The sequence below is a fragment of the Carettochelys insculpta genome, chromosome 1 (assembly GCF_033958435.1).
Source record: "Carettochelys insculpta isolate YL-2023 chromosome 1, ASM3395843v1, whole genome shotgun sequence".
Lineage (NCBI taxonomy): Eukaryota > Metazoa > Chordata > Testudines > Carettochelyidae > Carettochelys > Carettochelys insculpta.
The window spans coordinates 120,784,642-121,013,828 of NC_134137.1; the positions used below are offsets into that span (position 1 = coordinate 120,784,642).

The window sequence follows — 229,187 nt, forward strand, 5'->3', positions numbered from 1 at the left end:
TCCCCTCGCCTGACGCCCACAGGCAGCTCAGGGCTTAACCAGGCCACCCCCCCTCGAGTGACGCCACGTGCCGCTACGCAACGGCTCCCTGCCTCCGACGGCCCAACCGCCCGCTCTCGCGCCCCTGCTTCCCGCGCGCTCGCTGCCGAGGAGGGCGGGGAGTAGAAGGGCGCGAAAGCCCGCGCAGGCGCGAGGGGGCATGTGTCTGGGTGCGGAGGGGCCCCTCGCCGTTCCGCGTGGGCTCTGTGCGAGGCACGCTGCACCTCGTGACGTCAGCGCGTAGCGTCACGCCGGTGGGACGTACAAAAGTGTAAGTTTCAATTTTTTTTTTTTTTTCCTGCCAACGGAAAAAATTTGCTAGGGCCGCGTCCGCGTGCTGGAGCCGGGGAGGGGCGGCCGTGCCCCCGCCCCCATACAGCGAGCCCGCCGCGGGGAGAGGGGAGCCTGCGCAGGTGTGCGGCGCGCGGGGCCAGGAGAGCGAGCCACGGGGCCGGGGGGTTGCATGTGTCGGGGGCACGAGTGCGACTGACAAGGGGGGGAGGGGCAGGCGCGACACCCCCTATTGGGGGCTGGGGCCGATGACAGCCCGGCTGGCTGCGGGGGGGCGGGCTCCCCCGCACTCTGGAGGCCCCTGAGCTGCACATGTGCAGTCGGCGCCCCCCCCGCAGTGTCTCCGCAGAGCGGCGCTGTGTGGGGGCAGGCGGGCGGGAGGGGACGGCGGGAGCCTGCTCGCTGCCGCCGGCTGCTCAGGTGCGGGCGCCGCTCCGCATGTGGGAGGTGCTGCCGCGGCGGAGGATGGGGTTGGGCGGGAGGGGGTGCGGGATTCTCCGGGGGGGGGGGGGCGTCGGTGCGCCCGGCCTCTGTGTGTGTCAGCCAAGCCCGGAGTCTGGCGCGCTCTGTCGCTGGGCCGGCGGTCGGGCCCCGGCCGGGGGCAGGAGCGGGGTGGTGGTTTGTGGGGCTGTTGGGGCCGCGAGTCTGTGAGGAGCCGCGTCCTCCCAGGCAGCTGTGGCCCGGCTGCCTGCGCCCGCCGCCGGGTACCGCGGCTGGCCCCCAAAGGCCTAGTGTTGAGCGAACCTGACAGATCCGGTATAGAGCCTTTTCCCCCAAGACCCGGCCTGTGTGGCAACGTTGCAGGGGGCGCAGTTGGACCGTGACCGGCCCGGAGTGGGCTTAGGTTGCCAGCCCCTGCCGCCTGCTGGGCTCCCCTATGTATGTTTGGGGTGGGGAAGGCCCTGGGGGTAGGCTGCGAATTGTGACAGCTTCCCCGAGCTGCAGGGTGGGTCGTTCCCCTGGGGGGTTGTGAGGCTGAGCTCCCACAGTAAGTTGATGACGTTAGAAAACTTTTAAAATATTGCCAGCCACGTTCTGAAGTAGAGGAGTGTCTGCATGTTAATAAATTACATTTTAGGGACTTTTGCCCTTCACTGTGATAGCTGTTGTTGTCTTGACTTTCTTTGTAGAAAATAGCATCCATCCCTGTTTCCTTCTGTGGGTAGCAGTCATTTAAGAGACCTGATTTCTAGGCATTGGTAACATGGCAAAAGATGTAAGTATGCTTGTTTTGTCATATGTGCACGTATGAATAATAGACTATTTCCATGATTTTTCTGGTACAAACAAAGGAGGCCATACCCCACTTGTCATTAGGGCTAGGAGGACCTTTTTGGGTCTTATTTAAAATAGAATTTCAGTGCACCTGTCTGTTTTCACACAGGATGTTTGGAATATAATAATGAGCTCTTGTGCTATAAAAGGCTTAAGATTTGACAGAGCTACAGACATTTGTTCTGTATAACAAAACAAAAAAGCCACCATCTTGCAGAAAAGCATTTGTTATGCAGCATTTTGTATACTTGTAGTAGAGATTGTGAAAACTGTTTTTCACTGTTTTGCTGGGCTTTTAAAAAATAAAATAATGAAGTTAATATTCAGTTTGAGGATTGTCAAGTACCTTAATTGTTACCTATTTTACTGTCAGTGTTGCCCTGCCCTGTCCTGCCATTTGACTATGTTTAGGAAGTACCATATTTTTAAGGGGGAGATGCTCCTATAGTTACCATGCCCGTTCTTGCTTCTGTTCTGAGACAGACAAAATAAACCTAGTTAATGCCAGTAGCATTTGGGGTGTGGCACTTAATTTTTCCCCACAGAATACATCATATTTTAAGCCACAAACCCAGGGGTGAGTGGTAATAAAAGAGAGTCTATTTATTTACTGAACTATTTTTAAGTTTGCATTTTTAATATTTCTATAGCAGAAAATACTGGCTTACGTTTAAACCTGCTTTTAAATATAAACTATCTGTTCACTGTCAGTCTTCATTTAATATCATTAGACTGTCATACTAACATTACATTGCTAGTAAAGTATGCTGATATTTTGATTTGTATATTGATAAGTGTTGTCGTATTTTTCTGAAAAACAAAATTTAAAACAAGTTTTAAATTTGGTGTAAAGTTTGATGGGAGAAGGTATTGCAATCTTCTGAACAGTGAGGTGCAGATAGAAATTAAGTAGCGTGTGGTTTAATTAATTATGATTGTAGAGAATTGACATGGCTGAGGGGGGCGGAAAAAGGAAAACGAACCCTAATAAAAACAGTCAAGGCTTTCCAGGAGAAGATAAAGGAAGTGAATTATGTTAAAGATAACAAGCAGTCCTGTGGCACCTTAGACTAACAAATGTATTAGGACGTGAGCTTTTGTGGGTAAAAGCCATGGAATCTCATGATCTAGCAAATTTGTTATAAAAATTAGTAAATATGTAAAATTATAAATAATATATTTAATATATATTTTATTGTAAATATTAAATAATTATATATAAAAATTAGTCTCTAAAGTGCCATGGGAATGCTTGTTTGTGAAGCTACAGCCTAACACAGCTCAGACAGTATGTTAAAGATAGCTGACAGTCTTAAGGGTCTCAAACAAGAGAGTAGGCCCATTGAAAAGATGAAATAGAAAATGGTTAACAATGACAGAGATACTGAAGTCCATTTGTTTAAATCTGTTCTAAACTATGTTCTCTGTGTACCATAGAGCTGAACTTCACTGTTGTAAATCTCCCATATAGTCACTATATGCTGAGAAATTTCTCCCACCAGCATAATTTAAACCACCCTCAGTGAGTGCCACTGTGTCAGTGTATCAAAGGGGTAGCCGAGTTAGTCTGTATCTTCAAAAACAACAAGAAGCTCTGTGACACCTCATAGATTAACAGCTATTTTGGAGCATAAGCTTTTGTGGGCAAAGACCAGCTTCATCAGATGCAGTGTCAGTGCATAAGAACATAAGAATGGCCATACTGGGTCAGACCAAAGGTCCATCCAGCCCAGTATCCCGTCTGCTGACAGTGGCCAATGCCAGGTGCCCCAGAGAAGGAGAACAGAAGACAATGATCAAGTGATTTATCTCCTGCCCCTGTACTGAAGGCTAGGGCACCGTACTTTACCCCTGGCTAATAGCCACTTATGGACCTAACCTGCAAAACTTTATCGAGCTCTTTTTTTAAACCCTAATAGAGTCCTGGCCTTCACAGCCTCCTCCGCCAAGGAGTTCCACAGGTTGACTGTGCGCTGTGTGAAGAAAAATTTCCTTTTATTAGTTTTGAACCTACTACCCATCAATTTCATTTGGTGTCCCCTAGTTCTTGTATTATGGGAAAAGGTAAATAATTTTTTCTATATTCACTTTCTCCACACCATTCATGATTTGATATACCTCTATCATATTGGCCCTCAATCACCTCTTTTCCAGACTGAAAAGTTCCAGTCTCTCTAGCCTCTCCCCATATGGGACCCGTTCCAAACCCCTAATCATCTTAGTCGCCCTTTTCTGAACCTTTTCTAATGCCAATATATCTTTTTTGAGGTGAGGAGACCACATCTGCACGCAGTACTCAAGATGTGGGCGTACCATAGTTTTATATAGGGGAAGTATGATATCTTTTGTCTTATTATCGATCCATTTTTTAATAATTCCTAACATCCTATTTGCTTTACTAACTGCCGCTGCACACTGCGTGGATGTCTTCAGAGAACTATCCACTATAACTCCAAGATCCCTTTCCTGATCTGTCGTAGCTAAGTTTGACCCCACAATGTTGTATGTGTATGTGCAACAGCAGTCTGTCCACACCAATGCTTTCATCAGTGAAACTTATGTCAGTCAGGAATATGGGTTTTTTTCATTCCCCTGACAAATTTTGCTAATCAAAAAAAAAATGTGGGTGAATTTAGAAAATTAGGAAATGAGGAAGAACTTGATTAGTGTTGAAGAGCATGCAAGCAGAGTACCTGGGGTACATTAGTGTAAGACAGACATCCAATTCAGATGGTATGGAGTATAAGCAGAATAATTTGCAAAAACTTAGTGTGTATTTTAGTGATAATACCACACCAGTAGCCTAATTGCCATTTCCAGTTTTCAAAAAGAAGTGTGAACGTCATAATTACTGTTCAAAGCCTAACTTCTTTCCTTACTGAAATAATGGACAAATTACAAGAGGAAAAGCTTCCCTAATTTTTAGGCTCTTATCATGCAGAGACTTGCACATTCTTCACCTTGTATATTAATAATCCTATGGACTTCAGTAGAACTGCTCATGCGTGTAAATGCATATATACATAATTACAAAATAGTTAAGCAGAGGAAGTAGAGAGAAAATAATTTGTGTTTTACTAAAACATTTGATCAATCTTTCAAAAAATCTTTATTTGAAGATCTTAGTGTCATGTTCACAATCTGTCAGACAGTCTTCAGCCTACAACTGATAATGGCTATGTCTACACTAGCCCCAAACTTTGAAATGGCCATGCAAATGACCATTTCGAAGTTTACTAATGAAGCGCTGAAATACATATTCAGCGCCTCATTAGCATGCGGGCAGCTGCAGCACTTCGAAATTGACGCAGCTAGGCGCCGTGCGGCTCATCCCGATGGGGCTCCTTTTCGAAAGGACCCCACCTACTTCGAAGTCCCCTTATTCCGGGAATAAGGGGACTTCGAAGTAGGCAAGGTCCTTTCAAAAAGGAGCCACATGGCAGCGAGACACGTCAATTTTGAAGTGCCGCAGCTGCCCGCATGCTAATGAGGCGCTGAATATGTATTTCAGCGCTTCATTAGTAAACTTCGAAATGGGTATTTGCATGGCCATTTCGAAGTTTGGGGCTAGTGTAGACACGGCCAATAAGTGGCAAAATGCTGAGTTTGGGAAAAGTACTAATGAATTTTTTTCTCATGGCAAAGGCCCAAAAGCTATTGCTAAGTCTGTGGTAGCTCCAGGCATAATTAACATGGTCATTGATGAAGACAGAGTAAAAAGTACATGTAATGGGGTTTACCACCCCTGCACTATCTGGGGAGGTGGGGGCCCGGCTTGCTGGGTGGAAAAGGCTACTTCCCTACAGCCGTGCTGGGCATGCTCCAAGGGACTTTAGAAGACACTGGCTATTCTCTTTCTCGCTCTTCCCCCCCCCCCGCCCAAGTCCCCCTGAGTTCGTTGGATGAGGGAGAGATAGCATGCTTCCAAAGGCATTGCCTTCCTGCTGAAGATGTCAGCTACAGAACATCATAAGAAGGCAAAATGGAGGAGATTGTTGTTGGCGGGGGGCCATGGCTGCGTTCAGTTTGGCCATGATATCTATACTCCGGGGTGTTAAGAGTGTCCTCATGGCTGCTGGTATCTGGCATAGCAAAAGGGGAAAGGTGTACTTAGAGGACCTAGCCTTTGAAGGGATGGAGGGCTTTATCAATAGAGAGAATAAAGCACTATGGTCAGTTGAAGATTCAGATGCAAGACTGCAGCTATATACCAGTTCCCTGTTGGAAGCTATAAATACCAGTCCCAGCAGAGGGCATTTAATTGGGGTGTCAACTCTGAGTATAAGATTGTTCCAAGAAAGACCTCACTACTGCAGTGACATTGAACTGCTGTCACATGCTGTTCCAGAAGCAGCATGTTTGATGGGAGTGTCAAGAGTCATACCAGAGCCAATTGAAAGCCTGTGAGGTTTGGAAGCAATCTTTCCCCTATTCACTAGTTTTTGTTGGTCATGAGGTGACAATGATCAACATCGTTGCTAAGCCCACCCATTTCCATTTTTCTTTATGGGTCTTTCTTATGAGATCCTGTTATGCAAAGAAGTGCTTTTTCTAGGAGCTGTAATGGAGGTGTCTCCAGAGTACAGAGGAGGAGTCTTCTTCATGCAGTATTACCTTCTTTGAGTGATTGCTATTCTGTAACTGGTGTTCTTCGAGATGTGTTGCTCATGTCCATTCCAAGTTGGGTGTGTGCGCTGGTGCATTTCCAGTTGCTGGTAGGAGACTGGTAGGAGAGAAAATAGCAAAATAGAGATGATGGATTTCAGGAAGGCAGATTTTGGTAAACTCAGAGAGCTGGTAGGTAAGATCCCATAGGAGGAAAAACTGAGGGGAAAAACAACTGAGGAGAGTTGGCAGTTTTTCAAAGAGACATTATTAAGGGCCCAAAAACAAGCGATTCCCCTATGTAGGAAAGATAGTAAATATGGGCAAAGACCGCCTTGGCTTAACAAGGAGATCCTGCATGATCTCAAACTAAAAAAGGAATCCTATAAAAAATGGAAACTGGGACAAATTACAAAGAATGAACACAGGCAAATAACACAGGAATGCAGGAGTACAATTAGAAGGGCTAAGGCACAAAATGAGCTCCAACTAGCTACAGGCATAAAGGGTAACAAGAAGGCCTTTTACAAATATATTAGAAACAAGAGGAAGACCAAGGACAGGGTAGGGCCATTGCTCAGTGAGGAGGGAGAAACAGTAACGGGGAACTTGGAAATGGCAGAGATGCTTAATGACTTCTTTGTTTCGGTCTTCACAGAGAAATCTGAAGGAATGCCTGACATAGTGAATGCTGGTGGAAAAGGGGTAGAGTTAGTTTTTGAAATAAAAAAAGAAGTTAAAAACCATTTGGAAAAATTAGATGTCTGCAAGTCACCAGGGCCTGATGAAATGCATCCTAGAATCCTCAAGGAGCTGATAGAAGAGGTAGCTGAGCCGTTAGCTCTCATTTTTGGAAAGTCATGGGAGACAGGAGAGATTCCAGAAGACTGGAAGAGGGCAAATATAGTGCCCATCTACAAAAAGGGGAATAAGAACAACCCAGGAAATTACAGGCCAGTAAGCTTAACTTCTGTGCCAGGAAAGATAATGGAGCAGGTAGTTAAGGAAGTCATCTGCAAGCACTTGGAAGGTAGTAAAGTGATAGGGAACAGCCAGCATGCTTTTGTAAAAAACAAATCATGTCAAACCAACCTGATAGCTTTTTTTGACACGATAACGAGACTCGTAGATAAGGGAGAAGCAGTGGATGTGGTATACCTAGACTTTAATAAAGCATTTGATACGGTCTCGCATAATATTCTTATCGACAAACTAGGCAAGTCCAACTTAAATCGCGCTGCAGTAAGGTGGGTGCATAACTGTCTGGCTAATCGCACCCAGAGAGTAGCTGTTAATGGTGCTCAATCCAGCTAGAAAAGCATAACAAGTGGGGTTCCGCAGGGGTCTGTTTTGGGTCCAGTTCTGTTCAATATCTTCATTAATGATTTGGATATTGGCATAGAAAGTACGCTTATTAAATTTGCAGATGATACCAAGCTGGGAGGGGTTGCAACTACCTTGGAGGATAGGGTCATAATTCAGAATGATCTAGATAAATTAGAGAAATGGTCTGAAGTAAACAGGGTGAAGTTTAATAAAGATAAATGTAAGGTGCTGCACTTAGGAAGGAATAATCTGTTTCACACATACAGAGTGGGAAAAGACTGTCTAGGAAGGAGTACAGCAGAAGGGGATCTAGGGGTTCTAGTAGATCACAAGTTAAATATGAGTCAACAGCGTGATGCTGTTGCAAAAAAAGCAAACGTGATTCTGGGATGCATTAGCAGGTGTGTTGTGAACAAGACACGAGAAATCATTCTACCGCTCTACTCTGCGCTGGTTAGGCCTCAGCTGGAATATTGTGTCCAGTTCTGGGCACCCCAATTCAAGAAAGATGTGGAGAAATTAGAGAAGGTCCAGAGAAGAGCAACTAGAATGATAAAAGGTCTGGAGAACATGACTTATGAAGAAAGGCTGAAAGAATTGGGCTTGTTTAGCTTGGAAAAAAGAAGATTGAGGGGGGACATGATAGCGGTTTTCAGATATCTTAAAGGGTGTCATAAGGAGGAGGGAGAAAACTTGTTCTTCTTGGCCTCTGAGGAGAGAACAAGAGGCAATGGACTTAAACTGCAGCAAGGGAAGTTTAGGTTGGACATTAGGAAAAAGTTCCTAACTGTCAGGGTGGTCAAGTACTGGAATAAGTTGCCAAGGGAGGTTGTGGAATCTCCCTCGCTGGAGATATGTAAGAACAGATTAGATAGATATCTATCAGGGATGGTGTAGATAGTGGTTGGTCCTGCCGTCGGGGCAGGGGACTGGACTCGATGGCCTCTCGAGGCCCCTTCCGGTCCTAGTGTTCTATGATTCTATGATTCCCTAGTCAATAGCCATAGGGTCAGTGTGGCACCCCCTGGAGTGGCGCCTGTATGGCGGCCCATATATGCAATGCCCAACCCTCCCCAGATCAGTTCCTTCTTGCTGCACTGTCAGTTGTTGGAGCTCTCTCACTTGTGTGTTCCCTGGTAGCTTTTACTTGTTGTCATTTGATAGTGTAAATAGATGTAAATAGTTCAGGTAGTCACCTCTTTGTTGTATGTAGTTCTACTTAACAGGTACTGAGCCGACATGGGACTCGAACCCCTCTCAGCACTTCAGCGCTGGGGATGCCCGGCAATCCGGGTTTTAAAACCTGCTTAAAATGTGGCAAACAAATGCCTAAGAGTGACCCACATAAGACTTGTCTGAGCTGCTTCAGTGAGGCTCACCTCTGAGAACACTGCTCTATATGCAAGGCCTTCAAGCCTAGAACTTTGAAGGACAGGGCACAATGGCTGAAGATTTTACTGATGGAGGCAACCTTGTGTCTGTACATTTCCCCGGCGGGAGGTCAGAGTGGTGCCTCATTGGCGCAGAGTGCTCTGACACTGTTGGTGCCATCAGAGGGCTCCCAGGACCAGGACTTGGCACCTGGTGCTTCACGATGCCATAGGAGTCAATCCCTGGTGCCTCACAAGGAAAAGAGGCGAGACCAGGGCTAAGCATGGAAAGCCCTCTAAGGTGTCCACCAGATCGCATCATGACCGGGGTCACAAAGTGCAGGTGTCGATACGAGTATGAGGTGAGGCCCGCGCTCTGAGGCTGCCCTCAGGCTTTCAGTATGGTGCAGGGCCTCTTTCAGATAATGATGCTGGTTCTGACACCATGCTGGGAGTCCTCGTCGCCACAGGAGCATGCACCTTAGGTGCAGGCACCAGGACAGTCAGCAGGGGCACCAGCATGGTTCCTGACACCAATTCAGCACCCGCAAACACTTACCCCCTTCGGTGCCCCGTATCACACAATACAAGGCACGCAGGAGCTGGCAAACATCATGGGTCCCATCGCACTCCCATAGTTGTTGGAGTCAGACTCTTTTTGCTCCAGCTCGGCTCAGAGCAGGAGCATGAGGTTGTCTTGGCGCAGTGTTCATCAGCACCGGTCTTGGCCCCCTACAGTGGGGGGGTGGCAGACCTTCCCCCCCCCAGGGCACCCCCCCAGTGGCTTTTTTGGATCCCATGGGCAGCCTGTGAGACACAGGGGCAGCCTGTGGGACTCCCTACTAGGGCGCCTGGCACTCCCCAGGTACTGAGGTCGGCACCGGCAGCTTCACTGGGAGCACCTCTGTGAGAGCAGGATCAGGAGCTGATGGCACAGGAGGTGCCCTCGGCAACTTCTGCACCAATGCCAGCACCATTGCAGTCGGCACCGACCCAAATTTGGGCACCGCCCCTGCAGGCGCCAGGAACTACAGTGTCATTGGCGTCGGCACTGGCAGGCCTGGTGCTGTCCCAGGTGCCAAGCTACTCTAGCATGATGGCACCATGGTCTACATCGTTATGGAATGTTCCACCCCAGGCACCAAGCATAGCACCACAGACCACGGTGCCGGGGCCTCAAACAGGGGAGCTTGAACCCCCAGCAGGCAGTCTCTGAGGGTGCTGGGTTGTCGTCATCATCCTCTCCAGAAAAGGCATTGGTGGGGTCCTCAGCATCCCCGTTAGTGGAGGATGGAAGGGTATACCAGCAGTTACTGAGAAGGGTGGCCCAGGGCAGGTAGAGGAGGTCAGGGATGTAACTGACCCAGTTACAGACATTTTATGAGCGTCTGGCCCCATGAGGGTGGCACTGCCCATTATTAAGACAGTTACCAACACAGCAAAGACAGTGTGGTAGAGCCCCACCTCAGCCTACTCACGGCCAGAAGGGACGAGTGCTAGTACTTTGTCCCGGCCCAGGACAACGAACACCTTTTTACTCACCCTCCCCCTGATTCCCTGGTAGTGGATGTGGCTAACTACAGTGAGACACAAGGGTTTCAAGGCCCTTCCCCTGAAAACAGAGAGGCCAAATGCCTGGACTCGTATGGCAGAAAGGTTTATTCAACCAGTGGGCTTCACTTAAGGATCGCTAACCAGCAGGCTCTGGTTAGTAGACATGCATATAACACAGCCCATTCCTTGTCCTGCTTCTCGGAACTGGTCCCACCAGAGAGCAGGATGGAGTTTAATGCTGTGGTGGACGAGCAGAGGCTCGTATTCAGAGGAGCACTGGATGCAGCAGATGTGGCTGCCAGGGTTATGGCCTCTGGTATACCCCTGAGAAGGGGAGCATGGCTACAGGTCTCTGGGCTCTGCTGCGAGGTCTGACAAACTATACAGGACCTTCCCTTTGAGGGGTCTCTCCATTTTCTGAAAAAACAAATAAGACTTCACAGTCTGAAGGACTCAAGGGCCACCCTAGGTTCGCTGGGTCTACACACACCTGTGACTCAGAGATGGCACTTTACCTGGAGACCCCAGTTTAGATGATTCCTGCGACAGCCCTGGGACACCAGTAGGAGACGTTAGCGCCACCAGACCCAGGGCCAGAGTCACCAAAAACCTCCACCAGAGTCTAAACAACAGTTTTGAGAAGACGAGTGGGATCAATACCCTAGCCACTACCTGAGTTCAGCTCAACTTTTATTTTCATCCCACTTATCCCCTTCTACGATGCATGGTGCAGCATAACGTCTGACCAGTGGGTCCTCCATGCAGTAGAAAGGGGATGTGCTATCCAATTTGCTTCTTACCCCCTTCCCACCCTCCCTCCCTGTCCCTCTTCAGGGACCTCTCACAAGACGTTGCTCAGGCAGGAGGTACAGTCCCTCCTGCAAAGGGGAGGTTATAGAATAGATTCTCCAACAATGCTGGGGGCAAGGGTTTTCTTCCCATTACTTCCTAATCCTGAAAGCAAAAGTGGGATTAAGGCCCATTTTGGACCTGCGAAACCTAAACAAGTTTGTGGAAGAAGATAAGGTTTTGTATGATATCCCTGGGCCTAATTATTCCAATGCTGGAATGAGGGGACTGATTTTCCACTCAATTTACAGGATGTGTATTTCCACATAGTAATTTATCCACCCCACAGGAGGTTCCTCCATTTTGTGGTAGGGAAGGACCATAGGTTCACAGTCCTCCCATTTGGTCTCTCCTCAGCCCGAAGGGTCTTCACCAAATGCATGGCAGTGGTGGCACCATTCCTGGACAGACAAGGGGTGCACCTCTTTCCCTACCTGGACAACTGGCTAATCTGGGGTCAGTCGCAGCGCCAGGTGACACAACACGTGCAGTTAATACGACAGACATTCGACACATTAAACCTCATAGTAAGCGAGGCAAAGTCACTGCTGACCCCAACTCAAGTCATGGAATTTGTGGGTGCCTGCCTGGAAGCGGCGCAAGCCAGGCCTTCCTGCCTCAGCAGGGTTCAAGCTATGGCATCTTGTATCCACAGAATGATCAGGTTCCCCACCACAATAGCCAGAGGATGCCTCAGGTTGTTGGGCCACATGGTGGCATGCATGCTTGTAGCCCAGTATGCCAGGTTACAGATGCATCCCTTCCAGTTGTGGCTCGCCTCAGTGTACAGGCCTGTCAGGGACAACATAGGCACGTTAGTGACAGTCCCTGCACAAGTGCTGTTGACTCTACACGGTGGTTAGACATTTGGTTGGTCTGCGTGAGAGTGCCGTTCAACCCTCCTCAACCCTCCCTCTCCCTAGTCATGGACACCTTGGACTTTGGTCGGGGAACCCAACTAGGGGAGCGCCAAACTCGGGCCCTGTGGAGCAAGGACGATGCTGAGCTCCACATAAATGTTCTGGAGCTCAGAGCCGTTTGGCTGGCGCGCAGACTGTTTCAGAGCAACTTAAAGGGGCTGTGTGTCGCAGTCAGCACAGACAAGACCACAGCGATGTATTGTATAAACAAACAAGGGGGCGCACACTCCTCTCCCATGTTTCTTGAGGCCCTCTCTCTCTGGGACTTTTGCATCCAGCACCAGGTTCTCCTGAATAAGTTTTACCTGCCAGGGGCTCTCAACTCCCTGGCGGACCAGTTCACTAGGTCCTTCATGGACCACGAGTGGTCGTTAGACTAGGAAGTGCTACATTTAATTTTCTGGAAATGGGGACGTCCCCAGTGGACCTCTTTGCCACCCACCTCAACACAAAGTGCCAGACATGCTGCTCTTACCACAACTGAAGCCCCGGCTTCTAGGCAGATGCCTTCACCATTCACTGGTTGGGCCCCCTGTTGTACATCTTCCCTCTGGTACTACTTATCCACCGAACATTACTCAAAATTCAGGCAGACCAAGTATCCGTCATTCTTGTAGCCCCAGTGTGGGCTCAACAACACCTTCTGGAGATGTCTGTCTGCGACCCAGTGGTGCTTCTGTCATGCCCAGATCTGCTGATACAGGAGAAGAGGAGACTTCAGCACTCCAGTCTCCAAATGCTGTGTCTCACAGTGTGGAAGCTCCATGGCTGAAAGCAGTGGAGCTTTCGTGCTCTGAACCTGTCAGGAAAGTATTGTTAAACAGTAGGAAGCCCTCCACAAGGGCAATGTATATGGCTAAATGGAAAAGGTTTGCTGTCTGGGCAGCTCAAAGGGGGCTGTCCCCGGGGAAGGCCCTGATACCAAGTACTCTAGACTATTTGCCCTTGAGCCAAGAAGGTTTGTCACTATCCTCACTGGAAGTGCACTTGGAAGCCATCTCAGCCTTTCACCCTGGGCCAGGGATGTTGTTCATCTTCTCGAACCCTGTGGTGAAAAGGTTCATGAAAGGAATGGGAAAAGTCAAACTGCAGATCCCACCCCCCCACTACTCCTCTCAATTTGGTACGCTCATCCCTCGCTGTACAAGCACAATTGGTTCCTAACTTTTTGCTCGTAGGCAAAAACTCGTAAGAGGGGCACTAAATTCTTATCTTATTAAGTTTGCAGATGATACCAAGTTGGGAGGGGTTGCAACTGCTTTGGAGGATAGGGTCAAAATTCAAAATGATCTGGATAAATTGGAGAAATGGTCTGAGGTAAACAGGATGAAGTTTAATAAGAACAGATGCAAGGTGCTCCACTTGGGAAGGAACAATCACTTTAACACATACAGAATGGGGAGAGACTGTCTAGGAACAGCTGCAGCAGAAAGGGATCTAAGGATTATAGTGGACCACAAGCTAAATATGAGTCAACAGTGTGATGCTGTTGCAAAAAAAGCAAACATGATCCTAGGATGCATTAACAGGTGTGTTGTGAACAAGACACGAGAAGTCATTCTTCCGCTCTACTCTGCGCTGGTTAGGCCTCAGCTAGAGTGTTGTATCCAGTTCTGGACACCGCAGTTCAAAAAAGATGTGGAGAAGCTAGAGAGGGTCCAGAAAAGAGTGACAAGAATGATTAAAGGTCTAGAGAATGTGACCTATGAAAAAGGGTTGAAAGAATTGGGCTTGTTTAGTTTGGAAAAGAGAAGATTGAGGGGAGACATGATAGCAGTTTTCAGGTATCTCAAAGGGAGTCAAAAGGAGGAAGGAGAGAACTTGTTCTTCTTGGCTTCTGAGGATAGAACAAGAGGCAACGGGCTTAAACTGCAGCAAGGGAGGTTTAGGTTGGACATTAGGAAAAAGTTCCTAACTGTCAGGGTGGTCAAACAGTGGAATAAATTGCCAAGGGAGGTTGTGGAATCTCCATCGCTGGAAACATTTAAGAACAGGTTAGATAGATAGTACTTGGTCCTGCCATTAGGGCAGGGGGCTGGACTCAATGGCCTCTCGAGGTCCCTTCCGGTCCTAGTGTTCTATGATTCTATTAAGGGATGTGTAACAGTCTCTGATTGGTTCCAAGTGCTTGGAGTGGCAGCAGATGGTGCTGCTTTTGAAAGGGAAGTGAACCTGGGGTTGTGCGGGGGTTAAAGGCTGGGGGCAGTTTGGAGACATGAGTGGGAGGGAGAGTTAAAAGATGGTGGTGGAGTGGGGGGAGGGGTTCAAGCTGCTGCAGGCTGGGTCTGTGAGACAGGAGGGTTAAGTCTGTGACAGTTTTCGGCTGAGGGGCCAGTGGGGTTAGGCTGTAGTGGTTTGGGTGTGCGGAGCAGCAGGGGATTTAAGTTTCAGCAGTTTGGGTACACAGGGGCCAGCAGGGGCTTTAGGGTGTGTGGGGGTTAGGTTGCGGCAGTTTGGGTGCACAGGGGTCAGCGGGTGTGTTTAGGTTTTGGCAGTTCGGGTGTGTGGTGGTCGATGGTGGGGGGGTTTAAGTTGCTGCACTTTGGGTCTGCGGGGTCATCGGGGGGTGGTGGGGCAGGATGTCAGACTGCGGAGGGTTGGAGCTGCGGGGCGGGGGGCAAATCTCATATTAGCAGGGGGAGTTCACTCATCCAGTGAAGAAAAGGGCAGTAAATGTGTCCCGCGTTTAAGCGAGTACTCGTAAATAAAGTACTCGTTTAACAAGGGATGAGTGTATTGTCAAAACTTATGGCGGCCCCTTTCAAACCCCTTATCACCTGCTCCCTCTTATTTTTCAGTTACAAGACCACATTCTTGGTGGCCATTACCATGGCCAGGAGGGTGTCAGAATTAAGGGCTCTGACAGTGGACCCGCTGTATATGGTGTTGCACAAGGATGAGGTCAGGTTGACACCCCACCCAGCGTTCCTGCCTAAGGTGGTCTGCCCTTTCCACGTTAACCAAGACATCACCCTACTGGTGTTCTACCCAAAACCTCATGCCTCGCCTAGGTAGCAGAGCTTACATACCTTGGATGTTCAGAGGGCCCTGGCCTTTTATATGAACAGGACCAGACCCTTCCGAAAGTCTCAACAGTTGTTTCTTGCAGTGGCGGACGGGATGAAGGGGCTCCCGGTCTCCTCTGAGTGGATCTCCTCCTGAATAGTGACCTGTATCAGGGAGTGCTACTAGCTGGTCGGGGTCTCCCCTCCCCCAGTCAGAGCTCACTCTACCAGGGCGCAGGCATCCTCTACAGCATACTGGGCCAGAGTCCCTATCCAGGACATCTGCAGAGCAGTCCCTTGTTCCTCCATACACACGTTTTCAGTGCATTACACATTGATGCAGCACACACAGGAGGATGCTGCAGTGGGCAGAGCTGTCCTACATTCCTTTCGGGGCTCCGACCCCACCTTGTAGGCATTGGCTTATATTTACCCAACTTGGAAGGCACATGAGCAATCAGTCGAAGAAGAAGAGACAGTGACCTGTTCTGTAACGGGTGTTCTTTAAGATGTGTTGCTCATGTCCATTCCAAAACCCTCCAGCCTTCCTCACGGTTGGAGTAGCCAGCAAGAAGGAACTGAGCGGGGGGCGGGTTGGGTGGTGCATATATGGGCCACCATACAGGCAGCTGTCCAGGGGGCGCTGAACCGACTCTGTGGCTACTGGCTAGGGCAAAAAGCTTCCAGCAAATGGGTATGCACCAGTGCACACACCCAGCTTGGAATGGACATGAGCAACACATCTCGAAGATCACCAGTTACAGAACAGGTAACTATCTTTTATCCTAAAGAACGCAGAGGATATTCATCCTGTCCTAGAGATGGAGAGACTTTAGTTCATCTGCTGTCTCAGCTTCAGGATGTTTCACCTCCATCGTTCCATCATCTTGTGTCCAAGACTGGTTTATGGCTGTAGTTTTTTAAAATGTGTACTTATACATAGCTTTCCACCTAGCTCACAGGAAGTTCACAGTGGGATCGAGTAACTATCAGTACTCAGTTCTATCCTTCAGACTCTAAGGCACCAAGAGTAGTCAGAGAATACTTAGTGGGTGCAGCCCATGGGAAGGACATCCATGCTTACCTTTATCTGGGGAGGGGTTGGGCCAGATGACGGTAAGCAGGGAGATGTGACCGTGAAAATATTGGCGACTACAGATTCAGTTTCTCAGCCTCACTCTTCAACTCTCTTGCTGCTGTAGTCTCCAGTCTGGACTGCTCACAAATAGTCTGCAGCATGCAAGTCACTCCCGGGGTAGGGGTGTGTGTGCGCGTGCGCGCTCGCATGTCTTTGGCTCCTGCCAACTTGAATTATCATAGGATGAACCCAGGACACCCTCAGTCCTAGATTTCCACTTCTCAACTGCCCAAATATGTCTTGTATTGCCCAGAGATTTGCAGAGATTGTTACAATAATGTGCGGAGCGTGGGCGGGGGTACATTCTATCTCATGTAGTTTGTTAGAGTGAAGTCAGCTTTATTTTTCTTGCTGGTAAGTTGCTTAAGGAAAGTTATCTGGAAAGATACTGGTACAAATTATCAATCAGTTTGTAATGGCCTGGAGGATAATAAGGCTATAAGGAATAGTTAGTATGGATTTGTCAAGAACAAATCACTCTCATCCACCTTCAAGTCGAGAAATCATATTCTTGTCCTACATTTCTGTGGTTAGATTTGCGTTTGAATAATGTTTAAAGCTAGTGTACCCAAGGTGCTGTAGTGTCCCTTGGCACCACTCATTGCCCGCCCCCCACACACATATACAAGGATCAGGATATCTGTGGCCATGAGCCAGGGCTTGATTTTTGGCATATGTTTTTTTTCCCCCACTGTTATAATCAGTAGAATCATTGTTGGTAGGCTTGATGCTAAAATTCGGTAATGTTTTTATGTAGTTGCACTGGAAGCTTTCTTGGGGGAAGGAAAATGCTGTATCTATCTGTATGGTACCGTGTAATCCTACAGCTTTCTCCATAATAATTTTGAACTTAAAATTCCATTTTTATCTTACTTGAAATACCAGCATGGTGTTAGTTTTTGTCTTTTGATTCCCTTCCTCCTCCTGCTACAAAAAGTAGTTGTTATTGGAAGGGCTCCCTTGCAGTAGTTCACATACATCACCAGCGGTTTTTCTATCTTAGCTGGCTGCTACCTTAACTCTGTTGCCCAGAGGACTGCTGTTTCAATAACTTGGCTGTTCCTTGAGGACCTGCCTTGTTCTGTCTTCTGGTTTCTAGTAGCCCCTGCAAACCTTCCCTTTGGCACAATGCTGTGAAAGCTTGTCCTCTTTTTTTTTAAATCAGCTGTTGCCAGGTGGGGCCTGGCTAACTAATCTGTTTAGCAGTTACAGTAAACTCTTTCATGTCGGGCATTCTATTATCCGGAACTCTCAAATAACTGGCATTTTAACCATAAGTAAATTTTAGTTACGTTTTCCATAAGTACCGTATGGTGAAAGTAAGTACAAATACATGCAGCAAATACAGTATAAGTTTACAGTGTACAATACTACTGTTGGTAAATAAAGTACTCGGCATACATTTTTGTTTTTCTTACTTATCTAATCTTGGTTTATGTGATGTTATCTAGTGTTGTGCTTTGCTAGGTATACCTCTCTATTATCTATAATATTTGACTACCTGGCAGCCTCCTGGTCCCTGGGTCTGCTGGATATGAAAGAGTTTGATGTAATAAGACTTGGAGTTTCTTTTGTGAGCAATAGAAGGGTAACAGTTTGCATATACTAAAAAAATCAAGAAAATAGATATGGAGATGTATGATAGTTTTACAGGTAACATTATTTTTTAAATGCCTTTTTAATTTCAATATGGTGGTAACGTTCATGGTAGAGAGAAGTGGACATTATTAAGACACCTATTTTTAAATGAAGGTTTTTCTTTTGACGTACAGCAGTTATTTAAGTTCAGGAAGTTGAGGCTTGTCAAGAGGACACCCATATGTATCCATACTTATGACGTTTATTCTTAATTCAAGGCTTATTATTTTACTAACAATTTTATAAATATCTTCTGGATAACGAAGAAATTTGTTTTTCCATTTTCCTTTTTTGTTTTCTGGTGGGAGCATCTTAGTATTTTGTGGGGAATATGTTACCAGTAGTATGTTTATTTTTTGAGTGGGGCTGTCAAACAGTTAAAAAAATCATGATTAATCATATTGTTAAGTGTTTTTGGATGTTCTCTAACTCTTCAAAGATATTTCAATTACAGTACAAAATACAAAGTGTATACTTTATATATATATTTCTGATTACCAGTATTTGCACAGTAAAAACAGTGTATTAATTTGCCTAATACAAGAATTGTAATCCGCTTTCATGAGACAGAGAACTTACAAATGTAGAATTATGTACATAAAGTAACTGTATTCAAATGTAAAGCTTGAGAGCCCACAAGTCTACTCAGTTGTACTTCTTGTCTGTTCAGAGAAGCGAGTTTGTTTATAGTTCTAGGAAATAATGCCCATTTCTTGTTTAGTGTCATCTGACAATAAAAGCAGGTGTGATGTAGCCAGTATTGCAAAATATTTAGGTATGAGTTGTGTTAGATTTCATATGTTCCTTAGTGATTCAACCGCCTTTCCAGTGGACATTTGTCCATGCTGCTAAGGGATTGTGCTTGATAACCATCCGAAGCTGCGAGGATTGATGCATGTTTATTTTCATAATATGCCATATGCCACCAGCAAATAGTTGAAGAAAACTTTTGGTGATTCAGGTTCTGTAGTTTCCTCGATAGTGTTGCTCTTTTAAGACTTCTGAAAGTATGCTCTGTACCTTGTTGCTCAGATTTTTTAGAAGACGTTTCAGATTCTTAAACCTTGGGTTAAGTGTTCTGTCTTCTAGAAATCTCACATGGATACCTTCTTTGCACTTTATCAGATCTGCAGTGAAAATGTTAACATGAACATAATTTTCAAGGTTGTCACCCAAGACTGCTATAATATGAAATATATTGCAGAGTGTGGGTAAAACACAGAATAGAAGATGTGCAATTAACACTTTTTTTTTTTTAAATGAGCATCATCAGTATGGAAACTTGTGCTTCAGCTACTATTTGAGAGGACAAAGGGGCATATGAATGTTTAGTTTATGGGATATGTAAATACCATGCAGTGACTGCAACGAAAGTGCCATGTGAACATCTGTTCTCGCTTTTAGGTGACATTGTAAATAAGTGGGCAACATTTTTATTTCTCATAGGTGTAAAGAAACTTGTTTTGTTTTAGCAGTTGGCTGAACAAGAAGTAGGACTGAGTGAATTTTTAGGCTGTAAGGTAGGGGTCAGCAATCTTTCTGAGATGGAGTGCTGAAATTTGACCTTTTTAATCTCTATGTATGACCTGAGTGCCAGAGATACTTTTTTAATGTCAGTAGTAGCCTTGCTTAAAACAGTTTCATTAATAAATTAAGATGCAGAGCTTTACCATTTAGGTGGTAGTTGGTAGCATTCACTGGTCTTGTTTAATCCACAGGTAACATGGCTTTAAGTAAGCTGCCGACTGCATGGGGGGAGGCAGGGTGGGGCTGAGCTCCCACTTATTGGTACCCCTTCACAGGGGCTGCTGAGCCCTGCTCCAGAGTTTTACAATGTTGTTGTGTTTTTGCATACAGTACAGTTACTTAACAATCAATATTTATAAGTCGCAAGTTCATAACTGAGATTGCACCACATTATTTTTATAATTAAATTGACGTACTGTTTCTCTTGTTTATCATTTCACAGTTCAAATTTATGATTGATATAAAGTGAACCCCGTACACTTTGTATTCTGTGTTGTAACAGAATGTAGAATATATTTAAAATATCAGTGATATTTTGTTTAGCAGTGCCGTTAAAACTGATTGTGATTTAATTTTTTTAGTTAAGTGTGAGTTATCTGATTAATCAAGAGCACTAATTTTAAGTATTTTAAATAACATCTTTTTCACAAAACTTTTATTTACTTCAGTTTTCATATTTTACTAGACATTTTTGGTGGAGATAATATCGTTATTGAGTTGGAAATTTTAATTTGGAAACCTGGATTGGAGAAAACTTAATTACAATAGATCTTTTAATATCTGTCTGTTAACTATTGTAAATGTACATATTTTGTTTTCGTTACTAGGCTGGACTAATTGAAGCCAACGGAGAGCTTAAGGTTTTTATAGACCAAAACCTTAGTCCTGGAAAAGGTAAGAAAATACTTTATCGGAAGAGGATAATTTTGCATTTTGGCCTTAAGAGTTATTTGAGTGTATTGCAGGCAATAAAAGGCTTTGGCAAATGCTTCCTCAACACAGTTTTTTTGTTATAAAACTTTTCTTACACTTCATTTTGATAACACTAACAAACAAATTCTGCACATTTACTATGGCTACAGTTGTGTGAAATTCATAAGTGTATCGTCGGGCGTTCCATAGATGGCCAGTCATTAGTGTAGTTGCTTTGGTGTAGACACACAAAGGTGGTGTAAGCCATAGAGTGCACTTGTGCAATCATCAGTTGGACAAAAGGGATTAGTACAAATCAGTTTAAATTGTGTTTATCTATCTAGGCTAATGGTTTGCGAACCAGTATGCCTAACAGTAGAGGTTGGCAGCCAATATTTACCCAAGAGATTTTTCAAAGTTACAGCCAAGGCTTAAGATAGAGTTCTTTAATTATGGATTTTCCTGACTAGATAATTCATTAAGGTAATAGCTGAGTCTTCTCTACTGAGGTGATCTGAACTTTTTTGTGCTTTTATAGGCTATAGAATTGTTTTTTGTGTGATATATGATCTCTGATATTAAGAACTCCAAAAGTGATGCAATGTTATATGCTGGACGCTTCAACTAGCAATGGCAAGAGATGCAAACAGCTTATAACTTAACAGGAAATTTGATTCCCCTATTTTTTGCTACAATTTTCTGAGGTGGGTTCTCTGTACCTCTTCAGTTTGTACTCATTATCAGGAGTATTAAGCTAAATTGTAGCAGAGTCACCCTTACAGCCACAGGTGGCCCCGCTAAGCTGCGTACCCAGCTCCCAGCCCCTTGTCCTGAGTTCTCTGCCCTAACTTCTGCATCCCAACTTCTGCCTTGAGACCCCTGGCCTTGAGCTTCCATCTACCTCCTGCCCCTCCTCACCCCAAACCCTCACTCCAGCCTTCATTTTTCTTCATTTTTGAAAAATATTATCATTGACAATTGTATGTTTTTCATTTATTTTCAAAAAAATTCATGCAAAGAACCCAGAAACACCAGGTACATCTGCTTGTGTGTATATTTGGCATCTACATGTTCAATAGCAAATTCAGATCAAAAGTCTACAACAAACAATAGTCATGTGGTTTCAATACTTCAGCCCCACAAAGTGGCTTGTTCTTTGAAGAACCCTAAGCATCCCTGTTGAATGGGATATGGCGCCTCTGGTGTGCTGTGGAGCTGTGTAGAAGAGTAGTGTCTATTGAGTACAAATGGGAAGAAAACTGTTGTGCTAGGGTGATATCCACTCTATATGTGCTGGTTGTTCCTCCACCACCACCACCACCAACAGCTTATGGAAATCTTTCCTTTTCAGGAAGAAGTTAGGAACTGTTGAAAGAAAACAGGCTATTAGTTTCTTGTTATTGTTAGGTTACTAAAGATACTTGCCCTTATGTTATTCCCAAAATCACAAGAATTTCTGAAGCCAATGGAGGGCTCAAAAGAGGTGCAGCCTGTTTTGCTATCTTCTCTGAGACAGGCACATCTTGACTCAGGAATGAGAGTCTCCTCAGAATGCAATCTTGTTTTAACTTTTGGAAAGCTTCTAGTTGGACTATCCTAATACATCTGTGGGAGGTTTGAATTCTTGTTCTCACAGGTGTCTTCTGTAAAGACACTTGAGACACGAAGGTGCTCCTGACTTTGTGTGTCTTGCTGTCGAGCTTGAGACCGAGGTCAGTGGCTACAGAGGTCCAGCTTCTTATCCAGTACGGTTTTGGAGCAGCAGACTTCACCTAAGCAGTCACTGGGACCATGGCCTTTATCTGCATTGAAGACTTCTTTGGTGCCATTAGTCAACTCCCTCACCATAAAGCAGTTTTCGAGGTCTGTGTGAACATGCTCTGAGGAAGATGAAGAGGAAATATTCAAACTCAAAGTCTGCATCTGCACGAGCAAGTTCTTTTGAAAAACCTGGGTCACGTACACACACAATGCGCTTTTTTGATCTGAAAGCGAAAGAACATGTTTCTTCTTCCAGCAGCTGTCTTCCGCTCCCAGATCAGGAAGAGAGCCTTTTTTTCAAAATAATCTTTTGGGGGAAAAAAAAATGTGCGTAGTGGCTCCAAGGGGCTATCTTTTGAAAGTAGAGTCCTCCATGGTGCTGGTCAGCTGGCATGTGGAGACACTCTAGCCAGCGCTGTCAGAGCTTTATGCTCCCTTCATCCAGCCACCGTAAAGGCGTGGCAGGAAGTTGAGAACGTGGAGGCAGAAAGGTGAGAACCCTCACAGCCCCACGCCCTCACAGATACCCTGTGCAACATACATCTGCCCCATGGCACAGAGCCAGTCGCCCCGCAACCCCCAGGTGCATCCAGCAAGCCAGCCAAGGGGTCCCAAGAGCCTGTCCTGGCCACAAAAAGGAGGGCACCCTCCTGTACAGAGCCCAAGCTCCAGGACCTCCTGGGCCTCTTGGCATGAGGAGGACCTCCTCAGGACAATGACAGGGAAGAGGCCCAAAGGCCCCACCTGTGGTTGGCTGGCCACCAGATTTGCTGCCTGAGGACACCCCACCTGGACCATGGAGCAGGTACCTCCAAGGTGAAAGAACACTGCCAGCCGTACATCTGGGCCAGAGACACCGCCAGGCACTCAGGGGCAGGACTGGCTACCTGCCGCCTCTGTTGGGAGCTGAACAGCCTCCTTCCTGGGGAGGACAGCTCCCCATCCTGTGCTGATCTCAACACTGCGGCAGGGCAGCGCCCTGCCACTCGAGAGGAGGAATTGGTCCGGATGGGGACCAGCCTGGACCCGCTAGCCAGGCCACTGCCAGAGCTGGAGTCAGAGGCTCTATCTGAGGACGACTCACCAGATGGGACCCTAGTGATTGCCAAGTCCTTGGGCTCATCAAGCTGTGCCACCTCTTGCTGGGGGTTCCCAGACATCTGTGAGGGCCTCTCTGATAAGAGCCCAGTGTATCACCCACCCTAGGATGTTTGGGGGTGGGGGAGTGCCTGCCATGGCCTTGCTGACCCCAGACACCCCACTGAGGAGTATGCCCCAGGCATGCCTGTAGGCAACAGTCAGCACCTGCCTCCATGGACAGTGCCACAGGCCGCATGCATGGGGGGTGGCCAGGAAGAGTTGGGCTGTGCCTGGCTCATGTGCCACCCATGCAGGACCCCTCTGTGCCCACACATGTCCTCTTGTCCTTTATCACATTCCCCAGGTGTGGGAGTGGGCTTGCAACGGTCAGCCCCCTCCCCAAGGCACTGTAGAGTCCCTGAGCAGCGGAGTTCACCGTGCAAGGCACACATGCCACTGCTCCTGGGACATCTCCATCCCTCATCCCAGGGGTGGGGGCTGCTGCCCATGGGGGTTAGGACGCATGGTCCAAAGGGCTGTGCTGTGGGACTGATGTTCTTTCTTTCTCACCCCTTCCAGCTTTACAGCTGCTCCATCCATGTAGTGGGCGAGCCCCAGCACACCCTGGGGCAGGGCAGGCCAGCCCCATCCAGGGACCGGAGCTAGGAAATCTGGGTGCAGTGACAGAGAGGGCCGGGCCCGTAGCCGGCAGGCACATCACTGCCCAAGGGATGACGAAGCTGCTGCATACACAGCTGCCCTTTGCCACCAGAATGAGCAGACAGAGCAGTGGCTGATGCTGGACAAGGCTGACCACACCTGGCGGTGGGAGGCCTGGGCCAAGGGGGTGGACCATCTTTAGAGCCCTCACAGAGCAGCTGGCCCAGCCCTCACTGCCTTTTCCCTCCTCTCCTCTTTAGCTGCCCTGCTCCTGGCTGAGCTCCTGCTTGCTGTCTTACTATAGATACTGGCCACTGTGAGCCTTGCCCACCAGTCCTCTCCTGCCCTGCCACTGAGCCTGAGCCCTCTGCATCCCTTCCATGTCCTTACCTCCCTGTGATTCCAGGCCCATCCCAGTCCTGTTGAGGATCCCACACATGGGGCAGGGGGGCATCTGTGGCTGCCACAGCTCATGCCCCTCCCCCCGTCCCAGGGCCGCCTCCAAGTTCAGATGCCCTTGCCCCCATCGCAAGCCCTTCCCAATGTGTGTAGTTCCATCCAGTAAATAGTTCTGAGGTCATTTTGCTTGTTCCAAAAGTTTACATCATTTTGTTTCAGCACCACCACGTCCCTCATTATTGGCGGGGAGAGGGCAAACGTTGGATGGGTAGGAGGGGTCCTGGGGGAATGGGGTGGGACTGTGGGCCAGAGGAGCCTGTGGAGTATGCCCAACAGAGTATCAGTGAGGCCTGTGGGCAAAACTCTCCTGGAGGGCTTCCCAGATCCGGAGCCCATTGCAGTGGGCCTGACAGTTGGTGGCTGCAGTGGGCTGGTTATATCTGGGGCCAGCCTCAGCTGTCTACCCTGCAAGGTAGATCTCCTCCTTGGCCTCTACAAGGTTATGGAGGGCACAGCGTGCCCCTCCACCACTTGGGGGATGTTGTGCACCCCAATGTCCAGGCATGTGGGCAGACAGTAGAGTCATGCCTTGAGGCAGCCAAAGGCACACTCTACCAGGTAGACTGCCTGGCTGAGGTGGCAGTTGAACAGCTTGTGGGTGGGGTCACAGTAGTCTCTGTACAGCTGCAAGAGCCAGGGCTGCAGGGGGTAGGCTGTGTCACGCACCATACATGCATACATGGGCATGGTGATGTTCCCGAGCACAAGCTCCCGCTCTGGGATGTAGGTCCCCACTCCGTTCTCTGACAGAGGCTAGAGTTCTGGAAGACCCAAGAGTTGTGAGTCAGGCCTGGTCAGGCCAACGTAGATGTCGATGAACCATCCCCTATAGTCCACCAGGGCCTGCAGCACCACCGAATGGAAGCCCTTGCAGGTAATGTAATGGCCGACGTTGTGCTCCAGGGCTCGGATGCTGATGTGTGTGCCACCAATGGCAGCAAACCTGGAGACGGCCACATCTAGGTCGCCAATGCGACTGACGCTCCAGAGCAGTACTGCTTCCATTGCCATAACGACCTGCAGGGGATGAGGGGAGAGCGAGCTCACTTGTGAGTGCATGAAGGGGTGCCCCTGGCCCTGGCAGCTGCCTCCTCCCTGTGCTGGGCTTGCGAGTGGAGCATGCCTTACCTCCATGAGGACAGCCCCAGTGGTTGACTTGCCTGCCCTGAGCTGCTGTCCCATGGAGTGGTAGTTGTCCAGCGTGTCCAGCTTCCAAATGGAAAAGGCCCTGCGCTTCTCCAGGGTCAGGGAGGGCCACATGTGGGCATCCTGGTGTTGGAGGGCAGAGGCAAGCCAGCTAAAGAGCTCCAAGTGTGTTTCTTTCCCCATGCAAAAATTCTGCAGCCGCCACGTGTCATCCAACTCACCCAGGACCAGTAGATCAAGTAGCTCGAGAGGCACTGGATGGCTTGGGTGAGGGTCACAGCCGGGGCTGTGGTTCGTTGGGGGTCCTGGGACCAGGTCTCCTCTGCTGGAGGGTGGCCATGAGGATGGTGGCCAGCAACCCAGCCAGGGTGAGCATGTGGGCCTGGGGCTGCTGTTGGTCCATGGCTCTTGTCTGTGAGCTTCAGGACCATGCATGGGCTCTGTTGTGTTGTATGCAGTAGGGAAGGCTTCAGCATGTGCAGGGAGGGGATGTTTGGGGGCTGGTGGCGCTTTTAGGGCACGTGTGGCCAGAGCTCCCAGAAGGGCTTGCCAGCCATGCAGTCCCATCCATGCCATTTCCTGACCTCTTCTTTCGACAAGGTGGCTAGGGCAGTGTCTGTGCTCTCTTTCAAAAGAGTGGCTTGATCTTTCGATCCACTTTTTGGATGTGAATGCAGTCTTTCGAAAGGAGTTTTTCTGGAAGCGATCTTCTGGAAGATCTTGTTTTGAAGGATCACTGTGGTGTAGATGTAGCCACAGAGTCTGAGGAGGTAGCATTGATTTCCTTCTCTGCAGGCATATTCTTTCAGGGACTCTTCTAAGGAAAGGTTGAGGTAGTACAGAACATGTGTTTTGAAAGAATTAGGAACTAGAAGTTTGCTAGGGTTTCCCTGCAAGTAGTAACCAAAGTTGGTGGAAAGCAGGGGTGGTTGAAATATTGCTGACAGGCTGCTGGGGTCAGAGCTACTGGACCAAGGCTATAGCAACACACACGCTCAAGGTTCGACTTAACATGCGTATAGGCTGTTTGAGAGCTTCATTATGTTTTGCTGTTGTAGCTCCCCACCTGGGCTACTCAAGACTGTTTGGCTGGGAGGTGATACAACCCCATTCTGGTCTAGATTGTACGCTGGAACCTGACATCCCCAGTTTCTCTTTTGAGGAATCCCCATCAAAGTTGTTAGCTGTTATCTCAGGTGCTTGACTATTGGAATTTGCTACCAAACTGAATTGTGTATTGCTAACTTAAAAAAGTGCATTACTCATAACAACACCTAATAAGTCACCAGTTCTCCTAGTTTTGACAAATTACTCATTTCTTATCAAAGTATTTTTAATATTTCTAGTTGCAATAATGCTTTTATGTCTGACTACTTAAAACCATGGTATATTTAACTCCTTTCTGTCTTCCTACTCTGGTTAGCAAAATTGCAGTCCTGCAGCTATTTGGCCTTGCCTCTCAGAGCTCTAACAATGGTTCCTGGTTACGTGGTATTTGGTTTTCAGCTAGCAGTGTCTAGACAATGAAAATGGCTGACTGCAGTAATGTCAGGTTTAATTGTCCTTTAACACCAGTTGTGCATGTTCATCCAGCCTTCTGGAGAGTACTGAGTCACTTTATAAAAGAATCCATTATCATGGAAAGACATGCAAGACCCTCTTTAGTTACTCATGTGATCTTACATACAGAAGTCCATGACAGCTCTTAGATGCCACCATACCAAGCATGGTGCCTGTATTAACATCAGCATTGATATCCTGATTGGCACCAGAGATGCCAGCACTCAGTTGCTTGGTGCTGAGCTGTGAGAGAGTGTTGCGCTTATGTAACACATGCATACTCAGTGGGGTCATTAATATCACTGCCAGTGGCTTTGCCTCTGTAAGAAGAGAGGCCAGGTATATTATGATTATGAGACCACTTCCTCCACTGATTGAGGAGACCAATGCTGATTTACTTGAGGATTAGATGAGGATTTCCATTCTTCTCTGGATGAATAAAAACCATTCCAAGAGCTGACTGGGAGTGTAATGAGTGCTATTCAACTGCAAGCTTTTTTTTTTTTTTTTTTTTTCCAGAAACCAGTTTCTTCTTCGAGTGGTCCCCGTGGGTGCTCCACAGTAGGTGTCGGGCTCGCCCCGGCGCCGCAGCTCGGCAAATCTTCAGCAGTCTCCGTCGGGTCGCACATGCGCTGATGCGCGTTGGCTCTTCGCGCTCTTACGGTCACGTGCGCGATGTGGTCCCCGCCAGTTCCTTCTCAACGGCTAACGGCTGCAGACGGAATCCTCTCCGGCTCCAACGCCTGAGACAAATAAATCTTATTTTTCTCGTGTTAATAGTTTTTAACAGTGCATAGTTAGCAGTTCTATAGTTATTATAGTTAGTTACTCTGTTAAAAGTTGTTAAAAGCTAAAGACTATCTTAAAACCGCAGCGGCCGCCTCCGGGCGGGCCCGCTGCTTTTGTTTGTCGGCCTTCAAAGGCCAATGGTTATTAACATCACCTAACAGACTGTTAAGTGTGCTATTAGCACCTAAGGACTCAGAGTTAAGTTTTAACAATGCCATCCCCCGGCTTTAAGAAGTGTGAATCTTGCCGGGAGGCCATGCCTGCTTCGGATGGTCATAGCAGATGCATACGGTGCCTCAGGGAGACGCACGTTCCCCAGAAGAGCTTCCATTGTTCCAAGTTGACCAATAGAGCTAGAAAAGATAGAGAAATGAGGCTGAAGATGCTGCTAGTTGACAAAGCACTTCAGCCTGCCTCATCGGAGACAACGCATGCGGAGGGCTCTTCAGGATCGCACAAGAGGAAGGCTGCCTCTTTGACCTTCTCTGTGCAGAAGAAAAGAAGAGCCTCACCTACTCGATCCCTGCCCCTTACTGTTGGGAGCGGGACGAGTGTAACAAAGGGCCCGCGCACGCTGGCTTCCTCCACTGGTAAAGCCGCGGCGCATGCAACCACTCAAGGCCCTGCAGCTACCGGGGAGACGGCACCGAGAGCCATGCGGGCACTAGTCAGTCCGGCACCGGCTACTGTGGCACCGATCGAGACTTCCTCAGAGGCACTGAAGACGATGGCACCGAGGACGTTGGCACTGGGATCGACGGCACCGGCAACAACGGCACCGGGAGCAGTGGAAATCAACATGACACCTGCTCTGGTACCGAGTTCACCAGTAAGACCACCCGAGAGGGTAAAGGCTAAAACGAAGACCAGGCACCGCAGCCCCTCTCCTGAGGTAATTGCGCTGCCTCTGTCACCACGATCAGCACCGGAGATTCGATGGGCAGCAACACCTTCAGCCTGCCACAGACGTCCTTCTCCTTTTCTTCGGAGTCCATCCCAGGGGTCTGCACGCTTTTCTCCATCATCTAGCAGAGATCCCTACGAGTCTTCTCACAGAGGCTCTCCTCGTATGTCGGTATCATCTCGGAGGTCTCGACATTCCATGCACCACCCTTACATCCTTGGGTCATGCTCCAGGTCTGCATCGCTGGGCCCCTGTCCCTGTTGCTACGACCGCCATCATTATGCAGGGCGTCGGCATAGGAGGTCGACGTCTCACTATGGATCCCCGTCGACCACCCCTCAACGCCACAGTGTTCTGCTTCCACCTGGGGGAACACCACAAGTTCCCCAATCAGAGGCTGGGTCTAAAGGCATTGAACCCCACCTCGAAATTCCACAAAGGCAATCACATCAATACAGCCAGGATCCAGAGGAATTGGAGGACAGATGCCAAAGTGATGCCTCCAAATCCTCGCCAGACGAGGCTGTGGTCCCTAGAGACATTTCTCCCCCAGATGACCTGAAACAGTTCCAGGAGCTGTTCAAACGAGTAGCTCAGTCCCAAGATATTCAAGTGGCGGAGGTGCAGGAGAAACACCACAGACTCCTGAAAAATCTCATGCCTCCATCTTCTTCTAAAATTGCTATTCCTCTGGACGATGCAATCATGGAGGCAGCCACTAATATATGGCAGACTCCAGCATCCGCTGCTCCTACCAACAAAAGAGCGGACAAAAAGTACTTCATCCCTGCGAAAGGTATGGAATTTCTATTTAGTCATCCACAGCCAAACTCGCTAGTGGTTGAATCGTCCCAACACAGGTCCAAATCGTCCCAGTACAAATCTGGGGGATTGGACAAGGACATAAAGAAGCTGGATCTTCTGGGTAGAAAAGCCTACTCCTCCTCTACTCTGTTGCTCTGCATGGCCAACTATGCCGCTCATTTGTCGAATCACAATTTCGACAACTATTCCAAGCTTACTGCCCTCATGGACTTCCTTCCGGAGGATAAAAGGCCAATTCTTAAGGCAATTGTGCAAGAGGGCCATGCGGCTTCTCGAGCGGGCGTGCAGATTGCACTGGATATGGCGGACACAGCGGCCCGCACCGTGGCCACTGCAGTGGTAATGCGGAGAGAGTCATGGCTTCACACATCCGGCATTCCAAAGGAGTTACAGGTCAAAATTGCAGACCTCCCCTTCGACAAAATAAAATTGTTTGCTGAATCCACCGACTCAGTCCTACACTCGAGCAAAGATTCCAGAGTGACATGTCGGACTTTGGGGATATGTACCCCACCGTTCAGAAGGAAGAAATTTTATCCTCAGCAACGCCGTTATGGTTACCAACAGCGACGTACCCAATTTCAACGGGGGTATGATCAGGGACGTCATCAACAAACACATTATAAGGGCCCTAGGCACCGCCCTCAGCAGGGCAGCACCTCCGCAGGGCAAAGTGCAAGACAGCAAGTTTGACAGGTATGTCGAGGGCCGCGAAGCCAAGACCGTACCTCAGTGCCAATCTCAGTACATGTTCCATCACCGACTCAAGACATTTTACCCACAATGGAAAAGCATCACGTCGGACAAGTGGGTATTGGAGATTGTAAACACAGGATACAAGATCCCCTTCCAGTCTTTACCTCCACCAAATCCTCCTACCGCACCCCTTCTCAGAGACCCCTCTCACCTACCGGAATTAAGGCGGGAGGTGGACCACCCCCTATTCATAGGGGCGGTGGGAGAGTACCGGAACAATTTCAAGGCGAAGGGTTCTACTCCAGGTATTTCCTGACGGAAAAGAAGACAGGAGGGTAGAGACCCATTTTGGATCTACACGCACTGAACCAGTACCTACGCAAACAGCGCTTCAAAATGACTACGATGGCTTCCATAATCACGGCACTAGACGACGGCGATTGGTTTGCAGCCCTCAACTTACAGGATGCGTATTTTCATATCGCAGTTCATCCAGCCCACAGGTGTTTCCTCTGGTTCCTTGTGAGCACAGATCATTTCCAGTACAGAGTCCTCTCATTTGGACTCTCTTCAGCACCCAGAGTCTTCACCAAGACCTTAGCAGTGGTGTCAGCATACCTACACAGACAGGGAGTTTTCATTTTCCCGTACCTGGACGATTGCCTGCTAAGGGGAGCTTCCCGGGCGGAGGTATTACGGATGATACACATCACCACAAAAACATTTACCTCACTGGGCCTCATCATCAATTTCTCAAAGTCAAAGACCGACCCCACGCAAAATATAGAGTTTATAGGGGCTCGGATAGACTCAGTCACGTCAAGGGTGTATTTACCCGAGGCTCGTTTTCGTGCCATCGAATCTCTCGTACAACTACTAACGTACAGCCCCACTGTTCCTTTTCTCATGTGCTTACAACTGTTGGGGCATATGGCAACCACCACGTTTGTGGTGCAAAATGCCAGGCTGCATATGCGAGGATTGCAGCATTGGTTGGCAACCGTATACAAACCCTCAATCCACACCGTCCACAAGAGGGTGTCACTTACAACAGAGGCACGAAGCTCGCTAACATGGTGGGGAAACCCCAAGAATCTCCTAACAGGGGTGCCCTTCCGCCAACCGCAGATTAGTGTGTTCATTACAACAGATGCCTCCCATATGGGATGGGGGGCTCACATGGACAACAAAACCACTCAAGGATTATGGTCCCCTGCAGAGAAGACACTGCACATAAACATATTAGAGCTCAGGGCAGCGTTCAATGCGTGCAGGCATTTTCACAATTATTTGCGTGGAAAAATAGTTGGCGTGAATACCGGCAACACCACCACCATGTTTTATATAAACCGACAGGGGGGAGCCAGGTCTCGTACGCTTTGTGCGGAGGCGGTCTGACTCTGGAACTGGTGCATCGCCAACAATATAATCATAAAAGCTTCATACCTACAGGGGGTCCACAACGTCAAGGCGGACCAACTCAGCAGACACTTTGCGCCCACTCATGAGTGGCAGATCCATTCAGACCTACTTCACCAGGTGTTCTGCAGATGGGGTTTTCCCCAAATCGACTTGTTCGCAACCCGAGAAAAAAAGAAATGTCCCCAGTACTGCTCCAGAGCGGGCATGGGACAGGAGTCTTTGGGGGATGCTTTCATGATCCCAGGGAAGGGCCCTCTACTTTATGCGTTCCCTCCCATGACACTTATACACAGGGTCTTGGAGAAGGCCAGAAGGGGGAGAGCACGCATGATACTCATAGTCCCAACCTGGGACCAGCAACAGTGGTTCCCATTGCTCTTGCGCATGGCTCAACATCGGCCATTTCCCCTACCAACAGTACCGGACATTCTCACTCAGGCTCGGGGGTCAATACTGCACCTGCACCTGCACCCGAAGAGACTTCGGCTACAAGCATGGCTAATCCACGGCTAAGCGCCTTAGAGACTACATGCTCAGAGGGAGTACAACAAGTCCTTGAATGTAGTCGGAGAACTTCCACCAGAAAGACTTATCAGCCCAAATGGTTGCGTTTTTCCAAATGGTGTTCCTCCAGGCAACTAATACCCCAGGATGCCACCATACCTACGATTCTGGATTATTTGCTACATCTCAAACAAAAGGGACTTTCGCTATCCTCTATAAAGGTGCATCTGGCGGCTATATCAGCATTTCGGCATGAAGAGGATGGATCAACCACTTTTGCCCATCCTGTTGTCTCGCGTTTCCTAAAGGGGTTGGTGAATCTGTACCCCCCTCGGAAACCAATACCGCCGTCATGGATTTTAGACCTAGTTCTACACACCCTCTCGGGACCGCCCTTTGAACCATTGGCTACGGTCCCCCTTCGACTACTTACTGTTAAAAACGACTTTCCTCCTGGCAATCACGTCAGCTCGCAGAGTGAGCGAAGTCGCAGCCATAATGTCCACACCACCCTGCACGATCTTCTCAAAAGAAGCGGTGGTCTTACGATTACACCCAGCCTTCGTTCCGAAGGTCTCTTCAGACTTTCATATCAACGAACCAATAGTGCTGCCCTCGTTCTATCCTAAGCCTCACAACTCAAATGAAGAGGCACGGTTGCACTTACTTGATGTAAGAAGGGCACTGGCCTTCTACATCGATAGAACTAAACCTTTCTGGAAAACGGACAGACTCCCGGTGTCCATTGCATCCAGGTCAAAAGGAGAAGCGCTATCTTCACAGAGGATTTCAAATCACTTTGTGTCTTGCATAAGACTGTGTTACGAGCTTCGCAAGACTCCTCTGCCAGTTCCGCCATGAGTCCACTCTGCTAGGGCGATGGCGGCGTCAACGGCCTTCTTCAAAGGGATCGGGCTGAGAGATATCTGCAGAGCGGCGACGTGGTCTTCCTATGACACCTTTGCCAAGCACTACGCCATGCACAGGATGCTTGATGAGGATACACGCCTGTCGACAGCAGTCCTTTCACGGGCAAGCTGCGCATAAATCGGGTACCCACCTCCTTTTTCGGGGGGGGGGGGTGTTACTGCTGGGTAGTCACCTACTGTGGAGCACCCACGGGGACCACTCGAAGAAGAAAGAGAAGTTACTCACCTGTGTAGTAACGATGGCTCTTCGAGATGTGTACCCGTGGGTGCTCCACTACCCACCCGTTCCTCCCCACTTCGGAGCTCTGTTTGTGTGTTTTTCAGGGGCGTCCGGAGTGGTTGATCAGGAACTGGCGGGGACCGGATCGCGCACATGACCGTAAGCGCGCGAAGAGCCGACGCGCATCGGCGCATGCGCGACCCGACGGAGACTGCTGAAGATTTTACGAGTTACGGCGCCGGGGCGAGCCCAACACCTACTGTGGAGCACCCACAGGGACACATCTCGAAGAACCATCGTTACTACACAGGTGAGTAACTTCTCTTTATCTGAGGTAGAATCATAGACATGTAGCCCTAAAGCTATGTTGATTCCAGTTCTCTGGACTGAGGCAGGACCAAGTAAATCTTCCTAGACCATCCCTGACAGGAGTTTATGCAACCTGTTCTTCAAAGCTTTCAGTGATGGAGACTACATACCTTTCATAATTTAGAATGTCTCTATCTTTTAATCTTCTTTGCTGATTAAGGTCATTATTTCTTGCGTTACCTTTAGTTACCATAGTGTATCAGTCTTTTTTATAAAAACACTTGACGAGTTTGAAGACTACCAGGTTGCTACTTGGAGTTTTTTCTCAGATATGTCAAATTCTTAGTCTTTCCTTGTAGGCCGAGTTTTCCAAACCTTTTATTTTTTTTGTTGTTCCCCTCTGGACTCTCTCTAGTTAGTCCTTGTCTTTTCTTAAGTATGGCATCCAGAATTGGACTCAGTACTCCAGCTAATGCCTGACCAGTGCTGAGTAGATTGGAAAAGTGACCTGCCTTATTTTACATATGACAGTCATGTTTATATGTCTCAGGTATTAGTCTGTTTTACAATTGTCATATTGTTGATGTTTTAGTCAATTTGTGATCGGCTGTGACTCTTCTATGATACTGCCACCAGGGGCTATTCCCCGTTTTGTAGTTGTGTGTTTAATTTTGCTTTCCCACATAAAGTACTTGTTTTTACTGAATTTCATCTTAGTGATTTCAGACTGGTACTCTTAATTTGTCATGGTTATTTTGAATTCTCATCTTATTCTCCACAGTGTTAGCAACCACTCCAAGCTTGGTGTCATCTGCCAGTATTATAAACATTATAATCTCCTCTCCACTGTCCAAACAACTAATGAAAATATTGAGTGGTACTGAACCCCATGACTGACTCCTTTGGTACGTTTTCCAAGTTCGACAGTGAACAATGTAATAGCTACTTTTTGAGCTTTAAACCAGTTGTGCAGTCACCATTATGGTGATTCATTTATGCCATTTCTTTCTTTATCTCAATCACAGTGTCAAAGTTGCATTCCACATCCTTTCAGGATTTAACTAAATGGTGGATGCTGGGGATAAGGAAGAGGATGTCCAAGAGGGCTAAGAGTTTGACTATAGCTACTGCTCTTTCTTTGAGTTGTTTAACTGGAGGTGGTCTGTCATTGACAGAGTAGCTACATGGTACCGGTGTGCTGCTGTAAGGTTTCTAGGGCAAGTGTAATTTCAAAGGTGCAAACACAACTAGGTCCCTGCACACCCATAGCATCTGCTGCTTGTTAAACAAATGAGAAGGAGCCTGAGTTGAGAGAGGACCACTTGGTCCCTTTTGTCCAGTTAAGCTCAACCCCAGTCTGCAGCTAGATTTACCTAGTTGGTGGTGTGATCCCACTCTCTAGGTCACAATACCACTTAACTTTGCCTAGCTCCCCGTACATGTTGCATAGCAGAGGTGGCTGGAACAAATTTGAGCAAATGGAGCTGTTGTAATCCTGTGCGCCAGGTCACACTCCCTGAACGTATGGCAACTAGAGAAAGTAATATGAGTTAAAAGTTGCTGTTTCCACATCAGAACAGTAGCCCACAATTTTCTTGTTTCCATATGTGTTATACAACCTTGTAATTTTGGAGGTAACCCTGGGCTGTTCAACACCAGCAAGGTACCCAGCCTTAAATAAGTAACATCTGCAGCTTCTTCTAAAATTACTTGTTTAAAGAAATTTATATAACTTTTAAAAAAGCAGGATCCCTCAGGATAGGTGATTCCAGCCCCTCAGCTTACAAATGTTACTTTTGATTGAATGCTCAGGAGACACATGCTTCTACTCTGTATTTCATACCTAGTCTCTGATCCTTTTTGCTTGACATTGAGGTGTCATCAGATTGTTGAATATTAGGTGTTGTCAGAGGCACTGACTCAATCCAGGTTTACACCAGTGGATTCATGCTACCCACCTATCTTCATCTCTCCCTTGGAGTTCTGTTTCCAGATCCTAGAGGCTAGCGAAGAGAAACTGAGATGGGAAGCGCACTTATAACCTCATCTCATGGTGTCATCTTAGGGCAAGAGTACTCTTTTAGTTTCCTTGTCCCTGCGTTGGACATTCATCTTCTATATGATTCCACATCTCATTGACAAAAGCACCATATCACTTTAATTTGACTGCACATGGACAACTCTTGAAGACAAGCAGTTACTAGTAAGGAAATTCTTTCTTGTTTTATCCAGTTGTGGCTGTGCAGGCTAGAGGTGTTCTTTGCTCAACAAGTTGGACCATTGTGACAGAAATAACACAATCATTCACTATGCTTGCTCTACAGTTAACTTGAAAGCAATAATTCTGTTGATTACTATGGACTTCTGTAGGGGAGAGAGTAAGTGTCAGAAGTTCTCACTGGAAGATTACTTAGCCCAACTGTAACTGCTCTCTAAAGATTCCGTGGTTTCATGCTATCCATGGTTTCCCATAGTACTTATGCCTTGATTTTGCTTTGTGTGAAGACAGCTGCCAGGATAACCTGGACAAGAGGGCAGGGGACAAGAGTGCCCAAAGACATTGGGATGTGGGGAGTAGGCTTTGCGTGTTCTCCCTTCCCACTACTATGCTGCTCATGAACACAGGTATCGAAAACCAATATTTCAGTTGCAGATAAAGTTGTAGCTTTACTACTAGGTTTCATCTGCCTTTGTTGCACTAACAAGGCAAAGCACCTGTAAACTCAGCTTAGGTGGCTGGTAGGCTCTTAGAACTTTAATGCTTTGGTGTATAGTGAATTTTCCATGAAAGTTTAAAAAAAAACAGTCTGAAGTATTTCCTGTTATAATTGATTGGGTTATATGTTTATTGTAATTTAGAGAATTCCTGGACACTCCAGAATAGAGTGAGGGATCAGAACATGTACCAATAATTAAAGAATGAAAAAGAGCAATACTGTAATTACCCCCCGACCAAACTTTGTAAGATTGCACTTAAAAGAAATCCAAACATGTTAAGGTAAGAAGGCACCTTAACTCCACTAGTAGTGTGATGTGGGATAGGGGGAGAAATGAAACTGATTTTTATTTAAAAAAAAAAACCAAACAACTTGAGCTATAAATACGAAAACCTTGCTTGTAATTGTTTGAGGAATGTATGATATCGCTACTGGGTGGCACTAAATATGTTTGGGTGGTTTAGTTGAGCTCTCTCTTTACATGTGATAGAAATTCAAACAAGTTAAACTAAGCTTTGAATTTTTTGCATTTATAATTAAGTCTCTACCAAATTTACTCTCCATCTGAGGGGGCCCCCGTAGGAAAAATGGGCGCACCAGCTGCGGGAGGGAGGAGGAGTTATCTGCTAAATGTATATTTTATTTATTTCTATGTCATTTCAGTATTTGAAGTTAGAAATATGAAGTATAAATCTGTTTACTAATGTAGAAGTTCCAAGTGAGGGCTGTTATTAGTACTCAATGAACTTGAACTGGTGCTTGAGTTAATGATCTGTCAGTAGTCTTGTTTTTCTTGTAAGCCTTGACTATGGATGGTCCTGCCAAGATAAGTGGCCAGGTCGCCTGATGTTGGAACCTATTTTGGATGCTGTACTTTTCCACTGCAACTATTAAAAGGTTTAAACTAAACACATAGGATTTCAGTCTTTGGCAAAAGAGGTATTAAAGGTGGGAAACCAGACAATAGCGGCAGCTGTCAAGGGCCAGGAGACACCTGTATAATACCCAAGATGACTGCTGGAAGCATCTGAGACCAAACAGGTGGAAGGATCAGGTGCCAGACCGAAAGCTTCTGTGCCTGGAAGAAAAGATAATTAGAACTACTGCTACATAAGATATTGCCTGTAACGTGTTTTGGAATGTTCAGCTTAGCTGGTGTGTGCTTTGTTTAGTAATTTTTGAACTATTTGCAATCACTTAAATCCTATTTTTTATACATAATAAACCTAGTGTAAATAATAACCTGCTGGGAGCAGCAGCTGTGAATATCTCCCTTTCATTGATAAAGGGGGTGAACAATTCATGAGCTTGCACTGTATAAATCTTCATACAGAGTAAGATGGGTGTATCTGAAGTTTTGGTCCCATTGGTGCTGTGCATCTTCTTGCTGCATCAAGTCCCTTCGACTTAATCCTAACTAGACCTGAGCTGCTGTCAGTCTCTGTATTACTGCACCTCCTTGCCATCTCTGTAGGAGACTGGAGGGCCTGGCTCAGCAGGACAGGGTGGTAGGATGCCCTAGAGAGTGGGAGGTGGTCTTAGTGGTATTTCAGCACATCAAATAACAGTCCCAAGAGAGACCCACTCCTGCATCCCAGTCCCCATGTCCCTAGCTGGAGTTCTCAAACTCCTGCCCCAGCCTGAACCCTTAATCTCTCATTCTTGTCCCAATCAGCCAGAGCTCATGCACCCTGCATCCTAGATTGGAGTTCCCTCCCACTGCAAAACTCCCTCCCTGAATCCATGCTCCCCAGCCCAGCACTCCCTCCTACACCCAAAAGCCCTCATTCACATCCCTGCTGCAGAACCCATACCCTTATTTGGAGCCTTTGTGCCCGCCTGCCCCCCACGCCCCATCCCTTGCTTCAGCCTGGTAACAGTGAGTGTCAGAGGGAGAACAGATGGAGTGAGGCTTGGAAAAAGTGTGGGGTAGAGAGTCCCTAAAAATACTTCAAAATGATAGTCCTCAGGTTGGATAAAGTTTGAAGATATCTAGTGAATATGCCTTTTAGGATTTGACAGGCAGTTGCTATACCATTAGGTGGCAGTATTGATATACAACTAGAAAATGTTTTATAAAAAAGAAAGCTCTTAAAATATTTTTAAATTGAACAAAAATTGTATTTCCAGCTAGATAACAATCAGGGTACTCTTTGTAAGCATATCCTGTTTGTGGCTCACAAAATATTATTTTGCATTTTTTATTTTATTTTTTTTAAGTCTGTGGACTTTGAATATAAGAAGTTAATAAATTAGCAATTTTTCATGTATGAAATTAATCTCCCTACACCTTACATAATAGTGAACATTCATATTCTCTAGAAGGAAATGGGAGCATGTACTTATATATATATTTTTTCTTAAATACTACTGCTATAAATAGTTCATGGACAGGAGAGGAAAGAACATGAAGTAACGGAAGGTTGAAACCTCCACTTAAACTGGATAGTCTGCTAATATGCAGAAGTTTTTAAAATACTTTAATTTGGCCCTTTTTAAAAAAAGCATTAATGTATGTTATGTTAATGTATGTTCTGTTTGACAACTATTGAGATTAAAGTCCCTTTGTAACAGAATTGATAAATCACATACAAGTTTGTTTCATTGCGTTGGCAAGACAGTATGCATGAGCCCTTACTTAGAGGTAATGCCTCTGAAGAAAATAGTATTTAACTTTAGTATTTGGAAGATGAACAGAATTGGAAGAGTGGCTAAATCAGGCATATGGACCATCTATGCGCTTTCTGGAGATAAATGTCTGTTTCCCCTATCTAGTAACATATGAAGGATTCTTTGCTCTTGACCTCTCCAGGAAACTTTTTGAGAGGGAATCCCATTTTTTCAAACATTCTCTTGGATCACGATAAGAAAGGATGCTTTAAATTTAGAATGGGGAGCCCCTTTGGAGCACTGACTAGTTAGTGAAGATATTTTCTAAGAGAGTGCTCCCACATTTTTCAAATAGAGGAAAAATTTTCTTGTTTCCAAGAATGCAAACCTCTGTGTAGATATCTTGAACGAAGAATTACAAACTGGCCATCACCATGGTTTTCTCTTAGATCAGTGAGAACCCTGATCAGTTTCTTACAGACAAAATGGTTAATGTATGCACTGTGTAGAAACAACATAGATATACCAAACCCTCTGGTACCCCAACTTCCCTGTGGTTTACTGTATACATTATATAAAAAATGTGTACAGTACCATGTAGAGTGTGTGTGTGCGCGCGCACGCCTCTCTGAATTTTCTCCACTAATTGGTACAGATAGTATGTTGGTCTCATAGTGAATGCTGGCACACCAGTCACTCAAATAACTCAAACATTTTAAGAATGGATGTGTTCTGCTTTTGTAACGATTTAGGTGCAAACGGACTTACCTGCATTATTTACCCCTGCAATAGCTTACCCAGACTTCAGACAGGTTGTAGAGAAAAATGACACTGGTTGGATAGCAGCCTGAAAGTGAGAGCCATATCATTCTTATTTGTGATGACTGGGAGTGGCTGGCCAATTACAAAAGCAGTTTCTCTGCTTCTGATGTTCACACCTTCACACTAGCTATTGATAATGGGCCACATCCTCCCTGACTGAACTGACCTGATATCTCCTCTCTTGATGTTCACAACTCCACATTAACTGCTGATAATGGGCCACATCCTCCCTGATTGAATAGACCTTATCAACTCTGGTCCTTCCCTTGACTCTGTCTTTAAACCCTTCTCTGGAACCCCCAGTCATGCATCTGAAGAATCAGGTCTTTGACCATGAAAGCTTATGCTCCAAAATATCTGTTAGTCTGTAAGGTGCCACAGACTTCTTGTTTTTGAAGATAGACTAACTTGGCCACCCCTTTGATACTTAAATATTACTTATATTTGCAGTTCTATCATAAGAATAAATGAGTTCATGAACAAATTAAAATCCTTGCTGTTGGGTTTGCAATTTCATGTTGCACTCCTTTTAATATACTTAGATGGTGGTTTATGTGGGGCTCATGAGTTGTTCCATTAAGGTATTAGTTTGCCTTTGCATATGAGAATTTCTACTTCTGTCTCCTTATTCCCATTAACCACCTTACCGCTGCCTGTATGCTCCTCACTTTTTTTAAATTATATGGTGAGACTTTTTTTTTACTGTCTTTTTCCTTTACAAGGCCCAACTCTGCTTGTTTTTGATTGTTTTCACATATCCCATATACTTGGACCTCCAAGAAGCATCCCTTCTTCTGTTCTTTGTCAGTTTTTTGCTTTCTCTTAATAACTTATTAATATATGTTCAGTTAGGTCTGCATGCCTTCCCGATGAATTTTTCTTCTTGCTTAGAATGCAGGCTTCAGATAGTTTCTGCCACTTAGACTTATTTTCAAATAACATACATATTCAGATCCTCGAGTTCTTCAGTGCAGTGTGTTTCTCTAATTCCCTTATTTTTAAAGTTTGCCCTTTAGAAGGCAAAGACCCTAGTTGCAAACTTATTTTTGTTGATCCTTCTGTTTAGTTTAAACTGAGATAACATGATCAGTTGAACTAAGGTTGTCCTCTGTCACCCATTCTTCTGAAGGGTCATCATTGTTTATCAATACTAAATCTAAAATGGCATCACTTCTTGTTAATTTGGTGACTGTTTTAAGATATCTGTTATCAATTGCAGGCAGGAATGTTTGTGATTTACCACTATTATTAGCACTTGTCTTCCAATCTGTATCTGGGAAACTAAAGTCTCCTATAATCATGTAATTTGCAGTAATATTTATTTCATTAAAAATATTAAAGAGCTCTCTATTCATATCCAAATAGATCTTTGGAATCAGAGTAGAGCCACTGTTCCCTTTTTTTCCCCCCAAAGAAATTTTGACCCAAACAGACTGGTTTATCCATTCCATCACTTCTAATTTCTTTGTATAATGAAAAGGTAAGCTCTAATGCTACTCCACATCTGCCTTTATTTTGGTCTTTTTTGAACATCATGTACACTTTAATACCAGTATTCCAGTCAAGACTACTATTCCACCATGTTTCCATTATCCCTGTAATATCTGGTTTCATTTTTGCACCAGTTCTCTATTTTTCTCTCTTTTGTTACCTAGGCTTGTTATGTTGGTATAGCCAACATCTTAGTTGTTTAAGCTTAGCTTTATCCGGAGGAGCTCAGTGAGGAGCTGTACGTATGGCTTAGAGAGGATTTGAAAGAACACTTTAAGAGCTGTACAGTAATGCACTGTGGTGTACTGTGCTCAACTTGAGGTGGCAGTCTGGGGGAATCTTAAGAATTGTCCGATGCTTACTGTACATTTGTGCCTGTTATCAGTGACAGTGCATCTGCTAGTGCTGAGGGGTTTTGTACATTTATGAGTACAGCATTTGGAGTTCATCTGATGGGCAGTGGGTGTACAAGAACACTATTTTCATTGCCAGTACTCACTATGCATCATGTTTTGTAAACTAATAAAAATAAATAGCATAAACAAAATCAGTTCATAAATAAAAACGGCTCTTAAATCAAAGGAACATAAAAGTAAATACATTTTAACTAAAATTTATGAACCTTAAGTAAACTAGATTAAAAATCTCATTGCTCATTATAGCTAAGTATATATCAACAATGGCTCTCACATGTCAGTGTAGGTGAAACTGTTATTTGTCCGTGCTTTCTGCTGGTGTGGAGCAGTAGGTGTATGCAGGCTGGCCCAGAGGCCACAAGCAATGATGAACAGTAGATGTGTAGAGAGTCAAGCCCAGCATTGTTGAACCTAAATGTCCACAACAGTCTGCAGCAGAGGTCAGCAGACTTTCCCAGGCAGCGTTGCCAAATTTGACCTTTGGACCTCTATGTACCCTCTGAGAGCTGGTGATACTTTTTTAAAGTTACTAATAGTCCTACTTACAACAGCTTCATTAATAAATAAAGATGCAGAGCTTTACCATTTTGGTCTTTAAATCTCTATCCATCCGGGTTTTTTAAATATCCAAAAATGTGTGGGAGTTTAATACAAGTTGAATGTCTCTTATCATGGATTCTCTGGTCTGCCAACATCCATGGTCTCCTGTGGTCTGGCAGGCAGCACCACAAGCTGGAAGTGGAGCTGCCAGCAGCCCTGGGCAGGGAGCCCCAACAGCCAGGGCTGCAGAGTTGCTGCTGGCCAAGAGCAAGGAGCCACTGGTGGACATGGGAAAGGAGCTCTGGAGGCCAGGGTTGTGGAACTGCTGCCTGCCATGGGTAGGCAGCCCTGGGGGCTAGGGGTGCAGTGCTGCTGCCGGCCCTATACAGGAGGCCACCACCAGCTGGGAGAGGGAAGAGGTAAGCGCGCATGCACACACACACACACACACACTTTACCCAGATTACATAGCATAGCTATATTGTTCAGGGACTGTTATGGCTCTACATGAGGCATGTCAAACTCAAATCCTACTGAAGGTCACACAGAAGAAAACTGATAGCTTTCAGCGCCACCAAAGAAAATGTACTTATATTGGAAAGTTGTAATTATTCATTATTATAGATTATGTTTTAGGTATATTTTATAAGACATTTTCAGGTCTTGTTTGAATATAATGCAATCATTTTAATTGAGAATTTAATACTTAAATGAATTCTATTGTTTTATAATTTTATTAATGGTTCATAAAATTTGATGTGCAAAATTATTTGCTCTATGCAGCGGGCTCTCCGCTGAGCACTATCGAGGTTCCCCTGGACAGGGCCCCAGGGCTGAATCTGCAGTCTGCAAAAAATTTTAATTGGGCTGCATGTGTGCCGCATGTTTGACATGCTTGTTCTGTAATCTTGAGCATTGTAGTTAGGTTGACCTAAGCCCAAGCAGAAAAGCTGCTAGGATGATGAAAAAATCCACTGGGTAAGGTGGTGTTCTAACAGCAACAGATAAACATCTTAATTACGTCTACACTAGAGTGTTTTCTAAAGGGCATGTTTCAAAAATGAAGATTTGAACAATGCCCTTTTGAAAGATAGCGTCCACACACAAGCTGGGGCTGGTACTGTCGCTTTGCCCTTTGAAAAGTGCTCTCTGCCCTTTCGAAAGGGCTTATCCGCTCTTTGAAAGAGAGCACCTACACTGTCCCATGCTCTCTTTCGAGAGAAAGGGCCAGGAACCGCCGTGGACAGGTTTGCATGGTGGAGAAGCCTATCCAGGGTGCAGATAGCTGCTCCTTTAAAGTGCCCTTCCCCAGCACTCTCGCCCTGCACAGCACGAGCCCTGCAGAGCTGTCACAAGCCCTGCAGATGCAGTGCCCGCAGGAACAAATACGGACCATCAGCAGCTTGAAGCCCTGCTGTCTGCCGCCAGTGGCATGGTTGCCCTGCTGGCCACAGCAGTGGGAGCTGCCCTGGCATGGCTTTGGACACCCCGGACCTGTGGCTTTTCCAGGGTGCTCTCCCTCTCCCCCTGGGTGCTCTGCTGACTCTGGAGCTCTCAGTCAGCTCCAAGTTTGGGAGTGCCTGGTCATCAGGGAGTGGGATGATGACCAGTGACTCTGGAATTTCTGGATGCAGTGGCAGCTCTTCCTCAAGCTGTGCCAGTGGCTGTACCCCACCCTGAGATACCAGGACACCTGGATGTGGTGCACCCTTCCTGTGAAGAACTGTTGTGATAGCTGTCTGGAACCTAGCCCGTTTTGTTTTGGGCCACCAGTTTGGTCTGGGCGAGGCCACATTTGGGGCCGTTGTAAAGGAGGTAAGGAAGCTTAGGCCACATGCCCACTGGGGGGAAGGGGAGCCCAGGACAAGGGGCCCATTGGGAACTGGGAGTGAGGAGGGGCCTGATGGCTGGGGTGGAGCCTGGCACACCCTACATGCCCTCATAGGTGCATATGTCCCCTCTCCCATGAAGGTGGTGCATGCGCTAAATGCGATGCTTCTCTAGCGGGGGATCCACACAAGGGACATGGGCTTTGCAGCACTTGTGTTCCTGAATTGCTTCAGGGCCCTCAATGGGACCCACGCCTCCGAATACAGCAGAGGCCAACATATTAATGGAAAAGGGTACCACTTGGTGATACTAAAGGCCATGGTGAACAGCAGCGGTTGGTGCCAGGACATATATGTGGGTTGGCTTGGCTTCACACACAACACCTGGGTATTGAGGAAATCCAGGCTGTGCCACTGGCTGGAGGCAGGGACTTATATCATCCAGAGAGACAGCCCGCTTGGGGACACCACAGCGCCCCAGTGTCTGGTGGCAGATGCTGCCTATACTCTCCAGTCCTGGCTCATGGGGCCTTATACAGGCCACCCTACTCCTATCCAGGAGTGCTTCAACACCCAGCTCAGCCATGACCACAATGTGCTGGAGTGCACCTTTGGGCATCAGAAGGACTGGTGGCACAGTCTCCTGGCCTGCTTCCAAGTGAGCCTCCCTCGTGGGCACCTGCTGCACCCTGCATAATATTGTAGAGAGCAAGGGGGAGGCATTCAGGCAGGGGTGGGGGGGCCAAGTCCCGCCTGGGCTACCCGCAGCCGGCTGCTACCCCTAGCCACTAGGCCCACCATGGTGGGGTCCATGTATAGGAGGCCCTGTGTGAACACTTTGCTCAGGGGCCCTAGTGAGCGCTGCCCCAGCCACCCCCAGCGGGTTCACCATACACTCCCCTCCACCCTGGGCACCCCGTTACCACCCCCCTGCACACTGCCTCCCCCGCCATGAGCGCACAGCACGTGGGATGTTGGCAAAATAAACTGTTGTATTGCACAAAACCAAAATGTTTTCTTACTGCGTAATATGTGAAACAGAACCATACAACTATTGGGGGGGACATGGGGCCCTTACTGCAGAGCAGGAGTGGAGGGTCTCAACCCAAACCATCCCTGGAATCTGCTCTCCCCCACCCCCCGATCTGGGGTTCCCAGCAGGGAGGATGGGGAGGTAAGGCTGGAGATCTGCCTCAGGTGAGCAATTGGCCACAGCAGGGACCCCTTCAGGTGGCACCCGTTCAGAGGGGGTGGCAGGAGGAGTGCAGTGAGGGGACATCCAGGCCTGCAGCTCCTGGAATGTGCCTGCAACATCCTGAAGGCTTCCCATGATATCTCCTCAGGCCGCCCAGCACCAGGTGGCCTCGTCCTCCCACCAGGCAGAGGCACCGCCCTGCCACCCACTCCCGGACAGAGGCAGTGATCTGGAGGTCCTCCACGGCCCACCTCTGGCCCCTTCTGGAGCGGGGATGTCCTTGTGGCAGTGGTGGGCCTGGTGGTCCCCGTCTTTGCCTCTGGGAGACTGTCCAGCACTACAGAGGGTGCAAGGCTCTCCCGGCCCTTTGATGTCGCAATTGCAAGAATGGGAGGGACGAGAGGGACAGGCCGTGAGTCCCGAACCCTGCCCCATGGCCCATGTCCCCTGTCCCCTGTCTGATGGTGGGGCAGCCCCCAGGGGGCCACGGTGGTGGAGAGGGTCTCCGTCTCCCTGGGGGTGGCCCCCTTGTGTGGTCTGGCCTCGCCCACTCCCCCTGGGAGTGGGCCACAGCACCATCTATGGGAGTAGGTGCTGAAGGTCACTGGCAGCCATGACACCATCCCAAGAGCCACAGCCTGGCTAATTGAGTCCCAAGTCGGGCATAACCCTGCCACAACTCTGTGACCTTGCTCTTCACTTGGTCAGGAGTGTGGACAGGGTGGCCACAGGTTAGGGTGGCCATCTGTCCTGTATTGGGCAGGATGGTCCTGTATTTGGGACTCCAAAAAGGCTTAGGGAGTGCCAGGGGCTGCAGCTTCCCTGGGGGTGGAGGGCTGACAGCTGTGGCTTCCCTGGTGCTGCAGGGATCCCAGGGCAGCTGCTGCGTCCTATGCCTCACCCCATATTTCAGTGTCCTGTATTCGGGACAGGGAGATATGGTCACCCTACCATGGGCACGCAGGCCCTCAGCCCGCTGTGCAAAAGCATCCGCGTTCTGCCGCTTCATGCCTATTTCAGGCAGGACCTCCTCCTCCTCCTGTCAGAGGCCCAGCAGGTCCCAGAGCTCATGCTTCGTCCATGAGGGGGCTCTCTTTCCCCTTTGGCTGGACTCCTGCAAACCCTGGGCACTCTCAGACGGGGGGGCCTTGGGGCACCTGACACTGCTGGCCATGGTGCTCCAGTAGCTGCTGGGAGTGTTGCTGCGGCATGCAGGGGCATCACGTGTAAAGGCTGCTGCCTGCACGCTCTCAGCTTCCTGCAACGGGGTTTCTGGGTCCGTGCGGCTTTAAGGACTGCTGCATGCACTGATCATAAAGCCCCGCAGCTGCTGGGCACGACATCTCTACGTCCCAGCTGAAAGGCACCATGGTGGACCCCGCTCTTTCGAAAGAGTGGACCGTGGAGTGTCTACTCGTGTCTTCTTTTGAAAGACGCTTTTGAAAGGACAGGCTTTTCCTATTTTGTGCTTGGAAGAGCAGATTCAAAAGCTGGGGCTCATTGCTTCAATTTTGTTTTCGAAAGAGTGCACAGCGTGTGTAGATGCACCACGCTCTCTTTCAAAAGAGGGCCTGCAATTTCAAAAATAATGGCTAGTGGAGATGTGGCTCTTCTGTTGCTGTAGGCTGCATCTGTGTAACAGTGCTATTCTGGTGCTGTAGCTGTGCCAGTCCCAGTAACATATATATGATCTGAAAGTGTTAAGATGAGGAGAGTGTCCTGCCTCAGAAATTTTTCTTTCCCTTCTGACTTAGCCTCTTGAAGACAAGGATGTTATATTTCATTCTTGCCAGCTGAAAACAAACTAAAAGGATCTCTGGTCTATTTTTTCTAAAATGTCAGGTGTCTATTGAATGACTTTTAAGTGCTTGAAGGGTTGCCTGCCATATTGTTGCTGTTGGTGTCAGCCTTTGCTGCAATGTTTCATCTTGGCCCGAAGCACCAAATAGCTTAGGGATATATGGGTTGGAAGTTATGGAAAGCCAGTTTTTGCTGCTTAATTTCTGCCCTAAATAGTTAAAGCCTTTGGCAGTACCTTGCTGTTCAGTGGAGAAAGGCATAGCAGTATTGCATGGCTGAACAGGAAGGAGACCCCTTTGATTTTAGCAGGGCCTGCTACATGGAGTCTTTTTTCCTTCTTCTTCTTTTCAAATATCAATTTCCTGTGAACTCCCGTTCTCAAAAATCTCTCTAATGTTGGGGGGGGCGGTGGGAGGGCAAAGGGGAGGAAGGCATGTATCAAAGACAAAAATGGAAAAGCTTCTGCCTGAAGAGAGAAGGGTCTTAAAAGAACCTTTTGCTTCTTTGAGCAAAGATGGGACACTGTAGTGTTGAGTGGCAGTCAGTTCTCTGAACAGTTCCACCTCTTAATACTGCATTGTGAAGGTAGAAGAGAGTGGATTTTTTTTTTAAAAAAAAAAGCTCAGGAAATTTAATGGCCATCTGCCCATAATGGAGATAGGTTAGGAGAGCATACTGGGAATTTTAATTTTGTGTGTGTTTGAAGGGAGAAATGAAAAAGCATATTACATTTTCATAGGTAGGTTGTCTTTATACACATCTACTTTGATATTAATATGTATTTAGGTTTATTGAAAAACAAAGTTGTCCTGAAATTTTGATTTGTATTTCTTTTAGGGGTTGTTTCATTAGTGGCTGTTCATCCTTCTACTGTAAATACACTTGGAAAACAGCTCCTGCCAAAAACATTTGGACAGTCTAATGTCAACATTGCACAGCAAGTGGTAAGAAGAGTTTAAATTTTTGTTGTGTTTATTTACCATTGCGCATGTTATGAATCTGCCTAACTATGATTCAGTGTAAATGCATTTGTTACGGTTTCTATGTAGAAGAGGTAGGCAAAGGACGATCTGCAGGCTGCATCTGGCCTGTCAGCTGTTTTAATCCATCTCTCTAGCTTCCACTGTGGAGTGAGGTTGGGGGACTTGCCCTGCTCCATGCAGCTCCTGGAAGCAGTGGCATATCCCCATTCCAGTCTGCTCCTACATCTAGGGGCAGCCAGAAGGCTCCATGCACTGCCTCTATACCCAGGCTCTGCCCCTGCAGCTCCCATTGGCTTGAAACCACAGCCTGTGGGTGCAGCAAGGGTGCATCTGTGGGGAAGAGGGGGTGAAGAGAGAGGCAGAATGCAGAGCTGCCTGTCTGCGTCCTCCTCATAGGCGCCAGCTGGAGGGAAATATGCAACTGCTTTTGGGAGTTGCTTGAGAAGCCTCCACTCTGTTCCCTATACCTTTGCCCCAGCCTGGAGCCCTCTGAACGCCTCATTTCTGGCCCCATCCCAGAGGCTGCACCCAGTCTCAATTATGCGAACATTTGTGACCCTCCATAGAATTTCCATACTGTGAAGTAGACCCCAGGACACAAAGTTTTCCCACCCCTGATGTAGAACATACCATTTCACTTTTCTGTATGCTAAGGGCTGTTTACTATGACTTGAAATTGTGTTTGGAACATTAGTCTTGATAACTTTGCTCTTGTGTTCTCTCTTCCCACATGTTGGCTAATAACGTAAATTATTGCCAAAAACTGCATCAACCCTCAACATTTTTTAATATAAAAGTTCTCTATTTTCTGTCTGTGTTTCTGTGATTAAATCAATGACAATTTCAAAACACATCAATCTGAAACTTTATCCAAAAGCCAATTTGCCAATGTTATCAGGATTAAAATTGGAAGAACAATGGGGTTTTTATAAGATTTCTGTCCATATTTTAAAAAAATTGACTTTTCAAACATTTTTGCTGAAAAGCGTGTTTTAAAAATTCAAAATACGTAGAAGCAGGATGAGTTAAGGAGCTAGTCATGAAGTAAAATGATTGTCTAGAATGCAAATTCCAAGTGTAATCCATATTAATAGTGAACAAAATTATTCATTTGGTGAGCTATATCGCCTGAACTCATATATGAATTCGGTTACCTAGGGAAGGGTGTTCTAGTTGGCTTTTCTACAGAGACTAACTTTTGCCAAGGCACTGAAGGTATTGCTTCTGCCTTTACTATACTCTTCTTTGTGGAAAACAGGACTTCAGCAGAACATCTTTCATAAACATTTTATAAAAAGAAATAGATGTCATAGTATAAAAAAATTGGCTATGCGTGTGTGCATGCTGTCATGGATTAATTTTTAGTATACAAACATAGCTAAGAGAATTGAGGGGGGAGAGAACTGAATAAGAGGTGGCTGTGTTGCTGAGAATTCAAGAAGCTAAAGAGTTACACACGTGCATGCACATGTTCTGTACTGGTTTGACAATGCATGTATAGTTAAGTTTGGGGGGCATGAGATGATTTTTGAACTGTGTGGACACAGCTAATAATAGGCTAAAGTGATTTGACTGCATTCAGAGTAGGGATGTGTTAATCCACAGACGTTGCTTTATATAACTATTTCAGTTAGGGGTAACATGCATAACCCCAAGCTGAAATAGTTATACAAAGTATTTGTGTAGACCGGGTCTAAGACAGTTCAGCATCAGTCAGTCTCAGAGGAGACTCTTGAGAACTGTGAGATGCTACCTGATGAAATATTTGTATGACTGCAAACTACTTTATTGCATTGCCATTCCTGTCAATGAATTAAATCAGCTTCTCAGTTGGTGTATGAGGTGATGACTGAGTAAAATTATTCCATTTTCTCCTTTAGAGTCTCAGACAAGGAAATTAAATGTTGTGTTGCTCTTACATTAGCTGTATTAAGCTTAATTCAGTAACCCAGTGATGAAACTGAGTTCTTCAGTGATTTAGAAGCCTCATCCAGTAACTATATTTAGACTATACTCTACTTTCAGGAGAATTATTATCAAAACATACATCATAGTGAAGATTAACTGGGGCGGGAGGTGTCAGCTATAAATCTAATTGTGGTGCACACACTCAAATGAGCCATTGGGTTAGGGGAACTATGACTTTGACACATGTCAATCTGACTTTCAAAAGGAATATGCTGTTTCTTTTCATGATTATCAGTTAAGCATTTTCCCTAAAGTTGCACAACTTTATGCTCAAATACAGAAATGACAAAAAAAATCCTTTTTAAAAACTTCCAGTAAAATTTAATGTTTTTTTCAGCTGCCTGCCTCAGAAATGGAACAGTTCTTTGAGTGATTGCTCATGTGCATTCCACGTTGGGTGTGCGCTGGCGCATGCCCTGTTGCTGGAAGCTTTTTGCCCTAGCCAGTAGCCCGAGGGTCAGTACGGCACCCCGTGGAGTGGCACCCATATAGTGGCCCATATATGCACCACCCGCCCCACCCCTGCTCAGTTCCTTTTCGCCGTGCTGTCGGTTGCTGGAGCTCTCTCACTTCTTGTGTATCGCTGGTAACCTTTACTTGTAAATTAGTTGTTAGTCAGTGTAAACAGTTGTAAATATTTTAGATAGTTGTGTTTTACTTGTAAATAGTTCTACTTAATGGTTAGTGAGCCGAGGCAGGACTCTAGCCCCTCTCAGTGCCAGGGGATGCCTGGCTCCCCAGGTTTCAAAACCTGCTCAAAATGTGGCAAACAAATGCCCAAGAGTGACTCTCATAAAACTTGTCTGAACTGCCTTGGTGATGCTTAGCTCTGGGAATGCTGTTCTATATGCAAGGCCTTCAAACCTAGAATGTTGAAAGACAGGGCTCAACGGCTGAAGGTGTTGCTGGTGGAGGCGGCTTTATGCCCGTACATTTCCCCGGCGGGAGCTCAGAGAGGTGTATCATTAGTGCAGAGTGCTTCGGCACCGTTGGTGCCATCAGAGAGCTCCCGCCCCTGAGAGCAGGATTCGGTGCCTAGTGCTCCTTGACGCCATAGGAGCCAATCCCCGGTGCCTCTCAGGAGGCTTCAGCGCCGCGTAGGGCATCTTACAAATAACAATGCCGGTGCCAACGCTGCGCAGGGAGTCCTTGTAGCCACCACAGAGGCAGGCGCCAGAGCAGTCTCTAAGGTCACCAGCATGGTTCCTGATGTGAATTCTGCCCCTGCAGATGGTTACCTTCTTCAGTGGCCCGTATCACACAGTGCAAGGCATGCAGGAACAGGCAGGTACCACGGGCTCCTCAGCACCGTCATGGTCACCGACATCAGAGTCAGCAACAGAATCGGACTCTTTATACGTCAGCTCAGCTTGGAGCAGGAGTACGAGGTCGTCAGGGCACAGTGGACATCGGCACCGGTCCCAGTGCCCTGCGGCAGGGGATTGGCAGGTGCCCCCAGGGTGCCCCCGAATGGCCTTTTTGGACTCCATGGGTGACCCACAAGGCCCAGGTGCAAACCATAGGACTCCCTACTAGGGTGTCCGGCACTCCCCAGGTGCCAAGATCAGCGCCGTATGCATCACAGGGGGTGCCTTCATGAGAGCAGGCTCAGGAGCTGACGGTGCAGGAGGTGCCCATAGAGTCTTCGGCACCAACAACAGCACCGACCCAGACGTGGACGCTGCCCCTGCAGGCACCAGGATCTATGGTGCCATTGGTGTTGGCACCAGCAGGCCCGGTGCCATCCCAGGTGCTGAGCTATCTCACTTTGATGACACCGCAGCATACAACACTATGGAGCGCCGTACCCCAGGCACTAAGCACAGCACCGCAGACCATGGTGCCAGTGAGTCAAACAGAAGAAATTTAACCCCCTAGGCTGGCGGTCCCAAAGGGCACGGGTCTGTCATTCTCGTCCTCCCAAGACGAGGCCTTGGCTGGGTCCTCAGCATCCCCAGTATTGGAGGATGGAAAGGCATACCAGCAGTTATTGAGAAGGGTGGCACAGAGCCTGGGCATACAGGCGGAGGAGGTCAGGGACGAAACAGACCCGGTCACAGACATTTTGTCAGCATCCGAACCCACTAGGTTAGTACTGCCCATTATTAAGACAGTTGCCAACACGGCAAAGGCAGTGTGGCAAAGCCCTACCTCATCTCTACCCACGGCCAGGAAGAATGAGCACTGGTACTTTGTTTCGGCCCAGGGTAATGAACATCTGTTCACCCACCCTCCTCCCGGCTCCCTGGGTGCAGATGGGGCCAACAACAGGAAGAGAGAGAGATTTCAAGGCCCTTCCCATAAAAACAGAGGCCAAATGCCTAGACCTGTATAGTAGGAAAGTTTATTTTACCAGGTGGCCTTCAGTTAAAGATTGCTAACCAGCAGGCCCTGGTTAGCAGATATGCTTATAATACGGCCAGCTCCCTGGCTCGCTTTGTGGAACTGGTCCCACCAGAGAGCAAGGCTGAGTTTAATGCTATGGTGGAGGAGCAGAGACTCATATGAGAGCAGAGCTGCAGGCTGCTCTAAATGCAGCAGATGTGGCCACCAGGGTCATGGCATCTGGTATAGCCAAGCGAAGGGGAGCATGGCTACAGGTCTTGGGGCTCCCCTACGAGATGCAACAATCTATACAAGATCTTCCTTTCGAGGGGCCCTCCCTGTTTTCCAAAAAAAGGAATAAGAGACTTCACAGTCTGAAGGACTCAAGTGCCACCCTACGTTCGCTGGGGCTACACACACTGGTGACCCAGAGAAGGCACTTTTCCCTGAGACCCCAGTTCAGGCAATTCCCACAACAGCACAGGTACAGCAGCAGGAGATGGGGCCACTCCAATAGGAGATGTCAGGGCCAACAGAGCCAGGGCCAGAGTCATCAAAAACCCACACCGGGGTCTAAACAACACTTTTGATGAGGCGGTCGGGAGTGACACACCAGCCACCACCTCAGTTCCAGCTCAACTTTTATTTTCATCCCACCTATTCCCTTTCTACCGTGCATTGCGCAACATAGCGTCGGACAATTAGAAGAGGCAATTGAGCAGACTGTTCCGGAAGAACAAAAGATCAATAAGAAGTGGATTACCCAGAAGACATGGAAGTTGGTTCAAGAGAAGAGAGCGTTGGAAATCAGAAGAGATGTTTCTGAGATGGCAGAACAGCAATATAGGATGAAATACAATGAGGTAAGGAAGTCAGCAAGAAATGATAAGGAGAAATGGTTAGAGGAGCAATGTGAGGATATCGAGAGTTATTATGGCGAATGTACCAGGGAGGTGTATCAAACAATTAGGAATATTAATAGGAAATAGCAACCGAAGCAGATGACCATCAAAGATGAGAACAAAGAAGTGCTCATGAACAGGGAGAAGATTGTGCAACAATGGATGAGATATTGCACCGATCTATACAAAGCACAGTTGGACCCGAGTGTCTCAGACACTGATTGAAGAACTGAAAGAGATATCTCCACTGATCATTGAGAGCGAGACCGATATTTCGAAGGAGGAATTAGAAAAAGCAATGAAACAACTAAAGAACAACAAGAACCCTGGAAATGATAAGATCACAGGAGAGATGATCAAATACAGCGGAGAAAGCATGATTCAGGAAATACACCAACTATGTAATATAGCATGGAAAGAAGGGAAGGCACCTAAGGAATGGATAAGATCTGTGCTAGTGACAATAGCCAAGAAAGGAAGTACATTGGAGTGCAAGAACTACAGAACGATTGCCCTAACAAGTCATCTAGGTAAGGTGCTGATGATGATACTGACTGAGAGGTTAAGATCACAGATAGAAGAATATATAGCAGACGAGCAAGCAGAAAAGATAAAGTACCATACAGAAAAGATAGAAGGGATAGATGGGGGCAGAGCTTACATATGCTGGATGTTTGGAGGGCGCTGGCCTTCTATATGGACAGGACCAGACCCTTCTGAAAGTCTCAACAGTTGTTTATTGCAATGGGAGATAGAATTCAGAGGCTCCCAGTCTCCTCCCAGCGGATTTCCTCCTGGATAGTGGCGTGTATCAGGGAGTGCTAGAAACATGACGGGGGTCTCCCCTCCCCTGATCAGAGCGCACTCTTCCAGGGCACAGGCATCCTCTATGGCGTACTTGGCCAGGGTCCCTATCCAGGATATCTGCAGGGTGGCCACTTGGTCCTTCATTCACACATTTTCGGCACATTACACATTGATGCAGCACGCACGGGAAGATGCTGCAGTGGGTAGGGCTCTCCTACACTCCTTGCGGGGCTCTGACCCCACCTCCTAGGCATTGGCTTGCGTTCACCCAACTTGGAATGCACATGAGCAGTCACTCCAAGAAGAAAAGATAGTTACCTGTTCTGTAACTAGTGTTCTTGGAGGTGTGCTACTCATGTCCATTCCAAAACCCTCCTGCCTTTTCCACTGTTGGAGTAACCAGCAAGAAGGAACTGAGCAGGAGGTGGGGCGGGTGGTGTATATGTGGGCCACTATACGGGTGCCACTCCACGGGGTGGCACACCAACCCTGTGGTTACTGGCTAGGGCAAAAAGCTTCCGGCAGCTGGGCATGTGCCAGCACACACCCAACTTGGAATGTACATGAGCAACACATCTCAAAGAACACCTGTTACAGAGCAGGTAACTGTCTTTTCTTGGCACAAGTAAATTTTCAAACTCTTATGTAATACAGTTTGTTAAAAATGTTTTTGAAATAATAGGCAATTAAAGTATTTTTGGTTTGACTGGATCACTGTTAGCAAAGCTGCCATGCAATGATTTATATGCTTTCTTTTGCTACTAAAAGACTGAATGCCAAAGATCTTAAAGCTTTAAGTGCTAAGGAACTTACTAATTTTTAACCTTGAGTCTCTCCAAACGTAGAACTAAATGCATTGGAGATGCTTTTTATTGGCCATACTAATACATATATTCCCGTTGTATTTAGGCACACCTAACTGTGCATTAGGAGGCAATAGACATTGGGTTTACCCTCGGTGTAGATAGGGCAAAGGAGTTGAATGGGGTCAACTGCCATTCTTAACTCCTATTTCTTCTTTCAGTGGTATTAAAAAGCAGGAAACTTTCAACTACATGTATTTATCGTGCTAAATAGAATAAATTCTCCATCTGGTCAATACAAAGAGGCATATACCTAGCTCATGTGCCAATTTGCCTTATCTTGAACTATCTTCTGTTTCTGAAACATTAAGGATTAGCTTTTAGCTCCATCAGAGTTTGTGTAGCTATCTCAGCTTTCCATTCTCTTGTTAGTAACCATTGGGTTTTTTCAAACACAGCGTCCATACGATTTCTAATGGGCTTGCTTAGATTATATCCACAGGTTCATAGCTTGGTTCCACAGGGCAATTTAAATTTAATGCCAGCAGAGTTAATGGAACCCCTCATGAGGGGTTAACTGGTAGGCCTCACCCTTAATGGTTGATGCTTATCGGCTCTGGTTAACTGGTGGGGGCTGAAGCTCCAATCCCATGGGGCCCACTATGAACAGGTGCTGCTCCGGCCTCCCAGAGCAGCCCCTGTCCTTGGCAAGCCCAGGTGCATCAGAGGCCGGGGGCTTCTTCAGTCGGTGAGCAGCCCCTACCTGCGGTGAGGGGGCCACTCCAGCGTGGTTGTGGTTTAGGAGTAGGTGCCAGCCCCGCTTTAGTCAGTTAACTCAGTGTTTCACAGACTTTTTGACATGATGGCCCCTTCTGGTTTTCATTAAACACTTGTACCCAACCCCCCATTTTTTGATTGAAATAAATTTAACTTTTTGAACCTGTATTTATATTATTGTTCATGATCAACTGACTTGTAATTATTTTACCCATGTATCTGGTGCATAATGGGAAGATTGAAAAATAAGCATAAAACATTAAAATATTTTATTGAAATTTCCAAATGAACAAAAATGTCATACATTAATCAATACTTATAATGTAGTATATCACAAAAAAAACTTTCAAATGCAAATCACTTAAAAACTAACTAAAACATGACTAAACTGCAGTCCACAGACAGACTAACCTGCAGAGACTGAGACAGAACATACTGGTTGTTAACATTAACCAAATGACTTTTTTCCAGTCATTTACTTTCAAAGACAACAGAAATTTGAAATGCAGAAATTTAACCAAATACAGTTTGAAATGAATTAATTTAATGAGCAAGATTATACTGTTTTTCCCTCACAAGCTCAAAAATCCTATGTATGAAGGATGAAAGAGCACAACTCAAGTCACTTTCCCCTTCCAGATGATTGTGCTATTTTGTTTTTAATACAATGGGAGTTGAAAAACCAGCTTCTCAAAGATGATTAGAAGAAAAGGAAATAACGAAATTCAACGCTTCTTCTCCAACTTTGTGGAAAATGGGGAAGTTTTTTTACCCCAAACTCTTCCAGATTCATGGTTTTGAAATTATCCTTTGCACTTGAATCAGACTTAAATTCAATGGCTTGTTCTTGCAGACGGTCTGGCAATGAATCCACATCAGTGTTGAATGGACTTCACACCAGCTTCCAAACAGGGTTAGCCAAGATAGCATCTGGGAAATAGTGTATGAATTCCTACAGTGAGGCAATCCAGATGAGGCGTAATTTTGTTCTTTTGATCTGAGTAATGCTGATCAAGATCTGCCTTTTTCAGCTAGGAGTTCATTGAAGTGAGAGCACAACAAAAAGTTTCCAGCTTGAAATTGGCACTTGCAAAGCTGAATTTTCTCTATGAAAACTTTGATTGCCTCATAGTGGGCAATGATGTTGTGTTTCTTTTTCGCAGCTTGAAGCTGAGGTTGGTGGTAGGGTCAAAAACCAGTACACCAGTGAAAGCTGAAATGCTTTGTCTGTGAAAGTACCATACAATTCTTTTTTCTGACCATGGAGGTTCTACTTGGTGGTTGAGTTTGCAGACTCATATTTCCTTTTGAGAGCCAGTGGACTTCATGTGCAACAAGAGACCTTTATGATCAGCTCTCAGATCTGCGCAAAGAGCTGCAAAAAGCCTTGTATTTAAAGTGCTCCTCTTCACAAAATTAACAACTTTGCCAAATTTGTTGAATTGCACAGATCATCTAGAAGGGCATTAACAGCCAAGACTTGCCTGTGGATTCTTTTCTTTCACCAGCGTCACAAATCCAGAACAAGAGCCAAGCATCGTCAGGGTGCCATCAGTGCAAATGCTGAGTAGCTTTTCCCATTAAATAATATTTTCTTGAAGAAAGTCAGAAAGTGTTGCCAAAATGTCAGGAGCCTTTGATGTGGTTTAGAGTGCTTTAGAGAAAAGCATTTCTTCTTTCACAGCTCCATCACCTGCAAATCGAGAATAGTATCAGAGGGGTAGCCAAGTTACTCTGTATCTTCAAAAAACAACAAGAAGTCCTGTGGCAGCTTATAGACTAAGATATTTTGGAGCATAAGCTTACGTGCATAAAGACCCACTTTGTCTGATGCCTGAGTGGGGCATTCCAGAGGAGGGTCTAAATTCATAGGCTCATGAAAAGGAGGGAGGGCCAGAATTGGCAAGGTCAGTTCAGTCACAGAGAATGTGGCCCTTCGGCAGCGCTGTGAACATCGAGAGAGGGGAAACCAGGTCAGTTCAATCAGGGAGGATGTGGTGCCTGCTGATGTGGAGGTGTGAACATCAGGAGAGGAGAAACTGCTTTTGTAATTGACCAGCTACTCCCAGTTGCTGTTAAAATCAAGAACAGACAAGTAACTGACAGCATTGAGCTTCATTAGTGGTACAGTCACACTGAATTGCCAAAAAAAAAAAAAAAGTGGGTGTATCTTTTCTAAAGCTTCTTTTTGTATGTGCTCTGCAAATTCATCAATTCAACAGTTCATTGTGTTATTAGAAAACAAACTTTTGGTAACTTTTTCTGGCTTTCAGCATTAAGCACAATATTGGCAGCACTGAACAAGCATATTTCCTAAGTGTCTGTCTGATCATGAGTTTTCTCTGCTTTAGCAATGAATAGTGACAGAGGCTTGCTTTATGTACTTCAGATACCCCTTTGTTAAAGGTAGTTCTTTCTTTTAAGGATATGCAGGAATCCAGCTGCACAGTGCTCTTTATTTGGTGATGAATAATACCGACAAATGCTGAAATCTAACTGCTCTAATTTTTTTTAATATTTGGAATGGACTAAGAATTCTGATGGGTCCTTACAGAACAGATGATTAAACGCAGCTAAACATTGAGTGTTTTAGCTGAATTTGACATTTTAAGTTGTTTTTTTTCTGATGGCCTCACAGCCCCCCGGATTCCCCTCACACGCTTCCCCAATTTGAGAACCACTGAGTTTAACCAGTTAAATGTCAAGTTTAGCCAATTAATCAATTACATTTGGATTTTATGTCCCTATTTTGAACCACTGGTGTCTTTGTTCTGCCTGTCAGTGAAAAGATGGTCCCAGTTACTATTATGTTGGTCGAGAGAATAAAAAACTGGTGAGATTTGATATCACTGCCTCCCTATGGATTTTTTTTTTAGGGACCTAATTTTCCCTAATCTTAGACAGTAATTTAGGATGAGGTGTGATCCCTGAATGTCACATGAATCAAGCAACGTATTTTTCAACTGTCTTGTCAAAGCTTCATTTCTGTAAAAGGAAAGAAAAGCTCCATAGTCTAGATCAGTGTTTCTTGAGCTATGTTCCACTGGTGTTCCATGAGCAACTTGCGGGTGTGCTACGTCAATTGGAAGAATAATTAAAAGTTTTAAAATAAATAACCATTTTATGATGATAACAGCAACGGAAAATACTGAAGCATGATTTTATTTGTACGTCTCACAAGAGTGGTAGTAGTTTGACAACACAGCAAGGTTGACCAACATTGTGCTTGTGTCCCCTCTCTTCTAATCTTTTCCTTTATCTATCTATCTATCTATATCTATCTAGCTATCTAGCTATCACAGCATAGCAACTAGCAACAACACTCAGCACATGCACTATGGTGTCTCCACTGTCAGTCATCTGCTTAATGTCAACCAATACATGTGTGGCATGTGATGTATTGAATTTGTTATTTCAACCAATATGAGTAAACAATAAGTTACAATTCTTTTTTAAAAAGACAGAAGTGAGTGAAAATACTACTGCTGAGGAACTAGTACCATCAAGTGAAGCAAATTTTCATGTGTTCTACATAAAAAATATTGTTTTGTGTTCTGTTGTCTCAAAAAGTTTGAGAAGCACAGCTCTAGATGGTAGAAGAGCTTTGGCTTCTTCTTCGAGTGTCCCCGTGGGTGCTCCACATTAGGTGTCGGGCTCGCCCGGCGCTGCAGATCGGATCTTCCAAGCAGTTTCTGCCGGACCGCGCATGAGCCGGTGTGCGCCGCTCCCTAGCACGCTCCCGGCCACGTGCGCGATCCGGTCCCCGCCAGTTCCTCTTAACTGCCGTCGGCTGCAGACGGAATCCGACTAGGCTACAGCCAAGTTAGCGTATTCAGTGGTTTTAGCTGTTTTCTTTAAAGTTTTCAAGTTCTTAGTCTATTGTTAAGTTAGCCAGTTGTTATTTTCAAAAAAGAAAAAAACAAGAAACAACAAGCGGGACGGAATTCAGTCCAGTCCTAGTAACAAGCGGAGCACCGGAGGCCAGGAGCCTAGGGCCGTTAGCCCTCCTGCTGCGGCAGGCTATCCGAGAGGGGGAAAACAGCACAGAGAAGGTGCTAAGTACCCCATTAACAACTAAAAGACTCACCAACAATGTCCTCTTCAGGATTCAAGAAATGTGAGTCTTGCCGAGAGGCAATGCCAGCGTCTGATGGGCACAGTCACTGTATAAGGTGCCTTGGGGAGTCCCATGTCACACAAAAATGCTCCTTCTGTGCAAAATTAACAGCCAGAGCAAGGAAGGACAGGGAGATGCAGCTTAAAATGCTGCTATTCGACAAGGCCCTCCAGCCAGACGTGCCGGAGCGGCCGCAACAGGAGGGACCCTCCGGGGCCCATAAAAGGAAAGCTGCCTCCCTCACCCCATCAGCGCAAAAACGGAGGAAAGTCTCCCCAACCCGATCCCTGCCGGCAGCAACAGCGAGTGGGACGGGAGGAGCGCACAGCCCCCAGCCGCAGCAACAGCTGATGGGCGGCAGCACGGAGAGCCACGTGGAGGCGGCTCAGCCTCCGATGATCAAACAGCCACCCCGCACAGCAGGTAGGGCGGCGGCTAAACAAGCACCGGTACCAGCGGCGCCGCAGGAAGCGGCACCAACCCCCGGGGAACTGGCGGTGCAGAGTGCGCAGGCACGCAGCCTGCAGGCACCGGAGGACACCGCCCGTGCGGCACCGCCCATGAGCGTGCCGAGCATGGTGAGGACGGGGCTGAGATCCCCTGCACGTCAGGGGGCGGAGCCGCCCCCTCAAGGGAGGGGGAAGGCTGCACAGAAAACAAGGCACTGCAGCCCCTCTCCAGACAGGGCTGCAGAGTTGCTTTCTTTCAGCCCTCCGCTCATGCTGCAGACTCCAACTAGAAGGCAGGGGTCCCCCCTAGCCTACCCGGAGCCCCCGTCTTCATTTTTACAACCAGCCTCGCCCTGGCTGGGACCACCCTCACCCTTCTTGGGGTTTGAGCCGCTGGAGTACTATCACAAATCGCTCTCTCCAGTGTCCATTGTCTCTCTACGATCTCGCTCCCCCAGACGCAGGGGATATGCACCAAGGGAGTGGTCCAGGTCACCTTCCCAAGAACAGTGCCCATGCTGCCATGGTCGTCCCTATCACGCGGGGCATAGACACCACCGGCAGTCTACCAGGGAAAGATCCCCACAGACGGTCCCGTATCCCCGAGGGCAATCGCGAACGGGGACAGAGACTCAAGTATCTCAGGGGGAACTGGTTATGGAACCCCGAGATTTTCCCTTGCAAGCTTCCAGCGAGCAGATGTACCATCACCAACAGGAACCGGAAGGGTCCAGAGAGGCGTATCCTAGTGGTTCCTCGCTCTCCTCCCCGGACGAGGCTACGGCCCCGGGGGACGTCCATCCTCCGGACGATCTCAAACAGTTTCAAGAGCTGTTTAAAAGGGTGGCCTTCGCGCAAGGCATCCAGACAGCAGAGGTGCAAGAGAAACACCATAAGCTCCTCAAAAATCTGAGACCTCCGGCCTCCTCCAAAATAGCAATACCGCTTGACGAAGCAATCTTGGAGTCCGCCACTATGATATGACAGACCCCTGCGACTATTCCGCCTGTCCACAAGAGAGCGGACAAGAAATACTTCGTGCCGGCGAAGGGCATGGAGTTCCTGTTCAGCCACCCACAAGCAAATTCCTTGGTGGTAGAGTCGTCGCAACAAAGATCAAAGACATCTCAATTCAAGACAGGGGGAACAGACAAAGATGCCAAGAAGCTAGAGCTGTTCGGCAGAAAGGTCTACTCCTCCTCCACACTACTGTTGCGAATGGAAAATTATGCAGTGCATCTAGCGAACCACAATTTTGACAACTACACTAGGTTAACCTCCCTCATGGACTCGCTTCCAGAGGACAAGAAACCGGTGCTCAAGGCCATCGTGCAAGAAGGCTACGCGGCCTCGAGGACGGGAGTTCAGATCGCCCTGGATGTTGTGGACACAGCAGCACGCTCCACAGCTAAGGCAGTGGTGATGCGAAGGGAGTCCTGGCTCCAGACTTCGGGTATACCGAGGGATCTGCAGGCAAAGATCGTCGATCTTCCCTTCGACACGCAGAAGCTGTTTGCTGAATCAACTGAATCGGGCCTTCATTCCAGTACAGATTCAAGAGCCATACTTAGGACCCTGGGGATTTACACCCCTCCATACAGAAAGAAAAAGTACTACCCTCAACAAGGACGGTACCAGTACCAGCCACAGTGTCCCCAGTACCACAGGGGTTACGAGCAAGGGCAACATCAACAGCACGAGCAGTACAGAACTCCCAGGCGACGTTCCCAACAGAGCCGTGCGTCCTCGGGGCACAAGTTTGACACACAGATCCAGGGATGCGCCATCACTACCATCGCACAAGGTCATCCGAAGCTGTTATTCCACCATCGCCTCCTACCATTCTACGACCAGTGGCAAAGGATCACCACAGACAAATGGGTGCTGGAGATCATAGCCACGGGGTACGCCATCCCCTTCCAGTTGCTCCCACTGCCACGACCTCCACCCAGGCCCCACCTGCAGCATGCCTCCCACGTAGCGAGGCTCAAGCAGGAGGTAGACCATCTCATGCTCATAGGGGCAGTGGAAAGAGTGCCGGAGCAACTGCAAGGGGGAAAGGGTTCTACTCGAGGTACTTCCTCACGGAGAAAAAGACAGGAGGCTGGAGGCCCATCTTAGATCTTCGAGGCCTCAACCGGTACCTGCGCAAGCAATGCTTTCGGATGATCACAATTGCCTCCATCCTTACGGCACTGGACAATGGAGATTGGTTCGCAGCCCTCGACTTACAAGATGTGTATTTTTACATAACTATCCATCCGGCTCACCGACGATTCCTCCGGTTCATGGTAGGCAAAGAACATTTTCAATACAAGGTCCTACCGTTCGGCCTCTCCTTGGCCCCCAGAGTCTTCACCAAGACCTTGGCAGTGGTGTCAGCCTACCTGCACAGACGGGGTATTTATATTCCCGTATCTGGATGACTGCCTACTCAAAGGGGCCTTGAAGGAGGAGGTGCTACGCATGATACGCATCACAGCAGGCACGTTCTCTTCGCTCGGCCTGGTTATCAATCTGGCAAAATCAAAGATAGACCCCACACAGGACATAGAGTTCATAGGGGCACTCATAAATTCTATTACAGCGAGAGTGTATCTACTAGAGACACACTTTCGGGCCGTCGGCTCCCTCATGCAAGTCATCACTTTCAGCCCTACGGTGCCGGTTCTGACGTGCTGACAGCTGCTGGGCCACATGGCAGCAGCAACGTTGGTAGTACAAGACGCCAGGTTACACATGCGCAGCATGCAGCACTGGCTGGCGAGCGTATACAAACCGGCAGCACACACCGTTCACAGGGTGGTGTCACCCACAACAGAGGTCTGCAAATCCCTGCAATGGTGGGTAAACTCCAAGAACATGCTGACAGGGGTACCCTTCCACCAACCACAAATATCGGTTTTTCTTACTACAGATGCCTCCCACATAGGGTGGGGAGCACACATGGGCGAAGAGGTGACGCAAGGACTGTGGTCCTCCACGGAACAGTCACTGCACATAAATATACTGGAGCTCAGAGCAGTGTTCAACACCTGCAGACACTTTCGAGACCATATACAAGGCAAAGTAGTCGGGATCAGTACAGACAATACCTCCACCATGTTTTATATAAATCGGCAAGGAGGAGCTCGGTCCCGTGCCTTATGTGCGGAAGCAGTCCGATTGTGGAACTGCTGCATCACCAACAATATAACCTTGAAAGCCTCGTATTTACCAGGCGCTCACAATGTGAAGGCAGACCAGCTGAGCAGGCGTTTCGCACTCACGCACGAGTAGCAGATCCGTCCCGATCTGCTACGACTGATTTTTCACGCATGGGGCTTTCCCCAGACAGACCTGTTTGCCACTCAACACAACAAGAAGTGCCCACGATTCTGCTCCCGGGCAGGACTGGGATGGGGGTCCCTGGGGGACGCATTCGCGATCTCGTGGAGGGGCCCCCTGCTTTACGCTTTTCCTCCCACAGTGCTGATCCACAAAGTCTTGCAGAAAGCCAGGAGAGAAGGAGCCCGAATGATCATGATAATCCCAACGTGGGATCGACAGCAGTGGTTCCCCCTACTCCTGCACATGTCGGACCGTCCACCGATGCCCCTTCCGGTGGCACCGGATCTGCTCACGCAAGCCCAGGGGTCCATAGTGCATCCGCACCCCCAAGGCCTGCGACTACAAGCGTGGTTAATCCATGGCTCAGCTCCCGAGAGAGCACATGTACGGAGGAAGTGCAGCAAGTCCTAGAAAGTAGCAGGAGGACTTCCACCAGGAAGACCTACAAGCAGAAATGGACTCGCTTCACGGCATGGTGTACTACCAAACAGCTAGCCCCCCTTTTGGTGCCTATACCTGTAATATTAGAGTATTTACTGGACCTCAAGAGAGGAGGACTCTCACTATCCTTGTTAAAGGTCCACCTTGCCGCCATTTCGGCGTTCAGACACGAAGAGGAAGGGCACATGGTGTTCGCCCATCCCATGGTTACCAGGTTCCTCAAAGGGTTGGTAAACCTATACCCCCCTCGGAAACCGCTTCCACCTTTGTGGAACTTGGACCTGGTGCTTAATGCGCTAACGGGACCACCGTTCGAGCCTTTAGCCACGGTTTCCCTCCTCCTCCTTACGATAAAGACGACCTTCCTTCTCGCAATCACGTCAGCTCACAGAGTGAGCGAGCTTGCGGCAGTCATGGCAACGCTACCCTGCACTGTTTTTTCCAAGGGGGCGGTGACTCTACGGCTGCATCCAGCCTTTGTTCCTAAGGTTTCTTCAGAGTTTCATATTAACGAACCTATTGTTTTACCCTCGTTTTATCCAAAGCCTCATAACTCTAACAAAGAGGCGCGCCTACACCTCCTGGACGTGAGGAGGGCGCTGGCCTTCTATATAGACAGGACCAAGCCCATCCGGAAAACGGATAGACTCCTGGTCTCTCTTCGCAGAGAATCTCGAAGCACATTGTATTCTGCATAAAAATGTGCTACGAACTCAAGAAGACTCCTTTATTGGCCCCGCCCAGGGCTCACTCCACTAGGGCGGTGGCGGTATCAACAGCCTTTTTCAAGGGCGTTGCGCTAAAGGACATTTGCAGAGCAGCGACCTGGTCATCCTATGACACCTTCGCCAAGCACTACGCCCTTCACAGGGTATTCCAAGAGGATACCCAGCTCTCGACAGCGGTCCTCTCGGGGACAAGCTGTACATGATCCGATTACCCACCTCCTATCTTGGGTTACTGCTGGGTAGTCACCTAATGTGGAGCACCCACGGGGACACTCGAAGAAGAAAGAAAGGTTACTCACCGTAGTAACGGTGGTTCTTCGAGATGTGTCCCCGTGGGTGCTCCACTACCCGCCCATCCTCCCCGCTTTGGATCTCTGTTTAGTGTTTTTCAGGAGCATCCGAGGCGGCTGGTCAAGGAACTGGTGGGGACCGGATCATGCACATGGCCAGGAGCGCGCAAGGGAGCGGCGCGCACCGGCGCATGCGCGGTCGGGCAGAAACTGCTTGGAAGATCCGATATGCGGCGCCGGGCGAGCCCGACACCGAATGTGTAGCACCCACGGGGACACATCTCGAAGAACCACCGTTACTACAGTGAGTAACCTTTCTTTTTTACCTGATTCTGATTAGACCATTCATGTTTTAAGCTCTTTCTTTTGTTGCAAATTTAGACAGCCTTTAAGTCCAGTTGTATTCATTTATTCCACCAATAGGCTGATGGTGCATGTCCAAGAAAAGTGGTGGCTTACTTGATCAGTTCTGTGGCAGCGTCTGTGGCCTTTTCTGGTTCAAATTCCTCCTTAAAAATAAATGGTTACCTACCTTTCTGTAGCTGTTGTTCCTTGAGTTATGTTGCACATGTCCATTCCGTGACCTGCCTTCATTGTGCTCTGTCAATCAGACAATACTGAGTGGTTTTGGGGGGCCGCATGGCCCTTTATATTTGTATGCGGTGGTGTAAGGTACCAGAAGATGTTCATGTTGCCCAAATAGGACTGATTGGGGCAGGCTGTGTGCGTGGGTGTATGAGTGTAAATCTCTGAAAGATGTTCATGAGGCTTGCAAACACCTGCAGTGGAATGCCACACAGAGAAATGAACACCACCTATTGAAAGGTCCTTCAGAATAAAAAAAAAAAGGATGATTTTTCCACCTCTTGCTATCCGGCCAAGTTCCAAACTCAGCAGGATTTTGCACCCTTCAGTGTAGCAACAATTGTTTGGGCAGCCATGGATTTGAGGAATTTATTGGCTCCCCAAGGCACTGAAAGGAAACTGTTACCTACCTTGTGATTCTTTGAGGTGATCTGTGCATATATATTGCCCACATAGTGTTCTAATACACCGGAGTTGTTTTTTCTCTCTAGCAGTATCCTCAAAGGTCATGTCTGCAATCCTCATGCCCTTTCAGTTAGTCTATCAAGAGCAAAAGGGACAGAGCAACTCCAGCTAAGTCCTCCTTCACTGAAGGCATTAATAATATTACTGAAGTGCAGGGATGGAGGATAGGCTGTGGGAATCCACATACAGTCTCTTGCAAATAATCATAGTTGCTGTAAGGCGAGTAGTTTCTTTTTCAAATACCTGTGCATGTGGATCCCATTTGTGGTGATACAGCAAGCAGTTTCACAGAGGTAGCCATGTTAGTCTGTATCTTCGCAAAATGAAAAAGCAGTCATGTAGCACTTTAAAGACTAACAAAATAATTTATTAGGTGATGAGCTGCTGTGGGTCAAACCCATTCCTTCATTTCTGGAAATTTTGATGAAAGTAAACTGGCACAATGAAAATATAGTGGAGAAATAAAAAAAAATGGAAATGAAAATTAACAAATTAGCAACACAGGACAGGAGTGGGGCAGTTTACTTTCATCAGAATTTCCAGATTTGAAGAAGTGGGTCTTTCCCACAAAAGCTCATAAATTCTTTTGTTGGTCTTTAAAGTGCTACATGACTGCTTTTTTTGTTTTTAGCAAGCAGTTTGTCCACAGAAGATGGGAGCAAAGAATTTACTAGAATAAAGATTGCAGGACTGCTCTTCCAACATGAGACTTTGTTCTTTGGGAACCATATAATGAGTCGTCGTCGTCGTCATCGTCATCATCAACAACCATGAGCTCAGCGCCTGTTGGTGTCTGATGCCTCTCTCACTATTTCTTTCCATCTTTCTCTGTCCAGTGCAGAGTGGCTTAGTTTCTGTAGAATAGCTCCAAACCAATCTCCTATATCATCTACCCATTCTCTGTGAGGTCTGCTTCTCCTATTCAAACCATCCATTATGCCAGATACTAAGGCCTTGATTTTTCGTTCATCATTCATTCTGCAAATATGCCCAAATAGCTGTAACTTCTGTTGTATAACCTCCTGCAGTAGGTTCTCTTTCAGCTGTATCTTCCTATACAATTCCTTGTTGGTGACCTTCTGCATCCATCCTAGTCTCAGGATGTGTCTATAACAATTCCTCTTGAATGCCAATATTCTTCTCTTCAGATCTTCTGTTGTCACCCATGTCTCACATCCATATAACATGCTGCCGAATACACACATTTTCAAGACACTCAGCTTTGTTCCTAAGCTAATCACTTCACTTTTCCAGATTTTATCTATCGCCTTCAAATTTGCACTTGATTTTACTAGTCTAATCACTATTTCCTTCTTACAGTCTAGACCATACATTATGTTGCTCCCCAGATATTTGAACTTCTCTACATTCTCTAGTTCAATCCCATCTACACTGATATTTCTTCCTATTTTTTATCTCCAAATATCATTGTTTTTGTTTTATCAATGTTCATAATCAGTCCGTACCACTTCCCTTTCTCGTTTACCACCTGCACCATTTTCACGAGCTTCTCCTCATCTTCCTCAGTGATAACTATATCATCTGCAAACCTCAAGTTGCTAATTCTTTTCGCGTGCACGGATATCCCTTCTTACCTCTTCCTGGGTCTTTTCTATCACTCTCTCTAGGTGCATGATGAAGATAGTCATTGACATCAGATCTCCTTGTCTCATACCTCTACTTGTTCTAAACCAACTTCAGAACTCCCCACATATTCTCACTGCTGCCTCCACATTGTCACTGATAGCGTTCAACAACTGTATCAGTCTCCTATCCACTCCATACGACTTCAACACCGCCCAAGTCATTTTCTGATCTATACTGTCAAGTGCTTTCAGAAAATTGACGAAACAAGTGTAGATGTTCTTGTTCCTTCGTCGAGCTTTCTCCAGTATCAATCTTAGTGCCAATATCTGTTGTTTGGTACTCCTATCTTTCCCGAACCCTGCTTGCTTGTGCACTAGATATTCTTCTATCTGCTGTCTTAGTCTATATAGTTGATGTATTTCCTTAATCATACGTACTTTCTCCACCATATTTTATCATCTCTCCCATGATCTTATTGTTTCCAGGGCTCTTGTTGTTCTTTAGTCATTTCATTGCTTTTTCTGCTTCCTCCCTCGAAATATCAGTCTCGCTTTTGATGCTTAGCGGAGATATCTCTTTCAGTTCTTTGCTCAGTCTCTCTGAGACACTTGGGTCTAACTGTGCTTTATATCGATCGGTACAATATATCATCCATCACTGCACAATCTTCTCCTTGTTCATGAGCACTTCTTCGTTCTCATCTTTGATCACCATCTGCTTCGGCTGTTACTTCCTATTAATATTTCTAATCATCTTATACACTTCCTGGTCTTACATTTGCCCATAATACCTCTCTATATCTTCAGACAGCTCCGATAACGATTTTGCCTTATCCTTTCTGGCCGCTTTCCTTACCTCATTGCATTTCACCCTATATTGCTGTTCCACTCTGTCAGAAACATTCCTTCTGATCTTCAGTGCTCTCTTGTCTTGGACCAGCCTCAGTGTGTCCTGCGTAATCCACTTCTTATTGATTTTCTCTTCTTCTGGAACAGTCTGCTCAATTGCCTCTTCTATCGCCATGGCTATCCCTTCAACTCTCTTATTTAGGTCTTTCTCTGTGGCTGCATTTCTAATCTTCTCTTCGAGCACTGCTTTGTATGCACTCCCTGTTTCTTCCTTGCCTAGCCTCACCACGTCTCTTCTCTTCTTAAACTGTCTTACACTTTCTCTTGAGTTTTAGCTTGATGTTTGCAATCACTAGACTGTGGTCTGCGTCTATATCCGTTCCGTGGAAAGTTGGGCACTGCTGTACTGATGTTACCCATCATCATTTTATCAAAATCATCGCTATCATGTTCTTGGACTTCCTGTCATTTGATTGTCATGTCCACTTCCTACAGTCCTTTTGTTGAAATCTCATGTTGCAGATCACCATCTCGTGCTCCATAGCAAACTCGAGTAATTTCTCGCCTTGTTCATTTCTTTCTCTGTATCCAGACTTTCCCGTGACTCTCTCCCAACCTTTGTTATCTGTTCCAACCTTCGCATTCCAATCTCCTCCAGTGATCAACACATCTTTCTTCAGTATCTCCTCCAGCGTCTTTGTCAAGTCATTATAGAATAGCTCAATCTCTTCCTTTGTACTGTCCTACTTGGCTGCATGCACCTGAATGACTAAGATGTTGAACGTTTTTCTTCGAATCTCGCTACCATCATTCTTGCACTCAACAGTTTGTATCCTGATAATGCTCCTCTAGCTCTTTTGCTAAGAAGGAATCCAACTCCTGCTTCATGCTTTGTTTCGTTTCCTGACCAAATGACTTTGCAACCACATATCTTTCCTGATGCTGTCCGATGCATCTCTGCCAATCCAAGTATATTGCATCGGTATGTCTCCATCTCCTTCCAAAGCAGCTCTCATTTTCCAGTCACCCCCAGTGTTTGGACATTCCATGTTCCAGTTGATAGCATATATGTTAGTTGTAATTTTCTTTCGGTAGCCAACTTATCGACCCAACCCCTATCACTTGATTGGCGTCATGGACCCTGTTTATCCGGGCAACATCTGAGCTGGCATCTTTTATCAGTTAGTCGTACTGGCATCACATTTCATTTGTATTGTTGTTTCACCATCAGGGCATTGTCACTTATCTGACCAATGCTCCTCCTTTATCCAGGCTTGGGACTGGCATGGAACCCCCAAAGGCTTCATGGCAGATAATAAGTAGTATTTAGTAAACCTATGAACTGGAAACCAGTAACTTCTCTGTATCCTTCCCTCAGAGGGAGCGTGCTTGAAACACGCAGCTAAGAAGCCTGATAGAATGCGCTGATATGTTAGGTGGTATCATCTTATTAATCTCAGAAGTTTTTATAATATAGCTAACAATCCACTTCGACTGTCTTTGAGACAAAATAGGGTTGCCCTTAATACTGCCACCATATGCTACAAGCCATTTTAATTTTTCTCATTCTGTTCAAATAACGTAAAAGGGCTCCTTTAATATCCAAGGCATGACATTTTGATTCTTTTAGAGATTTTTGAGGTCTAGGCAAGGAATCTGGTAGATGAAAATTCTGGTAGTATGAAAATCTGTGCCCATCTTGAGTGTGAATTTAGGATCTGGTCTTAATGTGACAGTCAGTATGAAAAACTGACCTGAGAACTTGGAACTCACTAAAACTATGGGCAGAAGTACTAGCCACTAAAAATACAGACTTTGATAAGAGGTGAATGGAGCAGGATGTTGTTGGTTCAAAGGATGGTTCCATCAGAACCAAAAGTACTAAGTTAAAATCCCATGCATGCTGAATTTTTGTAACGGGAGGAAGCATGACTTTTACCCCCTTTTTTATTTTTGAAATCTGGCTGTCTCATGGGGGAAAATCTGGAGAACCTGCTATCAGTGGATGATATGCTAAAGCTGTTTCCATATGAATTGTAACAGAGTTTAAAATTAAACCTGAGTGTTTAAAAGATAAGAGGTAATCTAAAATAAGTCAAATAGAAGTAATAGCAACACATCCTTTTCTTTTGCACAAATTGAAAAGCTCTTCCGTTTTGCCTAGTGGAGGGTCTTCTATTCTGTAACAGTAACAATTGTACTTCTAAAGAGCATTCCTTGAGCATTGGCATTGACCAAAAAAATGTAAGGTGTCAAGTGTAGAGACACTGGGTCTAGAAGAAGTACCAAACTTGAGAAGTAATGTCCTTTTGAAGCCGGAAAGGTTATAAGTTGCTCTGTTTCAACTTTTGAAACAATCAGAAAACCTGAATTGGCAAGGCCATACCAGAGCTATGAAGATGATTTGAGTGGTGCCTTGCGTCTCTTTCCTTGCCTCTTGGGTAGTAACAGAGAGATAGCCGTGTTAGTCTACATACTAGCAAAACAAAAAAAGCAGTTCAGTAGCACTTAAAGACTAACAAAATAATTTATTAGGTGGTGTCTTGGAATTAGGGGAAACAGGTGGGAAAGACAGACATTAGGCACAATATCTAGAGTATCAGAAAGACATCTTCGAGTGCCTTCACACATGCGTGCATGCACGCACTCACACACAAATGCCTGCCCCATAACCCCCGAGAGCAAAGTGTGTGTGGTGGGGGGGATGTTGGACATTTTCTGTTGATCTTGATTACAAACAGGTTTGTTTGTGGAACTCCCTACTCGTGGAACACCTGATGAGGAATTGCATCCTTCAGTGACCATTCATGGGATGAAGAGGTCTTTCCGCTTATTGAACCACATTGCGCTGTCTTGGTAAGTGCAGTGGTATGACGTTAACGTGACTCAGGATGCACCATTTTCACAACCTGATTGCCTCTTAAGCAAGAAGAGCTGATGATGTTCTCCCATCTGTTTTATCTAATACATCATTCAAGAATTATCATTTCGATACAACTATTGATAAACTTTTTATTATTGGAAGAAAAGACTTGCATGCTGAACCAATTGTTCTTAACTTCAAAACTCCATGTGTTCCAATGAATCTTTTTTACATCCATACATCATGTCTCTATGAATTATTTAGATGAACCTCCCAGGTTGCTCAGGATGCATTGGTTATCACAATCTTGGTGGATCTTGGACTTTGAAAAGGAATCCCATGACACACATTGTTGGGGTTCAACCAGCATCGGGGCAATAGTATTTGTTGAGGGATCCTTGCTCTTCTGTCTGTGGAATGGACGCTGGATGTGTACACCAGTTTGACCCAAGACTGAAATGATGTCATTCTGAGCTTGGTGAAGGTATTTAAATAAGTACAGGAGGCCATGTGACCTAGCAGTTTTAGAAATACTCATATCAAATTTGGTTCTGAAATTAGTTGACAGGTGTTGAAAAAAGAGGAAGAAATACTCTGTCTGCTTTGGAGGCCAGGGTCACTCCAGTGAACTCACTAGCCTGAGGACCGGATTTCTTTAAATTGATATTTAATCCTAGCCTGGAGAAGAAGTATAGAACTGTCTGAACTGAGCTTGTGACTTGAGCTGCTGAAGTTCCCTGTATCAGCGAGTCCATCTAGATAAGAATATATGTGAAGTTCCTGGTGATGAATGTGAGCAGCAATAACTGGTGGACACTTTGAGAAGGTTTGAGCTCTTCATCCATGAGTTAAAGGCCCCCTGAAAAGGAGGGGCGCTTAGGTTTGTGCCACTTTGCTGGTTTATTATACATAAATAACCCCTGAAAGGTTTTACCAAGATGTGGTTTGTTTGTTCTTTTTAATTAAAAAGGTAGATCTTATCTAGGTTAAAAGATTCCATAGCAGTTGGCAAGCTTGACATCACAGGATCTGAAAGCTGACCTATTAAGAGGGAAAAGACTTTTAATAAGATTTTGTTCATTCTGTCTCTTATGAACGCCAGTATATAGTGGTATAAAAGATGTCTCTTAAGATCCAACTCTTGCCTGCTCTCCAAACACACACTTCAGTTAACATGTGAGAACTCACAATAAACATTTTTGAGCTCTAAGAAAAGCTTCCTCCAAAACAAAAGAAGACCAGGTTTTTAAAAAGTTGAATTTAGTCAATGTACAAGACCTGTTTTTGAGTCTGAGTGAAAAGCAGTGGCAAAAATTATGAAAATTTAGCTGCAAGGAAAATGAGGTGTGCGTAAAGCTAGTAGTGTTTTTGACTTGGGAGGAGAATGAGAATGACTGGTAATAAACTAGTTATTTTCCTCACAGTCTTACAAAATGGCTGCTGCTAGTTTTCAAGTGAATTTATGGGTAAGGTTTAAAAGATGTTACTGAAGAATCAGTCCCATTGTTTTCAGTAAAGCTGAATGGAGTCTAGAATTTTAAATTAGTTGTGCTTTCTTTTAATAATGAACTGCACAACTTCTTATGTAATTAAAGAGGGTGTATACATTTTTCTTGATTAAGAAACTTTAAAGTAGACTACCCAAGAACATCTTCATAGCTAATTTCTGGTGTTTCAATGCAATTCCTTGAGAACACTGACAAAAACATAACAGAAGAAATTGAAATGTTGTTACATGGAATGCAAGTACTAGGATACAGTTATGGTTCCCTTAATGTCCCCAGAACTATAAATCTGTGAGCATTAGTTTGTGCCCATAGAAGTTTTTAAACATGGGTCAAGGCAAAAGCAAGGTTGTTCCTGAATTTCAGCCTAACTTAATATAACTTTGAACTATTATAGTGAATTGAAGATACCTAGATTTAAATAAAATTATTACAAAAATATTACCAGTAAATAACATGGTTGGACTCAATAGTGCATTTTCCTGTTATAGACAGCAAAATAAACTTAAAGTAACTCGAAATAATTCTGAATCAGACAAATATATTTGGCTTTGATCTTCATTTTTCTTCTCTGTAACATGAAATATCTTCAAAATAGATACGAGCAGCTAAACAACTATCAAACATGGCTGTATGTAAAAATGTATTTACACTTAGGTTATTGGCATTCAGGTGTAGTGATCCAACAGACATAATATGGAGCCTTAACAAGGTGATTGTGGTCAAGGAGAGATTACCGTGGCACATCATAGTGTTAGAGACCTTGTGACTATTCATTAGTACTTCTAATGAATCTCTGATATAGAACAAGTCAGAAAATACTATTCTTCTTTGAGTGGTCCCCGTGGGTGCTCCACAGTAGGTGTCGGGCTCGCCCTGGTGCCGCAGCTCAGAAATGCGCGATCCGGTCCCCACGAGTTCCTTCTCAACCGCCAACGGCTGCAGACGGAATCCTCTCCGGCTCCAACGCCCGAGACAGATAAATCTTATTTTTTTTCTCGTGTTAATAGTTTAATAGTTCATAGTTAGCAGTGCTCTAGTTATTATAGTTTAGTTACCTTGGTAACAGTTCGTTTAAAAGTTAAAGACTATCTTAAAGACTGCAGCGGCCGCCTCTGCGTGGGCCCGCTACTTTTGTCGTGAAGCCTCTAAAGGCCAACAGTTATTAACATCACCTAATAGTCTGTTAAGTGTGCTATTAGCACCTAAGGACTCAGAGTTGAACTTTAACAATGTCATCCCCCGGCTTTAAGAAGTGTGAATCTTGCTGGGAGGCCATGCCTGCTTCGGATGGCCATAGCAGATGCATACGGTGCCTCGGGGAGACGCACGTTCCCCAGAAGTGCTCCCATTGTTCCAAGTTGACTAATAGAGCTAGAAAAGATAGCGAAATGAGGTTGAAGATGCTGCTATTTAACAAAGCACTTCAACCTGCCTCATCAGAGGCAACGCATGCGGAGGGCTCTTCAGGATCGCACAAGAGGAAGGCTGCCTCTTTGACCTCCTCTGTGCAGAAGAAAAGAAGAGCCTCGCCTACTCGATCCCTGCCCCATACCTCTCGGAGCGGGAAGAGTGTAACAAAGGGCCCGCGCACGCTGGCTTCGTCCACTGGTAAAGCCGCGGCGCATGTAACCGCTCAAGGCCCTACAGCTACTGGGGAGACGGCACCGAGAGCCGTGCAGGCGTTAGACAGTCCGGCACCGGCTACTGCAGCACCGATCGAGGCTCCCCCAGAGGCACCGGAGACGACAGCTCCGAGGATGACGGCACCGGAAACGTCGACACTGGAAACGACGGCACCGACGACGACGGCACTAGGAGCAGTGGAAATCAGCATGACACCTGCTACAGTACCAAGCTTACCGATAAGACCACCCGAGAGGGTGAAGGCTAAAACAAAGACCAGGCACCGCAGCCCCTCTCCTGAGGTAATTGCGCTGCCTCTGTCACCACGATCACCACCGGAGATTCGACGAGCAGCAACACCTTCAGCCTGCCACAGACGTCCTTCTCCTTTTCTTCAGAGTCCATCTCAAGGGGCTGCACGCTTCTCTCCATCATCTAGCAGAGACCCCTATGAGTATTCCCACAGAGTCTCTCCCCATACGTCGGTATCATCTCGACGGTCTCGACATTCCATGCACCACCCTTACATCTTTGAGTCATGGTCCAGGTCCCCATCACCGGCCCCCTGTCCCTATTGCTACGACTGCCATCATTATGCAGGGCGTCAGCATAGGAGGTCGACGTCTCACCGTGGATCTCCGTTGACTCCCCCTCAACGCCACAGTGTTCAGCTTCCACCTGGGGGAACACCACAAGTTCCCCAATCAGAGGCTGGGTCTAAAGACATTGAACCCCACCTCAAAATTTCACAAAGGCAGTCACACCAATACAGCCAGGATCCAGAGGAATTGGAGGAGAGATACCATAGTGATGCCTCCTCATCCTCGCCAGACAAGGCTGTGGTCCCTGGAGACATTTCTCCCCCAGATGACCTGAAACAGTTGCAGGAGCTGTTCAAAAGAGTAGCTCAATCCCAGGATATCCAAGTGGCAGAGGTGCAGGAGAAACACCACAGACTCCTTAAAAATCTCAGGCCTCCATCCTCTTCTAAAATAGCTACTCCTCTGGACGATGCAATCATGGAGGCAGCCACTAATATATGGCAAACTCCGGCATCCGCTCCTCCTACCAACAAGAGAGCGGACAAAAAGTACTTCGTCCCTGCGAAAGGTATGGAATTTCTATTTAGTCATCCACAGCCAAACTCGCTAGTGGTTGAATCGTCCCAACACAGGTCCAAATCGTCCCAGTACAAATCTGGGGGATTGGACAAGGACATAAAGAAGCTGGATCTCGTGGGTAGAAAAGCCTACTCCTCCTCTACTCTGTTGCTCCGCATGGCCAACTATGCCGCTCATTTGTCGAATCACAATTTCGACAACTATTCCAAGCTTACTGCCCTCATGGACTTCCTTCCGAAGGATAAAAGGCCGATTCTTAAGGCAATTGTACAAGAGGGCTATGCGGCTTCTCGAGCGGGCGTCCAGATTGCATTGGATGTGGCAGACACGGCGGCCCGCGCCGTGGCCACTGCAGTGGTAATGCGGAGGGAGTCATGGCTTCACACATCCGGCATTCCAAAGGAGTTACAGGTCAAAATTGCAGACCTCCCCTTTGACAAAATAAAATTGTTTGCTGAATCAACCGACTCAGTCCTACACTCGAGCAAAGATTCCAGAGCGACGCTCCGGACCTTGGAAATATATACCCCACCGTTCAGAAGGAAGAAGTTTTATCCTCAGCAACGCCGTTATGGTTACCAACAGCAACGTACCCAATTTCAACGGGGGTATGATCAGGGACGTCATCAACAAACACATTATAAGGGCCCAAGGCGCCGACGTCAGCAGGGCAACGCCTCCACAGGGCAAAGTGCAAGACAGCAGGTTTGACAGGTCTGTCGAGTGCCGCGAAGCCAAGACCGTATCTCAGTGCCAATCTCAGTACATGTTTCATCTCCAACTCAAGCCATTTTACCCACAATGGAAAAGCATCACTTCGGACAAGTGGGTATTGGAGATTGTAAACACGGGATACACGATCCCCTTCCAGTCGTTACCTCCACCAAATCCTCTCACCACACCCCTTCTCAGAGACCCCTCTCACCTACCGGAATTAAGGTGGGAGGTGGACCACCTCCTATTCATAGGAGCGGTGGAGAGAGTACCGGAACAATTTCAAGGCAAACGTTTCTACTCCAGGTACTTCCTGACGGAAGAGAAGACAGGAGGGTGGAGAGCCGTTTTGGATCTACGCGCATTGAACCAGTATCTACGCAAACAGCACTTCAAGATGACTACGATGGCTTCGATAATCACGGCACTAGACGACGGCGATTGGTTTGCAGCCCTCGACTTACAGGATGCCTATTTTCATATCGCAATTCATCCAGCCCACAGGCGCTTCCTCCGGTTCATTGTGGGCACAGATCATTTTCAGTACACAGTCCTTCCTTTCGGCCGCTCTTCAGCGCCCGGAGTCTTCCCGAAGACCTTAGCGGTGGTGTCAGCATACCTACACAGACAGGGCGTTTTCATTTTTCCGTACCTGGACGATTGCCTGCTAAAGGGAACTTCCCGGGCAGAGGTATTACGGATGATACACATCACCACAAACACATTCACCTCACTGGGCCTCATCATCAACTTCTCAAAGTCAAAGACCTACCCCACGCAAAATATAGAGTTTATAGGGGCTCGGATAGACTCAGTCACGTCAAGGGTGTATTTACCCGAGGCTCGTTTTCGTGCCATCGAGTCTCTCGTACAACTACTAACGTACAGCCCCACTGTTCCAGTTCTTATGTGCTTACAACTGTTGGGGCATATGGCAACCACCACGTTTGTGGTGCAAAACACCAGGCTGCACATGCGGGGATTGCAGCATTGGTTGGCAACCGTATACAAACCCTCAATCCACACCGTTCACAAGAGGGTGTCACTTACAACAAAGACACGAAAGTCACTAACATGGTGGGGAAACCCCAAGAATCTTCTAACGGGTGCCCTTCCGCCAACCACAAATTACAGTGTTCATTACAACAGATGCCTCTCATATGGGATGGGGGGCTCACATGGACAACAAAACCACTCAAGGGTTATGGTCCCCCGCGGAGAAGACGCTGCACATAAACATATTAGAGCTCAGGGCAGTGTTCAATGCATACAGGCATTTTCACAATTATCTGCGCGGAAAAATAGTCGGCGTGAATACCGACAACACCACCACCATGTTTTATATAAACCGGCAGAGGGAGCCAGGTCTCGTACGCTTTGTGCGGAGGCAGTCTGACTGTGGAACTGGTGCATTGCCAACAATATAACCGTAAAGGCTTCATACCTACCGGGTGTCCACAACGTCAAGGCGGACCAGCTCAGCAGACACTTTGCAGCCACTCACGAGTGGCAGATCCGTTGAGACCTACTTCACCAAGTGTTCCGCAGATGGGGTTTTCCCCAAATCGGCTTATTCGCCACCCAAGACAACAAGAAATGTCCCCAATACTGCTCCAGAGCGGGCATGGGACAGGGGTCTTTGGGGGACGCCTTCATGATCCCATGGAAGGGCCCTCTACTTTATGCGTTCCCTCCCACGACACTTATACACAAGGTCTTGGAGAAGGCCAGAAGGGAGAGAGCACGCATGATACTCATAGTCCCAACCTGGGACCGGCAACAGTGGTTCTCATTGCTCCTGCGCATTGCTCAGCATCGGCCATTTCCCGTACCAACAGTACAGGACATTCTCACTCAGGCTCGGGGGTCAATACTGCACCTGCAACCGCACCCGAAGAGTCTTCGGCTACAAGCATGGTTAATCCATGGCTAAGCGCCTTAGAAACTACATGCTCAGAGGGAGTACAACAAATCCTTGAACGTAGTTGGAGAACTTCTACCAGAAAGACTTATCAGCACAAATGGTTGCGTTTTTCCGAATGGTGCTCCTCCAGGCAACTAATACCCCAGGATGCCACCATACCTACAATTCTGGATTATTTACTACAACTCAAACAAAAGGGACTTTCGCTATCCTCTATAAAGGTGCATCTGGCGGCTATATCAGCGTTTTGGCATGAAGAGGATGGATCAACCACTTTTGCCCATCCTGTTGTCTCGCGTTTCCTAAAGGGGTTGGTGAATCTGTACCCCCCTCGGAAACCAATGCCGCCGTCATGGAGTTTAGACCTAGTTCTACACACCCTCTCGGGACCGCCCTTTGAACCATTGGCTGTTGTCCCCCTTCGACTACTCACCATTAAAACGACTTTCCTCCTGGCAATCACGTCAGCTCGCAGAGTGAGCGAAGTCGCAGCCATAATGTCCACACCACCCTGCACGATCTTCTCAAAAGAAGCGGTGGTCTTACGATTACACCCAGCCTTCGTTCTGAAGGTCTCTTCAGATTTTCATATTAACGAACCAATAGTACTGCCCTCGTTCTACCCTAAGCCTCACAACTCAGATAAAGAGGTACGGTTGCGCTTACTTGACGTAAGAAGGGCACTGGCCTTCTACATCGATAGAACTAAACCTTTCAAGAAAACGGACAGACTCCCGGTGTCCATTGCATCCAGGTCAAAAGGAGAAGCGCTATCTTCACAGAGGATTTCAAATCACATTGTGTCTTGTATAAGACTGTGTTATGAGTGTCGCAAGACGACTCTGCCACTTCCGCCAAGAGCCCACTCTACTAGGGTGATGGCGGCGTCAACGGCCTTCTTCAAAGGGATCGGGCTGAGAGATATCTGCAGAGCGGCGACGTGGTCTTCCTATGACACCTTTGCCAAGCACTATGCCATGCACAGGATGCTTGATGAGGATACATGCCTGTCGACAGCAGTCCTTTCACGGGCAAGCTGCGCATAAATCGGGTACCCACCTCCTTTTTCGGGGGGGGGCGGTTACTGCTGCGTAGTCACCTACTGTGGTGCACCCACGGGGACCACTTGAAGAAGAAAGAGAAGTTACTCACCTGTGTAGTAACGATGGTTCTTCGAGATGTGTCCCCGTGGGTGCTCCACTACCCACCCGTTCCTCCCCACTTCGGAGCTCTGTTTGTGTGTTTTTCAGGGGCGTCCGGAGCGGTTGATCAGGAACTGGCGGGGACCGGATCGCGCACATGACCGTAAGCACGCGAAGAGCCGATGCGCATCGGCGCATGCGCGACCCGACGGAGACTGCTGAAGAATTTCCGAGCTGCGGCGCCGGGGCGAGCCCAACACCTACTGTGGAGCACCCACAGGGACACATCTTGAAGAACCATCGTTACTACACAGGTGAGTAACTTCTCTTTATATATATATAAAAATAAAATTAAAGGGCCTGTGTCTTCCTTTGATTTTTAAAACTTCTTTTAAAGGAGTTTAAACTTCTTTAAAAGGCAGTCTTTTACATTTGGAATATCAGGTACAAGCTAGTTAAGGAAGAGCCTGTGGTGACTGGAAGACTAATGAATTAATAATATTGCAAGACCTGATAGTGTGAAAACCTGACACTCCAGAGGGTAGGGGATTAAACACAGTTGACATTTCCAGTGTGTAGTACCAGAGAGGTAGCTGTGTTAGCCTGTATCTTCACAGAGCAAAAGAGCAGTCATGTAGCACTTCAAAGACTAACAAAATAATTTATTAGGTGATAAGGTTTCATGGGACAGACCCACATTTTGAGATCTGGAAATTTTGAACTTCCAGATCTGACGATGTGGGTCTGTCCCATGAAAGCTCATCACCTAATAAATTATTTTGTTAGTCTTTAAAGTGCTACATAACTACTCTTTTGTTTCCTGTGTAGACAACGTTTTTCAACTTTTTGACATCTCTGTTATCTGTGCTGCTACTGACAGTATTGCCTGAAGAAGCTGTGAAGTGCAGCAAAAGTTCTCAGGCTATTTGAGGAGAAAAGGTGTATTTGCTGACATGCAACCCTTTTATAAACGTTTTTCCCTTAGCAGCAATGAACAGTCTTATGGGCAGAAAGTGAGAGTGAAGAAGAGGCAGTCTTCTATAACAGTTAGAAGCTTTATGACAGGGCAGTCCTTACCAAGTCTTTACTAAATCCCGCTGCTGCACTAGTCCTCGGCACCATCCTTCCTCTCGGCATCACTCTTGTTCCTGGTACCAGTCCTAGTTCTGGTGCCAGTTTGCTTCTCCTTTTCCTGTCTCGTCATGGAACCACTCTGCTTTGCAGTACTGCTCTCCCCACCAGTCTGGCTCTTGACACAGCTGTTCACTCCACCACGGCTACGTCTACACGTGCAGCCAACATCGAAATAGCTTATTTCGATGTTGCGACATCAGAATAGTCTATTTCGATGAATAACGTCTACACGTTCTCCAGGGCCGGCAACGTTGATGTTCAGCTTCGACGTTGCTCAGCCCAACATCGAAATAGGCGCAGCGAGGGAACGTCTACACGTCAAAGTAGCACACATCGAAATAGGGATGCCAGGCACAGCTGCAGACAGGGTCACAGGGCGGACTCAACAGCAAGCCGCTCCCTTAAAGGGCCCCTCCCAGACACAGTTGCACTAAACAACACAAGATCCACAGAGCTGACAACTGGTTGCAGACCCTGTGCCTGCAGCATAGATCCCCAGCTGCCGCAGAAGCAGCCAGAAGCCCTGGGCTAAGGGCTGCTGCCCACGGTGACCATAGAGCCCCGCAGGGGCTGGAGAGAGAGCATCTCTCAACCCCCCAGCTGATGGCCGCCATGGAGGACCCAGCAATTTCGACGTTGCGGGACGCGGATCGTCTACACGGTCCCTACTTCGACGTTGAACGTTGAAGTAGGGCGCTATTCCTATCTCCTCATGAGGTTCGCGACTTCGACATCTCGCCGCCTAACTTCGAAGTTGGTGCCGCTACTTCGAAGTAGCGTGCACGTGTAGACGCAGCTCACCAGTCCTGATCTCCTCATTGCTCTTGTTCGCCTTGTCATTCCCATGGAGCTGCAGGCCTCAAGCTCGATGGTGGTGGCAATCCTCTGATGGCTCCACCGGGAATGTCTCCATCTTCACCTTCTTGTTTAGCCTCTCCTGCTTTCCAGCAAGGGGGCTCTGTGGTATCTGACCACTCTGGCTTGGAACAGGACTCTGGTGCCTCCCACTGGCCTCCTGCCCAGTGGCCATTTTGGACTCTATAGGCATAGTAGCATGAGACACAGGGCACCATGCCCCCTGCTCAGTCACATACATCAGCTACCTCAAAAACTCTTCCTGTTCCTCTGGAGGCAGCACCTTGTTCTCCATCTCATCAGCCAGAGAACCTGGCATCAGTGGTGCCTCCTTTAACACCCACCAGCTCCTATCCACATGAGGCGGAGGCAAGTGCATTGGTCTCAGGGCTCCTGTGGTGTAGCGTAAATACTTTACTCAGGTCAAAGAGTACAAGTACCTGTACATCCACACACACCCCGGTCTTTGGTGGTGGATGCAGTCAATGAGAAGAAGCATCAGGGTCACTAGGTTCCAGTTCCAAAGTTCAAGGACACTAAACACTTGAAACCTTTTTGGAGGAAGATCTACTCTACTGGGGTCTGATGCTCAGGGTTGCTAAACAGATGGTCATCCTGAGCCAGGACAACTGATTCCTGGACTGTGGCCGTCAAGTTCAAGAAATCTGTATTTGAGGATCTGAAGGAGGAGTTCTTGGCACTTATGCAGGAGGGCAAGGTCATGAACCTGCCTGCATGTGGCTCTAGATGTGGGTGATACAGCAGCTCAGTCTGTCATCTCGAACGTCTCTGTGTGCCAGATGGCCTGGTTACAACCATCAGATCTTCTGCTGGTGGTCCAACAAACAATCTGGGACTTCCCCTTTGATTGTGTGGGGTTATTCACTCAGCAGACTCTCACCATTAAGTCTTTGGGTATTCATACTTCCTACACAGCAGAAACCAGCAGCAACAGTCCAGGTCCTTTCAACCACATGGGCACTTGGACTGGAGCTCATAGTGCACTATTCTCGCTGCAAGCCTTCCTGTCAATAGTCTGCGGCCAGTCTCAGCCAGTCCAAGCACTCCTTTAGCTGGTGTGCCCGAGACTGGAGTACCTGCACTACTGGATCCTACCCTGACATTTGTCAACAGACTCTGTCTGTTCCTCCCAGCCTGGCTGGCCATTGCATCAGACCTCAGGACTATTTCTTCAGAGCATGCCATCCCTTTCCAGTCCACTCCATTCTCCTGTCTTCGCCCTCTCCCTGCCCCTGTGCATCCCTCCTTCAGGTACGCTTCTCACAAGTTGCTTCTCCTCCTGGAGGTGCAGTCACTTGTGAACCCGAGGGTGGTGCAAAAAGTGCCCCTCCTCCCCCACCCCCAGCCAATACCCCATACGGGGGCCTGGGCTTCTACTCCAGATAGTTTCTGGTTCCAAAGGCAAAGGTGGGTTGCCACCATCCTGGATCTCTTGGAACTCAACAAATTCATTGGAGAATAAGCTTTCGTGGGCAAAGACCTGCTTCAGCAGATGCATGGGTAGGGGGGAGCAGTTTCAGAAGGGTATTTAAACAGTGGGGTCTCAGTAAGAGGGAGGGCCAGAGCTGACAAGGTCTATTCAGCAAGGTGGAAATGGCCCAGTATCAACAGCACTTACCAAAAGATGATCTTTCACTGTCACAGACCTTGGGAGGCAGGCCTGTCCTTGCCTATAGACAGCCTGCCAACCTTAAGCAAATCCTCACCAGCCACTACAAATCACAAACCAATGACTCTAGGCCTGGAACCAGCCCCCGCAACAGTCCTTGCTGCCAACTCTGCTCACATATCTACACCAGTGACATCATCATAGGCCCTAACTCCAACTATGCCATCAGGGGCTCCTTTACCTGCACATCTACTAATACAGTATGTGCCATCATGTGCTAGCAATGCCCCACTGCAATTTACATTGGCCAAACTGGACAGTCTCTACATAAATGGACATAAATCAGACATCAGGAACACTAATGTACAGAAGCCTGTGGGAGAAACACTTCAATCTCCCTGAATCGCTGGTAGATTTAAGGGTGACAGTTCTGAAACAAAACAATTTCAAAAATCAAATGGAGAGAGAAATCTCTGAGCTGCAATTTATTTGCAAATTTGACTCGATTAACCATGGATTAAGCAGAGACTGGGAGTGGCTCACAGTTTACAAAGGCAGTTTCTCTGCTCTGGGTGCTAATATCTCCCCATTAGACTCTGACAAAGCCTCCCATCCCCCTGACTGATCTGACTTGTGTTTTCCTCTTTTGATAAGTGCTGTTGATACTGGGCCATTTCCACCTCGCTGAATAGACCTTGTCAGCTCTGGCCGTCCCTCTTACTGGGACCCCACTCTTTAAATACCCCTCTGGAAACCCCCTGCCCCCACTCATGCATCTGATGAAGCAGGTGCTTGCCTATGAAAGCTTATGCTCCAAAATATCTGTTCGTCTGTAAGGTGCCACAAGAATTCTTGTTGTTCTCGAAGATACAGACTAACACGGCTACCTCTCTGATACTTGTCAACAAATTCATTGTGTCTCACAAGTTTTACATGGTGTCTCTGGGCATCATTATCACCTCTCTGGATCTGAGGGACTGGTACACAGCTCTCAACCTAGCTTCTACATTTCCATCCATTCCTCCTGCCAGCGGTACCTACAGTTCAGAGTGGGCCACCTGCACCTCCAATTTTAAGCCCTTCCATTCAGGCTGTCCACAGCCCCCAGGAGGTTCACCAAGTGTGTGGCGGTGGGGGCTATCTTCCTCCACCGCAGTGGTGTCCAGGTCTACCCATATTTGGCCAATTGAGTCCTGCGGGTTTGCTCTTCCTGCCAGGTGCAGGCATAGATGGCGTTTACCAGGCAGACTTTGGGCAGGCTGGATCCGTTGCTCAACTCACCAAAGTCCTCGCTGCTCCCAGCTGAGCACACAGAGTTCATCAGGGCAGTTCTCAGCACTATTCAAGCCAGGGCGTTTGTCCCCGATCATCGCTACCAGGCTTTTGTCCAGCTCCTACGCTTTTCTCTGAGTTTCTTATCCCCATGGTCCACACATTTTTCGGTTTCTGGATTACATGGCAGTCTACACTTACGTAGTGCCATTCGCCAGGTTTCATCTCCGCCCTCTCCAGGTGTGGCTGGCTTCAACATACTGTCCCAGCCAGGACAGCCTAGACATGGTCATGGCCCTGCCTTGCCATGTCTCCAAAGCTCTCCTTTGGTGGGCATGTCCACAGAATGTCCTTGGATGTGTTCCCTTTCATGCTTCTCAGTCAACTGTGTCCCTGGTCACAGATGCATGAGTTTTAGGCTGTGGTGCTCACCTGGGACGTAACACAACTCAGGCATCACTCCGCACCTACGTGCATGAGCTCCACCTGTTAGCTTTGCTTATCTGGCATTTCTGTTTCATCTCCCTGTTCGCTGTGCAGCAGTAATGATGGACAATACAATAGTCATTTATTACATCAACCAGCAAAGGGAGGGTGCTCTCCTCCCCATTCTTCTCAGAAGTGCTGCACCTGTGGGAGCTGTGTATAGCCTATTCCATTCACTTGGAGTTGTTCACCTGAAGTTGTCCTATCTCTCAGAGGCCCAGAACCAACTGGTGGATCATCTCAGTTGTCAGTTCCTGGCCCATGAGTGGTCGATCCATGTGGAAATCCACCACTCAATCTTATAAAAGCATGGTAGTAGTGTCAAGTAGTTTCCCCGTGGGTGCTCCACTTTAGGTGTTGGTGTGTCCTTGTGCTGGCACTGAGATTCTTTTGGCAGCCCTGGTTTTCCCATGCCAGGCGTGCGCAGCAGCACCTCCTTGTGCTATCTGGCACACGTGCCATATGGGATCCCTCAGTTCCTTCTCTGCCATCCATGGCTGTAGACAGAACATTGTCCTCTCTTCAAAACAAGTTAGATAGTCAATAGTTTCTTACTGTAGCCTTCCTATTCAAGTTACTCTCCTTATTAGAGTCAACGTTAGTTATTTGTAAAAAAAAAATGTATATATATATATAGTTTAGTAGCCTTAGGATTTTTTTTTTATTATTTTTTTGCTGTGTCACTGCCATGCTGAGTTCCCTGGGCTTTAAACGGTGTGCCACATGAGGGAAGCCTCTGCCAGCCTCCTCCATTAAATGCTTGGATGAGGGACGCCAGACTTAGTCCTGTACCCACTGCTCCAGCCTCATGATGAGGGCTAGAAAGGACTAAACCAACAGGCTCAAAACGTATTTATATGAGAAGTCCCTCTGACCAGCAACCCCAGAGCAACCATCTGCTAAAGACTTGATACAGGAGGGCAAAGGTATGGACTCGAAACATCCCTCTGCCTCGGTCGGCACCCTTCCTGCAGCGGCTAATCTATCTCTGGCATGTTCCCAGTCTCCAGCACTGTGTTCACAGGCCATGCCAGCAGAATAACTTTCCGCAGCCTCCCCAACACCGCCTTTGCCGACACTGCCTAAGAGAGTGCTGCGTGAACTGAGCTGTAAGCACCACCGGCTTTGGCCAGCTTGACCCTGGGGCACAAGAGGTCTCATAAGACCAAGAACCCACCTTCTGTGCCAAACCTGGAGCATAAATGGCACTGCTCCAAGTCACCACACCACTTGCAACGGTCGCTGGACATGGCACAGCATAGCATCAGGGCCAACTCATTGCCCCACACCCATGTGGCATTGGAAACAGCATCAAGGCAGCACCAAGACAGTGCACCTCTAGAACTGCTGGCATCCAAGCACGGCACAGTATCAAAGCGGCGACAAACCAACTTGCTGCTGAAAGTATACCTGGCACTGGGTCCAGCACTGCTTAGCTCTTCACACCAGGCTTCCATGGTACCACCCACATCCTCATGCCTATCCCAGAGATCAGAACTCTCAGGTGCATTGAGAACCAGACCTCAGACCCTGGCAAAGGGCGGTTCCAACTGGAGAGAAATATATTGCAACAAACACTCCAGCCCCATGCACTCAGCTTTTCAAGAAGTACCACCCACTATGATGAATCCACAACCGTTTCCACCACGGTTCCTGCTTCATTATTCCATCACCACAATCTGGCACCGCACTGGTCATCATGGCAAGCTTGATCGCCACATTCTCATGTACCATCAGGCTGTCCAGGGCTTCTGGGGATCATCCCCCCTCACCACGGTCTTCTACATTGGCACCGTGTCCGCTGTCCAAACATTCCAGCACTGAGGACTGCATTTCAGAGGGTGGACAAAAATCCTTTTTGCATCCTTCCTCGTCCTCGCCAGATGATTTGCTGCTGTCGGTGTCGTTTCCTCCTGTGGACAATGCCAAAACCTTTCAGGACCTCTTCCAGTGGGTGGCCCTGGCACAGGAATAGGACTTGCAAAAGGTTCCAATCAAACAATACAGGCCTCTTTGCACCCTGCAGCCACTTTCTTCCTTGGGAGTGGCAATGCCAATGGACGAGTCCATTACGAGCTCCACCCGTGCTGTTTGTCAAATGCTGGCTTCCATCTCCACTACAAATGAAAAGGCTGACAAGAAATACTTTGTGGCCTCCAAAGATGCAGGGTTTCTTTTTACCCACCCACAGCCAAACTCGCTAGTCATGGATGCTGTCTGAAACAAAACCAAATTGTTCCATTTGTTCCATTGTTCCAAATGTATCCATTCCTCAGGATAAATCAAGAGAAAAATGGGATCTCAGAGGTTGTAAAGTTTATTTGTCTGGCATGCTATTGCTGCAGTCAGCCAACTACACGGTCATGCTGGCTGATTACAGCAGCCTACAATAAACTCCAAGAGTTGGTCCCACCTTTACAAGAGCAACAGCGCCCAGCCCTCGTTGATGTTACCCACAAGGGGCACATCATTGCTTGTAGAGCCCTACAGTCCACAATGGATATAGCGGATACAGTAGCCCAGGACACGTCGTGGCTTCAACCATCGGGGGTCTCTATGGAATTACAACAGAAGGTAGAAGATCTCCCCTTCAGTAGTCAACACCTGTTTACCTAAAAGACTGATGTGGTCTTTCATTCAATGAAGGACTCACGCACCACACTTGGTATTCTGGGCATATATATACCTCTGATCAAGTGGGCTCACTACTCACCCTACCAGAGGCAATGGGAACATTTCCAGCAGCTACACCAGCAACGATGTTTCAAGCCCTGCCAGTAACCCCTGTCTTAGTGATGATGACCCAGTAAACAACACCAACAGCAGTCCTCAGCATCTCATCCTCAACTACCCAGACATCAGTTTTGAGGGTGTGGTCGAGAGTCTGAAACATCTTTGTGATCCAACCAACACATAGTCTACCAGTCACCCATTTCATCACTGCCTCCACCACTTTTTTTTATAGCTGGGATGCCGTTACCATTGACAAGTGGGCCCTGGAGTTAGTGGCCCAGGGGTACTCTATGCCATTTACCTGTATCCTGCCTACCCATCCCCCTACCTGTCCCTCTTCAGGGACCCTTGTCATGAGCCTCTTCTTGAGCTAGAGGTTCAGCACCTCCTCTGTCTGGGAGCTGTTGAGCCAGTCCCTATGGAGTTTCAGGGCAGGGGGTTCCCTTGACCTCAGGAGGCTCAACAAATAACGTTCTCTATTGACGGTTCAGAACTGTGACTCTTGCGACCATTATCCTGGCTTTGGATAGAAACTATTGGCTCTCAGCCCTTGACCTACAAGATGCCTACTTTCATATCACCATCCACCCGGCACACAGGCATTCTTTTGGTTCACAGTGGGGCCTCACCATTGTCAGTACCAGGTCCTCCATTTTGGGCTGTCCACTGTGCCCAGCGTGTTTTCAAAGATTTTGTCAGTCATAGGAGCTGTCCAACTCGGATGGTGAGCACTCCTTGGTACACTGTGGATGCAGGGGCTGTAGCCGATAGAGGAGCTCACACTTCACATGTGCTTCATGGAACTCAGAGCCATCAATCTAATTTGGGGGAAGGGACACAACATTTATTGGATCTCAGGTAGCGTGGGTGTTAAGAAACAATATGCCCTTCGCGTTTCATGTCAGCAGGCAGGAAACCTGTTCATTGGCTCTGTGCCACAAAGCTCTTTGATTGTGGGACTTTTGTGTCCAACACGTAATCCACCTAGAAGCCTTGCACCTTCCTGGTATCTGGAACATGCTCATCGATCACATTAGTAGGTCCTTCTTTTCTCACCATGAGCAGTCCCTTCACTTGGAGTCTGGCCGTGTGCTCTTCCAGAAGTGGGGAGCTTTCTGAGTGGACCTGTTCAAAATCAGGCAAAGAACATGTCATTAGGTCTCCCTGCAAGGATTCAACAAAGCTCGCACTCTGATGCCTTTCCCCTGACTTAGTTAGGAGACTTGATGTACATCTTTCTGCCAGTCTTGCTCATCAGCAAAGTCCACATGAAGATCAAGCGGGATAAAGTGTGACTCACGAGTATTCCAGCCTAGCCTTATCAGTATTGGGGTGCTTATAGAACTGGCTATAGCAGCCTTGTGGACACCCAGACCTGCTGTTGCAGGATCATGGTTGGCTGCTACACCTGAAGCTCCACTCACTTCACCTCACAGCTTGGATTGTGCATGGCGGAATCTGGAGGAATAAGCCTGCTCTAGCTAAGTACAGCAGGTCCTCTTGGATGGGAGAAAGCTCTACTTGATGAAAACAACTTGCCTAGCAAAGCATAAGCTAGCTTTCTCATGTTGGGCAGAGGAGCAGAGTATTTCCTTATCCCAGTCATCTCTGCAGTCCATTCTGGATTACTTGCTTTGTTTATAGCACCATGCCCCTGCCTGTTCTTCAGTCAGGGTTAACCTAATGGCTGACTCTGTCAATCTTTCACCATCACAAACAAGGTAGATCAGTCGTCTCAGATGATGTGGTGACTAGGTTCCTGAAGGCCTTGAAGGACTCTTTCGACTGGTCCAATGGGAGGGATCTCAACTTTGTCTTCTCTAGGCTCATGGGCCTGCCCTTTGGGCTTACAGCTTTTGTTCTCCTTTCTCACTTGTCAGGGAAAGTCAGAACATAAGAACGGCCATACTGGGTCAGACCAAAGCTCCATCTAGCACAGTATCCTGTCTGCCGACAGTAGCCAATGCCAGGTGCCCCAGAGGAGGTGAACCAAAGACAATGATCAAGCAATTTGTCTCCTGTCATCCATCTCCTGCCTTCGAGGAAAGGCTAGGCACCATACCTTACCCCTTGCTAATAGCCATCTATGGACCTAACCTCCAAATATTTATCAAGCTCTTTTTTAAACTGTTAGAGTCCTGGCCTTCACAGCGTCCTCTGGTAAGGAGTTCCACAGGTTGACTGTGAGCTGTGTGAAGAAGAACTTTCTTTTATTAGTTTTGAACCTGCTACCCATTAATTTCATTTGGTGTCCTCTAGTTCTTATATTATGGGAACAAGTAAATAACTTTTCTGTATTCACTTTCTCCACACCATTCATGATTTTATATACCTCTATCATATCGCACCTCAGTCTCCTCTTTTCTAGACTGAAAAGTCCCAGTCTCTCTAGCCTCTCCTCATATGGGACCCGTTCCAAACCCTTAATCATTTTAGTTGCCCTTTTCTGAACCTTTTCTAACGCCAGCATATCTTTTTCCAGGTGAGAGGACCACATCTGCACGCAGTACTCAAGATGTGGGCGTACCATAGTTTTATATAGGGGAAGTAAGATATTCTTGTCTTATTTTCTATCCCTTTTTTAATTATTCCTAACACCCTATTTGCTTTACTGACTGCCACTTCACACTGCATGGATGTTTTCAGAGAACTATCCACTATAATTCCAAGATCCCTTTCCTGATCTGTTGTAGCTAAATTTGCCCCCATCATATTGTATGTATAATTGGGGTTATTTTTCCTAATGTGCATTACCTTACGCTTACCCACATTAAATTTCATTTGCCATTTTGCTGCCCAATCACTCAGTTTGCTGAGATCTTTCTGAAGTCTTCACAGTCTGCTTTGGTTTTGAATATCCTGAACAGTTTGGTGTCATTAGGTCCATACATGGCTGTTAGCCAGGGGTAAAGTGTGGTGCCCTAGCCTTCAGTACAAGGGCAGGAGATGGATGGCAGGAGATAAATCACTTGATCATTGTCTTTTGTTCTCCTTCTCTGGGGCACCTGGCATTGGCCGCTGTCGGCAGACGGGATGCTGGGCTGGATGGACCTTTGGTCTGACCCAGTATGGCCATTCTTATGTTCTTATGTATGTTCTTATGTTCATCTGCAAAGTTTGCCACCTCACTGCTTACCCCTTTCTCTAGATCATTGACGAATAAGTTGAACAAGATTGGTCCCAGGACTGACCCTTGGGGAATGCCACTAGTTACCCCCTTCCATTGTGAAAATTTACCGTTTATTCCTATCCTTTGTTTCCTGTCTTTTAACCAGTTCCCAGTCCATGAAAGGATCTTTCCTCCTATCCCATGACCACCTAATTTACATAAGAGCCTTTGGTGAGGGACCCCGTCAAAGGCTTTCTGGAAATCTAAGTATACTATGTCTACTGGATCCCCCCATCCGCATGCCTGTTAACCCCTTGAAAGATCTCTAATAGATTAGTAAGACACGACTTCCCTTTACAGAAACCATGTTGACTTTTGCTGAACAAGTCATGTTCCTCTATGTGTCTGACAATTTTATTCTTTACTATTTTTTCTACTAATTTGCCTGGTACTGACATTAGACTTACCGGTCTATAATTGCTCGGGTCTCCTTTAGAGCCCTTTTTAAATATTGGTGTTATATTAGCTGTCTTCCAATCATTGGGTACCGAAGCTGATTTAAAGGATAGGTTACAAACCACCGTTAATAGTTCCGCAATTTCACATTTGAGTTCTTTCAGAACCCTTGGGTGAATACCATCTGGTCCCAGAGACTTGTGACTGTTTAGCCTATCAGTTAGTTCCAAAACCACCTCTAATGACACTTCAATCTGGGACAGTTCCTCAGATTTGTCACCCCTAAAGGGCAGCTCAGTTTTGGGAATCTGTCTAACATCCTCAGCCGTGAAGACTGAAGCAAAGAAATCATTTAGTTTTTCCGCAATGGCATTATCTTCCTTGATAGCTCCTTTTATGTCTCTATCGTCCAGTTATAGTTACAGTCCTTGTTGCTATTACCTCAGGAAGACATGCCTGTGAAATTAAATCTGTCATTTCAGAGCTCCTGTACATCGTGCTCTACAAAGACACGGTCCAGATGCATCTCCACCCAGCCTTTCCAATGAAATATTCTACCTGGAATGTATCAAGCCCTTTCACGGTTCTTTATTTCGGTGCCTATAAAATGAAATACCTTTCAGTGTCCTCTCGGAGGATTTTGAATTGGAATATTACGTCATTCTTATTTACTATGAGTTGGCACAGGCTATACCTCCACCAGTGTTGAAGGCTTACTCAATCTAGGCTCAGGCATCTTCGGCTCCATGTCACTACCTAGGATATGTGCAAGGCCACAATGTGATCTCCAATACATATGATCACAGCAGATTATGCCATCACCCAGCAAGCAAGAAATAATGCTGGAACTGGCAGAGCTGTATTGCGGTTAACACATACATGAATGTCTACCCACCTCTGATAGTATTGCTTGGGAGTTACCTACAACGGAGTGGAGATTTTTGAAGCCAGTGTTTGTGTAACTGACAACAAGCAGGCTTGAACTGGGGACCTCTGGAGCTTAGTGCAGGCACCTCTACAGCATGAGCGAAAGACCAGCTGGTTACAATGGAATGGACATGAGCAGGCACTCAGGAAAAAAAGATGGTTACCTTTGCAACTGTTCTCTGAGATGTGTTGCTCATATGCATTCCTTGCTGCACCCTCCTTTCCCTGCTCTTGGATTTCTGACAAGAAGGATGAGGTAGGAGGTGGAGAATGATGCTGATTAGTTGGTACATATGTTTGCTACTCCAGACAGCACTGGAGCTGGTCTCCTATAGGTACCAGTGAGGGAGAAACTACAGTCACCAGTGCTTGCAGCGAGCCTTCACATACCTGCAGTGGAATGGATATCAGCAACAGAAGGTAACTGTCTTTTCGGGCTTTTCCTTTAATTAGACCAGTCAAACCCCTGGAGGCTTGCACACTTAGACTCCTCTGCCCCCTTGATGAAACCCCTGCTACCTTCTTCAGGACCATCTGTCCCACTACACTTGAATCCTTCTGGGCTGAGCCTGCTTGCCCACAACTCTTTTGTTGGGCACAGAGGGACAGGGTCCTATAGTGTTTCTGGGGCAGGCCCAGCCCTGGTACTGTTTCAAGGTTGAATCAGTGTCATTGATGAGCCCCTGTCCCAGGGGCTGAGGGCTGCAGAGTGACCTCCATGCAGCTAGTGGCTTGTATTCTCAACTGCTGGAGGAGCCATTACATTTATTTATTGACAAAATTTGCAGAATTGTGCAGCCTTTTAAAAATTGTGCATAACGTTTTTACTTTTTGTCACAGAATTCTCTCAGTCGTAGTAGTAAAGTTAGGACCTTGTACTATGGCACACTGAATACTGTGTTATGTTTGAAGTACTGGTCTGATGAATAAGCACCTCTGAAGTTACTTGAATTAAATATGAAACAAAATAATAACCTCTAAAGTATTCCATGTATTATGTGTTTAAATCTGGAATGTATTTACTCTTCAGCTGCTCTTAAACTTTCAAATTTCATTGTGCTGTAGAATTTTGTATTGGCACTAATCTATTGTAATTGGTCTGAGGAAGAAGATTGAGGCAGCTGGGTAGAAGGATATTGAGGCATTTGACACCTCAGAAAATATGGAACTTGTTTTGATGTTTTAGCTCTCATATTCAATTTAATGCCTCTTTTAGGGAAGTAGATGCAATAGAGATGAATAGGCATATTTTTCTACAAAATCAGGAAGGTTATATTGTATCAGTTTATTTTGGGAAATTTTTCTTAGCAATACCTTTCTAAATCTTATAGTAAAGAGGGATTAGATGTGAACCACAATCTGCCTCAGAGACTAAGGTTATTGCATAATCTAGTTTCACAACTGTAGAGAAAACTGGGTTCTGTACATACTGTGAAAACAGCTTGGATCTATTCGTGGTAAACCTGATCTATATGAAGTGGACTGGAAGAGTGACTTTTACTTTGACACAAGTCCAAATCTGCCTATATTGATTTTGTTTTTGATGCTCTAGTAAGAAGGAAAGAAAATCAGAAAAGATGATGTGACTATTCTTTGCAGTAGGCACTATATGTTATGCCTACTTAGCAGAGAAGTTAGTAGCCTTAGAGTTCCTTTTTATTTTATTTTCTATGATAAGCTTAGTTTATCCTTTCCTCTTTAAATTTGCTGACACGCTTACTAGTGTTAAGTTGTTGAGGCTTGCTTTGACTTTTGGTCAAGTTCATGCTAAATTTTCATCATAGATCCAGAAAGCAAATGAGATTAAACAAAAGCTCATCACTTAAACAGACATTAGTCTAGGCCAATATGTACAAAACCTAGGTATAACTTTAAGGTTTTTTTGTGGTAGTATGGTGGTATTTTATTTATGTTGTAGAGATAGGTGGAAACAAATGGCTCCAAATAGATGGTGAATATGCATCTGATAATGTTGGAGCCTTCTGACTGTATTCCAAATTATTTTGTTTTAACTGTAGGTTATTGGTACACCTCAGAGACCTTCAGCGCCAAATACTATCCTGGTAGGAAGTCCACATACACCCAATTCACACTTTGTATCACAGAACCAGACTGCAGACTCTTCGCCTTGGTCTGCTGGGTGAGCAAAATTCTGTTAAGTTACAAGGGATTAATAGAATTGCTTGGAAATTTTGTCCTAAAGTTCTGTTTTTTGGATTATGTGCTCTGTAGGTACACAGATATGAAGGAGGAATTCAACTTAGGTTTAATTAGAGATCTCTAAATTTTTGATTAATTCCTAGAGATGAGAGAGAAACAAGAACACCTTTTCACATCAATGTAGGATAGATAAGTCAGATTTCTGTGGAAACAAACTGACATGTAGTGTTCTATTGTCATGTTTATGGTTAAATAGTGGCTCCTAAAAGAATGAGTTAAATCAACGGAGGCTTTTCATGCTCTTGTATTGTCAGCTAAACTATGAATGCAATATATTGTTTCAAACCAAACAAGCATAATACTATGAACAATTTTAAAGGAGAAGAATAAGATCATAATTCAACTTGAAGAAAACTTCAATTTCAGATTTAACATAAACAAGCTTTTTACATACAGTGTTTTGAAGGACCCATTGATGAACATACTTGCTTCAAAGTTAACACTTTACTGGTGTCTTTTTTGTAGAAAATATTTATATTAGGGAGTGATGAAGTTGTGTTGTTCCTAAAGCATTTAAGCATCCACATATGTAGAGTTAAAAGCTGTTCCCAGTTGTTGATTTTAATATTTACATTTTTATTGATACAAAATACTTGTTTTATAGTTACCCACGCAATTTTTCATTTGAAATGTGTTCTGAGACTTTCGCTATCATATTCTTCTAAATGATAATGAAATAATACTGCAAGTGCTGTTGGAAGCTTTACCCTAGGTTTTAAGCTTTCATAGTAGAGCTGTATTGTATGATCATTCAGATCCATATTTTGGTTATTCTGTAATATTGAATGCTGTATCAGATTTTGAGTCTGACATATTTTAACTTTCCTGGCTGTCAAATTATCTGTGCTCTAGAAAAATAAATTTTACCTCCTGTAGTTTACAATCACTTTATTATTCAGAGTTTCCCGTTTTAGCCCTTTCTTTTATTCCCCAACTTGAATATGTTTAATATGTAATTGGAATATATTTTTCTTTACTCTCTTCCCTTTCACAAGAAACTTTTTTGCTGCTAATTTGACATCTTCTAAATGTAATGTTCCAAATTCGTTCCTGGTTTTGAAACTAGTCGTTGAAGTGAGATGAACTTAGCTCAATGGGTTTCGTATTCATGTTAATGCCAAGAATTAGTTGTAAATGTAATCATATCCACATTCAGGCAAATAACATTTTATTGTCCTGTTTTAGGAATACATGCCCTCCTTGCTGATTAAAATTTGTGAGGGTTATTATTGAGAACACTGCATGTTTAACTGGTAAACCAGAAAACTGTAATATTGATAGGTTATTTTAAAACATATTTTCTAGGAAGCGCAACAAAAAAGGAGAGAAGAATGGAAAGGGTTTGCGACACTTCTCTATGAAAGTTTGTGAGAAGGTACAGAGAAAAGGAACCACCTCATACAATGAGGTGGCAGATGAGTTGGTTGCAGAGTTCAGTACCACTGATAATCATATTTCACCAAATGACTCAGTAAGTATGTTTTTGGGTTACATGACACATGAAGGGGGAAAAGATGTGTTTTTTGTTTTTCCTTATGCTAAATGAAAAAATTGAGTCACTGAGTTTACTGATCTACTGTAACACATTTTCAAACATTTTCCTCAAAAGTATGTTTTTGATTAATGCATTATGTCTGTAGCAGGCTTATGACCAGAAGAACATTAGACGACGTGTCTATGATGCCTTAAATGTCCTGATGGCTATGAACATTATCTCTAAAGAGAAAAAAGAAATCAAATGGATTGGTCTGCCTACTAACTCGGCTCAGGAATGTCAGAATTTAGAGGTGGGTAAAACATTTTGGTTTTTGAGATCATGGATTAACAATCAATATAAAACTATGATTATTAAAATTCAGTGGATGGCATCTCTAGGTATTTTTAATGCCAAATGTTTTCATCATAAAATATGTTTGAATGTAAAATAATGTTAAAGTAAAATCCCTTTTCTTTCTGAAGGTGGAGATACAAAGAAGACTTGAAAGAATAAAGCAAAAACAGTCTCAGCTACAAGAACTTATTCTACAGGTACAGTCAAGGTACTCTTGTCAGTAGGGCAAGGTAACTTATATTTGTATACCAGTTTTCTTACACATGTTAAAAACAAAAATCTATCAGGAGATTGAAGGATATGCATGCACACAATCAGAATTTAGTACTGTAGCCAAGATTATTGTGTTGTAGGAAAAGTTGAGAAGACCCAGTATTCTTTGTTAAATTCAGTGGCACCTTCACGTGAATTTAAACTAAGATAATGATGTTATAACCTGTACTTTTATTCTTTGAATTTTGACATTCAAGTCAAATCTCAGATTTTGTAATGTTTATTTTTTAAAAGTTTTATAGCCGTTCACAGATTTGAATATTTCATTTGCATTGCATACTAGCATTTGTTTTCTGTGATTCTTTCTCTGACCTGAGAACACAGTCCAGCCACCAAATTTGTTTGCAGACTATATTACACTAGAAAATGTTTGAGTCCTTATGTTTGAAAAAATAACTTTCTATATGTGGACCGGTTCCATGCTGAAATATTAGCTGTAAAAGATGTGAGCTACACCCCTGTTCGTCTCAGGGCAAGACTACTTAAGGTGAGAAAGTCAACCTGAGATCCTCCACTCCAGCTACGAGAATAGTGTCGCTGGAATTGGTGTCTCTTAAGTTGACTTTCTCTACCATCCCCCCAGTGGGAGATTGACACTGCAGTAAATGTAGACATGCTCTCAGTGAACTAACTCTGAAGTATAATTAAAAGGTGAATCTAAAAGCCAGTTTTAACTCTTTAATTGCTGATCGCTTTAGCAGAAAGACCTAGCTAACGTTCTTCTTTGAGAAGTGTTCCCATGGGTTCTCCAGTATAGGTGTGGTTGTTTCTCTGCACTGTTGATTGGAGAACTTTCACAGCAGTGTCCATTAGTCTTATACATCTGCTACCTTTCCTCATTCTGTGCCATGAGGCTAGTACGTGCATGCAGGCTCATGTCCTCTGTTTCTTCTCAACTGCCCTTGGCTAGAAACAGAGCTATTCATAGTCCCACAAAGACCATTACTTTCTATGTACATTTCTGTAGCTAATTGGTCTCTTGTAAAGCTGTAGAGTTTTTTTACTTCTCATAGTGAGCTGTGACATACCCACTATGAGGACAATAAGAAGTCCTGTGGCACCTTGTAGACTAACAGGTATTTTGGAGCATAAGCCTACAAGGGCAAAGACCCGTTTTGTCAGATGCAAGGGTATGAGGGATTGCTTGTGGCCGTCTTTGGCACCAACACCTTCCTACTTTGGTACTCAGAGATCACAAAAACTGACAGCAGCATACACCATTGACATGCCCATGGAGCTGATGGGCATAGATACCAAGACATTGGCACCAAGGGACGAGAGTAAGTGCTCCACTAAAAAGTTCCTCCTGGCTAGACCCAGTAAATACTTCAGGTATGGGGGTGGGACAGTGGGGAATGACACCAGTCACAGACTTGTTCATCATTTACTTGAGCAAGAAATGCCCCTGCCACTGTTCCAGAGCAGGGATAGGACAACACTGCTTGAGCAATGCTCTTGTCCTCACCTGCTCTTATGGTACATTTCTGCCTCGTGGTATTCTTTCAGGACAAAGTTATGCTTAAGCTATGTCCAAAATTCATTACTAAAGTAACATCCCTATTTTACATGAGCCAGTTGATTCATCTTTCACCTTTCTACCCCAAGCCTCATCAAGACCATACAAAGACTATATTACACAGAGGCTCTAGATGTCAGGATAGCCTTAGTTGTCTGCCTGGACAAGATGAAGATTTTCAAGAAGCCCCCCAAGTTTCTTCTCACCATGGCAGAAAAAAAGTGTGTCCAAAGACACTGTTGCCAAATTCATATTATAACATCTCAAATACTGATCATGCATACTTCATAATGTTAATATCCTTATCTGTAGTCATATTCAAGATTGTTCCTGTGTCAGAGATCTGTAGAGTGGTGACTTCGGCATCAGCCCACATTTTCACAGCACATTATGTAATCCCTGGGGACTCCACCTGTTGACACAATCTTTGTCTGCACAGTGCTGTAATGTGTAACTGACCCCACTTTGAAATTCCAGCCCTACAGAAGTGATACTGTTCAGGAGTCACCTATTGTGGAATACCCATATGGATGTTATTCAAAGAAGAAATTACTCACTTTATACATTAACAATAGGTCTTTGGGACTTGTGTTCTTATGAGTGTTCCACAACCCACCCTTCTCCCCTCTACTTAAGAGTTGTTGTCAGTGACTCTGCAGTAGACAAAGACCTGAGGATATTTAGTATACGTGCACTGACTAGCTTCCTGGCAAAGACGGAGAGAGACATCACACATTCAGGCATAATGGGGGCTGCTCCTGAAGTTTGCCAAAGTGAACAGTGCAGGTGCACAAGCACAACTGCAGTGGACTACTCGTAGGGACGTGCATCTTGAAGAACCATTATTACTTCACAAGGTGAGTAACTACTTGAAACATTGTGGTTGGCAGGAAAGAGATGGAACGGGGTCTGGTGTGTCAGGAATTGCCACTTCAAACCAACTTTTCTTAAAAGAAATGTTACCACCACTTCGCCTACTTTGTCAGAAGCCACACCTCCCCCTCAGTAGTAGTTAAAACCTTCAGTTTTCCCCAAACTTTTACAGTGTTACACATTTTTTAAGCACATAATAATTTCACACCTTTATAAATTAAACTTTGAGAGCATGCTGAACATGGTTTGTCCTTGTGTGAACTTAACAGTTGCAGCTATTGCTGGTAGGTGTATTCAGCAATGCTTCTGGTTTGTAGCATAGATGTAACTTTAAGCAAGAAAGGAAACTGACTGTATTGCCACAAATGCTGATGTCACTGGATGCTAGTGTGAGTTGGAAGGAAAATGGCTTATTTTTCAGTGACCCCTAGCATTGATTTCTGGTTTCCTTTTCTCGTGTTCCATGTTTAGTAATATTAAAGAAATTAGGAATATTATTTACATGATAAATATCTGGTTATTTTATATGAAAATATTTTTGTTAATTGGCTAATTCCAAAAGTCAGATTCCAGTAATTTACAAGCTTTGAAAAAAGGTGACTGTCAAATTAACAGATTAGATTCACTAGTCTGCTTTAGTTTCTTCAGAGACACAACAAATATTTTCATTTTAATAAGAAATTAATAAAAAAAGGAATAGTTCTTGAATGTGTAGTTGTGTAAGCCAATATTACTTTTTACAGCAAATTGCCTTCAAGAACCTAGTTCAGCGAAATCGTCAAACAGAACAGCAGGCAAATCGACCACCACCTTCCAATTCTGTCATACATCTTCCATTTATCATTGTGAACACCAGCAAGAAGACTGTGATCGATTGTAGTATTTCAAATGACAAGTAGGTTGTTTGTGAATTTTTAAGTACATCTTCAGAAGCAGAAAGGTGCTAAAGGTATTTGGGGCCAGGGGACGGTCAAAGTGCTCATGGAAGATAATGCCAGTGCGGAGGAGATAACTGATTTCTTTACATATTCATTGCAGAGGATGTAAGGATGATTCTTACATCAGGCATTCTTATTAGGTGACAAATCTGAGGAACTGTCAGTAAAACAAACTGATACAGTAAAGAGTAGTAAGTAACAAGGACTAGGTGGCATTCACACAAGAGTTCTGAAGGAACTCAGATATGAAATTGTAGACCTACTAATGATGGTATGTAACCTATCATTAAAATCAATTTCTGTGCCAGATATCTTGAGGATAACTATTGTGATGCCAGTTTTTAAAATAAAGACTCCAGAGGTGATACTGGATCGCAGGCCAGTAAGCCTAACTTCAGTTTTAGGAAAATTGGTGGAAAGGAAACTGTGATAAAGAACAGTGGGTAAATATAGTTTGTTGGGGGACGAATTGGCATGGCTTTTATAATGGGAAACCATGGGTGCAGCTACACTAGGAACTAACTTCGAAGTTAGGCACAACATTGAAGTAGCCAGAAGAGAGTCTATGCGCATTTTCCCAACTTCAGAGTTCTTACTCCAGTCCCGGCAACGGAGTAGTGCCTTACTTCAAAGTTGCACTTTGAAGTAATTAACTTCAAAGTTATTTTTGTAGTGTAGGCACAGCTGATGCCTCACAAACATATTAGAGTTCTTTGAGGGAGGTTAACAAATATGTGGACACGGATGACCTGTGGGAATAATGTACTTAGGGTTTCAAATGCCTGTGACAAGATCCCTTACCAAAGGTTCTCAAGGAAACTAAATAGTTACAGAATAAGAGGGATGAGGATCACAGTGCAGAGAGGTAGATAAGAGTACCTCAAGGATCTGTACTGGTACCTTTGCTGTTCAGCATATTTTGTAAATGATTTGAGCAAGAAAGGTAAATGATGAGGTGGCAGAGTTTGCAGGTGATTTAAAATTACTCAAGATAGCTAACTCCAAAGCAAATTGCAAGGGGATCTCACAGAACAGTGACTGGATAACTAAGTGGCAGATGAAATTCAATGTTGATAAATACAAAGTCACGCATATTGGAAAACATAATCCCAAATGTACTTGCTAGTCCAAATTAATTCTTACATGCCCCAAATAAATCTTGGGGTCATATGTGTGGCTCTCAGAAAACATCAGCTCAGTCTGCAGTAGCAGTCAAAAAAAAAAAAAAAGAAAAAGGAACAATGTCAGGAGCCATTTGGAAAGAGAGAGAAAATATAAATCTGTGCTGTATCTGTATCCTGAATACTGTGTGCAGATCTGGTCACCTGATCTCATGTCAAATAAGATCTATGAGAAACTGAAAAGGTACAGAACAGGGCAACAAAAATTATAAAGGATGTGTAACAGCTTCCATATGAAGAGATTAATAAGGCTGTAACTGTTCAGCTTGGAAAAAACTAAAAGAGGGAGATGATAATGTTCCATAAAATCATGAATGATGTGGAGAAAGTGAATAGGGATATGTTATTTACCCCTTCACAAAACACAAGTATTGGTGCCACTCGATGCTAATAGGCATGACGTTTAAAAGGAGGAACTACTTTGTATAACACACAGTCAGTCTATGGAACTCATTGTCAGCGAATATTTTGAAGACCAAAATTATAAGTGGATTTTAAAAAGAATTAGATAAGTTAATAGGTGATAGGTCTGTTAATGGGCATTAGTGAGGATGATCATCGGATAGGATACAGCTTCTTGCTCTAGATATTCCGAAGCCTCCAACTTGGAGATGTTGTGACTGGATGACAGGGCATATGGATCATTTGATGATTGCCCTGTTCTGTTTGTTCTCTTTTAAATATCTGGCATTGGCCACTATTGGAAGACAGGATACTGAACTAGATGGACTATTAGTTTGACCCATAATGGTCATTCTTGTCTTATGGGTGTCTAGCTAAGTCTCCTTCCTATTAAGCCTGTTAATGGCTTGCGTGATATGCAACATTTTTATTGTTCGTGTCTTACATAGTGAAAGGTAGGGATTATGAGACATTGAAAAATATTAAAACTATATATGTTGTAATGATTGTGTTTTCTTTTTCTTGAAGTACCACACTTTCTTTTGGAAATGTTTTGGGAAAATTAGTGCAAGTAATACAAGCTGATTGAATTTCTCATCTCCAGGTTTGAATATCTATTTAATTTTGACAATACTTTTGAAATTCATGATGATATAGAAGTACTAAAGCGCATGGGAATGGCTTGTGGCCTAGAATCTGGAAGCTGTTCAGCAGAGGACCTAAAAATTGCAAGAAGTTTGGTTCCTAAAGCTCTGGAACCCTATGTGACAGGTTAGTTACTCAAAGTAAGATGCTACTCCTGTTTTTTCCCTTTGAAGTGGGACTTGAAGAAAAACTTGTTGAACTAGATGTGTGACTTTGACCCATCTCTTAGTTAACTTAGTTGCTAACTTTTATTCACCAAACTGTTTTCAAATGTGTACGCTTGTTGTAGTTGGATGTAAGTGGTAAGAAAGAGTCTGAATTTTTTCCCTTTTTTAAGCGATTGTCCCTGTGTACTGCTACTTCAGGGTGCATATGTGTTCCAAGTCCGAAGATTTTTCCCTAGCAGGGTCTACCTGGTCAGCATGTGTGCCCTTACTCTCCTACTCCTCACTCAAGATAAAGAGAACTTCTAGACTGCTGTTGTCAACGTTCTTTCTTCCATTGTTGGCCTTGAGTGGAGCTTCAGTTCCTCTTCATAAACAGTTTTAAAAATTTCTATCATGTTATAGCAGAGTGACGTTTTCACTGTATACAATAGTTAAGGTTAAGATCAGCTTTTTGTTTAAAGCCTATTTATTCTCTGTTTTAAAATCCATAATTAATGAGATTGTCTTGAAATTCAGTACACCTGGAAGAGGTTCAGGTACAGTCAGTGACTCAAATTTGAGGTCATCTGACAATGGGTTCCAGAGAGAGAGAGCACCTAGAGGAAAAAAAGTGTGTTTAAAAATCAACACATTCTAAAAATTAACAGTGTTTTTTTTCCTACAAATAGAGATTAAATCAGGGTTCAGATCATTGCACCAAGTACTCAAAACTCTCAACAGTTATCCCAACAGAGTGCTTGATAATCACCATCCTTTTGGGGAAAACAAAATAAAAAATGTTCCTTGGAAAAAGATTGTTTCTCCAGTTAGGCATGCTAAAGCACACATGCCTAATGGTTTACTCCAAGAATTTACATGCAGAGAGAGAGAGAGTGAGCCTAACTATTTGGAAAACCACCTCTACATAAAATCACAGAAATGTATAGCTGGAAGGAATCTCAGTAGGTTATCTAGTCCAATCCCCTGCGCTGAGGCAGGATAAAGAATTATCTAGACCACCTCTTGATGCGAGACCTAGCACAGTAAAAGGTCTTCACATCACAAGCTATGGACATTCACAAACAGATGCCTGAGGTATATCCTTCACATCAAATGGTAAGATTTGGTCAGCAAAGAGGAGCTTTGCAACAGAGCAGGACAAAAACCACTTGACATTCAAATCAAGAGAAGAAAGTGGGGATGTCTAGGCTGCACTCTCAGAAAACCATCATCAATCGCAGTTCATCAAGCTCTCAAATGGAACCTGTAAGGAAAACGCAGAAGAAGACCTCGGACAACATGGAGAAGACCTACTGAGATTGGAGGACAACAACTGGGATGATCTTGGGGTCAGTTAAAAGTTTTGTCCCAAGACAGGGTGAAGTGGAGGAGACTTGTAGATGACCTGTGGTTCACCCAGAGTACAAGTGTTGAAGCAAAAGACTTCTCTGTTTAGGCGGCTAACATTCCGCATTATTGAATTCAATAAGGCAACAGATGAGCCAAACTGGACACTAGTAAAACCAGGTCCAGCAAGGCTGCTTGATGCAGCTAACTGTGGTATTTTATACCCTTACACAAACAAAGCCCAGTGTCAGAGGCAATTAGGTAGAGAATCGTAAATCACTTCTCAAAGAGAAACCGTTATCAGCAAAGAGAAACAAGTACCAGGGAGCTGGAGCCTTAACTCCAAACAGTCCATTAACGCATTCCATAGAGCTCATCCTCCCTGCTATTTCCAAACAGGTCAAGGAAAGTACAGGCTCTTGTGTACGTGCAGAAGTAAGGGATGTGAAATGGCTTCTATACAAGATGGTTTCCACACAAGGGTCTTAGTCAAGTAAGTCAGGTCCCTGGTTGGTGCTTGTCTAACCTGTAAAATACCTCCAGTAAGGGAGTTCCCACAATCTCACTAGGTAATATGTTCCAGAGTTTAACTACCCATTCTTGTTAATAAGTTTTCCCTGATGTCTAACCCAGGTATGGGCAGTAATTTTTGATGAGGGGGAGCCACTCCAAGAATTTGAAAAATGGTCAAGGGCCAAAATCTTCCACAATGTTAATTGAGCAAGTGCGGGGTCTGGGATGGAGGTTGGGTGCAGAAGGGAGTTTAGGTTAAGAGATTGGTGTGCAGGAGTGTCTGTGGGGCCTGGGGGGAAGTTTGTGTGATGGAGGCAGATGTGACCCTGGTGCAGGAGTCTGGGATGCAGGGGTTTGGGTTGTGACCCAGGGCAGGGGATTGAAGTGCATGCAGGGTCTGGGAGCAGCTATGGGTGCAAGAGAAGGGGCAGAGAATTTTGGATGTGGGGGAAAGTTGGGGGCAGAGGATTAGGGTTATGTGGGGCAAGTGGGCAGAAGAGTGTCGGGGAAGGGAGGGTCTGGTGTACCAGAGGTAGGCTTTGGCTGGGAGACTACCTGGGCAACTCCCAGCCAGCAGCCCAGCAGGGCACTGAGACAGGCTCCCTGCCTGCTGCAGCCCCAAGCTGCTCAAAACTGTTCCCTGCTCCATGTGACACTCTGCTCCAGATACTGTAGGGAGAGTGAGACTTCACCTGTTTCTCTACCTTCCAGCAAAAGCTCTCAGGTCAGATTAGCTGGAAATCGTAAGCTGGCCAGTGGGAGCTGAGATACTTTGAAACGGGTGGGAGCTGTGTGCAAAACATCTCCCTACCTCCCTCCCGGCCTCCAGAGCAGAGAGCTGCATGGAGCAGGAAGTCACTTAAAGCAGCCTCTGTCAGCTTTGTGCTTCAAGCCACCCACGGGTCATACGTTGCCCTAAATCTCCCTTGCTGCAGTTAGAGCCCATTACCTCTCATCCTATGCTTGGTGGCGAAGGAAAATTATTCATTATCCTCATCTTTATAATAACCTGTTACATACTTGAAGGCTGTAATCATGTCACCCTTCAGTTTTCTCTCCTCCAGACTAAACAAACCAATTTTTTTTCAGTCTTTCCTCATACGTCTAATTTTTTATACTTTTAATCATTTTTATTGCTCTACTTTTAACAAGCGGCACAAAGCTGTTCCTGGACTACGTCAGCCTCTGAGAGTAAATCTAAGGACAGTGCCAGGGTGAAATAGCAGCAGCTGGTACCACCTACTTTTGTGGGAGACCAAAGCAACCTGTTTACCAATTTGATGGCTCTGGGTCTATGTGTGGTGAGTCAGGAAGTGGTGGCAGAAAGCTTTTTGGAACCATTGCTTTAGTAGTTTGCAGCCCTGCCAGAGACTTTCTTGGAGCTGAAAGCTGCAGTGCCATGCAAAGCCATGCACAGCATTAGTGCCAAGAGCTTTACTGGAGCTTTACTGGTGTCCTCTGTGCCACAAATGGTTCCTTGCACTTGCAGACCTCATCTCAACAGCATAACACAGCCCACAGATAACAGTCAAACTCTGTTACATGTCAGCAGCCACGTGTGTGATCCGACACATGCAACTTCATATGGGGGCCATTATAAGCATGGCTAAGGTCAGTGTACAGACTTTACTACCATCACATCAATAGACTTTTGACTATGCCAAACAAAATCAAAATGTCCCTGCCCTGGTGGACAAGCACAGCCAATATCTGCAGTGGCATCCCCTTCCAGTGCAACCTACTGACTGCAATGATTATTATGGACACATTTCTCATGAGCTGGGGGGCTCTCTTGGGTCATCACACTGTTCAGGCACCCATGCCTTTTGAGGATTCCAAATGTCATATAAATCTCCTGGAGCTATGGCCTGTCCATGTCACTATTTTTGCCCCCTCATCTGCAGGAGGATAGTTGAGATTCTTACAATCTTACAACAATCGGGGTCAGCAACCTTTCCAAGGCGGAGTGCTGAAATTTGACTTCTAGGCCTCTCTGTACAATTTGACTGCCGGTGATACTTTTTAAAGTGACATAGTCCTACCTATAACAGCTTCATTAATAAATGAATAAAGTTGCAGAGCTTTATAGGTAGTGGTAAGTAGCATTAGCTGATCTTTTGTTAATCTGCAAGTGGGATAGCTCTGAGCAAGCTCACAGCTATATGGGGAAGAATGGGTGGGGCTGAGCTCCCACCTCGCATACCAGTGAAAATCAGCATGTGTGCCCGTGGTTGCTGACCCCTGTATTACATCAGCTGTCAAGACAGATCCTGTCCTTACACACCACACAAAGAAGCGGTTCAACTATGGGAATGGTGCATTCCTCAGAAACTAGACCTGGTAGCAACATACCAGGCATAGACAATATCAGAGCGGGCACTCTCAGCAGGAAATTTTCTCGAAATTACGAATGGGAAGTCGATAAAAAAAAGACCTTATTTATTCAAGAAGTGTGAATATCCTCCAATAGATCTGTTCACAACCAGTAGCAATACCAAATGCCCACAATACTGATCCAAAGTGGGTCTGAGCCAACACTTGCTCAGGAACAATTTTGCCATTAAATGGAATGCACCATTACTGTACACCTTCTCCTCATTGCTGATCCCCCATCACAAACTCTAGAAGGTCATGCAAGATAAGGCCATAATCATCCTGGTAGCACCCAATTGGCCCAAGCAGACCTGATTCCCCTACCTTCTCCACATGGTCACAAGAGCGCTGTGGTATTTTCCCCCCCATTCCTTATCTTCTCCCACAAGATGAGGGATGATTCTGCCACCTCACATCTTTCTCTTTGTGGTCACTTGATAATGAATAGGATGTCTTCATGTCACCCTCCTATTTGTCAGTCCGTTGGTGGGTGACAAGCTTGATTCTAGAAGTGCAGGCCTTATAACTGAAGGGGCAGGTGTTGGTAGCTGTCGAAGGAGGCACAGGGCAGTTTTTGCCACTCTTCTCCTCTGCCCCTCCTTGTCTGCATGGGGAGACCTTTCAAATTGTGCCACCCCATCATGGATTACCGCTTTCCACTGGGGGTGGTCCTGAGCAAGGTTCTTCCAGGTGTTGACACCAAGCCTGCACTATTTCATGTGTGCCTTCAGCATGTCCTTATATCATCTCACATATAAATCCTGCATCGTCTAGTGTGTCTCCTTGTTGGTTAACACAATTGAAAACATGTTCTGCTCCTCTACAGGAAATTTTTCTGAAGTGGTTGTGATCATCTACAAGAAAGACATACACGAACAGATGGAATTGTTTTTCCAGATGGTGTCGAGACCTTAGTACATTACCTTCTACTGACCTATTTCCCTTGAAACTGAAATATCTTTTTTTCTTAGAAAGGCTGGCCTTCCCCTTAGATCTTTTAAAGTTCACCTGGCATCAGTCATTACCTTCCATGTAACTATTGATGGATACTCTATTTTTGCTCACTCCAGCATCAAACATTTTGTTAAAGAAATTCATAATACATTTCTCCCCATCAAATCCCCAGTACCCATCAGCAGCCTTGACTTGGTGCTATGAGCACACATTGGCAAGCCATTTGAACCTTTAGCCATTTCTTCTTTACTACACTTGTCAATTAAGATAGTCTTTTCAGTGGCCATCACTTCAGCAAGAAGTAGGTGAGGAAGTTGGGAGCCCTCAAAGGGAGGAGGAACCCTGCCACCAATTTTCTGCAAGAACAAAAGTGATCTGAGCACATCCAAAATTCCTCCCTAAATTACTTTCCTTCTTCTGCTGCAATGAATCCTTATCTCTCCTCTTCCCAAAGCCCCACACAGATGCTAGAGAGAGGTCTCTCTGCATATTCTGGAGGTGCACAGGGCTGTTGCATTTTATATAGACAGAACTAAAGCATTTTGTAAGTCTCCAAGGCTCTTCATTTCCTCTACAGAAAGGTCACCGAATCAGACTCTCTCTAAGCAGGGACTGTCCAGGTGGATTTCTGAGTGCATCAGACTCTCCTACCACATAGCTAACCAAGACCCCCCTGCACCTTTACACTTGCGTTCCACTAGAGTAATGGCCATATCAATGGCCTTTTTGAAAAATGTCCCCCTAGTTAATATTTGTAGAGCAGCTACCTGGGCCTCAGTCCACACTTTGACCGAGCGTTATGCACTAGAGAAATATTCAGCCTCTGATTCTGAGTTCAGACACTCGCTGTTTGTTGTTCAGTCATGGACTCCAGAATCCATCCTCTGAGCTTGGATGCTTGTCCATAGTTGCCTAAACTGGAGTGTGCACAGGGATACACCTCAAAGAAGGGAAGGTTACTCACCTTGTGCAGTAACTGAGGTTCTTGGAGATGGTTGTCCCTCTGGGTGTTCCACTACCTACCCTCCTCCCTTCTGGTCCAGAGTGGTCCTTGATCCTCTGTAGCAGAGAAGGAACTGAGGGGACAGTTGGCTGTGCATGCAGGAGAACAGTTCTGAGCGGTATGTGCTGGCTGTCCTGTGTTTGCAGCCTTCCAAGAGCATGACTATTAAAAGTCTCCAACTACAGGTGCTCAGACATCTAAAGTGGAGCCGCCACAGGTACATCTCAAAGAACCTCAGTCATTGCACAAGATGAGTAACATTTTCTTCTTTTTTCTTTCCTCTCACACAGGATTTAGGTGGCTCCAAGGGTATAGAGTGTAACTGAATCTGAGCACCGTGCTAAGCAATGAGTTCTCATCCAATTCAGGCAGAATTTTTAAAATGAAGGAAAAAGCACATTGCTCCTATCTTCCTTTGTCCAAGGTGGAATTTTGTTTTAGGGAAATATAATCTCGGTATAATGAAACATCTGAAGGCAGTGAAGCTTTAGAAAAAAGAAAATAACCTACAAGAGCAAATGCTTGCTGGGGTGATAGCATGATGGAAGGAGGAATAAGAGAAGAGAGATTGGAGGATCAGGCAATAGAGAGAGAAAAAGGGAGGGAGTAATGGAACACTGGGGTGGGAGGATGAGTATAGTGTACCTCTTAACCCCACAATCCCCTCTGAGGCCATTTATGTGTGTGTTTTGTGGCCCCGTCCTTTCCTGATCCTTTTTGAGCCAGGTGGAGCAGTTCCAACTCCCCTATTTAGGATGAGACCTTTGGCTTCTGGTCCTGGGGAATGTCTGAGTCCTGTTCCGTGCCCCACCATGTGTCCGAGGTTCTGTGTGGGCACTGCCATTTATTGTGACCCTCACCAACTTCACCCTCCTTAAGCTAGGTTCCCAGGGTAAGTGCCTTTCTAGTAGCTTATGAGCCTCTTCACCTGAATATGGCCAGAATCTGGCGAATCCCTTCCACTCTGTGTGGGGAGGTTACAGAAGGAATATTTGGAGCAGGCACCAAAAACACACTGAGATTGGGGTGAGGTGCTGAGAACAGGTAAGTTTGACACATGTCTGAAACTCTCAAGTGCTAGGGAGCAACTTCCATGCCACATAAATACAGCAGTTTTCACAGGTTTCAGAGTTGCTGTATCGGGCTATGTTCTCTTTCATCTGAGAGCATCTTACTGAGAAAAACAGGCTAGTCATAGCCTCTCTATGTCCCTTATGCTAGTGAGAGGATGGAAACCGTCCCTTCCCTTCTCTCTCTCTAATTTTATAATGGAGGGTAGCTCTCTACCTGAGGTTGAGAAGTCCTTCCTGTTAAAAGAATGATTATTTTTAGTGCTCTAAAATCTATGTTTGCATGGCATGTTTTAAATTTTTTATGCCTCATGGGAGTTTAGGGGAGTAGGACTAATTATCAGTGTGGGGCCACTTGAGCAAGAAGTTTCTCCTTTGGTAACCTCCTACTCCAACATTTCATTAAGCTCACAGGTTCTAGCAAGTTTGAAACCCACTGTGGGGAGAGGTCATGGAATGAACTGTCAAGAGTTTATTTTGAGGGAATGTAATCTGAGTGTACTGGAGAATATTCAGAAGGCTCTGAAATTACTTATAAATTACACATGTGAATGCATACTGGGAGGGGAGGGAGGATGGATGCAAGAACAGTTGGTAATAAGGAAGAGCGGTTTGGGTCTGGGTTGAAGGATTTGGGGGTAGTAGAGGAAGGGGTCATAAGTAGGGGTGGGGGAGTTCAGTTAAAAGGAAAGGGGATAGGAGTTAGGGAAGAATAGGAGGAGAGAAGACTTCAGGAGTGAAAGAATGTGAAGGTAGAAGATGAAGTTGAGCATGGTGGTGGGGGCGGAAAGCCCTCTGAACCCTGAATTCTTTCATTTCCATCTATATTGGAATCTGGTGGAATCCTACCCCTCTTCAGGGGACTGATATGCTCTCCCTGCTTATTATCTGGTTTGGAATCTGAGAGATTTTGCTTTTATTGGAATATTTAAGACCCTTTTACCTGTCCATGTGAGCAGGAATATGAGAGAGAGGAAATAAAGGTAACACAGGTCCAAACATCTGAAATGGCCCCTGTGTGGATTGGGAGGTAGGCCAGTGTGTGATAGTGAGAGGCCCCTTTTAGAGGTGGGGCTGTCTGGGTGGACATGAGCCATGGCTTGGGAGGTGTGGCTGAAGAAAGGACCAACAGCCCTGCTGAGTGGGTAATTAGAGCAAGGGGCCCAATTCAGTGTGTAATTCAGGCTACATAATCAAGACTGTATGTGACTTTCTAAGAGTCTGTTGCCTGCAATACGCATACATGGCAGTATAGGACAGGAGACAGCAAGGATTGGCTTCTTAGGTGTTAATGGCTTCTGTAGTGCCATCTAACATCTTAATGGGAAGTGAAAGGAAGGGGGAGCTGAAAACTGCATGGGGAAATACCTGTTGTGGGGAATGGTGCCGGAGAGAATCGCCAGTTTTGTCACACAATGAACGTTATTTTAACATCCGTCTACTAAATCTGTCAAGTTTTTTGGGTATAGATCTTGGACAAGATTCCTCTCACTAGCCCCCTTAGCAGCTAAACATTGCAAAGATTTGAAAGGCCATTTCTCTATGAGGAGTGAAGGAGTTACTGAGGAATTACATAGGAGACAAGTGAACTTCTAAAAAGACCACTGGACTGGGACTGTTCCCAGCTCTGTTGCGAGCTTGCTGAGTTACCTTGGGTAAGTCACTTCACTGCTCCATACTTCAGTTTCCCATCTGTAAAATGGGGATAGTCATGTAAAAGTTTTTAAAATTTATTGATGAAAAGCACTATATAAGAGCTAGATCTTTTATAACCTGTGCCCTGTAGCGTATCAACTGCAAACTTAGGTGAGAACTGCAATTTCAAAAGATTAATAACTTCTCCAACAAACATTTCTCCTTTTATTTAAAAAAAGAAAATTATTTTGGTACCGCAAAACTCAGATTGTCCAAAAATTAGCTCATCTTCTTCCAGAACATCAAGTACAGCAAAATTCAAATGTCTGAAAACCAGTAAATAAATAGTTAAGGTAAATGCCCCTGCAACTTTAATTATATCCTCCTTCGGTGGTGTTCCAAGACACCTGTAACACACATACTAATGTAAGAGAGCAGCAGTGTCCAATATGATCCCCATTCACTATATGTGGTGAACAGGGCAGCGAAGGGTGGCTCAGGAGAGCTGCACATGTGGGGCGTCCATCTGTCTGCTCCACAGACGTGCCCCGCCACGTTGTGGGACAAGCATGTGGTGGTGGAGGCAGCTTCTCTGGCTCCAGTGGGCTCCCGCTGTGGTGCATAGCCTGGCTTCAGCACAGGGCAGCTTCTGTGAGTAATCGGGGAGGGGTGGGGAGGGGTGCCTGGTTACAGGGGGCAGGGCACTGTAGCGATCCCTTGCGTTCCTTTTGAACACTACTATAGTGGAGAGAAAAGCCTGGAGCGGTGGGCCTTGTACAAAATGTGGAGGCATGAATCAAAGGCCATGAACCACAATGAGGCCATGTGTTAAAATAAATATTCAGAAATTGACTAATTAGCTTGAGGACTTGGTAGATTTGTTAGTGTACCTAGGTACTAGATATTTGTATAAATATATTTTATCCAGTACAGATTTATCCTAATCTAGTACAAGATAAAAATGATTTGGCAAAACAACGAATAGGAATATTTTGTCCGTAATATCAGGAAGAAGAGGTAGTTGAAAAACAGATCTTATGGTTTGTTAAGTGGTATATGTTAACTTGGGTTAGTCGATTAATGTAGGGTTACTTCACGTTGGTTCTATGTGCAATCCAGGGAACAACAGAGATTCCTGCTGCTGCCTGCCTTTTCTTGTAAGAGGGCACTCTTTTGTGTCCCCATATCTGTAAACGAAGATCCAAGGGTGCTAGGACACTGTGATGACAACAATAAACCAGGCCGAGTGCATTTGCCACTGAATCATTCCTTTGGTCTTTGTTTACAAATAACATGGACGTGGAAGTTTGCTGAAGGAGCAGGCTGCAATATCTGCTGCTAATAATAATCAAGAACAGCCACTCTGGACAGACTGAACAATGTTACTAGGGCAATGACATTCAAGCCTTAAACGTTTAGCAGGGCATCACACCAGTGAAGTTTGCTGAACCTGCTATCTGTACAGAGCTGGATAGTACACTAAAAGAACAGACACATAAGCCAACTAACAACTTCCACTTTACTTTTTCACTGCAGTGGACAGGTGCTTTCTACCCGTGTCCTTCTTCCAAATATGGAGCTCACAACCTGACGGAGTATCACACTTGCAACATTTAACAGACATTACATAACAACTTACAAACTCTTTGCACTTGCTCACAGAAACCTGTAATTTTCTCTACCCAACACTATCTATAGATAGCAGTGAGGTAGGACACGACAGCAGGTATCCTTGGTATAAAGCTTCCTCTGCGCTTCTGCTGACTCAATCTGTACGATTCTGTGTTGAAATTATGTAAGCTGGAAGCTCAGGGTATTCTGGCACCTCTTTTGTTTGATACCATATGTTGGGGGAGGAAGAACCAGATCACCTCATATCACAATCACAGCTCTTTTGTAACAGAGAGAAAACCATGCTAGTCTACACACTATCAAAACAAAAAAGCAGTAAAGTAGCCCTTTAAAGACTAACAATAATTTATTACGTGAACTTTCAGGGGACAGATACACTTGTTCAGATCATAGCCATACCAGAACAGACTCAATATTTAAGGCATAGAGAACCAAAAACAGTAATTAAGGTTGGCTAATCAGAAAAAAAAAGTATCAAGGTGAGCAAATCAGAGGGCAGAGGGGCAGGGGAGAGGGAAACAAGAATTAGATTAAGCCAAGTATGCAAAAGAGCCCCTATAAGCCGTGTCTACACGTGCACGCTACTTCGAAGTAGCGGCACTAACTTCGAAATAACGCCCGTCACAGCTACATGCGTCGGGCGCTATTTCGAAGTTAACTTCGACGTTAGGCGACGAGACGTCAAAGTCGCTATCCTCATCAGGAGATGGGGATAGCGCCCTACTTCGACATTCAACGTCGAAGTAGGGACCGTGTAGTCATTGCGCGTCCCACAACTTCGAAATAGCGGGGTCCGCCATGGCGGCCATCAGCTGAGGGGTTGAGAGACGCGCTCTCTCCAGCCCCTGCGGGGCTCTATGGTCACCATGGGAAGCAACCCTTAGCCCAGGGCTTCTGGCTGCTGCTGCTGCAGCTGGGGATCCATGCTGCAGGCACAGGGTCTGCAACCAGTTGTCGGCTCTGTGGATCTTGTGTTGTTTAGTGCAACTGTGTCTGGGAGGGGCCCTTTAAGGGAGCGGCTTGCTGTTGAGTCCGCCCTGTGACCCTGTCTGCACCTGTGCCTGGCACCCTTATTTCGATGTGTGCTACTTTGGCGTGTAGACGTTCCCTCGCTGCGCCTATTTCGATGTGGTGCTGCGCAATGTCGAAGTTGAACATCGATGTTGCCAGCCCTGGAGGACGTGTAGACGTTATTCATCGAAATAGCCTATTTCGATGTTGGTACATCGAAATAAGCTACTTCGATGTAGGCTTCACGTGTAGACGTAGCCATAGTGTCCTGGAAAATTTGCATCCCAGTTGAAACCACTTGTTAATGTGTCGAATTTGAATATGAAAGAGAGTTCAGCAGTCTCTCTTTCCAAAGCAGTGTGAAAATTCTTCTTCAATAAGACGCAGACTCTTAACAGAATGGCCCACTCCATTAAAATGTAGACTAACTGGTTTGTGGATCAGGAGTGTTTTGATGTCTGTTTTGTGCCCATTATCTCTTTGTCTGAGAGAGTTTGAAGTCTGTCCAATATACAAAGCATCTGGGCATTGTTGGCACATGATGGCATATATGATGTTGGTTGAGGAATATGAGAATGTGCCTGTGATTCTGTGAGTAACCTGGTTAGGTCCAGTAATGGTATTTCCAGAATAGATATGTGGACAAAGCTGGCAGCAGGCTTTGTTGCAAGGAAAAGTCCCAGGACTGGTGTTCCTGCAGTATAGACTGTGGCTGTTGGTGAGAATCCTCATAAGGTTGGGAGGTGTCTGTAATAGAGAACAGGCCTGTCACCTAGGGCCTTCTGGAGTGTGCCATTCTGATTAAGGATAGGTTGTAGGTCTTTCATAATGCATTGCAGTGGTTTGAGTTGGGGGGCTTTTTTGTGCTGTAGTTGTGGAAGAGTAGCCAAGGATCTCTAGCTTTGAAAGCTGCTTCAAGTGCCACAAATCCTTCCTACTCAGACTACCACACTTGTCTAGTGCTTGGAGAGAATACACATCTCTTTCAGGTGCAATGTCTGTGGGACACTCTTGAATAGGTCCAAACAGTTGAGGGGTTCCACCTGTGAGGCACCCTATGAAGGAGTTCACAAAGGAAAGAACAATGCCTTTACATTGTCCTGATGAAGGTAGGAGTAGTGCCACTTTTTGGTCCCAGATTGTTCCATACTTTCAGTTCCAAGAGACTTGGGAGAGTAAAGCCAGGATAGATGGGGGAAGGGAGACACAAGTGTTCCCATAAGGATAAGAGGGCAGGTTCCAGATTGAAGTGCTCTAAGAAAAGTCAGAAATCCCCATCCTGTACTGAGTCAGTGGGACTTCATACTCTGGAGTGGAACCATCCAGTATTTGGAAGAACTGGATTGGCATTTTTTTGACGGGCAGGACCACTGTTCTTCCAGTGCTGGGATTGGTATTTGGCATGATACATTTTTCTGTCAGCACTGCCAGACCAGCTGCCCCTTTTAGTGATGTGGTTTAGGGAGACAACTCAGTTTGTTTAAAGCTTGTGTCTTGACTCCAGGTGACATCTTTGTCCCCCAGAACTGGATTAATCATTGCTTTCCGACCCTAGTGCCCAGTACTGAGACTTCGGTTAGTACTGAACACTGTGGTACCTTGTTCTGTCCCTGTTCTCAAGTAGGAACCAAACTTGCTGATGCCATGGGTGGACCCACATTTATCATGATCTCCTTTAGCACCAAGGTTTCACCCCATTTCCTTCAAATCTTTGATGTTGAAAGAGGACTGTGGCAGACATCCATCCATGGGCTATATACCTAAGATGTTGCTTGAGGGATTTGAGCCCAGAGGGAATAGTGCATGTCTCCCATTTGAGAGTACCCTCCCTACTTCTCCTGGCACCCATCATTGTGGCCCAAGTATGATATTCCACAATAACAGTATTGGGGGTGGGAAGATCCAAGGAGGAGGATGGGCATCTTCAGCTTCCTCAAGACATGCAACGACTTAACTCCAGGAGTTATATAAGAGGATGCTAGAGCAGGGGTGAGCAAACTTTTCAGATCGGATCCCACTTTTCTTTCCTGCAGTTAGTATCCCCCTTCACCCACCCTGAACCTGTCTAATATAATAGAAACTGATAGGAACTTTGGTTCTTCTTTTAGTGCTTGCTCACGTCCTTTCCATGTAGGTGTGCACTCACAACATGCATGTGTTGTCAAATTTTTTTTCCCTAGCAGTACCTGTTGAGCCAGCCAACTGCCCCTTGGATTGGCGCGAGCATATCAGCCGATATATACCCTTGCCAGCTTCATGCCTCTCCAGTTCCTTCTTACCGCCTGTGACAGTCATTGGAGCATACTCTTGCTTGCCTTAACTGTTCTTCAGCAGTTGTGTATATAGTTCTTATCTCAGGTTCTTTAGCTGTTAAGTACCTGTTAAGTGTTAGTAGTTCTTAGTTAAGGACCAGAAGATTCTTGTGTTGCACACTCGGTGCACATGCCAGGCTCTCAGGGCTTCAAACCCTGCAGAAGTTGCCAGAGGCCCATGCCCTGCAGCTATCCTCATGTGGCTTGTCTTAAGTGCCTGGGTGAGGCTCACTTGTCAGAGGCCTGTAAGATGTGCATGTCCTTCAAGCTGCAGACCAAGCGTGAGCAGGAGTTGCACTGTAAGATTTTCCTTATGTAGTCTGCCCTGCACCTGGCACTGTTGATGCAGAGTGCATTGGCCTCAATACGGGAGGCGAGGACTTCCCCGCGCCTCCCTGGCAGCGTGTGGGCCCTGGCACCCCAGAAGAAGAGGAAGCCTAATAGTGTCAGATGGCCTCACTGGTATGGGTCCTCCATGTGTCCTCAAGTGGGGCATGTGGCACCATAAGGCAGTGTGCCCAAACCCAGTCGGCCAGGCGAAAGACAGACCCCATGCAGGGTGTCCAGCCCGTCAGGGAGTCTCCCAGTGCCATCCACTCACAAGGCCTTTGAGGTGGCCAGGGACCTTATCAACCTGTCCCCCGCTTCCCCTCTGGTACTAGTCTCAGGAAAGGACAGTGGCCAAAGGCAGCACTGCTGAAGTAGTAGAATGGTGCATAGCTTGATACTGGCTCCGTGGAAGCACCATGCCACCAACCAGAGTTCAGCACCAGTGGCAGCCTCTATCTCGGCCCACATTCCCACAGCAGCCCTGGACCCAGCATTGGGTGGGGCACGCCCAGCACCCAGCAGCGCTTCTCCTCTAGCATGCATGCTCCCACCAGGGTCTGCACCTGTACTTCTGCTGCCGTAGCAGGAATGGTGGGGATAGGAGTCATAGACAACATCATTCATCCCAGGATCAAGGAAGAGGCCCACTGGGCAAATCCTCATGGCCCTGCCAGGGATTTTAAGGGTGCACTTAGGGACAGCCTCACCCCTACCTTTTCGGGATCTCTTGTTCCCTTTCCACTGGGTCTGAGAGGCCATTATTCAGACCCCTGGGTCCTGGACACAGTGACAAGGGGCTATGTTATTCCCATCCATTTTCCACCATCCCCCTTCCCTGTCCCTCTTCAGGGACCCCTCTCACGAGCACCTCCAATGGGAGGAGGTGGGTTAGGTCCTCACCCTGGGTGCAGTGGAGTTGGTCCCTGTGAGGGTGGTTGGTACAGTTTTTTAATTCTGTCACTTCCTGGTTCCTAAGGCAAAAGAAGGGGTTTTCCATCCGATCCTCGATCTCTGGAACCTAAATGTCTTCATATCGAAGAGGAAGTTCAAGATGGTGACCCTGGCATCTGTCATTCTTTCTCTGGCTCCAGTAGACTGATATGCTGCCCTCAGCATAAGAGTTTTTTATTTTCTAATGCCTGTCACACACCAACACTGGTGGTTTGTGTGCTTTGTTGTGGGCAGGGAACATTATCAATTTATGGTCCTCTGCTTTGGGCTGTCAGCTGCCCCCCATGGGTATTCACAGAGTGCATGGCGGTCATTGCTACGCCCTTCACAAGTTCAAAAGTCCAGGTGTTTCTGTCCCTGGACAATTGACTGTTGTGAAGATGTTCCACTGCTGAAGTGCAGACTCATATTGCTCTGTCCAGGGGCCATTTCCAGGATCTGGTCCTCCTCTGGAATGAGCCCAAATCTGCCCTGGTCCCAACTAAGGTGATAGAGTTTGCAGAAGCTACCCTGGACTTGTTGGCAGCCAAAGCTTCCCTCCCCAGGTCCCGCTTCCTGGTGATCAGGTCTATGGTCCTGGGCATGCGGGCATTCCCTATGATTATGGCAAGCCTGCATGTGCTTCTGGGTCTGATCACAGCATGCACCTGTGTGATTCAGCATGCGAGGCTCCACATGTGCCCATTACAGATGTGGCTGTTGTGGGCTCTCAAACCATCCTTCCACGCTTGGGACAGAGTTGTGATGATTCCCCAGCATGTACTCTGTTCTCTGGGCTAGTGAACCCGTGAGGAGCAGGTGTGTGCGGGAATCCCATTCTCCAGACCACTGCCAACCAATGTGTCTGACACCAGGTGGGACGCTCATCTCAGGGATTTGTGGACTCAAGGTCGGGGGCAGTCTCTCCCAGCATATTAGTGTCAGGGTACTGAGGGCAGTCTGCCTCTCCTGCGTGGCTTTCCTTCCCTGTCTGCAAGGCAGGTCAGTTCTGATCCTATCCAACAATGTGTTGGTGGGCTCTTACATCAACAGGGAGGGACTGTGCCAGGAAGCCATTAATCTGTGGGGCTGCTGAATCAGGGCGGAAATCCACCTGATTGCTTCTTACTTCCCTGGCACCCAGAATGTGTGCTGACTGACCACCTGAGCAGGTTTTTCTTGGGCCATGGGTGGTCCTTCAGGGGGAATGTGGCCTTGCAGGTCTTCTGTAGGTGGGGATTTCCCCGTTTGGACCTGCCTGCCATACACCAACAGAGGAAGTGCATGGGGTTTTGCTCCCCCATGGCTCTAGGCAGGGACTCCCTAAAGGACATGCTACTCATTCCCTGTCCAGGGGCCTGCTATATGCATTTCCCCCCTTCCTGCTGGTGCATAAAGTACTCCTGAGAGTGAGGGAGTTCAAGGCATCACTGATCCACATCACACCCATGTGGCCTAGGCAGAATGAGTTCTCCACTTTCCTAAGCCTGTTATGCGACAGGCCAGTAGTGCTTCTGTTGGTCCACAACCTGATTACTCATGTGTTCGGCAGACTCTGCCATCCGAGCCTGCAGTCCCTGTACCTGACAGCATGGAAGCTCCATGGTTGACAGGTGCAGAACTTCAGTGTTCAGTCCAGGTTCAGGAGGTACTGCTAGGAAGCAGGAAGCCTTCTACGAGGGTCACCTATAAGGCCAAGTGTCAATGTTTCCAGGCCTGGTCTCCTGAAAAGGGGGTATACCCTATGACTGCCCTGGTCCCCCTGGTTCTGGATTACCTTTTAGACCTAAGGATTCAAGGGCTGTCCCCTTCCTCAGTCAAGGTCTACATGGCAGCCATTTCCACCTTCCACCCTGGGACAAGATGCTTCTTGAGGATCCGTTGGTTAACATATTCCTAAAGGGTCTGGACAGGCTTTACCCACACATGCGTCAGCCTGTTCCACAGTGGGATCTTAATCTGGTGCTGTCTAAGCTTGTGGGTCCACCTTTTGACTCCTAGCAACATGTTCTCTGTTCAATCTGTCCTACAAGGTCTCCCCATTGGTGGCCATCACCTCAGCCAGGTGGGTTTCTGAGCTCTGGGTCCTCACTCCCAAATTCGTGTTATACTGTTCTTTTTAAAGACAAAGTCAGATTGCACCCTTGCTCTGTTTCTTGCCCAAAGTGTTGTAAAACTTCCATATGTTCCAGGACATTTTGTTGCCAGTCTTTTACCCAAACCTCCATGCATCAGGGTACGGCTCGACATACATGAGATGTGAGGATGGCCTTGGCCTTTGATGTAGAAAGGACCACGCCATTTCATAAGTCCCACCGCCTCTGTACCCCCTTCCCCCCCGGCCAGCTCTTCTTAGCCATTGCAGAGCAGATGAAAGCTCAGCCGGTATCAGCCCAGAGGCTCTTTTCCTGGTTTACGTCCTGTATTAGAGTGTTCTGGGCTGACAGGGGTTCCAGCCCTTCCGCTTATGCCCCGTGCTACGAGAGTACAGGGCTGTTTGACAGCTTTTGCGGCTCAGGTCCCAATTTTGGGCATCTGTAGGGCCGTCACTTGGACCTCCGTGCATATTTTTGCCAACCACTGTGCACTGACCCATCAGGCAATGGAGGACACCACTCAGGGTAGGGCAGTCCTCTGCTCAGTGGAGGGGTAGAACTCTGATCCCACCTCTAAGGATGTCTGCTTTGGAGTCACCGACATGGAATGGACATGAGCAAACACTAGAAGAAGAAACAAAGAGGAAGCCGTGCTAGTCTATACACTATCAAAACAAAAAGCAGTCAAGTAGCGCTTTAAAGACTAGCAAAATGGTTTATTAGGTGAGCTTTCGTGGGACAGACCCACTTCTTCAGGCCATAGCTAGCCAGACCAGACCAGACTCAATATTTAAGGCACAGAGAACCAAAAACAGTAAGCAAGGAGGACAAATCAGAAAAAGATAATCAAGGTGAGCAAATCCGAGAGTGGAGGGGTGGGGGGGAAGGTCAAGAATTAGATTGAGGCAAGTATGCAGACGAGCCCCTATAGTGACTCAGAAAGTTCCCATAACGATTTAAACCATGTGTTAATGTGCCGAATTTGAATATAAAAGCTAGCTCAGCTGTTTCTCATTCCAAAACAGTGCGATAATTCCTTTTCAGTAATACATATACCTTTAGGTCATTGACAGAATGCCCCATTACATTGAAATGTTGACTAACTGGTTTGTGGATCTGGAGTGTTTTGATGTCTGTTTTGTGCCCATTGACCCTTTGTCTAAGGGAGTTAGAAGTCTGTCCAATATGCAAAGCATCTGGGCATTGTTGGCACATGATGGCATATATGATGTTAGTAGAGGAGTATGAGAAAGCGCCCGTGATTCTGTGAGTAACCTGGTTAGGTCCAGTGATGGTATTTCCAGAGAAGATATGTGGACAAAGCTGGCAGCGGGCTTTGTTGCAGGGAAGGGTTCCAGGACTGGTGTTCCTGCAGTATAGACTGTGGCTGTTAGTGAGGATCCTCATGAGGTTGGGAGGTTGTCTGTAGGAGAGAACAGGCATGTCACCCAGGGCCTTCTGGAGTGTGGCATCCTGATTAAGGATAGGTTGTAGGTCTTTAATAATGGGTTGCAGTGGTCTGAGTTGGGGGCTGTAGGTGGTGACCAGTGGTGTTCTGTTCTTGGCTTTTTTGGGCCGATCTTGGAGTAGCTGGTCTCTGGGTATCCGTCTGGCCCTGTCAATTTGTTTTTTTACTTCTCTTGGTGGGTAATTCAGGTTTATGAATATTAAAGTTCTTGTAGTTTTTGGTCTCTGTCAGTTGGATCAGAGCAAATGCAATTGTACCTAAGAGCTTGACTGTAAACAATGGATCTAGTCACGTGTGCAGGATGGAAACTAGAAGGGTGTAGATAAGTATAGCGATCAGTAGGTTTTCGGTACAGTGTGGTACTGATCAGGCCATCCTTGATTAGTACTGTAGTGTCCAGGAAATGTATCTCTTGCATGTTGTAATCAAGGCATAAGTTGATGGTGGGGTGTCGATTGTTAAAGTCTCTGTGGAATTCCTCTAGAGCCTCTGTACCATGGGTCCAAATCATAAAGATGTCATCAATGTATCTTAAGTAGTGCTCAGGCTGACATTATACACAAACAATGCCAAATGAGACATAATCTCAACTATGCTGAACACCATGCTGTCCAGAGTCTCAAAAATAACCCAGACATCATAATCAAACCAGCTGACAAAGGGGGTGCTGTTGTCATGCTGAATAGGTCACAGAAGCTGCGTCTACACGTGCACGCTACTTCGAAGTAGCGGCACCAACTTCGAAATAGCGCCCGTTGCGTCTACACGCGTCGGGCGCTATTTCGAAGTTAACTTCGACGTTAGGCGGCGAGACGTCGAAGTCGCTAACCTCATGAGGAGATAGGAATAGCGCCCTACTTCGACGTTCAACGTCGAAGTAGGGACCGTGTAGACGATCCGCGTCCCGCAACGTCGAAATTGCTGGGTCCTCCATGGTGGCCATCAGCTGGGGGTTGAGAGATGCTCTCTCTCCAGCCCCTGCGGGGCTCTATGGTCACCGTGGGCAGCAGCCCTTAGCCCAGGGCTTCTGGCTGCTTCTGCGGCAGCTGGGGATCTATGCTGCAGGCACAGGGTCTGCAACCAGTTGTCAGCTCTGTGTATCTTGTGTTGTTTAGTGCAACTGTGTCTGGGAGGGGCCCTTTAAGGGAGCGGCTGGCTGTTGAGTCCGCCCTGTGACCCTGTCTGCAGCTGTGCCTGGCATCCCTATTTCGATGTGTGCTACTTTGACGTGTAGACGTTCCCTCGCTGCGCCTATTTCGATGTTGGGCTGAGCAACGTCGAAGTTGAACATCGACGTTGCCGGCCCTGGAGGACGTGTAGACGTTATTCATCGAAATAGCCTATTTCAATGTCGCAACATCGAAATAAGCTATTTCGATGTTGGCTGCACGTGTAGACGTAGCCACTATGAACAGGAGGCAGCCAGACAAAGAATGGTTACTTATCATAGTAACTGTTATTCTCTGAGATGTTTTGCTCATATCCATTCCAAATCCTGCCCACCTCCCCTTCATTGGAGTAGTCCAGTAAATTTGCTGTGGAGCCAGTAGGGGTATGTGTGTGTGTATGTATAGGAGCTGATATGCTGGCACCACTCCAGGGCGTGCCCTGCCCTCTCAACAGGTTCTGCTGGGGGAAAACTTCAATGACACGTGCATGCTACATGCGCACACCTACGTGGAATGTACTTGAGCAACACATCTCGCAGAACAACAGTTACAGTGGTAAGTAACTGTTCTTTATGTTCATATGGGAAAAAAAAACCTTTTGGCACATGTAAGAAAAGAAATATGTAGAATGTAAAAACTTTATTAATTGGTATATAAATGTGAGTACAGATATAAAAGCAATAATGTATTTCAACATTTTTAATGAGATGGAAGAGCCTGAGACCCAGCAGCTGATTGTGGTAAGCCCCGCTTACAAAATTTCATGCCCTGCCCTTCCCTTTGTGCACCCCTGTGCTAGAGTCAGTAGAAACTCCTCACCCCCACCCCCAAAAGAGGTTCCAGAAGCCCAGTCTAGATTGCTGTACATCCTTTATAGGCCTGAGTGGAATGACGCTTCCTATTAAAGAGACCCATCCTTGAATCCACAAAGGTATTTTGACAGGCATCTCATATGGTTCCACAAGTAAATAGCTTGAAAAGTGGTCATTTCATACCTGTGAAAAGATTGGAGTACCTGTTCCATTGCCCACCTTCCCAACTCACTGTTCATCAGCCACTTAGTATAACAGACAGAGAGGAGGCAGGTCTACATTGAATGGGAAAGGGGCAGAGAGACCTGACCTCTGTGGAAGACAGGTGTGTTCTTTGGCATCTCTGCTGTTTTGTATCTCAAACTGTCAAAGATTGATGGCCAAGCACAATTTTGTTGTGGAGGACAAATAATCTCTTTGCTGATAAAATGCCACAAACAATAGAGACCTATTCCAGACCCTGACTGACATAGGAAAACAAGTAACACGATCAGCCTTCTAGAGAGCCAAAGATGCAGCAGACACAGTAACTAATTCTTCATTATTACTATAGAAATGGGATGCTTGTTGTGGCTCCACCTCCTTAGGTGGAGATATGAATGGGCATTTAGGTGCCATCATTTGTTTGATGTGAAGATGGATGAGTCTGTTCACCCACTGAAGGACATCCAAGCTACATTTGTTCATGGAGTATTTACACATCTGTAATTAAAGAAAAACCCATGTAAGCATCAAAGGACACATAGAAGGCTGACCAGAGACAATCTTCCTTTATATTCCAGCCAGAGCTTTGCCAGGACCTTTGAGAGCTGTGCATCAACACTCTCACCACACATGGTAAATCCTTTTGGTATTTTCGCCTCCCATGGTAGACAGACTTGCCTACTTCCTGTTTGCCTAGATGCAGCTCACACTAGACAAATGAGCACTAAAAGTCATCTCTTCAGGCTACATTTACTCTCTTAGAATCATGGGCTTTGGGGAGAATCAGAATAATCACATGTGATTCTCACAGCATTGGGTTGGGCCCATAAGTTCTGGTCCCTGGCATTTTCCCAACTGTCAGTCGTGTCCTGTCTCCACCATGCCCCGATATGACAAGTCTCAAGACTAGGGAAGGACTTATGGCTAAAACCCAGTCATGAGAGCATGGTATTTAGTTAGATGCTGGAGCTAGAAACATCTTGTTTGTCTTGTGTTGACGCCATCCTGAGCAGTTTTAGAAAGCACTCTACCAGGAAATTTTATAAAGCGATGTGGAAAAGACTGAAGTTTTGGTATGAACAAACAAAGAATCTCTTTTTATGGGCACAGATTTGGACATATTGGACTGTCTGCTGTCCTTAACATCCATGGTACTCTCTGTTAATTCCCACAGTCTATTTACCTGGCAGGTAGCAGAAATTTTCTTGTAGTGGATTTTTTTTCCTTGGTGACTTCTTGTTCTGAAAGGTGTCATTAGAACCTTCCTTCTGGTGGCTAACCCAGTATCAGCTGTGATCTGTAGAGTCCTGCATGGATACAACTTTATATCTGTGATTGTGGATATCTGTGGATATAAGCTGGTATTTGTGGAACTGCAGGGCTCTCCCAGGAACTGGAACAGTGAAAGGAGCAGAACCAGGAGCCAGCACTCCATGCTGGCATCTCTACTATCCCAGCCCCACCCACTGGGACAGGCATCAAGCTCACCAGCATGTCCTCAGAGAGGAGACTCAGACAGCAGCATGAAAAGGACAGGGCCAGAAGCTATGCAGCCACACCAAAGGAGTTGTTGGCATGGGACACAGACTCCTGGGAATGGAAGCCCACATTCTTCTTTCACTGCTGTGGTTCCAGAGAGAACCCTACAATTTGATGGATACTTATTTGTAGCTAAAGATAGCCTTACCCATGGGTATAAACTTGTATCTGCACAAGGCTCTAGTGATTTGAACCATATTTTAATAAACCCTGATTAAATCACTTTTTGAGCCTCTAGCATCTGGCTCTCTGCTGTATTTTTCTATGAAGGTAGTACTTTTGGTTACTTATTGTGTCTGCCAGAAAAACTGGGGAAGTAAGGGTGCTTGTGGAAAATCTTCCCTATGCAGTTTTCTGCAAAGATATGGTAACAATGAAACTACATAACAAGGTCATCCCAAATGTGTGTTTTGTGGGAATTAATTCTTAATAATCCAAGTGTTTGACTTAGTAACATTTTTCACTAAACATCAGTCCTAGTGGGAAACTGATGCACATCCACTAATTAATGCGTAGGGCTCTTGTCTTTTTATCTGTAAAGGACTATATTATTTTAAAAGTCTCTCAGGTTGCATCTATGAGCTAAAATTGATTTTGTTAAATTCGATTTATTAATGCTGGGTTTTATCAATTTGATTTTGAGCATCCTCACCTTCCCACAGGCTCTGCACAAAATCAACTTATTGCTGCCACACACGTCTCCAAAATTGATTGTTGCAGCAGTGTATTGTGGGAACCTATCCTACAGTTCCCTGAGCCCCATAGCATTCTGGCTATTTTCACTGGTGCAGTATGGGGAAAAAGTGGGCCATAAGTGGCTGTGGGTATCTGATGATGTCTTCCTACATACATTTCATTTCCCTCATTCCCCTGCTATGTTAACCAAGTGTCCCTTTTTCCAGGTGCAATCTGGCTTGCCTGTGTAAGAGATATGTTTTTTATAATTGAGGGGATGGGAGGGGTAGTAAAACGCTTAGGAAAGGTTAGAAAAAAGATTTTGGGTTCCCCAACCAACAGGTTTTCAAAATAGGATGCAAAACCACTGGATCTTTGGAGGCTTGGATCTGGATTTAGACCTCCTGTCACAGATCCTCAGAACAAGAATTTGCAACTGAAATGTGTGTTTAAGTAGATGCAGGCAGTACGCTGAAAATACAATGGATCATTGAATCATTTGTGGCTTGGTTGGTTGCTGCAAGCCTTACTTGGAGAACTATGGTGATTGTAGAGCTACTACCTTGCCTTCGGATAAAGCCCATAAAAATTTGCTTTGAAAGGACAGCCATTCTTGTGATGGTTTTTCTTCTTTTGACTGAAAATCGTGTGCGCCAATGGAGAATTCCCCCAGGCAGCTAAAAGACCCGTGACTGTACTCAGCCCCCGAAAGTTGTAACTGCCGAGGGAGAGTTTCTCCGGGTGGCTAAAAGACCCCCTACTATAGCCAGCCCCTGAAAACCATGTCCGCCAAGGGAGACTTCCCTCGGGTAGATACAAGATCCCCAACTATATCAGCCACCAGAGACTTTCCCCTGCCCCTGTGCTAGCTGTGCCTAGCTCCCACGTGGTACAGGGGTGGGGGAGGCAGTGGCTGGTGCCAGGCAGCGCAGGAAGACAGCTAGCAGAGGCAGACACAGAACCACAGTTGCACTAATAGCAAAGAAAGAAAGAGAGAGGTTTTTTCAGCCTTTCATAGAAGCATGACCCTACAGTCACAGGCTTCCAGGTGCCAATTTGAAATGTTCGTCCTGTTTCCTATTTCCTCCACATTTGAGAGCAGTGGAGAACTGTGGAGCATTGTGGGGCACATACAGGACATCTGTGGAGGCTAATGATTTCAATTCAAGGACGTGGCACTTCCTCACTACCCTTCATTTGAAATTTTAAATTCGAGCTGAACACTACACCAATCAGATTGTGATGCTATCTTGATATCAGTGTTATATCAATTTTAGTGCACCATGAATTGAACTAATGGAATTTACAGTGAAGACAGGCACTTGGTGCAATTGGGCTAACTGCCTTAAAATCAATATCTCATAGTGTAGCCATAGCCTTAGGCTCTTTATATCACTTATAGAACAAATAAAATGAGAGGCCATTTCCTTCCATAGGCTGTCAAAATGGATTTTGGAATGCATTCTACTGTGCTACTAATGAATAGTAGCCTTGAAGGCCACTTAAGAGCACATCTGACTAGCATTCAGAAAGCCTCGGTAGCTTCCCTTACAGATACCTTATTACTGTTGTCCTCAGAGCAGCAACTTGGAGTTCCATAGGCATTTTTGTTAGATGCTATGCACCACTAAAAGAAGCTGCTTCTGGTACTCCTTTGGGTGTCCATTTCTGCTATCTCCTGTGTCATAGCACTCCAGGTACCCTCATCATTGAAAGCGATGCTGCTTGTGAATCACGTGGAGCACCTTATGCGTGGAAATAATCATTCAAGGAATATAGGTTACTACCCTTGCAGTAAATTGAGTTCTTCAAGGTGTGTAATCCTTATATGGAATATACTACCCAGTCTTCTCTGCTTCATGGTTTGCCCTTTTGCAAATAGTAGAGAAGGAACTAAGATGACAGCACTTCAGAAGTCACCTTTATGCCCTCGCTGAGAACAAGTGCTAGTACACATGCCAGACAGACACTGTTTTGGTAAAATCTCCAGTCCTGGGTTCATGGAACACATGCCCAGCCTGATGTGTACTGTGGATAGGGGCAACACATCGTGAGACATTCAGGTTAATGGGTGAGTAACTCATCCTTTTAGTTTTGTTGATAATTTTTTGTTGTTGAGGAACACTTAAGGTAATATTCAGTTGATTCAATTACAAATGTGAAGTATCTGATAACTGCAAGTATCATTTCTGTTTACTTAATATTTTGTTGTCATGATTGTTACTTCCACCATCTAAGAAGGAAAAAAAAAGTCAAAGAATAGGATTCAAATGGGAAGTATTTTGTTGCAATTTGGAGTCTGAAAGTTCTCTGCTGCTCTCTAATTTCTTTCTTTCACTAGTGCCATTTGAGTGTAGTGACTAGAAATGTCTGAGTGAGTGAATAGATGTTTCAGAGTTGCAAGACTTTTTCGTCCATCCAGGCTGCAATCAGAGAGAATGTTCGTTGTTTATTCAATTAAATACTAAGTTTAGGCATCTGTTTGGACATAATTTTGAAGCCTGCCTGAATCTGACTAGACCACAGCCAATCTGAACCTTAGCACAAGTGCGTTGGGTTGTTTACATAACTGATCCATATGCTTACTATCTGGTTTGTCAGTTGCAACTGTCTATCCACCAACCCAGACTAGACTTTCTTGAATTTGTTTCCTTCAGTGGAGCTTTTGAGACAAACTATCCATCCTGCTCCAGCCCAGTCTGTATACACAAAGAGTGGTCAGCTATCCACTCTTCCTGAAACTGCTAGTGCCACCATCTCTTTTGTAGGTCTTGACCTGTTTGGGACTTCCCCACACTCTGTCATTTATCTCCAGCCACCTCCTGCGCATGGGGCTAGTGTGCTGATGCCCCATTCCTCTAGACACCATCATTTTGCTGCTTTGTCTCCTACAGAGTGAGTGTGGTGACAATTCACAGCACTTTTCATTCCACACTGTCCAAATACAGCGAGATGTCAGCATCGGGCAGGAGTGGGGCACAAGGCCATCACTGTCCCAAAGTCAAAGGCAGAAAAAGATAATCAGAGACTACTGACTTGAGCCCAAAAGTGTCAGCCTCTCTTCAGTTCAGCCTGACCCCCACATTTGTTGTTAGGTCCCATTGAGTTTGAGTCTAGATAAGGCTAGATATTTTGTATGTTGTATTGTTGAATGTATTTTAGAAGTAGATACTTTGTATTGTTTTTCAGAGATGGCTCAGGGATCTATCAGCAGTGTATATGTAACGTCATCATCAGGTTCTACTTCAGATGTCACAAGATTTTCTGCCAAGTAAGTTTAATAAATAAGTTAGATATAACCTATAGTCTTTATACTATGCTATATCTTATTCGGCTTCAGTTACCTGTAAACATGGTCGGTCGGTCGGTTTGTTTTATAAAGATAAGTCTGAAGGAAGTTTTATTTTTGCTATATTCACTGGTATTTCTTACCTATACCCATTTACCTCTTAGGGGAAGCAGTTGGACCATTTCTTGACATAGTACAACAGCTACCCCCTTTTGACATCTTCGTATAAATGAACTGTGGGTAATATGTGGTGAGCTAAGTTGTTAACCTGTTCAAAAATGGGAAAATAAGTTAACTAGAGTAGGATATGTATAGAGTTGTGTAGTTTATGTTTTAAGTTTAGAGAAGGATTATTTTCTGCCACAAGGATGACGTCTGGGCAGGGTTCTCATCTTGGTTTCCTAGAACATGGTAGGAAAAACTTAATTTCTTTACTCCTTGACAGCTACAGTAGTGGGTAGTCGTGCTCTCGATGCACCACTTTAGCTGTACACCCTCTCTGAGCTTGATCATTTTCCTCTCTCTTTCTTGCTCATGTTACTGACATTGGCTTATGCTGTAAAGACGCCTGTGTAAGAGCCCTAGTTGGCCTTATATTTAGTCTTATAACAGAGTCATATGTCAAGCAATATTAAAAAGCAAATATTGAGAAGAAACAAATTAAACTTACCCAGTCAGTGAATTAGCTCCTGAAGTGTCATTCCTACTCCCCATTGTCGCCAAGTTAATCTGTTCCTCCTTCTCTTAAAAGTTGTATCAAATAAATGTTTTGTTTTATTTTGCATATCCAAAAGGTCACCAGATTTAGGTTGTTTTGGATCAAGAAGGGTGAGGGAGCAAGTTGCGGAGTGCCTTGACTGTTTCTGGACCAATCTGAGCCACCCACAGTACCTCCTCCCCAACATTCTCTTGCCCTCTTTTGTGTAAGGCTAGGTCTACACCACAGAACTCTTCCAAAAGAAAACCTTCTGGAAGATCTTCTTTTGAAAGATCACATCCACACATTATAAGTGGAGTGGAGGTGTAGATCTCCGCTCCAGGGTTTGCAGCAAGGGCATGTCTGTGTCCCTGCTCCAGCCATACTTTCAGCTTTCTGCCACAGGGTTTCTGGGTCCCTGTGACTTTAAAAGCTGCCAGACACAGGGAGCATAGAGCTCTGCTAGTCCTGGCCAGCACCATGCAGGACTCCTCTTTGAAAGAATGGCCTGTGGAGCGTCTACTCACAGTTTTTGGAGTTACTTTTGAAAGAGTCTTGAAAGATCTGGAACCGGAAGGACGTCTCTGAAAGAAGCTCTACAGTCTTTTGATTTACTTTTCAAAGAACGTGCTTTGTGTGGATGCTCCATGAGATCTTTCAAAAGAGCCCCAGCTTTTTGGAAAGATCTCGCTAGTGCAGATGCAGCCTAAGGGAGGAGTTAAAATGATTGTAATCCCTGGATTGTGAATCTCTCTTTGAGGACATGCTTTCATTTATTTGCTTTCCACTAGTTGAAAACTGTGTGTTGATAAGTTATCTTCTTCTTTGAGTGGTCCCCGTGGGTGCTCCACAGTAGGTGTCGGGCTCGCCCCGGCGCCACAGATCGGAAATTTCCAGCAGTCTTCGTCGGGTTGTGCATGCGCCGATGTACGTCAGTCCTTCGTGCACTTTCGGTCACGTGCGCGATCCGGTCCCTGCCAGTTCCTTCTCAACCGCCAACGGCTGCAAACGGAATCAGCTCCTGCTCCAATGCCTGAGAAAGATAAAACTGTGTTTTCTTACTGTTAATAGTTATTAGTTGATAGTTTAGTTATTACCGTTGAAGTTGTTTGTGTTAGAGGTGTATATAGCTTAAAAAAAAAAAGAGAGAGAGAGAGAGAGGAAAAGGAGAGAAGAACAGAGGTGGCCGCCTCAGGCGGTCTGCTATCTTAAGGCCATGAATGTTATCTGTTCCAGGACTGATTAGCTGTTAAGTGCTCTATTAACATTCAAAGACTTAAACGCCCGGGCAATGTCTTCGCTGAGGTTTAAGAAATGTGAGTCATGCCATGAGGCCATGCCTGCCTCAGATGGGCATAGCAAGTGTATTCGTTGCCTCGGGGAGACCCACATTCCACAAAAGTGTCCTCATTGCTCTAAGCTTACAGCTAGAGCCCGAAAGGACAGGGAAATGAGGCTGAAGATGATTCTATTTGATAAGGCCCTCCAACCTGGACCATCAGAGAAGCCCCACAAAGAGGGGCCCTCAAGAGTCGCACAAGAGGAAGGCGGCTTCCCTAACCTCCTCCGTGCAAAAGAAGAAGAAGCTCTCCCCAGCTTGATCCCTGCCGGTGACATCCGCGAGCAGGACGAGCAGAGCACAGGGCCCTGACCCGGTGGCTGCTCATAGCGGGAAGACCGCAGCACACACAGCTGCGCAAGGGCCACCGACCATTAAGCAGTCGGCACCGAGGGCCCTGCAGGCTCTGGAATCGGCAGCACCGGCTCCCACGGCACCGAGCATCGCGGCACTGGAGCGAGGGTACCCAGTGTGGGGCCCAACAGTGCTGGAGGAAACTACCCGCGCGGCACCGTGCACAGCGGCAGTGAGCGCAGCACCAACTATGGTGCCAAGGTCCCCAGCACCGGAGGGGGCGGCACCTGCTACTCAGGGATGGGGAAAAGCAAAGGCCAAAACCCAGCACCGCAGCCCATCTCCGGACGTCATCGCATTGCTGTTATCGCCTGGCTCCCCCCCCACCCCGAGATACACCAGGCAGCAACTCCAACAGCTTGCTTCAGACCTCCATCCCCGTTCCTTCAACCACCATCCCCCTGGCTCAGACAGCTTTCAGCAACCTCCAGCAGTGATCCCTATGAATACTATCACAGAGCATCTCCGCCATTGTCAACATCATCTCGGAGGTCACGCCCTTCTAGGCACCATATGTACACATTCCGGTTGTGTTCCAGCTCTCCATCACCGGGCCCTTGCCACTGTTGTTATGGCCGTCCTTACCATACTGAACACTGGCACGGGGGTCCAGATCTGGGGGTAGATCCCCATCCACACCTCGCCAACACCCCTTCACACAGTCTCACTCTGTGGGAAGATCACAGCTTTCCCAGCCAGAAATACGTCCAAAGGCCCTGGACCCTCCTCCAGAACCCTCCAAAAGAGCAAGCATACGAACAGAGTCAGGAACCTGAGGAATTAGGAGGTATATCATAGCGATGCCTCCTCGTCCTGCCCAGATGAGGCGGTTGTCCCCGGGGATCTCTCTCCCCCAGTCAACCTTAAGCAATTTCAAGAACTGTTCAAGAGGGTAGCACAAACACAGGACATTTAAATAGCAGAGGTGCAGGAAAAACATCATAAGCTCCTGAAAAATTTGAGACCCCCGGCTTCATCCAAGATCACCATCCCACTAGATGAAGCGATTATGGAATCAGCCACCAACATATGGCAGACTCCAGCCTCCATCCCTCCCACGAATAAGAGGGTGGATAAGAAATACTTGGTTCCAGCCAAAGGCATGGAATTCCTGTTTAGCCATCCCCAGCTGAATTCCCTGGTGGTCGAATCATCACAGCATAGAGCCAAGACACCCCAGTGTAAGTCAGGAGGGTCAGATAAAGATGCGAGGAAATTAGACCTATTCGGCAGGAAGGTCTATTCCTCCTCTACCTTACTACTGCAAATGGCAAATTATGCCGCACACCTGTCAAACCACAACTTCGACAATTATTCCAGACTTACCTCCCTCATGGATTTCCTTCCAGAGGACAAGAAACCTGTTCTGAAAGTGATTGTCCAGGAGGGCTACGCGGCCTCACGAGCAGTTCAGATTGCCCTGGATGTGGCAGACACGGCAGCACGTTCTACAGCCATAGCAGTGGTGATGCGTAGGGAATTGTGGCTCCAGACGTCCGGTATTCCCAGAGATCTGCAAACAAAAATCGTAGATCTTCCATTTGATAGACAAAGGTTATTTGCAGATTCAACTGACTCGGTCCTACATTCCAGCAAGGACTTGAGAGCCACACTTAGGACCCTGGGTATATACACCCCCCCGTACAGGAGGAAGAAGTTTTACCCACATCAAAGGCGTTACGCTTATCAACCACAGTGCATACAATATCAATGGGGTTATGACCGGGGCACCACCAACAGCAGCAGCAGTATAGGGCCCCCAGATGTCGCCCCCAGCAGGGTCGCACACCCTCCGGGCAAGCCCTGAGACAGCAAGTTTGACAGGTATGTCGAGGACTGCAAGATCAAGATCATCTCTCAATGCCCATCTCAGCACGTTTCACCATCGGCTCAAACCATTCTACTCTCAATGACGAAACATCACTACAGACAGGTGGGTACTGGAGATTATAGCCACGGGATACTCGATCCCCTTTCAGTCACTACCACCACCAAAACCTCCCACCAGGTCCTTTTTCAAGGATCCCTCTCACGAGACAAGGTTAAAACAGGAGGTAGACCATCTCATGTTTATAGGGGCGGTGGAGAGTACCGGAACAATTCCAAGGGAAAGGCTTCTACTCATGATACTTCCTAACAGAGAAGAAGACAGGAGGCTGGAGGCCAATCCTGGATTTACAGGCCCTCAACTGGCATTTGCACAAACAGCGTTTCAGGATGACTACAATTGCCTCCATAATCACGGCACTGGATGATGGAGGCTGGTTTGCAGCCCTCGACTTACAGGACACGTATTTTCATATAACAATTCACCTGGCACACAGACGTTTTCTCTGATTCACAGTAGGCAGGGAGCATTTCCAGTACAGAGTTCTCCCATTCGGTCTCTCTTCGGCGCCCAGAGTTTTTAGCAAAACGCTGGCGGTAGTATCAGCTTACCTACACGGGCAGGGTGTCTTCATTTTTCCATACCTAGACGACTGCCTTCTGAAAGGGGCTTCGAAGGCAGAGGTCCTACAGATGATACGCATCACTACAAACACATTCACCTCGTTGGGCCTAATTATCAACCTTTCGAAATCAAAGACCGAGCCCACGCAAAATATAGAGTTTATAGGGGCACACATAGACTCTATTACATCAAGAGTATACCTGCCCGATGCCTGTTTCCGCGCCATCAAATCCCTGGTACAAGTAATGACGTACAGTCCCACAGTGCCAATCCTAACATGTCTACAGCTGTTGGGACACATGGCAACCACCACGTTTGTGGTACAGAATGCCAGGCTGCATATGCGAGGCCTGCAGCATTGGTTGGCGAGCGTTTACAATCCAATAGTCCATACCATCCAAAGGGCAGTATCGCCCACGACGGAGGTACGAAGGTCACTGGCATGGTGGGCAGATCCCAAGAACTTGCTAGTAGGGGTGCCCTTCCGCCAACCGCAAATTACGATTTTTCTTGCGACAGACGCATCCCACATAGGATGGGGAGCGCACATCGGCAACAAAGTAACTCAAGGGCTGTGGTCTCCCGCGGAAAAGACACTGCACATAAACATACTAGAGCTCAGAGCAGTATTCAATGCGTGCAGACATTTTTGAAAATACCTTCACGGCAAAGTAGTCGGGATAAATACTGACAACACCTCCACCATGTTTTATATCAACTGACAAGGAGGGGCCAGATCTCGCGCACTCTGCGCGTAGGCGGTCCGGTTGTGGAACTGGTGCATTGTCAACAATATAACCCTAAAAGCCTCATACTTACCGGGTGTCCACAACGTGAAGGTGGACCAACTCAGCAGATGCTTTGCGCTCATGCACGAGTGGCAGATCCGTTCCGATCTGCTCTGACAAGTGTTTCACAAATGGTGGTTTCCCCAAATCAATTTGTTTGCCACTCACAAAAACAAGAAATGCCCTCAGTACTGCTCCAGATAAGGCATAGGACAGGGATCCTTGGGGGACGCCTTCATGGTGCCATGGGAGGGCCCTCTACTCTATGCGTTCCCTCCCACAACACTCATCCACAAGGTCTTAGAGAAAGCCAAAAGGGAGAGAGCACACATGATACTCATAGTCCCAACCTGGGACCAACAGCAATGGTTCCCTCTGCTTCTGCGCATGTCATGCCGCCCGCCTCTCCCCCTACTGGTAGTGCCAGGCCTTCTCACGCAGGCTCAGGGGTCCATAGTGCACCCACATCCTCAAGGACTCCGCCTACAGGCGTGGCTAATCCATGGCTCAGTGCCTTAGAGAGCACATGTTCGGAGGGAGTGAAACAAGTTTTGGAGTGCAGTCGAAGGACTTCCACCAGAAGGACTTACACACAGAAGTGGAAATGATTCATCTCCTGGTGCTCTTCTAAGCAGTTAGCTCCTTTGGACATCCCTATAACTGTAATTCTAGAATACCTGCTGGAGCTAAAATGAGATGGGCTCTCCCTATCCTCACTAAAGGTCCATCTCGCAGTTATATCAGCGTTTCAACACAAAGAGGAAGGGCCAACCATTTTTGCCCATCCTATGGTCACTTGGTTCCTAAAGGGGCTGGAAACCGCTACCACTGTCATGGAGCTTGGACTTGGTCCTCCACACGCTGTCGGGACCACCCTTTGAACCATTGGCCACGGTACCCCTCCGGTTGCTTACCATGAACACAACCTTCCTTCTCGCAATTACGTCAGCCCGTAGGGTGAGCGAATTTGCAGCAATAATGGCAACGCTGCCCTGCAAAGTATTCTCGAAGCGGTGATCTTACGATTACACCCAGCCTTCGTTCCAAAGGTTTCCTCAGAGTTCCACATTAACGAACCAATAGTATTGCCCTCATTTTATCCTAAGCCTCACAACTCCAGCAAGGAGGTGCGGCTGCACCTACTGCACCTACTAGCTGTGAGGCGGGTGTTGGCCTTTTACATAGACAGAACTAAGCCCTTCCGGAAAACGGACAGACTCCTGCTGTCCCTCATGCCCAGGTCGAAAGGGGAAGGCCTATCCTCACAAAGGATTTTAAATCACATCGTATACTGCATAAGACTGTGTTATGAGCTTCGTAAGACCCCTCTGCTAGTTCCGCCCAGGGCTCACTCCACCAGAGCGATGGCAGCATCAACGGCCTTCTTCAAGGGAATCGTGCTAAGAGACATCTGCAGAGCGGCAACTTGGTCATCTTACGACACCTTCGCCAAGCATTATGCCATGCACCTGGTGTTTGATGAGGATACACGCCTGTCAACAGCAGTCCTTTCAAGGGCAAGCTGCACATAAATCGGGTACCCACCTCCTTTTTGGGGGTCACTGCTGGGTAGTCACCTACTGTGGAGCACCCACGGGGACCACTCGAAGAAGAAAGAGAAGTTACTCACCTGTGTAGTAACGATGGTTCTTCGAGATGTGTCCCTGTGGGTGCTCCACTGCCCACCTGTTCCTCCCCATTTCGGAGCTCTGTTTCGTGTTTTTCAGAAGCATCCGGGGCGGTTGGTCAAGGAACTGGCGGGGACCAGATCGTGCACGTGACCGAAAGCGCGCGAAGGACCGACGCGCATCGGCACATGTGCGACCTGACGGAGACTGCTGGAAATTTCCGATTTGCGGTGCCGGGGCGAGCCTGACACCTACTGTGGAGCACCCACGGGGGCACATCTCAAAGAACCGTCATTACTACATAGGTGAGTAACTTCTCTTTTAGACAAAGGGAATTTAAATCTGTGATTCTTTATCTCTGAAGATACAGTAAACCCTCGAGTTACGCAGGGGGTTGCATTTCTGCAACCCCCTGCATAAACTCACATTTTTATGCAAGTTGAGGGGAGCCAGGAACCAGGCTGCAGCAGGGAGCTGGGAGCCAGGGGCAACCTGGCTCCCATCTCCTTGCTGCTTGCGGAACCTCAGTTTCCTGGGTCCCACAAGCAGCGGGGAGCTGGGAACCAGGCAGCTACCTGGCTCCCGGCTCCCCTCCGCTTGCAGAGAGGGGAAACTGAACAGGACAGCAGCCTTGGTCAGTTTCCTGGCTCCAAATAAAATTTCTTGATACCTTAAATGATTGCTTCTTGGAGCAGCTAGTAGAGGAACCCACGAGGGGAGAGGCAATTCTAGATTTAGTTCTGAGTGGAATGCAGTATCTGGTCCAAGAGGTAACCATAACTGGACCACTTGGAAATAGTGACCATAATATAATAACATTTAGCATTCCTGCAGTGGGAAGAACATCTCAGCAGTCTGACACTGTGGCATTTAATTTCAGAAAGGGGAAATATGCAAAAATGAAAAGGTTAGTTAAATGGAAATTAAAAGGTACAGTGACTAAAGTAAAATCCCTGCAGTCTGCATGGAGACTTTTAAAAGCCACTGTAATAGATGCCCAATTTAAATGTATACTCAAAATTATGTGCAGGATGTGAGAATGTGAAATTAGATGATTTGATGATCCCCTCAAGACTTAAAAATATGAATTGTTAACACCAAACTTATTTGGAGTGAAATCTGGTAAGCAGACTTTTGTACAGCTGAGACATTTTTGAACTATTTTTCATTGTTACGTTAAGCTACAGGAGAAGGTGCAAGTGTCTGCCCTCTGTGACTTGTTTAGCTCTTTTTAATTTTCGCAGCTTGTCTTTGAATATCGATTTGCAATCTTGGGAAGGGAACAATTTTTAAAATGTGATTAATAATGAACTACTGTTGCACAAGTACCAAAAGCAGGTGTCTGGTGTTGCGGAGAGAAGTAGAGAAGACTTGATGACTTATTTCCTTGAAATTTTGGAAGTTTCATTACGTGTAACACCTCAGTTACACTTCAGTTATGAGTAATAGGTTAATTAACATTTCTCACTTTTTAAACATAATGTTCTTTCTTCAGTGACTTCACCAATGGTGGAGATGGGATGTTAGCCACAAGCTCCAATGGATCTCAGTACAGTGGCTCCAGAGTTGAAACACCAGTCTCTTATGTTGGCGACGATGATGATGAAGACGATGACTTTAATGAAAATGACGACGATGACTGATCCTTTTAGATTGTAGACTTTTCAGGAATAAAATTGTTCTAGGGAGAGTGCATGTGTGAGTGCACTCTTTATTTCTCTCTTAAAAAAAAGTATATATATTTTGCCCCGTCCCACAAGGAAAATATTGGAAAGCAGTTCTGAGTTTAGCAATTGCACCTCTGATAAGCAAATAAGGATTGTTTTATGTAGGATATTTTTAAATGTGGTGTGGATGTGTGTTTTGATACCAGTATGTTAATGCAGAGCCTTTATTATTTGCTCCTTTTTTTTTTATTTTATTTTTTTAACTTGAAGGAAAATGCATTTTGCCACAAATGTTATTGCTAAGTTTGCTAACGAAAACATAGCAACATGAATGAAGAAATAAAATGCTGTCTTTCTATGGAAAATGAATACACTGAATGGCCAGAGGTTTGGAGTGTATTTTGTTGACACCTTTGTTGAGGGATGGCAAACTCATGTAGTAGTTGTGAGGGTGTGTTTTTTTTTTTGTTTTTTTTTTTTGTTAATCATGCAGTGTCCAAAGAACTGAATGAGATCCATTTTACTTTTTTACACATTAAATTCCAGAAATACTGTTGTGAATTTATTTTCCCTTAAGTAATATCTAACGTGATCCCATCAAGTTTATGTTCTGTTCTCACAGTATGTTGGGACATATGAATTAAAATTTTTGGCAAATGTTTACTGCCAGCTGATGCAGCTATATAAAATGTCTTGAAGGTTTGGAATGCGTTATTGCTTATGATAAAAATTGCCTGATTTCTTACAGGCAGGGAAACTTTTTATTATATAGTTGTTTACATACTTAAAAGCCTATCCTATAAAGACATGTACTGAAACAAATGTTTGTATTTGTTTCATAAACATCTTCCTGTAATCTATTATAAAGTTGAAATTAAATATAGAGAATGTTTTAAGTTTTTTAACTCAAAATTGTCAATCATTTTTAATAGTTCATTTTTATAAAAGGAAATTCAGGGCAGGTGGTAGTCTTTTAAAATTTATTCACAAAACATTTAACTGCACAAGTACTGTCAGCTGCCTATCTAAGTCAGTAGTCTTTTTATTGAAACACAAATAAACTTTTCTGTAATATTTTATGGAATATAAAGAGACTTTAATTGTTTGACTTGTTTAACCTTGGCACTGTTAGTTTTTATTAATAAAACGCGCATGGGCATTTTTAACAAACTCTGTGTTTTTCTAATTTAGGATTATTCTACTTGAACTTTCATCTTATTCAGGGGTTTAGCACATATCTTCACAGTCATGTGGCATGTGCAAGTCTTGAAGAACCCATTGTTTTTAAAAGGGTAACCAAACAGATGTCCTAGTTCATCTTATCTTAGGATGCATCTGTGCTTTGCTGGGAAGAGCTGCAGTCATGTCTGTGTCTGCAAAGCCTACCACCATATTTTGAGTGGCAGCACAAAAACTGGTTTGGTTCCTCTGTTGGAGTGTCTCCAGAGTTCTGAAAAGTCCAGCATATCAGTTAGGGTTAGATTAGAAGAAAACGTGTTGAGGAAGGGAGCCCGGATGGGGGAAGAAGAAAGCTAAAAGTTGGAGGGGAAAAAAGAAAGGGTAAAAAGATTGGGTCTGAATTGGCAGATCCCAACTGTTTTCTCCAACTGCACGTAACTGGGGCCCTTGAGCCTTGTCCCTATGTGTCTCAGCCACCTCTTGTCCATACATATCCCTGCACTGCCTCCCCACTGTGACATTGCACCCACACTCCCATTCAGCCCCTGCCACATCTGTCCACTAGCCCTGATGAGCCCAGTCTGAGTCTCCACCAAACCCAAGCTGTCTGTCTCTACATAGCTCCTGACCTGGCCCAACAGGTTTTGTGAAAAATCAGGCTCTTTCTCTGGCCCAGCTGCCAGGGAGTTGTACTCTGTTCTGTTGTCACAGCGCTCTCTGGTGGGCAAAAGGCAGAACTGTGGCAATTTCAGACAAGCAATTTTTATGCACAAGAAATTTAAAAATGCATAGATTATTATGTTCATGCTCATTGGCATAGAATTCCTGCCCCCAGGAGTAATCTTCCAACATGGTTAATTTTTCCAGACTCATTTTCGTTAGCCAAAACTCCATGGTTGTAGCTAGTAACAGAGGGGTATCCGTGTTAGTCTGTCTTCTTGATCTGAAGAAGTGGGTCTGTCCCACGAAAGCTCATTGCCTCATGAATTATTTTGTTAGTCTTTAAAGTGCTACATGGCTGTTGATTTGTTTTGGTTGTAACTAGTTTTACAGGAGTAAGGTATGCTTTTCCCACTTGTGATTTTTCTGCCAGCTCTGATGGATGTAGTTAGGTGCTACATTTTCACTGATTTATTAAATGGTACACATATAGCAATTTTAAAAAGTATAATACTAAATACTACTTTAAGCTATCCAGGCTAATTTTCAGTCAAGTCTTTTACAGTCATTGATGTATCGTAAAACAAATAATGATTGACAAAATATTACAGACTGCAATGTATTAATACACAATATGGTTAGATTTGAATACACTTTGCACTTTTACTAAATGGCTACCAGCAATGTACAATTAAATTGCATTGCACACTAGTATTTCAAAACATCAGGGTATTATTGTGTGTTTGCAGTTACTGAATTTGTTCTACAGTGGCCAACTACAGAATAATTATTAGCTGTCTCCAGAAAAGTGACTGAAACAGACATCTGGGTATTGTGTCCATGTTTCTCTTGAATCAGATATTCTCCATTTAGAGGAAACCCCCTTTCATACTAGCATTTGCTCTAAAGCACCAACATGCATTAGCCATGGCATAACAAATTCTACTATACATAATCAAAATTACTACTTCTTGCTCCATACTTAGTAAATTATTGATTTTTAGATGGTTGGATGATCTTTCAGTACAGGCATTAACAACAAGTCTTTTGTTAAATTGAAATCTGAGCAAATTTGATAAGGAAATCATGGAGAAAAAATAAGTATGAAATAATACGGTGACATTTAAGTCACTTTTCATCACACACACTTCTGAAATTTCTTATTTGTAACCACAATACCTAATCTTGTATTCTCATTTTAAACTCCACTTTTCCTTCATATGGGTCATGCGGGTTATCATAAGTGATTCCAGCTCCAATGATTCTGCACACAATTTTAATTTCTTCATTCCTTGTAATATTGAGAAATTTCACTGCTACCAAAGGATTACTGTAGGTGGGCTGAGATGAAAGAAAGTGAAAGTTTTCAAAATAAGATTAAAATAAACTATCAAATTAAAAATACAGCTTGTAAATTAAAATTTGATCTAAGTCACATAGTTTCACAGAGATATTTCAAACTGCTGATTTGGTAAAAACAGAGAAACAAAACCATAAATTTTAGTCCAGAAACACATACCTGTGCTTTTTTTCCATAGTAAGGGAAGTAGTGAAGGTTAAAGGTGCCATTGACTGGGTAATATTGTAGTTCAAGTGGGTTGGAATCATCATCCTGTTTTTGAAGGTAAGAAATTAGATACGTTAGAAAACAATAAACCAGTGCTCAGCTTTCAACAAGATAGATGTCAATAAAGACAAGTGCAAAGTACTACACTTTAAGAAGGAAAAAAATCAAATCCACACATGCAAATGGAAAACAACTGACTAGACGATAGTTCCCAGATCGCTTTCAGCAGAACTGTTAAGTACCATAAACTGAATATGATGAAATGGTACAATGAAGTTTCAAAAAAAAAGCATGCAAAACAAAGTATGGAAAAGGTCCCATCTCATTTTGGGATGTATTAACAAGATTGTCATATGTAAGACAGAAGATGTGATTGTTCTGCTCTATTCAGCACAGGTCAGGTTTCAGCTGGGAACTTTGTTCAGTTCTGAGCACTGCACATCAGGAAGGACATGGACAAATTGGAGAGAGTCCAGAGGAGAGCAGCAAAAATTTAGCAAACCTGATCTGAAAGGTTTAAAATAAAGGCATATTTAGTTGTAACCTAAGTCTCCAAATACAGTTTGAACCTCTCTAATCTGGAATTCTCTAGTCCAGCAACATCCATAATCTGGCATGATTTTGGTGAGCCAGATGACCACTTATGGGTATGGCCTAGTTTTGTGGAGTCCCATGAAGTTTGTTTACAGCCATCAGTCCTGGCTCTCACTGTTCTGTGCTGTTATTTAGCTGTAATTTACCCTAAATGTCTTTTAAGAGCCCAGGAAACAGTAGGTAATTTGCTAGACAATACTGACCTCTGGAAGTCCAGCAAATTACCTCATCTGGAACTGGTCAGGTGCCCAGGGTGCCGGACTAAAGCAAATCTATTTGTATGTCAAGGGCTATTATAATGGAGAAAGTGAACAATTACTCTCCATGGCTACCTGGGGTGGGGGCAGTTGGGAAGAGTTAAGCCTGGAGTGGGATAGGGCTGCAGGAGGTCTGGGGCGGAGTGGAGTTGAGTGGGAGCTGTGCAGGGGTAAGGGGGCTTGGGCTGGAGCTGCACATGGGGGGGAGTTGAACTGGGGTGGTGGGGATTTGAGCCAGAGCCACATGTGGGGGTGGTGAGCTGGGCTGTGGGGGGTTTGAACCAGGGCCACATGTTGGGGTGGTGAGCCGGGCTGCGGGGGGTTTGAACCAGGGCTGGGGTGAGGGTTGGACCGGGGTGGGAGGGGTTGGGGGGTTGAGCCAGGGCCAGGAGAGCGGGATTTTGAGTTACTCTTAACATGTGTTAATGCAAATTAAGTGCAACTTGAAATCATTCATTTCGAGGGTTTACTGTATGAATAAGACATGAGAAGAAAAAGTCTTTTTTCTTTTTTCTAAATTATAGCTAAACAAACATTGTTCTTAGCTTGAAGTTTTGTACAGATGAGTAATGAACCTGGAGATTAGGTGATTGTGGTAGATAACATAACATTCAAACTAAGTGTGCCAAATGTGTTTGGTTAGTATAATGTCTGATTTGGTTAACAATAACTGGCCGTTGTTTTCAAATGAGTTAGAATAAATAAAACTAACTTTCCATGTTTGTATTTTCGGGGCCTGAAATGTACGTGCAGGTATTCTACTCAAGGAGAAATAAGAGTGAATTGGAAAGTTAGGGAAATGATGATCTTCAAGGGGCAAGAGCAAGTCCTGTTGAAATCCGTAATAACTGTGGTGCTTGGAACCTTTTAAATGTGAGCATTCTCTTACTTACTGCAGCTGTACAGTTCACCCTTGGTGCAGTGCCATTGCCAGGGAGAAAATTGATAATCTGAAATACAGCAAATGTTCACAATGGTCACTTAAGAATGTTATAAAGTAAAAACACTGGCAAAAATAATATTTGGAGTTGCATGTTGCTTTGGCTGTCTTTATCTGGATCTTGGTAAGAATTGTGAAGCTTGGAACATTTTACCTTCATAGGACAATAAAAAAATCACAAAGTATCATAACTGCAATATGGAACACCATTCCTTCCTGACTTTTTAATTGTATGCATTCATTTAGAAACTAGTGTTCAACAAGAAGTTTCTCAATGCATTAGCAAAATTAACATTTTTAAAAGTTGTTTTGCTGCCCTCAATGACATGACACATCAGCATTGGCTTTGGTTGAGTAAACAGGCATCCCCTTCTCTGGTGGAAACTGTCAGGAACCCCATCACCAGTGGCAAAGACAGAAGTAAGCGTCACTGTGGAGTGTGAGGGAGGACCTTCCAGTTCTGTGCTGAAGCTTGACCTGGTAAAATATCTAAGCAAGGCCTTACTGGAGGAAGTGGCAGCTTTTTTAAAGAAGCATGTTCTCCACTTGCAAAAACCAAGTGCCCAAGCTTTCCTCCAGCAGTTAGATTTTGCAAGCATTCATTTCCACTCTGTTGCTTAGGCTTTCTTTACTTGGTACTTGTGATGTCATAATTTTACTTATTCTCAAGTAATCCATAGGATCTTGCAGAGAAAAAGACAATACTGTACCTGCATTTCTAATTCAAAATTGAGCAATGGATGATACAGAAACCCCTAGCATGGAGAATTATTCTTCTATCAAACGTTACTTAACGCATCAGTCCCTCCCCCCGAGTTCTTTAGGTTTGGTACTTACTCTGTTCATTTTTATAATTAAACATGGCTGTCCTTCTGGAAATCCAAATGTGGTATTTATCTTGTCAGCACAGTTTTCTAGCATATCTGATGTGAACTTGCAGGAGCATTTTGTTTTGTTTGGGCCAAGGAATGATTTTTGAATGAAGTATTTCTCACTTGTGCAGTTGATGTTGGCATGTTGTGCAGTTGTACTATATGCTGTATAAGTGCAGAACCAAAAAAAACCTGTAATGAATTCATGTCTCCTGGTTCACGGCACTGACCTATTCTCCTACAGTTGTAATTTTTAATACAATGGTTTGGGGGGTTTTGGTAGGAAACCTACTTGTATTTTTGGAGAGAAGGAAATTAAATAGTATTAAAAAGGATAAATTGTACTTTCTATAATTTACAGACAAAAACTATGTTAAAATAGAGTGAAGGGACAGTACATAACAGTAATCTAGGGTAAAATCCATTATGAGGATGTTAAAATTTTCCTCACAACAATCATTAGAAATTTAGGAAATTCAAAGCTACAGTTTAACTTAAAATAAATCCCAAAATATTGTAAAGAATTAAGGCAATGAAACTTTATTTATGCACTGTAGTGACACTAGGCAATAATCACATGATTACAATAAAGCAATATGTGTTTGTGATCATATATGATTTTTTTCTTTTTCCCCTCTTGGTATCACAATATTAAGATCATTTGGGAGGGGGAAAAACAGGTCTATCATGGTGTTACATTTCTTGAATCACTCTTTTTACATTAATTTGACTCTTAAGATCATTAACAAATTAACCTGTGCATTTTCAAAAAAATTATTCTACACTGAAAGAATGTACTATCTTGTAGTTGTGGTGCCACAGGTGTGGGAAAATGTGCTGAATTTTCCTTACAAAGCAAAGAGACTGAATCTTTTGGGTGAAGAACTCAACTCTTCCTTCCATAGGGACCAGTGAGCTGTGCTTCTCTAGTGTTCTGTTTTTATTTAAATATGTCTTATTTTCATACCTGAAAGAAATTTCTGAAGAGCAGTTACATATTTCTCATAGGACGATTTGTCAGACATGTTGTAATAAATTTCTAGTCCTCCTTCGCCGTAAAAATCTGGTCGTAACGTCACCCCTTTATTTAAAAGAGAAAAAACGAAAAAAGTGAAGAATTTTGGGGATTTGGTCAATGGATTTAAATTAACTACAGATGTGATACTGAGGTGAAGGCCACCAGTGGAACTCCATTGAGCCCCCCAGTTGCTGTTGAAAGTAATTTAATTATCCCACACAGGAGCCAAAACAATCTGTAAAGGATACATTTTAAAATACTCACTACTTGTAAAATGCTTTCTTTTCTCTTCAGTTCCTCTTTGTCTCACTTACTTTAGAATGCCATAAAATGTGTTTGACAATAATTATTTTGCCAGTAAACTTTACACTTATTTAAATGTTGAGAGAGGCTATTTGACTAGAGACTAGTAATATTTTTAGGGTTAAACATCTAAGTGTTGCCTACTCTAGTTTAAAAATCCTGGCTAGAGGCAGTTCTATACTTACATAGATTGTCTGGTGATTTGCTTAACTGTTTTTTTATTGCTCTTCCTGGCAGCAGCTATTCACATTTTCAAGGGCTAACTCCATGTTTCTTTGTCCATGCAACTTTTACTTTACACTTTTTTTTTCTTTTGGCCATTTTTCTTTTTATCTTTGTTCTCTCCCTTTCTGTATCAGCTCAGTGCTGTGGTTCTGCTTCTATAAATCTCACATTCCTGCTGTCTTTTCTCCTTCTTGGAGCGTACAGTGTCTGAAGAGACTTGAAGGTGCTGCTGTCAAGGAGTGGAGAGCTTAGTCCTGTCTTGTTTAGGAAATAAGGGCCCATTTACATCTCTTCTGTGGGAAAACCCATTAATTGGGCTAAAAGGAAGACATTTCCCTGAAATTCCTGACAATTTCCTCTGGCTTGTTCGCTGAGAGGACAGTTATGTTATGTTACCCGGCCTGGTGTGTCACACACACCAGATCTCCTGAGAGCCATAGGATGTCAAGACCCTGGTCCTGTACCCCAGCTTTCTGTCCTCAGCACATCAACTATTCCTGTACACAGGACCTCGTGTGAGAAATTAGAACCTATGATATGAAATCAAATTAATTGTATGGTATGAAATGGTGAGACTTTGTGACAGTACCTGGAGATTTTAATCTATCTTGATAGTCCGGTGTATATGGATTGATTGTCCTCATTAATGAATAAATGGCAAGTGAAAACAGCCCAGTCATCACCACGTAGAAAGCAACATAGTACAGACTGATCCACACTGTGAAGAAAATGTATTATGAAGTTAAAGAACTGGGAAAGTAGAGAGGTGAAGTAAATGAATGAACAATCTGATCTTTACTTCATCAAGAGTCAAAAGTACCCAGCATCTTCCAGAATTTGGCTCCTAAGTTTGGTATTTGGAGTCATATCTATTAATTTAGATTTTTTTGAGAATGTGTAAATGTGTTGCATCTTACAAGGACGGTGTGGAGTAATATACCACAGGCAATTATTTCCTGACTGATCATTTCTTTTAATTGATATGTAAATTTGGATAGCTTGAAAGATCAGGCTGCAGACAGCCCATTACATTCTACAAAACTAAATTATTTTTTTTCCTTAACTTGTGCACAGATTATAAATTGAAAAGTCTGTGCTGCTTCTAGGTATAAATATGTTTGCATGTTCACCAGTGTTCTTTGTAAGCTGAGTGCTTGAGCATCTACCCAGGAGAGATTCAGGTGCTGCCCAGCTGATTAGCAGAGTACCCATAGCCACCCATACTGTGCAGCATGTTTTTCTATTGGTGGTGCACTTCCACACATGCCTTAGTGCAGATAACAAATTTGAATCCACCCCGGATGGAAAAAATTAGAAGGAACATGGATGTTCACCTTACTTCTCTGCTCATTTCATATGAGAGGTATAAAACAGTCCTGATGAGCTTCACTGACACCACCAGTCTACTAAAGATGATTTGATCACAGATGCCATTTACACTGATTTCATACTTCATCACTGAGCCCTTCTCTGGTAAGTCCCTTCTCACTGCTACCTGATTTACATGTGTGTGAAATTAGAACCATACAAGCCTGTAAAATACCTAGCGCACTGTTAGTTCTATATAACTTGTGGTCATCTAACTCCTGCACTCCCCAACATCAGGAAAGATTAATTTGAAATAGACTTTCTTAAGTAGAATATTTTTTAATTTTAAAATTTTCTGTTAAAATTCATTGTAACAAGATTCAGCTCAGTAATAAAAATCTTCCATGCAAATCTGTTATATCAGGAAAAGAGTAGGGAGGGAGAAACTAACATGTAACAGCCATTAGTATCCGTGAGACAAGAAACCTTAAATCAATCAAAGCCTGCCTTCTCTGAACATAGACCCGAAAACACAGTTATTTTAAAGGCAGGGGTGGTAAAGGATGGATGAATTGAATTGGTCTGAAATGTCCATCAGTGTGTGGCATGAAAACAGCAGATTTACTAAATAGAAAGGGTATCAGAAAAATAATTTTGGAAAAGCAAACTGTTTTTTCAGATACTTGGATCAGAAATTTATCTTCACTTGCTTCCCAGATGATCCTGAAGAGGAAAACAAAACCAAAACCAGATCCTGCCCCTATGTTTTTCTGATATTTTTTATAGATTTTTTTTATTTTTTATTTCCTGTATTCTGGAGCATTGAAAACAACCAATTCAAATCAAAAGGAGTTCTGGATACACAAAATGCCAGGTCAGGCCTCTAGTTAATCCTGATGTCAGAGTCATGTCATAATTAAAACACACAGGTATAAATCTTCAATGATTATCTTAATTTGAATCTTTGACAATAATTTGAACCAGACTCATTTTTAAGATATTTTTATATATGAGGAAAATACTTGGAACAGTTTTTCTTTATTAAAGCAACCTATGTGTTATATAGCCAATTTTTTAATACATATCTGTGGCCTCATTGCCTTTGATCTGGTTTCTCTAAACTGGTCATAAATCGTAAAAGTCATGGCTAAATACAACTCAGCTGTAAGCAATCTTACTTTGCTAGAAATTCTGAAAAAAACCACTGAGTTGCGATAGTATATTACAATATTTTCCCAGTTTCACAAATACTGGAACCATGTGTGTTAGCTATGAAAGTCAAAGGAGGATATTGTTGACTTCATTGGGAGCAGGTCTTATGAACTTAAATTATTTTAATCATTCTGTATAAAGCAATCAGGCTATCACCTTAATCATTTGGTTGCTCTACTCTGCTTGTTCCATTTTTTCCAAGTGATTCTTTCATTGTCTTGTTTTAAGTCATTCTTAAATCCGTACACTTCATCCTAATAATTGTTTGGGAATTTTAGACATGGCCAAAAAAAAAAATCTGTGACTATGTGGAACTATTTAAAGATTCCAAATCTCAATATTCAATAACACACTGGGAAATATTTCAGGAAAGGAACTTGTGTTTTAACAAAATATCTCATCAACCCCGGGATAGCTCACAAGCAAACCACGAAAATAAAAAGTCTCCATGACCATGCCGCAGTCATTATCTCATCCTACCAAATTACAAACAAAAATCAAAACTCAGGTGGCTTTGTAACAGTACGAGAAAGAAGAAAATATTTTAGATTCTGTGAAAGCATGTGACTACATACCCCAATTAACTAAGGTCCTTCCCATTAACTGCCCTGTATCTGGATTCCATACGAAACGCTGGAAATTTTCCATCCGTTGGCTGCACGTTTTCTTTTCATTTAAAGCTGCCATTTTCTCAAAAAACAAAAACAAACAAACAAAAAAACAGGAAAAACCCCACAAAGACAACCTCTGGAAACCCAAAGGACACCAGAAATGAAGAAATTCAACTGATGCCCAAATAGCTGGTCAAAAAGAACACTTTCCTTTTTATACTTTCCTTCCCTGAAGGTCAAACAGATTGCACCTAATATCAACAAAACCTCCTAATGGCAAATATTGTCCTTTATAAACATTGCTGATAAAGAGTAATGTTCAGGCTGGAAAGAAAAATTAGTTGCTATCAAATGTCCTTCTACTTTCTCTTTAATGCCTCAGTAGCTCTACAGCATTACACACTTTGTAGAGCAACTTTGGAGCTTGTGATACATTCAACTTGATAGCTGTTATCAAAACTGATAAAGTTAAGGAGCGTTGTTTCCCTGCATTTTTCTTTTTTAATAATCTACAAAGATTGGATAAATTCTATCCTTACAGCACATAAAAGCCCCATCAGATCCATGGGGTTGCTTGGGGAGTAAGTTATAGTAGAGGTTGGTCAGTTATCCATTAAGTTTGCCACCTTTCACAAGGAGAAGGGAAATTTTTCCCTGCTTCATATCATTCCTGTTTCATTCACTGTGCAGCCTTGTGCCAAATGAAGCCAGGATCTCACAGAAAAAAACAAAAACAAAAACTGTGTGAAAAAGGACAATGTTGTAATGCATGTATACAATGAAGCAGAGGTCTTTTGATTTTTCAGTTCCCCTCAGGCTCTGATCTTCCAAAGATATTTGCCTCACCTCATGCACCATGAGTAGGCTAGTTGAAGGTAATAGTTGTGTAAATCTCTAGTGTCAGGACAGTGATGTGCGATGGCCTAGGGCAGGGGTCAGCAACTCTTCCGAGGCAGAGTGCCACAATTTGACCTTTTGATCTCTATGTACAGTCCTAGTGCCAGTGATACTTTTTTAAAGTTACTAATAGTCCTACTTCCAACAGTTTCTTTAATAAATAAATGAAGATGTAGAACTTTACCATTTAGGTGGTGGCTGGCAGCATTAGCTCGTCTTTTGGTAATCCACAGGCAGCCTGGCTTTGAGGAAGCTCCTGGCCGCGTGGGGGGAGGGGGGGCTGTGGCAGGGAAGGCTAAGCTCACGCCTCACATGCTGATGAAAACTGCTTCAAATGCCACTCCTGGCACCTGTGCTGGGGTTTGCTGACTCCTGGTCGGGTTTTGGTTTTTTTCCTGAAAAGAAGAAAGGATGTAGCCTTGGGACTTATTTCGGTTTAAAGAGTGGGGTTGTGACACTAGCACATACAGACGCAGAGGTTCAGAATTCAGATTCTGAAGATCCTTAAGCTCTTGACTTGCTATACTTGAACCATGCCACCATCCTTCAATGTTATTAGCTGATGTGAAGTATCTGTGTTAACCTACTGTCAGAAAGAAATATCTAGGGTTAAATCTAGGTCCCAATGAAATTAATTGCAAAGTTTTCTGAGAATTCAGTGGCACCGAGTTTCACTTTCATGCATAGCTGTTTCTTGTATGTCTGAATTCGCATTAATTTCAAAGGACATTGTGTAGGAAGAAACTTTAAAATCTGAATATGCAAAAAGAACATCCAATATTTTCATTATTTAAATAATGGGACAGTTACTAGTGACTTTTAACATTTGGAGTAATAAAACAGAATTGTCAGCTAAATAATGCTGGATTCCTGGATACAACTTGTGAGATGTTATTAATTTTCTGTTGGATGTGATATTCCAGAAGAGTATTTTAATAACCTGTGGCCTCATTGCTATTTGTTTTACAATGATAAAGTATTAGTAAGGTCAAATAGAACATCAAAAAAATTGGACATTTGATGAGTTTCCATTTTCCATAGAAAAAGAAGGATGGCAAGCTACACGCTCATCCCTGTAATCACATAATGTAACAATAGGGTTTTTTTCAATGGATTATTTGAGTTACAAATTTTTAAAACATAATAGAAAATAAGGCAAGGAGATCTGGCAATGGATTTAAGGTAAGGAAGATCGAATAGTTACTGAGAGTCTAAAAGGAATGTCAAGGTTCTTGAAAAATTACAGTTTCAGTGATAAGGTCAAATGAACTGAATAGAGAAAGTGCTTGCCATAAGAAGGAAAGCAGTAGGTCACAAAAACGTCTTAGTTTTGTACATATCTGACATAAGACATTCAGGTGCATCTACATCAGTGGTTCTTACACTTTTTGTGACCACAGAACACCAAACGTTAACATTTTTATGCAGAACACCTATGAAAATTTTCTTCAAAAATTTGTTCGCAGACCAAAAACAAAACAAAACAAACAACCAAAAAACCCAAACAGCAACATATAGACCAAAAACAAAATTAAGGAATTTAATCAGGTATCGTAACAAAGAAGAAGTAACATTGTATTTGGTTTTAATAACAAAATATATACCATAGGTATCTGATACAAAAATGTGTCAGATGCTCATGGAACACCAGTGTTCCAATCAACATAGTTTAAGAAACACTGTTCTAGATGATATTAAGCAAATACTTAGTTCTTCTTCTGTGCACGGGACTGGCTTAGATGCCCTGTTAAGGTCTCTTCCTATCCTACATATGTAAGAGTCTAAGGCTGTGTCTGCACTACCTCCCTACTTCAAAGGGAGGATGGTAAGTAGGGTGTTGGGAGGAGTAAAGGGACTTCGAAGTACCCCAGGCACTTTGAAGTACCAGCAGGTGAGCCGTGGCTAGATGTGAGCCAGCACTTCAAAGTTTAAAACTTCAGAGTTGCCGCCGGGGGTGGGACTTTGCTTAATGAAGTGCTGCCTATGCACTGCGGCGCTTCATTAATAAACTCCCAACACCCTACTTACCATCCTTGCTTTGAAGTAGGGAGCTAGTGTAGACAAGCTCTAAAAGACTCATATTAACTTTATACATCATTTACATACTGGATGTTTGAGGTTGTAAAAGGTGTTGTGAGAGGGGGCTGAAAGTTGAGGGGATTTTCAAAGCGAAGGATAGAGCAACGAGGGGAAAGTGAGCAGCCTGGATTGGTTTTCTGTGCTCCATTGGTCTGTGGGAGGTACAACTATGTAGCTCAGTTCCTGTGCAGCTTTCCATCTTACAGGGAGGAGAGAATTCTCTTACATTTCCAGCACCTGGTCAGTCAAACTGCAGGGTTAGAAGAACCAGTAAAGGGTGTCGACACAACAGGGTCTCCCACTAGTGCCAATTTAAAAAAGGTGGTATTGAAGCCCTCACATTTCTTCAAAACAGAGAGCTGCACAGCCCGTTGAGGATTTCTATGGGGTGAATCAGTGCTAAGCTAACTCACGGGCCTTGCATAATCACAAATAAATTGTTCGTGTTGATTTGTCTATTTAGGAATGTTGACAAATGTTTTATTACTTCCCCAACACAAATAGAGGACTAAAGGCACTTATCAACTTGTGTATTTATAATAGTACACTCTTTCCACAGTTTGCCACCATTAAATCAATTTAGAATCTCTACTACCTGTGACCCATGAACTTCTTAAATGCATCATCTGCAAAAGAGGACATCCTTTTACCAAGCCGGCTACCCTTGCCGAACAGGCAGGCTTCCAGCCCAAACATAGTTGTTGTGACCAAGTTCTAGCACCCGCAACTCACATTGAGGCTTGCTAGCTGAAAACCTAAAGGATGGCACAGTATTTGTTGACCTCTCATCTGCATATGACACTGCATAGATGAAGGGCCTGATGTTAAACCTTGCTGAAATTATACCTTCTTCCTCAAGTGTCCCCCTGGGTGCTCCACGATAGGTGTCGGGCTCGCCCCGGTGCCGCAGATCGGATCTTTCCAGCAGTTTCTGCTGGACCGCGCATGTGCCAGCGCGCGCCGCTCCCCTGTGCGCTCCTGGCCACGTGCGTGATCCTGTCCCCGCCAGTTCCTTCTTAACCGCCATCAGCTGCAGATGGAATCTGCTCAGGCTGCGGCCAGAGTCAACATATTAGTTTTTTTTTTTCAGAGTTTTAGAGTTCTCTTTCAGAGTTCTTAGTTAAATTGTTTGTTTCTTTATTGCAAAAAAAAAATATATATATATATAAGTAGAAAGTCTTAGAAACAAGAGGAGAAGCGGAGGCACCTCAGGGACGTGAGGGCCAGTAGGCCTCCTGCTGCGGCAGGCTGGAGTCCGTGAGAGAGGAACAGGCACAGAGAAGGTGCTAAGTACCCTATTAACAGCTCAAAGACTCACTGCGATGTCCTCTGCAGGATTCAAGAAGTGTGAGTCCTGCCGTAAAGCTATGCCGGCCTCTGATGGGCACAGTCAATGTATCAGATGCCTGGGGGAATCACACGTCACCCAGAAATGCTCCTTCTGTGCAAAGCTCACGGCCAGAGCCAGAAAGGACAGAGAAATGCGGCTGAAAATGCTGCTGTTTGATAAGGCCCTCCAGCCAGACGTGCCGGAGAGGCCTCAACCGGAGGGACCCACAGGGCTCCATAAAAGGAAGGCGGTGTCTCTCACCCGCTCAGTGCAAAAACGGAGGAAGCTCTCTCCAGCCCGATCCCTGCCAGTGGTCACAGCGAGTGGGACAGGCGTAGATCATAGCCCCCAGCCGCAGTCACCAGCGAGAAGCAGCACAGCAGTGCATGTGGCAGAGGCTGAGCCTCCGATTACTAAACAGCTGGCCCGCGCGTTCAGAGCGGCGGCCAGGCAAGTGCCGGAACCGGCGGCACCGACCCCCACGGCACCAACGGTGCAGGCCCAACAGGCACATAGCCTGCAGGCACTGGAGGAGACCACCTGCGTGGCACCGCAGATGAGCGTGCTGAGCGCGGCGCCGACAGTGGGGCCGAGATCCCCGGCACAGGGAGGGGCGTAGCCAGCCCCGCAGGGGAGGGGAAAGGCAGCAGCGAAAATCGGGCACCGCAGCCCTTCTCTGGACAGGGCTGCAGGGCTGCTCTCAACAAGTCCTCCCCTTATGCTGCGTACACCAACCAGGAGACATGGGTCTCCCCCAGCCTACCCAGAGCCTCCTTCCCTGTTCCTCCAACCAGCCTCACCATGGCTCGGGCCACCCTCGCCTTTTCTGGGATTTGACCCTCTGGAGTACTACCATAAACCAGTTTCACCATTGTCTCAATTGTTCAGACGATCTCGCTCCCCCAGACATCGGGGATATACACCTCGAGAGTGGTCCAGGTCTCCATCCCAGGAACCATGCCCTTGCTGCCACGGTCGTCCTTATCACACCGGGCATAGACACCACAGGCATACACTCAGGGGCAGGTCCCCCTCGACCGCCCAGTACCCCCGCGGGCACTCACGGACAGGGACGGAAACACAGCTGTCTCAAGGGGAGCTGATTCTGGAACCCCGAGATTTTCCCTCGCAAGCCTCTAGTGAGAGGGTGTACCACCGGCAGCAGGACCCTGAGAGTTCAAGGGAGGTCTACCCTAGTGGTTCCTCCTTGTCCTTCCCCGACGAGGCTATGGCCCCCGGGGATGTTGCCCCCCCGAACGACCTCAAACAGTTTCAGGAGCTGTTTAAAAGGGTGGCTTTCACGCAAGGCATCCAAACAGCAGAGGTGCAGGAGAAGCACCACAAGCTCCTCAAAAACCTGAGGCCTCCGGCCTCGTCCAAAATCACTATCCTGCTCGACGAAGCAATCATGGAGTCTGCTACCACCATATGGCAGACCCCGGCTTCCGCTCCACCTATAAACAAGAGAGCGGATAAGAAATACTTCGTCCCGGTGAAGGGCATGGAGTTCCTGTTTAGTCACCCACAACCAAATTCACTGGTGGTAGAATCGTCTCAGCAGAGATCAAAGACTTCCCAGTACAAAGCGGGGGGAACAGACAGAGATGCCAAGAAGCTAGAGCTATTCGGCAGAAAGGTATACTCCTCCTCCACCCTGCTGCTGAGAATGGCTAATTATGCAGCACATCTAGCGAACCACAATTTCGACAATTACTCCAGGCTTACTTCTTTCATGGATTCGTTTCCAGAAGATAAGAAGCCGGTGCTGAAGGCCATCATGCAAGAGGGCTATGCAGCCTCAAGGACGGGAGTCCAGATCGCCCTGGACGTAGCAGACACGGCGGCATGCTCAACGGCTACCTCAGTGGTCATGCGCAAGGAATCCTGGCTCCAGACATCGGGTATCCCAAGGGATCTGCAGGCAAAAATTGTCGATCTCCCTTTCAACATGCAGAAGTTGTTTGCAGAGTCAACTGATTTGGTCCTTCATTCCAGTAAAGACTCAAGAGCCACACTCAGAACACTGGGTATTTATACCCCTCCATACAGAAAGAAAAAGTATTACCCTCAACAACGGTGATACCCGTACCAGCCTCAGCGTGCTCAGTACCAACGGGGTTACGACCAAGGGCGGCATCAACAGCAACAACAGTATAGAACTCCCAGGCGACGTTCCCAACAAGGCCGTGCATCCTCGGGGCAGGCCCAAGGGCAACAAGTTTGACGGACAGATCGAGGGCTGCACTGTTACTACCATCGAGCAATGTCATCCACAATTAATGTTCCATCATCGCCTCCGACCGTTCCACTCACAATGGCAAAAGATCACCACAGACAAGTGGGTACTAGAGATCGTAGCCACGGGTTACGTGATTCCCTTTCAGTCGCTCCCACCGCCAAGACCTCCGCCCAGGCCTCATCTCAGGGATGCCTCCCATGAGGTGAAACTCAAGCACGAGGTGGACCACCTGATGCTTATAGGGGCGGTCGAAAGAGTGCCGGAGCAACTTCAAGGGAAAGGGTTTTATTCATGATACTTCCTCACAGAGAAGAAAACAGGAGGCTGGAGGCCCATCTTAGATCTTCGAGGCCTCAACCGGTACTTGCGCAAACAACGCTTTCGGATGATCACAGTCACCTCTATACTCACGGCACTGGACGATGGAGATTGGTTTGCAGCCCTCGACTTACAAGATGCGTATTTTTATATAACGATCCACCCGGCTCACAGGCGTTTTCTCCAGTTTATGGTTGGCAAAGAACATTTCCAATACAAGGTTCTGCCGTTCGGCCTCTCCTCGGCCCCCAGAGTCTTTACCAAGACCCTGGCAGTGGTGTCAGCCTACCTGCACAGACAGGGGGTATTTATATTCCCATATCTGGACGACTGCCTACTGAAAGGGGCCTTGAAAGAGGAGGTACTACGCATGATACGCGTAACAGCAAACACGTTTTCTTCGCTGGGCCTGGTCATCAACCTTGCGAAATCAAAGATCGACCCCACACAGGACATAGAGTTCATAGGGGCACGCATAAATTCTATCACAGCAAGAGTTTATCTACCTGACGCTCGCTTTCGTGCTATCGGTTCCCTGGTACAAGTCATTACATACAGCCCCACGGTGCCGGTTTTAACGTGCTTGCAGCTGCTCAGCCACATGGCAGCGGCAACGTTCGTGGTACAGAACGCCAGATTGCATATGCGCAACCTACAACATTGGTTGGCGAGCGTTTACAAGCCGGCATCCCATACTGTCCGCAGGGTGGTGTTGCCCACGACAGAGGTGCGCAGATCCCTGCAATGGTGGGTAAACCCCAAGAACATGCTAACGGAGTACCCTTTCACCAACCACAAATCTCTATTTTTCTCACCACCGACGCCTCCCACATAGGGTGGGGAGCACATATTGGCGAAAAGGTGACGCAAGGACTGTGATCCCCTACGGAACAGTCACTGCATATAAATATTCTGGAGCTCAGAGCAGTGTTCAATGCCTGCAAACACTTTCAAGACCACGTACAAGGCAAGGTAGTCGGGATCAATACAGACAATATCTCCACCATGTTTTATATAAACTGACAAGGCGGAGCTCGATCCCGTGCCTTATGTGCGGAAGCAGTCCGGCTGTGGAACTGGTGCATCGCCAACAATATAACATTGAAAGCCTCGTACTTACCAGGCGCTCACAACGTGAAGGCAGACCAGCTGAGCAGGCACTTCGCACTCACACACGAGTGGCAGATCCGCTCCGATCTGCTACGACCGATTTTTCAGGCATGGGGGTTTCCCCAGATAGACCTGTTTGCCACTCAGCACAACAAGAAGTGCCCCCAATACTGCTCCAGGGCAGGACTGGGGCGGGGGTCCCTGGGGGACGCGTTCGCGATTTCGTGGAAGGGCCCACTGCTTTACGCGTTCCCCCCTCCCCCCGGTGCTCATCCACAAGGTCCTGCAGAAAGCCAGGAGGGAGAGAGCCCACATGATCCTAGTGGTCCCACATGGGATCGACAGCAATGGTTCCCCTTGCTTCTCCGCACGTTGGATCGTCCACCGCTTCCCCTTCCGGTAGCGCCGGACCTGCTCACGCAGGCCCAAGGGTCCATAGTGGATCCTCACCCCTGAGGCCTGCGCCTACAAGCATGGTTAATCCATGGCTCAGCTCCCTAGAAAGTACATGTATGGAGGGAGTGCAACAAGTCCTGGAAAGTAGCCGAAGGATCTCCACCAGGAAGACCTACAAACAGAAATGGACTCGATTCACTGCATGGTGTTCCACCAAGCAGTTAGATCCTCTTGAAGTGCCTATACCTGTCATACTAGAATACTTACTGGACCTCAAGAGAGGCGGGCTCTCCCTCTCCTCATTGAAGGTCCATCTCGCCGCTATATCGGCTTTTCGGCATGAAGACGAAGGGCCCACGGTGTTTGCCCATCCTATTGTTACCAGGTTCCTGAAGGGGCTGGTAAACCTGTACCCCCCTCGGAAACCGCTTCCACCATCGTGGAGCTTGGACCTGGTGCTCAGCTCGCTAACGGGACCACCCTTTGAACCCTTAGCCACGGTTTCCCTCCATCTCCTTACGATAAAGACAACCTTCCTTCTTGCAATCACGTCAGCTCGCAGGGTCAGTGAGCTCGCAGCAGTTATGGCAACGCCACCCTGCACGGTATTCTCAAAGGAGGCGGTAACCTTACAGCTGCACCCAGCCTTTGTTCCAAAAGTTTCTTCAGAGTTCCATCTTAACGAACCTATAGTTTTACCCTCGTTTTACCCGAAGCCTCATAGCTCCAACAAGGAGGCACGCCTGCACCTCCTGGACGTGAGGAGGGCGTTGGCCTTCTACATAGACAGAACTAAGTCCTTCCGGAAAACGGATAGGCTCTTAGTCTCTCTCGCTCCCAGATCAAAAGGAGAGGGTCTCTCTTCACAGAGAATCTCGAAGCACATTGTGTCCTGCATAAAGATGTGCTGCGAACTTTGAAAGACTCCTTTACTGGCCCTGCGTAGGGCTCATTCCACCCGGGCGGTGGCGGCATCAACAGCCTTTTTCAAGGGCATCACGCTAAAAGACATTTGCAGAGCGGCGACCTGGTCATCCTATGACACCTTTGCCAAGCATTATGCCCTACACCGGGTATTCCAAGAGGATACCCGCCTCTCAACAGCGGTCCTTTCGGGGGCAAGCTGCACATAACCCGATTACCCACCTCCTTTCTTGGGTTACTGCTGGGTAGTCACCTATCGTGGAGCACCCATGGGAACACTCGAGGAAGAAAGAGAAGTTACTCACCGTAGTAATGATGGTTCTTCGAGATGTGTCCCCGTGGGTGCTCCACCACGCCCCCATCCTCCCTGCTTCGGATCTCTGTTTGGTGTTTTTCAGGAGCATCCGAGGCGGTTGGTCAAGGAACTGGCGGGGACCGGATCGCGCACGTGGCCGGGAGCGCGCAGGGGAGCGGCGCGTGCCGGCGCATGCGCAGTCCAGCAGAAACTGCTGGAAAGATCCGATCTGCGGCGCCGGGGCGAGCCCGACATCTATCGTGGAGCACCCACGGGGACACATCTCGAAGAACCATCGTTACTACGGTGAGTAACTTCTCTTTCCCATCAAATGCTTCACCTGTTGTGGGCCATCCTAAGTAGCAGATGCCTGCGGGTGCACCTGGGTAGTAAGACCAGCTCACACTGTGCAATAAACAGGCTACCACAAGGCTCTGTACTTGCCCCAATCCTTTTAAATATTTACTTGTGACATACCTCAAATTAAATCATGAAAATTTGGTTATGCAGATGATCTTGCTCTGACAATCCGAACACTAACCCTTCATGACCTTGAGAAGGTATTAACCAAGGAACTCAAAACTATGGAGTAATACTTCAGGAAACTGAGGCTTATACCGACCCCTGGAAATATAATAGCAAGGGTACTTCATCTTAGTAATATGAGTGCCAAAAACTCAAAAAATATGAGTGCATGAAAGTAGCTTCCTGTGGTAAAAATGTGACCTGATTACATTCCACCATATCTCTGACTGAGGGCTTCGTCTACACTGTTTGTCTTTTTTTTTTTTGACTTTTGCTGGAAAATTACCTTTTTTCCAGCCTCTCCTCCCCCCTACCCAGAGAGTTCACATAGCCAAACAGCATACTTCAAAATAAGAGGGCTTGTTCCTCAAACTCTGCAAATGACTTTTGCTGACCACGCCTCACCTTCGAAAGGGTCAAAAGGGAGTATGTGTGGACAAAACACAGCTATTTTCGGTTCATCTGAAGGCTCCTTTTACAATGCTGTGGCTGTGTGACTGTAAATTTTCGACATTATTTATTTAGACATTAGAACATTGAAATAAGTAATGTTGAAAAAAACCTTCAGTGTAAACCTAGCGTAAGGCTTGAATGCCCTTTCACTTGCCATGATTGCCTTGAGAAGGTGGCTAGCTGCACAGATAAAAATGAGACAACACAATAAAAAAAAAACTAGCAAGCACAACTGAGGTACATTGGCATCAGTATTCTGAACCTCAGCAATAGCACTTTTGTATTTAGCAACTGACTATTGTGTCCCAGTATGGAGCAGCTGCAGCCAAGCCCAGCTTGCAGATACCCAGCTGAATACAGTGGTGCATTGCATCACTGGAACCCTTAACTCCAGTACCATGGTTAAGCATTCCAACAACCCCTCGTCTTCCCAGCCAGTATGTCCAATTGCTGCAACATTCCTCAAAACTCAACAAATCCAGAAAAACAGATGTCCTCCTATCTATTAAGACCTTGACAACTCCCTCCCCTCCCAAGGTCTTAAGTCCTGCAAGCCTTTCTGGGAATATTTGTTCAGCTTCACACGATCAGGCTATGATCAGGAGGAGGCTTGGAAAGCAGATTGGGTTTAGTGAGACCCCCAGGTACAAGCTTCCTTCTATGGTCATCTTGGTCAACTCTGCACTGAATCTGACCATTGTAGATGCAGACATCTGATGCACAAATGGAAAATTAAGGGATCCCTGGTATGCAGCTATGGGTTCCCATGGCAAAGCATTGAACACACCACCACCTCCTGTCCAATTTAGAAATATGAAGGAGGCATTGGTGCAATAAATTCTGTTACTCCTGATATGGCACCTTGGCTCATTCAACTTCAGATGAAATTGTAGTTGCTGCTCTGCATTAGACATATGAAAGAGAAAGAAGTTGGAATGAGATGTCCATTTAACTCTTCTGCTGGATGCTTTGCATTTAGCGATTTGATGGGACATGTTACTCATTGCCCAAAAGTTTATCTATCCATCCTAGAAATATGCTCCTATTACAGAGGTATCCGTTCTGCAGAGGTGTCCATCTGTGAGTCTGTTTGGTCAAGAACTCCTCTTATACGGTAAGAGCTAGGACCACCACATTTGGCATGCAGCTTCCTTTTATCCTAACTTAAATCGAGGTCAGGGATTGGTTGTGCCAGGACAACAGTGTGTGTGGGGAACGTGATTGTTTTGTATCAAATGGAAAGGGAGAGGCACGAGTCCAGTGCCCACTCTGCTGACCCTGAGCCAATGCTGGAGGGCAGGGTGCATGGGTGGACCCAGAAAGCACTGGCTAAGTGTACCAGTAAAGAATAAGTTTGGTGCAGAAGAGAGAACCCAAGTAAGTTAATGGCTGGGTAAGTTTGTAAATGAAGACATAACAGGGAAGTAAATTCAATGTAAATCAGAACAGCTACTCAGTTTGCTGCAGGCTATTTTTAAAATATTGGGCTTCTCGGGGGATTGCGACAAAGCCACTTCCTCACCCACCTTGACAAGAAATTGTGCTGGAAATCTCTCAAAATATTTGAGCCCTTATTGCTTGGCAAGTTCCCAGCGCTTTTAAAGGCAGATCCTTGCTTGGATGTACCTTTGACAAAAACTTTGAAAAATCCTCCTTGTGGCATTGCCCAAGCAGCTCTTTTTCCCCCCACTAGCTAACTGCATTACTTTGTCTTTTACAATAAATTTGAGATATTTGACAATCTGTCGTTGAGGTTTCTCATTTAAGCTGATTTAGGAGCCAGGGGCCTGTGGGTTTTCCCTAAAGGGAAGCATAGAACTGCTCATCAGTGAAATAACTAATTTGTCTTTATAAACAAGCTGATAGACTGCCCTGAAATAAGTGCAACACAGATACATAAGAATATTGCTGAGACCCTTTGCTACTTTGTCACTTCATTTTTAACTAATTCCTAGGCTGTGGTGAGAATTCCTAGAGGTTAAGTACAATTTGCATGTTATTCAATGGTATCCAGATGACCTACCTTCTACTTGTTACATTCTTGGCCAATAAACAGAGTGAGAGACCTTGAAATGTATTGAGGACAATGTCTTTGAGAGCTCTGAATGGCACTGTTTAAAATTAGCAGCCGTCTTCAAGTCCCTGGTATCTGTTCTAGAACATGGTTATTGACCTTTAACACAGCAGATAAATTCATGTATGTAAAACCTTGTTTTGCATGTGAGATGCCGTTCTTTCTTCATTCCAGCATACGCTGACGGGCAGGCATTGCCTATTAATGGCATAAAAACTATATTCATGGGGAAATAGTGATATACTAATTTTTTTGGTTGGGGAAAAGTGGAAAGAAACCTCTGCTTTTTGGTTTGGTTGACCTAAATAAAAATTTCCTTGGGCAAAGTGTTTTATTTTGGGTCCGTTTGCTATTAATCTGCATCTATCAGAGTTGCTATTCAGATCCCTCATCCTCCCCCACTCCCCATTCTCTTGTATGAGTAGGCTCTTTGCCAGGTTACATGACCTGAGATGAAGCCAGGTGTTTCAGCCAAAGGAGTGAATGACAGACCCAGGAGCCTACAAGCTGCTGGAGCCATGGCTGTGCTGAGAGGCTCAGCTGCAGCACAGTGGGGCTCCCAGCTCTGAAATCTGCGAGAGCCCCAATCTGAACCAAGGTTGTCATGTTTTTCTAATGTCGAGCCAAAAGCTGAGCCCTGGTTAGAGGTCAAACTCCCCAGATTCCCAGCCACCCACTTCCATGACACACTGTCTTGGAACTGCAGAACTGGAATCCCAAGCTCTCCGGCATCCATGTTCTCCAGCAGCCAGGAAACCAGGCCATGTTCCAGCGAGGTCCTACCTGTGCTGGGAGTTTGTTGTGAGCAGTGCGTTTCTGCAAAACAGTGGGGTTTTGTCAGATCAGCATTCCACTGGAACTGTTTTGCTTGACATTCACGATCAGTTCTAGATATGACATCCCCGAGTGACAGCCCCAGCAAGACACTGCAGCAGCTCAGGCAGACACAGTGCTCTGGTTTAAGCTGACATGAAAGAAAACATTTTTACTTTTGTTGAATCCAAATGCATCAGAATTTTTTCCTTTTTTCAAATATTTCAGTGTTTCAATTTTTTATCCTGATTTTCCATCAGCTCCATTGTAACCAATCTCCAGTTACTGTGGAAGCTCTGGAACAGGGTTTCGCAAACTAGGGGATGGCATGAAGAAATTCCAGGGGTGGCATGAGATGACCCAGCCCCTCCCCCCCGTCATTCATCCCACCCCATCTAGCTCCAGGCCCCAGCCGTTTCACGTGGGCGACCCAGCGCAGCCACTATAAAAGGCTGGCAGCTGGCAAAGGCCCATGTGGAGCTGGCTGCCTCCTGCAAAGGTGAATAAGTGTGGGTTGCTGGGGGAGGAGGATGGGGTTAGATGGGAGGCTGGTGGTGCCTGGCTTTGGGGGACGGGAGGGGCTCGGGCAGGTGGCTGGCTCACAGACTGCTGAGGCAACTGGCCTGCAGCTCGGGTGGGCAGCTTTTGGACAGCTTGGGTGGTTGGTCCTGGCAGTGCCAGGGCTCAGGCGACTGGGCCCGGAAGTGCCAGGGCTCGGGCAGGTGTCTTAGGCGTCTGGCCCCAGGAGCATACTGGCTGGGTGGCCCCAGCTGTGCAGGGCTCAGGCGGGCGGCTCAGGCAGCTAGTCTGTGGCTGGTGGGCAGGTGGTTGGCCCTGGCAGTGTGGGGCTTGGGTGACTGGCCCCAGGAGTGTTGGGGGCTTGAGCAGGCAGCTGGCCCTGGGAGTGTGGAGGCCTGGGCAGCTGGTTCCAGCAGTGCAGGGCTTGGGCTGCTGGTCCTGGCAGCGCAGGGCTCAGGCGGGCGGCTTGGGAGACTGGCAGACAGGTGACTGGCCCTGGCAGCGTGAGGGTTCAGGCAGGCGGCTCGGATGGCTGGCCCATGGCTGGCTGGCAGGAGGTTTGGGCAGCTGGTAGGCAGGCAGCTGGCTCCAGCAGTGCAGTGGGTCAGGTGGGTAGCTCAGCTGGCTGGCCTGTGGCTTGGGCAGGCGGCCCTAACAGTGCAGGGCTTGGGCGGGCGGGCAGCTGGCCTGGTTGGGCTGCACCAGGTACCCACAAAGTGGAGCCTGTGCCATTAGCGTGGATGGGATTTCCTGGGATTTCCCAGCTTATGAAGAAAATGCAGCAGCATCTTTCACATTACATTCATTTGTTTCTGCTGTTTCTGATGTTATTTTTAATTTTAAATAACTTTTTATATCAAGATTTTGTGTTTATTTTAAATTACGAATTGAATTTTTTGTTAAACGGGGGGGTTGGGTGATGGTAAAGAAGAAGTGTGGGGGCATGAGGGTTTTTCAAAAATCAAAAGGGGGGTGTGATGTCAAAAAACTTTGGGAACTACTGCTGTGGCGTGAAATGTGCTTTGCCATCTCCCACAAGCCTTCTCACCCCATTTCAATCCTATCCTGCTCAGATCTGGCTTCTCCTGGCTTCCCAGGAATTATAAGCTCCTCAAACTCAATGGTAAGAATAATTGCATGTTAAATGTGTTTTGAAAAAAAACTACTGTTTTGCACTGAAAAGACACTACAAAGATGGGCTTGTAGGTTCCCGTGTTTACTGTGACCCAGTGAATGAGGAAATCAGGAGACTGAAGGGTGATTGAAGGTGAATTGAAATATGCTTTGCTTTACTTTCCTGAAGTGCAATGCAGTTTCAATCAAACTTCTTTTACTACTTTTATTTGCAGATACTGTTCAAGATTTGAAAACTCTACAGGTGGTGTGTGAGTGGAAATTAAACACACCTTGTCCATAGGAGATTATAATCCCCAAAATGCAAACTAGTTCCCCAGATGGACACACACACACACACACACACACACACACACACACACACATATACACTTGCATCTTTCAAAAATAATATTAGAGGAAGATTACAGGATTCTAAGGGAATGCAAGAAAACAAAGTTGCACTGAAGAGGCCCATTAATAGTAGGGTTAGCGTGTAAGGCGTTTTCTGAAACTTCCATTGGGAATCTGGGGATTTTCCAGCTTTTGTAAATGAACTGCCTTCTGTGTATTGTTTAACAGAAGGCTAGAGGGAGAGATTGGAATAAAATAGATTTGTGTTACAGATTTTGCCTGAAGAGGGTGTGCTGAATTGGGAAATTTACCTCTTCTTTTTTTTGTCATTTGGAGAGGATATGTATTGACGAACTCAGAGATTGAGTGTACTTGGACTGATACTGGTGATGGTGGTAAATGTGCAGGGGTATTTGTTATTGATCAATGAGTAGAGGTTTTTCTGGTTATTGTGATCTTCCTGATTCTGGCATTCTGCATGAGTGTACTTGGAGCCAGTGAGGTGCCCAGCTCCATAGCAGAGCCTTAATTTCCTTGCCTCCTTGTGATCTTCAACAGAAAGGGCTTTGCACAGATTCCCTGACCTTGCTCATGTAGATGTTGCTACTGCTGCGTAACCACTTCCTGTCTACACCCACAGAGGCTCCTGGGGTTCCTGGTTCTGGGCCAGGCCATGTATTTTGTGTGCGCGTGTGTCAGGGCACCAGGGAGGTATTTTGCACGTCACACTCCTTTGTTGTGCTCACAGCTATTTGAACATAGCTGATGTTTAATGTTCAGTCTGCGTTCAACGTCTGCCGTTCTGACCTTGGGCCGGCCATGGAGCTGAAGGACGGCCAAACCAAATGGAAAGGTTGCGCAGGAGCTCTTGGGTAAATTTTTCAGGCTATCTGGAGCCTGGGAGAAGGCAGCCAGCAGCAATGGCCCTCAGAACACACTGTGCCACCTGTCAGAGGGTGCAGCCTTTGCTCCCCAGTGAGCCAAGCCAGCTCTGTTCCCCAATGCAGGACAGTCAAAGCACGACCCTGTCTCCTCCCTGTCCATCATCTCCTATGGGGCAGTTAGCACTGTTAGGAACCACCCCCAACAGCATGCAAAGACTGCAGCATTGCCTTGTTCCCTGTAGTGGTGCCAGGGCGATGGGAGAGGGGTTCACGTCATCCTCTCTCTTGCATATACGTACATAGGCCAGGCACAATCTGGCCTCAACTGTTTGGTTCTAATTTTTAAGTGCAGGGTGGGCCCAGCGTATGGAGTCAGATAGTGAAGCCGTATTCGGAAAGGACTGAATAATGTGATTTAGTGTCTTGTGTACAAATGCTGTCTTCCCTTCCTATCTAAGGACTCCTGGCACCAAGAGCAGGGGCAGGCACCGTCGTCTTCTCAGCGCCGTAGGAGTCAATCTCCAGTGGTGAAGAAGAGGAGGAGGCATTGCTCACCCAAGTCGAAGCGGGGCGGCCTCAAGTCCAAGGTTCCGGCGCTCACTGCCAAAGGGCAGGAGGTGTGTACGTTGAAGCCAGTGCAGAGCAGAAGCCCGCAGATGCTGGACTCGCCCTCAATGCTGGCGGCATTTCAAGTAGCACACGGACTTCTTCAGATGACTCTGCTGGGTCCTTCTCCATCTGTGGAGGACAGGTGCTGTAGCGCTGAAACAGAGCGATTGGGGCTCATGGATGTGACATCAGCACCATCGCCTGCACTCATGTCGACGCCGGCACCAACACCATATTCGGTGCCCCAGTGCCGACCCAGCAGACTGTGGGCCAGTTTCAGGCACCATACGCTCCAGCACCAGCACTGTCTTTGGCGTGCATGACATCACACTGACTCCAGTGGCCCCACCATGGCCATCTGCTGCTGAATCGGCGTCGGAGTCGGACTTGTTCTACTCGCGCTCCAGAAGCAGCGGGAGCTTGAGAAGGTCACACCGCAGCTGTCGCAGGCGCCTTAGTTATCGCTCAGATGACCTGGGTTGGCTGCTGGCTTCGCAGGCAACACAACAGTGGCCCTTCTGGACCCTGTGAGCATTTCACAAGGCGCAGGGCCAGAATGTTGGAGTGCCTTTAATGGTGCCAGGGGTGCCGCTGATCCCACGCTCAGCACCACTGGTGTCACTCGGCACCCCACCACTGGAATAAAGACAGGAAGCAGCAGTCATCATGGAGCCGCCAGCGTCTACCACATCGGCGTCGACCTCAGCACTATTGTCATTGCCTTCGCAGCGGGACTGGACCGCTTCGGTGCTGGTGAAGTCATGATTGTACCTCTGGTGCTGATGGGGCAAGCACCGGCCCATGCACCAGCACCGACTCAAGTACAAGGAGAGGTACCAGTGCTGTTTGTGCCACCTGTTGTGGGTTTTTCTGGCCAGCCAACACCTATTCCCGCTCTGCCTACAGCGCCTCCTGGTTTCCCTGTAATTCCCATGGGGGGCCAAGTGGCTGAGCAGGTGCCCACTACCCTTCCCCTCCAAATGGAGGTGCAAGGGCTATCATCTTCTTCCTCCCTGGATTAGCTCATCAGCCTCACCTGTATTGGAGGATGGCAGGGCTTTTCAGCAGCTCCTTAGGAGAGTGTCCCAAAACTTGGGGGTGCAAGCGGAAGAGGTCTGGGATGAAATGGACCCTTGCCACAGACTTTTTGTCCTCCACAGGCCCCACCAGAGTGGCCTGCCCATAATCAAAACAATCTCTACTATGGCTAAAACAGTTTAGCAGACCGCTGCTTCTGCCCTTCCTATGGCCCATAGGAATGAGAGACGGTACTTGTCCATCCCAGGGCAACGAACATTTGTTCACGCAGCCCCCACCTGATTCCCTGGCAGTGGACGTGGCTAACCCTACAGAGTGCCAAGGGATCCAGGGTACAACCCCAAAAAGTAGAGAAGCTAAGTACTTGGACCTCTGTGGGAGGAAGGTTTATTCAACAGGAGGGTTGCAACTAAGGACTGCTAACCAGCAGGCTCTGGTTAGCTGTTATGCTTATAATACAGTCAGCACCCTGCCTAGGTTCTCTGAAATGGTACCACCTGAAGCCAAGCAGGACTTCTCAGCTGTGGTCGAGGAGAACAAACTGATTTCAAGGGTGGCTCTGCAGGCAGCATTGGATGCTGAAGATGCTGCCATGAGGGTAATGGCCTCCAGAGTGGCATTGCTCAGGGGGGTTGGTTGCAGGTTTCAGGCCTGCCTCATGAGGTCCAGCAGATGATCCAGGACCTCCCCTTTGATGGCCCTACTCTATTTTCAGACAAGACAGATAAAAAACTGCATAGTCTGAAAGACTCTAGGGCCAACCTGCGCTCCTTGGGCCTGAGTACAGCTGCCAAGCAATGCAGGCACTTTAACCCTCATCCTCAGCAAAGACAGTTTCCACAGCAGCAAAGGGACGGCAGTAGAAGGTGGAACAGGACGGACAGGTGCTGTTCAGGCCAGCAACCTCAGGGCCCACAGAGGCCCAAGCCTTAGTTTTGATGGCATGGTTGGGAGCATCAAGCCAATCTCATCTCCTCCAGCATCCCCACCATTTTCGTGCTGCCTATCCCCCTTTTACCATACATGGTGCATCATCACCACAGACTGGTGGGTCTGGTATACGGTAGACAAGGGATACGCCATTCATTTCTCTTCTTACCCCACTTCCCAACACCCTTTCCTGTCCCTCTTCAGGGACCCTTCCCATGATATTCTGTTACGGCAGGAATTGCAATCCCTCCTGGGTTCCGGGACCATAGAAGATGTTCCTCCCAGGTTCAGGGACCCGGGTTTTATTCCTGGTATTTCCTAATTCTGAAACCAAAGTGGGACTTGAGACCCATCTGGACCTAAGAGGTCTCAATGAGTTAGTAAGAAAAAAAGTTTTGTATGATATCCCTGTGTCTCGTACTCCCAGTGCTGGAGCAGGGGGATTGGGTCGTGGCTCTCGACTTACAGGACGCATATTTCAGTCTACCCTCCTCACAGTAGGTTATTCAGGTTCCCGGCAGATGGGAACCATTATCAGTTCACAGTGCTGCCTTTTGGTCTGTCCGTGGCCCGAAGGGCCTTCACCAAATGGATGGCAGTAATAGCAGCACACCTACACAGGCAAAGGGTGCAGGTGTTCCCATACCTGGCTGACTGGCTAGTCAAGGGTTGTTCCAGGGAGCAGGTGTTTCAGCATGTTCTGTTACTCCGTCAAACTTTTGTAAGCCTGTGAGTCGATGCCCAGGTGCCAGCTAAAGGTCCGGTGGGGCAAAAGGGGGTGATGCCGCACCAGCAGCTACACTAAGCAGCCAGGGCAGGCTGGGTTCTTTGGTTCGTGTTTAGTTCGGGTACAGCAGAAAGAGGAAAACTACACTTAGAGGCTTTAACAGTTACTTTTTATTTATACAAAGATAGAAACAATTTAACTAAGACAAATGATTAAAGTACAAGTTAGTACTCGTGGTTTTTAAAGGGGAAAAAACACAATTTAACTTAAGAAAAGTTTTAGACAAACTAGCTAGCTTAAACTGATACAAGTAATGTGTACACAAGAAAGGCAAGTTGCAGGTGTGATTTTCACCCCTGCCTCTTAGACCTGGTGGAACCAGAATCTTTCCCTTAATTCCTATAGGAAAGAAGTGTAATACAGGTGTAATTCTTACCCGTCTCCTAGATCCGGTGTGACCCAGAATCTTTCTCTCAATCCCTCGGGAAGAAGTAGATATGAACCAGGCGTCCCCAGTCTCGGGAGTTAATTCCAGACCTGGCCAGCAGGTGTAGGTGATTGAAACTCAAAGGGGGGTGGGCTGCCAAGCCCCTTTATACCCCTTTTGTCACGTACACTTCTTCCTGGTCTCAAGTGGCCAATCGGGAGGAATGTGTTTGAACCCAGGTTTCCCAGGGAAGGTGCAAGGCTCAATTTGCACCTGTGAATTGTGGACAATTGGGCACCTTTGGAGGTGATGGGCGGAGATTCCCCGTTCTTCCTGGGGAAGTGATCAGGCGTGTCAATTACCGAGATCAGCCAGAAGGGCGGCCATTAGCTAGCCCATTCACTGTCTGGTTTTTGTGTATAGTAGAGAGGCTGGGCGAGACAGCACACCTGCGTTCCCAGGACATCAAAGGCTACCTGTCTCCCCTGCTTGTTTCTCTCTCTGTCTCTCCTGAGGGGGGGGGAAGAAGAAAAGGACAAATGGGGGGGTTCATGTCTGGCTACAAAGCCTCAGTCTTGAGATCAATGAGGCAAAGTTGATGTAGGTCCCATCTCAGTCAATAGAGTGTGTAGGAGCCCAGCTGGACCTCAGGTGTGCCAGGGCGTTCCTGGTGGACAACAGGTTCCTATCCATGGGGTCCATCATCCGAGACATCCTGGCAGTTCCCACCATGACAGCCAGGTGCTGTCTGCCTTTGCTGGGTCACATGTCAGCATGAAGCTTCATGGTTCAGCACGCCAGGTTAAGGATGTGCCCTCTACACCTATGGGTTGAATTGGTGTATCGCCCTGTAGGAGACAGTTTAGACTTGGTGGTCACTGCCGACACAGACCTTGTCGACCCTGCACTGGTGGTTGGACGAGGGGCTCGTCCTCAAAGGAGTCCCCTTCACCCCTCAACAGCCCTTGCTTTCCTTAGTAATGGACACTTTGGACTGGGAGTGGGGAGCGCTTCTGGGTCTGCTACCAACCCAGGCTCTTTGGAGAGTGTCGGACCTTCAGCTCCACATTAATGTGAGGGACCTCAGGGCCATCAGACTAGCAGGTGTGACTTTCAAGGCCAATCTGGTAGGACATTGCATGTCAGCCAGTACAGACAACATGAAAGCAGTGTACTATGTCAACAAACGGGGGGGTGCATGCGCCTCTCCCCTCTGTCATGAGGCCACGATGCTTTGGGATTTCTGCATACAGCACAACATTGTGCTACAGGCCCTTTACCTGCCAGGTATGCACAATTCACTGGCAGACCAACTCAGCAGGTCCTTTACGGATCATAAGTGGTCCCTCCTCCTGGAAGTCGTTCATTCTACTTTTCGGAGGTGGTGGGGGGTATCCCCCTGTGCAGGCCTGTCCGCCTCCCACCTCAGTGCGAAATATGGGGTGTTTTGCTCCTCCTGAAATCAGAGCCTGGGGTCCTGGGCAGACACCTTCAATGTCCCCTGGTTGGGCAGGCGGATGTAGGCATTCCTGCCAATACCTCTAGTTCACAAAGTCCTCCTCAAGATTCGCTCAGAGGGAGCATTGATCATCTTGGTGGCACCATCGTGGGCCCATCAGCACAGACACTCGACCCTCCTGAACCTGTCCATCTGCAAGCTGATGACATTGCCAATCCAGCCGGACCTGCTGACGCAGCAAGAAGGGAGACTGCAACATCCCAGGCGCCAGTCGCTGCACCTCACAGCGTGGATGCGCCGTGGCTGAGGGACCGGGAGCTGTCCTGTTTGGAGGCCATGAAAGAAGTGTGGGTAGACAGTAGAAAACCCTCCACACGGGTGACTTATTTGGCTATGTGGAAAAGGTTTTCAGTGTGGGTGTCTCACAGAGGGTTATCTCCCTCACAAGCCCCCATTTGGTTGATTTTTAGATTACCTATGGGGTCTGGTGCAGGAGGGCTGGTCCCTCTCCTCGGTTAGGGCTCACGTAGCGGCTCTCTCAGCCTTTCACCCGGGTCATGGAACATCTTCTGTGTTCTCAGACCCCATAGGCAAAAGGTTTCTGAAAGGTTTAGTCAAGCCCCAGGCCTGGGCACCACTTTCCCCGTGGGATCTCAATTTGGTGTTAGCCCAGCTTATGGGGGCCCCTCTTGAACCTCTGGCTCCCTGCTGTTTTTGAGTTACAAAACAGCATTTTTGGTGGCAGTCACCTCAGCCAGGAGGGTATCTGAGTTGAGGGCACTTTCAGTGGACCCCTTGCACACAGCGTACACAGGGATAAGGTTAGGCTGAGACCTCGCCCCACATTTTTGCCTAATGTGGTCTCTGCATTTCATGTTAACCAAGATGTTTCCCTACCGGTATTTACCCAAAGCCCCAGGCCTTCCCCAGGCAGCAATGTTTGCATACCTTGGACGTTAGAAGGGCACTGGCTTTCCATATAGATAGGACTAGACCCTGTAGAAGAATACAGCAACCCTTTGTGGCAATCGCTGATAGGATGAAGGGCCTGCCGGTCTCCTCCCAAGGGATTTCCTCCTGGATAGTGACACACATCAAGGAGCGTTACAAGCTCGCAGGGGTTCCTCCCCCGCTGGTTAGGTCACACTCCACAAGAGCGCAGGCATTGTCTGGGGTGTATTTGGCGCAGGTGCCTATCCAGGACATCTGCAGGGCAGCCACCTGGTCCTCAATCCATACATTTACAGCCCATTGTGCATTGACGCAGCACGCATGGGAAAACGCTGTGGTGGGTGGGCTGTCCTGCAGTCTGTTCAGGGCTCCGACCCCACCTCCGAGGCATTGGCTTGTATTCACCCAACTTGGAACGGACATGAGCAATCACTCAAAGAAGAAAAGACAGTGACTTGTTCCGTAACTGGTGTTCTTCAAGATGTTCATGTCCATTCCAAAACCCACCCATCTTCCCCACTGTCGGAGTAGCCAGCAAGAAGGAACTGAGGGTGGGGGGCTGGGGAGGATGTCGGGCTGTGCACATTTTGGTCGCTATATCGGAGCCACTCCAGGGTGCACTGCACCAAACCTATGGCTATTGGCTAGGGCAAAAATCTTCTGGCCACTGGAATGGACATGAACAACACATCTCCAAGACCATCAGTTGCAGAACAGGCAACTGTCTTTTTCAGCCTAACCCCCTCTAGCCAGCAAAGTGGTAAAAATACCTGTGGCTGGTTTAAACTTTCTACTCCCACAGCTGCTAGCCCTCGAGGAACTTCCCTGCAGCTTCAGCAACTCTGAGCCATGCTAGGAAGAAGCTCAGTGCCGAAGTTAGAGGTACTGTTGTGGCAGTGTGACCTTCCAGCTGAGGAAGGCAGAGTCTTCTGCAGAACAGGAGCTGTTCCCCAGCAGAACCTGCTGGGACCCACCTCTCGCCTCTGCTCTCCAGGAGCAGCTTATTTTCTCCCTACCTTGCCTCTCCTTGCCTCCTCCTGGCCGAGAGTTGTCTAATCCCTCTGTGGAATTGACCAACTCCCCTCTACTCCTATCTGGAAAAATTTAAGAATCTTAGTCCTGCAGCCAACAACAGCAGTACAGAGGCGTAGGCCAGGCAACACTGGGCTGGCCACTGGATGCATATGCCTGACAATTGCCTCTGCAAGCAAGTGCTCGTCTCTCAGGTGGATCAGAGAAGAAGGGCTGCAGAGGGCAGCAGAAGTGTTTCAAAGGCATAATGAAAGTACACTTCAAAAAGGGGGGCATCAGCGTGCCAAACTGGTAGGACTTGGTGCAGAACAGAAGACAGAGGCCCCACACCATACACCAAGCCACAGCTCACTTTGAGGAGAACGGAGGAGCTCACGAGACACAGACTCAACAAAGGAGAAAGGGCACATTACTCCAGCCTGCAGCCATCTCCTCCTAGAATACACCTGCACCATTGGTGGAAAATTCTGCAGAGTCTGAATTCGGCTCCTCAGCCCCTGAAAAACCCACCAACGAGCCCCTTTGGCAGACAACATCCTCACATTGAGGGGACAGCCAAGGAAGGAGGTTCCTTTTGTGGTTGGTTGTTGAAGGAACTGATTATTCACTTGCTGGCATGTGGAACGGTTTCAAATACGTCTGAGGTAGTTGTGTGCTGCCAGCTTATAGCTAACAGAAACAAAAAGCTGAAGCCTGTCTTGATTTGTGGCTCACATCAGTCTTATCATAGAATTCAGTGGGGGTTACTCCTGATTTATACAGCTGCAAGTAACAGGAGCATCAGGGTCATTTTCTTTTTGTTCTTCCTCATCAAAATTGGAGGGCCCGTGGCAACCACGAGCTTGTGAAATTTCCAGGTCAGATGGCTGCATACAGAGAACATGTAAATAGATTAATTCATTTTTCCTCCTATTCATTGAAAATAAGCCTATAAAATAGATGAGCTGTCATAGAGAAGTTTAGTGAACTCAGCGAGTTCTTCTATAAAACGTTACAGGAAAGAGAGCCACAGACACACATCGGATTGGAAACTGAGGAGGTAAGCGCACATAAGACATTAAGTGGAGACAAGGTGGAGTTTTCATTGTATTTTAGTTAAACTCTTAATGCTTTTCCCTGAAACCTGACATGATCATACTCTAGTATTTCTGCTATCTGATATAAATAGGATTATTCAATTAGCCCCAGTACAGCCTGGACTAATTTGTTTTTCAATAATTCAATCCTGTTCATATAGGTGTAGTGTCTGCGATGGATATTATCACCTTCAGAGGAGGCCCACTTACCACACCTGCCCCTGGCTTAGCCAGAAGATTTCCTTTAGCTCTGCTTCTGTTCATTTAAGAACACTTGCGCAGTTGGCTTCTGACACGGCCAATATCCATGTTATACACACAAGGGCTGCCATTATGCTGCACTGAGTATCTATGCTTATAAGAATTGCAGAACTTTGGAAATGGAATATTATGCATTTTTCTAGTAACTGTTTTCCCGTAGCGAATAGTTTTCATGTGTATTTTGGAATGATAATGGTTCCTGTTCGAAGTGGCATTCTTGTAGGGTGATAGTTCCTAAAACTAGCAGAGGATGGTGGAACTCATTATTTTTGTGCTATCCTTACTATGAGTGCCACTAGTACTAAGGAAAGATATTACCCTACTAGGGCTAGGCAGGGCCCAGAACAAGCCCATCTGGGTTGCCAACCTACAGACATTTCATTTATGGACAAAATGGGAAAAATGTACAGATGGACACATTTTTTTACAGACATAATTTTTATACTATATTAAGATGATATAAATGGCCAAAAGTGAAAAGTAATTGTTGTCATTCATATATCACAAGAACAATATGTTATTTAGCTCACTTTCATTTAGTTAATCATGTTGCCATTGTGCTGACGCTAACTTGGCGGGATAATGTAGATGATAACGTCACGTGGATCACATGATTCATGTTACGTCACCTCAACCGTTGAGCTAAATAAACAACTAAAAGGTCCGATTTCCACTGCTCCACAGTAAAATGGCTGAAGCAGCACAGAAGAAATTTAATTGCTATAGAATAATTGCTCCTTTTGAAATTTTATTACATGTGTACGAAATTTATGGACATCTAAATTTTTTTACGGTTTTACAGACGTCCAATTTCATCTAATTTTTTACAGACTGTCTATAAATTTACTGATGTTTGGCAACCCTGAAGCCCACATATCTTTGTATTTGTTTTTCACTGGCTTCCCTACACCTTTCTGAATACTCATCTTTTCAAATGGGACAGGGTTAGGGCTAAGGATGTTGTTGACTATGACTAAGGCCTGTGTTGACTATGAGATTGAGCCCTGTATTTCTGCCACCCAAGAAATGAAATGTGATAACAAGACCAGCTTTCTGATTATTTTGGCCCCATTGAAGCACTGTGTGACCTCATTAGCTCAAGTGAGACACAATGTTTTCAAGACATATTTTTAATGCTAAGCTACTGAAAAGTCTGTTTAACCAATATAGCACACACTCACACACACATTCATATCTATCAAGCAGTCCTGTAGTACCTTAAAGACTAACAAATTTATTAGGTAATGAGCTTTCATAGATAAAATCCACTTCCTCAAATGAGAGGAATCTGAAGAAGTGGGTCTTATCCACAAAAGCTCACTACCTAATAAATTTGTTAGTCTTTTAAGGTGCTACAGGACTATCTGTTGTTTGTGAAGCTGCAGATGAACACAGCTACACTTCTGAGATGTATACAGGTTGAACCCCTCTAATTCAGAACTCCCTCATCCAGCAATATCCTTAATCTGGCATGATTTTAATTAGCTGAACGATCACTTATCCTGGGTGTGGCCAAGTTTCCTGTGGTCCCATAAAGTTTGTTTACAGCCACCAGTCCTGGCTCTCGGTGTTCTGTGCTGTTATTTAGCTGTAATTTACCCCAGATGTCTTCTAAGAGCCCAGTAAGCAGCAGAAGTGATGGTAAGGCTGCTAGACAATATTGACCTCCCGTCATCTGGCAAATTTTCTCATCTGGCACCAGTTAGGTTCAGAGGGTGCTGGATTAGAGAGGTTCAACCTGCATTTGTGTGTGTGTATATAAACCTCTATCTAGCTATCTAAACAAACCCAGGGGACAAACACAAGCTGAATTTCAACCCAGTACTTACTAAGATAAACATAACAAACCTCAACATGGTTGCATCTGCCAAATGTCACAATAATGACAATGAAATCCCAGAGCTAAGTCTGAAAATAGCAATATCAATTTAACAAATTTCATCTAAAGACCATTAATAATAATAAATATCATCTGCCTTTTGTTTGCAGTATTGTTTTAGCCATGTTAACCCCAGAATATTACTGAGACCAGGCTGGTGAGATTGGTAATATCTTTTATTAGACAAGCTTATCTTGGTGAAAGTTTGTCCCTCTCACCAACACAAATTGGTCCAATAAAAGATATTGATTCTTTCGCTTGGGGTGTCTAATAATAATTGTTTAGTTTAGAGCTGACTCATGCTCACATTTTTGCGCCTAAGAAAAGATATGATTCAAGCCTTGTTTCTGTTTCCATAAATGCATGTTGCGCTGGTGCATATTTTTATTAACAAAGAGATCAACTGATCTGGATGTAGATGACCTGAACCAAAATAATAAGAACACATAATGCTTGTTTGTCTTTTCTCAATATTGTTTCTCCAATAACTAATAAATGCTAAAGACTTGGGTCCTGATTAGCAAGATGCTTATGCACGTGGCTAACTTTAAGCATGTGAGTGGTCATTGAATTCAAGGGACATATTTACAGTTAAACACATCATTTAGTATTATACTGAACCAGCAGCTTAAGAAGAAAGTTTCAGTGTTTGCTCTTAGCATGCTATAATTTTTACACAATTTCTTAGAATTTATACTTTATCCTTTTTCTTTAAATGTAATACTTCCGGGGAAATTCTGCACACAATTGCACACTATACTTTAAAATTCTGCAGATGTTACTTGTCAAAATAACACTGTATAATCACACCAGATTAATTTATTTTGGTAATTTACTTCAAAATACTTGTTAGTAAGTCAGTCATATAAAACTGCTGGAGCGCTTCCACACACACAGCCTGAGGTCAATACTGCACATTCGGTGGCAGGACAGAGTTACGAACCTGGAAGTCCTGGACAGAGCAGGAACCACAAGCATTGAAGCCAGGATTCTGAAAGCCCAGCTTCGCTGGACAGGGCACGTCATATGAATGGAGGAGTCAAGAATCCCTGAGCAACTCCTCTATGGTGAACTCTCCCAGGGCAAAAGGAATCAAGGAATCAAGGTAGGCCTTGCAAGAGATATAAAGACTGTGTGAAGGCCAACATTGCTCATGCTGGTTTAAAACCAGATCAGCTAGAGCAGCAGGCAAAAGCCCGAACAGGCTGGCGTGCTCTCATACGACACACGTATGACAACTCTGAAGAGCAGCGACGCGTACACGTCATTGATGCTCGTGAGAGGAAGAAAGCAACAGCAGCAGCCGCACCAACAGAGCCAGGACAATTCCCTTGCCCCCACTGTGAACGCCCACGCCATTCAAAGCTTGGTCTCCTCAGCCACATGCGAGTCCACAACCGATGAGCCTGCGCGAGCTCAAGACGTCATTGTCGGACATGACGGACTACCTACATCAAGTCAGGCACATGTGCAAATTTGTCTCGGATCCTTGAATTCACTCCCAGAATGCCATGGGCTGGAAGTGGGGCATGCTACAGTCTGGGCAGCACTGCAGGCTGTCTGCCCCTGGCCCTCTGGGGGAATAGAGTAGAACCCTCTCTCCATTGCCTAGAGGCACAGCAGGACTTGGCTCCACTGCAGAGTGTTTTTACCTGTGGAATCTGAAATGCTCGATATTTTGTGAAACACCTGGCACTTACTGTACTAAAGGCCTCGGGATTTTGTCATCTCTTTCCATTCAAAGACTGCCTCTTCAAAAAGAACTACGAAGCATGAAACCATGAGATCATTGTGTATATTATCTAGTCAGAAAGCACGGGGATCGTACGGACAGTCTCCACAAATCACATTGATCAATTACGAAAGTCAATTTGGTCATTAAAATATCTTTGAAAAAAGAACAACGCTCAATGTGTTTTTAAAAGCTGTAAATGTACAACGTGCCCATACTGTCCATAAGGAGAGTACATGTTTCAAGACCCACAAACTATACCATTCAGTTAGGTTTATTATGCACTGTGAATGCATCATTGAGAGGGATTCATATTTAGTCACCCCTCTGCCTTACCTGGCATGGAAGCAGTTGTAAGAGTTATGAGTTTCTTTTATGAGTTATATCTTTGTTTGTCTATCATACACTTCATCAAGCTGCCCCCTTTAACACACTACTGAATCAGTGTCTTTTCAAAAATTAATTCAAGCAAGAGAAAGTTCTTAAAGTTAATTGGATTTTCTTTCATTCTCAAGAGATTGCTTGCTGTTTTTTCTAAATTAGATTATGTAATTTACTTCAGCTCTGGGGGAACAAATATAAACAGGGTTCTCAGCGTCAGGTAAAAGAAATCAATTTTCTATTTGGTGAGGTGAAGAAAATAACCTGATCTGGTACCTTGCTTCAGGATCTGTATATAGGATCCATCCCTCCACCCAATTTCTATGCTCCAAAGTCAAAAGAGGCAAAGTAGGTTCCTCACTTCTAGGCGTACAGATAGAGAAGTTATTTTTCTCCCTGGGAATATCAGTCACAGACTAGGGTAGCAACAGGTCATCCAGTCCATCAGCCCTCTTGTGTGGGAAGTGTTTTCTATTAAATACTCTTAAGTGTTTAGTCTCATCCCCCTGTAAATGCTGAACTCATGGGGCTTCCATTCGAGCCTTGAGAGATTTTTCACAAGCTATCCTATCTCATCATCAGGATTTTTTCCCTGATATTTAGCCTAATGTCTCAATTTTCATACTACTCCTTATATTCCTCTCCTTCCATAATCACGCTTTTCAAAACTCTTGATACATCACCTTAAGCACTATTTCAGCAAGCTATTCATATCTTAATAGCTCCTTTAATGTTTCTTTTTTAGTCAGTCCTCCAATTGTTTAACTGTTTTGGTGCTGTTCTTCGAACTCCTTTTCATTTGTCAATTACCATTGTGATAATGAGGTGACCAAAACTGAACACTGTTCTGGATGTGGTAAGTCCAGAATCATAGAAATGTAGGACTGGAGGGAGTAGGGATGTTAATGTTATTTTTCCTCCTATCATCTCTTAGAGTCATGAAGTCTATCATTTCTTGATCACATTCATGAAAGTTTTCTTTCACCTTCACTTTGTCAGTCAGTTCCTGCTTATTGACCAGAATCAAATCCACAACAGGTCCACCCCATTCTCTTTCTCCATGTTCTGAAATAAAAAGCTGTCTTGAATGAATACCAAGAACTTTATGAGCCTTAAAAGCTGATCTGAAGCCCACATAAGTCCACGGAAGGGACGCTATTCAGATAAATTGCATTTGGATCAGCCCCCAGGAGGGGAACATTATTTTGGTAATAAGAGGCCCTGGAGTACACAGCCCAAATTTAGCTTGGCTGGTTTTGTTGCCATATCAAATTACAAATTCTTCCTAGTTTGCTGTCCATGGTCACCTCCATACCTCTTTTAACAGTACGGCTTACAGATTCCCTCCTCCCACTGAACACGATAAGGAGTATTTTACCTCTCCCTCCCACAGATTTACTACTATTTTTACATGCTGCTTTTCACTTTTTTTTCCTGCCTAGTTCTCTAATCGCTCAAAATCTTTCTGTATTGTTATTCTGTTGTATAGTGACACTGCTTGGGAATGTCTCCTTGCAATAGTCACAGCCAGTGGGTTTTTTTCTAAGAAAACAGGAGCCGGTACACTCCCTGCTCCCACAGGGCTGCCGGGCTGGCGGGGCTCCCGTCCCCACAGTGGGGGCTCCAGCTGGGACCTGGCTGGGGTGTGCAGCCCTTCTGGCAGCCACAGCCATGGGAAACCTGGCTGTGGGGGGATTGGGGAGGAGGTGCTGGAACGCAGTATCAGCATGTACCTCCACAAAAAAAGCCCTGGGCGCAACATGTCCGATGCAACTGTAAATGGCTCTGTTTCCCTCCCTCGGAGCAGAGTCAGATTAAAGACTCCTGGGGTTCTGGGCACTGTGGAAATTGGCCCCTCCGACTTTCCTTAAACTAAACGGAGAATGCGCTATGGAACTGAAAAGTCTCAAAACTTGAGGCCATCCCCCATTTATTAACAAGGATTAGGTTGGCAAAGATAGTTTTATAAACCAAACATGAAATATACGAATTTTAATCTAGACTATTTAGTTCAAATATAAATGGCAATTTGATTATTATTGAAAAAAAATCCAACACCCACTTGCTTCCTTTGCTCTGGGCAAAGTAGTTGTCTAAGTGCTTGGATGTATTTGTGAAATATGAATTAGAAATTAACTTGAACGTGCCCGGGGGCTCTCAGGCTGTTGGGTGGAAGGGCTCCTGAGGAAAACAGACCTTGACGGAGAACTCAGAGAAGTACAGTACTACATTGGAAACTGGAGCATCCTGAACACAGACAGACATTTTGCTGCCTTTAGAAAAACAGGCTGGGCCCAGACAGGCACCTTATCAGCTACGAAGGAAACGCTCCAAGTCTCTGCTGGGCCTGAGGGCTCTGGGGCTCTGTGAGCTCTGAGGCTCTGCTGGATCTGGGTAGACGTTTGTTCTGAATCAGGAGAGCTAACAGACCGAGTTTGACAGGCAGGTTGTGGGATGGGCTTCAGCAGCCAAGTAAGCAGGCAAATCTCTTCTCCCGGCAAGAAGGGAGATGATGGGTGCCATGGTGGCTAGCTACCCCGCCCCCACCCCCAAAGAGCACACCAGGGCTCTGATTGCCCATGACACCAACTCCAGCAAACAGGCCGAACAAGCCAAGGGGGAGCTGATCCCTAAAGAGGGAGCAGATAAACCAAATCCTCCCACTAGTTCCCTGATCTTTCATCACTCTGCTGCCCACGGCCACCTGGGAGAACACTGAGAAGAGGCCCATCTGCCTGAGGCACCAAACCTACCTGTATATCTGCTTAACCTGTGTGGCGCTGCAATCCCATGTGCCAGGTTGCGGTGCCACTCAGTGGCATGAGTCATGAGGGGAGGTAGCCAGCACGGAGCTAGTCAGGGCACCAGTCAGGGGTTGGCACTGCTGAGAGGCAACAAAAATGGCCACTGCCCTGGCAACCCTGAGCCTCCTGTTCCCCAACACCACCACCATCCTCACCACTCCAGCTTATGAGGCTCCTCTACCAAATCCATTCCAGGAGTCTCAGCCCAGGGAGGCCCTTCATCTCCTCCCTGAAGCCCCTGCCTCCCCCACCCTTTTCTCAATTTCTAACAGCTCCCTGCTGGTACGGCAGATTTCCTCCTTAATTCAGACAATGTAACAAATACAGCTGTGGCATCCCTTACCATGCCCCCACAGCCTCTCTGGCTTCAGCTTTCCAGCTCAAGAGCCAGCAGCATCTCTCTCTTCTGTCATCAGCCTGCTGCTCTCTCTGGCCTTAGATCTTTGGCTCCTGAAAATCAGAATGAAGATCATTTTGAGGCAGAGGCATTGAAATGTCATTTGTGGGTACAAAGTTTTCATCATCAGAACTGGAAGTGTCACTGTCAGTATAGTCATTGTCTAATGGCTGAGGCAACTTTTCTACGAGAAATGACGTTAATGGCTTTAGACTCTTAATTGCTGCATCATTGTTGATTTCACCATCTTTTACTTGCACCACTTTCAAATCTTTGCTCCCTTTTTGGAAAGGGGCTCTTTTAAAACACAGTAACACACACTAAATTGATTCGCTAGAGGTTATTGATTACACAAAATTTTGATTGTATATATTTCACAGTGGATATTATATGCCACTGTGAGCTCGATGCCTGTCCCAAGCCTAGATGAAGGAGGAGGGTTGGTCAGATGTCTGTTGATGTGCTGATCGTCAAACAACAATACGAATGAAATCTGATGCCAGTAAAACTAAATGATAAAAGATGCTGGCTCTGACTTCACCCGGATAAACAAGGTCTGCGATACCAATCGAGCAATCAGGGTTGGGTTGATAAGTTGACTTCTGAAAGAAAATTCCAACTAACATATATGCTATCCATTGGAACATCCAAACACTGTGGGCAACCTGAAAATTAGAGCTGCTTCGGAAGGAGATGGCGAGATACCAATGCAATATACTTGGACTGGAAGAGATGCGTTGGACAGCATCAGGAGAGATATGTGGTTGCGAAGTCATTTAGTCAGGAAAGGAAACAAAGCATGAAGCAGGAATTGGATTCCTTTTTAGCAAAAGACCTAGAAGAGCGTTATTAGGATACAAACAGGTGAGTGCAAGAATGATGGTAGCGAGATTAGAAGCAAAACCGTTCAATTTCTCAGTCATTCAGGTGTATGCACCCACATCAGACAGTATGCAGGAAGAGATTGGGCAATTCTATAAAGACTTGTCAAAGACGGTGGAGGAAATACCAAAGAAAGATGTGTTGGTCATCAGAGGAGATTGGAATGCGAACGTTGGAACAGATAACGAAGGTTGAGAGAGAGTCATGGGAAGGTTTGGATATGGAGAAAGAAATGAATGAGGTGAGATGCTACTAGAGTTTGCTACAGAGCATGAGATGGTGACCTGTAACATGAGATTCCAACAAAAGGACTGTAGGAAGCGGACATGGAGATTGAATGATGGGAAGTCCAAGAACATGATAGATACGATTTTGATAAGCAGATGGATAACATTAGTACAGCAGTGCTGAACTTTCCAAGGAGCAGATATAGACCAGACCACAGTCTAGTGATTGCAAACATCAAGATAAAACTCAAAAGAAAATGTAAGATAGAGTTTAAGAAAAGAACAGACATGGCGAGGCTATGTGAGGAAGAAACAATGAATGCATACAGAGCAGCGCTCAAAGAGAAGATTAAGAATATCACCACAGAGAAAGACCTAGATAAGAGAATTGCAGGAATAGCCATTGCTGTAGAAGAGGCAATTGAGCAGACTGTTTCAGAAGAATAAAAGATCACTAAGAAGTGGATTATGCAGAAGACACTGAAGTTGGCTCAGGAGAAGAGAGTGTTGAAGATCAGATGAGATGTCTCTGAGATGGCAGAACAGCAATATAGGGTGAAATGCAATGAGGTAAGGAAAGCAGCCAGAAAGGATAAGGAGAAATGGTTAGAGGAGAGATGTGAAGATATAGAGAGGTATTATGGCAAATGTAAGGCCAGGGAGGTGTATAAGACAATTAGGAATATTAATAGCAAATGGCAACCAAAGCAGATGGTGATCAAAGATGAGAACACAGAAGTGCTCATTAACAGGGAGAAGATTGTGCAGCAATGAACGAGATATTGCATTGATGTATACAAAGCACAGTTGGACCCGAGTGTCTCAGAGAGACTGACTGAAGAACTAAAAGAGATCTCTCCCCTGAGCATAGAGAGCGAGACCGATATTTTGAAGGAGGAAGTAAAAAAAGCAGTGAAACGACTAAAGAACAACAAGAGCCCTGGAAATGATGGCTATGTCTACACTAGCCAAAAACTTCAAAATGACCATGCAAATGGCCATTTCAAAGTTTACTAATGAAGTGCTGAAATACATATTCAGTGCTTCATTAGCATGCAGGCGGCTGCGGCACTTCGAAATTGACGTGGCTCACCGCTGCGTGGCTTGTCCAGACGGGGCTCCTTTTCGAAAGGACCCCACCTACTTCAAAGTCCCCTTATTCCTATGAGCAGATGGGAATAAGGGGACTTTGAAGTAGGCGGGGTCCTTTCGAAAAGGAGCCCCATCTGGACGAGCTGTGAGGCAGCGAGCCGCGTCAATTTCGAAGTGCCATGGCTGCCCACATGCTAATGAAGCGCTGAATATGTATTTCAACACTTCATTAGTAAACTTCGAAATGGCCATTGGCATGGCCATTTCAAAGTTTTTGGCTAGTGTAGACACGGCCGATATGATCACGAGAGAGATGATCAAATACGGCAGAGAAAGCATGATTAAGGAAATACACCGACTATGTAATATAGCATGGAAAGAAGGGAAAGAGCTTAAGGAATGGACAAGATCTGTGCTAATGACAATAGCCAAGAAAGGAAGTACATCGGAGTGCAAGAACTACAGAACAATTGCCCTAACAAGTCATCTAGGCAAGGTGCTGATGATGATACTGACGGAGAGACTAAGATCGCAGATAGACGAACATATAGCAGATGAGCAAGCAGGGTTCAGAAAAGATAGAAGTACCATACAGCAGATATTGGCACTAAGACTGATAGCAGAAAAAGCTTGATGAAAGAACAAGAACGTATGCACTTTCTTCATCAATTTTCAAAAGGCATTCAACAGTATAGATCAGAAAGTGACTTGGGCGGTGTTGGAGTCATACAGAGTGGATAGCAGACTGATATGGTTGTTGAAGGATATTAATGACAATGCAGAGGCAGCAATGAGAACATGCAGGGAGTTAAGAAATTGGTTTAAAACAAATAGAGGTATGAGACAAGGAGATCCAATATTGCCAAGTATCTTCATCGCACATCTGGAGAGAGCAATGGACGAGATCAAGGAAGAGGTAGAAGGGATGTCTGTGCATGGGAAAAGAATTAACATCTTGAGGTTCACAGATGATATAGTTATCATTGAGGAAGATGAGGAGAAGCTAGCAAAAATGGTGCAGATGTAAAACGAAGAAGGGAAGTGATATGGACTTCTTATGCACATCAATAAAACAAAAACAATGGTATTTGGAGATAAGGAAATAGGAAGGAAGGTCAGTGTTGATGGTATTGAACTAGAAAATGTAGAGAAGTTCACATAGCTGGGGAGCAACATAATGTATGATCTAGACTGTAAGAAGGAAATAGTGGCTAGAATAATGAAAGCAAGAGCGAGTTTGAAGGCAATGGATAAGATCTGGAAAAGCAAAGCAATTAGCTTAAGAACAAAGCTGGGTGTCTTGAAAACGTGTGTATTCAGCAGCATCTTGTTTGGATGTGAGACGTGGGTGATAATGAAATATTTGAAAGGAAGAATATTGGCGTTTGAAAGGAGTTGTTCTAGAAAGATTCTGAGAATAGGATGGATGCAGAATGTCACCAATGAGGAATTATATAGAAAGGTACAGCCGAAAGAGAACCTGCTGCAGGAGGTTATAAAACGGAAGCTACAACTATTTGGGCATATTTGCAGAATGAATGATGAACGAAAAATCAAGACCCTTGTATTCGGCAAAATGGACGGTTCGAGTAGGAGAGGCAGACCCCCGCAGAGAATGGATAGATGATATAGCAGATTGGTGCAGAGCTAGTCTACAGAAACTAAGCCACTCCGCACTGGACAGGGAAAGATGGAAGGAAATAGTGGGAGAGTCATTAGACACCAACAGGCACTGAGCCCACAGTTATTGATGATGATGATGGATATTATAATAATGTTTGGGGGGGGGTGTTACTTACTACAGCCCTAACAGCCGTATTTCAAAGTCTTGAAATTTCATTTGCTAACATGTTCTCATTATTAAAGTCCTCTAATAACTCATACATTGTTATGCATATGAACGTGGAGTGATTGACTAAGATTAGATATAAAATTTATTTCGCAGCTCGAATAAAAATTTTATTATCACAAAACACCTTGAAAGGTGAATCTAAAAGGGGCTGAAGAGGTAGCTTACAGCTGAGCCTGATGTGGTTATTATATATGAAGACATATAAGGAAAAAACAGGAATATGAAAATCTCCTGTGCAGAGATGAACACCTAATTTAAAGGTTAAACTCACTCTCAGACCAAGCCAAATCACTTCACAGTAACAGAATTAATTATGCCTTTCAAAACATCTAAACTATGCAATGACTTTAAACAGTGGTTCATAAAGTAGAATCACTAATCACAGAGGCTACGCCAGTCTCCAGTCGTGCAGATATAAACTCAGATGGGACAGAAAAATTGGTCAAGGCCCAACGTCCCATAATGGCTTAATTTTTGCAGGGGGTGTGTGTGTGTGTGTGTGTGTGTGTGAAAAATGAAACGGCAAGAATATGTCACAAATTAAGAACTTTGGAACAGAGCATGACAAGAACCACTTGACATTCAAATCAAGAAAAGGAAGTGGGGATGGCTAGGTTACACGCTCAGGAAACCATCATCCAGCATATTCTGTCAAGCTCTCAGTTGGAACCTGCAAGGAAAATGCAAAAGAGGAAGACCTCAGACAATGTGGAGGTCTACAGAGATTGAAGGACAACAAGTGGGGTACTCCAGGAGTCAGCTAGAAGTTTTATCCCAAAACAGAGTGAAGTGGAGGAGACTTGTAGATGACCTGTGCTCCACCCAGAGTGCAAGTGTTGAGTAGTAGTAATAGTATATATAGCGTCTTTTGTTGTCTCTGCTGTAACTGCAAGATGCATAGTAAATGGAAATGACTTGGTGGAAAAATGACAAAATTTGAGGCCCCTTTGTCCCTTGAGTCTCAGGCCAAATGGACTTTCTCTTGTTCTACTTGCATAACTCCTCCTACACAGAACCTTCCATAACAAAAACTAATGAGACCACAGTGTATCACTTCAAGACTGAACACTTAGAGAAAGACCTTGTAAAACTGTGTGTAACAGCATTGATTGGTGACACCTGCCGTAATAGCAATGCTCTTATTGATATACACAGCTCCTTCAACGTAATGTAATCTATGAATGCCCCTACTGCACTGTTTACTCCCTCTTCTAGATAATTAATGAGGACATGAAATAAGACCAGATCCAACGCAGACGTGGGCAGTGTCTCATTAAATCCACTCAACCAGGCTATACAATGATGATTTATCTAAATTAAATAATTAAACCATCTCTGCACGACAGAATTCATAGATTTTAAGGGCAGAGGGGACCACCCATTCCGAACAACATGACACAGGCCACAGGCTTTCCCTGGATTAGTTTCTCCTACAAAGCCAATAGCTTTAAGAGGTGCAAAGGTCAAGGTGCTGGACTTCTGCATCAAGATGGATTTTACTCACAGAAAAATAAAATATACACAAATGTTACACTGCTGCCAATATGCTGATAGTTTTCAAGAAGCAGGAATGCCACCATGACAAGACTGCTCTCTTCTTAAAAATACAGGGATTCTTTTTACATTCTCAAGGCTCAACTTAAAACTCAAACTTCACGATCATCTTTTTATATGAAAGGACCTCAGTTTTGGCCTCACAGATTATCCAAGTTGAGCCAGACATTAGTTGAGATGTGATGCTGTGTGAAGTGGCTGAAAACTTCTTTTTGTTGAGGCAGAAATCTCCAGAAAGCCTTTTCTTGGTCTGCCAGACTCTCTGGCTACAATGAATACAGTACATCTTTGTGACTGGCTCTCTCCATCAATTGTATCTGGTGTAAGCCAGAAGTTGGATTAACTCCTTGCTTTTATTAATGGTCTTCTGTTTGTTACCAATAAATAGCTTAGGTGTCTCTGCAGTCGACTCCAGCAAGGATCCATTTTAGTTCCCCTTCTTTTCAACATATATATTTAGGATCTACCAACAACGAAGACTGTTAACTATGTATATGTGGCTGATACCAGTTTTGCTGATGTGGGTAATGATGTGCATGGTATCACAGGTTCACGCAGTCAGGACATGAAGGCACTGGCAAATTACTGTCATTAGGGGAAACGTACGTTAAGAAAGTTTAGGATAATAGATGCAACCTTTCATATGATCAGTCACCTGGCCAATCAATCCCTTTCAGTCTGTGTTGAGGATCATCCACTCCCTTTCCATCCCGTTCTCACCTATTTATGGGTCAAATTGGATTAGTCTAACATGCTATTCCCGCCTAGGAAAAAAAAATAAACCACTTGTGTGATCTCCTACTGTGCTACCTTGATCCAGAAGCTAGCAGGAACCTCCTTGGGAGTAAAGGCAAATGTTTTATGACCCTCAGTCCTGGCACTGAAGCTTAGGCTACATCTACACTTACTGGAAATGTCGACGGCTGCTACATAATTTTAGGTTCACCAACTGCATGCTTAAAAGCAAGTGTGTGGCCATCAACATTGGTCCCTGTCCTTGCTGCAGAGTGTCGACAGGAGCGCTCATCCTGCCAACATTCCTTAATCCTTGTGGCTCGCAAGGAGTTCTGCAGTCAACACTGACCCTGGAACGTGCCATTTTTGCACATGTGCAAAATGGTGCCCTGGAAGATGGAGCCTAAGCATTCGATCTTCTGTGTCCAGTGTAGACCTAGCCTTAGCCCAGTCTTTACACTGCAGGGAAACAATATACACAGCCAAATGTGAGGTGGAGGAATGCACAATTAGGAGACTGGAGCATGCACTGCAAAAGCTTGCTCCGCTCAATGATACAGCAGATATTGACCTATCATGTATGCAGAAAAAGATATGAAATAAAGGGGTTACTGGCTTAGTGGATTGGAGGGAAGCAGTAGGTGGGATATAGTCTTATTTTAATAAGACAGTTCCACATAACCTTCTCACCAGCAAACTAGGGAAGTGCACTCTAAATTAAATTACTATTAGGTGGGTGTAGAGTTGGATGAAGGACCAAGCTCAAAGAGTGGTTATCAGTGGTTCATTGTCAGACTGGGAGGATGTATCCAATGAGGTCCCACAGGGCTCAAACCTGAGTTCAGTACTACTGAGTATTTTCATTTATAACCTGTATAATAGAGTGGAGAGTATGCTTATAAAATTTTCTGATGCCACCAAGCTGGGAGGCATTGCAAGCACCTTGGAGAATAGGATTAGCATTCAAAAGAACCTTGATAAATTATGTCTTAAAACCCATGGAAGAAATCAGTGCCAAACAGAGACAAGTAGCAAAGGAGGGATCTGTGTTTCCACGCTTTCAAGGAGGTGTTTCAAATTATGGAGAATAAAATCCCCCAACGAAAAAGTACTTTAACAAATGTACTGACTGACACTTCATTGAGCATTTGTTTTGGTATTAATAGAGCAAATAGTAATAGGTGTCACTTTGTGGTTAGTTATTAGTAATAACATGTTTATTAAGAGACAAGTCGAGCTATGCAGTACTCTAATTGGCATGCTGTGCAGTTCCTTATGGAAATAAGACACGTGCAAAACCACTCTGTAGAAAGTGACATTTTTCAGGCTGAGATGAGCAAATGAGGGGAGCGGGGGAAGGGGAGACTTGGCTTCTGTTACAATGTAACCAAATCATGCATCCCTAACCAGACACAGTGTATGCCACATGGACAGATGAAACTGTAACGTGAGCTTCTGAGTGATACGGTGACCGTTCTGTGTGGCTAATGTCTCCAATCTAAAGCATAATGATTCTTTTTTCACTTATTTTCCCTAAAGCAGTGGTCCCCAAGCTGTGGGGTACGCCTCCTTGGGGTGGGATGTAGAGGAACATTTGATGATGGTGGGATGCATGGTGGTTCTTGGGCCAGCCTCCATGGGAGGGAGGAGTGGCGGGGGTGAGAGCGCCACCCAGACCTGCTCTACCCCCAGCCGCAGCTCTGCTCCACTCTGACCCCTGCTCTGATCCCAGTCCCAATCCACCTCTAGCCGCAGCTCCTCCCCCCATCCATTGTTCTTCCCCTAGCTCCACCACCAGCCCACATGCCTCTGCTGAGCCCACTATGCACTACTGGAGGGAGGGGATGTACGGACCAGGATTCTGTTACTGGAAAGGAGGGGGGAGTGCGACAGGAAAAGTTTGGGCCCCATTGGCCTAAAATGTTGCTTGTATTCTTCACCGAGGTTGTCATAACTAGCTGATATTCCACCTCTGAGCTGAGTCCCTTCCACAGATGGATGACTTGGTTCTTGTATGTGTCTAACAGAATTTTTATTTCTGGAAACAAGAGCAAGCTAAGACATTAAAAAGCACCCTGTAAATGTACATCAGTACTTGAGACCAAGTAGTCTCTTCAATGGGTTAGTTCTGTTACTGGAGAGTGAAAATTCAATGTTTATGGTGTTTGACCTGATTTGTTTTGTTTTGGCACCTGAAATCTATCCTACAATCTCATCCAGAAATTATGGCTGTCCACGCGGAGGCTTTCCAGTGCCTGTTTCAGCAGAGTTCTAGCAGGAGACCGTCTCCTGGTTTCTTTTATTATTGCTGCTCTTTAAACCCCTTTCAAGAGGATTTCATGCAGTGCAGAGGAAATTATGCCTGAAATCCTGGGATCAGAGTAGCATGGTCATATATTTATGGAAATACATTTAAAAAAAAAAAAATCTCGCTTTTTTATATGTTCTGAATTTGTGCCTCCCACAGGCAGATCATGAAAAGTGAAAGAACATTTAAAATATGCAGATAAATTTCAGAAAAAAGATGGTGGAAAAAGCATTCTCTTTTTTATTTGAAGAGACAAATGGCTGCTTCCAGTAAAATGTTGCTAATGGAGAAAAGATGAAGCAGATGTACTAAGGCCAGGTCTACACTAGAAGGGAAAATCCTTTAAAGAAACGCAACTACAGCTATGTGAATTGCATAGCTGGAGTCAATGTACCCTAAACTGATTTTTTCTCTGCCATCCCCACAATGGGAGGTTAATAGGAGAAACGCTCCCTTTGCTTTGTCTTACTGGAGTGCCAGGGTCGATGGGGGAGCCCTGTAGGTATGCTAAATCGAACCCCAGAAGATCGACCGCCACCACTTTGATCTTCTGGTAAGTGTAGATGTACCCAGGGAATATAATTATAACCCCTACACAGAGATTCCTAGGGAAACTGGAGGCGAGAGAAATCTGGGGACAAGAGGTGAGTACAAGTGGTTTTACTATCAAATGATCTCACTACTCTTAATTGTGGAGCTATTAAACCACAGGCCTAAGCTAAATAGGCCCACCCCTAGCAGGGAAAAAGGAGCCAATTGCTCCAGCTGCTGCCACAGTAACAGCCGCGGTGGCCAGAGCTCCACACCCCTCTGAAACACTGTGGAGCACTGTGCCAATACTCCACCGACGCGGGGGAGGGGTGGTGTTGGGTTTGGCAGGGCTCACTGTCCTTAGCTCCGCCCCTCCTGCCCTTGGCCCTGCTCCTTAATGGGGTGGGCAGCCAGGGCTCTCTTCCGACTTTGCCCCTTGGGCCTGCAGCAGCTGTCAGAGCACAGAGGCTAAGTGGTCTTCTGATAACAATCTTATATTTAGCAGATCCACGCTACTGCAGTGGTGACAGCTCGACTTCTGGCTATTTCACTTGCCTGAGGAATTAGAAAACTAAGTGCTTTAAGTGAGAATAAAAGAGGAGCTGGACAGTTTTACAAAGGAGGTAGGAAGGAATTCAGGAATCTATGCACTTTGAGAATTGATAGCTGATCCCACAGATTGAGTGAGTGTCTCAGTTTGGCCAGGTTCACTGAAATCTTTGGGAGAATCAGAGAATGTTCAAGACAGAGCATTTACGGAATGTGACAGAAGAATACCAAGGTATTGATATTAATCTGTGGCAAATTATTGGAAATAGCACTAATCATTGGGGACCGAATCCACATTTCGAAGAGACCTTGGCTACAGAAGTCAAAAACCAAATTTTGCACCAAAATGTGTTATGACTGTTTTCAGTGCTTTCATCTTGACTACATTGTCAAGGTGGGAACGTTTAAAATTTTTCCTGTAAATAGAAAGCAAAATACTGGCCTGAGCAAGAGGGCTGCTGTTTGTGTTGATTCGACTATTAGTGTTGGGTGAGAGTCAGTCATGAATCCTGACACTCCGCTGTGCTCCTGAGTCTAGGGAATACATTGTTAAAGTAGTGCACTGAAGATTAACCATCTGACTCCCATTACTTGAGATAGCAGAAGCACAGCTATTAGTAAATACCCATGCACTGATGTGAAAATATATTCCTGTATGTATAAAATGGTTAGATGTTGCTATGTTCTTTAAATGGACACTAGGCCCAAGTAAAAATACATGAAATTTAATCAGTTGGCTTATTTCTGGTATTTGAGATCATTCCCTCCTAAGCATATATTCTAAGACTCAGAGACCATGTGCAATCAGAGGTGAAGCTTATTGAGCTGTCCAACAGAAAACCTAGTCAGGTTCTCTTCTCACACAGGTGTGAGGTTGGGGAAACACTAAGATGCAGAAGTGTAAACATGTAAAATCAAGTTAAGTGAAAAGAAAAATCAAAGCCCTTGGGTCTAATTGAGACCTCAGTTGACCCCCCTATGTGACAATTTGTTATCCATAGTTCAGAAAATACAATTACAAGACTCACAGAATCACAGAATCACAGGGCTGGAAGGGACCTCAGGTGGTCATCTAGTCCAGCCCCCCGCTTCAAGAAGGATCAACCCCTACTAAGTCATCCCAGCCAGGACCTTGTCCAGCCAGGACTTAAAAACCTCAAGGGATGGAGAATCCACCACCTCTCTAGGCAACGCATTCCAATGCTTCACCACCCGCCTGGTGAAGAAGTTTTTCCTAATATCTAACCTACACCTTTACCTCTTCAACTTCTGACCATTACTCCTTGTTCTGCCATCTGACACCACTGAGAACAGTTTCTCACCCTCCTTTTCAGAGCTCCCCTTCAGGAAGTTGAAGGCTGCTACTAAATCACCTCTAAGTCATCTCTTCTGTAAACTAAACAAGCCCAAATCCCTCAGCCTCTCCTCATAGGTCTTGTGCTCCAGACCCTTAATCATTTTTGTTGCCCTTCGCTGAACCTGCTCTAGCAAATCCACATCCTTTTTATGCTGGGGGACTCAAAACTGGACACAATATTCCAGATGTGGCCTCACCAGTGCCGAATAAAGAGGAATAACTACTTCTCTAGATCTGCTCAAAGTGCTCCTCCTAGTGCACCCCAGTATGCCGTTAGCTTTCTTGGCTACAAGGGCACACTGTTTACTCAAGGGATTGCAAGGGACTCTTGTAAGGGATTGTTCAACTAAATTATATTACCAGTGAGAAAGAGTCAAGTTAACTTTAACTGTGTGAGAACACAGTATCAGATTTCAGTGAAGTTCTTAGGTTGAAGGAATATTGAATTATAATTGTTTGACTAAGTGGCTTTATTTTTTAATGCCCAACTTTTTTTTTTTTTTGCTGTTTATGAGAAATATTCAGTGGACCCCATAAGTTGCTAGTTATCTAGGTCATTACCTCATGATAGGGATGTTTCCAGGTTAAGCAGCAAGGACTTTGGTAAAGCTCTTCAGTCGATATTAATTTAAAGTATGGGCCTGTAAGGTGAACGCTGCTCGTGGATTTTTGCCCCTTTTAAAAATAAATGCTGTATTGCAGAAGCATCAGGAGAGACTGATCAGCAAATGGTTAATTTAAATGTTTTAAATAAAGACATTATGCTCTTTTTAAACAATGCAGGCCAGTAATGGGATCAGATAAAGTCTGATTTCCAAGGATACTGTAGTCAATAAAGACTTCATATGGAGACCTCTGTTCATTTGTAAAGACCTCTGTTTTTCCCATTATGTGTTAACTGCAGGTTTCCGGTTACAGCTTTACCCAGAGGGCTGCTCGAGATGACTTCCCACGTAAAATACATTCATTATACCAAGTTCTTTAAATAGCTCAAGGACTTTATCTGACCCCCTGATTGGCCTGGCCACCCAAAGCACTATCCCGACTCTGCAGTTGGGTGGGAGGGACTGCAAAGTGATTTTTATGCGTTGTTTAAAAAGAACATAACGCCTTTATTTAAGACATTTCAATTAATCATTTGCCGATCTGCCTTTCCTGACACTTCTGCAATACAGTGGTTATTTTTAAAAGAGACAAAAATCCAAAAATCCATGATAAGCCCATACTTTTATGTAGATAACAGCATTTAGAACTCATGTAGTGCTTTTTAACCAGGATATCAAAATATTCTCCCATAAGAAGCTCCGGTCATTATCACCAGGTTACAGATGGAGAAACTGGGCTTAGAAAATGTAAGTGACTTGCCCAAGGGCATGTGTCTTGCAGGAAATCAGTTTGATAAGATGGTCTCTGTCTGATAATTCTAGACAGAACTTTTCTATTCCAGTTGCTTTTGGAAATATATGCTAGTGAATTTGTCATGAAATACGTATGGTGTATATTTGTTTGGTATTTTTAGTTTTCTGGTTGAAAAGCCCACAAAGTGGGAGTCAAAATAAATCATAAAGTTCTTTCTCAGGTTTAGGACAAGATTGTACAAAGCTGTTAGTGGAGGTGAAGCGATTAAACTAATTGTAACCTGTTTACAAGATATTCTGTGTGCATAAGATAAATCTCTTGAAAAGCAGTTGAACTGTACCACGTATCCCACTTCATGCATCACTAAAAGGAATAACCCAATGGGAAATCATGCAAACACAAAATTAACACAGACCACAGTGCACAATGCAGAAGTGTCAGACGGGAAAGAGGCCGTTACAGTACCATACAGCATATGCTGAATACTAATTCCGTATGAATTCAGTATTACTTAAGTGAACTGAAAGTATCCCAAGTGTATTTGGCCAATATCTGAACTTGACAGTGTTGGAATCATCAATTAAATTGGTTCTTCCCACAAGGACTAACAATGCAGGGTGTCTGATTAATCACTAATGAAAACTACTGCATGAGTCTAGGAGTTATATTTTTCCATTTATGTTTAGAATTCATTTATTTTCTATTTTCCTTAACTATTCATCATGCAGTCCACTGTGATCTGACTGATTTCAAGGTAAGCTTGATATGCATTAGAAAATGCAGCTCTGCAGTGGATTTATAATTTAGAAAGTCTCTCGTATAAGAGTTTACCTCAAGAAGAATTAGTGGTAGGCAGACCATAGAACTGGAATGAAACCAACAAAATAAAAGAAGATGCTATGAAGATGAATATAGTGTTTTTCACTAAGAGAGCAGGACAATTATCTCAAGAAGATTCCTTCAAAGTTGAGGGGGGTATTCTAAAAAGACATGGCTTTAAGGCACATAATAAGTACAATATAATACTAAGACTTGTAATAGGTTTATGTATGTATCTGGGAACTCAGAGATTTTCCATAATTCCATTACTAAAGGATACAAATATTTTAAGAAAGAGATAGAGATATAAGCTTCTGTGACTCTGACCCAGGCAGGCAATGGAGGCCAGGAAATAGACTCCATGGTTACCAGCTGGCCAGCTTAACTGGGAAGAATCCACGTCCAGCACTCACTGCAAGGCAAGAGCACCTCAGAAGACTGAAAATAGATAGGCCTTGTTGATGGCCCTGTAGTTTCATAGGATTAGCTGTCTGGTGGCATGTCTACTCTGGAACATGCAATGTTGTAGCTCTGTTTGTCCCAGGATATGAGAGTCACAAGGTGCGTGAGGTAATTTCTTTTATGGGACTAACTTCTCCTGGGAAGAAAATGGATATGTTGAGTTTACACAGAGCTCTTCCTCAGGTTTTGGTTTCCTAATCAGAATAAGTTTCCCAGACCTGGAGATGAGTTCTGTGTAAACTTGACACTCACCAACAGAAGTTAGTCCCATAAAAGAAATCACCTCACCCACCTGGTGTCTCTCATAACCTGGGACAAGCAGAGCTAGATGGTTGCAGTGAAAGCTAGAACCAGGCAAAACAACGTAACCTTTACATTTATCCCCTGTTCTCAGAAAAGCTCATGAATTTAGGCCAAGTTCTAGTAATCCCAGCTCCCCCATCACAGATGCTGCAAGGATGTAGGAAAGCTATGCAAAAGGTGTGGTCATATGTCCGTGACTCTCAATCAGGGAAAATAAAGTGGGTCTGTCCCATGAAAGCTCGCCTAATAAATTATTTTGTTAGTCTTTAAAGTGCTACTTTACCACTTTTTTTTTTGTTTTGAAAGTTTTACCGTGAGTGGGGTTCTCAAAAGCATGGAAGCAGATTGCTCTGATGGACTCGAACAGGAGTCAGGTGCCTAACCTGGTTAGACACTTTTGACAATCCCATGACAAATCCCTTGCCAACTGAAGCTGTCGTGGCTTTCACAGCTTTAGATGCAATGCCCCTATTTCCATCGCTTGTTATTGTGTTTGTACAGTGCATTCAAGTCTCTCAGCTATTTTCCTTGTGGCTTTCTTACCCCTGTCTGAAGGTTTATCTGGGGCAGGGAGTGGGGGGAGCAGATCATTGTCATGCTTTGGTACCTGGCCGTTCTTTGGTTGAAAGGAAAAATAACATTTAATTTAACTAAGCTGCACTCTCGCTACAGACTATCCTGCTATGTTGACTTTCTCCTCAAGCTCTATGCTACCAGCACTCCTAGCTACCTCCTTGCAACAAACCCTGCTGCCAGCTTTGCCAACATATTTATTCTGGAGACACCATCACTGGACCTAACCACTAATTACAAGATCGGGATCTCAGTCTCCTGTATCTCAACCATTGTTATGTGTGCCGTCATGTGCCAGCAATGCCACTCTGCTATGTACATCAGACAAATGGGACAAACACATCACCAAAGAATGAATGCGCACAGAGCAGACAGTAGGAATCTGAATACACATAAACCTGTCAGTGAGCATTTCAATGGAGTGGGTCATTCTGTGAAAGACCTGAGAATATGCATCCTACAACAAACAGACTTTAACAGCAGATTGCAAAGGGAGATGTGTGAACTGGGGTTCATGCTCAAAGTTGGTACGGTAACACTTGGCCTCAATAGAGATAGCAATTACCTTACTCATTACAAGGACAGTTTCCCTTCCTTTGTATTCATTATGATCTCAGGCAGGACATGTAGGCTGCGTCTACATTATAAGATAAATTCAAATTTAAGGCATTTAGGTCGATATTACCACGTGACTGTACCTGCTGGGTGTAGTGTCAAGCTCGAATGCAAAAGTTCGATTAAAGGCCAGTGTGGAAGTGCCATGTCTTAAAATCACGTTTATTTGCCTCCAGAGGTGTCCCTATATGTAACCCACAATACCCATCAGTGTTCCGCTCTGGCTGCTGCTGTCCAGGTGCGCAGGAATTAGGAAGACCATGAATTTCAAATTTGGACCAGGAAGCCTGTGGCTGTGGGGTCATGTTTGTATGAGGGGCCGATGCGAAATGTCTTTCTTTCTTTGCTGTTAGCACTGTGAGCGCATCTACCCATCTACAAATAGCCCTAGCACGCAGTTTGTGGTTCTGTCTCACACTTGTTAGTTTTTTCTGCACTGCCTGTGCCAGCCACTGCCTCACTGCACCACGTGGCAACCAGGCTGGTGTGGGGGTCGTGCTTGAATAAGAGGCCGAGAAACTTCTTCTGAGCAGTTTACATTTGTGTGTGAACCTCCCTCCCACCCCCCAGGCCCCACGCAGTTGGGGGTATTCCCTGCACTCTGCCACATCACGTGGCTAGCCCCCAACCCTAGAAAAGGAATGCCTGCCACTCGGTGCTGACCGTGCTGCCAGGCAGCACCGTGTAATGGCTTGCGTGCGCTTAGGGCTCCAAGGGTGGGAAAGAGACTTGGGGGCTTGCTGCTGCCAGGGGAGAAGTCTCTGTCTGGCAGCTATACAGGGAGACTAACTCAACTGGCTCCCTGCCGCTGAAACTCCTCCCATGCCCCTAGCAAGGGATCACTGGGCTTGCTACCACTGCAGGGGAAGTCTCCCCCAGTGTCTAAGATACATGGGGGCTCACTGCCGCTGTCAGGACGTCTCACCCTGTTGCTAAGATACTTGCGGGGACTATTTCAATATTTCAACCAGCTCTGAAACTGCAGACCACAAATTCCCCCACCCTTTCTGCCAAAAATATTGTCGGGGGCTTGCTGTCCAGGGCAGACACCTGCTGGTTTGATATTTCTGTTATAACATCTTTTTCCTAACATTTCCTCCTTTCTTCATGCTTTGACCCCCAAACCAGGGTGGAGGGCCAGTTGAGATTCCTGTTTCCATTATGAGTTCAGAGTATGAGATTTCACGGCCGTCCCCCATATTGGCAATGTCTGTGTAGTGAAGAAGGAAGGTAAAGATCTTTTTTCCTAGACTTTTCTATCCTCTTTCTTCTAACTTTGGGAATACTGTCTGTCTCTGTGTTATTTTCAGGGATCGGATGAATCACAAGATGGGGGACACTCCTTGGATGGCCAGCTGAAAACATAGTCATTGCACAGAAACCTTATAGTGCACTGGGAAGCCAAAGACTCTCCCCTCAGCACCTCCCTTTTTTCAAAAACTTCCCTATCATCTCTTTCTTTAAGCTTTTCAGGGTCCCTGTACTACTGTCAGGGATCGGATTCAATCACAGGAGTGGGGACACTCAGTGGATGGCCAGTTGAGAATTCAGATACAGAAGAAAGACATTTCTGTGAACTTTTTTGCCATTTCTGTGGATGCCCTACTTTTCCTTCCTTCCATTGGGAAAAATGGGCATCTGCCTAACTTGGGAGGGGAATGAGGAAAATGCAATGTGGGAAGATGATGGCAAACACCAGTGAGCACACCCAGAATGTGACAAGGATGTGGGATAGGTTCCCACAATGCACTACTGCAGCAGTCGATGTTTGCCAGTTGAGTGTGGCAGCAATAAGTTGACTTTGTGAGAAGCAGGTGGGGAGGTGAGGATGGTCAAACTGAAACTCATAAATTCCAGAATTACAAAATCGACATTAATAAATTTGATTTTATCTCACGGTGTAGACACAGCCTCAGTATCTCATACCCCGCAATCCCCCTTTCAGTTCTATGCATCTGATTCGTAAGTTTTTATTTGGACCTCTGTGTTATATAACTATCGGTCTGTACTGGAAATGCTACATCTCCAGAGCTGAAGAAGTGGGTCTGCCCCACAAAAGCTCATCACCTAATAAATTATTTCGTTAGTCTTTAAAGTGTTACATGACTGCTGGCGTGTTTTACTACATTGAAGATATCTTTATTATTTGGACCCATGGTAAAGAGACCCTTGAAGAATCCTGCAGGTTTTTCAACAACCTGCACCCCCCCCCCCATCAATCTCAACCTTGACCCTTCCATGAGAGATGCATTTCCTGGACACCACAGTTCCAGTCACGGATGGGCAAATCAACACCACTCTGTACCAGAAATCCACTGACCTCTGCTCTTACCTACATGCCTTCAGCTTCCATCCAGGACACATCACATGATCCTTCATTTATAGTCAAGCCCTTAGATACAATCACATCCGCTTCAACCCTACTGACAGAGACAAAAAACTTCAAGATTTTTCTTTTGTGAAACATAATTACCCACCAGGAGAAGTAAAATATACAGATTGACAGGGTTGGGTGAATACCCAGAAGCCAGCTACTTCTAGATAGGCCCAAGAAGGTTAATGATGGAACACAGCTTGTCATCGCCTATAGCCCCCAACTCAAACCCCTCCAGCACATTACCGACAATGTACACTGGAACACGATGCTGCGCTTTCACAGACCCTGGATGATAGACCTGTTCTTTCCTACAGAAGCCGCCCAACCTCAGGAAAACTCTGACTAGCAACCACACGGCACACCACAGAAATACTAATCCTGGAACCTTTCCTTGCAACAAACCCTATTGCCCACTCTGTCCACATATTTACACTAGAGACACCGTCACTGGACCTAACCACATCAGTCACACAATGAGGGGCTCATATTCCCGCACTTCCACTAAAGTGATATGTGCCATCATGTGCCAGCAATGCCCCTCTGCCACGTCCATTGGACAAACTAGTTGATCACTTCACCAAAGAACGAATGTGCACAAATCAGGCATTAGGAATCTGAATACACATAAACCAGCAAGTGAACATTTCAACTTGGCAGGACACACTACTGAAGACTTAAGGATGTGCATTTTGAAACAAAGGCTGTGTCTACACGTCAGATCTTCCGGAAGAACACAGGCTTCTGCTGGAAGATCTGGGGAGTGTCCACACTAGTAAGGCACTCTTCTGGAAGGATTCGGGAAGAAAACACCACTTCTTCCAGATTTCGCACACCTCTTTGGTAAGGGAAATAATACCTTCTTCTGGAAGAAGCGGTCCACCCTGCCAGCCCCCCACCAGAGCCGGGAGACAATCTAGCAAGCTCTTAGGGGCTCTATGGTGCCTGCTTCCAGCAGCAGTTAAAGCTGCAAGGACCTAGAAACCCTGGAGCAGGAAGCCAGGGCTGTGAGACTGGCAATATGTGCTGTACTGCAGCATCCAGCCTACAGCGACCCCAGAGTCGATGGCCAGCAGCTGAATGCCCAGCAGCCAGCCTGCGCCCCCCCTCTCACCCAGGGCAGCCCTGGGGAGTTAGATGACAGCAGCCTGGAAGGGGAGTGGCCCAGTAAGGAGAGAGCCCCTGCCTGGCCAGCACCAGAGCTGTGAGACTTCCTCGCACTTTGGCGTGAGGAAGGTGTCCTGAGGGACACATCAGGGCACCAGCGAAACACCTCTGCCTGCACCCAAGTGGCCACAGCCTGGGCCACCCATGGCCATCCTGCCTGGACTGCAGACCAGGTCCAGTGCAAGATCAAGGCACTCTGCCAGGGATATGCATGGGCCAGGGACAGCAGCCGTCGCTGCCGGGCTGGCCCAGCCAGGTGTTGCTATTATAGGAAGCTGTGGGACATCCTGTCAGGCAATGCCCTCTCGCCACCATGCCACCTTGTGGACACTGCAGCCACAGCCCCCTCCCCGCCTGCCACACTGGAGGGGAAGGATGGTGGCTCCTCTGAAGAGGCCAGGGAGGAGGACGAGCCCACCAGCCAGCCCCAGGGACCCTCAGACAACTCCCCCGAGAGGTCCCTGGTCATAGCCCTGGCCTTGGGGCCAAGCAGCTGGGCCATGTCCAGACCTATATGAGGTTGTGCTAGATTAGCGTGCAGCATGGGGCATCCCGTGGTGGGGGGCACATGCAGGCCCTCCAACCACGCCCCTGATCCCCCACACTAGAGTGCACCCCGGGGCCACAGGCAAGCTGCAGAGCACCCCGCAGGCTTCCCCCAGGGTGCCCCTGCACATGCAGGTCCGCGCAGGGGGAAACCCAGGGTGCACAGCTGCACCCAGCCTACCCATTCCCTGGGCATGGAGCACTCTGTGCCTGACCACGCCCCTCTCACCCAGTGCCCTGTTCCCAGATGGGGCCCTTCACAGCTGGCAGCATCCCTAAGGTGACGGGCTGCCCAGGCCACTGTGCCAGGGCTACAGCCTGCTGAACAAGGGCCTCCTGGGTAAAGCCCAGGGGGAGGTGCTTGGGGGGCAAGGGCACTGTCACACAGGGTTTGGCTGGGGCCATAATCTCCCTTTTCCCCCCTCCTCTTACAGCAGCTCCATCCCAGGGACAGGAGAAGCACTGGAGGAGCCTGGGGCCAGCTGGCAACATGCAGGCTGGAGGTGCTAGCAGCCCCCCACAGGCGCAGCATGACCCACATGCGTAGCCGCAGCCTGGGAGGCAGGGAGGGTCCGCCGCCGGAGCCTGGAAAGGAGGCAGCGGCATATATGGCTGCCCTCCACCACCAACATGATGTGGCCGAGAGGCGCCTGGCCCTGGAGGTGGAGGACCTCTGGTGGCACTGGGATGCAGGGGGCAGGTGGTGGGGAGATATCAACACCCAGGGCAGAGAAGTTGCTTTTGTAAAGTGCAAGCCACTCCCAGTCTCTGTCAGACATCAGGAATGGTAATATACAGAAGCCCTTGGGGGGACACTTTAATCTCCCTGGACACTCAGTAGCAGATTTAAGGATGGCAGTTCTGTCACAAAGAAATTTCAGAAATCAGATGGAGAGAGAAATCTCTGAGCTGCAATTTATTTGCAAATTTGTCTCCATTAAGCAAGGATTAAACAAAGACTAGGAGTGGCTCGCACCTTACAAAAGCAGCTTCTCTGCCCTGGGTGTTAATATCTCCCCATTAGACTCTGACAATGGGTCATAACCCCCTGTCTGATCTGACTTGGTTTTAACTCATTTGATACGTACTATTGATAATAGGCCATTTCCACCTTGCTGAAAAGACCTTGTCAGCTCTGGCCCTTCCTTTTACTGGGACCCCACTCTTTAAATACCCCTCTGAAACCACACCCCCACTCATGCATCTGATGAAGCAGGACTTTGCCCACAAAAGCTTATGCTCCAAAATATCTGTTAGTCTATAAGGTGCCACAGGACTTCTAGTTTTACATTGGTTAGTCTATCTGTCCACTAATAACAATATATACTAAAAGTTTTGTTGAATGGAGCTTTGGATGTTGCTTTATTAAAAATTCAGCCAGTCATATTTACTTCTGTGCTGAGGGCACAGAAATTTGCCAGCTAAGTGAATGCTTAGAAGAATCAGTATATGAGTCAATAAATAAAGTCTCTATATAGTTAATTTGCATAATTGATTTTATTCTGCCAAAACATTGTATAGCCAACTGTGATTTTTTTTTTACGTCTTCTTTAGTTGGTTATATGTGAGTGAGAGCTTATGGGATTACATATAGAGACAACATTTTTTTTATCTCAATAGGTTTATCTAATCAACTATTTCTAGGCATTTCTATACATTTTTTTAAAGCAATACTGTGCCATGCAGTGGAAAGAATCAATATTTACTGGCACCTGGATACTGAGATACCTTATTTCCCTATACTTTAGACTAGGAAGTAGCTGCTTGGTTGTTGGTTTGTGGAAATTGTTGGTAGGAGTTGAGTTTTTAATTGCATAAATAATATTTTGATCTGAAGTCTAAGATCAAGGTGGTAAGAGGCAGGATCAGTGCATAAAATATTTTTCTACCAGAAACTGGGAATAAAAATACCATCAGCTGGTGAGCTATGGAATGCATTTATTACCCGGGAGAGTGTTTGCAGGATAACATCATCAACATTAATATTCAGTGTGCAGTACAGCAAATGCAGAAATCTGGCAGGTCATTACTGGAATATAGTAATAGAGTTGCCTTAGGACTGCCCTTCAGGAAAATTAGACCAGACTTCCTAGAATGAGACAGAAATCCATTTTTACAGGTATCTGTACTCTATAGCGGAGAAGTGGGGAAGCAGGCCCACTTATTAAGGCTGTACCTGATAACCTGTTATTGGACATTTTTGTTGAAAAAAGACATAATTAATGAAAAACAATGTTGTCTTTGTATCGGAGGGGTAGCCGTGTTAGTCTGGATCTGTAACAGCAACGAAGGGTCCTGTGGCACCTTATAGACTAACAGAAAAGTTTTGAGCATGAGCTTTCGTGAGCACAGACTCACTTCATCACGTTCGACACCCTCAGCTCAGGCTTAAACAAAGACTGTGAATGGCTGGCTAAATACAAAAGCAGCTTCCCCTCCCTTGGTGTTCACACCTCCAGATCAACTGCTGGTAGTAAGCCTCACCCTTCCTGACTGAGATAACCTTGTTATCCCCAGCCTTGCTCTGGCTTATTTATACCTGGCCCTGCAGATTTCCAAGACCAGCATCTGATGAAGTGAGTCTGTGCTCATGAAAGCTCATGCTCAAAACTTTTCTGTTAGTCTATAAGGGGCCACAGGAACCTTCGTTAATGTTGTCTCTGGCATTGAAGATAGCGCTTAATAGAAAATGTCTTTGCCAGTATTGCTGATTTGTACATTGGAACCTGGTCTTGCCAACAGGTCTCGTGTTTGATTGTGAATCTGACGTTATTTTGTGTTTGTTAAAGTTCTGTCACTAACAATGCTCAGTTTAATCATATACCATGTAGAAAGTAAAAAATCAGGTATCAATACTTCACCTAACGTGACATTTCCCCCAACTATATGTGTTTCTGCCTCCGTGTAAGCAGATAGACCAGTTCAAATACAGACTCATCTATAAATATAGAAACTCCTCACAGACAGAAATATTCAGATATGCCCAGGTTTACCAAGATTCCCACCACTTGAAACAGTCCTGAAGGACTTCATAAATGTCATACTTCCATAGCGCCTACTGACTATCCATAGATCTAGGCCAATCTTTATTTTAAGACCACAAGAACATATTACTGTACGTAGCTTATTTCCTTGTCTCTAGATTAATTGTTCACAATTGTCAGGAAATGCTTGTATATCATGCATCTGACAAAAGAGAAGATAGGCCGTATTTTATATATCTTGGAATACACTGACTCTGAAAAGGAGAAAGGGTATTGTAAATGCCCAAGTAGACATGAGGTGCCAGCGATATTTGTTAGCAAAAGGGGCTAACACAATTCTTGAATGTGTAAACAGTAGGGTGGTATGTTTAGCCTATATGACATTGACAAGGCCAAATGAACCCAGAATAATATTTCTAATTCTGTTGTGCACATTCCGTAAAAGATTATTGACAAACTAGAGAAAAGTCACAACAATGATTTGTCATCTAGAAAACATATCTTGCAAGGGGAGGCTTAAAGAACTCAATCTATCTAGTTTGTCAAAGAGAAGGCTTAGATGGCTTGAACACATTCAACTCAAATTCCTGCACAGAGATACGAAGTCTGATTTTAAAAGACTTTTTCATTTCGCAGACAAAGGCATAACAATTTCCCCTGACAGGAAGCTGCAGTCAGGAAAAATTCAACCTGGAAATATGATACACAATGTTTACAATGAGGAAAAGTAACCATTGAAATAAAATGGCATTCATCACTTGGTCTTTACATCAAAATTGGAAGTCTTTCTAAAATATATGCTCTAATTTAATCACAAGATATGGACTCAGTGCAGAATTTATAGGTTGAGATTCTACAACCTGTACTTTGCAGGAGATTAGAATAGGTTGAATAGGTCATGTTACTTTGAAGAGAAGGGCAGTTTGATCAGCTGCCTGTGTGCCTGAGCTTGTGTTGTGCAGAGAGGAGCAGTTTGCAAGGTGTGAACTGGGGGAGTTCCCTGCCAGGTGAGCCTTCAAGGGCTGATTAGACTGGAGGCAAGGCTTTGAGCCAGGCCTCACCAGCTAGCAGCTCTCTCTATAAGAAGGGAGTTTTCAGCAAACTCTGGCTACGTCTACACGTGAAGCCTACATCGAAGTAGCCTATTTCGATGTGGCGACATCGAAATAGGCTATTTCGATGAATAACGTCTACACGTCCTCCAGGGCTGGCAACGATGATGTTCAACATCGACGTTGCGCAGCACCACATCGAAATAGGCGCTGCGAGGGAACATCTACACGCCACAGTAGCACACATCGAAATAAGGGTGCCAGGCACAGCTGCAGACAGGGTCACAGGGCGGACTCAACAGCCAGCTGCTCCCTTAAAGGGCCCCTCCCAGACACACTTGCACTAAACAGCACAAGATACACAGAGCCGACAACGAGTTGCAGACCCTGTGCATGCAGCATGAATCCCCCGCTGCAGCAGCAGCAGCCAGAAGCCCTGGGCTAAAGGCTGCTGCCCACGGTGACCATAGAGCCCCGCACGGGCTGGAGAGACAGCATCTCTCAACCCCCCAGCTGATGGCTGCCATGGAGGACCCTACAATTTCGACGTTGCGGGACGCGGATCGTCTACACGGTCCCTACTTCGACGTTGAACGTCGAAGTAGGGCGCTATTCCGATCCCCTCATGAGGTTAGCGACTTCGACGTCTCGCCGCCTAACGTCGAAGTTAACTTCGAAATAGCACCCGACGTGTGTAGCCGCGACGGGCGCTATTTCGAAGTTAGTGCCGCTACTTCGAAGCAGCGTGCACGTGTAGACACAGCTTAAATGAGCCAAAGAAAACCAGGTACTTGAATAACATGATGAATGAATGAAGAGAAAAATGGGACAATCAGGCAGGGTGCCACTAGTACATCTGCTGGACAAAAGCAAAGCAAAACAAACATGCAAATGACAAGTACAATCATGCATGACTGAGATCCCAGCAGGGCATCTTTGGGGCTGGAAAGAAGAGTTTCTCTCCTTACTTCACATGGCACTTTTATGGGTTTTCTTTGGAATAAAGAGTTCTTGGGCCAGCAAGACACACTCTTTTTACTCCCAATCTGCCAAAAATCTCAGTAACTGTAAACACAAAATGCTCACATTCATCTCACCCGACCCGATCAAAACGTCTTAAGATGAGTTATTAGGGCTCCCACCTTGTTTTGCCTCCAGTGCAGGGTCCCAGAAGAAAATGTAATTACGTGCTATAGTTTGATAACTAATTCTATGTTAAAAATAGTGAATCATTCATTACTGCTATTAACTTCTCTTGAGGCTGAAGCTTTGGAATGCATTCAGATTGGAATATGACATATATTTATAGGGTGAGATTCTTACACCATCCCAGTTACTTTAAGGTAGGTAAAAGGGTTCAAGCAGGCCAGGGAGGTGGTAAAACTCTGGATCTGGCTAGCACTGTATGAACAGAAAAAAGAGCTGCATGGTATTCCCCCGAAACAGCCTGGGGACATGAGCTATACTGGCCCTGCGGCTGGAGACAGGAGGTCTATGTCTGGGCTTAACAAGTATTTCTGTGGAGATTCTGAGCAGCATTACTGCCAATAGATTAGCCAGGGGCAGGCCACAGTCACCTAGTTTGTCTTTCAGGGATGCTTAAGTTCCTCAGCAACACATGAGCCACCAGAGCAGTCCTGAGTTGGGAGCCAAAGTTTTGTCCTTGTCCCTGGGTTCTCTTGCCCATTATAGTTATACTAGATAGACATAACGCTGCCTTGTTGGATGTCTTGTTTGTAGTGTCTGTTCTAAAATAGGACCTCCTGCTCTAACTAATGTATTTGTTCACTGTCACATGAAATTTTTTGATCCTCTGGGAACACAACACAGGTTGTATCAACAGAAGAAAGACTGCTATTCTATTTCTTTAGAGCCCAATACTGTAAGTAGATGATGGCTTGCTTGATGAGATAGGTCATGGGCATCATTTCCTTGTATTACATTGCAGTGTAGAACAGTATTTCTTATCAGAAAAGTTGGATGCTATATTTCACTATGCAGAACTCTGACTCAAAATCATTTTGTCTTTACTCCTTATAATTGCAGCTGATAATGAGTTCCCTTGGTGAGGCTGGTAATTTTTCCAGGATGTTGACAAGAAATTTTTGCACAAGCTAGTACTGTAAGTTTGCTTGGAAGTTGGGTGTGAACATTGTGCATTGGGCCTTCTATTTTTTGTTACCCATGTACTGACCAGTAACAATATTTAAAAGATGAGATCCTTCCAATTAATCATAAATTCAGAATAAAATACAAATTTTGAATTGTCTCTCCTCTGTTTTGGAAATGGGGAGTGAAGGCAGTTTAGATGTTTCACTTTTCCATGGCCTAATTTTGAAAGGGGCCTCTCTTTGGCTTCCTTATGTGCATGTCCAGATTTTAAAATTCAAATACTTGTATATGCTCTCTCATCTGTGCCTCAAATGCTAGATTCATATGCAAACTCCATGTACCTACAGACGTGTTTGGGTGTATAAATTCTAGCACCTAAATGTACAGGTGTAGCACTTGAAAAGAATGTATGGATTTTATTTCTCAGATCCGTATACATTCAAGAGAAGACCACATTTTGGAACAAAGATCCACAACTTTCTGCATTTCAACCGTCCAATCTTCTAGTTTCTGCAGCGAAAGAAATCTATAACAGTGCATAGTATATGAAACCAAATCTTTAAAAAAGATGAAATACTATGTTAATGTCCCTAGAGCACAAAACTAACATGCATATGCATACAAGAGTACTTACAAATGACAATGAAGTAATCAACAGCAGCTATATAATATTTTGTGTTCATCTTCCATCTCAGAAATCTTCATTATTACCAATGCCATTTTTCAGACCTGACTTGGAGTGCCTGGCTAGCTGAATTAATAGCTCAATAAATGCAGGTTTTGTTTATGTACAACAATATCTTGCTGGACAGATCACTCTGAATTTTGCATTTCCAGAAATGCTTTCCCCCTTCCTTGATCCTCAAGCTGAAGATCTGCTGCTACTTTTATTTTACTTGCTAGGTACTTATCAATTTTCCTCTTGCATAGTTTGCTGTAGTAATCCCTAGATTTTATCATATCTCTCCTTTATTCCTCCTTTTGGCTGCAAGCGACTCCCTAGTCATTTTTCTGGTAAGGAGAGGTGAGTGCAAACAAATTCTTAATATTTTTAAACAACAAATATGTTCACTTCACTGTCTTTGAGGCAGTTCCAGTTTAACTTTTATCTGAGTTGCACAGAGGTTTTTTCAAGTTTGGCTGTATGTATAGCCTGGGCTTAATGTCCAGACAGCTGTGATCTGTACAACATTCTGTATCATGTGTTGCTTGTATTATGGCGGTGTCTTTGAGAGCTTAGTGGTGAAACATCATATCTTCTAGTACATACCAGTGTATTTGGCATGGATATCACTACAGTGCCTTATATTTGCTTCTGTAAACAAATAACGGATGGTGATGGGTACAGGTAGAACATCTCTAGTCCTGTACCCTCAGGACCTGACTGTGGCCAAATGAGAGAATTTGCCAGACCAAAGAAGGTCAATATTGTCTAATGCTTTACCAGCACTTCCACTGCTCACTGGGCTCTTAGAAAACATTTAGGGGTAAATTAAAGATAAATAACAGCACAGAACACTGAGCGCCGGGACTGGTGGCTGTAAATAATCTTTATGGGACCATCGAAAACTTGGCTACACCCACAATAAACAGTCATTCAGTTAACTAAAATTATGTTGGATTATGCATGTTGCCAGGTGAGAGAGTGCCAGACTAGAGAGGTTCAATCTGTATTACTAAAACTGTGTTGTACATTTTCGTAAGTCGTAAGATCTTCCTTGTGGTGCCTTCTGAGCCCATTAATCCATCACTTAGTATCAGTTCTGGGCACTGACATGCAAATACGGAGCCTGGCTCATTGAGTTCACTAGTGGCTGGAATGACAAGCTGCTTTGTTTGGCACAGGTTTGGGGGGGCGGCATTTGTTTTCTGTTGGCAAAGACAGGTTATGATCACACAGCTACTGTTCCCAGAAAGCTGTTACTTAGAACTGCTAGTGAGAGATGAACAGTTTCAGGGTTGGCAGAGCTGTAAAGCCACTCACAGACATGGGCCTCTACTTGCATCCAAAACCCATGGGGAATATCCACAGGCGCCCTCGATAAGCCTGGGGCTGGTCAGTCACAATTACAAAGAAGCAATGCAGAAGCCCAGCAACAGATGAGGTAAGATTGGGGAAATCTTTGGGTAATAACCAGATAACCACAATTAAGACTTATTGCACTGAGTTATCAAGTAGAGGAAGAAGGATAATACAATCTGAGAAACCTGCCAGACTACCAGAGCAGACTCCCCACTATTTATCCGGGCATCTGGCTCAAACGACGGATCACAAATCATCATTAGCGGAACGAAGAGTTAATTTCTCTCTCGTTCCCTTTTCAAATAATACTTTAATTTTGGTTTATAAAGTTGTTGTAAACTTTTGTGAAGTCATTGCCAAAAGTGTAATCACTATTACTCTGACCCTGTTAAAATACTACCACGACTTCCTTCCTTCCTCCACCTTTGAATCTTTCAATTGGCCCGCTCCTTCTGCCACATCCCATCCCAGTTTCTTGCTGTACCGCCAGGGCCCTGCATTACTCTGCCTGTGCCCAATATACATTTCTCAGATAGTTGTCTCTTATCAAATGACCTTCACTGTTCTACTAACAATGTCAACCTGACATGCCATTTGTCCACGTCTCCCCATAAATTGTCTCTGTTCTTTCTTCCATACAGAAGCCTACCCAACTGGCTTGCCCACACATCTCTCCCTAACCAAATCCTGTTTTCAAGCCAACTTCTACTGAGAAGCCTGTGAGAAATTAGCACACTAGCAATGGCTTGACTGATGGATAGTTCATACAAAGGAACCCACCAGAACGAAACAGAGTATCTTGCACTATCAAGACACGTCCTGTCATCACCTTGACTTTACTTGTATTTTGGACCCCTCCTTCCCTACTTTTGTCTGTCCCTTTTAGACATTAAGCTTTCTAGGGCAAGAACCAGGTCTTTCTTTATGTTTGCATAGTGTCTAATGCATTTTAAGAACACACAATAATCATACAAACTTTCTTAAAGATTGTAAATTATTCCGAGAATTGATGGTGGCCTTGCCGTTTTGTAGCATTCATCAAAGTGAGGAGAACAGCATCTTCCAGGAGTGGCAGAGAAACCTATGTAGACCACGGTATAAAAGATAATATTAATACTGAGGGCATTAAGCCCTTTCATTGAAGGTGCGGTATTTCCCAATGGCATGAGGCCTTTGTATGAAATTTGAAATGAAGAGGAAAAATTATAGGAAGCAAATCACCAAATTAGTTTTAGTAATAGGTAAATATGGGAAGAAATGAAGTAATTTTGTAAAAGTTGGATGTCAGTTTGTGGCACAATGATTAAAACGGATAAAGAAGATGGGGGAATGTTGAGGGCAAGAAAGCAGAAAAAGGCCTGGGGAGGGAAATCACATCCACATTTTTATCTGAGAGCAGGAGCTCCCTAACAGATTGTGTTCTATCACTTTCCTTTGTCAACAGGTGGCTAAAATCTTCAAACACTATCACAGTAAGTTTGGTTAAATGGCATAATTTAAGTCTCTGGATAGTCACGTACAATAATACTGCTCCTGTGGGTATCATCTGGGTACAAAAGGACTTTGTAGTAATTAAAGAAAAATGTTATGGGCCCATGAAAAAGAATCTAAATAGAACAGTAATTTGGTGTGTGTCTCTTTTCAGTTGATTGGCTTTAGAAAGTTGGTTATATTACAGCTGAAATTTTGCTCTCAGCTCTTTTTTTTCCTTTTGTCTTTATGATGGCCTCTTTTAAAAATGTAAGACAGAAATCAAAGAATCTCAGAATTGGAAGGAACCTTGAGAGGTCTTCAAGTCCAGGCTCCTGCCCTCCTAGCAGGCCCAAGCACCATCTAGACCAGAGACAACTGGTCAGAAAGAACATGGGGGGTATCAGCCATGTGACCACCCCCCATGTGATTCCTCCCTATGCCACCCCCAACCCAAGGGAGGGCCAGCACAATGACCTCTCCACTATAATCCCAGGCCTGGCACTTCCTGTCCCAGCCCCACACCCAAGTACACCCTGCCTCTTTCCCTGAGGCCTCTCCCCTCGGTAATACAGCACCGGGGGCGGGGGGTGGCACCGGTAGCAGGGGTCAGGCTGCACTGCACTCACAGGCAGTGATGGGGGGAAGCTGATTGACTCAGTCCCAGCTCACTCTGATCCCTGGGTGCCCAGACACATTGTTCCACTTCCCACTGGTGAGCACAGGGGACAATCCCACCTCTGCGCTCAGTGCGGTGGCCAGGAGCTGGGGGACTGGAGTGAGCCAGGGCTTCGTTGCTCCAGTTCCCCCCACCCTCCTACCACCACCACTGCCAGTGAGTGGGGGAGACCCAACCCCTGCTGCAGGACGAGGTCCCCTGCTAATCTTCTGGGATGCTCATAGGCTCTGGCCCCTTGAAGTTCCCCCTGTAGCATGGAGGGGGGGTGTCACATGCTCCCTTGGACCCCCTCTCACATGTTGCCTGACCTAGAACATCTCTGACAGGTGTTTTTCTAACCTACTCTTCATCACTGGAACTTCCCTAGGCAAGGAAATTTATTCCAGTGCTTAACCACCCTCAGCGTTAGGAAAATTTTCCTAAAGTCCAACCTAAACCTCCTTTGCTTCAATTTACGTCCATTGCTTCTTGTCCTGTCCTCAGAGAGTAAAAGGAATAATTTTTCTCCCTCCTCCTCATAACAACATTTTAGGTATCCAAAAACAGTTATTATATCCTATCTGTCTTCTCTAACGGACTAAACCAACCCCCTTGTTTCACTCTTGCCTCGTAAGTTATGTATTCTAGACATTTAATCATTTTTATAGGTCTTCTCCGGACTTTTTTCAATTTCTCCACATCTTTCCCGAAATGTGGTGCCCAGAACTGGACACAATGCTCCAAATGAGGCTTAATTAGAGCAGAGTGGAGTGGAAGAATGACTTCTCGTACCTTGCTTATGGCACTCCTGCTAACACATACTAGAATAATGTTTGCTTTACACACTGCTGACTCATATTTATTTTATGGTCCACAATTAACCTAACCCCCCTGCCCCAGTTCAACCACTCCCTCGCACATGGCTCTGGCTCAACTCCATCCCCCACCCCCCTTCACCCTTAACCCATCCTAGGCTGAACCCCTCTTCTCCCCTCACATAGCTCCAACGCCATCCCCAACTGCCCCCCGATCCCAGGACTTACCTTCCAAAAGGAGCTCCAGGTGCTTCTCCTGCTTCCCTGGCTGCGGAACATGAGTTCCACCAGGGGAAAAAAAGCCACCCCCTGACTTATGCGAAATTCGAGTTACGCAAGGGTGCGTGGGAACACAACCATCATGTAAATCGAGGCACTACTGTAACATGGTCACAGATAATCAATCACATTACACAAACAGCAAACGTTTATAGGTAGAGCCCTGCAAATCCAGAAATATATGCCATATGCCACTGGGGGTAGCTGCCGCTGTGGCTATGACTGCAGATATCTGTGGCTCATACTTCAGGATACGGATACAGATGCAGAAACACATTTTATATCTAGAACTCTACAAATTTGCAGATACCCACTTTATATCTGCAGGCAGGCCCTCTCAGAGGGGCAGGGATGGGGGAGCAGTGGAACCATTTGGCCTAGACTTCAGGAGGCAAATGGGTCTCAGACTTTGACATTTTTCTACCAAGCCCTTTCCATTTATTATGCACCTGGCAGTTATAACAGTGACAACAAAAGAAGCTATAAATACCTTCAGAAATTATTTTAATCACTGTGGAGCCCTAGGCCTTCCCAATTTTTTGTCACGTCTGAGTTTTCATCTGTGCGTCTGGAGAATGGAGTAGCTTCTGTGATTTGTGATTCTACATAATGACTGTATGCAGTCTATGCATAGCTTAGAGGTATTGAAAGTTGCAATTAATTCTGTTACTGTACAATGATTTTGCTTAGTCTGAGGGTGAGTTTAACCTTTAAATTAGATGTTGATCTCTGCAAAGGAGATTTTCATATTCCTCTTTTTTCTTATGTGTCTTCATATACAATAACCATAGCAGATGCAGCTGTAAGCTAACTTTCATCCAGTTTTAGATTCTCCTTTAAAGGCCTTTTTGTGATAATAAACTTTTTAATTCTAGTTGTTTAATAAGCTTTATATCTATTCTGACAATCATGCTGTGTTCATATTCATAATAACACACCAGTTATTAGAGACAATAACCCTGTGTTCATATTCATAACAACACACCAGTTATTGGAGGAATTTAATAACAGGAACATGTTTGCTGATGAAATTTCAAGACTTTGCAATAAGGCTAAAAGGGCCATAGTAAATAACACCCCCGAACTGTTAGTATATAATATTCATTAGCCGCGTCTACACTAGCTGGCTATTTTGAAATAGCCGGCCCAACTTCAAAATAGTGCATGGTGCATCTATACGCACCAGGCGCTATTTCGAAGTTGAAATTGACGTTAGGTGGCGAGATGTCAAAATCACTATCCCTATCAGAAAATGGGAATAGTGCCCTACTTTGATGTTCAACGTCGAAGTAGGGCATGTGTAGATGATCTGCGTCCTGCTAAGTTGAAATAGCGGGGTCCTCCATGGTGGCAATCAGTTGAGGGATTGAGACACTCTGTCCAGCCCCTGCGGAGCTCTATGGTCACCACATGCAGCAGCCCCTTAAAGCACCACATCCCCAGCTTTCCTGTGGCAGGAAGCTGAGAGTGTGCAAGCAGCAGCACAGACTTGTGCACACCCTGCATGCCCTCCAGAGGCCCAGATCAACCACCCAGCACCCATGGCAGCCAGCCAGCCCCCCTGATTCCCCCTAGGGCACACCCCCAAGGGGGAACCCAGGACTCCCAGCCGTCCAGCCATGGGGGGGTGTGGAAAAGGTGGTGGGACCCCTCCTGGAATCCAAGACTCCGAAATCCAGGACCTGCTGAAGTTTTGGGGCGAGGAGGAGGTGCTCCAGGTAATGAGGAACAAGCGGTGGAACACAGATGCGTTTGCCCAGCTGGCCGAGGGTCTGGCCGCCTGGGGTCACCCTGTCTGTGCTCCTGACCATGTCAGGAGTAGAGTCAAGGAGCTGTGGCAGGGCTATGCCCAGGTCCGGGACACGGCCAGCCAGTCTGGGGCCACCCCCACTGCTTGCCCCTTATATAGGGAGCTCAAGGAGATCCTGGGCCTCCGGTACACCTCCTCCCCCGGTCACCCTTGACACCTTGGCCAAGGAGCCCCAGCAGGCCTCGGAGCCGAGGTCTGGCCTGGAGGCCAGCCCTGCACTACAGGGACCCCCCAGAGGAGCCCACCCCAGGGACAGCAGAGGAGGAGGAGGGCTCCAGCAGCGGGGACCTCCTCTCCTGCAGCTACAGCAGGGCGTCTGCCTGAAGGGTGTCCTCCAACCATGGGAGCGGTCTGTCAGGTATGTACCCTACAGGCGCACACCCCTGGGTTAAGAGGCGGGGGCAAGGGACATGACCTGCCCCCCCACCCAGCTAATCCCAGCCCACCATGGCCTAGCCAGACCATGGCCCTGTGACAGCAGCAGCATGGCCCCCCAGAGCCCGTCAGCACCCCCGCCCCCCAGGACAGCACCACGCCTCATCCCTGGGGGTAGGAGGGAGCAGAACCCCTGAAGGGGGTCATCCACAGGGACACCGCACCCATGCTGGGGGACAGGGGACGGGGACCCAGCAGCAGAGGAGAGGGACGGGGGACATGGGACATGGATTGGGGCCCAGACTAACAGTTGTCTTCTTTCTTCCCCACCCTTTTCTGCAGCTGCACCATCTGAGGACACGACAGCACAGGCACCTCATCTGTCATGCCAGACAGCCCACTGGGGATGTTGCACCGTGGCAGCCAGGCGACGGAGCAGAGACTGGCCCTGGAACAAGCCTGACACCTCCAGAGCCAGCCGCGGGCAGCCGCTGACCCCCCAGGTCCTTGCCACCCTCCGGTGTCAGGTGGAGATGTTGGAACACTGCCTGCAATACCTGTAAGTGGAGGAGCGCCGCCTCCACTTGCAGGAGCGAGTGCTGGCCTGGCACCAGGAGGCCTGGGGGTCCTTCATGTGGACCTTCGATTGGATCGTCAGGACCCTGGATCGCCAAGCGGATGCTGCACCCCGCTGCTCCAGCCACCGTCCCTCCCAGCCACCCTCCGCCTGCCCTGGAGCCCACTGAGGAGGAGGACCGTGAGGCTCAGGAGCCAGTCCGGCCATACTTGTCGGTTATCCAGGTCCCCACCCTGCCTCAACAGGGCCTCCAGCCGAAGCCTGGGTCACACCCCACAATGCCGGGCACTGGACAGTAGAGAAGGGGGCCAAGGACTGGGCCACTCAGGCCACCCTTCTTTGTATGTAGTCCCCACCCTACCTCATTGTAAATAGTTGTGTCCCACCCCCCATTTAGTAGCTGTCCCCCCCAATGTACATAGTTCCCCAGTTTCTGTTTACAAATTTCATAGTTTTTGTTGGTTTTAAATAATGTTCAGTTTATTTTTGAAACAAAAACATGTTGTTGTGTGCTCTTACAGCATAATAGTGTGGGTGTGGGGGCAATAGTATGTTGTAGGTGATGGTGGAGGGCAGTGAGTGGCCCACCAGGGATGGCCCCACCAGCGCTAACCCCATAGCTTGGTCAAAATGGTCCCACAGGGGCTCCTGGACCTGGATCCCCTCATGGTCAGCTTGGCTGCTTGGGGCGACGGCTGGCTGGGGGTAGGCCGTGCCAGCCTCCACAGCCCAGCCCTGCACGAAGGCCTCCCCCTTGGTCTCCACCAGGTTGGGGAGTGTGCAGCACACGCCCACAACCTGGGGGGATGTTGGGGAGTCCCATGTCCAGGCGGGTGAGGAGGCACCTCCAGCGGCCTTTGAGGTGGATGAAAGTCCTCTCGACCACCTGGTGTACATGGTACAGGTGGGTGTTGACCCCCTCCTGGCTGGTGCTGAGGCGGCCCATGTAGGGGTGCATGAGCCAGGGCTGGAGAGGGTAGGCAGCATCCACCATGAGGCAGAGGGGCACGGTGGTGTCCCCCAGAGGGATCTCCCATTGGGGGAGGTAGGTCCTCGCCTCCAGCCAGCGGCACAGGCCCAAGTCCCTAAAAACACAGGTGTCGTGGGTGCTGCCAGGCCAGCCAACGTATATGTCCTGGAAGTGGCCCCAGCTGTCGCCCATGGCCTGGAGGACCACCGAGTGGTAGCCCTTCCTGTTCACGAAGTGTCCTCTGCTGTGCTCCAGGGCACGGATGGGTGTGTGCATCCTGTCCAGTGCCCCAAAGCAGTTGGGGAACCCTTTGTCGGCAAACCCCACAATGGCCGCCTCCAGGTCCCTGAGCCACAGGAGCCTGTGGAGCAGCAGAGCGTTCAGTGCGTGGACCACCTGTTCGGGGGGAGGACATGAACACCCATGAAGGGTGTGCAGGGTGTGCCTGGCCCCACGAGCTGCTTCTGGGCTCCCCCCGACCCCCCAGGCTCTCCCCTCCCTGGACTCCCCCTCCCGCCCTCCCCTCCCAGGGTCCCCTCCTGGGCCTCCTTACCTCCATGACGACAGCCCCGACGGTGGCCTTGCCCACACCGAACTGCTGTCCTACGGATCGGTAGCTGTCTGGAGTGGGCAGCTTCCCGACAGTGATGCCGACCCATTTCTCGACAGTGAGGGCACGTCGCATGGGAGTGTCCTGGTGCCGCAGGGCAGGGGTGAGCCACTGGCAGAGCTCGAGGAATGTCTGCCAGCTCATCCGGAAATTCCAGAGCCAGTGGTCGTCATCCCTCTGTGCCCTCCACCGGGGTTTGGGGACCAGGCACTCTCACCACTCCATGCTTGTGGGGTACTTCCATAGCCGGCAGCATGCCTGGCAGGGAGGGGGTGGGGATGGGGGCGGGGGCGGGGGCGGGGCCAGGGGGCGGGAGGTCCCCATGAAGGTCTGGGCAACCCATTCATCTGCCAAGGAGGAGAGCTCGTCTTCCAGGAGGTCCTGGGCAGCCGCCTGTGCGGCGCTGAGCAGGGTGACCCCTGCCTCAGAGCCGGCCTTGCGGGCTTCCGGCTGCTGCTGCTGGGGGTCCATGCTGTGTGCACGGGGTCTGCAACCTGTTGTCGGCTCTGCAGACCTCGTGCTGTACAGGCTGAGTGTGTCTGGGAGGGGCCCTTTAAGGGAGCAGCTTGTTGTAGCCCCAGAAGGGCTAGTCCACCCTGTGACCCCATCTGTGGGCTTTCCTAGCCCCTTTATTTCGATCGGGGCGGCTTTTGTGTGTAGATGCTCTCCTGCGGGGCCCATTTTGATGTAGCGCTTTCCTACATCAATGTTGAACGCCAATGGCACCAGCCCCGGAGGATGTGTGGATGCTATGCATCAAAGTAGCTTATTTCGATTTCGCTACTTCAAAATAAGCTATTTCGACATAGTGTCCCAGCGTAGACGTAGCTATTATGAAATACACACAATTAAAATTTTCTGTAACAACTGGTCTGAAGTGCATTAATTTAGTGTGTGTTACTGTGTTTTAATAGAACCCCTTTATAAAAATGAAGCAAAGGTTAGAAAGAGGTGCAAATAGGAGATGGTGAAAGCAACAGAGTGAAGCAGCAGTTAACGAGCTTAAAGCCATAACATCATTCTCATAGAAAAGACGCCTTGGCCATTAGACAGTGACCACACTGACAGTGACACTTCCAGGTCTGGTGATGAAAATTTTGTACCCACAAGTGACATTTCAGTGCCACTGCCTCAAAATGAGGAGGTCATTAATCAAGACACAGAAACGCCAACAGCTGAGATAGATGCAGAATCTACTCTCAATTCAGAGACTGTGCAGGCAAAAAATGAGGATCTTGGAAGTGCTGTGCAGCAAGAGCAAAAACTTATGACTAGCACAGGACACAGTGTAACAACAGCAGCATCAGAGCCTGATTGTTGATTTCTGCATCGCCTTTTTTTGTGTGTGTTCGTGAATCACAAGAGGGTGGAGAACGCATGCAAGTGTCTACCAAAATACAAAATGAGTTTATTGAGTTGTGTGGGCCATTTGTGCAATTATTATTGATGCCGCTCCAGAATGTTCTCCCAAAGAACAAGAGGTTGTTCGATATATTAAAATTGCAATGAGCTCAAAGGTTGCAGTTGAAGAATGATTCATTTTGTTTAATAATTTCACACACACACACACACAAAAAACTTAGACAAGAAATCACCACTTATGTACTAGGAATACTGGAAGGCTTCAAATTAAATTTTCAAGTTTGCGTTGGCCAAGCTTATGACAATAGATCCATTATAGCTGGAAAGCAATGTGGAGCACAAGCAGTCCTTCTTGACCAAAAGCCCAACAGTATTTTCTCCAGTTGTGGCAACCACACACTAAATTTTATCTGTGCTGATTGTCCTGAATCACACAAGGAAGCAATCACATACTTGCAACAATCCAGCAATTGTACAATCCCTTCAGTAGCAGCCCTCAAAAGTGGGCAATTCTAAAGCAGCATCTGCCTGTTTCCCTTCACGGCATGTTGACAACGAGATGGTCAGCTTGAACTGATGGTGTGAAACCAGTTGCACAGCATTTGGACTCTGAGAAAGGTTGTAAGTGAGCTTGAATCTCTTACTCTTACAGCACAGGCTCACACTGAGCTTAAGTCAGTTCAGATGAATATATCCAAATGTGAATGGATTTTAATGCCTTCCTTGTGAATGAAGCTGGTCAAAACGATCCACAAAAACTAACCTTGTAGTTGAAGCACGCAATGCTGCATGAGATGGTTGAGAAGGATAACACTGAATGACTTCTTAAAGATATTCAAAAGATTAATGATCAATGGGATGCAATTCTTTCTGAGTCCAAATCAGTAGTATGAGGTCCTGGTAGTTCATCTGAGTTTTCCACCAATCACAACTGAACATTTCAATCTGATGCAAAAAGATGCTGTCGAGAGATTTTTTATTGTTATTATTATTGACTCCATTAAATCTAGTCTTACACAACAATTTGAATCACTGTGACAAATGTGTACCCTTTTTGGTTTACTTTGGGAGTTCAGAGAACTAAGTGATGAAGATATATGTTCAGTGGCTGAACAGTTTCAACAAAACATCATGAGATATCTGTGATGAGATCATCTTCCTGATATGCCCAAATTCCACCAATTTTAAGTCAGACTGTAAGCCAAAAGAACGGCTTCAAGAAATATTAAATCTCAGACTATCGACTGTATTTCCTAATATCACAATCACATTCCATATTTTTTGTCAGTCTCCCCACATCAGTGGCTTGAGGTGCGTGCACATTCAATGTCTTAAAACAAGTAAAGAGCTATCATCATTCTACAATGGGACAAAAGCATTTGAATGTGCACATAGTGCTTAACATTGGCAGTGTAAATTAATTTTTTCTTCAATTATAAACAAGTTTGTATACAACAAAGCCAGAGAAGCATTCCTAAAATGAAGAGTTTTGCTAGCACTGGAAACTCGCAATTAAAGTTACATTTTTAAATATACATGCTATTGGTATAATGACTTACATGTTAATAAACAAATGTCTCAAGTGTTCATTTTCATATATTGTTTTGGTTTTAATATGACCCTGTGGATGAGAAGTTAGATACGTTGAGGGGCTGAGACTCAGGCTGGGGCAGGTCCGAGGTGTTTAAACTCAAAGTCATTCTCCGAGACAGCCTGTCCATGAGTATCTGCGTTTGTGGATGTAGATGCGTATATTTGCAGATCATTTTTGCAGATGTAGATGTGAATATAAATTTTGTATCCATCTATTCATAGGACTCAAGGAAAAATGGCCAGAGATTCCATGAAGTTTACTGCAAAGTTTCTTATTGCTAATGGCTGCACATGGACGACAATTATATACTATGGTGATGCGCACCAATGTAAAACTCATGGCATAGATATGGCCCGATTTAAAAGCTCATTGAAATCAGTGCAAATCACTCATTGAATTCAATAGACGTTGGATCGGACACATAGCCACCATTTAGCAGCTAACAGGTTAGCAGCTTAGCAGGTTAAGATTTGCTTTCACAAAATACGTGAGTGGACATATTTATTAAAAATAATACAACTCACTCTCGGACATTTTGTAAGCAGAAAGGGCGACATGTATCAAGTTCACTGTTGGCTGTGTGTGGCTTGATGAGCACTAAGCTTACCTTTCTTTCTACGTTCGTGAGATTCAAACAAACTGTAAATTGCTGGTTCCCAGTCTGAATTATCACTCAGCATGTGTTACCTGGTAATGTCATATCGACACATATTCCTATTGAATACTAGAGCTGAGTCACAGAGGCCAGATAAGTATATTTAATTTTAGCTATATTGTAAACATCGTAAATAGTTTTAGTACTTATAGAGCAGAGGCCAGTTGAGGGTCTAGATGTCAGGGACCTGAAAAAGAAAATATTTTTATTAGGTGGTCTAGTCTTCCATTAAAGTGGACTTGTAACTCCCAGAAGCTTTTACTGAAGATCTGGCAATATATCCAAAGCAAAATATATTTCTTTGCCCAAGGTCACACGAGATCTGTACCACATTTCCTGAACCTCAGTCCAGTACTTTATACCAACTGTCTTCCTGCCCTTCTCCCTGCCTATCTGACTATCTGTGTTTTCTGAGAAAGCATCGACTCGGAAAGAAATCTCAGTCTTCTCTAGACTATTGCATAGTATTTGAGATCTCATTGAAAAGGTAATTAAAATAATTCTAAAGGTGGAATTGATTAAACATAAAAGGATTTTTAAAAAAGAGAAAATGATTGGTTATGGGTTTTTAATTTTATCTGCAAAGCTGAAAGCATTATTGTACAAAAATTAAGATTACGAACACTGAATTTAAAAATTCTGTATGTAGCAAATTGTAACAAGATTTTTGCAATACAGAAAATGTGATGAAATTATACAATTATTAGCTTGAATAGAACAACTGAACATAGTCACTGTTGTCTCTTAGGTAAATTAACAGGTTTCTTCTTTAAAAAAAATCATAATGATGTATTTAACCAGAAGGCTGGAACGGCTCTTGTGCATCAATATTTTCACATTTAGCTCCATTAGCATTTTAATGAATACAACCAATGAAACTAAATGCGTGCAGTTTCTCTTTCTGTTTTCCCCTTATACCAACAATCCTTTCTCTCAGTAGCACCGGAAAAACAGAATATAGAATGAACCTAGTTTCCCATTATGTCATTATTCCCATCTGTCTTGTTCTCTTATCTGCCTTCATCAGTGCATAGACTCTAAATCATTTCTTGATTCAGTGTGTTAAGAGCTTCAGCTTGTTTGCGAAGCAATAAAGAACCTGGTAAAATGTTGGCTACACTCAATTACTGCACTTTAAAAATATGTGAGGCTATTTTTGAGCAAAAATATGATTTCTAGTCATTGTGTAACCTTCACTATTACCTCTCTAGCCTGCCTCACTTTAGTTCCTCCATAATTTTTATATTATACGCTGACCTTTCTCTTGTTCTAATAGACAAATCTGCTTACCTGCAGAAGGCAGCTCCAAAGGCATAGCAAATTTTCAGTTTAGCTCCTGTTGTGCTTCACTTTATTGGGATCTGCAAGTTATTTTATCAGTGCTATCCTCATCTCCACAAATGCCTTTTTGAGCACACAACATCAAGAGCCTTGGGCACTAGGCAGGGCTAGAAGGTTCCAGTGACACAGAGAAGGAAGTTTTGCAGCCCAAGGTGAAGTATTCCTGAGACAGCATTATGGACATGGTCAGGAGGATAATGTTTGGGAGGGAGGTTAGCAGAGACAGTTTATCTCCACTGTCCTGAGTGAAGACCAGATGTTCTTATTTTTATTGGGGATAGTCTTGCTATTTGGAGCTTTTGTCTTATATAGGCTCCTATTACCTTTAATGACCAGCCTTGATTTTTCACACTTTTTGTCTGGTCACCCACCTGGATTCTGCTGCCTTTCATCTCAGAGATGGGGGGAATAGGATGCAGTGATTTACGGTCACTGATTCCTTCAGCATCACTGAATATTGTGAGTAAATTGCTAAAGAAATAAGCCACAACATGTGACAGATGGCAGTGCACTCCTCATTACGTGGTGAGCTTTGAATGACCTGAGAAACACACCAGACTATACACCTCAGAACTTCTTGTGGTTCCTGTCACCACCCACATGATATCTGCACAACAAATGGGCTTCACAAACTCTTCTGTTCTCCTTTCCTTGGCTACAGAAGGGTCTTTTAGTAGCTTGTCTTTTAAAAATGTAATCCTTTCAGTTTTGATGAAAAAACTCTATCAAACAGGAGGGATTGAATATGCCTTAATAATAGTTAGATTCTGAATCACGCTAATCTTCTCCGGAAGTTAATTTTGTTGTTGGATCTTCTCAGTCAGGTCAGATTTGTTCTGGATACTATGTGCTCTGTCCTGGGCTTTGAAAGGTTCATTGTCCCAGAAGATCACTGCTGTCTAACTGCATCCCAGGCAGAGAGACGTTGTTTGTTTCTAGCTCACTGATGACGTCGAAGATCAGGACTAAAGTCTTGAACTGGCAACAGCAAAAGACAGGGAACATGTGGAGGGGACGTAGCACACCAGAACATTCACAATGGACTATCACAGGGGTCTGCAACCTGCGGCTCCAGAAGTGCTTGTGGCTCTTTAAGGACTTCTCTGTGGTTCCGGACTCTATAATTGCAAAAGTGAAAAAAAAAAAAAAAGAAATCCACTTGCTCTTGAATCCCTGCGCCCCTCACCCCACCCTGGTGTTCCCCACTTATCCAGTATCTTATGATTTTCAAACTTCTGTTATTCTCATAAACAATGTTAATATGGGAGAAACTACAGGAGCATTAGAGTATTCACTAATATTCAGTACTCTTTTTTGTGAAAAAAGAGGTGCTGGTACTCAGCCAATCCCGTGGTTAGTACTGCTGAGGTGCCAGTACTCAGTACTGGCAAGTACCAGCACCAAAATGCACTCCTAATAACATGTTTTGCTGTCTAAAAAGTCTGACTGACACCATGGATTGTCTGTGTAAAGTGTAAATCATTAAAATGATTATACGAACATCTTGAGAAATGTCAGAGCAGATTACACTACAATCGTACTGGGTGTCCTTGAAGTGAAACTCCATTCTTAACTTTCCTCATTTTGACTTTGACACAACCTCCCAAGGGAAGCAGTAAAAGCATCTTCCCTTGAGACTTTAAAACTTAACTAAATACCACTTTTGAGACTATAAGGTGGGGAAAAATCTTATATTAGCAGGGAAATTACAGGGACTAACAGGTATTTTTCTGCATAAAATTTACATGACTCTATTATTTTCTTCTACCGTAAAACTGTTTTTATGATGGGAATTTCAAAAACACCTAGGGGAGTTCGGTACCAGGCCCCCAAAGAGCTCCCAGATGGTATGTGTGAAACCCTTCCCTCAGCAGATAACAAAATTCAACTTTTCTTAAAGGAGTTTTTTTAATGGTTCCTTGAGACAGGCATGTTAGCTTGTCAAATTATTTTTTTTACTACTCATAAGTGCTATTGAATCTACACGCATTCCAGGAAGCTCTTTATTGTTCATGTGTTTCACATTTAACAAATATGTGGTTGCTTTTATTAAGGACATTATACCCTTTGGTCGCAGCTACCCTAGAAAGCCCTTTCGAAAGCAAAACCGAAAGGAGGGCCCCTTTTGAAAGAACCTGCGAAACATCCACACACACAAAGTGCTCTTTTGAAATTACTTTTGAAAGATGGTGGCGCGGCTTTCGAAACCGCTCCTCCCTTCCCGTCTTAGGAAGATCCCCTCCTTTCGAAACCCGCTTTTGAAAGAGGGCCAGTGTAGACACACCATAGAGTGCATTTTCAAAAGAACGGTCCTCCATGGTGCCTGCCAACTGGCATGTGGCAACGCTTTTGCCAGCACATAAGGAGCTCAATGGTCGGCGCATCCAGCTGCGTTTAAAGACGCACTGGCCCAGAACCCCCAAGAAGGAAGCTGAGAGTGTGCTGGCTGCAGGCATTGCACCAGCCTGCAGCAGCATGGATCCATGATGAGGGCAAAGGCCAGCGAGGCACCCCGCCAGCCCCATGATGACACCCCAAGATCGCTGTGACCTCCAGCGGTCCCCCTCCAACCCACCCAAAGAGTCCCCAGAGTGCAGCCAGGGGCAAAGAAAACAGGCTCCCTCCTGGAGCGAGGGGGAGATAAAAGACTTGCAGGGTCTGTCGGGGGAGGAGGCGGTGTTCCTCCACACCAAGGGCTGGCGCCGGAACACCATGGCTGTTGGCCAGCTGTTGACCGGGCTGAAGACCCAGGGCCAACTCCCCAGCTCGGCAGACCAAGTGCGGTCGAAAGTAAAAGAATGTGTCAGGCGTACCCCCGGCCCAGGACACAGCTGACTGCTTCGGGGCAGTGCCCACCAGCTGCCCTCACTACAAAGCCCTCAACCAGCTGCTGGGGCTGACGGACACTTCCAAGCCAGACACTGCGGTTGACACGGTGGAGGCAGAGGCCCAGATCATGCCGGGCAAGCAGGAGGGATCCTCAGGCACAGACCTCAGCTGGGTGCACGACTCATACTTGCATGCGGAGGGTGTCCTGGTAATTGTGATCCCCTCCAGCCCCTCCAGTAGGACCTTCCCCCGAAGTCGTCAAGGAACCTTCAGGTACGTAACTGAGGAATTGGACAGCTAGCAGCATTCTGGCTGCCCCATCCTGACGCATTCTGCCCGGCCACTGCCTGTGGCCCACAGGGTGACCTGCGCACAGCACCCAGCACCCCAAGCTGTAGACAGCATCACAACCTGCAGGCCTGGGGAGGGTGCCTGGGATGGGGATGGGAATGGGGATGGGTCCCACCCGGTATGTGGCCCAACCGTGCGGGGACACCCAGTTGCCCAGGAGCCCCCATAGCCTACCAGACACCAGTGGAGGGCTGGGGAGCACGGCCCATGGGGTCATAGCTGATGGGCCAAACCCTCTCCTCTCGTCCCCATAGCACCACCAACTGAGGGCCAGGTGAGCCCTCTCCAGGGCTGGAACACAACCCCCATGAGCGCCAAGGGGACCAGGCCATCAGGCTGCCCACCACCCATGCGGGCCCATGTGCAAAGGTCCCACCACCGCCCCACTAGGAGGAAGAGGTGGAGAAGGCTGCTTCCCTGGTGGCGGTGATTTGGGAGCAAATGGCCATGATCTGGTGGTGGCTTGACCTCGAGGAGGCGGACACGGGACAGGTCGGTGTGCGGCCTGGGGTGAGGTTGCTGGGGCTTCCTGGGCCCTCACCCAGGCTGTCACCCAGTGCCCACCCCTGCCACCTGCTACCGCTGCCGCTGCCTCCCATGCTGCTTCCCACACCGCATCCTCTGCTGCCCCCCACCGACAGCGCCTTTGCTGCCCCCGAGCTTGCTGCCCTCCTGCCACCCGATGCCCCACCAGCTGCCCTGCTGGACCCTGGTGCAGCTTCTCCTGGCCAGGGTGGGCCATGCTGTGCTGCCCCTTCCCCACCCCCTGGCACCCAGGTCACAGACACTGCATCCCTGGCACAACCCTACTTCCCCTTGGTCTTGGCCCCATCCCAGCCCCACCAGGGCCCCTGGACCCAGGGCAGTAGGACCCCCCACAGTTGCCGTGAGTCACAGCCCCACAGCCCCATGGGGAACTAAGGGCCACCCACCGCTCCAGGTTCCGCTGCCCCCACCACGCCCAGGTTCTGTTCCCCTCAGCTCCCCATTCCATGCTCTGTATATAGTTTTCCCCATTCACCCTTGTATATTTGGCCCCCCCATTTGTAGTACTGTTTTTAATGACAGTTCATTTGACGTTTCAACGTGTTTAGTTGCAAACAGCCCCTGTGTCCTGTGAGATATGTGGGGCAGGGGGTGTGTGTTTGACCCCAGCCGCACGAACCTTGAGCAGGACAGCCCTGACGGTGGCCTTGCCCACCCCGAACTGGTGGCCCAACCAAGCAATGGCTGTCCAGGGTGGCCAGCTTCCAGACAGAGATTGCCACACATTTTTCCAGGGGGAGTGCAGGCCTTGCTGGCATGTTCTGGTGGTGAAGGGCGGGCGCCAGCCAGTGGCACAACTCCCGGAAGGTCTCTTTCCTCAGGTGGAGGTTCTGGAGCCATCACTCGTCATCCCACTCTCGCATGACCGCCTGGTCCCACCACTCGGTGCTGGTGGGGTGGCCCCATACGTGCCAGATGGCACGAGGGATGGGGTGCGGGCGGTGCCCTATGGCGAGGGCTTGCAGGACTTGGGGGGTGGGTGTCAGCCTCCAGAGGAGGAGGAGGACTGCAGCAATCATTGTGGCCAGCAGCCTGACCACATCACTGCCGGCTTCCTCATCATGGAGCTGGATGGCATCCATGGGTGCCCGGTGGATCCAGCGGTATCTCCGTGCACGGGGTCTGTACTGCTGTGTATGCCTCAGTGGCTCTCAGCGTGTGCAGGCTGGGGCTGTTTGGGAGGGGCCCTTTAAGGAAGTGGCCGAGTGCAGGGTGTAGGGCCTGGAAGGGCTCATCCACCATACGACCCCATCTGTGGTGTTTCCTGGCTTGTTTTTTTGAAAGGGCTCTGGGGGCATGTGGACACTCCCTTTCAAAAGAGCACCTCTCCCTTTCGAAACAGTGGCTCGGTTGATCAATCTGCTTTTGCGTACATCCCTGCTCTTTCAAAACCAGGTGTTTTGAGAGGTGCCTTCTGGAAGCTTGCCTGTTGAAAGTGCCCTGTAGTGTAGACATGGCCCTCATGTTTGACATATTTGCATTGTCTCATGATTGCCGCCGCATATATTTCATATGTATCTGGCCTTTGCCAGTTGTTTCTTCTTGAATTCTGTCTTTATTCTTTAGCGTATATTTTTATTCAATGAACTTCATGTTTTTTCTAGATGACTGTTTGCTGAAAAGTCAAGTTAATTTCTCACAATAGCTTGGCTTTCATAGGGTTATTGATTATATCACAAATAATTAACTCTCTAATATAGTGCATTAGTTAACTGAGCAAATCCTTTGTATAATTTTGGGCTGGTCCACAAAAATCTCTGTCTTTTATCATCTAACCAGCCTCTTGAGCCAAAGAAAAGTAGTTCTGAACAGTGGCAAAAAATTTACGTTCCAGGAAACTGGAACAGAAGAAATACTACCATATAAATTCCAAATAATTACTCCCATCGCAATTGGAACATCATTAGTTTAATCAACGTGCAGTCAGTATTCTGTCACTATATCATTGACACCATGGGTTTATGCCATAACCCTCCCTCAGGGAAAATCTTAGGCCAGGTCTACAGCACAATGAATTGCGAATTGTGTAGCTGGAGTCAACATATCAGAAATTGATTTTTGTGCCACCCCCACAGCAGGAGGCTGATGGGAGAAAAATCTCCAGTTAACTGCTGATACTCCTTTCTGTTGACGGTTGAGCCCTGATGGTTCTATTTGTGTGGCCTCACTAGGTGTGATAAAGTGAACCCCAGAAGATTCACCACCACTGTGTCCATCTTCTGGTAAGTCTAGACGTAACCTTATAGAAGAAACAAAAGAAACGTAAACAAAGCCAGGGAGATGTAACGCATTTACACCCTGGAAATGAGGAACTCCAAGGCTGTGGCAATACTACCCCTCCCTTTCGGAAGGGGCAGGTGAAAGAGGCAGTTCAGAAGATGCTAATGAGGTGCTGACATGAATATGTAGCAGCTCATTAGTATAATATCAGCAGCATGTGATTCGAAAGTACTGCTTTCGTAACACACGCCACCCGTATAAATGGGAGCCTTGCGAAAGGACTCCCTGAGTTCAAAAGTCACTTCTTCCTGAAAGCGCCTCATTAGGCTCTTTCAAACTGCCTCATTAACATGTGTTAGCTGACACTAAAGGGGTGGCTGATCAGGGTAGTGCTTGGTGCCAGCAGGAGTCCCTTTTACATCCGAGTCTTTAACTGCTAGGACAGATTGTCCCTTCGCAACAGGCAGCCAGGGTGGCTGACGGATGCCCCAGGAGTTTGCCCCTTGGCAGGCGGCCAAACTCAACGCCCAGTTTCCAGCACACTAGCACCACTGACCCTAAGGGGTTCATTAGCCAGAAGCCAGCTAGGGTTCTTTGGTTGTGTATGGCTCGATGCAGTCACTGGAGGAGTCAGGTTTAGCGTAATGGTTACTGTGATTTGTTAAGAGTGAAAAGTTTAGCATGTAAGAGATGTGAACTAACAGGTCGTTTAGATCATTAAACTTTACTTTAGTTACAGCTTAGCTTTAGTTACAACAACAACAACGACACTTAACCTATTGAATGCGCCCAAAATACATAGCAGGTATAATTCTCACCCTTGCCTCATCCGACTCCAGCGTAGCCAGTGTCTGTCACTCAATCCCTCGGGAGGAAGAGTACGAGGAGGGCATTCCCTTATCCCAGGAGACAAAGGCCTGTTCTGACCAGCAGGTCAGGCAATTGGAGCTCAGTTCGTGTTTGCTACTAGGCCCTACTTTATACTCCTTGGGTCACGTATAGATCTTCCTTAACACCAGTCGTGCTGGTACGTCTCAGTGACACCAGCCTCAAAAGAAGGTTACTAAATTAATTTGCATTTGTTAGGTGAAGATAGCCGAATGTTAGCCGAATCATTAAGACAAAACATTCTTTTCACATGGGCATAGGATTCCTCTCCTGGAACATTATGTGGGCTATCACTATCAGTACTGTTCAAGGGTAGCCCGAGGCCCCCGGCTCCAGGAACAGCCTGTTGTCCCCTTAAGAATGGGTGGAAAGGGGTGGTTTAAGGGACCCTACTCCCCTATTTTAGATTGGGAGCCTGGCCTATTTTTTATCTGTGGGAGCAAAGCCTATAAGTACCTCCCAGTAAACTGGCAAGGGCGATGCTCACTGTGACATGCCGTCCCTGGGGGACTTATGGTACACCCACACATTACAGCTCCAGGTATAACCAACCTTGGAAGCTTCTTACATTGAGCATCCAGGCAAGCCAGAGCTCAAAACCCCCATGTTAAACGGCCTACTGGTTTTCATCAGTTTGCCCATGCATTCCTACCCTGGTTTGGAGTAGCAGAGCTTGAACAGGCATTAGTTAATGTCTCACAGGAGGAGGAAAAGTCACTAAATCACACTGCCCAGGCATTAGGCCTCCTTAGCTGTGTCTACACGTGCACGCTACTTCGAAGTAGCGGCTCTAACTTCGAAATAGCGCCCGTTGCGGCTACACGTGTCGGGCGCTATTTCGAAGTTAACTTCGACGTTAGGCGGCGAGACGTCGAAGTCGCTAACCTCATGAGGGGATTGGAATAGCGCCCTACTTCGACGTTCAACGTCGAAGTAGGGACCGTGTAGACGATCCGTGTCCCGCAACGTCGAAATTGTGGGGTCCTCCATGGCAGCCATCAGCTGGGGGGTTGAGAGACGCTGTCTCTCCAGCCCGTGCGGGGCTCTATGGTCACCGTGTGCAGCAGCCCTTAGCCCAGGGCTTCTGGCTGCTGCTGCTGCAGCGGGGGATTCATGCTGCATGCACAGGGTCTGCAACTCGTTGTCGGCTCTGTGTATCTTGTGCTGTTTAGTGCAAGTGTGTCTGGGAGGGGCCCTTTAAGGGAGCGGCTGGCTGTTGAGTCCGCCCTGTGACCCTGTCTGCAGCTGTGCCTGGCACCCTTATTTCGATGTGTGCTACTGTGGCGTGTAGACGTTCCCTCGCTGCGCCTATTTCGATGTGGTGCTGCGCAACGTCGATGTTGAACATCGACGTTGCCAGCCCTGGAGGACATGTAGATGTTATTCATCGAAATAGCCTATTTCGATGTCGCCACATCGAAATAGGCTACTTCGATGTAGGCTTCACGTGTAGATGTAGCCCTTGATGAGCAAATCCAATCCGTAGCACGCTTTGCTTTACAAAAATCGAGTAGCTTTGGATGCAGTTTTAGCTCAGCAAGGGGGAGTATGTGCTGTTATTAATGAATCATGTTGTTTTCATGTAAATCAGTCTGGACAAATTGAGCAAAATATATCCACTATTAAGGACGCAGTTAGAGTGCTACATGCTGTTACCAAAGATGGGATAGCTTCGTGGTTAGAGTGGCTAGCCCAGAACCTGGGATTTTCTTTAACCCCATTCCTACATTCTATTATAGCTAGCGCATTAACCATTCTTGTAGTTGTTATCACTTTCTGTATTATTCTCTGTATTGTTAAACACTTAATTGCCCTAGCAATCTCACCTGCAGAAGTTTGATATATGGCATTGCCCAGTGATCCTAACCAGTCCCCCAATCACAGAACATTTGATCAGGCCATCCCCGTAGGGCAATTTTAGTTTCCTCCAAGGAGGGCAAGAGGTGCTGGCGTCACCACCACCTTGCATCCTGGAACGATGTGGCATATCGGGGGTGCAATGTAGCCAGACAAACCCCCCCTACTTCTCCTCTCCGTGTAACTACTTCAAAGCACAGATGCGCTGAGTCGTTGAAATCATGGGAAGCACAGAAGAATAGACAACATACTACTCTGATCAGCCACCCCTTTAGTGTCGGCTAACAACATGTCCCTTCTGAAAGGGAGGGTAACCATGGCCACAGCCCAAGAGCGGTAAACATAGGCTGTAGTTGGCACCTCAGCAGCTAAAAAGGGCAAGGTC

General features: G+C 45.9%; 2 protein-coding genes across 5 annotated transcripts; one reads left to right on the forward strand and one right to left on the reverse strand.

Moving 5' to 3' along the window:
• The first annotated feature begins 274 nt into the window (after positions 1-274).
• TFDP1 (transcription factor Dp-1) lies at positions 275-137,878 on the forward strand. Of its 4 annotated transcripts, none has more exons than XM_074990869.1 (12): positions 275-310; positions 1,461-1,546; positions 20,365-20,431; positions 47,971-48,077; positions 94,054-94,175; positions 95,561-95,726; positions 95,896-96,042; positions 96,215-96,283; positions 99,492-99,643; positions 101,874-102,040; positions 128,323-128,404; positions 137,176-137,878. In XM_074990869.1, the coding sequence occupies exons 2-12, from the start codon at positions 1,535-1,537 to the stop codon at positions 137,321-137,323; spliced, it is 1,239 nt and encodes a 412-aa protein (XP_074846970.1). In that variant the 5' UTR covers positions 275-310; positions 1,461-1,534; the 3' UTR covers positions 137,324-137,878. The 4 variants fall into 4 exon arrangements, with proteins under 4 accessions (XP_074846970.1, XP_074846961.1, XP_074846980.1 ...); XM_074990860.1 differs by lacking the exon at positions 275-310 and adding an exon at positions 348-452; XM_074990879.1 differs by lacking the exon at positions 275-310 and adding an exon at positions 348-452 and having other exon boundaries at positions 95,899-96,042.
• A 2,487-nt stretch (positions 137,879-140,365) lies between these two features.
• ATP4B (ATPase H+/K+ transporting subunit beta) lies at positions 140,366-148,169 on the reverse strand. Its single transcript, XM_074983207.1, has 7 exons — positions 148,058-148,169; positions 145,552-145,680; positions 144,384-144,497; positions 143,382-143,581; positions 142,498-142,554; positions 140,706-140,798; positions 140,366-140,527 (listed from the first exon to the last, which is right to left on the reverse strand). Exons 1-7 carry the CDS (start codon positions 148,167-148,169, stop codon positions 140,366-140,368), a joined length of 867 nt encoding a protein of 288 aa, XP_074839308.1.
• Positions 148,170-229,187: the final 81,018 nt, after the last annotated feature.

Coding starts and splice junctions, on each gene's coding strand:
- ATP4B (XM_074983207.1), bottom strand. CDS start 148,169: ATGGCAGCTTTAAATGAAAAGAAAACGTGCAGCCAACGGATGGAAAAT. Junction 140,799..142,497: donor GGGTGAACTGTACAGCTGCA/GTAAGTAAGAGA, acceptor CTTCAAAAACAG/GATGATGATTCCAACCCACT. Junction 140,528..140,705: donor ACTATGGAAAAAAAGCACAG/GTATGTGTTTCT, acceptor CTTTCATCTCAG/CCCACCTACAGTAATCCTTT.
- TFDP1 (XM_074990869.1), top strand. Junction 96,043..96,214: donor AGGAATGTCAGAATTTAGAG/GTGGGTAAAACA, acceptor TTCTTTCTGAAG/GTGGAGATACAAAGAAGACT. Junction 128,405..137,175: donor GTCACAAGATTTTCTGCCAA/GTAAGTTTAATA, acceptor TTCTTTCTTCAG/TGACTTCACCAATGGTGGAG.